Below are 282,569 nucleotides of genomic sequence, written 5' to 3'. Positions count from 1 at the left end.
AGTGTACCAAAGTTAAAGTAATTCTAAATCAAAAGATCAAGCCATAGATATTTCAATGGTTTGATGGATATCGAAAACGAATCAACGCGATAGAATACTTTCAAACAAATATATACAAGAAGTCAACTTTGACAAGTGACAGTATCAACACTTGATATTGCGTTGTCGTCTATCGCTTCAACTAAGCGAAGATTTGATCTTAAATAATATATTTTTTGCCATTATTATTTGACAAGAGGACACACAAATACAGCAAACCAGCTACTTGCTTAGTCACTTTAGAATCCTACTAAGCGGGGTTTGCTGGAAAAATGAGGGTCAAATAATGAATGTTGTTAAGAAACCACGCAACTCTTTTCATCGCAAATAGTGGGAACAGTGACTTTATTGCTTAAAAATGTTTTAAATATGAGATTTTATTCTCATGTAAAACACATTTTGTTCGTCGTCCCTGTTCTCTGTCAAAAATGCGGACTGTAAATATTACTTCATATAAATTTATAAGTACCTCTTGGGTACAAATTATTATGTATAAGTAGGGATATAATTGTTTAGGTTAAGATTTTTATGTACATACATAGACTGTGGGTGAAACTTGACAAAAAGACCATATTTATAAACTTTAATAAAAATGTTGTTACTAAATGACCTGTTTTTATTTGATTGTGATGTTAACTTACATACGTTTATGTAACCATGAGGTACACATAATGTCTTATGAATTGTAGGTCTTGATTCAAATACTTAAAGGCATTATTAAGTCATAATGATAAAATAAATCAGATACAGCTATCCAAATAAGAAATACCTCTTGTGTCTGAGCGACAAGCTTACAAAAATTCAAAAAAGTATAAAATAAATACCTTGTTTCTACCCCGATCAATCGTAGTTATTTTGCCAAAGGAACATTTAGGTATCGCATTTAGTTATTCGGCAACCCATTTCACCATTTAATTCAATTATTATTAATTTTTGTGTATGAGTATAAGTACACACTAACTTTTTCTGGGAAGTCAACTCTTCGCGCCAACATTTTTTTTAAATTTGCCGCCTTTTTCTTTTGACAAGGTGGGTGTGCCAGAGTATATATATATTTTTTTTATTAATAATTATATGAATATTTATTACAATATAAACCACAAAATACAAAACAAATACATTTCAACACCTTATAAAATAAATTAAAATTTAATAAAAACTAAATTACAACTAACACAAATACTTAATCCCCCAGATCCGATCCCTGCGGAAGGATGCCCATAATGCTGACTACATTCCCCTGCTGAATGGCAACTCCGATTTTTGGCCAAGGAATGAGCCAGCCCTAGGATCTCTGGTGGTGTCAAGGAGCATCTTCTTTAAATCTTTATACAAAATATTGTTATTAAATATGATACTCAATTACTCATACCCTGGCCAGGTTTTCCGGAACACCTACTTGTTTTGTTTACTTTAACACTTTCTGTAGCCTGAGTCAGCGGGATGTCTTGGCAGAATGCCACAAGGGCTTGGCCTCACAATCCTTACATGAATAAAGTAAGTATTTATAAGGATTCGTCATCCTTACTAGAATACATTGAACTTTATAAGGGACATTAACTTTGGAACATATTTATTTAAACACGAATGATGAATATACTTACCTTTATTTAAACTTTCTTTAACACGTTCGCCGGCAGTACTTATGGTGATAGCTGTACTGCTAAATCTCAAACTTTATATAATAGGCATTGCATTGGCCGTTACGTTTTATCGTTTTTTTAACGGTTAGATTCGTTTTGTCGTTTGCGGATACTTTATCGTCGGCGGGAAAGTAAATGTACTATAGATATTTTCTGCCGATTAGTGATAAGTGTTAAATCTGTATTGCTAGCTAGAACATCACACTTTTTATTGTCAAGTTATGCTGCTGGAGCGCCTGATAAAAAAAATAGCAATAGTGTGAATAGTTTAAATATTTTCCTTTGTATGCACAGTCTTTATGCATACATGTATAGTACAGGTGTTTCCAGGAGCAATAAATTAAACAGTAGGTAGACTAATATACTCCTCATAATGACCAACATTTATTCAGTAATTTTCAAAAATAACTTATGTTTATAATACAAACTTAATACTTAAGTACCTTATAAAATGCACAGTCTTATCTATTTCAAAAAATGCACATGTTCCACACGTGGTCTCATAATAGTTAATAATATCTCAACTACATAACGCGAAAGTTGCATTGTCGGAGTGGTCGCTATTATTTAATAGGGTATCAACTATTTTGATGCTGATTGAACGCGAATAGCATAAACGTTTTTGAAGCGAAAACTTCTTTAGCGGCGCTGGGCACTTTTTGAGGTGGGGAAAAAATGATAAACTCGAGACAGCGTAAGGCGATCACGTGACCGTAAGGGGCGTAAGGCGATCACGTGACCGTAAGCCCCGTAAGGTGTCCACTCATAATTTAAATGGCATTTAAATTAATAAAGAAAAACTCAATGTTATTTGACATTTATGTTGCGGACTCCTTTTCAAGACTCTTTACCTATGTTCAAATAATTTGACGTTGTCATGGCAGTATGTAAATAAACATGTCAATGAAAAAGTGTGATCTTATTTGAGAATGATAATAATATATAATAAATAAATAGAATACCTCCGCTAAACGTATGTATCGTGTTACCGGGCGTCGGTAACATAGTGAGGTGAGTTTTCACTTCTATCGGCACTCCCGGAGTGCAACCGTTGTTGCTTGTTTCTGAAGACTACCTACTGTGACCCCGTCAACCAAAGGCATCTGAACCGCGCGTCTTATACACCTTAATGATCGATTTACCCAAGCATGGGTTTAATGTAAGGGCATAATTACCGCTCTGTAACATAATTTATAGCTATGTAATTCACAAACCAACTGGCTAATTCATAAAGAACACAGTATTTAATTTAGTGCACCAGGCACTTACGACATATTATGTATAAGGTATTTATAAGACCGTATCAAAATCCCTTTTCCCTAAAAAACAAGGAAATCTTTTCGACTAGAGGTTCTATAACTTCTCTACTTCTTTACAACTTTACACCTCAGTCATCCGTCCATCTTTATCCGTTACAAAAAGCCGTAATCTGGGTTCACACTTATACTGGTTTACTTCAAATCAAGAGCTTGGTAAGTAATGGGCCATTCTACTATCATCGCAACAATAATTAGTTTCAAAATGTTGACGCTATTTTTCTTAACTTAACTTTACCTATTCTTTTATCGTCTAAAAAGACCTCCATCGCGCCACCGCTGGAATATAGGCCTTACATTGCATCTGGCTATTGAGTCTGCCAACTCTCTGATCTATCATTGTTATAATTATATTTTTTACAATAAGTATCTGTTTGTTAATGCAGTTAAGTATAATATATATTTCTGTTTTGTACCGAGGAAACAGAATGGCCCGCCTAATAACAACTCTGCAAATAGATCAGATACTTATCTGTATTAGGAATCTTGCTAATACGCTCAGCGGGCGTCTACGGTAAGGTATTTCATGACAAAATATAAAAAATACTTACGGGTATTCGCAGATGACATTTTAAATCAAGCGAGAACTCTTAAAACGTCGTAGCGTTTATTTTAAGGCACATCCTCGAGAACGGTGATCACTTACCATTAGGCAATCCATGACACATGTTTGTCACTAGATGAAAATATCAGTGACAAGTGACATGACACTGCCTTTGATATCTTATTAAATACATGTATTAACATTAACATTAGGTACACATTAACCTCGTATCCCTTAATTACTAGTTTCCTGCCTGTCAGATAGGTAAGTAATAAAGACTGTCAATTACCTTATAAAGTCACGTTTCTGCTGCCCAACGGTTGGAGAGATGGTTAACTAGTAGAAGGTTAGGTTCTACTTCTTTTTTTAAATGGCTTTGATCGAATTTATGATGATAGCGGACTTTATAAAATAATAGCCACGACGGATTGAAATTAATTCTTAATTAGCTACACACTTCCACGTTAGTTCACTGCATAATAAGAAAAGGTAAGTTTTCAATATTACTTACACTTTAAACAAAATGAATGAGCAAAAATAAAAAATAAAAACTCGAGGACACTTCACCATTATGACATTTTATTAACGAAAGTTTAGCTAGTTCTTTTAATACTGACTGAACACCAAAACCCCACACGAAAAAGTTATTAAGGCGTAAGTGTAGCTGTAGAGCATTTTAGTTCCCTTGACAATTAATTAAGTTATCAATTTATGATCTTTGATACCAACAACAACAAGGGTGAAAAATGCAACTTAATAATATGACGTTTTGTTGATCTTTATTATTCTCATGTCTACCCGCAATCCTTGGACAAATGCATTACAATCGCGAAACTGTCGCCATCTATTCAACCACGCCTGCCAATTATTATAATCAGATGTTCTATCACGTGCCTCACCACTTTAACATTGCATTTTAATAGAACCCTAAAATAATAGGGATAGAGTTTTAATTTGAACGCGTTTTTGTTTGGAATTTCGTAGGAGAAAATGTTGGTTCTCTCATGCAATATGTGCTGGTCTAATGTAATATGTGTGCTTATTTACTTAATAGAGTTACGATCGCCATACAGCTGTTTATGTGTTCATGTATTTAGATCAACAATTTAATTACGAGTTCTAAGGGCATCTAGGACGGGTAATGTTTGATATAATTACACTTGAAATGATTTGGTATCTAAATAAATACTAATAAATTGAGATGCATTTTGTTTAAGGTTTATTTTATTTTTAATTATTTACTAAAACTTTATTGCTCAAAATACAGCAATTTAAAAATAGCGGACATATGTAATGGCTTTCCTTTATCAACATTTTAACGCAAACAATGTTCCAATTTATTTACATACTTATAGCTAGCGTGAATTAAAGTGACCCACCCGGAAACGAAACTCTGATCGAAAACAAAAGAGTAGAAAAACAAATAAAACATACTTACATCTAATAATTTATCAGAAAAATACCCCTGTAATAAAAATCAATGCCGGATAGAAGAAATCTTAGCAAATCCAAATATTGTACCTACTTATTAGGAATTATATATTTATTTATTTACTTATATATAGTAACGGCACCAGTCATGGGACATTTAAGAGGAAATTTTGAGTATTTGTGATATTTCCCTGATACATGTAAAAGTTCTACCGCTTAGCTTGTTAAAAGATGAATATCCTATCCTTCTTTCATGTTTCAGGCGTGTTGTATCAAAGATACTGCAGTTAGTTTCCACATAATTAATAAATTAAAAGTATGGTTTTTTTCTCCAGTCATGGACACCAAAGCTCCAGTAATGGAACCCCGGTAATGGACGTGGATCCAGTAATGGGCCCCCTATAATGGGCATACCCTATAAGTATAAGATATTGGAATAGGGAATAAGTTTTTGGCAAAAAACTAGTTATTAGTCATTTTTGTCACCCGATTGCATTGTCATCCGATTTGCATACGTATCCAAAATTTCAACTCAATCGGAAATCCGAAAGTGGCTCAAATGCCATTTCCAAGATTTGAACCACACTAACTAATACAGGATGGATTTTCTTTTTGGGTCAGTGAGGGCAGCTACCAGATCCCGTGCTGCTACGAGAAAACGGTCTTAGAAGACCTTCCCTCGATTTCAAATTAATGAAGATTGGCTTTTACAGATTTTGGAAAAAACATACAGGGTGCGAGGAAAAGGTAATTTTTGACAAACTTTTTTTTTGATGCCAATCGATCCCATTCCTATTGAGGATCAAAAGCTTGTATGGAACAAAAAAAAATTCCGGCTAGAAAAGCCACAAATCGAGGAAAACATTTCCCATACAATTTGTATGAAAATGAAAACTTATATTTTTCACATGCTATTTTTGTATGCCAATCGATTCCATTCCTATCCAGTATCAATAGTTTTTTTGGGGTCAATGGAAAAAGTTTTTATTAATTTGTGGCTTTTTAGTACATTATCGTAAGTTGACCCCAAAGAAACTATTGATACTAGATAAGAATGGAATCAATTGTCATAGAAAAATAGCATGTGAAAAATAAAAGTTTTGATTTTCATACAAATTGTATGGGAAAAGTTTTCCTCGATTTGTGGCTTTTCTAGCCGGAATTTTTTTTTGTTCCATACAAGCTTTTGATCCTCAATAGGAATGGGATCGATTGGCATCAAAAAAAAAGTTTGTCAAAAATTACCTTTTCCTCGCACCCTGTATGTTTTTTCCAAAATCTGTAAAAGCCAATCTTCATTAATTTGAAATCGAGGGAAGGTTTTCTAAGACCGTTTTCTCGTCGCAGCACGGGATCTGGTAGCTACCCTCACTGACCCAAAAAGAAAATCCACCCTGTATACAAACTAACAGGGCAAGTTAAATAAAATTTTGTAAAAACGATATTAATTTATCCGAAGTCCGAGAAGACCTCCTGACATAGTTCGTACGAGTAACTACATTATACTTCTGTATTGTTTAAACATGAAATTACGCCATGGCAAGCATCATTATGTAAATCATCCCATAATAGGAGGTATGCAGTTTTACAGCTCCTATAATGGGATTGGGCAAAATACTACTATTTTTTATACATCTCTAGAGTCACAACATAATGTGTTGTATACCTTATCTCATGGTAAATGCAATTAACAAAACACATTCTAGTTTACACCAAGTAATAATTAATTACAATTTAATATATGAACTCACCTCTCTTAGCGAAGTTGTTAAGAATTCTTACTGGTTATTTTTTCCAGTGACACGACAACTTTTGGGTTGGCGCCAATTTCTTAAAAATTAACCGAAATTAATAAAAAGTCAAACTTAAACAGCTCTATGACTCTTATTTATGGTAAAATATTGCCAGTGTTTATAAACTACTTTTACATACTTATTTTAGAGGATTTGTGGTTTTATGTCCCATTACCGGTTCCACGTCCATTATAGGGTCCATTACGTTATATATATATTTCGGGGATCTCGGAAACGGCTGTAACAATTTCGATGAAATTTGGTATATGGTGGTTTTCGGGGGCGAAAAATCGATCTAGCTAGGTCTTATCTCTGGGAAAACGCTAATTTTTAAGATTTTATATGTTTTGCGAGCAAAGCTCGGTCTCCCAGACATTGTTTTTATAGGTAACTTACATATACTAGCTTAACCTGGCCTCAGTGTGTGCCATACTTACAAATATAATTGAACAATAACTCACACGCCTAGCCGGTAATAGTCACACGATATAATGAGTAAAGACAGCCGTGACATTATAATCCCTTTAACTGGTCTATCGTGTGAAGGTTGCCTATCAGGTGACTCAATAAATGCCTAAAGTCGAGGTATATAGCCTGGCAAAGGAATTTTGTCAGTAGAAATTCGAAAAATGTATGCTCGAAGAGTCGATCTCCGATATACATTTTTTAATTTCGTGCCTTTTTTACTGACAATTTAGTGTAATATAACCGAATGGGAAAGGCAACTATAGCTGGTCAACCAAATCTTGTCAGTAAAAAAAGGCGCGAATTCAAATTTTCTATGGGACGATATCCCTTCGCGCCTACATTTTTCGCTCCCTTTTTCTACTGTCAAGATCTGGTTGACCAAGTATAGCATTGTTGTCATCAGGCAAATGATGATTGTCTATGGAATGGGGAATTCCATAATACAGAATTCCCCATTCCATAGACAATCTAAAATCGCATGCATCGAATTATAATATTATTATAATGGCTCATCATCATGGGATATCATATATGGCTCCATCGTCGAGAGCGCTTTCTACAACCGGTTGTCAATTCCCGAGCGCCTTCTACGTTAAAGTCTATTTTTTATTCCGTAGACTGAAATGACATTTCATAGTATGAAATGTAATTTTAGTCTACCGAATAAAAAAATAGACTTTAATTTTACTGAATTTTCTTTATTGTTTTCTTTATTTTACGTTGCAAAAAATGGCATGCGATTTTAGATGATTCTGGCCGAGTAGGAGCAACGAATTCAATCGATAGACGCGTGCGACGACGTTTGGAGAGGCAATTAAGAAACAGTCTAATAGAGTTTATTCGGCCAAGTCACTGCTCATTGCCCAACCTTGGTTTGATTGGACAGTAATAATGCTGTAGGTAGTTATGACTATTCCGAGTTTATGATGCCATCAATCTTATCTGATGATATTATTAACGAAGTTCCTGTAACTGCATTTCCATCATGCCGCTCGTGGCGTCTTTCTTTTCGATTTCGTCGACGACGGCTCAAATTGTTACGCACTCGTCTTCTTGACCTCTCTTATTAGTAAAGGTACTTATTATTTATTTTGTAGTCACTCTTCTTCCTCGCGTTATCCCGGCATTTTTGCCACGGCTCATGGGAGCCTGGGGTCCGCTTGACAACTAATCCCAAGAATTGACGTAGGCTCTAGTTTTTACGAAAGCGACTGCCATCTGACCTTCCAACCCAGAGGGGAAACTAGGCCTTATTGGGATTAGTCCGGTTTCCTCACGATGTTTTCCTTCACCGAAAAGCAACTGGTATATGTCGTACATAAGTTCCGAAAAACTCATTGGTACGAGCCGGGGTTTGAACCCGCGACCTCCGGATTGAAAGTCGCACGCTCTTACCGCTAGGCCACCGGCGCTTATTTTAGTAGTCACTGTAGAATAAAAAAAGTCAATAAGGTTGAATCAGTGGCATGACTTCGTTCCGGCCTATTAAGCCTCGTCCACACGATCACACGATGTTCCGCAGCGTCATCGTCACGCTGGCTGGACTCGTGTGAAGGTCGTGTAATCACCTAAAATGTTACATAAAATACAATGAAAATAAGGAAAATACACACCGAGTTTATTACTTAGGTACAATACTAGCCAATAATATAACTGTGTAACCTTTATTCTTAAAAGATCGAGGAAAATCTGTATAAAAAGTGGGTAGGTAAGTACCAAAGACATGGAAAATACTACTAAGTAAGTAAAAGATGAGACTGATGTTAACTATTTAGGTACCAAAAATTCCGTAAACTATAATGCAAAGCCCAAAGAAAAGCACTTGTTTGAACAAAATACCTACACGTTTCATTCTTCCGGCCGGTTATAGAATAAATTTATTGCGGAGTGATAAAACAGTGAAATACCTATAAATTCATACGTTCATAATAAAGAAAGTAGAATATTACTGAAATTATTTATTAAATTAGCTTAGCTGTCGAAAGTGTTAAAGTTTTACGCGCCAATTCTTCCGGCAAAACAAAACGATTGTCGATGGTTCCTGTAACGTCAGTCTCATATCGCTGCCAAGGCGAAAGCACGCGAAGAGGCGTTTTTAAATTATAAGTCGCGTTTTAACGTATTCGCATGAAACGGAACGTCTTCGTCATTCGATATTTAAAAAAAAGTGTTTTGAAGTTTTTGTATTTTTAAAAGTGTTTGTGATACTTTATGTTTTTAATTGGATGGTACAAACAGGTAAATTGTTGTTGTCATAAATAAGAGTTTTTTTATTATTTGGTGTTATTAGGTTAATGAACATGTAGCTTTTGTGACTATCCGTGGCATCTAGAATGTTAGAGAAACTAAAATGATTCCATTATCCGTTTGATTGTCTGTTCTTAGAAATAGTAATCGTGTTTAAGTTAGAATTTCTTAGAGTTTCATTATCAATTAACCTTTTTTTCCTTTATTTTATCCACTATTATTCTACATTTTTTATGTAATGTCAATGTAGCTAATTCCGTCTACTAGCGTTTTTCTCAAACAACGAACAAAATTTATAATTTCATCGACAAAGCACCGATTGCTTTTACTTTCAGCAATCAAAAGCAGATGTTTTTTTCCTACGATTGAAAATAAAAAAAAATAACTCTCTTGGACGGAATAGTCCCTATGACGGAATTAGCCACATTGACCTTACATTATAATAAAATTACCGATAAGCTACTACATACTTTAATTATCAGTTTGAATTGCGCAAACAATATCGCGCCAACAGCCAAAATATCGTACATACACTTATTTTATTATTGATCTACAATTAAGAGTGAATCACATATTTTTGCGCGCTTCGTTATACAAAATATTGCTGGTAACTGTGCGTTGTTCTAAAATACGATCTGTCACTGTAACACGCTGTTTACACTTTGTTGCTGTATACAGCGTAGTAAGCAGGGCAGGAAGGAAGGACATCATGTAAACGCCTTCCTGGTCATACTGCGTGTGTAGGTGGTAAGGTAAGGATCAGGAAGCAGCACCACAAATATAGGCAAAAGGAGTGAGAGTTTTAACTTAGCCCGTGGCACGTACTCGGTACATGGCGTATAACTCCAAGATGAAACTGTTAACGTTAAATCGCGACCGCACCGATCGTGATCGTGTCCGTCGGTAGTTAGCGTGACGTCAGGCAGGACCTAGGTAATAAACTGAAATAGATGTCATATATTATACTAAAGAAAATGTGACCAAGCCCTACAAAATCGAGATAGATAGGTATACCTAGATTGTTCAAAATTCGGTTTGTGTCCTGAAATTGAAAATAACTGAAAACGGTCATTCCTTCATAATTAACTCCAAGAGTGTTTACTTCACATCCATATACCAACAGAATTGCAACTCTGCTAAGGGTTTGGATAAACATAATGTGCGTTGTAAATATATCTGTACAATTGTATATAGACATAAGTATGCTGTACGCGGAAGAACGGCAGGCACCTTTCACCAGGCTTTCCGTATCTTTGAAATCGACGCGAGCGTCAAAACAAAACATTACAATCTCAAGCCATTGAACTGTTCCGATTTATATTAAGGTAGAGCCTTCATTCAATTAATAACTTTCCATTTTTATGGTGAATAACTATTAGCTTTACTTAACATAAAAGTTCCTGTACTCGAAGTATGTACGGTCATTTCATTTGAATTAAGTACCTATGTCAAAAAGCAGCCCGTGATCGTTGCAATAAGACTAAGGTCTCCAGGAAAAATAAAGTATAAGTAGTAAAAAAACTTTTTATTCTACCCAATTTTATAGGCAATCAGTAAAAAAGTGTCCACACTAATTAGATCTCCACTGTCACTCCACATACATCCACATCACATGTGACAAGTCATTGAATGATGAAGGTGATATCGCTGGAGGCAATTAATCAGGACCGTTTAGCGTCGCCCGCGCAGCGATGATCGATCGTGTGCGCATGTGACGCTCGCGCATGTCACATGACGAGGAAGCGACTGTAGTCGACATCAAAGATATGTGTACGCTTTTGCACCTTACTCCTTTGCAATAAGGCGGATAATGTAAACATATTTTTGACGTTCCTGTTGTACGTTTTATTCTCGAATGTTTTGACGTAAGTACCTATCGAAATGATATCGAAAAGGTTTAGGTGCTAGCGCGCACTTTAGTGTTGGTTTGAAGTGGAGTTTAAAGTTGTTCATGAGTTAAGTCTTTTTTTAGAGGATTTGTGGTTCAAAAGAACTCGACTCATTATAAATCTGTCAAAAAATTTAAAGATTGTATCTAAAATTATTGCCAGATGGTATATTAACAGTTTCAAGAGACTAGACTTGGGTATGGTTTTAATTTCAACTACAGTCCCGTGAAGCTGTGAAAAAAAGATATGGCCATTTATGCCACAAAAAACGTAGGTATATTTTGAGACTCTCAAGGAAATAGGGTAATTCCCGTTGACCTAGAACTATGAAATTTGGCAAGTAATATCTTCTTACACTATAAGTAGGTACCACAGGGAAAAATCTCAAAACAATAAATTTGTAAAAAAATAAAAAATAAATCCAGGTAAGTTTGCACGAAACCCTCGGTGGGCGAATCCGACTCGCACTTGTCTGGTTTTTGTTGGGTTTTGTTTGGTTTTTGATAGGCCTGGTGATTTCGAATAGAAATAACCTAAATCTGAAAGGATTTGATGAAACTATAATTAGATCCCTGCCCTTTATTCAGGTCTTCTCTGTCTCTAATTTTTTTGACTGATCATTTGATCAAATAATGGTGGCTCTTTCAAATTCTTGAAACTGTTGATCTCTGTGAGATTATCTTCTTACGCCGGACCTTGCTCTGTGATGTGTTAGGTGTGTATGTCACCCTCAATATGATGTGATTTAAAGTACTTATCTTTTATATAAAAAACAAAGGTACATAAATCTTGTCAACATCCATCAGGCTTCAAAGGAGAGTTTTTCTCAAGACAGACGATGTAAACAATCCGTCAGTGACGTCACGCACGATTACCGGCATGAATGTCACTGTCACGTCCGCTGGTTGATTGAAATGAATGCGTCAGTTACCCATCATTATATGTATTAAATGAGGTACTTATAGATGAGAAATGACAGAAAGAAACCCTTATAAACTTAATGCTATAATCTAATATGTTTAACATATACATACTTAATGCTAATATGTTTAACATCTACATACGCAATATAAATCATGTGTGCTTCATGAATAGTCATCATACGGCGATCTGGTTCTCATTGTGATGCAAATGTGGCCTTCAGATCACTCATAAGTCATATGACACACTGCTCCCAAAATACTTTCCACAATGACATTTACTCTTACTCACTTGGATTAACAAGTACTTTGACGAATTAAAAGTACGAGTATCCTGACTTTCTTTTGAGATTATTTTGTATTTTTTGTGAATATAGTATATATCTTAAAATTGTACAGTTGTCCACTGTACACTCAGCAGAAGTTGCTAAGCATACGAGTTCTTCAAAATGATCTGGGGCTTTATTGATAAGCGCATGTACCTAAGTAGGTCATTTTGATCACTCCTGCTCTATTTGTGTAGGTAAATGACAAATGAAATGAGAGCAAACGGGCCGATACAAAAGTTTTAAGATAAGTTTTTTACAAATACTTTCTGAAACAATACATCAGCGGTAGTAAACCTTGTGGTTTACGCGTTAGCTATAAAACAGTCATTCTCTATAGACCATTTTTATGACCTATTTAATCTTATAAGGTTTAACAAGTCCTAATAGGCCCATAAGTTGGAACTTGGAACATTGTTGTCTACCTATTAAAATAATACATAGTATATGTATAATCATAATCATAATCATTTATTTCTTGAATGTGGTACAATAAAGATGTAAAAAACAATTTTTGAACAGCACATCCTGCCTGAATAGGCCTAGAAATATTGAATACTACCTATAACTATGACTAGATTCTTATGACCTACCATGCAGCATGCAAAAGTAATACAGTCACGATATTTAAATACTACAAAATATGCGGCATATAGTCTAAAAATTCTTGCAATGAGTAAAAAGCGTTTTGTGCCAGAAAGTCCAACAAATATTTCTTAAATAAAGGCATTTCGGATTCTCTTATTAATTTAGGTAGCTTATTATACAATTTGGGTGCCATGCCATAAACACTTTTTGCACGCAAGGCTGTTTTGTATATACTATATGTACATAGATAATGTAGATAGATACATCAATGTCTACCAAGGCCAGAATATAAATGAGTTTTTTCTAGAGCTGTAAATAACCAATTAAGATAAACTACAAGGGAACCATTTACATTTATGAGAACTAACTCTGATATCTGTATCGCACATTAACCTAGTCTAGTATTTAATACCATAAATGATACCAATTAAATGCATTTGGTTCGTAATTACTTACAGGTAGGTTTTTAATGTGGCTTTAACACATGTGCTACCGATACGATATTTTGACAGAAAATGGTTTAATTTACCAAGTGTACCCAAAGTATGGAGATGATTTATCGATAAAATTCTTCACACTATCAGTTTTACACACACATTGCACATTGTGAATTTTATATGGTAAAAAAATTCGAAGATTCCGTCTTGCTGAAGTTAGGTTTTTCTAGGTTCCACTTCCACTGCATGTTTCTTTACTAAGGAATAAGATTTAACACTTCATAGAAACCTGTTCAACCTGTCGAATCCCACGATATGACGTCACCATAAGCGTTCTGGCTCATATATGAGCCGTGGGAGCTGACAGATTAATAATTACGTAAGTAAGGGTATTAACTAATGGAACGCGAACGGATAATTATAATACACGTGTTATTAATCTGTAGTACCGAAGTTAAGCTTATTAAAATGTAAATATTAATGTAAATGTGCAACTTTATAAGCAAACCTCTACCAGAAAAGAGGTAACAAGATCAAAATAATTTCAGAAAAGCGACGGCAACTAACAAGTTAATCACTGTAATTTAAATATTAACTTATCGAAATAAGATACAAGATCTTGCTTAGAATTATAATTTTACCATAAGTGGATATGCTGTGCTCGTGATAAAAACAAGAGAAATATATACCGGAATATAAGAAGGATTTGTAAACTCAAGTCCGTTGAGTTATGATTTAAATTGAAACGCATTAAACTAAGGACTTAATAAAATGCAAAAAGTGGATATGTGAATAGATTAATGGATGTGTCAGCATGAGTCGAGATATAATATTTTAATGTGTTTGAGGTACAACTTTAATATCAGGTGCAAGGCTGAAAATGGACATGGCAATAGTTAAACATCTTACCTTCATTGTTGGATTATTATTGGTGATAACATTTATTTAACCTTTTGAACGCCAATAACACCTAAAGGTGTCATTACTAGTCGTGCCCACGGCGCCAAGGACCACTATAGGTGTTATGGCGGACGCTGTCAATGTAACCTTCACATTCACACTTACGACTCTTACGAGTAAGGTTTACATTAGCTTGCTTGCGCCCGGGATCTTGGCGTTTGAGTGATGTTTGTGTTTATGGCATAAAGCGTTCAAAGGGTTGACAATGTTTTAACAACAATTGGGGGTTTATTATCCTCAAAGTTGATAATCGTTATCCATAGCCATCACACTTTTCCTTGATAAACTTCCGCTTATGGATATACACTATACGATTGTAAAAGTTTTCGGTTTCAGTTTGTGCGGTGTATGGTGTAATGTAAGAGTCATAGAATGTATTGGTTCTCGTATATTCCACGAATCTTCTCTTTCTGAACAGACTCTATAGAGCCACCTATAGCCCAGATATATAATATATTTACATCACAAGTGGGAAAATTTAAAATATGTTCAGTTTATCTGAGAGCTGTCACAATCTCTGAACAATAATGGCGGCAAAAAAGTGGTTTTGTCATCACCGGCGTTACTCTCAGTCATTTCCGTAGGAAACGAAATCTGCGCAAAGTCAAGGTGAAACCGTGTCCTCGATAAAGATCATTGCCAGCTGTATCCTTAGCATTAAACGACCTGTCGAATTCATTGCAATTTAAACCTTGATACGTACGGATAAAGTATACTTTATGTTGATTCGTGTGGAATTTATAGGCTGTTCTGCAGCTGAATCGATTAGCTACCTGTAATTATAATAAGTATTAAATGACTACGATTTTTGTTGCAATTTCAACTTTGATGCCTCTAGATAGAGTATATATTAAGTGGCTGGACGTAGGTGATATAGGTATTTCAGGTAGGGTATATAGGTATTCATAACGTTGACAAATCGCATCGGCTAAGATAATCCAATATAAGTTAATCCTCAAAGCTCAAAATGTTTAATGCTCTTTAGCGATCAGAAGATCATGTTATATTAGACGGACTAAGAGTTGAAGCAAATCTGTTTTGAATTACTTATTTAGGTGAGATTATTGCGTATAGTTTTCATTCATAATATTACGCTTGGCTTGTATCGTTAATATCAAGATCGACGTATATAGTTCAATCTGGTCATAAATAAGAGTAGGTAGGTAATATAATTGTATGGATACAAGGGTAAACAAATCCCTGCCGGTATAGGTACTCTTGAGGCAAATTTGAAAAAGTACCTACTTTTTTATGTCATTGGAGGCAAACGAGCAGACAAATCGCCTGATGGTAAGCGGATGCCGTCGCCCATGGATACCGGGACACCAAATGGGTTGTATTGTAGTGCGTGTAGAAATAGGACAGGAAACACCACTAGTTTGACTAGGGCGAAGGGTCAATGACTGCCCTAAATATTTGACTCCCTTGTACCTACTATAACAGAAACACCCCTATGATCATAAACAGACCTAATACCTTGGCAATAAGGTAGGTATAGGAATGATCAGTCAACAGTGCGCACATTTCATGAATGCAATGATGACTACCTTGTACCTACTAACAGAAACACCCCTATGATCATAAACAGACCTAATACCTTGGCAATAAGGTATACGAATGATCGTCAACAGTGCGCACGTTTCATGAATGCAATGATTTAATGAAGCAACCGGCATGGACATCGTTTTCTGTTCAATATAGTGATCGGTGTATCAATCGGTACGTGGTTTACACACTGAGCCCGTACCATGAGTCACTGACAGTGTCAAAACTGACATATACTCTATCGAGAACGTATAATTAACTTTTCTATACATCTCGCTCACACTAATATGCGAGTACGAGCGAGATGCATAGAAAGTAAAGTCTATTTTTTTAATCGGTAGACTAAAATGACATTTCATAGTATAAAATGACATTTTATGTTCATACTATGAACTGTCATTTCAGTCTACCGAATAAAAAAATAGACTTTAAATTACGTTCACGATGGCGTTTATGTCAGTGCCAAACTGATGGTACCCGTACTGATGCAAATTCGCACGTCGCTCCACGATGAATAATCGCCATCAGATATATCGGAACGGCCGAGGTGCTCAAAAATATCTGACCACTAACTCCTTCTAACTCCTTATCTAACTCCTTGACAAAAGAGGCGTGTTCAGATATTTGTGAGCACGTTGGCCGATACGATAAATCTGATGGCGACTATATGAGCGTGACAGCGCTATGTATATAGCGATAGGTACGTATACAATAGCGATGTTCCGCTCGCACACCGGAGCGACATGCGAATTCGCATCCAATGTGAAGACCGGATTAGGGCGATCGCACATTCGGCATGGAAGACTTGCGGAAAAGCCAGAAAATAGTACATCGTTTTCAAAGTTCCACAGTCTAACAAAACCTATATTTGATAGCTAAGTGGAAGAAAATAGTGATAATGATAACGATACTCGACGGAGCTAACTGTACTGTACCGTGCATTTGTTTAGCAGACAAGGCGAAAAAGGCGTACATAAACTGCGATAAATAAATTACTATATTGAATACACCACAGACAAACTACATGAACGCAATGAATGATTAAATGAAGCAACCGGCATGGGGATAGCAGAGGCCGTCGCGCCGTATTGGAAGCGTTTCGTTACTTGCCCTTGTGATCGCGATCGGTGTATCAAATTGTTAGGGCGGTCACACATTCGGCAATGTTTAATATTGAGTGTTTAATATTGCTACCTATACTGGATGTCTCTAAAACCAACACTAAGAGTTAAAGGGCTTATAGAGCAGCTGATGGGCAACAAGATTAAGCATATTTACTTACCCTTAATGAAATCTCATTTTGACCGATCAAATGGAGATGCGGACGCAAGTATGCCAATTTTAGGTTCTTTTGTTTTTCTCAAAGGATATAAAAAATTAATTTTCATCAAGCGTGAACAGTCACGTATTCGACCCGACACAACCATTACTGCTAGGCTTGGCAAAATAACCACAGACGTGATCATTACCAAAATTTCAGGATATCCTATTGCCCTTAAAAATCATAGGCATATAATTTTATGAAGGTTTTGTTATATCGCTTAATTTGTCGTTACTATGCGATCGGCCTAAAGTTACCGTTGGGCAACTATGAATACTATGATCGACAGTTACTTTACCAAAACAGATCTGGGACGGTTTTTGTTCAACTGCTCATTCTATTTTGCAACCTATTTTTGTTCTACTTAGTTTCAATTTTGTTTGTTCTTAGGAAATTCCCATTATTTGATGGTGTTAAAAGATATATTCTTGGGCGTTTTCGTACCTACTCGTAGTCATTTCATTTATAAATACTCTATTTAAAAGAAAATAATACAAAAGGAAAGTTAAAAAAAGAAACAAACAACAGGCAACAGGCAGTCAAATCTAAAATTGTGGATAATAAATTAATAATTATAATAAACAATATTTTTTTAACATTGAAGAAAATGGTGATAAACAAAGAAATAATAAGCGGATTATAATACGAGTATAATATAAGATAACCGTAATGTTTCTTCATTGTCTAGAAATGTATAAATATAGAACAGTGATCCATCAAGCAACCGATATGAGACAATCCGTCAGCCATAATTGTTGCCTATTTTGTTTTACGATAAAAATAACCATTATTTATAGACTTTTAACACTCTTTTATTATGATTATAGATAATACAATACAATACTCTTTATTGCACACCTCACCAAACTCGTAGTTTACAATATGTATAGTAACATAAACAAAGACACCAGAGGTAGGTAACAACAGGCGGTCTATTTTTTTTGTTAGCCTGGTTTAGTGTCCCACAGCTTGCAAAGGCCTCCCCTCCTTTCCTCCACTCAACCCTGTCGTACTTTCCCGCCAATCGGATTGGCGGTAAAGTATAGATAATAATTATAATTTGCCTAAATAACGTTACAATACATTAACACCACATACTTCAAGACACCTGCGACTTCTACAATAGCATTTTTTTTTATCATTTGGTAAATACATAATAATCAATAATCATGCCACGTGCGAAACGTAGGTGGTGCCACGTTTTATATTGAAATAAAAAAAGAATACATATAGCCAACTGTAATTATATCTGGCTTGGCCATATTCGCAATGCTAATACTCGATCACTAACAAAAAATTGTCACCTAATTAATCGTGAATTATCAAGAGGGAATTCCCAATACCACTCACTAAATATTAGTGTAGCAAGCATTGGCGTAGTATCTTTATAACTATAGTAGTATAAGTTATAAGTTATGAGCGGGTTGAAAACTTGATTTGTTTAGATAGGGTGAGTACTATAGTTATTGGCCACTACATAGTACCTAATTGGCTCACTAGGCTGCCTAGGTCGTTTATCATTAAATTAGTACAGACAGTTTATCGGTTAAACAAAATTTGCCCCCGAGTGAAACACAACATTTTTCACCACACCAATCCGAAGAAAATATTAACTGTAAGATATCAAACAAAATCAAACCAAATGAAATCCCAATTAATGTTACTAAATATTTATCGTTCAAAATCATAATTTAAAAATCGATTCTACCAGCAAACATAAGAAAACAACTCAACATTTGCATTTGATTGCTTTGCCTCACATGTGAATAAAATACAACTTAACTATCAGTTTCAGATCAATCAAGAGAGCCTTTATCAGTTGGTGTGGTGAAAATTAAATTAAACCACCACTTTTCGGCATTCTCTTTTTTTAATAAAAAACCGGTCAAGTGCGAGTCGGACTCGCGCACGGAGGGTTCCGCACCATCAACAAAAAACAAGCAAAAAAAACGGTCACCCATCCAAGTACTGACCCCGCCCGACGTTGCTTAACTTCGGTCAAAAATCACGTTTGTTGTATGGGAGCCCCACTTAAATCTTTATTTTATTCTGTTTTTAGGGTTCCGTAGCGAAATGGCAAAAAACGAAACCCTTATAGATTCGTCATGTCTGTCTGTCTGTCTGTCCGTCTGTCCGTCTGTCCGTCTGTCTGTCCGTCCGTATGTCACAGCCACTTTTCTCCGAAACTATAAGAACTATACTGTTGAAACTTGGTAAGTAGATGTATTCTGTGAACCGCATTAAGATTTTCACACAAAAATAGAAAAAAAAACAATAAATTTTTGGGGTTCCCCATACTTCGAACTGAAACTCAAAAATTTTTTTTTCATCAAACCCATACGTATGGGGTATCTATGGATAGGTCTTCAAAAATGATATTGAGGTTTCTAATAACATTTTTTTCTAAACTGAATAGTTTGCTCGAGAGACACTTCCAAAGTGGTAAAATGTGTGTCCCCCCCCTGTAACTTCTAAAATAAGAGAATGATAAAACTAAAAAAAATATATGATGTACATTACCATGTAAACTTCCACCGAAAATTGGTTTGAACGAGATCTAGTAAGTAGTTTTTTTTATACGTCATAAATCGCCTAAATACGGAACCCTTCATGGGCGAGTCCGACTCGCACTTGGCCGCTTTTTAGTATTTGTTGTTATAGGGGCAACAGAAATACATCATCTGTGAAAATTTCAACTGTCTAGCTATCACGGTTCGTGAGATACAGCCTGGTGACAGACGGACGGACGGACGGACGGACGGACGGACAGCGGAGTCTTAGTAATAGGGTCCCGTTTTTACCCTTTGGGTACGGAACCCTAAAAACAATAAAATTGATCCTGAATCCCGGTTGGGACAGTGTTTTAAATGGTAGGGATAACCGCTTCCGCCCCTCACCTGCACCGATCCCATTAATACTAAATGAGTCACAACACTTTGCAGTCGGATCCCAAACTCCGGTCAGGCCGCACTTACAAGTTACAAGTAGCAAGTGATTAGTCGAGTAAACAAACATTCTAGTCGAGTGAAAATAATGTGATTGGTTCTCAACTTTTTTTCAAAAAGTGACTGTGTTTTGATTGTCAATTGTTTGGAGTAAATATAAAATCAGATGTGTCTATTTGTTATGGGATAAGAGGTAAGCTTTAAATTGTTTCACAAAGGACTTTTACTTTTAACGTATTTCAGACTTAATTACTAGGAGCAAACTATCTTTATAAAATGTACCATATAACAATGTATAAAATGTACCTAATTAGAACAATTATTTCATTAAATTTCTTAAACAATATGTATTTCATCAATGATCAGCAAAATAACAATTAACATGTCTTCATGTAGGTACGTCTTTTTAGTTAAACTGTTGGGTACAATTAGACAACCACTACTGTTTTTGTTTACTTCAAGTTGAGTTACTATTTAAACATAACTAGCATTTATACCCCCTCTTTGTTTGCAAATACCCAACGTTTTCAAACTACCTACTGATTGCGTTTATTTTATATAATTATATGGAGCTACAAATACCTATATCCCATACCTCAGCATCAGCTCAAACGCAGTGCATCTTGTAGTACTATTAGTTATTCTGTGCTACAAGGGAGATGCATTGTTTACGCAGTCGCTAGCGAATATGTCAGTGTCAAACTCGTGGTAAGGGTACTGCTCTGGAATGAGCGAGCCCCTGTATTGTATTGTAGTTCGGGCGATTTTCCGCAACTCGACGTCTTGCGCCTATTTTGCGTGATGGGGATGTGGGCTAGTCCTGCCAGCCCAGCTCCTCGAGGAATCCTATCAAACCTTTGATGTTGAGTAGGACCTCGGGGAGGTCTCTCGGGGATCCGAGATGTTTTGCCCTGTATGGGGCCACTCCGCTGCATTCCAGCACCACGTGAGAGGCTGTTTCTTCTGTCTCCATGCATCCACGGCATAGGGGACTGTCTGTGACACCTGTTGTAAAAAGATGTTTGTTAAAGAGTCCATGACCTGTTATGACACTGGTTACCATACTCAGTCGAACCTTTCCTAGTTGAAGGAGCGCCCTTGTGAGCTTACCGTTGATGCCAGGCATGGCTTGTTTGGCCTGTCTGCATCCAGTCTGGTTTAGCCAGTGTTCTGTGTGTAGTTTCCCCGTACGTGCCAGCAGCATTGAGCGTACCTTACTGAACGGTATCGGGAGAATCGGTTCCGGGCCAATCGCCCCCGCACCCGATCCTAGTCTGGCGAGCTCGTCCGCAGCATCGTTACCTCGGGATCCGCTGTGTCCCTTGATCCATTGTAAGGTGATCTTATTGTTCTGACATACCTCCATTAGTCGTTCGTGGCATTCGTGTATAAGTTTGGATGTGATTATATGGCTTTTTAGGGCCATTAAGACTGCTCTACTGTCGGAGAGTATGCGGATGGAGGATCCTACTACCTTCCTTGCAGCGATGGCAGCCGCCGCGTTTATGATGCCCATGCACTCAGCTTGGAATACCGAGTTATGGGCTCCTAGCGGAGTGGTGATTGACATGTTCAGGTCTTCTGAAAAGGTTCCAGAGCCCGATCCGCTGTCTGTTTTGGACCCATCTGTGAAGATTCTCAGCTCCCGGGGATTGAGTCCTTCGTAGTTGTCGTCCTCATATAATTGTATTTTGTACCTTTTGTCAAAGATGGCTTGTTTGTGAATTCTATCCGTGCCCGCCCTGAGCACTGGAAATTCGTTGTATACCCTATCCAGGCATATTGTGTGAAGTGCTCCTGTGATGTTAGACCATATGTTGAGGGTTCGCAACCTTACCGCTGAGAGACTGGCCTCTTGCTGTATGTGTAGGTGCAGCGGTGGAAGGTTTAGCATGACCTCCATGGCTGCAGTCGGAGTAGACCTCGTGCAGCCAGTGGTGGCCGCACATGCGAGCCTCTGGAGTCTTTGTAGCTTGTCTCGTACGTTGCCTAGGTTTGTTCTTGGCCACCAAACCAGAGCACCGTAACCATACGTACTCGTATATACGCTGAAACCATATCTAAGAATATACACAGACATATGGTAGTTTCCTTATGGTAACATCCTTTATTACTTGCATCCTTTATTATCTGGGAGACCGAGCTTTGCTTGGAAAACATATAAAAACTCAAAAATGCTCGATTTTTCGATTTATTCGCCCTCTGAAAATCCCCATAGCAAACTTCATTGAAATGGTTAGAGTTTCGGAGATCCCAGAAATATAATATAAATAAATATTATAGGTATACGTACAGTCAGCAGCAGAAGCTGCTAAGCGGGCGAGGTGTTCAAAATTACCTTGACGCGCTCTTATTCTCTTAACAATAAAGTCGCGTCAAGATCATTTTGAACACCTCGCCGGTTTAGTAACTATTGCTGCTGACTGTACCTCCTGAGACCCAGAAGCATTTGTTTTGTTTTTGAATTTGGAACCCTTAGTTACTCAATGAAAGTTTAAAATATTTTTTGGAATATGTACCTACAAAAATTTGTACGCAGGGTCTTAGGAGGATAATGCATTAATAATTGCTCGTTTAAATGTATACGATTTATATTTGTGCTAGCTTTTGCCCGTGACTTCCTCTACGTGGTATGCTGATGATGATCGATAAAACCTATCCTGTGTTTCCTCGGCCCTCGGGCCTCAAACTGTCTCCATACGAAATTAAATCTTAATTGGTTTAGCGGTTTAAGCGTGAAGAGGTAACAGACAGACAGAGTTACTTTCACATTTATTAGTAGGGATAAAACATAAATATTAAATAACCATGATTTTCCCTATTCGACGAAGCGTGTTGTGGATACTATTTTTGTGTTTAGCAACTATGACGAAGCCTCTATTTTTCCTATTAAGTGAATCTCAGACCTTCAGTATCATGAATTCTCTTTAAATCTCAAAATATTCTGAGTATGAGTGGTATGAGTATGAGTAGTGCCTTTGTCTCTTAATTGTTATCCAACTTCAATATTTATGATGAATATAAATAAATATGACTCTAATAAATGTGCACAAAGAAATATGATTCGTCATCACTACATAGTATAAAACAACGTCGCTTCCCGCTGTCTGTCTGCCCCTATGTATACTTAAATCTTTAAAACTACGCAACGGATTTTGATGCGGTTTTTTTAATAGATAGAGTGATTCAAGAGGAAGGTTTATGTATAATTTGTTAACCCTTGCAAAGCTGGGGTGGGTCGCTAGTTCAACATATTATCTCTAATTAAAAAAGAAGATGATGTAGGTATTATAAAGTGTAGTTTTGAAATATATTGAAGTGACAAACGCTTAGTAATCCTGTTTCACTTTGAAAGAGAGTCTTCAAGAGTTCAGTCACTGATATTTAAGAATAATCGGAAGACAGAACATATTCTTATTATACATATAGTATCATGGGAAACTTGCGTCAATGCCGAAATAACTACTGTTTAAATTTTAAGCTTTGAGGTCTAGGTAATATCCACATTTAATCATAAATATCTGGGAGACTGAGCTTTGCTCGGAAAAGATATAAATAAAAACTCAAAAGTGCGCGTTTTCCCAGAGATAAGACCTAGCTAGATTGATTTTTCGCCCCCGAAAACCCCCATATAGCAAATTTCATCGAAATGGTTAGAGCCGTTTTAAAGATCCCAAAATATATAAATATACAAGAATTACTCCTGTAAAGATACAATTAAGGCTGGAATTTTAAGATACCATTAAATTAAATTAATTTTATGAGTCACCTATATTAGGTACTATTAGTAGAACTCATTACCACACTTATAATTTGCGTAAATGCCTATACGTAGACGTACATTGTTCCTTAAAAATATCTGAACATTATCGCTATCATATGGTTATTGTATTGCTAATTTGCGTCATATGGACAGTTATTAAGATTACCGTCCACCCGTGGTAAAAACACGCCCATAATTTTCGACTCCAAATACGACCCGGAAAAAGTCTGCAGGCCAATTTTATCTCATTTTGACATCATTCGCCGTCTCGCTCGTACTTATATATTGGTGCAAGACAGAGCTTCGAGTAATAACATATCGATAACCAATCAACAACAGTATCAACAAAATAATTGTTTAAAGATCGAATACCACTTTTATTTTTAGACAACACCCAATACCTAAGAATTTACGCACAGTCGTGATGCGATGACGTAGCAAAATATTGTGTTACGTAATTAATTGGCGGCCCAATAAAAACCCGTGACTGATTCAAAACGAGTTATTGAGCCGTATTCTGATGGTTATAACAGGTTACAAATTTAGATTTTTTTCAACCACAAAAGTAACTTCACATTGACACTGACAGGACATATCCATAATAAACAGATCATTATTAGAATTAGAATACGCCTCCTTGTTTCTCATGCTTTAACTAATATCGAGTTAAGAACATTAAACTGTTTTTAAACATGGCACCGTCAATTTTAATTGGTGTCAGTTGCTGGTGTGACGCTGTCAAACATGGTATTGTCATAGGCACGTCAGTCATAGGTATGGGAATTTTGCTTTTGCAGACAGTCGGACAAACGAAATGATGAAACGGAGAACAAAATGATGGAATCGAAATTTCTATACAGTCAGCGTCAAATAGATTGGGACCGCCAAATTGGCCAAAAATTATCAGTATCTACACATCCTTCATTCTATGGTAACAAAGGCGTGTTACCATATTTGGCACTGTGGCCCCCATTATTTATTTATTTAACCTTTATTCTCTCTCTCTCTCTCTGCCTAGCCCTATCCCATCATTTGTCCCATAGTACTTGTCGGGTCATGTGTTCGGGTGGGCGACGCATTACATGCCCGTACCATCTAAGTCGGCCTTCCACTAGCTTCTCTTGGATCGGTTTTACCCTTAAGCTACCACGGATGAGGGTATTCCGGATGCGATCTAGCAGCGTTACACCTCCAGCCCAGCGCACTTATTTAACATTTATTGCACAAAATAAAATGCAATCGTACAAAACGCAACCTGACAACCATACCGATTTCATGCTGACTGTACTTACAGGCCATGAGGTCAAACATATTTTCTCTTCATTAAAGTAAATTAAGGTAAGCTGAGTTACAAAATAATTAGCTAATAAGTGGTATTTCCTATATTTAATTTATCACCCAGCTTAGGGTCAGCGCTATTAACCCCACTATGGGTATTTCCTGGTGATGTTATTTCCTTAAAGAAAATTTAATCCCGATTACACATTAATTCTACATTAAGAGACCTTATACATCTCTAAGTAATTGTAATACGTTAGTTTTATTTGGTAGTTGCAGTTAGCTGTATTTTATAATTATTGATGTATGTTGACGTGTAAAAGTGCCCTTGTTACCTATTTGCGGAATAAATGTTGAAGTTGAAGATTAGTCTTCTGGATACAGATATTTATATAATTGAGGCCCATTATGTACAATCAGCAAAACTATTAGTGACGCACCCCTGCATACATATAATTATGTATTTGTAGATTTTTCGGACTGTAAGACCTATAAATTGATGTAAGTACTTTGTTTGATTTTAAACGAGGCTGTGTGGGCTTCTTAACTTTTAAAACAATGCACTCCTTTTTTGGGCAGTCGTGTAATTAGAATATAAGAAGTTGCTAATTTTAATGATCACCATAAATATTAAATTATTTCTAAAATGTATTTCAAACTATATACGATGCGATTTATGTACTAAGACTAAATTACCGTTACCTACAACTACAAGTTAACTGGTAAAAATGGCAATTAATCCAGACTAGATCCAAAATCCAAAATAACTACACCATAAAAACAATAGGTATAGATTTCAAATTAGCCACAGATTATGGTAATAACATAAACAATTTTTCCTTGAATACCGGTCCGTAAAGTAATTTTCACGATCATTATTATTCTGTGGTATACGTGACGAGCCACACGTATTGCCTATGGTCATAGATGTTCCACTGTGAAAAAATAAATTTTTACCTTATGTATACCAGAATAAGGCTTAATTTCAAATAATAACTGATACGACATAAGACTTTTTCATGATTTAGTTGTCTCGCGTAGAAGTATAATCACTTAAATTAATGTTTAATCGTTACATGAGGAAAATTGTTCATCTATTTTTAATAAGTAAATACTATTTCGACGACGAAAGACGATATTTCTGGTGTGGTCATTGACATGAGTAAAAACACATTTAACCCCATAAGGGCCTTACGCAAAGACCTTTAAGTCAAGTGCAAATAGCCTATACTGTACCTACCTATCTGTTTTAGGTATACTATCTATATAAGATATATACGGTTCATCTAATCTCTAAGTTTAACGAGGATGCGATTATCTTATCACCTTATCAGTCCTCATAATGCAGAATGTTCCATTTTGCAATAATATCAAAGTAACTTCTATCACTAATAAAATAATATCTCCGAGCCCTGATTTTTCTGCCTGGATATCTAGCACAACTGTTTTTAATTGAAACTAGGTACTTAATTAAACAAAAGACCCGGAACACTCTCGTACCTAATTAGCCCTTTGGCAATAGGTATACTTATTTTCCATTACTTATTCGAGCCTGTTTTTGTGAGGATTAAAGGTTGGGGTGTAGCAGATGGTACGCAGGAAATTAATTTTTCATCGGTGGAATGTCATTATGAGATTATGATTTTTATGCCAAAATGCTAGCATAATTATAGTTAGAGTTTAGAGTCTGTGCGGAAACAGAAGAGTCGTGGAATTTTTATACCTACTCTAGTTGAGGTTTCTTAAAAATTCTGACACTCGTCAAGTCCGTCCTGACAAAGGACAAAAACCCTGACATGTCATGGGAAATCTTGATCTTTTCAATTTTCCGTACCAAATTGCTTACAATGTTATACTTTTGACATGATTTTCGTCTACTTAGAAAACCCGGATAGCTAATATAGACAGTTACTTCTTTCAAGGTTACGCATAATATCTATTTCTTGTCTCTGGGTAGGTATCTAAATATCTGATAATTAAGGTACAACAAAAAAAGTACCTATTATGCATGTCTATTCAATTTTTTGCGCGCGGATTCGCTTGAAATGATGTTTTGTTTGTTACCTTGGTCGTGAAATTAAATGTTAATTTACAATACACCTAACAAACAAACATGACTATCTGTAACTGTACCATTTTCAAGAAAATAAATGATTTATGATTTAATAGTAGGTACAGAAAATGAACTATTAAGAAACGTTAAGGAAGATGGAAAACAAATTGAGAAGACGTTTATATGCCATAAAAAGATGATGTTTTCTAGTATGATGTGAGGTGTCGTTACATTTGTCATTGTTATAAAAGACGTAACTTTGTTGACTGCTCACAAAAATACATCTTACAACTGTTATTTTTATCACTAACTTTAATAAACTGATTACGTGTACCTATCCCCAAGAAATTGTCCAATTTTAGTTTCTCTCAGCGAGAAGCGTTATTATGTTCCCAATATAATAATGTCGTCATGTTTCATGTATAAACTTATCGCCACCCACATACAAATGCAAAAAGTTCATTCTGAAACGTATTGGAAATTGGAACGGAAAAATTGGTACATTTTCTTTCTTGCGTTAAATGATGACGAAATTTGTAATTTTCACACATCGGATTATTGGGACAATATTTAATGACAAGTTTAGTATAGGAACGAATATAGGATTAGGACTATATAATTATACTTGGTCAACCAGATCTTGACAGTAGAAAAAGGCGGCAATTTTGAAAAATGTAGGCGCGAAGGGATATCGTCCCATAGAAAATTTGAATTTCGCGCCTTTTTTTTACTGACAAGATTTGGTTGACCAGCTATAGATAGGAACTGGAACTCCCTATCCGTCATAAAATGTTGCTGGTATCTGGTAAAGTTAAATTTACCTGTGCGTGTAGGTGTATTGTGTAAAAACGACAGCCCCACTACGTAGCCATAACAACCATTGGAAAACCAGTTGGAATTTGGAGCTAGGGATAAGATAAACAATTGAATGTATTTTCCTATGGCGGTTAGGTACGGCTGCTTTATCCGTGGTCAGAGAACACAGTTGTTTTCATTACATGCGTCGCCTATTACCGCCAAACATAGCACGCGACAAGCCAAGCTATTGTTGTGTTAAGGAAGTTGAATTACTTGTATATACAATTATACATGTGCGATGGCAATGTAAATAGGCTGACTACAGGGTGCATCTGACATCGAGAGCTGTTTAAGTAATTAAACCTAGCTTGGTCAGAGATACGTACTACCCTTCAAAAGGAAATAGGAGTGCCGAAGGCCTGGTGGCCCTCGGCCAAAAGATTTGGCCCTGCTATATAAGGATCGCACGTGTAATAGGAGCGATAGATTGTTCGCCCATGTTACGCAAACTGTCCTATTCTATAGTCATGAGTTCAATAAGATAGCGACATACTTTATTTACACTCAATGGATCCAATTAATTTAACGAGCATGATGAGTGACGCCAGGAAGATTGCTGACTAAATCGAAAAGACATCATATAGCAATTGCAGGGAAGAATTAGGAAAACGGCCTTCTAGCAGGAGCAGGAGGGTTCGAATCCCGGTAAGGGCAGCATTTATTTGTGACTTTAGTATACCTCTGTATTTATCTATATAAGTAGGTATGTATGTCGTCACCTAGTGCCCATAGTACAAGCTTTGCTTAATTTGGGACTAGGTTGATCTGTGTGAGAATGGCCTCAAATATTTGTTTATTTAAAGTACCTAAGATACTGTGACAGACAAACATAAATGGAAAAATATGGAGTACCAAGGATACTTTACATATCATAAACACATATATAACAAATGAAGAGATAATCTTAAAACGCATGTGTGAGAAAAGACGCTTAAATAATACTTATAGATGGTCATACCAATTTGTCAGTAAATAGGAACTAAAACAACTATATTCATCCTTTTCTTTTGGGTGCTAGTACTAGTGTAAGACAAAGATAGTATGACTCTCTCTGTCTACGTTTGAAATAGGACAGTCCTTTGACAGACTATATTAGTGTTATTGTTATTATATACCCAACTAACGAATCAGGAATAATTTTCAATTATTCATAATTATAAGATTATATATGACAGATATTTATGTGTTTTTGTTTTTCTAATAGACATTCGTAAATCAATTATACTTAAGTAAGTACACCATATTTCAACTTACATTGCCGCATTGCACAATAGTATAGTTTTTCATGTAGGAAGTGTAAATAAATATAATTGTATATTAACTTTAACGTAAGTACCTAATACTTACTTCATATAACCAATACTGCTAACGCATACTAACAAGATAATTTATAGGCATATAAAATCACATACGATGAGTTATAATTGTTATAAATTTTCATTTTGCATAACTTGTGCTTAGTATGTTTCACATAGCCTGAGTACCGTGACAGCGGTCATCTCAAGACATACTTTTGGTTTTAAGATTACAAATTGTATGGAGACGACAGCTGTCACCATACCCAAGCTATCTGAAAAATATTAATCAGGGGCCGATTTTTGAATTTCGATCGCTCGATTTCGTCACTCGAAAATCGGTGGAAAACGGCGAAATGCTAATTTTTGAAATACGAGCGATCGAAATTTGGAATCTATTGGTATTGACCACTCGATTTCAATTGTATTAGTAGAATTTAAATGCCTTACTAGGCATACTAATTAACGAAATACACGAAATCGAGTGGTCGAAATTCAAAAATCGGCCCCCAGTACTTTTGAAAATTCTATTCTAATACCTTTAAACGAGCAATTCTTGCATATTTATTTATTTATATATATGTATATATATTTCGGGGATCTCGGGAACGGCTCTAACGATTTCGTTGAAATTTGGTATATGGGGGTTTTTGGGGGCGAAAAATCGATCTAGCTAGGTTTTATCTCTGGAAAAACGCGCATTTTCGAGTTTATGTATGTTTTCCGAGCAAAGCTCGGTCTCCCAGATATTATGCCATAAAGTCGGCAATGTCATTTAAACCTCCCATAACAGCGTCGGTAATGTCATGACATCGTTCGAAATCCTTAGTCATATCTCACTGATAGCCGGTCAAAAGGTTACCTTCATTTTAAATGTTACCAGCAATTAATACTGACAGCTATAAGTATTTAATGATCTTAATCGCCCTTTAATATCTTTATTTCAATACGGCGTATCTTCTATAAGATTTGATGCGAGTTACGACGTTTTGATATTGAGATGATGATTGCCCTTTGCAAGTGGGTTAAGATTGTATTTACATACAATGGACGGCATATGGTTGTTAGATTCGTGTTTAGTACTGTTATAGGACAATTATAGCATAACCTAGTTAACTTGGTTGCAGTACGGTGCTCGAAAGAATATGAGGCATTCAATTATGTTATTCATAATCGAGCCGATTTTACAAGCTTTTATCATCAAAAAAATTGGTACCATTTACTTTTTTTCGAAAAACAATCAACTTTTGGGTTATTTAGACTCAGAATCACGAGTACTATTGAATGAGACAATGAAAAAAAGTGTCCCCAGTTTTTCGTACTTAGGTATTTTGTAAAGGTCCAAAATGTATGTAAAAATGAGTAGAAATAACCCAAAAGTTGATGGGTATACAAAAAAAAGTAAATGGTACACTTTTTAACTTGCCGTGTTAGCTATAATTAGTGTGGGTCAAATCTGGAAGCTAAAGACCCACTTCCCGATTTCCGATTGAGCTGAAACTTTACATACATATGTAAATCGTATGGCAATGCAATATTATGATGACATGGAGCTGATCTGATGATGGAGGCAGGAGGTGGCTAAGTGTTTTAAATCACTTCGGTCTCCCCTACAAGGAAGTAAGTATTTCGTGTAAATAAACTGTTCTAATCCAATTTTCCATTGTTACAGACATGCCGTCCTGACGTTTAGAAGCTGCGAGTGATACAGCAAACACACATACACGACATGTAAACAAGCGTCACAATGCTCCTTACCATCTGTAAATCATGCCAGTAGTAAGTATTTATATTCTACTTATACCTATTATTTGTAATGGATTATATAATAAATATTTATTACTTCAATTTAAATAATTTAAGATTTGTTGTAGATACTAACAATATTATGGATCTTTGGATTTAAATTAAATAAATAGTTGAATTGAATTTTTTTTTTATTTTTTTTTTATTTAGTGGTTCACCAACAATAGTTTACACTATATAAAATACAACAACAAACGTTTTGAGTAATTATGCTAAGCGTAACAATTATTTATAGGTAAACACCACGCATTGAAATTAATAAATAATATTTATATACTTGGTCAACCAGATCTTGTCAGTAGAAAAGGGCGGCAAATTTGAAAAATGTAGGCGCGAAGGGATATCGTCTCATAGAAAATATGAAATTCGCGCCTTTTTCTACTGACAAGATTTGGTTGACCATCTATAAATCTACTATCAAGAGCCAGACAGAAGTACCTAAACGCGCGCGAGGCGTTTAAATTTTTGTTGGACGTTTGTGAATTTACTCTCAATTGCTCAACAAAGGTTGACTGGAAGAGATCCCTTATAGGGATAAGTTCGCCTTTGTACATTTTATATATATTTTTTTTCGTTGTATTTTAACCGTGTTATTTTATGTACAATTGTGTGTTTACATACATACATAATCGTATTTGAATTTACCGAAGATACACTCAGCATGTCAGTAAAAAGTGATACAAAATTTATTTCTTTTAACATTATAATTTTTGCACAACTTTGGGAACAAATCAAATTATTTTATTAAATACTAGCGACCCGCCCCGGCTTCGCATGGGTTAACAAATTATACATAAACCTTCCTCTTGAATCACTCTGTTTCTATTAAAAAAAACGCATCAAAATCCGTTGCGTACTTACTTAAAGATCTAAGCATACATACAGACAGGCAGACAGCGGGAAGTGACTTTGTTTTATACTATGTAGTGATTTCAGTTCATAAATTCGATTTCAGTTTATAAATTAAAAATGTTGGTTATCACTATAATACGTGAAAAAATCGAATGAAGATGTGAGCTGTATTATACAGGGCGTCCCACGGCGATGCCACATGGAGGGAAAGTACCTTAAATATCATAGATAGCATATTTTGCTGAAAGAAGACTTCATTTTATTTTTAAAACTTAGTAAAGTTGCATTCATACTTTTTTTTATAAATTGTATGGAAAAAAAATATCGCGTCACGTGGGACGCCCTGTATAATAAAAAAAATAAAAAATAAGAGGTAGTATTTAAAAAACCGGCCAAGTGCGAGTCGGACTTGCGCACGGAGGGTTCCGCACCATCAACAAAAAATAGAGCAAAACAAGCAAAAAAACGGTCACCCATCCAAGTACTGACCCCGCCCGACGTTGCTTAACTTCGGTCAAAAATCACGTTTGTTGTATGGGAGCCCCACTTAAATCTTTATTTTATTTGTTGTTATAGCGGCAACAGAAATACATCATCTGTGAAAATTTCAACTGTCTAGCTATCACGGTTCGTGAGATACAGCCTGGTGACAGACGGACGGACGGACGGATGGACGGACAGCGGAGTCTTAGTAATAGGGTCCCGTTTTTACCCTTTGGGTACGGAACCCTAAAAATTAAGTACTTATAGCAATTTGTACACTATTCACCGCAAAGACACTAACCGTGAATAACCTTAACAAATTCCCAGTTCAGTCACGCCATGATAAACCTGTAACTGTCACCTGTCAAGATAAGTCACGGTTTCATGACTCAACTCGAAACGTACTATCAATCTATGACGCATAAACGCACTTAGTGCATTTTTCTTTCGACACATAGTGCTGAAGTACAAATTTATATAAGAAGTTCGTACAGTCGCTAACTACGTAAGGTAGAAGCAGTTGCAAACTTTTGTGTCCTGCATGCAAGAATTTTCCCATTTGATTATAAACTCTTTGCAGAGAGCATTAGGTCGGTTTTAATTTGTGTATCTTTGATTAAATTGGACCTTAAAGTTTCGCGACTTGTTGTTAGACGTTTTTCACATATACATATTTGTAAGAGGAACAAAGGTTCGCCTTACAAAATTATATTTGCAGCTAAAAGGGCCGCTACTGTCATACAATTACAATGAAAATAGTATGTGGTTATGTTGTTTCCAAATAATCTGCCGGCAAACATAACTTTGTAGTGCTAGAGTTTGAAAAACAGTCTCGATCTTGCTTCTCTCGGATGTGGGTAGGAGCGAACAGTATAATATCTCTATCTTTTAAATTGTATACTAACTACCTAAAGTTAAATAATAAGTTTAATAATCAGAGTATTTATTATTAGTTAAAAGTGCATGTAAAAATCAGTGTTAGTTAGTGTAACTTAATAATTCATATAAGTGATGCCATTATGCGTACTACAATTTTATTTGATGAACTAATACATAATTCTGTGACTTCATAATTAAAATTGTTAACGTTTTAATCAGACATTATCAAACCACATCAAACTGAAGTTTTCTAGGACATAAAAGTAATTGTGTGTAAAATAATGTGGTTCCTGGTTATTATATTGGCTATAATTCTTGGTGTCCTGTAAGTTACAAATTTACTTTAAGTACTTATAATCTATGAATCTACTAGTATTAGGTTCAGTAGTGGATTGTCTAGCTAGGAGTTGGGTTGTTGGGAGTATGTCTGTCTCCAAAGTTCCAAACTAGGATTTCACCAACGCATTTCTCGTTAAGTTCTGAATCGTCGAATCCAATCGATTTACATAATACTATATGGCGCTTTAATAATCTGGCTCGTTATAAGGGATTCAATTGTTGAACTGTTTCCTTCAGCGGATTAGAATAGTAAGTGTAGGAAATCGTATAAATCGGTTAATTACAATGGACACATTGATTATTGTTTTAGAGGAATAAATCAAAAACGCACTGCTACGTTAATTATTCCGAAAGAAGTTGTATTATGGCAAACTTGCTACATTATCCGACTTTGGAAAACTTTCACCAACATCTAAGGGCCGGTACAGAAGGAGTTGCAGTTGGCGTGCAGTCGGCGTGCAGTTCCCATACAAATTGCAGTTGGGTTGCAGTCCGTCTGTATCGGTCCTTAGACATGCTAGAGTATAAATATAGTTAAAAAAACATAAGTGCATAGGTAGGTACTTATAGCCGAAAATTTACTCGTACTCTGCTTGAAAAACGCTTTTAGGGGAAATCACCTATTTATTGTATTTGAAAATAGTTAACATTAAGTATCATATTCTTACAGCTGCCTGGAGACGATGTACTGGAAATGCTGCGAGGAAAAATTCTGCTTTGACAAGAAAATCGCCGCTTACAAGTAAGTTATTCAACTGATATTAAAATTTAATTATTTGGGCGTCCAATCGACTCTTTTTTCCAACGTTACAATTTTTTTTTCACCGCTGATCCGCTCTTAATCACAAGACTCCTGTAGTTGTGGAATATTGTTTTTTTTAACTAGTTTCCAGTATTTCGTTATAATCTTTTTAATTTTATGAGACTACGAGGAATACTTAATACCTAATTTCGGGGTCTTAAACGACACCTGTTAGGAAGGTATTTTCACAGCTCCTTCATATAAATATTGTAAACCGATTTATTTTAAATCTAATCTTCGTTGAATATTTTGATGATTGATTTCGCGCGTGTGTTCAAATTGGAAAGGTTAAAGTAATCAGTCGCTCTAAGAGAATACATAGATCCTTAAGATTATACTTACTAAATTATTACTCAGCCTCATTAGATTGTGTAACAATATCAACCATTTCATCTTTCGTCGCAAGAAATTCGCACTGACTTTCTGTTAATACGAGTATCTGGTGTAGCATGCTGGCATCTCATCAATGCACGTTATTACTTGCTTACAGACATTACATTTAGCATTAATATGCTACCTATGTAGAATGTGTATTATAACTACGATTGAGAAATAATGTCGTTCTATTAGCACTACACCATGTAATACGCTTATTGTACGATAGTTGTAAAATACTATTAGGTAAATAGTCGTTATTTTAACATTCATTAGGCTAGTTTCCTGTTGACAATCATTAGTCTAACCTCTAACCTGGTAGATCAAGTCATTAGATAGATAATAGTTATTGAATACTATTTAATTAAAAAAACGACTTCTCTACACTACTGCTGCACAAAAAAAATTAGAAACAAATCTCATAAGTTCAGACCTCAGAATAAACATAAAAAAACATACAACCGAATTGAACACTCCTCCTTTTGGAATTTTGAAGTAAATTTAAAAAAGAAACAACTACTACAACTACAACTACAAACTTTTACAGACTTTAAACTGGTACCTAACTTTGTATTTCTATAATAATTATAAGAACTTATCAGAAAATAAAATTCCCCATAGATAATAATACCGAGTTCTATTATTATTATAAGAATACCTAATAATGGGAGTAGTTTGTTATTTACAAAATTCTATAATTAGTACCTAGGTAACTAGGTACATAGTTTGCGAAGCTTTTTACCAAACGGAAATTTGCGCAGCAGTAGGACATATGCTGAATTATTATATAATTGGTATTACATAGGTCCTTTTTAATTCCAGACTAGACGATCATCCGAATGGATACTCGAACGGCTACGCTAACATGGGCGCGAGCCTGGACAGCGTAGTCACAGAGCAGCCCATCAACAACAACCACCTGCAGCAGAGAGACCTCATCGGTCGGCAGCTCAACGAGCTGCCTATACATGCTGACAAATTGTATGAGGTAAGTGTGGCTTTCATTAGTGTTTATTGCGGTTTATACGTACATTTGCCACTAAACGCAAAAAGTAGCAAATGTATGAACTCAGTGTTTATAGCAAATTCATGCATTTGAAGCCTCAATGTGAAGACCAGACACACTTACCCCGTATGTCACACTTATCCGTATTGACCTTACGCCTTATTGTGCTATGGAAGCAAATATTTTGAACTTAATAGAGAGCTGTTATCATTTCATTTACTTAGCTTTTTTTGTCAGACACAGATAACGAGATTAGGTACCTCTAGTTGAAATACAATCAATTAGATCTAAGTGTTCAAATCAAGGCAAGCAATAATAACAATTCTTATATTGCTCCTTACTTTTCAGGTATTCTCCAAATCCATGATATTTAGAGACGACCACGAATTAAAATCCAAAGGCAGCAACGACTCTCTCGACGAACTTGAAACTAAATCAGAACCAGACTACTTAGACAGACCAAATAGAACCAAAGTATATTTCGAAGATGAAGTAGATTCTCCAGTCACCGACTTTGAAATTATGTTCAAAGATGAACTTCTAGCAGGTCACGACATGTTCAAAATTGAGGAAGAAGAAGAAAGTGATAGTAAAAGTCAAGATACTGAAGAGGGCCTAGTTATGAACGTAGAAGTTAAGAAACAAGATGTAATAAAACCTACTACAGTAACAGTCAAAGATGAATCCAAGATAACGACTCAGAGTTCCATTTATAAGTACGATCCCGTATCAGTTGTGGCTTTACCATCTTCGCTTTCTTTACCAAGAGTTGAAAGCGTGAAGGGAATCCTAAGATTAAAAGGCGAAAGTATGCCTAGAAGTTTCAGTGCCAGGGCTTTGGAAAGACTAGACAGTGGCAGTAAATTAGCAAAACCAACTCTTAACAGAGTAGAGAGCTTGAAAAATGTAGACCCTATGAAAATTAACAAAGTATTATCACGAGTTCCACACAGAAGTGCATCTTTCTTAAATATACCAGAACATTTAATACCAGAAAAGCCCCCGTTGACAAAGAGTAAGTCTACAATAGGTGTGACGTCTTTAGAGCAAGAAGTTAAACTTGGAAGGTTGCCAGATACACCAATAATAAGAAGTAATAATCTGCCGAGATTCTTCGCCGATAGTCCTTCACTCGCAGAATATAAGGGCGATACTAGCTTGCAAAGCATTAAACAGAAATCTGCACTGATGCTGCAAGAAGATTATAGTATGCCTAGGTACTACGGTGCAGCAACACCAATGGAAACAGTGCCAGTTCATGAAAGCAAGTCTATGCCTGATTTGAGGAACCCCACTTCGACTGGTAAAGTTAGTAAAAGGTTAGTGAAATTAAGGAGCAGGTTGAAGCCTCTAGTTATCAGAAAGAATTCGGATGAGAAGTTATAGACGTTACAAATAATTTGAGAAGAGCTACTTCTTTCATACTTCTCTTTTTAATTTATTCTTTGAATTTGATAGTTTTGTAATGTTATGAATTGAATAACTATTGAAACGAACACATACATTAGCGATCAAAAGTATTGCTGTTGTTAAAGTTAATTGATGTTCAATTAGAAAAACAAAAACAAGGATCAATTATAGTCTAGACAATAATATATGTATTATACTGTACCACATTGTGATGAATGAGAATGATTGTGATTTCTATTGTAGGATAGAATTAATTTAAACTTATGATGATACGGACTGGTGGCCATTTTCAATAATTTGTGCAATTTTATTATTTCTTTATGACATGTACTTATTGAAAACACATTTCCCAATTGTTTGGTAAATAAAATATGGAACTTCTAAATAAATGTATTTATAGTTTCTATAACCCATTTAAGTTACCTTTATGTTTGTAAGACGTATCTTAAGACTAGAATTGTAAGTACTTAATGTTACTTGTTTTGTCACAAATTAATTTAATATTTTATAGAAAAATATTGAAAAGAATGTTAGTATTATTAGGATTAGTTTGATCAGTATTTATTGCTCAAAACGTAAGTACTTACTTTAATGAATGTTACTGAAATACTTAATTTGGTAATAACATCAAATTATTTTCTTTTTAGTGAAGTATCATTTATCTACTTTAATATTTGGTTCCGAAATCATTCAAATAGCGTATCTATTTACTTTTTTTATGAAATAAATAATTTAAATATCAAAACAATTGAAGAACGTTAGTGTTTTTTAGTTATTACTATTTTTTATAGAATATGTACTAGACTTTTTAAATAAATAACTACCTAATGTTCATACTCCGTAAAACTTAATCGACATTTTAATTTGTAGTACCTATCTATATTAGGATATTCGTCAAGTAAGTAACTGTTATTTTTCTAGTCATTTCATCACTTAGCTAAAATTATAATAATATAGACATAATGTTAGAAATTCTAAGTAGGTACTTAGATTACTGCCGCACGCAATTGTCATACTTTTTCTCAATATTGCCTACGGATTATACTACGAATGGAGTAAAATATAAAAAAATACGTTGGGTTTCATTTATAAATTCATACCTTTCCCTACATTGGGACAGTATTTAATTTCTTAACAGAGTTGTAACAATTTTTGCATTATCTGAGCCTATGAAAAGTGATAGACCAATGCGTGACTATTTTTAATTGGACATAAAATAGGTAGAACGAAAATACCGATGAAAAAAGCGCACAATTTATTACATAATCACTATTTAATACAATTTCCAGTGTACATTATTTAGGTATATATTTAAAAGTCCAACGGTATAATTGTAAGAAATACATTAATAAATTTTAAAATTACAGCCACTAAAATGACCGGGAAAAGTGAAACATCTAATAATAAATGTATTGTTCTTTTTGATCTAATAATCTATACTATAACTATATATTTATTTGACTTAAACTAGTATGAACAAGGCTTTGTTATATAATTTACTTGAAGGATAAGAAACATCTACGATGAAATTTTAAGGTTCTACTTACAAAGGCTTAAATCTATAGTTTGTTTTTTAGCATTAGAAAAAAGACATGTCAAGATCGCTTACCTTCTTTCTAATGCTAAAAAAAACGAACTATAAATCCCGAATGGCAGATACAGGTATATCTCGAGACTCCGAAGTCCTAATATACCTAAACCTAAGCCTTTCGCTTGGTTAGGATTGCTTAGACATTATGACTAAGAATGAAATATTTTAAAAATGTATCACAAACAGCTAAATTCATAAATTATCGCCTTGTACTAATATTGCAAAATCTTTAAAACTTTTAGCAGGTGTTGACTATGTTACACATTTTCAATAGAATTAAAGAGCCTGCTTGAATATAATAGCATTTTTTTTTCCTGTCTACCTTGAGACTAGTAATAAGGAGCTGCAGTAGTTAGTACGATTCTAAGTTACTAACGAAGATACATTGATTCCAGTAAGATGCATAAAATCTAAGACAATTTCGTACTTGGAATTTGACAGCTAATCAATTCTCTTTGGTTACTACATAATATAGGTAATATTGTTTTTTTTAGTATGGATGTATCACAGACAAGACATCCTCCAGACTGAGCATAGTAGCGCTACCCCCTCTGCCACAAATATACGGTAGTTTTACTCCATTTTCGAGTCAAAGTGTCTTTATGTGACGTCCGTGTCATTGAACGGACCAATCACGGCACGGGACTCGCTCACCTCGTCCCCCGCACCCCAGTATTTTTGGCAGCATCGGTTTCATGAAATAATTGCTCTAAACTCCGTCTAGAGGATTCCTAGTCTATAGGATGTATAAAGAGTGGTTACACACCATTAGGTACCTATACAAAGGCACCTATAATATATTATTAAAAACAACAGGTGCAATTCGTATTATTAATTTACTTAACTCAAAATTTACATAAAAATCTGGCTTAAAAATGCCATCAATTTTCAAACAATATCACAAGAAAGTTTTTACAGAAGCTATATAGAGGCCATTTGTAATTTTCTACTAGAATTTGCCTATATGTAATATATAATAATTAAAATAGGGTATTTGACTACTAGTCAAGTCAGTTTCTTTTTTCGAAATGTCAAAACGATTTTGCTACTATGGAATTTATATGAAACACTAGCATGTGACGTCACAATCAAACTACCTATACCTATTACTCTTTATATGGGTTTCAAAATATAAATTGTCTCTAAAAATAACTGCTGTCCACGTTATTCTATTAATCATCTGGTGCTTTATTTCATGCATGGTGTAAAATAATTTATTTTAAATACAGTCAAAGACCCTATTGTAATCACAGTGAATGCAGAAAAGTAGACTGTCTTCACAGGTTTACGTTACTTAACACATGGTAGGGTGGCCTAAGCTAACTTTGCACTGTTTTGAATAGAACAAAGTGAAGGAGATTCATTATAAACGTCATCCATAGAAATTTGACGACATTGCACACTTTTTCATTGCAAATGTCATGCAGAGTTAGGTTGGTCCGAATATATTCAGTTTTTTTATGGGAATAAGGATATCTCTCTACATCCTTTACATTGGAGCATACAAACAGCTATGTATATCTATATTTTACACAATAATATACGGTATAAACTCATAAGTTAACTCTGTAAAGGATTCAAATTTGGCCACCTTTTTTATCTGCGACCGAAAATCGATTAAAACGCTGTATGATTTTGTTTTCACTGTGTATGACCTATAACGATATCTCATACCCGTCTTAGAATAAATAGGTTAGGTTAAAATTTTAGGGAAATTAGGTAGGATAAAGTGAAAACCTTTTATACATCCCCTTAGTTAAGACTGCCATTCATGAAGAAACATCGATGGTAGTTTTTATTTCAGTCCTCTAACAAACTTCAACACTATAATTTCTATACAAAGTAACTAAGTTAAAGTGATCATAATTAATCTATGATGGGCATGAACTATCATAATGATATAATATTTATATAAAATTTAATTCTACACTTATAGGAAACTTTTTACACTTTACAATGATTTAGAATTATGCTACGCAACAATACAGTTTTTTCAACTGGTTATTTTATATAGTTTGTCAAAGGACTGTTTCATTTCAAATATAGACAGAGAGAATCATACTATCTTTGTCTTACACTAGTACTAGCACCCAAAAGAAAAGGATGAATATAGTTTTCCTGGTTCTTACTGACTGATAAATTGGTTTGACCAACTAATATTACGGGTAACAACCTTCCGTGACCATCAACGTGTGCCATGAACGGAGTGTGCCCTCAAATTACGGTTCCAAAATCTTATAAAAATGCCAAAATATGAATAATGACCTAACTGCCTATAGTTAGGTGCATCATGGTCGCCTATATTTAAGTACAGTCTGAAAGAGAAGAGTCGTGGAATGTATTGGATTCCATACATTTCACGACTCTTCTCTTTCCGCACAGACTCTAAATTTAAGTTCAAGAGTTTGTAAAGCAATGTTCAAACATATATTCAAATAATATCCGTTGTGGAAAGTATTAAACAGCATGACAATGTAAAAGTAGGTACGAAGTTGCATCCTTCTAAAATAAATATTTACCTAGTCGTCTGGTGTTTTGAACGCAACCATTATTATTATCTTATAAGACCGAATGGTTTTATTCCTGTATCCATTCATCGACTCTCTTATTTCTCAACAACAACTCCCACGGTTAACATCGCTCTGTATTAATTTAAGTTTTTTAATGAAAATACACAATTTTCATTTAATAAAAGTGACTTTTAAATCATCCACCAACAACTGGTAACTAGAAACACTAGGGACGAGTTTTATAAAAAAAATTCGAACCCAGATTTCTTTGAACCGGGTCCATATTAGGTCGAATAATAATTGATTGTCCTAATCTAATGTTACGCATAAAACTAATTTCGCATAATTTATATTGTGCTGAAACTATTAACATCTCTGAAAAATTATAAAAGAAACAACCTAACCTACTCTGTTCTGCACAACCTATGTAAAATATTTTCGAAAATACTTTCTGTTTCAGCTGGAGAAAATTATTACGAAAAGAGTTTTAAGCATAACATTACATTCGGACAATCAATTATTATGCGACGAGATACGACCCCATATACTACATAGGTAAAAGTCAGTTGGCACAGTTTCTACAAAAAATAAACGATCCCATTAGATAAGAAATCGACCACTCTAGATCTTGACCTTTGCCATGTATGCTGGTGAAAGCGTGTTAAAATTCATTATTGACGTAACTTATAAAATGCATTATTTATGTTATATGTAATTGAGACATACCTACATATAGTGTTGGAGGATGACTTCCCTACTAAGTAGTTATAGTTCGTCTAGTTACAGAAGTAATTATACTAGTACCTAAGCCTATCAAAGACTTAATTCTGCTAAAAAGATTTACATTAATGTACTTTTTACAAAAAACAAGATTTTACGATAAAAAAATATTTCAAAATTTTGCTTCGCGTTTTTTCATAAAGGTAAAGAATGGTTATAATTTATAAATAGCTATTTTTTTTCTAACACTCTAGCAATGAATTATTGCCTTATAGCTTAGTAAGAAAAGGTTCTCCTTTTCTACATAGGTGCGGACTAGAGGTTTCGTACTTTGCATAGTTTACAAGCTAAGGTATAGGTTATTGATTATTTTAATCGTAGATGGGTATTTTTAACGATACTATTCTAATATTAATGCACAAATTTCAGATTTTTGTTCAGTTATACATACCTCAATTAAACATTAAACTAAACTATGTTTAAATAAATATTCATTATATTGTACCCCATCTATGATTAAAAGGACCATAAATCTAAAAGGTTGATAACAAAATCTAAATATTAATACTGAAATGACGCAGCTACAACCAAGGGTCATTTCGGCCTGTCTTAGAATTAAACTTAGATTAAATCAGATCGTAAAATTGTACTCAAAATACTGATTCCCTAATATACCTACATACAAAAACATGTTTAATGATACAGAGGCAGAACTATAGAAAAACTGCATACCTAAATGAATTTTATTTCAGTTGATTATAAAGTTCCACTTTGCTAATAGGTTTTTAAAATTATTTTTTTAATTTATTCGTTAAAAATTTGGTAACTAGTTATGAAGTAAATATAAATGCTGAAAACAATTCATTTTTTTGTTGCAATGGGGTTTGCTTAAAGCAAGTTTTTTAGAGCTAGTAAAAAAAACAAAACAGGTCCATGTATCACAAAACGAATAAGAAAGATACATATCGGTTTACTTATAAAACTTCGTGGATTGTTACAATTTCACTCAACTGCTATCAAGGCCTGAATTAAAAAAAAAAAAAACAAATTACAAATGAGTAAAAAAAAGTTCATTCTAAATCAGCAATTACGTCTTGAAGAATCGGTTAGTATACGAGTGTTTTATAGTCAAAACCTATTGAAAGAAATCATCTTTTAGATAAACTCAATGAAACATGAAACGGTCAATTGATAAGAGCTGACATGAGATTTTTTTAATCTTTCAATTTTCTCGTAAGCCTTTGGTGCCAGTTTATCAATCAGTAAAAATAGAAAAATATAATAGCAATAAATGTTTTTTTTTTTTTATTGTTTCGCGAATAGTAAGTAATCAACTGAAAATTAATAATAAAATAAAAAAATAATTCTTTACCTTCCTTCAATAAGTTTCAAACTATCCACATAAAGGCCTTTACAATATAATTACAACAGCGTATTGTCAATCCACTTTTGAAGTTACACTCAAGACAACCACTCAGTATTTCATCTTTTCTTTTTCAAGTATTAATATGGAACGAGCTAAAGGATTGCCAAAATTTAATAATGTGTCCTAATAGAATATTATAGCGACATTTTATAACTGTGAACTTTACTAATAAGTAGATAACTTATAAAAAAATAAATAAGTAAAACATAGTCAAACAAACCAATTTTTTTAGTGACAAATGCGGCAAATTACGAAAAGGGGTTCGCTCTCCCGAATAAAATGAATTTCGCGCCGTTTTCTTCTGAGAAATTTGTTTTGGCTATAAAGTTATAAATTGACTTTAGGACAATTACAATTATGACAACCAGTGTTCTTCGCCGGTTTTGGCAACCCTGAAGCGTAAACGCAACAGTACTATTACGGTATTGTCTACCTATACACGCCCTTTTCTATAACATTTACAACCCGTAGTCTGTACTTTCAGATATTTAGAAGAATAAACCGTGAAATAGATTCGGGAAGATTCTGAAAATCATAATATATGATATCAGCCCAATAATCCAGTCGCTAAGTTTTTATGTAGTGCGTTCGCGTTGAGAATACAGTAAAATCATCATTGTCTGCCGGCCTAGTCACGCGTCACTAACCAAATCGTTCCAGGGCTATAACCGCGAAAATCAAAGTTCTCAAATTGCGGGCATTTTTCTCTATCACTCCAATTACACCTTCATTGGAGTAAAAGAGAAAGATCCTCGCAATTTGCGATTTTCGGTTTTCGCGGTCGTCCCTCTGATTAGAAAATCAAGTTCACAGTGACCAGTTGAAGGCATACTTTCAAATTAGGAACGATTTGATTGGTTACGAGCTACGCTAGGCCGGCGGACAATTATCGGCGCGATTCGGGAAATGATTTAGTTAGATTCACTAGATATGAAATAGTAAAGATATGTGACGTTCTACGGAAAAAGGTACCATTGCCCCTGCTGAATATTGGAGCGGCGTTAATAATAGCGTAAGCGCCAGCCGCCATAAGGTACCTTTTGCCGTGGAACGTCACATATCTTTACTATTTCATATCTAGTGAATCTCTAATTAATTTCCCGAATCGCGCCGTATGATTTTACTGTATTCTCAACGCGAACGAACTATAATGTGAACTGTAGTTTTAAACGCCTCAAAGTACAAACTAGATGGCGGTAACCGCGCCACTGTCAACTTATTATCTAACAATCTTGAACCTCTTGACTTTGATCTGTGTCTTGTTGGAGCAGAGCTTCAAGGCCATGGCTGCCGCCACGTAGTCGCCTTTGGACACGTCTTTACCGTCCACTGAGACGAGGAAGTCCCCTTTCTGGAGACGGCCGTCTAGGTCCGCGGGGGAACCGGGTAACTGCAACAAACGTTAGATAGATGGAATACACTTTATTGGTACACCTCAGTAAAAAGGAAAATAATAATTTATTAAATGTAGAGGCAGAGAAAAGGCGGTCTTATCGCTAAAGAGCGATCTCTTCCAGACAACCTTTGGGTAGCGTAAACAGAGAAATAGGTAATCGAAAAAGTTGGTGTTGCAAAAACGTTATGGACCCTATTACATTTACACACACAATCACATAAACGTTCGTAGTTTCTTATAATTTTTCTAATGTAACGATGGTGGAAAGCCAAGCCAAGAGCCAGTATCTGAACAAAGTTCATACTGCACACTGTTAATTCCACTCACGATATGCCCAAGACTATCTTACATATCCTCAAAATAACTAGCAGTTATTATCTAAACGAGAACGAACATCACTTGAGCGAGATAAAATTTTGAGGCGCCTTATTTATAATTAAAAAAAATTTATATTGAATGTGTTCCTAAAATGAACAAAGGTCCCTTTAGAGTCCTTTTAAGTGTAATCCTTTACAATCTTAAATAGTTTCTCAAATATAACAATCCGTTGATAATCGTTTCTTCTTATTTAATTTTAAGGCTTACCAAATCCCCGAGATAAACGCCCGTGCCCTCTACCGGCGCGATGCAAGTCAGGCCGAGAGTCTTGCCTGCTTTGCGCGTCAGTTCCACCTCCACTTCTGTGTAGGGGATGGGGTCTGGACGGAATACTGTCAGCTTCATCTGGAATATATAAAACCAAACTTGAATATAAGTACTTCATACTAAACTAAATGTTGCGCTGGTTTCCGATTTCGGAAAAAAACCTTTTTATGAATTTATAGAATTAGATAAGTTAAAAGATAGTTTATTCATATAAGCATAATTGCAATGCGCTTATGAACGTCAAATAAAGCTACACCGGCTCCAACCCTACACCTCTGCCCCGAGAAGATTAGAAAGGAGAAAGATTAACACGACACGAACGTCAAAAAAAAAGAAACGCCTAACTTGACTTTCTTTATGTTTTTGTTTGCAAGGAAATATCTAAATAAATACATCAACAGGGAAGAACTAACTATTGTCATGGAGAATAAAATACATAGAGTGCTCACTCCATACATCAGTTTTAGTACCAAAAAGACTATTAGCATCTAGCATCGAGTAGCGGAACTATCAGTACTACTACTGCTACTTGACAATAGATGTAGCAGCGACCGGAAAGTCTTATGCTGTTGAGATACACACTGAAATTAATAGTCTGAACCGATGTATGGAGTGAGCACTCTTGTCTTACTATATTTCTCTATGCTATTGTGCAGTGCTGATATAAAAAAAACATGGAATGAAAAGGTACGATGAGATATTAGACCTTACCTTCACATAGTTACTTATTTCTAAGCTAGATGTCACTGTTTCTACCACATTAACTTCGTCATGTGATTTAAATTAGGTTTAAAAAAGCGGCCAAGTACGAGTCGGACTCGCCCATGAAGGGTTCCGTATTTAGGCGATTTATGACGTATTAAAAAAAACTACTTACTAGATCTCGTTCAAACCAATTTTCGGTGGAAGTTTACATGGTAATGTACATCGTACATTTTTTTTAGTTTTATCATTCTCTTATTTTAGAAGTTACAGGGGGGGGGGGACACACACATTTTACCACTTTGGAAGTGTCTCTCGCGCAAACTATTCAGTTTAGAAAAAAATGATATTAGAAACCTCAATATCATTTTTGAAGACCTATCCATAGATACTCCACACGTATGGGTTTGATGAAAAAAAAATTTTTGAGTTTCAGTTCGAAGTATGGGGAACCCCAAAAAATTATTGTTTTTTTTTTCTATTTCTGTGTGAAAATCTTAATACGGTTCATAGAATACATCTACTTACCAAGTTTCAACAGTATAGTTCTTATAGTTTCGGAGAAAAGTGGCTGTGACATACGGACGGACAGACAGACGGACAGACAGACAGACAGACATGACGAATCTATAAGGGTTCCGTTTTTTGCCATTTGGCTACGGAACCCTAAAAAGTAGAATTGTTCACCTTAGGCGCTCGCTGCTTGATGCTCATGGCGATTCGTTCGTAGGTCATCTCTTTGGTGATGTGGATGCCGTTGCACTCCACGATCTGGTCTCCGACCTTCAACCGCCCGTCCTTCGCTATCGCACCGTTCTTATATATGTCTAGGATCACCGCTGCTGCTCCCTGGGGAAACGTGTTTTGAATCATTCGTTTTCTGCATCATAGCCATATCTCAGCTCGAAAACCGGTTAAAAGTGACTTTGTTAAAAATGTGTGTGTGTGTGTGTGTGTGTGTGTGTGTGTGTGTGTGTGTGTGTGCGTGTGCGCGTCCGCGCGCGCGCGTGTGTGTGTGTGTGTGTGTGTGTGTGTGTGTGTGTGTGTGTGTGTGTGCGTGCGTGCGTGCGTGCGTGCGTGCGTGCGTGCGTGCGTGCGTGCGCGCGTGCGTGCGTCACCGCTGCTGCTCCCTGGGGAAACGTGTTTTGAATCATTAGTTTTCTGCATCATAGCCATATGTCAGCTCGAAAACCGGTTAAAAGTGAGTTGGTTAAAAATGTGTGTGTGTGTGTGTGTGTGTGTATGAAAAGGGACCTTAGTGTCGATGGCGTTTACGCCATTATTAATGATGCTCCGATATAAATACAATGCCTCCCGACGCTGTGCGGCGTAAGCGCCATCGACAATAAGGTCCCTTATCATAGATAATGCCCCAAATTAACATACAAAATGTATTTATATTTACGTTACGATTGAGCCTAAAATAACTTACATTGATTAAGGTATCACTGCCACCTAATAGGATAACGCCCAGAATGTCGTTGGCTGAGTTAATTTCGATGACCGTGTCGTGATTCGGAACGGGGTGACACGTCGCGGGGTCGGGGGGAGGTTCCGCTGCAAAGAAAGAAAATAAATAAAGGTTTGAATCTGTTTACCACATTCAAACCCACAGGCTAACCTTTTGTTTTTGTGTGTGTGTGTAAAATAAAACCATTAACAGATGTGTACCTAATAACGGCACAGCATGGTAAAGGATCATGAGGCATTAGAATAAAAATAAAAATAAATTGAAGAGAAGTCCTTGAACTTGCAAATTGAACTTGAATGGAATTTGAATTTAGAACTTTATTTTGATGTACCTTTCACCGGAGAAGGTGCTGGCCGCGGTGTGGTAGGACGGGAAGCGCCTGCCTTGCCAGCGTCCGGGGTTTGGTTCCTGCTAGCTGGTCGTGACGTCGCGTTGGCTGTGAACAGAGTTTACAATAGGTCAGGTTATATAAGACTAGACTAACAGAAAGAAGAACAAGAGAAGAAGAGGAGGGTAAGAAGAAGTTAGAAGTTTTAACTGGAAACTTAGATTTAAACTGGTTTGTTAAGGTTACATTGTTTGGAAACATGACTTTGACATAAAATAATTTTAAGCAAGGTCTTACTATAGAGACATTGCACTTCAACTGATTCGTAATAACTATGATTCTTATGATAGTATCCGATCAGAGTCTGGACGAGACAGCAAAATTAAGAAATTGTTTGACATGATGCCAACGGCCGCTTTCTATCACCGCACCGCTCGCCATCGGCAGGGTGTTCATCCACACACCCTAGAACCTAAAATACCTAAATGGTCGCAGACTGTGCGGATTAACCTGTCGAATCCCACGATATGACGTCACCATAAGCGTTCTGGCTCATATATGAGCCGTGGGAGCTGACAGATTAAGAGGAATTTCCTCCCGCGGACGCTCCGGCTGTGGAATGAGCTCCCTTCCAAGGTTTTCCCGAGCGTACAGAATGGGGTTCTTCAAAAAAGGAGTGTACAGGTTTTTAAAACGTCGGCAACGCGTATGTAACACCTCTGGAGTTGCAGGCGTTCATAGGCTACGGTGACTGATTACCATCAGGCGGCCCGTATGCTTGTTTGCCACCGATGTGGTATTAAAAAAAATGTATCAAAAGTGGTATTCTTACCAGCTGAGCCGCTGGCATCATCAGTCTTGTCATCCTTCTGGTTGGGGCTGCACACAGTGAGGACCACAACTCCCTCTGTGTGCTTCAACTTTGCCGCCGCCTGGAAAAATACGTTACTTCTACAAATCTTACAGACAAATGAACGAGTATCTAGAATAAAAAAGCATCTCTATATGTGCCACAGTTTGGCAATCAATTTATTACTCGTACTCCATCTTGTCAAGCCATACCTTTCCGACTATCTCTATTATGTACTTATACCTAATTGTAATTATGTTGTATATTATACTTACTGCATCGTAAGTGCAACTCAATAAGGAATCTCTGTTCACAGCCAATATCATGTCGCCTATTTGAAGACCGCCCTGGAAACACATAAACATTGTTTTAAAATATAACTAAGACAGAAAGCACTAAGGTAGTTTGAGTGGGAAATATTATAGTGTTGTAGTGAAGGTAAATGCACCTTCACTACAACACTATAATATTTCCCACTCAAACTACCTACCTGTACTTTAACCTGGTTAGGTAGTTAGGTAGTTTGAGGTTTCAAATCAAAGAAAGATAGGTCGTTTTTAAAAAGAACTAGTTTAAAGGCTCTCATCCAAATATTATGACAATGAATTACAATCGATCACCTGTTCGGCAGCGCTGCCTTCTTGTAAGTCGGAGACGAAGATACCTCGGCCGGCTTCGGTATGCCGGCCCTCGATGATCATAATGCCCAGGCCTGAGGGACCCTGAAAAATAACATTATCATCAAATTGACGTTCAACCGCCCTAGTTAAAATAGAACCGCCTACGGAAGCGGGCAGTTCTGTGTTTGATATCGCGAATTTTGGTGATGACAGTGAACGCCTTGACTTGATGTGCTCTGCTGCATTTACAAGAAATTAAAGGCCTAGCGTCTCAGGCATATAGATTGATTAATGAGGCATTAGATAAAATTAGATTAAATTGCCTTATTTAAAAGAGAATCTTGCAGTTGCGTTGCCAAAGTGATATTTTTAACAATAGTGTTTTCTGTAAATTATGCATCTATGAGCTTTCGATGCTCGAATATACTTACATGTAAGTATATGATATTTCATTTACTTATTTTTCTTCTTATGGACGAGTTCAGTGCTTGACTAGACGCGCACATATGTAGTTTACGTAGCATCACCAGTCAAGCGTCATATTCATTATGTAATCAGACGTCAGAACTGACCATTAGAAGATCAAAGCAAGTGGAAGAGGCGCCCTCTGTTGAGTTTAAATAAAAGTGGCCTTACCTTTTTGATGGTGATGTCGCGGACGCCTTTGTAAGCAGCATACTTGTCCTCCGACTGGAAATAAAGAAAAAAGTAGATAGTAATATTTTTCTGTTCTTTTACCACGCAGACTTGTTAATGGTAATTTACATAAAGATATATCTTTATGTTGCACCTTTTCTCTGTACATAACATACTATATTATATGTGTTTACGAATAAAAACATTTTTATTCTATTTCTATCCAAAATAGCGCATGGTTTTCTACAGAAACATAATATAGAAATAGAAAATACCTATTCCTAAAGGCAAACTTAACAAATCGTTATTTTTTATATAAGATATCAATCCCGTCTAATTTAGGACTCAAAAGGTCATTCGACAGACGTACTGACTCCTATGACATTTAAGTTAAATTTAATCTGATCACAACCTACGCAGTTCGAACATAAACATCAATTTAAGTAGCTCTGAATAAATACTGCTCCCATTTTTCAAGTCAAAACTATTTACGGATAATTCTACCCTGTATCGATAACTAACTAATTAAAATATCTCGCCACAGGATGGTTATCATTTCACATACCTCTAACTTTCAACCTCTAATTACAATAAATAGGTAAGTATGCAAGAATCAAAAGTTGCCCATTAAAATTTCACCATCGAACTATTTATTTGTTAGAACGCCAAAAAATCTAGGGTGAAATTGATGACTCGACAACAAAGAACTATAAGCAGGTATTTATTATATATTTTTAATAAATAAAAAATCAAATTCACCACCGCCATCAGCAGAAGTTGCTAAGCGGGCGAGGTGTTCAAAATGATTTTGACGCGACTTTATTGTTAAGAGAATAAGAACGTGTCAAGGTAATTTTGAACACCTCGTCCGCTTAGCAACTTTTGCTGCTGACTGTACCAATAGAAATTCCCGTTGCTCTACGACTATTTATGAGATATTCATTACATGATATAACTGTATTCACACCCTTGTAAACGTCATACTTACGTATACGTTAACAAGATCCACTGTGCTAACAAACGCTAACTTGGTAACAGCAAAACTAGAAGAGCAATAACAAACATTGTAGACCTTCACCCTTGGTGTTAAGGTCTTTATTACCATAAATCACGCTCCTGTTTAGGGAACTACTATTATTTACAACTCGCTAACGTATTGATGGAAATTACTCACACGCAAAAAACAACAATATACTTAGTAACAGTGCTAATGCGCTCAAGCGCTCAATTAGGTACATACCTATAGGTACCTACATCTCATTATAATATTCTGTGATAATATTCATCGAAAAAGGATGCTGATAATGATATATGTCGTATTTTTTTAAACAAACTACCTACCATCCGTTTTAGATTAGCAATTTTTTAATACACTTAAAAAAAATGTTATGGTTATACTTCGTTTTTTTTAGCATTAGAAATAAGGTAAACAATCCTAATGTGTCTTTTAATTGTTATGCAATATTTTATATCTGGTCACCATAAAAACAAGTAGCAATATATAAAGAAAAGTACTTATATATGTAAGTATAACCATAAAACACCCCAATACACGTGGTCTTGTCTGTCCTACCCCTTGTTTTTTGCTTCATGATATCCTATTTACTATATGGAAGCAATTTTAACACATAATATATTTATGGCTAGTAGACGGACTCGTGCCGTTTGCACACCTGGACAACCACCTGTATAAATGTTAGTCTGTCTGTGGGGCTTAAGCACACAAACAGTATGCGCTGGACTTACAAATATGGCGATACGTTTTCTATAACGCGATTCCGTTTTGTAATTTTCTAGTGTCATCAATGTCATCATTATCCCTTTCCTTTACCACAGAAAAAATAATAGTACTAAGTCACAGAGAAATATAATAAGACAAGAGTGCTCACTCCATACATCAGTTAGACTATTAATTTCAGTGTCTACATCTAGCATCGAGTAGCGGAACTATCAGTAATGCTACTTGACAATAGATGTAGCACCGACCGAAAAGTCTGATCTCAACAGCAGAAGACTTTCCGGTCGGGGCTACATCTATTGTCAAGTAGCATTACTGATAGTTCCGCTACTCGATGAGATGCTAATAGTCTTTTTGGTACTATAACTGATGTATGGAGTGAGCAATCTATGTATTTTTTTCTCTATGACTAAGTACAGAAGATTCCGCACCATCAACAAAAAATGGAGCAAAAAGATCGTGTTTCTTGTATGGGAGCCCCCCTTAAATATTTATTTTATTTTTAGTATTTGTTGTTATAGCGGCAACAGAGATACATCATTTGTGAAAATTTCAACTGTCTAGCTATCGCGGTTCATGAGTTTCAGCCTGGTGACAGACGGACGGACGGAACCCTAAAAAATGCCTAACATATCTTTTTAAAAGAGCTGATACTCTTAACACTGCTGAATCGAACACAAGAAATACCTCAAGGAAACTCTCTTTTACGTAAATCCGCATCGAAATCGGTCCATCTGTTTGAGAGCTACGATGCCACAAACATACAGACAGACATTGGCAACAAACATATAAGGCCCCTCTTTTTGCGTCGCGGGTTAATAAAAACAAGTGGTATCGACTTTGTCACGTGCCATAGTCAAGTTAAATATTGTCACAAGTGAACGACAAAAGCGACATAATGCATAAATGCATCACACGAAAGCACCTGCGCCTGCGACAAAATTCGATTAATTTTTTTTACAGTACATATGGTCCTATTTTCCCGCACTAGTGCGTAAAATATCACTTTTCGTGCGATGTCAAAAGTTTAAAGGGCCATATGTACTGTAAAACGTTGTACGATACACGTGCGAATAGGTAATTCGCAACTCGTGACGATTTAAAACACTCCCTTCGGTCGTGTTTTAATTTATCGCCACTCGTTTCGAATTTCCTCTTTTCCGCACTTGTATCGTAAATAACTATTACAGTACATATGGGGCTACTTTTCCGCACTAGTGCGTAAAATAGCACTTTTCGTGCGATGTCGAAACTTTAAAGTGCCATATGTACTGTAAAACGTTGTTCGATACACGTGCGAATAGGTAATTCGCAACTCGTGTCGATTTAAAACACTCCCTTCGGTCGTGTTTTAATTAATCGCCACTCGTTTCAAATTTCCTCTTTTCCGCACTTGTATCGTAAATAAGTATATTATGTCAAGTAAGCTTGAACTTGTCTATTTCAAACATAAATATTGATTGTAAAAAAGCTATGAAAAAACCGTGCCCGAGTTTGACAGTCGTACTATATAGCGCTGTACGGTCTAATAAAACTTTTAGACCAAATGGAATGGTACGATATCGCAATAGTCCATTAGAGGCGTTATCCGTTAAAACATCCTTATCATTATTAATGTAATCTCACGCGAATCCTCGATATCATTTGCATGGTAATATAGTACCTATAGTGGTTTCATGGAACAATACAATCAAAAATCCAATACGAGTTCATTATAAATTATAATCTTCCTTCTTCTTGGTTTCTAGCTAGTATGCCTGTAAAATGCCTATTTGCTTGGTTTTTTTGTTGTAAAAACAGGTCGACTACATCAAATTTACAAAAAGATGGTGTTACATTTCACATGTAATAATTTTTTTACATATCATACGTTTAATTACATTTAAACACAATTATTTTATTTTAGTTTCATGTAAATGTTGGAATTATAGATTTTTCTCGTCCAGTACAAATTGCGGATCGGTCGAGCGACAAATCCGACTTCTCATCTCTTGACGACAATGTGTTAGTGTGCGTGTTGTGACTTGTGACTCGTCCGTACACAAAAACAGATCGAGGTGTGCAAGATTTGTCTATGTAGGGTGTCATTTTCTATGTATTTGTGTCGTCATTACAGATTGGATTTTGTATGTAAGTGTGTGAGAAGTGCGACTGTGTGCACGTTCCCCCCCCCCCCCCCCCCGCGAAAAATGGCAGAATGATTTGGATGTTAAGATATCGCTTGGGCCTATCCCTTCCGACGTGTCGGAAGCCCGTGTTGATCGAAGGGCTAAATGCTAATTTTTAACCGACGAAAAAAACGGAGGAGGTTCTCAATACGACGCGTATATATATATATACGCGTCGAATACATAATATATATATATATATATATTATGTATGACCACGCATAACTTTTTACAGAGTAGTTCGATTTTGATAATTATTTTTTTATTGGAAAGGGAAGTTGAAGAGCCGAAGTTGGTCCCATATAAATTTGGAACAAAAATCCAACCTTAGGGGTAGGAAAATAGGGGATGATTGGTTTTTCACTCACCGATTGTAACGTATGACCACGCATTTTAACTTTTTACAGAGTAGTCCGATTTTTTTCATTTTTGCCGCGTCATGCGTCATGCGTTGTCATGATTTTGTCGCGCTCTTAACAATGCGTTAAAACTAAAAATGGAAAAATAAAAACTTTTTACAAAAAAAATAAAACCGACTTCAAAAAGGATGTAATAAAATATTATCCTTTTTGAAGTCTATTCGTTACCAACTGATATGTTTGAAGTCGGTGCCAAGCCAAATTTTGAAGCATACCATGATTTTGGTGCGATTCAATAAGGATGTACTCGTACGTTGGATTGCCATACACGACGACAATGAACGTACTTTCTGAGGGTATCATGGTATGCTTCAAAATTTGGCTTGGCACCGACTTCAAACATATCAGTTGGTAACGAATAGACTTCAAAAAGGATAACATTTTATTTCATCCTAATTGAAGTCGGTTTTATTTTTTTTGTAAAAAGTTTTTTGAAATGCGAGTGATAGAAATTTGGAATCGAGTGGTATTGACTACTCGTTTTCAATTCTATTAGTGGAATTTATATGCCTAGTGGTGGAGATATTACTGAACAAAATACACGAAATCGAGCGGTCGAATTTCAAATATCGGCCCCCTGCTGAGGGACGGAGTAATGCGACTTATATAGCTCCGCCCTTTAGCATTTCAGTTTAGGTCCTAAACAGAATCGCAATAAGGTCATCATGGTAAGGCCCCTGAAGTGCATTTTTAAAGTTCGTATAGGCCCCGAGCGCGGGCTGAGGCGTCGACCAGGCGCGTTCCGCGCCGCCAGACGTATTTGTGTTTGTAATTGAGAAATCACTTCGTCGAACATCTGTATCGAGATACATCCCATTCTGTGTTAGCTCGCAGATTGATGACTTCCGCAACATAGGGTGTTCAATTATAATTATTTTTTTTTCTGGCGTAGGTTTTGATTCTTGACGGTAAATATCTATATGATAAAGAGATAAAGATAGTTTATTTTTCATTTAGGTAGGCATATTACAATGCGCTTATGAACGTCAAATAAAGCTATGCTAAGCTAGCTATGGGAATTAATACTACATCAAGTTAGTCAGTTACATTTCTCGGAGAGCCTAGCTAGATCTTCATATTCAAGCTGCAAGCTAAGAGTGCGTACTGCGTACGCGTCGCGCACTGTCAACATGCATCGCTCCTCAATAATTACTCTTAGGACTTGAAAATTGTTTGGTTTTCTTCATCATCTTCCTTGCATTATCCCGGTATTGCCCACGGCTCATGCTGGGAGCCTGGGGTCCGCTTGGCAACTAATCCCAGGAATTGGCGTGGGCACTAGTTTTTACTAAAGCGCCTGCCATCTGACCTTCCAACCCAGAAGGTAAACTAGGCCTTATTGGGATTAGTCTGGTTTCCTCACGATGTTTTCCTTCACCGAAAAGCGACTGGTAAACATCAAATGATATTTCGTAGGTACATAAATTTCGAAAAACGTCGGTGCGAATAAAAAAATCGCCATGTATTTTTTAGCTACTTTACAGGAGACAAAAAAACTGTTTATTTTCCTGTTTATAATATATTTGTTGCACCTGTATTTTTTTTCTGGTAGATCAATGGTTTTTACATGATACTTATGCAGAAATTAAACAATTTTTTTCGTAATTTTTTAAAATATAAATTATTTTAACCAGAATTTTGCTACATAGCGACTTAAATTCGGTTCACTTAAAATCGTCATGTGTAAAGTTTACACATAGCGATTTGTTGCCAAAGTAACGTAGCACGAGAAATGATACATAGCGGATTTTAGGGTCAATAAATCGCCATGTGCAACATTATTGCCATCACCCTCGACGGAAAACAAGGCATTTAATTTCGTTATGTGCAAAAATAATCACATAGCTATTTTTTTGTACAAATTTTGTTAGTTATTTTCAAAACTAATATAGATATAAAAATTATTGATATAGGCCGACGGAAAATTGAAAAAGGAATTAGAATATGCCAAAATCAAAAAATCGTAAAAAAAACACATACTTAGCGATTTTTTTATTCGCACCGACGAAAACTCATTGGTGCAAGTCGCACGTTACTACCGCTAGGCCACTAGCGCTTCTGTTTTGGTTTTCTTGTGTCGACATATTACAAATTACAATATATCGACATATTACTCGTACTTATATAAAATAACATTAGGTACCTACAATTGAGTTTGTAAATTAACTATAAAATGAAGACGGTCAATATCGAACGTAACAAGGGATTCGGAAATAGGTACGTACAAGGTTAATCGCATTATAAATTCATAAACAGCTTGCCTCGGTAGCGGCGCTTAAAATAACTATACAAATACTAAAGTATAGGCGTCAGTATATTTGTACGGCGAATTTTAGTAGAGGTTCGACCTAGACATCTTAGTTCGTTTCAAATTTTTATCCTCCAGTTTGACTAGTATAAGTAGCGACGGAATGTAGACGAAGCTCCCAATTAATAAAAAAAAAGCGGCCAAGTGCGAGTCGGACTCGCCCATGAAGGGTTCCGTATTTAGGGGATTTATGACGTATTAAAAAAAAACTACTTACTAGATCTCGTTCAAACCAATTTTCGGTGGGAGTTTGCATGGTAATGTACATCATATATTTTTTTTAGTTTTATCATTCTCTTATTTTAGAAGTTACGGGGGGGGGGGGGACACATTTTACCATTTTTGAAGTGTCTCTCGCGCAAACTATTCAGTTTAGAAAAAAATGATATTAGAAACCTCAATATCATTTTTGAAGACCTATCCATAGATACCCCACACGAATGGGTTTGATGAAAAAAAAATCTTGAGTTTCAGTTCTAAGTATGGGGAAGTGTGTCAACAGTGTTCTTATAGTTTCGGAAAAAAGTGGCTGTGACATACGGACGGACAGACAGACACATAGACAGACAGACAGACAGACATGACAAATCCATAAGGGTTCCGGTATTAGCCTTTTTGCGTTTGCTTTTTGGCTACGGAACCCTAAAAACGGTCCTTTATGACTGACACTTATCTGACACATATCAATGAAAGTTACCCCCAAAGAGTAATGTAAGTGGTTACCCCTTCTCCATAAATATACCCCGTCCATGAATCTAGTATAACTGGATCAGGCATTTCCTGGGTCGGGGGAAATGACCGAACGGGATAGTCTTATGTATCTTTCAGTAGGAGTAGCAGCGAAAGCGCTATTATTGTTTGTCCTTGTCACAGTCTCACATTTCTTTTATTCCCCACCGTAAATCTAATATGGATTATGGTGGGCAACAAATCAATTCGGCCAATCATAGTGTCGCATTGCGTATGTTTTGTCCCTCACGGACGCGCGCATACGAGTATACCACATCTATAGGATCCTACCATATATGGTCCGCAGCTTTGATTTAAACAGTAAAGAAAGGGAAAGGCTGTATTTCCCGCTATAAAAAGAGAGTGGTGGTTCACTAAAAGTTTTGATTGGCTAAAATAAATTTCAAAAATGGAAGTACCTAAAACAAGCTGCAGGTTAGGATTTGTTGTCTCACCTTCTTCTTCTTGAAAGACAGAGTCCGCCGCCATATCGTGCGCAGGAACGCGGTGGGTTTGTACAGCTCCGTGTCGACGCGACAGGGCTCGCTCATCACAGTCATCACTCCATTTACACCCGACACGGCCTGACGCGGCCTCCAGCGATCACTCCATGGTAACACTGTCACTTCACTTTAGGTTCTTACAGTTTTTGTTCGTATTTAAAAACTTACGATTTCACTTTCGGCTTAAATTTTTGTGAAATTGTAGATCTGTTTTTGGAAAGAGTAAATATAAACCCCGTCACGTGGCACAGTTACTTTTTGGCTCGTTTCGGGTTTGCGTGGAGTGATCACTCCATGGTAACACTGTCACTTCACTTTTTAGGTTTGCACACTTTAGACAGTTTATTTTCGATTGAGTATTAGCTAGACTTATGCTGTCGAGATGAGACTTTCGAGTTTAAAGATGAAACTAAAGGTATCAATATAATAAATAGAAACAAATTCAATCTACTTAAAGGAAATTAAATTTCGTAACACTAACACTGTGTTACGAAATTTCGTAACACTAACACTGTGTTTCGTAACACTAACGCCCCGGACCGGGGGGACGGGATTAGACCCGTCTATAAATGTGAGTTAATATGTGTTCAAAACGCGAAAGTTTTAAATATTATAAGTACTAACATGTGATCTGATATTTCAAAATTGTTTCGGATCACTACGTAGCACGAGTCACTGACAATGTCAACATTGACTTAATACGCTACGTCTACGTAATTTACTTTCTAAACATCTTGCTCGCACTAATATGCAAGTACGAGCGAGATCCATAGAAAGTAAGTTACGTTCACGCTAGCGTTTATTGTCAGTGCCAAACTGGTGGTACCTGTATTTATTAGAAAAAAAAAGTTTAGCCGACTTATCGGCGTAGGATTTACGTAAACTCGTAAAGTCATTTTATTTCCATTAATATTATTCCCTATAAATATGAATAAATCTTAGTCAATAGGTATACCAATTATTTACTCGTAATTGCTGCCTGCACTCTTCTTAAACATTCATTTTAGTAATCCGGGCGTTTTTTTTTTGTTGTCCCGTACACTTTTTTTTTCATATTTGGGATTTTTTATGTTATTTCTACTCAGAATCACGAGCTCTTTCTATCCTAATAGGAGAAAAAAAGTGTCCCAAAATTTCCATACATTTTTCGATCTTTCCATTCCGCGACCGCCATACAAAGTCTATGAAAAATGGTGACGTAATGGAAATAAAAACCTTAGGACACTTTTTTTCTCCTATTAGGATAGAAAGAGCTCGTGATTCTGAGTAGAAATAACATAAAAAATCCCAAATTTGAAAAAAAAGTATACGGGACAACAAAAAAAAACGCCCATCCATCAGTCCATCACATTTCTAACGAACCCAAACTTAAGGCGGTTTCGTTATTTTACCACAGGTTTCCTAAGATCACTTTACCATTACATCGTAGTGTTATCATACAGGGGTCGGACAAAAAGTGCGGATGATGTCAAACCACTTATAGGATGATTTCAAATAGTATTTTTGATTTTCATAAACAATTATCACTTATCACCTCTTTATTAAACGATATCGCCACTTGAAATGAGTAAGTACGTTTTTGACTGACACATTGTCAATCAGATGAACAATAAATTGACTTCGTTATTGTTTAGCTATTGTATCTTCACGATTATATTTAGCTAAAATTTATATTTACTAATGTATAAGAAAACGCTCTAAAATGTCATCTTTACTCGAATATTGTGGCAAGTTTCGTGAAATTTATTTTATTCACTACATCACCCTACCACCTGTATTATTAATTCCATGGATTTATTTACGGTTATTTTGTTACTTCATTAATACTACTTTGTTACTACATGTCACACGGAAGTTTAAATACAAACTCAAACATCATCCTGTGTGCAAGATTACGTCATTTTTACGTCATCCGCACTTTTTGTCCGACCCCTGGTTATCAAGGTATCACAACTAATTAATATTTAACCAACATTTTGAATTTGAAAAAATTCGCTCTTTACTCTACATCAGCGGTCGGCAACCCGCGGCCCGCGGGCCGCATGCGGCCCGTGAACCTGTCACTTGCGGCCCGCGAGCCTCCCTGGCTATTTTGTATGTAATATTGACAAACGACAATGTGTGATAAAGTCATAAATATTAACAAAGTGTGGCCCGCGTCAACTTCGTTAACTACTTGTGGCCCTTGGCTGCTAAAAGGTTGCCGACCGCTGCTCTACATATACATGAATGAAAATGATACATTTTGATTTATATAATTTTATCTACGTATTAAGACATTGCATGATTAGTTTTAGCAATGACCTGTATTTGACTTGCTAGATGTAACGTTCTTTTGTTACTTTACTTGGCCAAATAAAGAAACTTGAAACATAATATTACTATTATTATTTATCAAAATTATCCTAATTTTCCCTTGCCGTTGTTTTAAATTTGTAACGCCCAACCACTATAGCGTAAATCATTATAAAGTTCAAATAACCCTTCCGTGTTATCACGTATGAACGCTGTTAACAGTATTAACGCCGATAACGATATTTGCTTACCTAGAGTGTAACACGGTTGATAAAGCCGACTGCATTAGTTGAATACCTTATATAGAAGGGAGTTATGAAAGCAAGAGATTAGAAACTAAAATGTCATGTCAAAGAAAAAGGGTAAAATGAAATGTACCTAAAAAAAAAGGGACCAAGCTTTCAGCGACATTGCACGACCGGCGGCGGCGGCCGTGGCAACCATAGGTGGAAACAAAAGGTCCGATCGCTGTGACTGTCTCGCTCCAGCCTATGGTTGCCGCCGCCGCCGCCACCGGTTGCGCAATGTCGTAGGCGGGCCATTAGAGTTCCAGGGCGTTAGTCTTAGTATTTTAGTTTATAATTTATATATGTATAGTACAAAATCCCTACTAGGTATAATTAATATTATAAATGAGAAAGTATATTTGTCTGTCTGTTACCTCTTCAAGTCTTTACGTTTAAACCGCTGAACTAACTGATTTAGATGAAATTTAGTATGGAGATAGTTTTTATGCCCTAGTAGGACATAGGACAGTTTCTATCATTCATCATCATCATCATCCCACGCAGACGAAGTCGCAAGCAGAAGCTAGTTCTAAAATTTCTAAATAACGCCTTAAAACAGTATTATATCTAACTATTTATTTCCTCAACGCCTGATCTCGTTCGTTTCTGATCATTCCACCACATCGTGGTATACTTATTGTTAGAATAGTCGCTATAGCAATTCATTCAACTAGGTACTTCAAATTAGCATATTTCCGTTCAATAGCACATTGTTACGCACACTGTGCGTAGCCAATATACCAATCGTTTACGTTCCGTAGCGAACGAAACGCAACTGTCACTGTCGCACTAATATGGAAGAATTATAGAGAGAATACCGTATCGTTAGCCACGGGGCGAACGATTGGCATTTAGCTACGCACCCTGGAACCTTATTAACATACCGATAAAAGCCATAATCAGTTGGCAAGTCGGAACTGTTTGAACAATTATTTACCAGTTTCACGCAGTTATAAATTTACATAAATTTGCTTGAATGGAAAAGGGGAATTCTTGAAAACTTAACTTAGATTTTAATTTGCATAAATAAAATATCCGACTATGAGTTTTAGCTGCATAATATTAATCACACGTCGTATATATCCAAAGGCGATAATGATCTAACGGTAGTATACAAACAATTTGGGGACATCTTAATAATTCTTACTTATGTATGAAGGTCATCTACTAGTAACTCGTATCTACAAAATATAAGATTATATTATGTTTACACAACTGCCCAAAAAAGGAGTGTATTGTTTTTACATACCTGTCTACTTGATACCTTCTAATCATCTGTCTTCTGAATTGAGTTTTATAATATAGCGAAACGCATTAAGTCATAGAAAATTTAATGTTTGGAATGAAAAACAACAATTAAGTAATATGTAGGTACTTACTTAAAGTTCCAGGATAAGTGCTAATTTAATTATTTGAACTGAAAATTGCTACTATACCTATAATAAAAAGAACAACTATAAATGAGCATTCATTGAACACGTCAGGTTTACTCGATAAAAGAGTGAATTTAATGAACGTAATCTAATTAGTCAGATATTTCCCACGGCATTTGACATTTGATACCACGTATCAGTGACACGACTACTTTATATAACATGTATTAAGCGTATACATGCAGTGCACACTTGCACAGCATAAACAATATTATCAGTACCCTCAAAAGTACAATTCACGCTAACATTATCTTAGACTCTGTTCGGATAGAGAAGAGTCGTGGAATGTATCGGGCCCCATATATTCCACGACTCTTCTATTTCCGCACAGACTCTATCCTCTAGTATAGCGTTTAGCGGCTCACCATACAAGAAAAAATTGAATTGAATTTGTTTTGTTTTAAAATCGAATGAAATAAAACAAAAGCAACTCTGTTCATTTCATAGTGATTAATTATTCCAATTTTTATTGCAGATAATTAGTTTGTCAAAGGACTGTCTCAATTCAAACATAGACGGAGATAATCATGTTATATTTGTCTTACACTAGTACTAGCACCCAAAAGAAAAGGATGAGTATAGTTTTTTTTGTTCTTATTTACTGACAATTTGGTTTGGCCAACTATAGTGGCTAATAGTAATAAAGTTTCTGTAACAAACAACACTGAAATTTTTGAAGTGAAAACTTCTTTAGCGGCGCTGGGCACTTTTTGAGGTGGGGAAAAAATGATAAACTCGAGACAGCGTAAGGCGATCACGTGACCGTAACTCATAATTTAGATGGCATTTAAATCAATAAATAAAAACTCAATGTTATTTGACATTTATGTTGCTGACTCCTTTTCAAGACTCTTTACCTATGTTCAAATAATTTGACATTGTCATGGCAGTATGTAAATAAACATGTCAATGAAAAAGTGTGATCTTATTTGAGAATGATATAATAATTAATAATAAATAAATAGAATACCTCCGCTAAACGTATGTATCGTGTTACCGGGCGTCGGTAACATAGTGAGGTGAGTTTTCACTTCTATCGGCACTCCCGGAGTGCAACCGTTATTGCTTGTTTTTACGCATCGTTTTTGAAATCGTGCTCAAAACTATCTCTATATTCAATTAATAATATGAAATGAATACCTACACGTCAGAAAGTTATAACTTGGTTCTTTAGGCGAGCTCTTTTCGGGACAAAAGTTTTCTTTAGCGAGTTCGTGGTGATTTATTGAGATTCAAAAGTGCATTGTAATATTAAAAATTAAAATTTGACACGATGTAGGTCTATTATTTTCCTAAGACGATCTCCACAAGTTATAATTCTGATTAACTAGTTTTACTGTGCTTATAATAAACATATTCACGTGTATAGTCTATAAATAGTAATTATCTCACATGTTAATTATGTTGTAATTATAATTTGAATCAGGATTAGCTCTGCAATTTCGCCTGAAGTAAACAGTTTCCAATTACGCTGAAATTTAGCATAACTATAGTCTGGTAAACCAATTTTGTCAGTAACAGTAGAGTATAAAATTAAAAATATTCATCCCTCTTTTTGGGGTTACAATACTTGGTTGAAGCGAAAAAAAAACATCTCTTTACGTGTAGGTAAAAAAATATTTTATCTAATTTTTATTTTACCAATTTGTCAGAATGATTGATTTATCCATGCCAAATTGTAGGTTTCTAGCACTAACGCAAATCTCGGACGGACAGACAGACGGGCATGAAGAAACTAAATAGGTTCCTAGTTGGCATCGACTAGGTACTAGTTGGCTACGGAACCCTAAAAACGCAACTTATTGAGTTTGGGCTCGTTAGAATGCTGTAGGTCTGTAGGTGCACAAGAAAGTCACTGTCTGTCGATATCGATGTTTATTTTTGTCAAAAACTTAATATTTTACTCCCACGATACCTGGTTATCGATTTATTTGAATAACCCTCATTATTTTGTATTGTTTTTGATACATATTTTTGCTTGAGAATTTTTTGAGGCGACGAATAAAAATAAAAATAAAACTTAATTCGGTATCACGACAACTTGATAGGTATTTCCGCTGTTAATCTAAAAATAATAATTTAGAGAGGATGAGAGGTTAATGAGGTTAGTCAACAAAAGTGTATGATAAAAATCCATTATAACATATCCTATTGAATAAGGTATTATAAATAAAAAACGCCAGCTCTACCGATTTATAAATACCCTATCATTCTATCTAAGCACAAGTCGTTCTTGGTAGATTTTTTGCTCTGTAAGTAAAAAAATATTTACCCTTCCTAAAATACCTACTGCATACAAATTTGTTAAGTACCTACTACTTCCGTTTACCTGATGAGTTGGACAACTTTAAGCAATTGCTCTTTATTTCAAACTATATCACTGTAAACAATAATATAGACGTATTTATTTACTCGTTACATCGAAATCTCTCACTCGACAACTTTTAAAAACTGCACTCACTAAAAACTTTCACTTCACTTAAACACTTTTCGCCCTTAAATTTAATTAATAGTTTATTTTTAAACACACGATGATGGTGAAAAACCAACGCGTTTATATCGCCTCTAAACCATCCTCAAACTACAAACGGTATGTTTGCAATATGACATTGCTATGTAAGATAACATTATACAAAAAAAACTTTACACTCATACTACTATAACCTACAAGACTGTCATTTGATTATCAACTCTATTACAACCAAGCAAAGTCCACAATTAATAGGAACACAACTGCCGCTTGTGTCTTTATGGAATGATAAGAAAACGTAAACACTGAAACTTTTTGTAACCATCGATTTTCAATCATCTCCGCTTTGACTTAGAGTTTATTATTATATGTAAATGTTCGAAAGGAAAATCATACGGATTATGTTATGTGGCATTCGATACGCTGCGGGTGCGAGCGAGACAGCCGACGCGACAAGGTCAGCGTACACTAATAAACATATTTAAATAATAAAGTGTAATTTATCTTTTTTTTTTGTAAAATACCAGTTGTAATTGGTTGCTAGGAGCGAATTTAACACTGATTGCGAATCGGTTTCGTAACGCGGCTGCATTTGTTAAATTTTAATGAGGTACGTCAAAGATATTTAATTCATACACCTAGGTCCTAAACCTACATAAATTAAATATCTTTATTAGGTATCACCCGTTGCTTCTTTATTCCTGGCATTACACATAATTAATTAATTAGGTAATTTGGCTGACTAACACTCGGGGCCCGATTCGGATTTTGTAATAGACATCTACTAGATATCTTTTAGACCCCACCACGATACGATAACGATATGTTTAAGATCTAACCTGTCAAATTTGACATTTCTGCGATTCTGCGATACTCTTGAACGATTTCCACAAGATATGACTTAGAGATCCAATTCACATCTAATAGATATCTAACACTATCTAACGTAAAAGTGACATTGGTTGCCCGAATTGAGCTGCAAAAGAGAACTAGTTGAAATCTAAACTATAACGTATCTAGAATGGATCTAGTACGTGTCATCTCTTGTAAATATCTTGAAGTTCGAATACGGCAGTCGGACGTTAAGGCTGGAAACAAATTATCGGACGCGGCTGACGGACGCGGCTCACAGCCGCGACTTATAGGTATCTAGATAATGATCGAATATACACTGAACTGTGCAAACTATCGGAAGTAAGCCGTAGACGTAACCTTGAGCCTTCGGACATCCGACAGAAATCTGGCGCGCTGGATGTTCCTGACTGTGCACACTTTTATGTCGCGCGCGTCAGCCGCGTCCGTCAGCCGCGTCCGATAATTTGTTTCCAGCCTTACCTTTGTAGACTGGGTACTTCTGCTTTCTTAAGTTCTAACTTAATAGGAAACCCTTGGGGTCGCGGTACTTACCTAACCTAACCCACTTTACTGCTGGCAGAAAAAAAAAATGCCGTAATAGGAGGAGTATGCTGCAGGATTATTATGGTCATAAAATTATGCTAAACAAAAGTCGCCGAAAGTCATCTTCTGCTAAAATAATAATAATAATATGCTGCAAAATGTATGCTTTGTAATAGTGACGCAAAGTATACCTTTATGCAAAATTATTATTCGACTAACCGTTTCTGCGAAACATGTTATGCGAAGTGTATTTCTGACAAATAATATTATGCCAGATGAGGGTAATCCGAATAATCTGGTGACAGAGCGCCAGAAGACTTTGTGAATTCACACTGAAGACACAGGGAATTCTCACAATTGCTATACAGTGTGTGGCCTATAACGCGGGCGAAAAATTAAAACGTAGATTCTACTCCTCAAACAATAAAACTTATGTTCAACAACTTTTTGAAATTATGTAGTCTTAAAATTGTCCCTTTTTCAAACAAACTAAATAATATTTTCAATGTACTTTAAATTCCGTCTAATTGACATTGCCCGTCAGTCTTGTCACAGGCATAATCAATTTCGTAATACATTGCGTGTTCGATTAAATTTTAAAGTGTTTTAAAATACAAACCACAAGTTATTTTAGTTTGAGGAGTAGAATCTACATTTTAATTTTTCGCCCGCATTATAGGACACACACTGTATATTGTTAGTAAGCAAGTTGTAAAAGTGTAAGTTTAAAGTGTAAACTTACATCTTCTTCGAGGGCGACCGGAAACTGCGTCAGCGGCTTTACGGCGACGTCTTCTAGTGCCGACTTCCGCCTGTTGAAAAATATAATAATTACACAAGGGATAACTTTAAGAACTGTATAATATCAAAACTTACAAAATACCTATCTGTAGAATCACATATACTTATCTGCTATCATCAGCCTAATATACCCTAAGAAGCGCCACTTGCTCCATCCTTTCCACCCAGGATTAAGCGGTTACACCGCTAACCCAGTGTCAAAATTGTACTGGTAACCATGGTAACTCCAGGTCTAAGCGGTTAACCCCGGGTTAGTGGGATGGTGCAAGTGGCGCGAAGAGTCATAGGTAGGAACCTAGCTGCAACCATACAATTAAAGTTACGCTCTCATTAAGGTGCCGTATAGCTTCAGAGAGCGGATTTTTTTAATAATCTTTTGGCTTTTTTTGATCATAAAACAGGTGCCAAAAAAATTGTTAGCAATATTGAGGATTTTCTCTAGGGACTTCATCGATTCGAATCCTGATTTTTTGACTTACGCTGACTTTAGAAAAAAAACACGCAAATGTTCGAGAAAAAATGTTATACAATGAAAATGGAGCGAGTACAATATTAAGAATGTAAAAAGTCTACAATTACAATTTCTTATACCATAATTAATTATTGTTTCTACTCCCGTACTTTTATTTGTCATTTAAAGGGTCTTTAGCCTATGCCCCAAAAAAGAATTGTGCATACACGCAGTATCTTTTTGGCGATTTTACGATACTTCGTGTAATGATCACTTAATAAATATTGAATGAAATACAGTATTGCCAACCTTATTTTAAATGTCATATCTGACAAATAAGTGAACCATAGACATGTTTTTTTTTAATTTCATTCATTCATTCTTTTCCCGCCCATACCCTCCATTTTTGCTATTTTTTGAATTAAAAATATTTGTTAAATTTAAAATTTTATTTCAAAGTGAGTGCTTGGTCGTAGAAAAAGTATTGTATGCAAGGTTGTTTAACTGAGTCAAAAAATACTCGTGACGTCTTTATTAACAATTTTCGGCTTCGCCTCAAATTGTTACTCACGTCACTCGCCTTTTTTGACCTCTCTTAAACAACGGTTGCATAAAATATTATAATTAATGGAGAAGAAATTGTATTATTAAATAATTAATTATTTAATTTTTAGTTCTTTGTATTACAATTTGTAGCAACGAAAACTATTTAGTACTAGACATATATATGTTTCGTTCGTAGCATGGCGTTTTAAAATGAGAAGGTATTTTCGATTGTATGGGAGCGGCGGATATGTAAGGTTTAGAAATATTTAGAAGTTAAGTTTATTTAAGCCTAGTTACATTTTTAGTAAGTGTTAATATTTCATTTAGTTATTCTTTTTTTCTTGTCCTTAACTTTTTATAGCTTTTCACTGTAGAAAGTTGTTTTTTTTACATTAAAGGTAAAATTTCTTTTGAATGTCCTTATTACCCTTTTGTAAAAGTTTGTATGATATGGCAGAAAGGTTTTCTAAAAATACGATTAATCGGACCCGTCAAGGTATCTCCAAATAGCCTTTTATTCCGCTAACGAGCCGGCGACAAAGCTTTGAGAGGAGCTTGTGTATACGGATCTATGGTAAGGGATGTGGCATAACACTCATGGCATCCTTATGGACCAATTGAGAGTGTCGAAATATCCCGGGTGTGTCCTGTTAAAATTAAACTGTAGGCTGTACGTCTCAAATTGACCAACATTTGGTCAGCGACTTTTAAAAATTATGAAGACTTTAGATAAAAGTCTTTAGACTTCGTAGTTTTCATACAAATTAAATATTACCTTCGATGTATGCTGTCATCAGTATCATTTACCTTGCTTGTCACGTTTTAAACATAACAAAATTCGCAATAAATTGCGCTACGTCTTAGAATAAACTTTAAAGTGTTCTAAAAGTCAAAATATGTACAAGTTATTTTTAAAAGTAGCTGAACAAATATTGGTCAGTTTGAGGACTACAGTCTACAGTTTAATTTTTTGCTCGTTTTACAGGATATACCCGGTATATCAATAGACGACGTTTACGGAACGTTTTACGCTTCGAAAACGGACCATAATATATGACTAACACTTATCGGACTCATATCACTGAAAGTTATACTTTCTTCATAAATATACCCCGTATAAATATTTCTGTCACTGTTACTTATAAAGACGGATTTTCCGGTTGAACTTCAAAAGCAAAGCAAAGTCGTCTCGTCGAGAATACTTATTTTGTGTTTTGCTCATTAATGGTGTTTAAACTGTAAAATTAATAGCTTTATGCAGTGAATTAACGTGAAAGTGTCAGCTAATGAAAAATTAATCAGGAAACGCGTTAAACCATTTTTTAGTCAACAGAACTTCCCAAGATCCATCGTGGGCATTTGTAAAGTCCAGCTATCACTTTATTACCAAAAAACGTCACGCCCAATGAGCACACTTTTGACATTGGCAAAATCATAATAAACATAAAAGTTATTTTTAAAGAAGAAGTGAAGGTATGTAGATATGTCGTAGAAATCTGCCTCTTTTTTTATCCGCCTCTTCTAGTAAACGCGTATTCTCATGGGTCCCATTAAAAGGACCCTTCCACCGTTTAATGCTCCCTTTATGTGTAGTGACGTCGACCATTTATTTGTACTTATAATAAGCTGGGTTGAGAATAGAATAGACGTTTGCCGAATTTCGCAATAGAATATCTATTGTGTTGTTTGTGCATTGTTAGTTCATTCTGCATCTAAGTAGTGGTAGGTATTAAGATGAGTATTAGGTATCTAACGGCGCGATTCGGGAAATGAATTAGACATTCACTAGATAGGAAATAGTAACGATATGTGACGTTCCACGGCAAAAGGTACCCTATGGCGGTTGGCGCTTACGCTATTATTAACGCCGCTCCAATATTATTGCGACCATAGGGTACCTTTTGCCGTGGAACGCCACATATCGTTACTATTTCATATCTAGTGAATGTCTTATTCATTTCCCGAATCGCGCCGTATGAGTGCGAGTGGTTTATTTGAATATACGCTTGCGAGTATGTCACTCAGCAGAATCGGTACCGGAGTAAGAGTTAGGAAAAAGCGCAAAGTAATTAAAGCTAATAGTGTTATTATTAAGACGAAACAGGAGCTGAGATTTAAATATTTTAGGTAAATATACCCGTCTCGCTAACGGAAGCGGCTCCTAAAACTAGTGCGATAAGGACAAGGCGAAAAATCCTGCGTAAAAATCTCAAAAATCGAGATTTCGTACTCGACTGTTTCCTCCTCCAAAACTTAACCAATCGTAACCAAATTTGGAAATCTAAATGATTATGAAATTATCTGTGTCGGACCGTTTTGCTTTTTTGGCTAATTGATATCAGTTTTGAATACCACGCCTCTCATTGCGGCATAGTCAATTAGGCCATTTTTGAAGGGCTCTAGCGCCTTAAAAAACAAAAATATCAAAAAAAGCAAAACGGTCCGACACAGACATTGACAATATTAATCTGTGTTGAAAAAATCATTGCTCTAGCTTCAAAACTCACGTAGGAAACAGTCGAGTACGTTTGTGTGGAGAAATGTCCACTCCTGTTGCCTCTTAACAATGTTATTCCCGACGTGTATCTCTCCTCCATGGGACAGGCATGGCCTAAGTTAAGTGTGTAATAATATTTAAAAAAAGAGAGCTTTTATTGTTTTTATTTTACGTTTTGTAATTAACGTTCATTATCTTGATCGTGAGTTCAAAATACTCTCAATGCGGTAATTTCTTACAATTATTTATTTTGTAAAAATTCTAATTTTGTTGTCCTAGTAGAAAATTTATTGACTTAATAAGAGTCATCATGCAGGATTAATTCTTGTCAAAATACTCAAAATCTTAAAATAATGTATTTTTATGTGTACCTTAGAAGAATGACCTTGAAGACTGGCCCAACGAGTCCCTTGATGATGGCGGACGCGTTGAGATGGCATCGACCGTGCAGCACAATCCCGTTCACCTGCAAGTAACAAACATAAACAAATAAAAACAGGCCAATCATTGGCAGGTCTGCCACCCAGTGCCGGCCCGAGCCCTAACCTGTCGAATCCCACGATATGACGTCACCCATAAGCGTTCTGGCTCATATATGAGCCACTGGGAGCTGACAGATTTCAGGGTAGAGCGAAATCGGGTTTTAGCGCCCTTCGTTGAAGTTTTCCATCTCCCCCCCCCCCTCGCCACACTCGCGTCTTTTAAAACTTTTTTTTTCTCATTGCCATTTTGGCGCCCCCTTTGCCATCTGGCGCCTAGAGCGGCCGCTCCACTCGCTCTACCCTAGATCCGGCCCTGCTGCCACCTTGTGGCCGAGAACTAAAACTTGGGTAAAAAGATAATTACATAGGTACCAATTAATGTTCAAAAGAAAAGAAAAAATGCACATTTTTGAGTTTTTGTATGTTTCCCGAGCTTTTGGCTTAATAAGAGTCATCAGGAATATGTTCAAAATATATTGTGAATTACATTTTTACGAGATATTTAGGTATATTCAATCTGACGTATCCTGCAGTGATGCGATATTATTGCCGACTGCATTGCTGCCGCAAATATCAAATTTCATGTTGCATTACAGTTATTCTTTATTTAATTGTAGTCATGTTCATAGTACAGTAAGGTGTTACAAGTATAAAGCGGTAGGTACATGACACCCTGTAAGGGCACACGATATGATTGTCCTTAAACTACTAGAGACAAACCAAAGAAAGTCTGCAGCGCTAGATTAAAAGTAGTTTTTAAAAATCAGTATGCGACAACACCACAGAAAATGGATTAAATAGTCTTGATACTTGTGAAATTTCTACCATATTTACCGTCTATGAAAAAATTAAGCTGTATGCACAGCTTAATTTTTATGGTAAAATAAATTTCATTCCAACAATAGATGTCACTATTAATATGTAGACATATACTAATATTGATAAATAATATTGGGAGAATGTGACATTTGGCTTCATCAAAATTAATAAGCTTTTGTAATATCCGCGACGGCGGTAAATAGGTACAGAGGGCATACCGCGAACACCGAAGTTCTCAATATGCGAGCATCTTTCTCTTTTACTCCCATTAAGGCGTAATTAGATTGACAGAGAAATTGCCCGCAATTTGCGAACTAAAGTTTTCGGAAAAACGAAATAATCCATTAAAACAATAAACATATATTAAAAATTAATTTTAGCTTTAACTAGTAGGTACCCATGCCGTGAGCATAAGCATGGAGGTTGTGGGTTCGAGCTCAAAACCCGGCTAGTACCAATGAGTTTCTCGAAATGTTAGAGGAAGTTCATAAGTATGCATAGGCAAACCTATATAGGAGGTATAGACCTATTAGGTGTGTTCAATTTGCTGTGAAACCTTAGTCTAAACCAATATTATATTATCTAAGTAGGTACATATGGTGAAGTATTAAGATGTTTCATTCCACTTACCCGTCATCAATTCCAAATTTTGTAAACATTGTCGTTTTTCAGCTTGAATCGCCTCGTGCTGACTTTTTACAAGTGTAAAATTATTCGTCATGCGGAAAAGTAACTCCCGCACATCGGTTTTGTAAGGTTTCACCATGTTTATTCCGTTCATCACAAAACACAATGAATATTTAAACGATTTTGACAAACACATACCATAGTGCATGACGTTTACTGACTGCTTAAAAAACATTGCCATATGTAGTTTTTTAATTCGATGTCAAATTATTGCGCTGCAGACTTTCTTTGGTTTGTCTCTACTACGTTAGCAGTAATGTCGCGCCGCATTACTGCAGCAGCAGCAGTAATCAGTAGTACTGCAGCGAATTGGCAAGAACGGTGAGCTCGCCTCACCTGATTCAAGACATATGGGTCAACCGGCTGGAACAAGAGAAGTTCCAGTGAACTTACATTTCAATCAGAGTAAATTGTAAATAAGCCAGTTTGTTAGCGTCCGACAGGTCGGGTAGCTGTAGATAGCGGATATACCGCGGTATTCGGAAAACAAGATCCGTTCTAGAGAAGAGAACGATACGATATGTACTAGATATCTGGTAGTTTAGATTTCAACTAGATATCTTTTGAAGCTCAATTCGGGCAACCAAATGTCACTTTTACGTTAAATTATCGTTTCAAAATCGTTTTGAGATCTAAAAATACATAACGACGTTTTAGACATTGTGGAAAAACATTCAAGAGTATTTCCAGAATCGCGGAAATGTCAAATTTGACAAGCTAGATCTTAAAAATATCGTTGTCGTATCTTGGTGATGTCTAATAGATATATAATAGATATCTAGTTTAAAATCCGAATCGGGCCCATAGTCGTATTGAAGCTACGCTAAGCTAGCTTTGATCGGGGAAATCCTGAAGAAAGGCCAGGTCAAGGGCACCCTGAATCGGCGAGCGTGTATGAGGAATGTTATGAAAGTAACGGAAGCGAAAGAGGTATCAGGATCGTAGCAAATGGAAATCCGTGGTCTCTGCCTACCCCTCCGGGAAATAAACGTGATTATATGTATATATGTATGAAGCTACGTTTTAATCAAGATGCACAGTGAAGTACTGCAAATGAGCCAGTTTGATTAAAATTAGTCCGGAACCGTTACTTACATATTTGCTTTACAAATACTTGTTTATATTTATCACTACAACATAGTATAAAACAAAGTCGCTTTCCGCTCTCTGTCTGTCTGTCTGTATGTATGCTTAGATCTTTAAAACTACGCAACGGATTTTGATGGTGTTTTTTTTACTAGCTAGCTCTTGAATCACTCTATAGTGATTCAAGAGGAAGGTTTATGTATAATTTGTTAACCCGTACAAAGCCGGGGCGGGTCGCTAGTGTATGATAATTGGTTGTCTTTAATTTCACTTATCACACCTTCTGCCGTTCCGCTAATCGCCCAGCCTTTCCATAACCTTACCCTTCGGCCACTTGGCGGGCAGCCAGGCGCCCGCCGGAAATCAAGAGATCAGTCTAATGTATTCTCAAATATACAAACGTCTGTCAGACAATCGATAATTTATCTGACATAATTAATTTTCCATCTGACACATGAAATTAACAATGCAGCTGGTTCATTTCATCGTTTCTATATAATATAATATGCTCTGATGATTTTAGCGCGCTCTATCATAGATAACAATACTTGTGTATGATTGACCGAACATTAGCGAAGGTCTCCGTTTCAGCTTGGGTAAAAATGCTTTAGTAGGGACATAGGTATGTCCGGATATTCTCCTTTGCAGGTCGCGTTTACCAACGGATTCTTGTGAGCATGTTCGGTGGTTAGAATTTTACTGTCGTCTCGTTTTTTGAAATGGTTTAGAGAAAAATATAAAAGTTCAATTTTAGAGACGAATAATTTTTTTGGTATAACGATAGTTTCCCTGGAAAAAGATAATAAGATAATTTTCGCAACGCAGGTTTTCAGTAGGGAGTGCTCCCGGTATTGGTTTTCTATACAAATACAGTACCGGAACCGGGAATTCCCGGTTCTCGCCATACAAACTCAGTACCGAGAGCCTTCCCTAGTTTTCAGGGACCCCTAGCTCTGCGAAACATTAGGCTTTTATGTTTCCAAAGGGTATAGCCGGGTAAGCATGGCCAAACTGCCCTTAGCAAAAAAAACAATCTCCTTTATTAACCTATATATAAGTAGTACTTTCACCAAATATTAAACCTCAAATGCTTCAGATTAAAAAAAAATACAAAAAAGGAAAAATCATTTTTATTTTATTACAGCCAAAGTACTAATCCGATTTCTTTGTAATTTGTGTATGTTATATATATAATTAAGGTCGCTTTCTGAAAAAAAAAAATATTGAATTATCTCTTAAAATAATAGTAAAAAATTGAGATGAAAATTTTCAGAAAAATAAAAAAAATACGTGCGAGATAGCGACAGTTATCAAATTTACATATTTTATGTAGAAATTAATAATGTTTAACACATATTTTTTTCAAAAATTAAAATCGTGATTAACAGTGTGAAAAACTCGAATTTGTAACATCCCATAATACACTCTCTTCATACAAGCAAAGCTAAGTAATCATAAACGAATGAAGTATATTGTGAACGCAGTCTTTACGAATTTAAATTTTGAATGTGACGTATTTTATTAATCAAAGGATCATCATTTTTCTATCGTTAACGCTCTGTATAAAATTCGTGCCTATTTTCCTGTTCCCGCGCTTTTTTTTTAAATCTCTGAATGCCGTACGCCCTAGCCGCATACAGCCACGGAGTTTAAGGTCCGCGATCAGCAAAATAAGTCGCGTTCTAAATTCAAATTGCGTTGGGAATATAACTTTCTAGTATAACGTACAAGTTATTTTGTATGAAGAGAAGGTATTATGGGATGTTACAAATTCGAGTTTTTAACACTGTTAATCCCGATTTTAATTTTTGAAAAAAATATATGTTAAACATTATTAAATTCTACATGAAATATGTAAATTTGATAACTGTCGCTATCTCGCATGTATTTTTTTTATTTTTCTAAAAATTTTCATCTCAATTTTTTACTATTATTTTAAGCGATAATTCAATATTATTTTTTTCAGAAAGCGACCTTAATTGTATATACAACATACCCAAATTACAAAGAAATCGGATTAGTACTTTGGCTGTAATAAAAATAAAAATTATTTTTCTATTTTTGCATTTTTTTTTTAAATCTGAAGCATTTGAGGCTTAATATTTGGTGAAAGCACTACATATACATAGGTTAATAATCCAGTAAAAGGAAATTGTTTTTTTCGCTAAGGGCAGTTTGGCCATGCTTACCCGGCTATACCCTTTAGCATAAACCGATACACATGCACATCGCCGATTTGCCAAGGTTATTTATGTGTATGTGGGTGATGGAGTTCAAACTCGTGTTGTCATGACAACTGCTTCGAAAAATGTTTCGAACAATGTCATCATTCGACTTTGACCTTTGTCTTGAGGCCATTTTTTGGGTGACAATGAAAACCTCTAACAACCGTTTTATTTTTTATTCTCTTTGATCATAATCTCAAGAGCTACATGCCCATTAAAAAAAGTGACAAATGTAGGTACCTATTGCATAGAATCTAAGTTTTCATTACCTTATAACGTATATAGAATTAGTTTTGTCATGTATCTTTAGGTTTACTATGGATATATAATTTTTTTTTTTTTTAGTTCATAATCGCAACCAACATTAAATTCGGCCGTTGTGTTTTATAGCGTCTGAATTTAAGTAGAGAATGTAGGTAATAGTATCAAAACGCTAGAAAATAAAAGCGCCGCTGGATTTCAGTACGGCAATCCATCGAGAATGAGCCATTCCACTCAGCTTGCCCATTCAGTATCGGCACTGCCTTACAACGCGTTCCATTCGTTCAGTGAATCGAAGGGAGTTTAGATTGCCGGTCTCTTGGCAAATGTTGACCTAAGAGTGAAAGGGACCCATAATAGTGCAATCATGAGTCATTTTAAATAGCCACAGAATAAGAATAAATAAAAAGCCCCGACATGAATGAGCTATTTTGTTACATTTTTGCTCTTCTTAGAGCCTGTCAAATCATTCAGTAAAATGTGTTTGAATTGCCTTTGGGTTAGAAATAGAACGGAACGATTATTGTGTTGAGCTTGACTTGCCTGCCAGCTAGGTATCTATAAGTACGTGTACATTGTAGTTCCAAGAGTTGCGTTCTTGAGAAACATAAGCAGCGATTTCTGTTTAGGTGGGAGCCACTATTAGCCGAGGATAAAAATGGATATAGTTTTATTATAAACAACGCCAAATAGTCAGTCCAACATATTAACCCCAAGCTTACATTTTAGGGTTTATTAACACTAAACAATATTTACACCCTGATAGGTGATATCACTGCGCACCCGATTACTTTGGGACTGAAATTAAAATAAATTAGACATTAATAAAAGCTGAATTAAACTAATAAGGTCGGGCCAAGATAACTCTGCATGGCATTTTCAATGACAAAGTATGATAAGGCCATCGGTAATATCAAAGTTATGTAAAAATAAAATACAACATTTATAATAACACCCCCTCACTTGATTCTGTTGAAATTGGTGCAAAGTTAGCTTAGACGAACTCTATTTGTATTATTCCCGGTAAGTATATATTATTGTTTCGATTTGACATCGCCAAGTCATATGTTTTTCCTTGGTTTTTCCTGTATACCGAATAAAGCGCACATAGTGAGATTTATTTTAGGCACCTAAAATAAATTTCACTCTTCCAAACTTTGTCTGACTATTAGTAGGCAAAGTAAAAAGTTAATTTACAAAGCTAGCGATCCTCCTCCTCATATCGGAGTAGTTGGCACTATTCCACTTGGCGATGATTCACGGGAGAAAATATTACAATAGGTATTTGCGCTTCTTCAGGCGTTAGTTGCCAATCCGATCAAAGATATCGAGATATATTGATGTTTGTTTTTGGAGTTTTATTCCCACAGATAGGTTATGATTAGAAACACCGGCTATTATATAATAATCCCAATTTAATAATTATTAAATCGTATGAGTGCGTAGCGTTTAAGTATAGTCGCCATCAGATATATCGGATCGGCCAAGGTGTTCACAATATCTGAACACGCATTCTAACGCCCTGACAATAGAGGCGTGTTCAGATATTTGTGAACGCCTTGGCCGCTCCGATATATCTGATGGCGACTGTACACACTGCTTATAGCGCGTAAGGCACATCACGGCATCATGCACTGACACGACAACATAATGCAGTGAGGTGAGAGAAATATATTACAACAAAAACCGGTTTAATATAAAATCTGAACACTAACTGACGACCGGTCTGGTCTGGCCTAGTGGGTAGTGACACTGCCTGTGAAGCCGATGGTCCTGAGTTCGAATCCCAGTAAGAGCATTTATTTGTGTGATGAACACAAATATGTTCCTGAGTCATGGATGTTTTCTATGTACCCATTTAAGTATGTATGTAAGTACGTAAGTATATCATCGCCAAGCGCCCATAGTACAAGCTTCGCTTAGTTTGGGGCTAGGTTGATCTGTGTAAGATGTTCCCTAATATTTATTTATAAATCACACAATACCGACAGAAGACGCACCGACCCACGTTAACATTTAACTAAATCTCTTCAATGTCTGATTGAAAATTGTTGGGTGCGTAGCTTAACAACAGGGTATAAATATTAGCAATAATAAATCAAGTTTGCATTCCAGTGAATAGATGGTTACGAGAAACACTCGAACTTCTTAAACCGAATCGAGACGAGAGGAACGGAAATAGACATCGATGGGTACTCAGAAATGGAGGCAGGAATAAAAAATAAAAGGTCATACGGCTAATAAAAATCGGAGATCAAACTTTTTATCAATATCATTAATAGCCCTTATGAATTTAAAGGTAATAATATTTGATTACTTTCTGGTTGTTTCTATTATGAATAGGAAGAATAAATAAGTTTCCTTTTCTATAAAACATCCTACAAACAATTTACAAATCAAGCCAAAGTAATAATTATTCACATCAAGGAAACTTAAGTATCTGTTATTGTTATTTATGAAATCTTATTAGAGTTAAATATTAGAGTGATTCGTACCTATACCATTTCAAATGTAAGATCTATGCTGTCAACCGTAGTTTGTGAGACACCGAGGCAACTGTCACATCTAAAGCTTATTGAGTGTGTGTGTTATCTAAGTAATCCGGGCTCAGCACGGATCCATTTTTATCGACTATCACTATGCCCGTCGATTTCGCACTTACATACTTGTTAGAACGTGACAGGCATGGTGATAAACGATAAAAATGCGACCGTGCTACTAGGGTAGGACTTTTGTCAATCTGCAACGCCGGTCTGCAACACCATCACGCTCAGAAGCAACGAGTGTAAAACTTTTTGCCTCTAATATCTCATCACCGACATTGACCGGCGGACTGGTCATAGCAGCGCAACCTAGTGTCAGTGTGTCTAAAGGGGCCCACTGATTAACAGTCTGCCGGACGGTATCGGCCTATCAGTTGTTCGGAACTGTCAACTTTTTGTTCTAACTAACAGGCCGATACCGTCCGGCGGACTGTTAATCAGTGGGCCCCTTAACTCTTTAACCGCCAGAGTCTGATATATAAGACATTACATATCCAGCTCATTTCGCCACAGTCTAATAAATAAAACAAAGATCTGATTTGGTTTTTACAGCACATTTATAACTCCCGTAACTATGCCAACCTTACTCTGCGTGGTACAATTACTGTCGGTGGCGACACGAGCACGCTCGATCAAAAATTGCTGGCGGTTAAAAGCCACAGTACCAAGTGGCGACTGAAGTGCCATCAGTAACGCTGGGTCTGAATAAGCATTAAGGAATAGATTAGATTAGATTAGATATATTTATATCTTAAAGAAAAAGACACAGTATTTTACACAATAGGATAAAACAAAGGCTTTCATTAAAAGATCGTCAATTTAACATTAAAAACAGAAAGAAAAAAATAATAATAAATATAAGAATATAAAATTTACAAATAAAACAATGTCATAATAAAAAGAAATGTTAATGTATACATAGCTAGGGCCAACCTAGGTATTGTCGAATGTCAAGAACAAAAAAAAAACAAAAATATTACAAAAAAAAAAAACACTCAGTTGTAAATAACTTTATCAGATTATTTAAATAAAATAAAAATATATTAAATGTCAACGATCTTAATAGGTAACGAAAAAATAATAATAATAGTATTTATGGAAATGTCAAAATTCATATAAAATTAAATTAAATGTTACAATAATAAAGTAGGTATAAAATCAATATAAAATTATTTCATAATAAATTATTATGATACCAATATGACTTTAATAACCAATATGACTTTAGTCGCCAGTTGCTATCTTACTATTGCCAGCTGCTATTGCCAGGATTGAGCTGTCAGATTGAGATCCAGCCATGCCGTGCACTCACTGAATGTGCGTTCGTGCGAGTGTGGAATTCAATTGACTACCTATATGACTACGTACGAGTGTAAAAGCTCCTCACCTCTAAGATCTCGTCGCCGACCTTGACCGGCGGACTGGCCTTAGCAGCGGAACCAGCAGGGTTGAGGCCACACACGAACACGGCCATGCGGCTGCGGTCCCGATGCCCGGCCAGCGACAGCCCCAGTCCCGCCCGCGCTGTGCGCTCGAGCTTCGTCACAACCACACTGTCGCCGAGGGACGCGTACTTCTTGCGGATCTTGTCTGTGGAAGAAGAATATGGTCAGATAAGGCTCAAGAGGTAGGTGCATACCGTGGTGACAATATTTCCGTAAGCGCGGTAGCAGCCATGGTAAGTTCACACCAAACCTATAAACATAGTGATTCTTTCAGCTGACTGTACTATTACACTATCATAAACTCAATTTCGCGTGAGATTATTCACATGCAGAAAATGTTACCAAGATATTTTAAATAGAACAATCCAGAGCCACCTTGCATCCGACCACCGCAGAAATCGTCGAATCAATCAACGGAATCTTCAGCAAGTTATGTTAACATAAGTGCCAAATGAAATAAACCCCACAAAAAGTCAATTCATGTCATGTCAGAGCCCGTCGTCGCCATAAATCCGGATATCCGTCGCGTGTGACACCGTGACGTCACAAATTGCCGCCGTATCCGCCACTTGGAGCGCTAACTCGATTTGAGACATTGACATAGATATCTAGGGACTGGCTTTACGGGCAATAATAATGAGGCATGACAAGGGCCAGTGTGAAATCGCTACAACGCGATTGGTTGATGAGTTCGCATCATGCGCGCGTTTGGTTGACGAGTTCGCATTACGCGCGTTATTGGTCGCAACTAGTCGCGTTAGACTGCACGATTGGCTGGAATTCGTGGATAGCACCGCTGAACTAGTACGATGTTTAGTGCCCCATTAGCCCGTCCTTAGATATGATACGTCAATGATTTGAGATGAGCGCTCGCTGCTGACACAGTACTGCGTCAGTCAATCAAAGTTATGGATTTACCTACATTCGGGTAGGTTAGGTAGGAAGGTGACATGAACTTTATCGTGGACCAAAAGGTAGAAAGGGTTAGTCCGATTAGTTGGATGTACGGTACAGAAATATCTGACACGATCTTGTTTGTAGAGATATATAAGAGCGTGTTACATATTTTTGCGGCCTTCGAAGAGTAAAATATTATTGCAGGTGTACAGTCAAATAATTTAATTTCCGACCCAATTCGTACCTTGTCACAGTGACAATCAATATGAAAGTCGCTAGAGACCTCACACCATTGTCACTGTGACAAAGTACGAAATGGGTAGGATTTTTTTTTGTCTGTACCTAATTTACCTGGCTGTCAAAAAGCGAACTAAAGTGCGTCCACGCTAAGTCCACGTGAACCGACTTAGCAGTGCAAGGTCTAGGCGTTGTGGGAGCGCTATACCTACTTGACCTAACACTAAGTCTTACAGTCCTTACAAAGTCTGTTTTCTTATATTATAATAGGTAGGTATAGATACTTACACAAGATATCCAGCGGTAGATTTCCGATTTCAAAAATGATTTAAAAAAACTATATTTTTTATTAAAAGAAGACGAATGCGGACTTCATTTATTCAATATCTCATTTTTTTAATGTCGTCTTTCGATGTGTAGATCCTCCGACCTTTCCCGTGCTGCCTATATTCCGAAATTAATCAATAACTGTGTTTTAAGTGTGTTTGGTACGATACGCCTCAATATGCACGAATTACTACTAGGGTCTACTGACCCTAAAAGGTCACCTTACCTAAGTCAAAAAAGACAATCTGGCCATGCCATTTATTCATTTATGCTAACATGTACATATAAATTCATAAGTAAACATCTGAAGAGCTTAATTCCTGTCGTATCTATATCCCATCACAACGAGCGCTGTCGTTTTTATGACATTATCCTCCCGTATTAAACCAAAGTATGGGAACAGACAGTCGAAAAAATGAATTTCACGCACTCAAGCCGAAAGGCATGGCATCTTCTGAGAAGATTGACTACGGGGCAGACGACTAGAAGAGGCAATCCGAAGGTCAGCCCACATGATATTGGAAATCGCATAGTAGGGCTCTCGAAAGCACCGAGTCATAAACTCCACACCCGTGAAATTCGTAAAAAGCTGAAACTAGAAAAGTCCCAAGCCACTCCTAATGACAAGTATAGTGGACCTGTAACCATTTCTGAGATTATATCCGCAATTGCACATATCAACGTGAACAAGGCCTGTGGAGAAGATGGCATTTTCCCTGAGTTCCTAAAACACTGTGGCCCACGAACCCAATCATGGCTGGCGTCATTCTACACCAACATTATCGATACTGGAAAAATGCCACCCACGATGAAGTCATCAAAAATAATAGCCTTGCTTAAGCCAGAAAAGCCCGAAGACAGGGTAGACAGCTACCGCCCAATAGCGTTACTCAGCGTCATTTACAAATTACTAGAACGCCTAATCTATAACCGCATATCGGACACCATTCTCTCAGAAATTCCACAGGAGCAAGCTGGATTCAGGCCAAAACGAAACTGTTGTGATCAGGTTTTAGCACTCGCAACACATATCGAGGCCGGCTTTCAGTCAGGAACAAAGTCTTCCGCGGTCTTTGTAGACCTCACGGCCGCCTACGACACAGTTTGGCGTCAGGGTCTGCTCTATAAACTGTTGAAAACTGTTCCATGCTTAAGAATATTTAAAGTGGTAGAAGATGCTCTAACAAATAGACCGTTTCAAGTATACCTGGGCCAACAATCTAGTAAAGTAAGAATTTTAAATAACGGCCTGCCCCAGGGTTCTGTGCTCGCTCCGCTCCTCTTCAACTTATACATCCACGACTTGCCTGCTACGACCTCACGCAAGTTTGGCTATGCTGATGATCTGGCCCTAGTAACTCAGAACAAAAGCATAGAAACAACAGAAGGTATATTAGAGAGAGACCTAGAGGCCATGGACGAGTATTTCAAGCAATGGCGCTTATGTCCTAATGCCAGCAAAACCGAGATCTGTTGTTTCCATCTGTCCAACAGGTTAGCGAACAGAGAGCTAAAAGTGAGATTCAGAGGTACAGTTTTGCGTCACAATTTCTGCCCAAAATATCTGGGTGTAACCCTTGACAGAAGTTTGACGTACAAAAACCACCTTGACAAGTTGTCTGGAAAACTGAAGACTAGGAACAATATAGTTCAGAAGCTCACAGGAACGTCATGGGGTGCCAGCGCTGCCTGCCTAAAGACCACTGCTATGGCCCTCGTCTACTCGACGGCGGAATACTGTGCACCAGTATGGATGAACAGTGCACACGTGGCCAGGGTGGACGTGGAGCTTAATCACACGATGAGGATAATATCGGGCTGCATCATGCCAACGCCTACTTACTGGTTACCAGCCCTCAGCAACATTGCACCGCCGAATATCCGCAGAGAAAAATGCCTAGCACGGGAATTCACTAAAATGTCCGATAACACTCTACTGCCAATACACGAAGACATGGACAGCCTCAAAAACACCCGACTGAAGTCCCGAAACGCCCCAGCGAAATCCTTTCATACCCATGACCCGACATGGAAGGCCAGTCAAGCTTGGATGAGGGACTGGGAAGCCCAGCAGCACAAAAACGCAGCAAACCCCTTCTTTGAGCTCAGCACACAGGAGCGGCCCAAAGGGTTTAAAGAAAGCCGCCAAATATGGTGCAGGCTTAACCGTCTGAGAACCGGTGTGGGCAACTGTGCGTACCTCTGGCACAAATGGGGGTGGAGCGAGTCGGCGGCGTGCGACTGTGGAAATCCGGAACAGACCATACATCATATAGTTTTTGATTGCCCCATCACTAGATACAACGGATCTGTCGAAGATTTTAAAGAACTGACAAAGGACGCGAGTGTATATCTGCAAAACTGTAAATTTTAATTTGATGTAATCATTATTGTAAAAACCAGTGTGTAAACGCCATACGATAAATAAATAAACCAAAGTATTGTCCCGTCACCGCTGAAGCGCAATGATTGAAATCCCGACATAAATGAATTCATTTACATACGCGATGTTTTCAGGCAAAAGCCACGCTGTCGGTGGTCAATAAGGGCGATATTTTCTTTGCATCATATTACTTAGTACTTTTTTATACTGACGATGTTACCTTTTGCCTGAGAATGGACGAATGTATTACTTATAGGTAACTCGAGTTCAATTTCCGAGACACGATAATATTTTGCTCATAATAGGCAGTAGGTTTTGCTCATTCTGTGGCACCTGGCGGGAGCATGCACAAAGCCGTGACGAGTGGTAAAAGACAGGGGAGGCCTTTGCCCAGCATTGGGACATATTATAGGCAATCAAAAAAAAAGGCAGTAGGTATTTGAATGATGCTGTCTACTGTTTATGACTAAAGTATATTGGGTGTAATTCTATTTTATTTTTATTTACCCCATTGACATGACAATAATGTAAATCTCTGGCACTTTTATATTCAGCGTATGTTTCATTTCAACCTTCACAAAAAGCGCTCTGGTAAAACACTCCAGTTCATGTCACTACCCCCATATCGGTGAAAGTGCAGCTCGTATTGGGGTCGAGAGCTCTTGGCCCTGGCCGACGATTCCCATTGGTTACACGACCTGAACCAGCGTATCTCGGCCTTGAGATTCATCACGGCTATTATGCCAACGGGGAGATCACTTAGACTGGTACAACTGAGCCTTGGGCGCGCTATACTCGGTAAGTTTTTGGAATGATACCCCTGGCGTGTTCTACTGTGTATCATCGTTAACACTGACGATTTCTCAACCTTATTACAAAGTCATAAGGTGCACCGATGGTTAGTTAAAAGTGTATGTTAGTACTCGTATGGCTCGTTGGTGCTAGGCAAACAGATGGACAAGATACGCCATGATCGGGGCCGATAGTCTTGAGCAATTAGTCAAGGTAATGATACACTAAGTATATTGGCTCTGCCCTTTATTTTAGGTGTTCTCGAGTTTTGGGAGTTGTCGACATATTTATATTATATAGGTGAAGTGGAAGCTTTCAGACACGCCTGAAGAACTAGTCAATGTTGCTTTTTAGGGTTCCGTAACCAAAGGGTAAAAACGGGACCCTATATTACTAAGACTCCGCTGTCCCTCTGTCTGTCTGTCCGTCCGTCTGCCTGTCTGTCACCAGACTGTAACTCATGAACCATGAAGTTGAAATTTTCACAGATGACGTATTCCTGTTGCCGCTATAACAACAAATACCTACTAAAAACTAAAATAAATATTTAAGTGCGGCTCCCATATAACACACGTAATTTTTTGCCGTTTTTTGCGTAATGGTACAGAACCCTTCGTGCGCGAGTCCGACTCGCACTTGGCCGGTTTTTGGAGTCATCACTATTATCAAGCTTTAAATTATTACGCTAAGATTAGGTCGATTTGTGTCAGATTATCTAATCATTTACGAGGCTCATTGGAGTATTCTGGTTATATGAAGATGCTATGTATGACTAAGATCTATAAAAATATAGGTATTCTTATAGATCTTAGTCATACTTACATAGCATCTTCATACAACCAGAATACACCAATGAGCCTCGTTAAACGAGTCCAGCTCTTCAAGACTCAAAATACAGACTCTAGTTACTATCAACACTAATATTTGTGTCGACGTCGGCTTGATATTACCACCGTTCCCATTAACTGGTTCTTGGTAAACCTTATTACAAAGACAATAAGGTCCACGGATGATCAGTAATGAGTGTTGCTGTTGGTACAAAGGATCCTGAAATAGTCTGTTTACCTACATTATTGGTCCATAACGGAACGCATTAATCGGGGTATTGCCACTGCCGGCCAGCAAATATAATAAATCTATATTTTGATTCGGCCTCCATAATCTTTGGGGAATTCATATCTTTCTATACATATTTATTTATAAAATACTAGAAAGTGTTTACGACACGCAGATGTATTGACATTGATAACACGAACTTACTTTAAAGATGAAATCGTCCAAAAGGAACCTTTCGAACGACCACGTACAATTACAACAAATTGATGCAAAGCAATTTGACCCCTTACTATTCGTAGTAACACACGTCCGATACTGAGTCGCTACGACCCAAATTGAGTTAGTATCACACGTGTGATACTAGTGCGCTCTACGGGTAGTGCAGTAGGTAACTTATAAGTATTTATTTGTTATTTGTGACTTTAGAGTCACATACCAATTCATAATTATTCTTGTTTCGATAGGACGATAGTAATGCGTTAACCAGAATAAACTTTGATGTGAATAACCGTCCGATCTATTAAGCAGATTAAATAGGTTTCTGTTGACATAATCCCATTTGCAATAGGAGATAGGTGGATAGGTGTGGCGTAATATGGCATCGTGGTGCTGTAAGTACCTATATGAAAATCGAGCAAACGAACAATTATTCAAAACTAATTTATGTTTTGGTAACTTAGTGGTACAATGAGACAATCAAAGTATTTTTAATTTACTATGCTTACATAAAACCTTTTAGTTATTTTTTATTTATTTAACATTACCTATCATTTCTGATTGTCCTACATTATAATCTCATTAACGTGTCAAAAGGGCCTCTACGAATTGGCTTCGGCTCCGCGCACGCCTCCCAAATACACCATTGTTCCGTGATGGGTAAAGACATAATAGGTCAATTCATTCTAACTAGGTAATAACTTAAGTTACCGAGTTCGATGCATGAGCAATAAATTAAGTTAATAAAAGTGCAGTTAGTGTAACGGAGGTGTTAACTGCGCCACTTGATACCGGGTAGTTACGCGTTCACTATGTTTTATGGCTTGTGCTCAGTTGAGTTAGTGTCTTAATAACTTTAATTAATCGCATTGCTAAGCTAAAAGGGCGTAACTGTTGTAGGTATACCTACCTAACCTAACCTAACCATTTTTTTATATATTAAAAAACTTAGCACAAAGAAAGCAACAGTTTATATATTCGGTGTTAGAATTTTAAAGTAAATAAAGAGTAATAATTGTGATAGTTAATATATTAATATATTATTTTGTTATTATACACCATACCAAAACCGATAAAACTCTACATTCATACTTCTGGCATACTTCTGTGGACCATCACGGTACATTTTCGTTTTGCCTCTACGAAGCATTTCCGCTACATACCGGGAAACCCATGTTATCGGCTACGATGTAGCGCTACGACCATAGCGCAGCGGAGAATTTATTAAGATGAAAGGACGCTTTGTATTTTGTATGCGACATGACATTTGATAGGTATTCGGCCATTCAACGTTTCATGAAGATAATTAAGTATTTAGGTACCTAAACATTTTAGTACTTGGACGCTTAAAACCTCGGTAGATTTTAAGGATGAAACCATTTAAATTTCAGATATAACACAAACAACGACACAGGTTATACACAATTTTAGGTGCGTTCAATCCAACTCGTGCAGAGAAACGTAAAATCCGCAATAAAAGTCTGTGGCCCGTATTTTAGATTTATAAATTATGTTATTTCTGTTAAAAGCTAAGAATATTGGTAAAGTAAATGCTAAAATTTTGATACACTCAAAAACAACTTCATGACATTTGGGCGATCAAAAATATTATAGTCTTCAATATTAACAATACAGGCTGAATGCAACTTGAGGTGTGTCCATATAAAGAGCGAGATATTCCGTGACTTATGTTATTCCAAATATCCCATCTTGTGGCCTTATTCCGGGGTTAACTACCCGGCACAGTATACATTTAATGGGTAGTCAAATAGCTGTTATGGCTGCATATCTATCTCGGCCTTGTTAGCTTGATATATGGGGGTGAGGCAATTTGTGTCTTTGCGGTGATCTTTTACGGCCTTTGAATTGAGCGTTTCCTGAAAAATATGATATTGGAGGCGCATCCAGATGTTTGTTCTACAATATTAATCTGTACTCTGTGCCCGTACCATAGTCACTGACATTCAAAACTCACAAAACTGACATATGTGACGTCCCACGGATAAAGGTACCTTATGGCCGTTGGCGCTTACGCTATTATTAACGCCGCTCCGCCGCCGCGCGCTATTAATTATTGCGGCGCTATGCGACGTAAGCGCCGACTGCCATAAGGTACCTTTTGCCGTGGAACGTCACATATACGCTAACGTCTTCGTAATTTACTTCCTATAGGTACATCTCGCTCGCACTAATATGTGAGTAAGAGCGAGGTGCATAGAAAGTAAGTTCCCTACGTTCCCGATAGCGTTTATTTATGCCGGTGCCAAACTAGTGGTGCTACACAGGATGCTGGGACAAACTTGAAGGGTTTTATTTGCGGATTCCTAGTTATACATTTTTATTTAGAAACAAAAGAAGGAGAACGTAATTTGTTCTTAATCACTTACCTAATTCACCATGACATTCATGAATCGATTCGAGAAAATTTTTGATTGCGTTTTGCATGTACAATCATTATATATATATGGTAATTCGCCAGTAACTGACCACTTTTAGTACCTGGCCACCCTAAACTAAAAATTAATTCTATTCACCTATGTTACACAGAATTCATTTTAGTATAAGGCGGCTAGTTTTTGAAGGCTGGCCAGTTATTGAAACCTTATACTAAAATGAATTCTATTTATAGGTGAACAGAATTCATTTGGTGGCCAATTACTAACAGTGGCCAGTTACTGGCGAATAACCCTAATATGTAGGTAATAAAAAACAAACACCAGTTTATTATTCTAAGTTTTGTGTTGCTTAAAATCATATAACTAAATTTACTACCTATGTGTATCAGAAATCTGTCACTATTGCAGAATTGGGTATTACTTTCCTCTACTTAAAATAAATTATTTCACACCGTGCACGATATAAAGCACCAGATAATTATTAGAAAAACACAGGTAGCCGTAGCAGGTAGCAGTTAGTTTTAAACACAATTTCTATTTAATAAATCGGATGGAAGTATAAAAAGGTGAGTTGACTGTGACGTCACTACACACGTTTTCATATAAATTCCGTATTAGCAAATCGTTTTGACAGTTCTAAAAAAGAGGCTGATTTGACTAGTAGGAAAGTAGCAAATTACGGCTACGGCGTAGCCCGTAGCATCGTTTTCTATGTAGCATAAGGTTATGGTGGCGCTTCGACGTCATATCGCGTCATAGGGTTAGCACTAGCAGTTAACACATTCACTGCCAGCGCGAGCCACGCGCTACAAGCGTTTCTGATAACACGGGAAAAACCGTATGCAGATAGATAATTAAAGCGAATGTAGCGAAAAGCGCCTGCGAACAGGGAACCTGCTTTTTTTTTTCATTTATTAAAGTTCTGTACAATTAAATGAATCGCAGAGTTTTATGTTTCTTAACTGCTAAGCCAAAAATGGCTTGTTTACAGCTAGAGTTCGGACTAAATGCACTACATAGGAACTTATGTTATAAAATTGTACACATGTTACATTAAAGTTACGTTTTATAAAATATATTCATAATTACTTGATGATAACAGGTATTTTTTTACGCTTAGCGGATCGCTTGCAGTTAATGTCGAAATACATCCATCTTCTCCTTAAAATGACATTACGGTCAATGACCCGATGATTGATATACATTGGATGCTCTTTAACGCCGGCTCGAATGGACAGGCGTGCACACAAGTCATTGTATTTCAAATTAAATTTTAAAACCCGAAGCTTGCTTGGCCGGCCTGATCACCACTCATTAAGGCGGGTAAGAGGTGGGTAAATTTTCAGATTCTGTCAATTTACCCCATTTCACACACAAGCGCACTTCACGCACACTACCTCACATTACTGGGACAGGTCATTGACCCATCAAGTTTTTTTTAAGATAGCGTTTTGAGTTTAGTGGCCTCCTTTTAGGAAAAGCGTTCCATTGAAAGAAGAAAGAGAAACAATACATTTAATCTTGCTTTCCTTGTCTGTTCATGTCACACGTGACGTATTTAGATTCTAATAATTCATTTGGTTGTTGACAATTTTCTACATTATGGCTTTGTCGAGATACGCGTTTTCTAAAGTTAAACCAAATAAAACCAGATGTCATTAAGTCAGATGTAAAATTTTATTTACTACTCTATACGACTTTTCATAAGGTGCAAAATTAATTCAATGAGAATTTAAATAAATAAAGTTCCGGCAGGGGGCAAAATTTCAATAAGACGGACAAAATAAAATTTGAAAATATATGGAAACAGTGTTGGCTAATGTACCCCTAATATCTTTACCGATTTACTTTTGTGTGGTATGCCTTTTGTTTCGCTATTAAATTAATAAAATGAAAATAAAAAATATGATGTAGGTGTTGATAGTTACTTACGGCGGTAGGAGCGGCAATGAACCCCGTGCAGAGTAGAACGTGAGGTGCGTTGGGATAAGTGCATATATCTACTTATAATTCTTTGGCTGGTTGGTAACCCTATATCTTTTATTTTTTGTTTTACTGTTATTAGACTTATTAGGTTAAGGGAGTTAGGGAGTGAAAAAAAAAAGATTTTTCGATTTATGCGCTCGCGTGATTTCCGATCGATTATAATTAGACAAAAGAACTTGTTTTTCACGCATCGAATGTAGATCCCTATGACACTTCCTCCAAGTCTCCTCCAATAATGTTTATACCTTATTTTAATTACAATGTACCTACCTTAAATGTTACATTTTTAAATAATTTTTTGTGCTATACATACTTCAAAAAAATCGCTGGAGGCCTAGGAACCACTGGTAGCCTAGCGGTAAGAGCGTGCGAATTGCAATTCGGAGATCGCGAATGAGTTTTTCGGAACTTATGTACGAAATATCATTTGATATTTATCAGTCTCTTTTCGGTGAAGGAAAACATCGTGAGAAAACCGGACTAATCCTAATAAGAGCCTAGTCGTAAACTAGGCTCTTATTAGGATTAGTGGGTTAGTAGGGCTCTGTGGGTTGGAAGGTCAGATGGCAGTCGCTTTCATAAAAACTAGTGCCTGATGATGATGTGACACATACTTCCAAAAAATTCTGCAAATATTTTACGTGACAACTGCTTATAAGTAAATATTATGTCGGTACACTTATAAAGTATAAAGTAGAAAATATCTTATAGGTACATAATATAAAAACCGATCATGTACCTACGAGTAGGTACCACTATGGGTTCCACAGTTACACATTTTTATTGCATATGTTTTGTTTAAGACCAACTCACCTATAGGACATAGGTCTTCCATTAATCTTTTGGCGTTGAACTATTTTTTGTATATGTAATACAATTCTGAGATAGGTTACGGTACATTTTTGCTTACCTACTTCCAATTATGTATTATATCTGATATGTCACATAATACCAAAATCGCCGCAAAGTTAAAAAAAGTTCATTTATTTACGTTTTAGTAGTCCATCTTCGGATCACCGACTTAATTACTACTTCCTTACTTGACATATGTGTACCAAATTTCAATTGAACTAGTCCAGTAGTTACGGTGAAAATTGGCTTTAACAAAATGGCAGACTCACGAGTGATCTTATAAGGGATATTTTTTTCCTTGAGTGAACGGTATGCACTTATCCCAATGCACTTCACGTTTCACGCGGCGCGGCGTAATCTGGCTCCTATTTCACCACGGTGACAGGTACGACAATTATAAAACATCACTGTTATTGACGCTATAGGCATCCATGGACTACAGTTACCGCTTACCATCGGGCGGGTCGTATTTGCTACCGTCGTTGTATTCTTTTAAAAAACTTTATTTTATCGGATAAAACAGACATTTCTCTTGCGAAAAAATCTTGTGACAATTGTCACAAGATTTTTCAAAGAGTTTCAGTAAGTCTTGACAGGAAATGAGTTCTGTGTCGCAATTTTGTGACAATTGTCGTGTTTCTAGTGACAATTGCCACAAAATAAGATTTTTTTAGTGGCAATATAATGGAGTTTATTTATTAAAATGTTGGTGGCAAACAAGCACATCGCCCGTCCGATGGTAAGCGGTTACCGTAGCCTTTGGAGGCCTGTGACGTCAGCAACAGTGATGTCGACAATTGTCGCATAACGCTCGGTCAATGATGGTTTAGGTACAGCCAGCTGCAGAGGAAAGGTATATACCACCCCTGCATACAATCATCTTTGCAAGGGTGGTACCTTTTCTCTGCAGCTGACTGTACACCTATAAAAATGGTTGTCCCTGCTGTAATTTTATACCGGTACCCTACTTTATATTTCAACCGGTATAGTTTGAACTTCAAAACGAACCGGTATTGATAAATAATAACAGTACCATGCCTCTTATACCGTAAAGAAAGCATGTCTCTGCTTTGCACAATTATTGTGTGGACAAAATTCTTATAATCACCGAAACATACCTACATACCTACGCACATAATGTCATTGAAATAAAACATTGTTTTTTTATAGTAAATTTATATAATACTCGATATATACACATAACAATAACCAGGCCGCTGCGGTATTGGCCTGTAAGCTTCATCTCGGTCTCCAAATCCGCAAAAACTAGTTAGTACTAAATGCTGGTCTTGCCGTTGTTCTCGATTCTTGGAGATTATCAGAACAGCACGTAATCGCATACATATAGACGGAACGAACGGCAACAAAGTAGGTGTAGACACTGTAAGACTTTCAGGTATTAAACGAATTACGCTTCGTATTAATAGGTACCTAAGTAATATTTAAATGAATATATAATTCTCTAACGTAAATACAAGATTACAATTGACATCAAAAGTCATTGACGTACAGAAGTCATATACATTTTTTTTAATGACGCAAAATTGATACCAGCGTAATGAAAATCAATCCCAATCAGTAAAACGAGTCTTTAAACTTTTTTTATTTTAAGCGGGTTTTGAAGGAACAAGTTACTTAAATCCGATTTTAATCGTATTGTTTCAGGATAGTTTACTGCTGTTTTCGATCGTTACGACCTGTAAATAACAACAAATCAAATTTTAATTATATTTATTTACCCTATTTTTTGAAATACAATTTATCTACTGGTATACATTTTCGTATGCGTATATGATGAAATGTCTATAATAATGTCAAAAAGAGAATTAAAAAATTAAAAATAAACAAAAATAAAACCAAAATAAAATAACTTAATATAATATCTTTTTTAAAAAAAGGAAACCGCCTTCAAAAAACCAACCCACTGAAAAGTACAAAATAATTTTTATATGGCACCCCTTTACGTGTCCAGTCCATATCCCGTCGTAAAGCAAATTTTTGCCAAAAAGTAATTAATACCTAATAATAAGAAAATTGATAATCATCCGGGTAATTACTTAGTTTTTGAAGGCGGTGCCAAACCACCAAAAACATTCTTTACTACCAATCAGAAAAAAAAATACGAGTACGTAGTACCTACAAAAACTAAATTAATGAGTAAACTAATATATAATCATTTATTTACAAACAAGATATATACAGTGTATTACTAAAAGAAATTAAAAACTAGCTTAAATCTAAATAAAATAAAATAAATAAAAAATAATTAAAAAATTAAAAATAAACAAAAATAAAACCAAAATAAAATTACTTAATATAATATCTTTTTAAAAAAAGGGAACCGCCTTCAAAAAACCAACCCACTGAAAAGTACAAAATAATTTTTATATGGCACCCCTTTACGTGTCCAGTCCCTATCCCACGGCGTAAAGCAAATTTTTGCCAAAAAGTAATTAATACCTAATAATAAGAAAATTAATAATCATCCGGGTAATTACTTAGTTTTTGAAGTCGGTGCCAAACCAAAATTTTTGAGAACCGATATTTTATACAACGAAGAACGCTGCACTTACTTGCATTATAAATACATACTTAGTTTACTCATTAATTTAGTTCTTGTAGGTTAAGTACTACGTACTCGTATTGTTTTTCTGATTGGTAGTAAAGACTGTTTTTGTTGGTTTGGCACCGCCTTCAAAAACTAAGTAATTACCCGGGTGATTATTAATTTTCTTATTATTAGGTATTAATTACTTTTTGGCAAAAATTTGCTTTACGCCGTGGGATAGGGACTGGACACGTAAAGGGGTGCCATATAAAAATTATTTTGTACTTTTCAGTGGGTTGGTTTTTTGAAGGCGGTTCCCTTTTTTTAAAAAGATATTATATTAAGTAATTTTATTTTGGTTTTATTTTTGTTTATTTTTAATTTTTTAATTATTTTTTATTTATTTTATTTTATTTTTTACTTATTAGTGATAGGTAGGTACTTCATTTATTTTAGGTTTTGGGCTAAAATACTAGTTTGTTAGGCTCTCTATTTAGTCTACTAATGTTGGTGATGGCCTAACTCGATGATAATCGCGACACAACATAATATGACGTTTTGGTGCTAAACGATTTGTATGTATATTGCTCCCACTCCCACTCCCATTCCCAGTCCCAGTCCGAGTCCGACTCCCACTCCCACTATTTTATCTAAATCGGTTTTAGCAACATAAATTTGTTGGTAGGTATACCGAATACCGATAGCATGGCCACCTACCGGGTCCAATTGGTTTTTCAAACCATCCATGTACTGTACACTAAAACCTTCTCCAGAATGTAACAAACACTTTTCTGAAAACCGCATCAAAATCGGTTCAGCCAAACGCGAGATAATCACGAACAAACATACATACACATACATACGTACATACATACGGGTCAAACTGAGAACGTCCTTTTTTTAAAGGCAGTTAGAAAAAAGTTCATCGACCCACCTAGTGGACCTCTGCAACATAGGCAAACGACGACAAGTCGGTTAACCAAAACAAAGTGTGCCTATGTTGCACCAAACATAAGTTCCACTAGGTACAGCAAGGGTTTAGCATCAGCTCTATCTTGGGTACTGCTCTCCCAAGTGCTCATCAAGATGTGACGGATAGCCAAAATAGCGTTGGCCTATGTTGCACCAAACCTGAGTTCCACTAGGTACAGCCAGGGTTCAGCATCAGCTCTATCTTGGATACTGCTCTCCCAAGTGCTCATCAAGATGAGACGGATGACCAAAACAGCGTGGGCCTATGTTGCACCAAACCTGAGTTCCACTAGGTACATCCCGAGTTCCACTAGGTACATCCAGGGTTCAGCATCAGCCCTATCTTGGGTACTGCTCTCCCAAGTGCTCATCAAGGCGTGTCGGATGACCAAAACAGCGTGAGCCTATGTTGCACCAAACCTGAGTTCCACTAGGTACAGCCAGGGTTCAGCATCAGCTCTATCTTGGATACTGCTCTCCCAAGTGCTCATCAAGATGAGACGGATGACCAAAACAGCGTGGGCCTATGTTGCACCAAACCTGAGTTCCACTAGGTACATCCCGAGTTCCACTAGGTACATCCAGGGTTCAGCATCAGCCCTATCTTGGGTACTGCTCTCCCAAGTGCTCATCAAGACGTGTCGGATGACCAAAACAGCGTGAGCCTATGTTGCACCAAACCTGAGTTCCACTAGGTACAGCCAGGGTTCAGCATCAGCTCAGATCTATGTATACTAAAACCTTCTCCAGAATGTAAGAAACACTTTTCTGAAAACCGCATCAAAATCGGTTCAGCCAAACGCGAGATAATCGCGAACAAATATACATACATACATACATTCATACATACATACATACATACATACATACGGGTCAAACTGAGAACCTCCTTTTTTTTTGAAGGCGGTTAAAAACGAGCTACGACGACGTACACGTCTGCTTCGATCCAAGGCCAGCGGACATCGACTCGAAGAAGAATTTTGAGTGATGTCGTCAATGTATGGAAATTGTACGCAAGTTTACATTTGGGATTGAATTTCTGTGTTGTATTTGTGAGTAAAAATATAAGTAGATAATAATTTGCTAGTTTAGTTATCTAGCTTTCAAAATCACACAACAACTCAATTACTGTCAAAGACAAAACTGTAATGCGTGTTGCTCAAACGGAACTCCATATTTTGATTTTTGGATACTTTTAGTGTCGATTTGTAGAGAATTACAGCAAATAAAAAATATTATGGCGTGAAGAGCCGGTACACGGCTTCTTCGTGAACAAATTTACGTATAATTTAATGCAGTTATTAAACATTTCTTGAAGAAATTGATTGCACAAAGTGAGCTCTAAATCGAAAACGTCATATACCGTCCCCTTAACTGGATATTACCGAGTACAGGGTCAGTTTGAGACATTCTCTGAATAAAAACTGAATTGGGTTCCATTTATTATAATTAAATTCACTGTCAAAACATTGTTTAGTTGAATTTATAGGATATTATAAATACAATGCACGCGCTCACGTCCCCATTTAAAAGGGTTAGCCATGTATCATAATGTTTATAACTGTATTGTTCAATAATGAGCAAACCCTTTACTTAATATTGCCCTCATAAAGGGCAGTAAATAAGTAATAAAGGTTCAGAGCCGATTCAAACTTGAAGAATAGTTATTTACTATACACGTGCGGAAAAGAGGAAGTTCGAAACGAGTGGCGATAAATTAAAACACGACCGAAGGGACGAGTGTTTTAAATCGACACGAGTTGCGAATTAATTCGCACGTGTATCATACAACATTTTATAGTACATATGGCACTTTTAACTTTCGACATACGCACGGAAAGTGCTATTTCCCGCACTAGTTCGGGAAAGTAGCACCATATGTAGGTAAGTACTATAAACATTTTCTTAATATTTTTTTTTTTCAATAATTGCACGGCTTAGGTACGTATAAGTTAAAGTGTAGGAGATACATAAAATTTTACAGATACGTCCGTGCGTAAAAAAATAGGTAATCAGGCGATTTATTACCTACGTTTACAAATGTTGGCTCTATAGCTTAAACTAAAATATTACCAACGTCAATGGAAACTAGTTCTCTGTGTAAAGTTTCTAGGCAAGGAGCCATTTTCAGTGTAGATTTTGTTGTGCTTAAATTAAATACGAAACGGGCCTTTATGTTGTTTTATCTACAAACTACTCCATGGCAGGCGTGTCTCACTCCGCGATTTCGTCGCTTTGCTAGAGGTAGCTAAAAGTACATCCGTTCGGCCCCAATTTTGGGGAAAGCCATAAGCCGCGCGTGGCGCTGTTGCCACCTAGCGGCCATATCTGTGCTGATCGTAACAGACGCGTTTTGTTAGAGAGTGAGTCTTCTGTACTTAGTACTATTATTTATTCTGTGTCCATGGTCTGCAGTAGATCCATATATAAACAAAAACGTGACCATGCGTTTCTTTTGTAAAATAAGAGATATTAAACTGAATCCGAGTCTGCTAAGGTAACGGTGTCAGTAACCGTCCCTCGTTAAAAGTTTTAATCATGGATGTTGCGGTCAGATGAGGTTACTGTTTACTAACAAGTTTATGTCAAACTTAAATTTACGCACGAGTAAGCCGATACTCTGTACCAACAGCAGGCATTTATAAAACTTTTTTACATAATGAGACAAATATAAACTTAAAATAGCAAGTGAAATAATAAACCGAGCGTTAGCGAAATACTCCATTTCAGCTTGGGCAAAAATGCTTTCGTATGTTCTCTTATTTTGTGAATGCTTACATTTTTTTTGTTAAAATCGTAGATATACAGTCATATTGACTACAGGAAACCAGCGAGTTTCCATTTGGCATCCTGGCATATTTTTGGAATCCGTCCCACTAATAACGTAAAGTAGCAATTTCTCTTGTAGGTACATTCTCCTTTACAGATAAAATTGTTGTAAAAGTATGCACTTTTGAACCGGACTGTCCCGTTTAACATCGTAATGGAATCGAGATAACGCCACCGTATCGACTTCTGGCCGCGTATAGCGAGCGCAAGCGAGTCCGGAGAACTATTCGAAACTTAAAATATGAACTTGATTTGTTATGATTTATGGTGTAGATACTGACGATGCTAACTTTGTACAAACTTGGCAGTAATAATGCATACATATCCCTATAAGTTCCATAGGTACTCGACGTAGCACTTGGCATGAAAACATGTTTTTATGATACGATCGCTAAATAATCAAGTTAAGATTTCTGAAGTTCGAATACGGCTTCATTAATGGAAATATTGGCCTGTCCATTCTTATCCTATCCGTATCTCACTCCGTCCTTCGACAATTGATGAGAGAACGCAATTTCGTGTTTTCAGCAAAATGGTTCATGTCATTTCCTTATTTGTAAATGGGTCACCACTGAATAGATTGGCAGTGAAAGTAATGAACTACTTATCTTTTCTTTTTAGAGTGTCGCAAAGCGTCACTTATTATTCTGGTCAAAAATTGTCTGTAATCTTAGTTTGTATTGGCAAAATCGAACAGCAAAATTCGAACGAATCGGTTTTTTGCCGGATACTGCAAACATGGTGCTCCTGTGTTTTTTTATCCTGTATACTAAATACAGGATAAAAAAATCACCACTCATCACTCTGCATAATGAATTTGTAGGTCATACTGAACAACTTTTATTATGCGACCAATGCCGAAAACGCGAATAAACAATTTGGCTGTTTCATACATTCCGGCTGATGACTGTGATGCCGCTGATTTTTATAGCCAAATTTATTTTCGCGATAGCCCGAGGAAAAGGGCTCTTACGCGTTAGGGTACCTGCAACTGGAGAGCGTTAAGACAACAACAAATTAAAAACAGCCATCAATAGCCTCATTTACAGAAAGTTGCTCTATTTTAATTATGTCTAGCCATAGAGAAAAAAATACATAGAGTGCTCACTCCATACATCAGTTTTAGTACCAAAAAGACTATTAGCATCTAGCATCGAGTAGCGGAACTATTAGTACTGCTACTTGACAATAGATGTAGCACCGACCGGAAAGTAAAGTTTTATCTCAACAGCATAAGACTTCGCGGAAAATCTTATGCTCTTGAGATAAGACTTTCCGGTCGGTGCTACATCTATTGTCAAGTAGCAGTACTGATAGTTCCGCTACTCGATGCTAGATGTAGACACTGAAATTAATAGTCTGAACTGATGTATGGAGTGAGCACTCTTGTCTTACTATATTTCTCTATGGTCTTAGTCTATCCGTCCTTGCATTTCACCTTTACTTTTCCATATTTTAGCTGTGACAAAAAACCGGGACAACGATAGGAAGATGATGAGTATGGCGACTATTATTAATGCTTTTGCTGCATAACTTGGCGATACATACATTCAAGAGATACTTCCATACAAAGCAATCTGTTTTATTGCTCCTGAGTGTATACAGGACAACACAGTGTTCTGTCCACTTCTAGACGGTCTCGCGACACGAGATTACATTTGTTTCGAGGCGGCCTCCGACCGCAGTAAACAGTCGTTTAACAGTAAGCTTAGATCTTTTCCACCCTAAAGAAGCCGACTAACTACAAGGCTCTGTTTCCCCGTAGCTTACCGATTAGGTAACAGGTACTAGCCAGTAATCAGTCGATTACCACCATTGGAGTATAAGAGTGGCTTCAAAAAATACATAGCTGTTGTAGGTGCCACGTGTACCTTAAAAATCTGACATTAATTTCAGATTCACATTACCCTCCATGCACCAACCTTTGCTATTAACTTTACAATTAAGTACCAACGTGATGGCTGTCATTTCTGCATCACTGGCACTACTGTACGTATAAAATACACTATCATATTAATCATATCGTACAGTAGAAAGGTAAGGTGACTGATACACGGATACTTTTTTTTTGTTTAGCTATACCTACTCTGCGAAGGAAAGGAAATATGTTGTTTATCAGTAATAGGTGTATTTCTGTTCGCAACATTTAGTGAAATGAATACATTGGTCATACTGAACAACTTTTACTATAGCATCCTAAAATGCGGAGACGTTTCCATAAAAAACTATCGCTTCATTTCCTTAACTGAGGTTTTGCTGCGTTGCGTACATGATCTGTTTTTGCTTTGGCCTGTCTATACATAGTGCTAGTAAAGTACGTACTGTAAGCACACGATACACTGTGACCTAAGGCAGGCACTTGACCCGCATTTTGTCACAAAAGCCGGCATGAGAGCGACTGCTGTGGACATTGCATTACTGTTTCGTTTGTTTCGCTTTACGGGACAATGTATGTCATATATTATATATTATGATGTGAAGCATCCGCTGCCGGTTTATGCGTCGTTGGACTAAAAGTAAATATGGCGATGTATAAAAATGTCTAGATATAAAATAAAAATTGGTCCGAGTATTAGAAAGCCAATACTTCAAAATGTTTAAGTCTTATCAAGTCGGAATATAAAAATGACTACTTTCAAAGTATACAAATGTCTAAGTCTTATCAAGTCGGAATATAAAAATGACTACTTTCAAAGTATACAAATGTCTAAGTCTTATCAAGTCGGAATATTAAAATGACTACTTTCGTAAAGTGGCCAGTATCATTAAGAGGTTTGATAAACAAACTATCTAATCTTGGCTCACTGCCTGCGGACGACCTTCTTGAGAAAGCGATTATTGTTATTATTTAGCCATTTATTCCTTAATAAATTTTACATGCATACATTTTCATTTCTCATAATAAATATAACAAAGAGTAATTTTAAAATACATTGCCATATTTACTTTTAGTGTCGCAACATATTTATATTTGGTCTAATATACAGATACACATTTTTATACTTTGTCAAAATTATATACGCCCGAACTTATGTAAGTGGACATTTTTATACACCGTCATATTTACTTTTAGTATAGTGCCGCAACATATTTGTATTTGGTCTAATATACAGATGCACATTTTTATACTTCGTCGAAATTATATACGCACGAACTTATGCAAGTAGACATTTTTATACATCGCCATATTTACTTTTAGTCCAACGACGCATAAACCCCGCTGCCGCTATCTACTAAGGTTAGACTGAAACCTCAATCATTAATAAAATAGCCAAAGAAACAAAATATTAAATAGGAGTTTTAATCTTAAGGGGCCCACTGATTACCAGTCCGCCGGACGGTATCGGCCTGTCAGTTGTTCGGAACTGTCAAATTTTTGTTCTAACTGACAGGCCGATACCGACCGGCGGACTGTTAATCAGTGGGTCCCTTTAGTCACTGATACCTCATAATATATATGGAATGCGTTTTTGTTCTAAACTTCGTTCACCGTTTTTGATTTTACTATAGCAGTTGTAGAGTTTTTGTAACACTAATGCAATGCAATCATGACATTCCCCCCGGTGAATTTATTCTCCAGTGGGGAGACTGCTGCAATCATTAATCAAACGTCTTCGAGATGAGCCTACATATTCATTACACCCTTTTGTAATCGCCTCCGAGCGAAAACCAGTATTAACTGACATTTAGATCTGAAACAGCAATTCTTAAGCGGAGGCCAGATTAATAGTGGTTTTGTACAGCGCGTGCTGTTTTGTTTATATCAAGTAGGAACTTGTAGCAATTTAGGGTGAAAAATACACACAATAGAATATTCTCCGGCCGAGTGAGAGTAAAGAATGAACACAAAATATAAGTAGGTATGTATAGCAATTCACCTTGAAAAGGACTATTACAATTTTAAAATGTCACAACACTCTTACCTTTTAGCAAGGCACGGTAATCGCTTTATAATAACACGGTAATCTTATGACAAGGCCACCAAACCATGACTTTGCGCATTTTAAACGAGTCAATTACAGCCGTAAAAACGAGAGCCTACCTACGTTAATTATTACGAACCGAACGAATCCCAGAATCATAATATATATAAAAATAGTAAATATAGAGTGAAAGAAATAATTATATACTGACAATTCTTTCTTTCATGAATCCGTGCTGAACTGGCTTGAAAATACGAGTAGAACGGTTGAAAAGCTTACAAAAATAGAAATAAACCAGAAAATAATCGTCAGGAATTGGAACTGAAATTCTAAATCCTAAACCCAACAAACCCAACAAGCTTCTCCTTTGCTTTTATTTTGTGACAGATTGAATGTAGCATTCAAAAATACAAGCTTATGAATCTTATGCCCAAAGTGAATAAAATTGAATTTATAATAATCCAATGCGTGTAGCAAAGACCTTTCCATAAAATAGTTGTCCAGTTATTTTTTTGTGTCCATGGCATAGTATGCAAGGTTGCAAATTGGGATGACGATTTTGAGTTTCCTGTTCTAAACCCGGTCCCTGAATATGGATTCCGTGGAATACAGCCATGTGTCGCATGGGACTTTACAAAAAGAGTTCGTGGAAAATGGTGCGCTTTGAAACAAAAACCGACTCTCTCTATGCGTTCATATTCCGACGACGGTTTATTAGAGGATCGTAGAGGAAAAAATAGACTTAGAGAACATTTTCAATGTTTTGTATGACGTACTTCTATAGGGACCATTATTGCGGCTATTGAAACACAAATTTGAGCCTTTTTAATTAAGCCAGTCCAAAAATGTTGGGTTTGTTGATCACAATACCCATAATTTTTTTGATAAAACATACAAGCGCCAAATATTTCCAAAGTAATGATAGGCAATGCCAAGCGCGAGTGCACGTAAAGGATTTGGTAAAACCAACGAAAATAAAATAAATTAGTAAAGTTTGAGTTTGAGTAAACAGTCTGCACATTGTACATCGTAAAAGTAACAAATAGTATATGAATGCACTTGTGATACTTAGAATTGATTTTCCCAAAGCTAAGCCCTTTTTATTACAGTAGTATGCTAAACTCATTTAAAAAAAGCGGCCAAGTGCGAGTCGGACTCGCCCATGAAGGGTTCCGTATTTAGGCGATTTATGACGTATAAAAAAAACTACTTACTAGATCTCGTTCAAACCAATTTTTGGTGGAAGTTTACATGGTAATGTACATCATATATTTTTTTTAGTTTTATCATTCTCTTATTTTAGAAGTTACAGGGGGGGGGGGACACACATTTTACCACTTTGGAAGTGTCTCTCGCGCAAACTTTTCAGTTTATAAAAAAATGATATTAGAAACCTCAATATCATTTTTGAAGACCTATCCATAGATACCCCACACGTATGGGTTTGAAGAAAAAAAAAATTTTGAGTTTCAGTTCGAAGTATGGGGAACCCCAAAAATTTATTGTTTTTTTTTTTTCTATTTTTGTGTGAAAATCTTAATGCGGTTCACAGAATACATCTACTTACCAAGTTTCAACAGTATAGTTCTTATAGTTTCGGAGAAAAGTGGCTGTGACATACGGACGGACAGACAGACGGACAGACAGACAGACAGACAGACAGACAGACATGACGAATCTATAAGGGTTCCGTTTTTTGCCATTTGGCTACGGAACCCTAAAAAAGTAATACGTGTCTGATACCGGCTGAACCTGCTCGAAGAGCTCCTATAACAAGGTAATTAGATTGGGCTTCCCGTCCTTTCGAGGGGTCTCTCAGAGATATATTAACTTAACGGGATTTTTTACCCGCTTATCCGTGCGAAAGTGTGAACCCGCGAACAATCTCATCTCATGACATGGTCCATTGCAGATTTTTTTATCTTTCTTCGAGATACGATAAGTTTTTTCTAGGCCATCTTTTCCTAACCCACCTAGAACTGCAGCTAACGATTATGAAGCTTCATGGCATAATTCTCCCAAGCATCTTATCTAGAACCCCCAACCCGTAATAATAAGACTCTCGAAATTGGGGGTCCTGTCTAATAGACTCTTTTACTACCTAGGGGCTATTCATAAATTACGGCATTTCAAATTGGGGGGGGGGGGGGGTGGACATCGGATAATGGTAGCATGACGTAGGAGTAAATGGCGGGGGTCAAAAATCGTGAAAAATATATGACGTAATTTATAAACAGCCCCCTGCTCATATGCTCGAATTCTGAGTAAATACACAGTTACCTACTTAAAGGTACACGGGGTTGTTTTTCAACACTGATTTTTTTTAGGTGAATATAATTAAATTTAAAATTTAATTTTGCCCATAGAAAAGATCAACATGATCAGACAAAATGTATGAAACAGTCAATTTTTTACAATTTTTAGGTTGGTCCCATAGTAAAAGTTGCTCAGTGTGGGCTATATATTATACTTATTCACCTCTTAAAAATGGCTTAGGATTAATAAATATCCCGTATACCAAGACGTGCACCTTTGCACAGAGACAACTAAAACCAAACACCAGCATTACCAAGCTCAAGTTCCGCTTCGGCGTCCTCGGCGATGGTCTCCATGGCCTCAGCGCATGGTTCGAGGCTGCACGCGCGCGCGCGACTTGCACGCCGCGCGCATTCCGAGCACGGGTGCAACGTGCCGGCGTGCGGGGCGAGGGCGGGGACACGCGCGCGCGCACGGCGCTGTACGCACGGACACGATTGCGCGGATTGTACACGGACACGAGCACAGCACTGGTTGTTATTTCACTAATGCACTTATTTGTAATACAGCTGTGCACGATATTTCACTGATTATAGACACGTTTGTACTTATTTAAAGTACAAGTTAGCACGGGTCACTAGTTTAATATCAGCACGATTTGGGTAATTTTGTAATGCTTTCAGCACTCACTTTTAGAATATGGTTTGAGCAATTGACTCACATTTGTTATTGAACATCCTAAAAACCGATACCTACCTACCAATAACTTTACCTTAGCATAGGCAATATTGAGAGAGCTTGAACCTAAAAATATTTCTGATACTTACACGTAATTAAAGGTACATTTTTTATATTTCAATATTTTTGTAAAGAATGATATGATATTTTTGTAAAGAGTTATTTTGTAATGTACTTCGTTTACATAATATCATTATGTAAAATAGTTATAAATTAATTCAAATAAAAGATGTGTTGACGTCAGCTGTTCGTGAAAGTAGATAGGCAACTGTTTTATTCATAAAGATGCAGTAAAATTATGCGAAAAAACATCAGATAAACAACATTATGCGAAGCCGAGAATTGTTTAAGATGAATATATTTATACACGGAAGATGGTAAGTTGTCCTGACCCAAGAAATTATTTTTTCAAAAGTTTTTCCTTAATATTTCTAAATTTCGGAGTTTTCAGACTACCTAAACAAAAAACTTAGGCCATATATTTTAACTTTTACCGTAGAAATACAATAGCAAATACCTTTTTTTAACTATCTTTAAATTATCAGTATGTTTTGTTTTGTGGTTTTGATTCTAATTTGTAGAAATGCGTTCCAACAAATTTATGTCAAATAGCCAGTAACAATCAGTAAATAAACATCGTAGACAATAATTTTTTTTATATTTTGTATAAAACTTAACGCAACTCAAATTACATGCATTTTTCTTATGAAAATTTTCTTAGGTTTTCCTAACTTCGAAACTGAAGTCCTATCACTGTCTTATTCACCGTGCAAACTCGGTAAACTTTAATGAAAAAACACGAAGAACCGCCGTAACTTTTTGCCCATTACTACTTTAGTTGACCTATTAAAGTCATTCACAACTTGACAATGGCTCCATCTAACAGTTGAGACTACTTCCAAATGTTTGAATAAGGCTAAAGTGCTACTATGAGACTTGAGAAGTTGGAGAACATTAAGAAAATAATTTCGAGCTCAATTGTAAAAGTGTTTCAGAAGAGTTTCATGGTGTTAGAATGACTTTATACTTTATATTTTAAACTTTAAAAATTCATGACCCCAAAAATCATGAACCAAGTTTTAACGAGGGAGGCCTTTTACTTGGCAGTGGGAATAGTGGGATACTAAATTAGGCTAATCAAAAAATTATGTAGAAGCGGGCAGATGTGTAGGACGGTAAGCGTGTATCGTGAAACCGTAACGTTGAAATTGAAACTACTAGTTATATCGATTGAAGCGTAGGCTACATAACATGCTTAGAGCTATATGCTCCAGGGGTGGAAGTGAAACTTTCGTAAGCGCGAGTTGGCACAGTGGCTGTTTACAGCCACTGGGTAGAAAGCGGTGTACACCTCTCGACACCCCTGAGCCGCTCACACCGATGTTGCCCCTGGTCGTCTTTACGACGACAGTTTCAGGGGCCCATCTAGTCAGCGGCGAGTCACCACCGGCCTCGATAACGTGTGTTAGCATTGTTATGGCAGTTGTCCGGACTTCTTTACAATAGCCCAGTATCATTGTCCACCCAAACTTCAATCCATAGACCGATATACTGTTTACTTTTTCTACAATAGTCCCAATGCCTGCTGCGACCGGTTCATGAGTGTCTATTGTTGCACCTGTGAACGAGTTCCAGCAGGCCTTCTACATGACATTAAAGCTCTCCAAGGGGCCTCTACATGTTGGATCTATATCCCCAGGCAAGCCTATCAAAAGACCGGGATTTATAGGCCCGTGAAGTCCAAAGCTGTCGCGCCAACAAACTGCATGTTAAACAGTTTGGCGAGGAACTTTAAAAATTGTTATGTATATGTACATTTAAAAATTAAAAAAAAAATGACTTGTAAAAAGGAGGAGGTTGGATGTCTGTCTGTCTGACCTCTTCACGTTTAAAACGCTGTACGTTGAAATACTATACCGGCGATATATATGAAATTTGGTATGAAGGCATTTTGAGGCCCGGAGAAGGACAGGGGCTCTACTTTTTATCAATCATTATCATCATTCCATGAAGACGAAGTCGCGGGCAGAGGCTAGTAATTTAATATCCGTGATAGTTTTTCAAACGTTTTACTTGTTGCTCCGTGGAAGTACTTACTACATACCTATGTCACTTAGTAGACATTACTTCAGTGACTTCAGTCACCTTGACTTGTCACGACACATCCAGTAAATTACCGTGTGAGCGTTAATTGTCACACACAAAGGACATTCAACAGTCATTCTTATTTCAATCAAGATAACGTTTAAGTTTGAGATTGTTAAAATACATAGTGGGAAAGATGTACGCATTAGCGGAAATACTATTTAAAATCTTATTTCAAGAGGTTATGAGTGACTTTAATGCTGAAAATTGGTCCACTAGTGACTTTAGAGGCTCTAATAGAAGTTGTGTTATAAGATGTAATTTTTTTTTAAAGATGTGTCCCGCCGAGTTTGTTGCCGGTCCCATATTGGGATAGCCTCCTCCAATTGAGGGGGGATTTAAATCTTCTCGGGGCTGAGGTGTAGGGTTGGAGCCGGTTAACTTTATAAACTATCTTTTTATCTTTATCTGTTGTCGGTACTCATTATTTTAATTGCTTCTGTTACATTAATGGCAGTCATAATAATATCGGAATGGATTGCTATATACAGGATGTTGCCTGTAAAACGAGAAAATAACTGAAACATATATTATACTCCTCAAACTATAAAACTTTAGTTAAACAACTTTTAAAAACTATGAATCCTTTAGACTTCCTCTTTTTCATACAAAATAAATATTCCCTTCAATGTAGGTACGCTGACATCAGATACTAAACATAACAACAAATGAACAAATGTTGGTCAGTTTGAGAAGTACAGCCTACAGTTTAATTTATTGCTCCTGTTACAGGAAACACCCTGTATAGGTACAGATAAGAATAATAAATAAGTTTTACAACTTGAAATAATGTTTAAAGTTAGTGCCGCATAAATTCGATGCAACGTGCATTTTCGTACATTTCGAATTTTAGACTACCATCTTTATGTATGTTTCATTGTTTTATTACGCAATGATGAAATGCAACATTGATAACAGGGTTTGGTTATTGGTGCCAGCTCGATTCTTCAGTAAGTAGGTTTATGGTATCTATTTCAGTCTATACTTAATTTATATACTATAGTGGGCTGATTACTTAAAGAACAAATCAAATGCTGCCAGCCTTCTGGGCACGGTGCCAATAGGCGGCGATTTAAGCCAATTTTTTTATTTAGAGTTAGCTTAGTTTTTAATTTTAGTTATAATTTTTATTTTAAGGGTTTTGTTGTTTGTTACTTGTTTTAATCTTTAATAAAATTATGTAGTTATTTAATCAAAATATTTAATAAAATAATTTAATTTGTTCCGAATGTCGTTGAAAAATAATAACAAACATAAGACGCTGCAAACGCTGAACGTAAGCAGACTATAATTATGAATTATTAGTTTAGTTAGGGCAAGGGTAGTTTATTCTAAAGCTAAATTTTAATACGAACGATGTAAAAAACCGTATTAAATTTAACATAAGTCACTTTCGTCTTCTCGTAGTCCATTATCCGAGGCAACAGACTGAGAAATTAATAAAAATAACTTTGTGCTCAAATTCATATTGCAACTAAATATCGCGTAGGTAGGTCTCAAGTTCTTGACAGCAATAAATTTATCAGGTTTCCAACCTTTTGACCGCAGTTCGTCATATTTAAAAAAGTTACTCATAAGCTAGCAAATATTAACCTTAAGCTTAAGCTTTTTATAAGCCTTTTTTTTCTTAATTAGACTTTACTCATCTTGAAGATTACTTTGAGTACATAAATAATTATTTAAAGCACTTTACGGGTTTTTGTTTTTTTTATACGAACATGTATGAGATATATAATGTATTTTTTTGTTGTCGTATATTAATTTCATTAAATTCTGCAGAGAAAATACAGAAAAAGAAACCATCGAAATCGTAACTGTGACAATATTATTTACATGATATGTTATACGTAAAGCAATAAAACGTTAATGGCATTGACTACTTGTCTTGCGAGTGATAAAGGATTTTACATAGGTACAGGTATGTTAATATCAACATAAAACCGGATCAATTATAAGTAATTTACATCACACTTTCCGTACAATCCGACATTTAAAGCCCTCGTGTTCGCTAGAGCTGCCAAGGGCTTGAATCACCAGTAAATAAAACATAAAGCAGCATTCGAAATTCATAAAATCACCTTGTTTTGATATTTCTCTCGCTTAAATTATTTGCTGCAAGCTGTACACTGGCTAGAATAAGTACCAAGGTACATAATACCCCGCGCGTCAAATGATGGTCCCTTTATGGAAGTTTAGCATATCTATTTATTTACAAAAGTTACATTTAAGTATTAATATAAATGCGGTAAAATATATTTGTTTTTTTGAAGTGAAAACTTCTTTAGCGGCGCCGTGCACTTTTTGTGATGGGGAAACTCGCGACAGGTCACGTGACCTTAAGATTCGTAAGACGTAAGACGGACACGTGACCTGATCGAAAAACTGTTCCAATGTCATTGAGTTTTCACTTTTGCCGGCACTCCCGGAGTGCAACTCGTTGTTTTTATATTTATTTATTAATCCCAAACAAAAGTAACTTGAAGGAACTGTCATAGAGACTTAAGCTCTGGTTTCCTAGGATAGCGGTGCCGTTATATGGCGGCCGTCTCCATACAAAATACTACACCATTTATATTTAGCCGTATAATTTTATATGGAGACGGCCACCACGGCACCGCTATCCTAGGCAAACAGAGCTTTAGGGACCATCATTCTATGCCAGAGATATTAAGCACTCTGTACAAAATAAAGGTAAATATCTATAAATAAACATCTACTGAAATAAACGTAAACAAACAAGCTACTGTTGTCATAAGATTTATAATTTATGAGAAAGTAACGATAGTTAAATATTGACGAGCAAATAAAGATGAAACTTCAAAGCCAGAGTTAGGCTAATAGGCATAATATTTATACATACGTATGTCTTTAATGAAATATATCCGACTAAAATATTGACATGTCTACCTTTACTGGGACATACCGTATTTTTTATCACATATAACGTAAAAGTAGGTAATATTTATAGATGTAAATATTGATACTTTATGATAGAAACTTAAATGCTGCGTAAAATTATTGTAGTTCGTTTTTATTAGCATTAGAAAGAACTTGAAAGAACGAAGCGATTTTGACATGTCTTTTAATTGAAGAATACTTTTTAAAAATCAATAACTATTACTTATGAAAGCAGAAGACTATAAAAGATCGTATTAGATTCAGAATTGTTACATATTTACCGTAACTTATTTTTAAAATGTGTTTTTCAATTAAAAGACACATCAAGATTGTTTACCTTATTTCTAATGCTAAAAAAAAACGAAGTATAGGCCAAGACCAAATATTTCACTCGATGGTAAAAGTGGGGGTTAATTTGAAATTAATATTTTGTAATAAGATCATAATTATCACTTCTTATAAAACAAGGTCCCCACCGCGTCTGTCTGTTTGTGTGTAATTGTGTATGTATGTTCGCGATAAACTCAAAAACTTCTGAACGGATTTTCACGCGGTTTTCACCTATCAATAGAGTGATACTTGAGGAAGATTTAAGTGGATAATGTGTTAAGGGTTTGTATAACCCGTGCGAAGCCGGGGCGGGTCGCTAGTAATCTATATAGCGTTACTTGAGTGTAATGTAAATTTAAATTAAATAATTTATTTAGGTACTTAATAATAATTCGGCCTATGCATCCCACTGCTAGGCACAGGCCTCTCATCCACTAGTCTCTAGTGACTAGATGAATTGGGTTATAGGGCCGATATGCTCTACGCTGGCCCAAAGCGAGTTGGGGACTTAATCCAACTAAATAAATAAATTTGATAACTCTGCATCTGCATAGTCGACGTCAAAAATATGTTTGTACTTTGTACATGACTAATTTACTATGAAGACACTGCTCCCCTATGATATATACCTACCTATATGTATGGGAAACATGCAGTTACAGGATGAAAGCTGCATCAGTACAGCTTATGTCAACACATCTTTAATGAGATTAATGACTCCGAACTTTTATGTTCGCGCAAATTATCTTTTAATTTTAGCATCAAAAGAATTCCTGACGATAAAATTTATCGAGGGCATTTTATAATTACCTAACAAATTAACATTGACATCAAAATAGCTACGATTTTATTCATAAATTTTTTCGGTATTTTTAGGTTAAGGTTAACTATAAAAATAACATTTGACATTCTATTACGTTATAGGTAACCGTTAAATTCCACGACTAAATTAGTTTATAAAGAACTGTCTTGCATCTAAATATTCTATGTAAAGTCGAAACTATGTATACCAACTTACATAGAGACTTTAAAGGCAATCCAATACAATACAATAAATCACTTTTTTGTGATTATTTCAAACTTCACAATTCGAAATAAACACCGCCAAGTTAGACGTAAACTTTTTATAATTTCAAAAGTTATTTACAACAATTATATTTTTCTTAGGCGCGAACGAATCGTGGGAAAATACACGAAAAACATCTCAACGACCATCCACGAGCATTCTCTCCGCGGCACTGAAAAACCAAACACGTGGTAGAAAATACACTGCACATCACTAATAAAACGACTCAATTGGATGTTTGCCACTAGCTAAAATAGCACTTTGTGTCAATTGAATAGGGTCGTAAATAGAACCGCTGCAAGTAACAAACTCACGAAAAATTCCAAGCAAAATCGCATCACAAGAGGCAGTTGAACACAAACGAAAACTCAACCTTATTATAATGTAAATAAGCTTGAGTTTATGTTGGTAAGAGCGACTATAGGTTTTCGAATAGGTATGGAAAACCAGATAGCTCGTGAAAACTCGCCCGCCCTCGGACAATTTCGCGTTCGTTACTGGCCAAGCTTTTGACTGCAAACAGACGTCGCGAACGTTCACACTACATGGATTTTAATGGTGCAAACATAATATTTTCTTACGAGCAATAATCTATTAGGATTCTAAAAGGATTCCTAAGTTATTGTGAATAGGGTTTTATTTTCTTTGAGAATAAAGATCGTTTTCCGGACGCTTGGCACGGATTTGAATTTGTTTTCACGGAACGGGAGACAAATTATTCGTGTAATGATGTGCGAAAATATTCATGCATGTCAAATAAAGGTGTGTTAAGTACGTGACGAAAGGAGAGTTTTGTACGCTTCTAAATGGTTCGTTACCGTGTAATGAATGGAGTTACTGCTCCTGAGCACTGAGCAAGTTAAAAAGTTGGACTTTATTTTAAACTTTGTACCGCTTCTTGCGTCGAGAGAAATGGTTGCGGAAACAATAATTTCGAAAGATTATTGTGTTCAAGAATATCTCTTTGAAATATTGTTCGAGCTTGCTGTTCTACGCGTGCATTTGAAGAAATTTATGGAAGTGAAAAATATAGGGGTGTTCATAACATTTTGTTTGCGTTCCAGTATATATTTATATATAGGTAGGTTATGTAGCTCGATCAGTAGTTGCAGACGTTTCTCAGGGAGAAAATATCGCAAAATTTCCAAAAAATTCGGTAAATTTGGCTAAACCATAACTTCCCTTTTGGAATGTTCTATGATAGGTATGGTTAAATAAATCCTCCCACATGTTCAAATTTTTCACATAAATAATCTAAAGTAGATTTTGATCCACATTTAGGTAAGTAGATAGTAAATAGTAATTTTTTTTTTTTTTTCTTCCTGCAAGTTAGGGTGATACCAAGTTTTTGGCATAATTCCCTTTCTTGTATTTGTTTTATAAATTATTAATGAATCCCGTCTGTGCGTGGCGTATAATATGAGCATACTTAAAAGTTTGTTGTGTAGTTCTACTCTGAAATAGCACAGAGGACCAAAATTACCAGAGTAACAACTTCATACAAGTGTGCTTTAGGGGTAGGTACAGTACAAGCGCACGGCAACGCCTACTACTCGCGCCTGCTGCAGAGATATTTTGCTCATCACATCGTTTTCCAAGCTTGTATGCACAGACGGTCAACAACTTTACAGCGGACTGTACACGATGAATACCCAAAAAGCACACTTGTATGATGTTGTTACTCTGTCATCAATTGAACTGACGACCTCTAAAGTCTATTTTTTTATTCGGTAGACTGAAATGACAGTTAATAGTATGAAATGACATTTCATGTTCATACAATTAACTGTCATTTCAGTCTACGGAATAAAAAAATACACTTTAGCTTTCCAAACACGCCGTCTCACCCATTTGCCTAATATAAGCACAGTGCTCTGTGCACGCTGCTGCGTTACCCTCATTCATAAAATCAATAAAACTAAAAAATTAAACCTATTGGCCCTCTTGCATATGAGAGGAGGCCTGTACCCAACAGTGGGACGTATATATGCTGAATAATATTTTTTTATTGGCTTATTCATGGCATATTATTTTTTTAACAAATACAATCAGAGTGTCAAATAAGAACAGAATAATTATGACTAGGTATTTAAGTCTTGCAGCGGTGGCAGCATTCCATTTTTATTGCTGTCACTATGCCTGTCACTTTCGCACTTAACTACATACTTGTTAGATAGAACGTGACAGGCATGGTGACAGGCGATAAAAATGCGACCGTGCTACCGCCGAAGGATTTTTATGAATAGCACTGAATAGCATACTCACTAAGTTATTAAAATCGCAATGCCTATTTGCAGTCGTAGTAAACGATTTAACTGCAATTATAGAAGTCATAACAAAAATTGATTTGTTGCCAATACTCTCATGTATTTGGTAAACATTGCAATACGTTGGCTTCCATTGCCCATTGCATTTCGAAGGCAATCTTTTCATTGAGATTTATTACTAATTACAAAGAAGTAGAGAATTAGAGTCAGACCAAGATAAGTCTGCAACGATTTTGATAGCACACGCAGTCCAAGTGTTAATTTAACCCTTAAATGCATGATTTTTTCTTTTTGCCCGAAATTAATATATGTATCACATAATTGTTTGCCGTTTCTAGGAAAAATAGTAAAAAAAATTATATCCTCGATTTTCACTGCGAAATCAGTGTTAAAAGTTGCATAGGCTAAATCATATTTTTGGAAATATACTTAGTTATAGCTATTAGTAAAGGGTATAGGAAAAATCTTAACTGCCATCAGAAAGGTACACTATTTACTTAAGATGTTCCTATGATAAAGTTTGTAAATATAAAATAATTACAAACCCGGAAAAATCTGCCCAAAATCACATACTAGAAATCATCAACTACCAGGTTTTTCCAAGTTTTCCGACATTTCGTCTATAAACAAATGTAATTTTTATAAATTAAAATACTGCGTAAATTTATGTAATAATTCGAAAAATTTATTAGTTTTACTATTGAAATAATATACAGGAACAAATAGAATTTGTTTAACCCTTAATCTGTTAGCTGTCTAATGCTTTGTAGACATTTGGCAACACTATGCATTTAAGGTTTAAACGTCAAGCTTCTATGAAATTATGACGTATGAAGTCCAACGTAGTTTACTTACACTAATACTAGTATTTACTTTACTTTTTTGCAATTGATAAATTATTGCTTGCTTGATTGATATGTCTGTTAGTTATATACTAGTTTTCGTTCCTAGAAATACAAAGAACTTATTAGATCAATTAGAAGTTTTACATAGCACATACTTACAAAACGTCAACTCGCTCCATTTTCTTTGTATATTTTTTACACGACTGCCCAAACAAAAAGAGTGTATTGTTTTCAGCGTTCATGTTTGTATGTATATATGTATGTGAGTTTCTTTATTCCACGATAACTTCAGAATGCCTTAACCGATTTATTTTAGTAGGTAAGGTACCGAATACTAATATGTGACAGATATAAGTATATTACGTTAATGTTCATGCCAAGTTTCATGTTATTTCAGAATGTCGTTTTAAAATGAGAACTTAACTTCGATTGTATGGCGGCGGCTAAATTCATGTGACTATTAAGGTTTCTCAATTAACTATGTAAACCATACGGTACGGCCTCATTCCTGAACTTTAACTGTCATGTGATTTATTATTATTACATACAAATACATATAGGGACTTCTGTACAACTTATTATCCTGTGCTAACGTGTTGACAGCTAAATTGTGACCTTATTAACCAGGCAGACAGTAAACAAAGTAAGCTCCAGCAGATAAGAATCAAATATTTTTAGAAACCACACTATACTATTCACTATCAGCAGTATCAGCCCCAATGTAAGTAAAATATAAACCCATTTCACTTTTAGGACCATTTCTGATAAACTAAAACATAGTTCCAGAAATATATAGGTCTGTTTTACAATGTTGTCTACTAGATTGTGGTTATCTGATGTCCCCAAACGAGATCATGTTAGCAAAAATATATTCCATTCCATAGATAAGAAATTTTGAATATTTCCCTGGGGCTGAAAATGAGATATTTTGTTATCTTATTTCAGATCAATCAGATCAGCAATTCTGAGTTCAATCGACTTTAAATAGTAGATTTAAACCACAAACGCTAAAAGCATATTTTTTCTAAGTCTTCGTAGAACATGCAATGGATTGTTTACCCAATCTCCCGGGAGATGTCGCTGTTATGTGCAGAGTCATAACAACATCACGCAAACGTTAGTTTCCCGTAGATTGTAACAAGCTTTTCGTTTTACAGGATATTATTAACTTATGTTCGGTTATTTAAATATAATTCGTTTGTGTATAATAATAATGGGTCAATTTTACACACTTGGACTTATATTGTCCAAATACTTACCCACCAACCTGTTTACTTTATTGCTTATTTCCTTTAGTGTAGTACCAGGCGTGTCTCACTCCGCGATTTCGTCGCTTTGCTACAGGTAGCTAAATGTACATTCGTTCGGCCCCAATTTTGGGGAAAGCCATAAGCCGCGCGTGGCGCTGTCGCCACCTAGCGGCCATAATTATCTGTGCTGATCGTAACAGACGCGTTTTGTTAGAGAGTGAGTCTTCTGTACTTAGTACTATTATTTATTCTGTGGTAGTACTGAATACTATAAAAAGTCTCAGAGTAGTGTTTCTATCGGCGCGATTCGGGAAATGAATTAGTGATTCACTAGATATGAAATAGTAAAGATATGTGACGTTCCACGACAAAAGGTACCTTATGGTGGCTGGGGCTTACGCTATTATTAACGCCGCTCCAATATTCAGCCGGGGCCTTTTGCCGTGGAACGTCACATATCTTTACTACAGGGTGGCCAAATAAGAGGTATACACTTTATTTTTGAAATTTATAAAACATAAAAAATATTAAGTATTCCTTGTTAAATATAATATGTAGGGTCAGCAATTACACATGGAAAATAATGTCAGACAAATGTCCACCTCTAGCAGCATGGCAGATGCGAACCCTTTTCATCGCGTTTTTCATCACTTTTTCGCACATTTCTGGCGTTATCTCAGCGACAGTGTTTCGAATATTTTGTTTTAATTGCTGAAGGTTCGTTGGCCTATTAGCATAGACACGTCCCTTTAGATAGCCCCACAGAAAAAAGTCAGGAGCTGTTAAATCAGGCGATCTTGGGGGCCAGTCAATGTCAGCGTTTCTCGAAATTAATCGACCGGGAAACGTTATTTTTAATGTTTCTATTGTTTTTAATGATTAAAACACGTTGTTCCGTCGTAAAACGCTCCATAATAAATTTGCCGTATCTACACAAACTAATTTTCATGCAATAACTGTCATATTTACCGCCAAAATAAAATGGTGCCAAAAAAAAGTTGTATACCTCTAAGTTGGCCACCCTGTATTTCATATCTAGTGAATCTCTTATTCATTTTCCGAATCGCGCCGTGTATATCTGTTCGTGATATCGTAGCCCAAACTGATAAATCGGGATTGATCAAGTTTTCATTTTGGTTAAAACTTGATTTATTGTGTAATTTAGCTAAGTACTATTTCAGTTCTGTTACGTCTGTTGGTAAAAAAGCGCTGGTGGCCTAGCGGTAAGAGCGTACGACTTGCAATCCGGAGGTCGCGGGTTCGAACCCCGGCTCGTACCAATGAGTTTTTCGGAACTTATGTACGAAATATCATTTGATATTTACCAGTCGCTTTTCGGTGAAGGAAAACATCGTGAGGAAACCGGACTAATCCCAATACGCGCCTAGTTTACCCTCTGGGTTGGAAGGTCAGATGGCAGTCGCTTTCGTAAAAACTAGTGCCCATGCCAATTACTGGGATTAGTTGCCAAGTGGACCCCAGGCTCCCATGAGCCGCGGCAAAATGCCGGGACAACGCGAGGAAGATGATGATGACGTCTGTTGGTAAATATTAAGAAGGTACATAGATGATGATAGATGCTTATATTTAGAGTTATTTAATTTTTATAAATTGTTAAAGTTGAAAAGCGTTCTATACTAAAGTTAAGACTCTAAATAAAGACTTCTTGGAATTTTTGCGTAAACAACAAAGAAATATCGGGAATAGTTGAGAAGTTCAGGCATTCAGGTGCCATCTATTTTCGCATTCTTTCTAAGCGACACACGGTGTAAAAAGTTTGTAAACATAATTTTCGTCTGTTTTTCCAGAAATCCGGTGTCACCCTATTTCACAGACAGAAATTTCATAGAATATCGTTTCTCAGAAATTATTTCATATATTATTTGGTTCATATACTTTCAGTTTCAATATTATTGTTTCATAGACTATTTACTTGGTTGAAACATATTTCACAGAAATTCAGTTGAATGAATATTACTATCAAACTTTTTAAATTTAGAAACTTATCAAACAGTAGAATTATGTTTCGTGTATTCTTGTTTCGTAGACACAGATTTCATAGATTGTTATTTCATAGGAACTGTTTAATATAACATTTAGTTCGAGTATTTTCTTTTCAAATATTATTATTTTAGAACTTATTCACTTTATTTAAATTTATTGAAAAGAAACTCAATGCAAAGAATTGTAATATTAGAACTGCGACCCCCGCAGAAACAAATTGTTGCTAGAAAAGTAGGTTAGGTTAGAACCGCGACCCCTGCGGAAACAAACTGTTGCCAGAAAAGTAGGTTAGGTTAGGTTAGAACTGCGACCCCCGCAAAAACCAACTGTTGCTAGAAAAGTAGGTTAGGTTAGAACTGCGACCCCTGCGGAAACAAATTGCTGCCAGAAAAGTAGGTTAGGTTAGGTTAGATCTGCGACCCCTGCGGAAACAAACTGTTGCCAGAAAAGTAGGTTAGGTTAGGTTAGAACTGCGACCCCCACAGAAACAAACTGTTGCTAGAAAAGTAGGTTAGGTTAGGTTAGAACTGCGACCCCTGCGGAAACAAACTGTTGCCAGAAAAGTAGGTAAGGTTAGGTTAGAACTGCGACCCCCGCAGAAACAAACTGCTGCTAGAAAAGTAGGTTAGGTTAGGTTAGAATTGCGACCCCTGCGGAAACAAACTGTTGCCAGAAAAGTAGGTTAGGTTAGGTTAGAACTGCGACCCCCGCAGAAACAAATTGTTGCTAGAAAAGTAGGTTAGGTTAGGTTAGAACTGGGACCCCTGCGGAAACAAACTGTTGCCAGAAAAGTAGGTTAGGTTAGAACTGCGAGCCCCGCAGAAACAAACTTGCTAGAAAAGTAGACTAGGTTAAGTTAGAACTACGACCACCGCAGAAACAAACTGTTGCCAGAAAAGTAGGTTAGGTTAGGTTAGAAAATTAAAATATTAAGTTTAATAAAATGAGAAACACAATTCTATGAATATGCAGGCTTGGAAACAAGTTTTATATAAACTTAATATTATAAGGAATAATAATATATGACCTGAAATTTAATAAAATGAATTTCGAAACATTAATTTTCTGAACTATAAAAAATATACAAATAGATCTTCTACAATGTATGTGCACTGGAAGTTGATCATTCTATTAAATGATAATATTAGAAACATTTTCTATGAAGCGCAATTCTACGAAAATGTAGTATATGAAACAACGTACAACCCCAGAAATCCATACATATTAAATGTATAGCTTTATTGACAAGTATATCCGGAGCCAGATTCAGATTAAATTTAACAACTTGTTGAAGGTTTGAAGTGGTTTTGACACGACCTTGACGATTATTTTGACGATCGGTCTGGCCTAGTGGGTAGTGTCATCATCATCATCATCATCCTGTCCTAGCCGATTTCGGCCTCGGCGACTGGATATTCACTGGCTATTGAGAGCGACGATCGTGAGCTCTCAGGTGGCTGACGTAGCCTATTTTTGCGGCGAATGTACGTCCACACTCACCGCAGGTCAGCACCCCTCCGACAAAATTGTAGTTTATGACCGCAGGTGGTCGGGCCTTTAACTCGTCACGCTTCGCGTCGAGTTCCACTCGCCTCTGTTCTTCAAAGGCTCGCACTTTTGTACTCACTATATGCCTCCACTTCGGCCGATCTTCTGCCGAAGTCTCCCAGTGCGATGGTTCAATGTCACATCTCCGCATGTGACGCTTCAGCACATCTTTGTAGCGCAAAAGTTGGCCGCCCTGTTTCCGCTTGCCACTTTGCAACTCGGAGTAGAAGATGCGCTTAGCAACTCTATCACTATTAGACATACGGGAGACGTGACCACACCATCGCAGCTGTCGCCGCATTAGATAGGCTTCAATGCCGCTGACATTAGCACGGCGTAGAACTTCGGTGTTCCTGACACGATCTGACCAAGAGATGTTCATAATGTCACGCAGGCATTTAAGGTGAAACCTATCCAATGTCCGAATGTGTTTTCGGTAGAGACACCACGTTTCGGAGGCATACAGGAGATTGGGCAGAACTATTGCCATATACACAGAGACCTTTGTCAGGAGCTTAATGTGTAGTGTAGTGAGTCAGTGACCCTGCCTATGAAGCCGATGGTCCTGGGTTCGAATCCCGGTAACGCCTTTTATTTTTTTAATGAGCACAGATATTATTTGAGTCATGAATGTTTTCTATGTATTTAAGTATTTGTATATTATAATTATGTATTGCTGTCTGAGTACGCACAAAACAAGTCTTCTTGAGCTTACCGTGGGACTTAGTCAATTTGTCTACGAATGTCCCTATAATCATTATTTATCATTAAAACGGGACCCTATTACTAAGACTCCGCTGTCCGTCCGTCCGTCCGTCCGTCCGTCCGTCCGTCTGTCACCAGGCTGTATCTCACGAACCGTGATAGCTAGACAGTTGAAATTTTCACAGATGATGTATTTCTGTTGCCGCTATAACAACAAATACTAAAAACAGAATAAAATAAAGATTTAAGTGGGGCTCCCATACAACAAACGTGATTTTTGACCAAAGTTAAGCAACGTCGGGCGGGGTCAGTACTTGGATGGGTGACCGTTTTTTTGCTTGTTTTTTTTTTCTTTTTTTTTGCTCTATTTTTTGTTGATGGTGCGGAACCCTCCGTGCGCGAGTCCGACTCGCACTTGGCCGGTTTTTTTTGTTTATCTTGGTGGCGCGTATCTCACGCACGACTTTTACTTCATTTTGCATGTCAAATCAGTGAGAGCGCTTCAAGGTCGTTTTGATACGACCAAACCAAACGACGAAGATAGTTGCAAGTTGTTGAATCTGAATCCGGTTCTCGTTGCTGAGAATCGGAAAGCAAAGCGGTTACAGCAAACTTTAAAACCAGTGTTTTGTAGATTTTAGTTTTAAGTTATATTTCTTATCTTATAATATGTAACTACATAATTATGCTAGTTTTAAGGTACTTATTTATGGTGCCTAGTTAACTGAAATAAAGATTTTTCATTATCACATTTCAATTAAATAGGAAGAGGACAAGGAGAAGAAAAAGATCAATTCATTTGATTTCATATGAATTCATTTAACATGGCAGCTATCGTGTGCCAGATATATCTAAAAAATACTCTCCAAGCTTATCGCCAGTGAGTATCACAGACGAAAATAGTCCCAAATAGTGTTTACATTTACCAGTTTTAAGCATTTTTACGATATAATAAAAGATATTTATGTCCGTACGTTCGGATGAGGTACGATATTTAGTATGGGTACGGTATTTTTTCGTTAAAAAGAAGATTTATATGTCGTAAATTTCAATTTCTTTATTCCTTTTTAATTTTATAGGTACCTTTAAGTAATAATAAAAAACAACTAGTATAAATAAATCTTTTGTGTAATCCTGTCATGTCAAAATTTTTTATTAAGTAGATTTAATGTAACTCACTAAAAATAACGTGAATGGCTGTCTCACAGGTCGAACTGCGTGGTTCTTCAAATCAAACCGTCTGCTTGTTTTGTCTCTACCAAGGCTCGGAACCGGTTTTTTCTTCATACAAAAAATACCGGTATTATTTCATTCTTTGGTTTCTTATTTAATTTTTAATGGAACAATCTAATAATATGATGTTGTTACCTAAATACATGATTCAGTCCTACATAAACAGCATAACTTAACTAAAAATATTGGGCTATTTTGGGTTTTGCAAAAAAACCGGTTCCGAGCCCTGGTCTCCACCCAACTCTGCTTTTTGTTGAGCTGTCCAAACTGGTCAGGAACAGTATGATAGCTTTACGATCGATCGATCGATGGCAAGGTGCGAGTTCCCCGCTATTTCAGTCAAGGCCTCTCTCCGTAAACATCTGCAGGTGAATAATGTAACGGCTGGATGCGATGGCAAGCCGAAAATATGCCGAAATCAAAATGTACAGACAGTCACAATCGTAAAAATAAATAGAATATGAAAAATTCACCGCATTGGGCAGTAGAGCAGTGGCGGCCTAATTCTAACAATGTTTATAAGATGTCACAGCGTTACGATAGCGATCTGTCCGTGTCAAAAGTGTCATTTTTGGTTGAAAAAGATGCTTTTTGACATGTTTTTGGTTGAAAAAAATTCACAATTGGGCCGTGGGTCTCTGCCAATTGAGCTACAAAAGTGATAATTATGATACACTGCTGGACATTATACCACTCCATCTGCAGGTGCAAAAGGAGGCCAAGCAGTGCGTCTACAGAATATGCACGCTAAATAGGCCAAAATGGCGCTCCCAAGCATTAGCCAAACTAAAGGCCGGGGTTTTTGCAAATAAAACCCTTAGCATGCCCACTGATGACACGCACACCGAATGTCATTTCACCAAACTGTACACAGTAGAAATACCTCCTAGGGACAAATGGACTAACAACCAAATGTACGTTGAAGAGGGAAGCCACATCTGGTACACGGATGGTTCAAAGAAAGGAAATGATGTAGGATGTGGGATCTATGGTGAGAGACCTAAGCTCAGAGCTAGCGTCAGCATGGGCACAAAGGCCTCAATCTTCCAGGCAGAAGTCTTCGCCATCAACAAATGTGCGGAGATTAACCTGGACAGAAACCTAAGACACCAACATATCTACATCAACTCAGACAGCCAGGCTGCTCTGCTGGCACTAGAATCCCTTGAGTCAAACTCAAAACTAGTCCAGAACTGTAAAACAAACCTAAATGCATTGGCTAACTCCAACAAAGTCACACTTAGATGGGTACCAGGGCACTCCGACATTAACGGAAACGAAGAAGCAGACGAACTTGCAAGAAAGGGCGCAGACACACCCCTGGTCGGCCCAGAACCGTTCTGTGGAATCACAAAACGGGATGCATATTCTCTGCTCAGCGACTTAGGAAAAAAGAGAGCAATCGATTGGTGGAAGTTCGCTAAAGGACAAGTACACTCGAAAGCTCTAATCAAAGGGTTCAACAGCAAAATCGCTAAGGAGCTTCTGGGGCTCAAAAGGCACAAAACTTGCGCGGTGACTAGAATACTGACTGGACACTGTAAGTTGAACAAGCACATGTTTCAAATTGGCAAGAAACAAGATGCGACATGCAGGTTCTGCCAGGAGTCAGAGGAGACTGCAATGCACATTCTCTGTTCCTGTGGACCACTAATGTCAAAAAGAAGTACCTACTTAGGGCGGCATATATTGCAACCCTATGAGGTACAGAACGTTACGGCCCAAAGCATCTGTAATTTTCTGGATGCAACGGGCATTAGTAATGAACTTTAAAGGGCCGTCACAATAGATCAATACTTGGTCGACGTGACACTCAAAGGCCCGATACCACCCCAATAATAATAATAATAATTATGATAAAGCAAACTAATCTAATCTGACTCTCCTTGCATCTTAAAAAATACAGCTTTTCACTGACAGCAAAAAAAACTTCAATATTTGTAATGACAGCAAAAGATAATTCAAATTGGGCACCTAAAAATAATTGAAAATCTAATCATTGAACTTTGTTTTATTATGAAAATAAAGCCTCTTAACAAGTATATTAAATAATTTCATAATAATTAATAATACCTATACATTTTTAAATAAAAAATAACATCAACAAATAGTGAAAAGATACATTATAACTTAGACAAATAATAAGACTGAAAAATAAAGAATCTAATATGGACAAAATGTTTATTAAAGCAAAACATTTCTAAAGCCGTAGAATTCCCGAAGTTATTTGAAAGCCGCCGCTCGTTTTGGTCCCAAATCCCAAATGCTACAAAGCGTTTTGCTGAAATGAAACTATTTTGATAGCGCGCCACTTATTTTGTTTACAAGCTATTATTTCGTTTTATATATTTCTTATGTACTAAATTGGTAATAATATCCTCTTCTATTTTTTTAATGTGTCTCTTTGTTTCTTATCAATCAAAGAAATATCAAAAATATTGTAAAAAGTAATTTTTTTTACAATCATGTTTTTCACGTGATTTTTCCTTTAATACTATCAATGCCAGCGCAATCGTAGCCATTATACTGGCTATCACGTCGTCACGTCACCATGTTGTCACGGTTTTTCCGCTTTGTAGCGAAAAGCGCGCCTACAAACATAAGAGAGTCGAAATTTTGTCATCTAACCTCTCTATCACTCTTGCATATTCGAGCGATAAAGAGGCAGATAGCTGAGTTTCGATTTCGCGTTTCCCGGCAGGCCCTTTGTAAACAAACCGCCTTAATGTATCAATATCATATTTGATTGTCTGTGAAAACATGTCAAAAAACAGTTTAAGGTACAGTATGTATAAGTTACTCTATGCCCTCTATGGTATACTTACGTCGCTAGTACGTACTGACTCTGGCGGCAAAACATTGCAGTAATACTCCCTATTGAGGCTATTGAAAATATAATATATAATATGAAATGTTGGTTGCTCTCGAGCGCATACACACCAAAACTCTCACAATAAACAGCCTAATATCAAAACAATAGTTTAGGCAAAAACGCAGCATCTGTTTGGAACAACAAGTAAGAAACTGCTAGTTGGGCGATTTGAGGCGTTTTCGAACATTGTTCGCGTGAAGTTGCCACAACTGGTAATAAAGGCTTCTTTTGTACTTTTAGAGGTCACAATAAATGGTTTGAGAGTCGTAAAAAAGCGACCAATTTCATGTTATGTTATAGTACAGTCAGTATTAGGGTGTTGCTTATTTCGTCGAAGTTAAAAATTTCTATGTCTCACCCGCTTAATTTATTCTATTTGACTAAAAAACAAATGTGGTTTTTTTTCAGAATTTTCCATTACGTTTTTGGGGTTGCTACCGAATTTTTTAAATTTGGATCCTCCATACCAGAATATTTTTTTTTTGTTTTTTTGTCTCGTTTATTTATGAGACAACGGGTCAGGGTGTATTAATGTGCAGTTTAACATAAAATAGTACTACAATTTTTTTAAAGATTTATGCGTGTTTTAGGCATTCTAAATATTGATTCAGCAGTGCGCACTCCTAAAACAGGAATAAAAATTATTTAAAAATATATATTAACCATACCTAGTATTGAATTACCTACATATAGCTTCCATATACTTTGACTAACTGTCTCACTAACAAAAAACGAAAAATAAAAAAAAATCATCATGTATAAAGGATCCAAATTTTCTAAATTCGGTAGCGACCCCTAAAACGAAATTTAAAATTCTGAAATAAATCCACATTTGTTTTTTAGGGAAAGAGAACAATTTAAGGGGCTGAGACATAGAAAATTTCAATTTCGACGAAATAAGCAACACCCTAGTCAGTATCACATAGATAGCGACGGCGAGAGTGGCCAAACATATCGGGACACATCCTTTTTTCAATGGTAACAAAGGTGTGTTACGATATATTTGGCCACTTTGGTCGTCACTGTCTATTTGACTGTGCATACCAGAACCCAGACCGTATCACCTACTATTTAATTATTAAAATGTTTAGATTTTAAATAATGTACTCAATGTGCGCATATGGTTATGTGTACCTAATAATAATGGATTGAACTTATTGTAAAATCTGTATGCAATAGTTTTGTATTGTTATGTGTTTTTTTACACGACTGCACAAAAAAGGAATATATTGTTTTTGTATTCCAGATTAGTGATGTGCCGCCGAGAAATTACGCACTTACCGTAATTCTCATTAGTGAAAATTACCGTAAATTACCGAGAATTTACGGTAACTTACTCATGAAGTATATTAAATTAGGATTGAATTTTGCTTACAAGTTTTGTGGTTTTAAAGTATTTAAATGTTTTTTACATTATTATTATCCTGTGTTATTATTATTTTTATGTTATCTGACATGTGGTTGATTGGTATAATAATTTCTAGTCTTATTTCTCCTTATATTAGTCCCACCTCTATCTGGGTTTATATGTACGGCGGCGGAGACAAACCGCTTTATTCTGGGTTACCAATGTTACCATAGGGTTTAGGTTCTGGGCTTTCATCTCCCTCTTGATATTGAACTACCATGTGCCGGGAGGTCTTCGTCTTCCCAGGAATGTTGTGAGGATATTGTATTGTATTGTAGCACGGGCAGATTTCCGTAACTCGACGACGGGCGCCTTTTTTTCATGACGGGGGGTGGGGGCTAGTCCAGCCAACCCAACCCCTCAAGAGGAATGGTCACCCTTCCTCCTGCTGGATCCTGAAAGAGCGACTTCGTGAGTCTTTCATTGATACCAGGCATGGCTTTTCGGCCTCCAGCCTGGTTTAGCCAGTGTGCTGTTTCTTTGTACGTTGTAGCAGCAGTGAGCGTACCTTGCTAAAGTGGTCGGGAGAATCGTTTCCGGGCCAATCGCCTCCGCACCTAATGCGGTTTGATGTAATTATATGGCTCAGGGCGATTAAGAGTGCTCTACTGTCGGATAGCATGTGGATGGAGGATCCTACTACCCTCCTTGCAGTGATGGCAGCCGCCGCATTGATGATGCCCATGCACTCAGCTTGGAATATGAGTTATGGGCTCGTAGCGGATTGGTAATGGACACGTTCAGGTTTTCTGAGAAGGTTCCAGAGTCCGACTCACTGTCTGTTTGGGGATGTCCGCTGAGGGGGATGGCCTCTTGCTGTATGTGTAGGTGAAGCGATGGAAGGTTTAGCATGCCCTGAAGGGCATGAATGGCTGCAGACTGTGAGGACTTCGTGTTTTGTAGGGATGTTTAAGAGATTTAACTGGCAAACTATCAAACGTTTCATGTGGCCGGACCGGACCATCCTAAGCCTTCTTTTAGTTTGTTATAAATAAAGGACCACTCTGAAAGATCCTCTTACGTGCTCATTGCGCTATCGAGACAAGTAACAGGACATAGAAAAGTCGAGCGCTATAAATGCAGGATCTTGAGGGCCACCAGGAACTATTTTGATCCGTTAGTACCCACACAGTATAAAAATGCACTTTCCACGTGTTTTATTTTTACTGCGGTAACTGGGTACATTGCAAACCCAGCTGATAAGCGGTTACCTGTTTACAATATAACAGCCTACTTAACTTAAAATAAACACGCGACGTAATAAAATTGTATCTTAAAACACACTTGTTGTAATGGAAGTCATTACAAATCAAACTTTACCTTACACATCAATGCTTGCTTACATATGATATTGAAATATAATATCTGGGAGACCGAGCAGCTTTGCTCGGAAAACATATAAAAGCTCAAAAATCAGCGTTTTCCCAGAAATAAGACCTAGCTAGATCGATTTTTCGCCCCTGAAAACCCCCATATAGCAAATTTCATCGAAATCGTTAGAACCGTTTCCGAGATCCCAGAAATATATATAAATAAATATCTAAGAATTGCTCGTTTAAAGGTATAAGATATGTTTTTTTAGATTACACAACATTTTGAATTAGGTATTTAAAATCACTGTCATAACTATGAGATGAATTTTATACATTTAAGCTAAAATAATAAAGAACTCACTTTATTTTTCGTTATGCAAGTTTGATGAGTAGGTTGAAACCTACTTTCATTAAAAACACTTAATTCGCACATCAAATGAAACTTATTAAACATTAGTAAAATAATGTAATATTATTGTGTATTTAATCTCTAACATCTAATTACATACATCATTGAATTCATTGATAAAAGTTAAAATTTCTCTTAGAAAAATTACCCGAGAACATTCGCGGGGAAGATTGCCCGTAATTTACGGCGGTAATTTACGGTAATTTTGGTAATAAACTAGTTCCTCTTTTCAGATTATTTTGAAATTTTCTATACAGATTGTATTACCTAAATAAGAATCAATTCTGTAAAAAAAAGTTTAAAAAAATTTAAACTTAGACCACTTTCTCGATAATTACCCGTACGGAGAACGTTACCGCGAAAGTTACCCGACGATTCTCTCTGTTCTCGTAATTTACGGTAACGGCACATCACTATTCCAGATATTGAAATAACAGTTCGATTGGCTATTCTTTAACCCAGTCTGTATTTTTTTCTAATAAAATGACAGTTGGATTGAATAGATTGGTAGTAGAAAATAAAAACAGAGGGCCTGCCGCGAAAAAATGGAATTGAAATGTATTTTTCAACTCTCTATCGCTCGAATATGCAAAATCTATAGATAGATACTCATTTTTTTTTTCAGTCACTGGGTATATTAGAGAGTCAATTGTAAATAAGTATATGAAAAACGCTGAAACATCTAAAGGTACTCTCTCTATAACAATTTACAAAAATATGGGAAATATTTGTAATTTTCCATTAATTACAAGATATCTCAAAAATACTTTATCAAAACCACACCAGAAAAAATACAAAATCTGAAAATAAGTTACTTCTGAATCCCGAACGTCAACAACTACCTACGTGTATATTTTTTTTTATAAATAAGTACAACAAAAATCAAAAAATAGGAAGATATAGAGATATATACATAAGATGTGGGAACACACATACGTACCTATCTCATTTCTCTTTTAGTAACAAAGTAAACCAGTAAAGGAAGTTATCGAATAATATACCTAATGGTTGTATAAACGCTACTTCTGACGACCTCACATAAGAATTAGGTACCCGAGCAAAGCATCCGTCAGGGAAGAATCATTTTATTGAATAGGTACATGTTTCATAACAGCGTACAGTCGTACAGTCAGCAACACTATTCACTGAGCACCTTTTCACACAAATTTCTATGCAGGCGGGGGGGTACCTTTACTCTAAAACTGACTGTACATACAGAGAAAAAGTTGGAAAAGATCTCGGAAATTATTGGAAAAATTCACTGTAAATAAAGGAAATTTTCATTTTCACCTATACAAAAATATGAGAAGTTCCTGAAATTTTTCCAAACGGATTTTTTTCAATTTTCGTAACTTTCCGACAGCATACTCGTATATAGTAGGACAATAGTCGTGATTCTTATAATCATTTATTCGGGAAGCCCGTTAGCTCTCGTTTGTAGAGCTAGTACAAAATAAAGTAAACCGCGATTAAAAATTCCGTTCGAACCATTTATCAAAAAAAATTGACAATACATGCCCACCAAACCAATGTGCTTAGAATTTTTCAAATTAAGGGTTATCTCATTTTCACCGACTGTGCTCCAAAAGGCACGCATAGAAGTACACGTGTACGAGATAGAAAGAGAAGTTAAGAAGTGTGAATAATGTATCTTTCCACTCACTTGTCGTGTAGCCGAAGTCGTCTTCTTCTTCTTTATCTGCCTCCTTCTCTTCTTTGCTGCGTTTGACCGCGGCGGCTGATGCTCGATCGATCTAGAACAAATAAACAGACATTCGTTTTGCGTATTCTTCTCCTTGGTCGTATTCCACAAACAATGTAAGTAAGCGCTTACTTTACCAGTTCCCCTCAAATATTTGTAACCGTACTTATTACGTGATTTGATGAAATTTTACTATGTAAGAAAATGGGAAGTTTCATAGATATCTGACGAGTAAACCCGGGGTTATAAAGTTTTGTTTGTTTGCATCAGGGATGTTTGCCGAGGCGCGGGTTGACTGCTTCTACGCGAGCATGCGCAAGCGATGTACATCCCTGGTGCGCCGGATCCGCGTCAGTACCAACAGCATTCTGAAAATGATCTCGGAACGTGTAGACTGTATTTATCTCAACCACGGCTGTGCTATACACCTAAACCAAAATGTCAGATACGTACACTGATACCTGAGAACTTAGGCGAACTACCTAAGATAGCGCAGAAATTGAAATTAACCGAAGTCTATATCAATATTTTGACTTAACTTGATTAACATTATTAACTAATTTGTAATTTAACGCTCGAATATATACTTATTTTCATTTATGCAAGCCGTTATCTATTATATTTTGATTTAATTTCATTTCTTTTTAATTTCAATTAATTTATTTATATTGGTATCAAAATGACATTCTATAGTTTATAGAGCATAATACTAACAATATTTTATAAGGCATAGTCGTAAGTACTAACAAAAATGATCCCTGATGGTCCTAAAATAAATGAATTTATTTATTATTTACCTATTATTTATATGTACTTAGAATTTTTACATCTCTCATCAACTCATCCTCATCAATCTGTGTCAGTCCACATTGGCTTCTCTCGTGGCACGATATTTAACTCGATCTTCTGTTTTTACTACTGCAATCCCTATCCGTTACCTCGCGAATATCTTCACCTTTATTTACCATAATTCCAAAGACGTTAAGATAATTTTTGTTTTGTCATTTTTTCAAAGTTGTCAGTTATTGTAATAAGACTCACCTCAACCCCTTTATCCGAGTAAGTCCGTCCCTGTAGCTCTCTCTCATCCTCTTCGTCATCACTGCTCTCCGAGTCCGAGTAAACAGGCTTCTTCGGCGGCGTCGGTTCGGTTTCCGAAGTCGACTTCTCTGTCTCCCTCTCCGTATCTTCTGACTCTTTCACAATGTCCGGCTCTGATGTCACTGTTATCTGTAAAAGCAACTTGTGATACTTAATCCATCATAACTTACCGTACCATGGCCAAGACAACCATTTACAGTATCTAATCTGAAGGCTAGTCACTCCAACACCACCAGTCTGTAGACTCGTCATGTGTCGACTTTTGTCAAAAGAGTCGATGTCAAGAATCGATAAAACAAATCTGATCAATGTGTGAAGGAAAGAGCGGCATGAGGATAAAGGGATCCACAGATAATCTCCATGGGACAGAGCCACCCTCTTAAACCAAGTAAATTATGACAATTGAACCTTGATCTCGTGTTCTGGCGTCCCACCGACGGGCAACGGTGTATGCCGCGCGGGATGCGGGGACGCTTCAGCTTCCACGTCTGACGAGTCGGTATTCTAGACAGAAAATTATCATTATTACAATAAATAATGAATATTTTCTATTTATTATATTTCTTTTTAATCAGGGGTCAAAGGCAGAACAAATGAATACTAGTTTATAGACAAGTGCGACAGTTCACCGTTCAAGTGGGAACCAAAATCTCTCAGTCACAGAGATAAATGACACAGGGATACACCAAATATAGGTGGATGCTCAGTGCTCATTTTGGGCGGATGCCGTAGTATATGCATATCTGGTAAGTATATGGTTAATCCAAGGTTAATCCGTCATTGCCAACTCACCCAAGTCGGTAGACTCTGAACAGTGAGCGTGACAGTGTCACCAGCTGCTTTGATGAGCTGCACCGCTCGCTCGTGCTGAGCGTTTCTGACGCACACTCCATCCACCTCGAGGATACGGTCACCGGTCTACGGGAATACAATCATACATAATATTGAATTTAAACATAGAAGATAGAAGACGAGATATACTCCAAATTATGATTCAGAAGATAAAAGTAGATTAAGTACTGAATTTTCTTTTCTATGAATGTCACTTACATGCAGCTCTCCGCAGTTGCCGGCTGGACTCTCTGGAACTACATTTTTGATGAATATTCCGAATATGGCCTTGTCATCGGCCCCAGTGTTATCTTGACTGTCAATAATATCCACCTGCAACGATTTAAAAAAAGTGTGTTCGGATTAGCGTTTTGGGCAAAATCGGTGATTTTGAATATTATGTAGACTATCGGTAGGGATAGTAGATTTGAGGAATCTCTGTCTCGTGCGACATATTTGTGGGTTATTATAGTGCTGTTGATACGAAGTCTAGGGAACAAGAACCTTGCACTAGGCTGCGCTGCGGTATAGCCTACAACTCTACATCATTGCGCATTGTCTCCCTTTAAAGATAACCCCTAGAGGTTGGGTATGGGGTCCCTGGGCACCTAGTCAGTGACTTTTCGCAGCGATCCCCATTGCTGGCCAGCTAGTCCGTCTCGCTGAGGTAACATCCCCATCAAAGCTGCGGCACAGGGCGGACACGTCATACATCAAAAATCATTTGCGTTTAGATGTGTGCACGGCACGTCTGTACACGCGTCATTGTATATGTGTGGGTAAGTCGCTATACTGAGAGTCCGCCAGAAGTCCGCCAGATTATGGTCAGATTCGTGTCGCGGGGCGAGGTAATGCAAGTCGGGGCGAGGTAATGCGAGGCGGGGTGCGTGGCCGTTCTGTATGATAATACTTTTACTTATTCTGTAGCTGCGGTGTGGCATTATTATGACAAGCATCCCTTACCTTCCCTCCAACGATGCTGACTCCTAACGGAGCACCCGGGCATCTAGTCAGAGTGACTTTTCGCGGCGGACCCCATTGCTGGCCAGACAGCCCGTCTCGCCACGGCGACGCTGTCACCGTCATGGCTGATTGAGGAGCGTAACTGCAAAATAAACGTTGGTTTTAACTATTTGAAAAATAATCAGCACACAGATCTAGATAATTGCTGATATTAAATAAGAATGGCGGAGAGGGCCCCCTCTGATTGATTTATTCATATTTTTTGATTATTATGTGAATTATAAAGCAAAAAACGATTTCCAAACAGATTTTTAAAAGCTCCTAACTCTTATAATAATTTGAAAAAATTAAAAATCAAACGTAATGCAGTGGTTAATATTCATCCAACTGCGTAAAAATATTTTATATAATATTAGGACATTAGGTAATGTCCAAATAGGAAAATGGGGGCTATGTTTGTTGGAAAACGCATTCACGTGACTTTCCTCTTAATACACCCAAGTGCGTGTCGTCAGGGTATAGCGTGCAAAATTGTTCGCGGCGCAATTTAGCAAAGTAAGTAGATAATCGTCTTCGGCTCGTATGGAGGCCAAGGGCGATTCAATCTGATTTAGTTATGCCTTTATTGGACCATGAAGTCCATGAGCATTGGACATTGTATGTATTATTGTCGTATAGCGTTGCAACATTTTAACTTTAACTACATAGTTGAGAGAGGCGAAATAAACGTACCCCGGTTTGACAGTGTTATTTGGTTTGACATTTAAAAAGTGTGAGGACAAATGTAACTTAGGTAAGGTAAACGTACTAGTGCTCGACATGTTAATGCCCAATAGATGACAACCTGCTGTCACCTCTATTGACAATGACTTGAGTTTCAAGATGACATGTACTGGTACCGCGTCGAGCACTAGTATATACGTTTACCTTACTATAAGTTGAAATCGATAAAATCATAAATCAAAGAAATTTCTTGCTATCGATATGGATAATGATAACATACACTAGACGTCTATATTAAAATAATCACTAGCACTGGTTCGTTTTTGCACCCGAAAAACCGGGGTTTGGTAATAAAGAAGAGGAAAAAATAGATAGGTAGAATAAACGATAGAGCGAGGCTCGATCTAGATATTATTTATTATAAAAATAAAACGGTAGAGCCGAATTGCTGTATTTTACAAATCTAAAATGCATGCCAAAATAAATATAGGTACCTACGCAAATATAGTGACAATTTACCGTAAGTAATAAATCAAAAACTTCACATTTTAAATTCATACCTATATACCTGGCATTTACATAAAGTTCTTAAAAATAAAATACCATCATATCCCTCAAAAATTAACATTATTCCTAAGTTATACTAACAATTATGGATGCAAATCTGAAATAAATATTTTCAATTTCAATTTCAATATACTTTGAAATTAAATATTACACATGGAACTTGCATTCAACGACGAATGAAATGCAATTGCAAACACAAATGTTTACGTCTCCCGAGTGCGATCGTCCTAGCTGAAAGCATGTATGTACCTATACCTACACCTACAGTGAGCAACAGAAGTGTATATATTATTACAATGAATACTTCTACATAGGTACTACAGTCCTGTAACTACCTAATTTTATTTCATTTAATATTATTACAAACATTAAATTTACAGCGAAAAAATATTTTGAATAATTCAGTTTACAAAATTTCACGGCGGATACTGCACTTCATTGGGATGATTAGAAGTTTAGAAGAGGTGAGGCCTTTGCCTAGCAGTAGAACACTTTATTGGCTATAAATCAGACCAGAGATTTTATGAACGCGAAACAGGAAAGCATGGTACAAGTATAATTCCGGATATTGTGATTGTTACTTCAGGCTACTGTAATTTTTAATAAAAAAATAGCTGCTGCTAGGTTATAGGTAAATATCTAAGATTAAAAAACTGTCATAAACATTAAAGCAATGCAGAATCAGTCTTAAAAGCTGTTATTTGAACTATCATTATATCTATTTTTCATGGAATTATTTCATTGTAAACAAAGTTTAGTGGTATTTTTTCACAAAATGAAATACTAAGATAAAATTAGGGAACATATGTTAATGTTCCTTAATTTTGGAGGACACAATTAAAAGTCAAAATCAAGTAAATTTTCTTTATACAATAAAATATCACGCTGTCGATCCAATTTAACTAATTTAAACCAGACCATTGTTCTCGACTGTACAAGATTCATATAGTTCAATCACTTAGCGAGGCGACACAGCCGACCGAACGCGCCTGTACTAGGGATGGAAATAACGAAATATAATAACTGTGTTGTTAACTCTACGCAATTTGAGACGTATTGCATGTGTACAATGCTCGGTACCTATGCCATACGTTTAACGTTTGTATCTGTATGTACAGTGAGCTGCACAATTATATGGACACATAATGAATGGGATTCGTTCATAATAATTATGATAATGCAATTTTGCAGCATGCTGTACTATCTGTCTGTGATACCAGAGCTGATATAGTGTTTGTACCATAGCAAAGGTGACTAAATGGAAGGTGTTCTTACGAGTAGCTATACATATCCAAGAAACTGTCTGGACCCACATGAAAATTTCCGACTTTTCATTCATTAAGTTTTTTTGTTACCACTAAATAGTTTTTCAACCAAGAAAATATATGTATGAAAGCTATATCAAGTTAGGGGCATAAAAATCATAAAATGTATCTTTCAAACGTTCTATTGTTTTAATTTTACAATTTCCTTTTGGTGCCGGCCCGGGGTCGGGTCTCTGCAGTCCAATTAGCAAGGAAAACACAGGCTAACCTATCGACATATTTTTTTATCACATACCTGTGCTATAACTCTCATTCAGCAGAAAACTATACAGCTTTTTCTTATTGGTTTTATTTCTATAACGATAGAACAGACTAGGGCTATAGGAATAACTTTTTGCGTCATCTTTATACTTCGAGTTGTATTGTTTAAATTAGGTATTACCTATTACCCGTTTATATACTTATATTATGTACCTATAGTCAAATGCTTTACGGGAAACGGTCGAAGAGATAGTTTAGAGTTGGTAACCGCTACCAATTTTTAGTCAAAGATTCCAAAAGTAAAGATAAAAGATATTAATATACAGTCCGTTCATATAGTTGATTCCGAGCAATTATGTGCCCACTTAGTAGTACCTGTACCTAAGGCCTTTCTTACGAAATAATAATATAAATCAATGTTTTTAGTATGTTGATGGGCATGGTATTGGGACCCCAAAACTGCCAGGAGACAGTGGCGCATGCCATATATGTCAGCTCTTAAATTGAAGTATATTTTAGGGAAACATTGAAATATCAACTACAGCAACTGAAATATCAAACGTCAACTTTTGACAACCAAAATATGAATGTGTCTATTCTATTAGAAAAATGGGAATGACCCAATTACGCGTTTCCTTTTTACGTCGACTCGTATTTTTTTCACCCCGACCCTATCTGTTGATAGGTTGTTACGTTACGAATAACAAACAGATAAGAAAAACCTACACGTGTTTACTACCTAGTATTGTGTACAACTGTACATATGTCATTATTTTGACATATGTAGGTACGTCATAGCTGTGTTACTCCACTGAGGAAGGGAGGATAGTCCTGGAATGTCTATTTTGATTCGTAATGCAATCTAAACTACTTAAGGTCGAATGGGTCGAATACTACTGATGTATATTATAGCGCCAACTCAACGGCAATCCACACTTTGTCACGTCAAAGTCGGGGCAAAAAAAGTTTGATGCGAGTGATCATAACCATATTCGTGTTGCAACTTTTTCTTTACATAAATTATTTTGTGCTATAAGCCAGTGTGTTGTAGGCATCACATATATAAATGTACCTATTACAAAGAACAATTTCTCGGCTTAGTGTAATACAAAACACCGTGTAAATCCATTTGTTCACTTCATTGTCTGAACAATAGAGCAAAAACTAGTCAATCAACAATCGTTGGTGCAATTTACATTGACTACCCATTTCTACGGAACACGGCACTTTGAATTTTACCCACTTACATTTTATTACCAGTATTTGAAAGAAAAAACATTATCAAACTATGGGCATGAAAAACCCTTGATAAAGGGGTTTGTTTTGCCCCTATTAATCTGTTTATTTACAAAGAGCATCAAGGAGTGTCAGAATCACAACCGTCTCTTTTTGTATTTCAAGGGACCACTTTCGCAAATATGGTTTTACATCTGTTTTTTAAAGTACCATCGCCCACATTGTTAACTGTCCATCGGTGTACCTTATGCCTTTTGTAATAAGGTCCACCGATGTACTACAGTTACGAGTGTTGCTGTTTGTACCTTTTTTTTTTTTTTTTTTTTTTACCAGGTTTACCCACTAAAACCCCTCTGTTGCCGCCTCGCTGCTATAGGGCGAGGTCCCAGGAACGCCGAAGTACTCTTCCGCAACCTCGCCAGCGGCCGTCCGGACTCGGACCCGACCCTTGGGGAAATCACCCCTTCACCTCATTGGGCGCGTTGGCTACACATCGCTTGCTGTTTGTACCTACCGTAAGCAAGAGATACCTCAGTCTCATCACAAATATGTGTATACCTACGGCAGAGTGTGCATGAATAGCGGAAATTTTCCCAAGTGGCAATTTCGCAATTTTGGAAACTTTCTGACGGCAATATTTTATCCACTGCCTACTTTTCCTGGATCTAAAATGTATTTTTTTTATATTATAAATGGGCTTACTCATGGCCACAGACTAGCCGAGGCGAAGACGTGGCCTACGATGGAGCGAGCCTGTCCAGAAGGTGCCGGAAGGTGAAGGAATTTAAGTACAAGTGAACGTTTGAAGCTAACTAGAAATAATCAATGCAACCTTATGTTGTCTCCTTATTTACCACAGTTTAGCCGGTTTCGCGTCTCTATAAAGATAGGAATCAAGTGCACCGAGAAGTTATTTCGCTTGACGAAGCGGAAAATGAGGCGGTGCAGCGGAAGAGCCTCCAATTTTACCGCCTTGATACGACAACACAGTAAACTAAGCAACTTATTATTGCATCGTAAATATGTAGCAGAGTTCACCTTAGATTAAACTACAGAAGTACAGAAGCCTGTGACGTGTATATTTAAAAACTATACTATGGAGGCTCAACCAGTTAACCCCGGGTTAGTGATATGGTGCAGTGGTAAGTCCAAAGAGTTGAACCTTAACTATCCAAAAATACGAATAAAATCATTGGCGCCGCACAGTCAGTTTTAACTTGATTAATGCTACGAAATACAATGCTACAAACCTGCACAAGGAGAGCCAACAATAAACTTGATCCTATTTAATCCAATGAAATCCAATTAACCTAACAATAGACGGAAAAACAAAAGAAAACAAACACTCACCCAATTCAAATTTCGAAACCGTTCATTCCACAAGCGACAACACAAATCCGAGCGACAACGGCGACAAACGACAAAGCCGATAGCGACAACGACAAGCGGGGTCTGACGAGGCCGCGGCAACAATGATACATTGAGGTCGGCTAACCATAATTCAATTATGAGTATTAGCAATTTTCTTTTAGTGATGCGAGCGTTGTGGTTTTTATTGATATCGAGTGTCGCGTTATTGGTAAATTGACGTTTTCATTTTGTGGTCAATGTGGATAATTGGCGACGTAGTTTCATATTATTTTGTATATTTATTTTTGAATGATGTTTTAATAATTATGTCACTGTCAATGGAACGAGCCAAAAAAATATACATAATTAGCTGTACCTAGGTACCTACGTCACTGCGCTGAAAAATTCTGTCCACGTTATTTTACCTTACTCCCCGAATAAAATCGAAAAAAAATCGAGGGTTTAACTCTAAGTACTAAGTATCAGTTTGGTTTTGGTGGGTTTAGTATTTTTTACGTAGAATGGTAATAGGCAGATACACAGAGTTACTTTAGCGTCGTAATCTACTTTATATGGCTCTGGTTGGCAACGCATCCTTTTTTTGCTCTTACAAACAAACATTCACGATTAACAAACGAAAGAAAAGACTCACCATAAGCCTTATTACATACTGAATATACTGTGGAGGTAGGTTCAGTCACGCTCCGTGATTATTGAGCAATTTAGGGTCCAATACTTACGCTATGGACTGAACGTCGATTTATGTAAAATTTTCCCCATCAATAAGTAACGAAAATGTATGTCGTATATTATATCTACCTACAAATGTTAGGTATTAGTTAGCAACAAGTCTAGGTAGGCCCACTTGTGTCCCAAGTGGGCCTACCTAGACAGCTATAACAAACGCCATCTAATTCGCCAAGTTTAATACACACATACAATCATTACAAAAATAATTTTCCAACGACATTTTTAAATTAAACATCAAGGTAGTTAAAAACACATTTCCGCTTTTCACGAATATACTACGAGTATGCATCATGCTTTTGTATAAATAAATACGAGGGGTATCAAACGACTAAACGTAAAACATGAACAAATAAATATCATATTTTTGTACATTTTCATTTACGCGTCAATCTAGTTGACAAAACATGACTCATTGGCCGCACGTTAAACGTTGCTGTGACAACATGACCTAAAACTCTAAACTCTCTCGTTTTGTACGCATATTTAATTTCACAAACGGGTCTACCGCGATATAATTTCATTGTTTTTACCTTAAATTCCGACGTTTCAGCTGAGTTGCACCAGCTGTGGTCACGGAAAACATCGGAATTTGAGGTAAAAACAATGAAATAATATCGCGGTAGACCCGTTTGTGAAATTAAACATGACGTAAAACTTACGAACGGTCATGGACTATAATTATTGAGCCATTTAGGTTTCAAGCCATTTTGATTCCAATTCTAACGCTATAAAGTAAGTAATTAATGTAAAGTAAAACCTAAATGGTTCATTATTTGAAGTCCGTGACTGCACATGCAGTCATGCAGGTTCCCAATGTGCCACACTCTGGCACACTATCCATGCTTAAGACCGTAGGTACTAAGGTACCTACGGGTGATTTTGTGGAATAATTTGATGTCATAATTTCTAATGTTTTAAAAGTATTTCTTTGTCCACATTAGCGAACAAAGCATTAATATTTGCATTAAAAAGCATTTTGCCCTATCCTAATCCTATCCTTTATGTTTCCAAAGGAAAACTGACGGAAATGTACCTATCGACATCGGCGCAGCACTAGACGTGGTTGACTGTTTTCTCTAATCCCCTAAGCCGGCCGGGGCTGGAGATTGTTTTTTTTTTTAATTTCCCCATACTCTTTCATATTAGTTAATGGGAAACGGATGAAAGTGACCTGCTCCACTTTCAAGCGGAAGCATGTTAAAGTGCATACTTAGTCATAGTGAGAAACGGTTGCGTATAGTTCCGTATTCAGGAATCCTTAAAATGTTCCCATTTTGGTGTGTGAGTCTGCCTGTCCGCGACTTAGCGACGCGACGAAGAAACTAGTTAAGTAAGTAAAATCTTGAAAAAAAAATTTTTGGGCTGTGTATTTGTGTAGTATCGTTGGATAGGTCTTTCAACAACTAATGACAGAAAATAGTTTCCGATGTCCTTACATCGGACTATTGTCATTCGTACGGGTCCCTACCCGTTGCATAATTGGATAATAATGTGATTATGTAGATATACAAGTCTGAATTTATATAACTTTATTTCACGATAATGTTGAAAGTGCTTCATGTCACCATGTTCTCACAGAGAACTTAGATATTTCCGCAAAACATCCGTATGGTTCATTAGAATATTACTTTGAATATGTACTTTATTTGTCCGATGTACTGTTGTTATGCGTATTATTGGGGCAGTATTTGCGTGCCACTAGACTCAATACATAGTCCCATCGGGACATACTCAATTACTCAATTGCGTAGGCGCCACTCACCCAAATTAACGAGCAATATAGCAAAGACCAGTAACTAGTATGGACTGACAATTATCATCATTGTTTAAACTTGGACAATACGGTAATTCCTTTGATAAGCCTAATAGCAACTACATAAGTGGAACTGATGTGTTCCGTTATCAGTAGGATTAGTGGTGCTAGGTACTTTTGAAAATTATAGCAAAAAAATATAAAGCTATAGGTGATTTTCAGGCGCTCTACAAGAAAAGGTAATCTAGGTCAAATACATGGCGTCCCGTAGAATAAAGATGGATTACCTAATCATTACCTAATACACATGTTACGAGGGCCTTTCTAGACAATTTTGATGAAAATTACTGTCGCGGTTCACGTCACGATGCCAAAAAATTGCGAACAAGATTTTACCAATCGACCGACGTCTTTTTTATAACACGTCTGTGGTAAACATGCACCGGTACAGCCACCCCCTACCTAATAGTACAGGGTGGCCCAAAAATATGTTGACAAATATTTTTACTGCGACATATTGTTGATAATTTAAAAAACAGTTTGCTTTTGTGTGCGAGTATCAAAGCTAAAGGAGAATATTATGAAGATAAACATTTTACTTAAGTTAAATGATTGTACTTTTATGAACTACCACGGGACTTAATCCCAAAAAAAGAAAAAAAAAGTATTATTATGAGTGAGAATCGTGTTAGTTTAAATCAATATATTTTAAATTATTGTAGTTTTAGTTTTTAATGATAACAGCTTCTTTAAAAGAATCTGAACGTATTTGGGCTACCCTGTAAGTAGTTACCGCAGCCTATTGATGCTTACAGCTCCAGAGGAGTCACACGCGCGTTGCTAACCCTTCCAACTTCGACCACCCGCCATCTGACTTTCCTATTTAGATAGGAATTAGGTCACATGTCACATTGTATACTCTTTGTCTGAATTAGTAAATTTAACAAATTGTATTGTTTAATTCGCTATCACTTAGTTAATTTACTGAATACTTTATTATAGTATTAAAAAATTGCTTGGTGTCGCCCAATACATATTAACAATTTTTTACTTCAGAATTTTTGGTTAAGTTTTTTTTATCGGGTATTTTCGTCTAATTAGACATTTCGACATTTAGGAATTCCTAAATACTTCAATATGTTGTCCCGTTTGTCGGGACACATGATATGACTCGCCATATCCTCTTGTCTTGTCCTAACCTTTTCAACTTGAACTTGAACAATTGTTATTAAAAAAGTCTGACGTTCGCAAAAAAAAACTCTTTCCTTGCCCGGTTATTCAAATCCCGACCCTATTTCATTCAAAATAACCTATAACATACAATGGCATTCCCGTGACCATGTACACGTGATTATATGTCGTTGGAAACTAAGTCTTGTACGGTATTGCTTAGGTTCAGATTTGATTGTAGTCGTGTAAAGAGATCTTATAAAGCCGACCTCAAAATAAGGCTTCATCGCATTAGGCTTCTCGGCACGTGTTTCAGGAAATCTTTAATGTTTGCGTTCGTCTGATGTTATTTTAAAGCAAGGTTTGTGAAAAGTTATTTGACTTATTTGTTTGTTAATTATTTATATGTGCCCCTACATATGTACTGCCATAATTGTACGTAGTGTATGTCATTTACCCTTTGAACGCCACGCCTATTATTTTATTTTATTACCCATATAACGCGCCAATATTAAATACATAAACCTTATTGGAATGCTAGAAAGTTAGTCAAACGTCTTTGGCGGTCGAGGGGTAAAATTCCCCTATATTGAATTTTACCCTTGTATTTATAAAGATCCCTTTGATTTCTTAAAATATATTTACCAGTTACCAACTAAACTACCGGCTAGGATCATATGTATTAGGGAGAAGTATCGATAGTTAAAAATGTATCGATATAAAAACTCCCTACCTACCTGTTAAAATCTGCCCCCTAAATTCCGAGGTCTGTAAATAAGTCGGCTATCGGAACGGAAGACTGTGGGTTAGACCGAAAGACGCCTGTCGCAGACGCGGGTCGTGAAATTATTAGTAAGTAGCAAGAATGGTGGTTTAATTTAATAAATAAAAATAATAAATTGTAAATAACCTAGATCAACATACCTGGTTCTCCTCGAAGGCACAAGAAACTTTAAAGGACCAGCAGACTTTCTCCTGTCCTTCACGATTGGCACCATCAACAAATCCTCCTCCTCCGTCGTAGACCCTGGACTCTCCAGGCTGACGAAGGCAGGCGCAGACATTCTCCGATCCGGGATATCCTTCGGAACCTCCAGTATCTCACGAATCACTTCACAAAACTTGCAAGCATGGGCCTCCGCTATATACGCTTTCGTGATAGCGTAGGCATAGTTCTCTAAAAAACACTTATGACACCCAGGAACGTAACTTGTTTCCAAGTCTGTCGATTCTTCACTCGGTTCTTTTAGTTTCATATGAAGCTTTTTTTCAATCACAGCTTTATTTGAATCCAGAATCTTCTTCTGCTCAGCTTTATGTATGGTTTCCTCTTCTTTTATCCTCTTTTGTCTTATTTCTTCTAAACATTCGGCTTGATCGTTGTAGTATTCGACGCACTGCACAGTTTTGGACGGTTTATGTTTCGTCGGACTTTTCTTTTTCTTCTTATGGCTTATATTCATATTTATGGGTTCGATTCTTAAGGATTTCATTTGTTTTATTATATGCTCCTGGATGCACGGATTATACGACACTTCGTCTAAGATACTGGGAGCGTTCTGCTCTGTATTTTTGGCATCGACGTCTTTGTCTTTGTTTCTCGCATCTGTTTTATCGTGTTTATCTTCCACTTTGATCTCTCGATCGCCGTTGATTTTATGGCCATTCTTTTCTGTACACTTTACGGACGAAGAATCGTCATCAACGCACGTTTCATAGCCATCAATTTCATGGTCTATGAACAGAAGGGACTGCCCATCTTCTTGGACGGAAATTCTTGTGGTAGCGTCGTAAAAACTTGAAGTTTCTTCTGTTGGCGAATTTAAGCACTCTTTCCAACTTTCATCACTTTTCACTTTTTCTAACGTAGTCTTTGTGTCACATTCTTTCCAATACTTTTCGAAACTAATTCTTTCTAAACCTGTCGGTGTCACTGCAAAAACCATTTCATCTGATGTCGATATATCTTTACTTTGTTGTTTAGACAAAGTTCGATCCGATTGTTTGTCATCAACAAATTTCGTTCTGATGTCGGGAAGTTCTCGTGGCGTAATTAAAACATCATCTTCTCTTATTGTCATGTCGTCATCAGGGTCATCCAACGAGTCGTCAGATTTTGATGCTTTCAACTCAGTTACGCCGTTAACTTTGTCTGGTACGTTTTTAATGTTTTCGTTCAAAGTATCATCTCGTTTGATACAATCATCAAAGCTGAGATCACACAGGGCTGATAGTTCCTCGTCCTTAATAGATGTGTCCTCGGGCTCGAGGCATATTTGGACGACCTCTAGGCCTTCTCCGTATTCTTGGAGACATTCATGGAAGGAATCCATCCCGGTGTGATCGTCTGATGCCAGCGAGTTTATGCATTCCTGTGAAAAAATTATTTAGTAGTAATATTGAAATTATTTCAAAAATATTATTTTACGCAATTTTTTAAATCTCTGTTAAGTATATAAAATGATTAAATATAAATATACCTATATCTCATTATTTAATAAAGTACATTTTTATACCTCTCTATAACGTGCAATATTATGTTGTATATCTACCAGTGTATGCCGTACCCAAGTACCATCGGCATTAGATATATCGGAGCGGCGAAGTTCTTCAAAAGATCTCAACATACTTACACTTTAACGTCTTTATAATAGATGCTATGTTCAGACATTTATAAACACCTTGACCGCTCCGATTTATCTGATGGCGACTGTAGAAAAACTGTGTAGGTATATGAAAGGTAAGGGAAAGTTAGGGTGACAAGTAAAACAGCAAAGATTTACCAACGTTTATGACAACACACATGATAAAGCATATATAAACGATCAACACAGAGCTCGTTAAGCAACATCGATATATCTATTATTACAGTTCACAACAATTCGTTTCCTTTAAAGCCTATAGTCCTTTGACATAGCAATGCCTAAGCTAAGTCTTAGTTACAGCTAGAACATTTAATTTTAGCAATCAGTTAGTATGATATTTATTTATATACTAGCATATGTTTCGTCCAAGTATCTAAAACTCGGTAAATCGCTTTTCCTAATCGTAATACAGTATTAAGTATGTAGTGTTAATTATAATTATTGTTATTGAGGATAAAATAAATATTAATATGTTGCAAGTTAATCTTAAACAAATCAGATTTAACTAAACCCGAAAGTAAAATTTCGTTTTTTTTTGTATTGGGTACTGCTACTGACTATAGAAGATACCTATTAGTGAAAAAGCACACAAAATGCTCTTACCGGGTTCAAACCTAGGAACCAGCTCCGTACGTGGTACAGGGTCACATGTCTAAGAGGCCGTTAGTAGAATTATAAATTCAATTTCTCGTGCAACTAGAAACGCATTTGCCTGACTCAAATCGAGCAACAGTAACACAATGTACTATTACGTCACCCTAGGCTACGCGAGAAGAGAATCTCACTTCCTGGCCAAGGCAAGACGTAAAACTTTATACAAACCACGGGCGGTAATTCGTAAAGCCCCAGATCGCATATTTATGGCCCTCACCTTCGGTTCAGGCCACAAACACCTGCGATCTGGAGCATTTACAAATTCACTTCCCTAGGTATGTAATGTACTATTTTCGTTGCGAGTCGTGGTGATTCACGTTTACGTCCCGCAATCACAAACAAACGGGAAACAATGCTATTGTCTTGTAAAAATAGCAATCTAAGTCAAGAACAAAGAGATTTACGAACTTTTTGATGTTGTTGTAAATATTAGTAAATAAAAAACCAATCATTTTCAATTGTAGTACATTTGTGTAAACAATTGGGCCATTCTCTGAATATGCAGGGTGGTCTATAAATCGAAGGTCCTATCAACAATTTACTAGAGACAAACCAAAGAAAGTCTGCAGCGCAATAATTTGACATCGAATTAAAAAACTACATATGGCAATGTTTTTAAGCAGTCAGTAAACGTCATGCACTATGGTATGTGTTTGTCAAAATCGTTTAAATATTCATTGTGTTTTGTGATGAACGGAATAAACATGGTGAAACCTTACAAAACCGGCGTGCGGGAGTTACTTTTCCGCATGACGAATAATTTTACACTTGTAAAAAGTCCGCACGAGGCGATTCAAGCTGAAAAACGACAATGTTTACAAAATTTGGAGTTGATGACGGGTAAGTGGAATGAAACATCTTAATACTTCACCATATGTAGGTACATATGGTGAAGTATTAAGATAGATAATATAATATTGGTTTAGACAAAGGTTTCACAGCAAATTGAACACACCTAATAGGTATAGGCATACTTATGAACTTCCTCTAACATTTCGAGAAACTCATTGGTACTAGCCGGGTTTTGAGCTCGAACCCACAACCTCCATGCTTATGCTCACGGCATGGGTACCTACTAGTTAAAGCTAAAATTAATTTTTAATATATGTTTATTGTTTTAATGGTTTATTTCGTTTTTCCGAAAACTTTAGTTCGCAAATTGCGGGCAATTTCTCTGTCAATCTAATTACGCCTTAATGAAAGTAAAAGAGAAAGATGCTCGCATATTGAGAACTTCGGTGTTCGCGGTAGGCCCTTTGTACCTATTTACCGCCGTCGCGGATATTACAAAAGCTTATTAATTTTGATGAAGCCAAATGTCACATTCTCCCAATATTATTTATCAATATTAGTATATGTCTACATATTAATAGTGACATCTATTGTTGGAATGAAATTTATTTTACCATAATTATTAAGCTGTGCATACAGCTTAATTTTTTCATAGACGGTAAATATGGTAGAAATTTCACAAGTATCAAGACTATTTAATCCATTTTCTGTGGTGTTGTCGCATACTGATTTTTAAAAACTACTTTTAATCTAGCGCTACAGACTTTCTTTGGTTTGTCTCTATTATTTTGGCTCCCTGATAGGTATCAGATAAGTATACTTAGGTAAGTATACTACATGTTCCAATGGTCATGTTGACTTAAGTATTTTCAACGAAACAAGACTCTTTTAAACTAAGTTAAGAGTATTACAACTCTTAGCTATTGTCCGCTAAAGTCGCCTATTAATTAACTTCAAATCTTAATTTTTTTAAGCTTAGGATTTAAGCTGACGCGACGCGACATTTTCTAGTGTTTACAACATATAAACCATACCCTTCTTTCTGAACAAATCAGTTAAACAAATATCATACTAGCTGACTGCTAAACTTACAACTATGATATGTCCAATTGTTTCCTGTAAGGAATTCCACATTGACCAAATTCATTTACTTATACTCATTGTCTGTAATGTTTACAAAGAAAATGATATACCGCGGTATAATGTGGCCTTACAATGTTTTTCTCTAGCAAATTAAATTTAGTTTGCTGGCAAGGTTTTATTGAATGATGTGTTATTGTTATTTTCGACACAACATTAAATAAAATAATATAAGAGCAAGGTAAAGGGAAGCTACTTACAAAAAAAATGTTGTTAATGTAAGAATATAGAATATTATATTCCGTATATTGTATAAATAAATAAAAAAATAAGTGGTTATCTTCTTCGACTTGTTAGGTACTATCAGCAACATATTGACATTTTCTAATTTTGCCGAGGCTATCACGAACAACAATAATTTAACTACGCTACCTATATTTTATTAAATTCAATATTAAAGGAAAGGAAATACATTAATATATAGATATCACATTATATTTTGTCCATACATATATTTAACAATATATATTATTCATTGATCAATATTTATATACTCATATCATTTGATTCTAGACAATGAAGTTTCGAAAAAATTAAAAAAAAAACATAATAAATGCATTCAATGGTAAATAATTGTTAGATAAACCTTTTTAGACGTATACCTACATCGTATCACGTGCAAACAGTAGCTAAAAAAACAAATCTAGTTTTTATTAATTCATGATACCTTTAGTCTTAGCAATTTTATTCTGATTCTTCGGTTGCAAATTATTTGAAAACTTATATTTTATTTCATTATAATAAATTGGACAATAAAATAAACTTATGACGACCTCGCACCTCAATTCCAAAACATCTTAACAACCGTAATCTCTTTCTTCAAAATTTTACAATATTCTCAACAAAATCTATCACATATCAATTGACGGAATAATCTACACACAGATCTATGTACTTACATACCTAATATGTAAGAATTTCAATCTTAATACTCGTACAGAGTAAAAAACATTGTCATGTTTAGGTACAGTGACGAATACCTTATTCCAATTACCTACATAAAGTGAAATAGTGTTTCATGTCGTAGGTACAGTCAGATAAGCTATTATCTTGGCACCCCTGCATACATATTTGTATGGAGGGGTGCTATTATCGTAACTCTACCTCAAATAAAACATAATATCGTTATTCCTTGTCCCGGGCACCTGACAGCTGATCATCAGAGGCGCTAACCGCCACGCCAGCAGCGCGCTAAGTGGCAGGCCAGCAAAAGGCTGGTGGAATAAATTCTGGTTCAATTAAAATATTTATTAATTATTAAAGATTTGCAATAAATTTTGAGGTTTCGTTGCTCTACACCTAAATTGAAAACCTTTTTTCTGGGCAAGCTTTTAAATCATAAAAGTTACCAGCGCGATATTTAAGTTAAGTATCGAGTCTTACTTGGGCATACTTTTGTAGAATGAATAATTACTACATTTATTTCATTAAGTCTCATTAGTCTTCTAGTCCTATCTATGATTTCTAAGTCTATATCACCTAAATAAATGACGCCGAAAATTTTTTGCAATTAAGTATCTCATCACTTGTTAACAAATGTTAGGCCAAATATTATAATTTAAATCAAAGCTGTTTGTAGATAAATGTTGTCCAAAAAGGGGTAAGTAAATATGTTTTTTCTGCGTCAAATACATTTGGCAGCAAATTTATTATTGTACTATTTAACATATTTATATTTTCACATTGGCTCATCTCTCTCAAATAACCTAAGAAAGTTTTATTTTAGATCTCATTGATGTCATGTGATGATAATATCACTATTTTATTAAAATTGTTATTTATGTAGTACCTATGGAATTCAGGTAGGTACCGTAGTCACGGTAGGTCACGTAGGTAGGTAGGATATTATAAGAAACGTATGTATAACCTAAGACGAGACCACGACCGATAGGACAATTCAAGAGTATACGATTATAAATAAAAATAAAATGATTCCCGGTATATTATACAATTTCAAAATATATATTTATAATTATACATACACTACATTTAAATTGGGGCAGTTTAAATTGCATTATTTAGAAGGATAAAAAAATTTAAAAAGTTACGATAAGTTCTTTAAAGCCTGACCAGAAATATATAATCACGCGCCATGTTGCGGAATTTCTAAACTAGTCAAGAAAAACCTATTTTTTTCATACTATACTCAACTGTCAAGGGTGACATGGTGGTATAGGGATACATGAGAATAACAGCGCCCACTTGACAATTATTATATTACTAGCTTTTGCCCGCGACTTCGTCTGTGTGGAATTACAAACTTCCACCCCCCTTTCCAACCCCTAAGGAATTATTTCTGGGATAACAACTATCCTTTGTCCTTCTCCGGGACTCGAATGAGATAGATACTATCCCTTTACCAAATTTCAACTAAATCGTCCACCAGTGCCGGCGCGCGGCGGGACAGTTCCTATCGACAAAGTTTGTTATGCAGTTGTTGTTAATTCCCCATACAAATTCCACCCCCTTAAGGAATTATTTCTGGGATAAAAACTATCCTATGTCCTTCTTCGGGACTCAAACAATCTGTAAAATCTTCTCGGGGCAGAGGTGTAGGGTTGGAGCCGGTCTACCTAGCTTTATTTGACGTTCATAAGCGCATTGTAATTATGCCTACTTGAATAAACTATCTTTTATCTTTATCTTTATCTTTATCTGTATACCAAATTTCATCTATATCGGTTCAGCGGTTTAAGCGTGAAGAGGTAACAGACAGACTTCCTTTTATAAGTAATGTTAGTATGGATTATATTACTGCTCAGGCATTAAATTTAACAAAACTTAATCACAATCAGCATCTTACATATTAGGAGGTTTCACATTGTATAGGTATAATAATCCTTAGCAAAAGTGTATAGCAAATCCTCAAGCAGCTAAGCGTTCAAATAACCTCAGGATCTACATTAGGTATTCAGAGTACTTTTAACAACCAATCTAACGTTTTCTGTCTGAAACATAGGTCGCAATTTTAACGACATGTTTAAGTAGGCCGATATAGAGGATTATTAAACCCTAGGACCATTTAGCCCCGCTCTCCCCTGTGCTTAACATTTCAATATATATTTAAGCCGACTGCTGCGTCGAGCCGAGGACTAAATTTTAGAATCATCATAGCTGGCAGGTATTTCCACAGTGACAGTGTATTTCAGTTTGTCCTCCTGTCATTTCATCGATATCTCGGCGTTGATCTTGGGCGGCACGCGGAAGGGGGGCGGCGGGAAAGGGGGAGACGGGGGCAAGTTGGACAGCGGGGCGTGTTGCGCTTGCAGCTGTAGCTCCATTATGTCGCGGTGCAGGGACATGATCAGGCGTAGGATCTTCGTAAAGTATTCCAGTTTCTGTGAAATAAAAGTTTTAGCATTAGTATTTTTTGCAAGCATAATACAAAACGCAAACATACCAAGGAAAAAAAGCGTAGAAATGTTATTAAAATACATTAAAATTAACTAGTGAGTAGGTATGTTAAATATATGAAGCACGAAATAGAGCAAATTCAAATGTATTAACTACACTTAAATGATGTTATGAAAGTCAAGCACTTATCCAAAAATATATTGTACACTAAAGGGAATTCTTTTAATTAACTATTTTAACAATTTCTAAAACAATAACTTACTATTTTAATCTTAGAGCGGTAATATTCCCTTTACTGTACAAGATTTGTTATAAAATATAATTATTATAAATCGCATGCTATTTATTTGTATTAGGTAAATTAATACTGCTCTAAGCATTAATAAAGAAAAAGCTTAATAAGTGAAATAACTTACTTTTACTTTCCCATCAGTGTACAATATCACAGTCACTTACAAAGACTTCACACAAATAAATAAGTAATAACTATTTGATTATTTTCTTTAAAAAAAATTATAACAACGTTATATTTATTTGAATGTACTTAATCCTTATTTTAGCATTGACGTATATCTCAAAACTGGCCTTACGGGCGATAAGAATGGGACATGAATGGGGCCAATACAGCGGTGTGACACCATTACATCGCGATTGGTTGATGAGTTCGCATCACGCGTACGATTGGTCGCAACTAGTTGCGTTACACTAGACTGCACGTTTGGCTCGAATTCGTGAGACACCGCTGAATTAGTACCATTTTTAGTGCCCATAAGGCCCGTCCTGAGTTATACGTCAATGCATTTTATAAAGTTCCTCTGCAAGCTGTATATAAAGGTATTTTTCAAAAGTATTTTTAATAAAAAAAAAACGCATAGATTGTTTACCCTTTTTCTAATGCTAAAAAAACGACATATCAGTAAACTGATTATTAGTGAACCTTATCTCGTTGCATTAAGGTTTACGAATGATCGATTAACTGTCTCAACGAAAATAGGGAAATGGTGCTCACCTGGCTGCCTTGCATGCTGTGTCCGTTCGCTTTCTGACCCCCAACCACTGTGCTGCAGGGCAGAGGTTTCGCCACGCCGATGGTCACGATACCTAAAACAAATACAATATTTTCATATCTCCGTTGACATTTTGCTGGGACGTCAGTCATCCGTGACCACAACTGGTGCAACCCAGTTGAAACGTCGGATTTAAGGTAAAAATAATGAAATTATATATCGCAGTAGACCCGTTAATATCACTAAAAATAAATACAATTATAATAATCAAAATTAACCGGGACATTCTTGTAGAAAACACACACGTACGTAATTTTAGGAGTCCCTCATCTACCACTTTCATTGAACAACAAACTATTTCGTTGTAAAAGAAGTATGAAGTATATACAATTTTTTCCTTGTTTTTAATCAGTAATATATTCTAAACTAGGTAGGTTAAATAATTATTACGTTTTTATATGCACGTGTTAAGCCGTTTGTTTTCTTTAATATTTAGTCAAACAAAGCTATTTTAGTATTAATTAAGAGTTGCGTTTAACAAAATCAAAAACTTGAGAATTCTTTTAAAAAACCTCTTTATACTACCGTAGATTTTTCCTGATTACACACTAATACAAAGACTGTTTGATACAATTAAACACGTCTGTGAAGGAACAAGGATACGTATAAACTAACGCAAACGTCATTCCGACATTAAATTAACATAATAAACATTATTTCCTTATTTGAGTAGCTACAAAACCACGTTTAGTAACAATGTTATATAATATTTAAGCAGTTAGATATTTGAGCCGCTTATCTATATTTACTTGTTGGAATTATATTTTTTTTGAGCTTTCATGATTTATTTATTTATTCGTATGGCATTATGAGTCGTTCTACAATTTTATTTACAAATTAATGTCTAGGTTCTTCACCCATTGGGCTGCGTTATCACTAAACGCTATTAAGTCCATGATAAAATTGCTATTTAATTAAATGCATTATTTTACTAAAATTCTGAAAAAAAGCATTTTTACGTTTTTTGACAATTTCTAGGCGAAAACTGCCTGTAAGAAGGTATCTTTGTTGTTGTACCTGCACGTATTTTCGGTGGAAAATTATTATTAGAAGATAGGTAGCAAATTAAATATTTAGATATTTAAATTGCACAATATTATTACATTATTAGGGAAACAAATTAAATAAAAAATTGGTAAATTAAATAAAACACACACCATTTCATACATTCATGTAAACAAATAAAATAGAGTCGGCAAATATGGACTCATATTATCAAGTCACAGAATTAGGCTTAGGACAATATGAAAGAGTAAATATTTTGAACAAAGAGATATCCCTGATAAAGATAATATTTACCTTTATAAGTATATGAATATGTATGTCTGATAACTCGACTGCAATAATTGTGACAGGGTGTTTAATGTTCTAACTTTCCACTTTCTAACTTACCTACAAATTAACTTTATAGGAGAAAAAAAAATCTATTCTGTTTGAAAAAACCAACGGCGGTAGCACGGTCGGGTTGTCAGCACGACCTGTCACGTTTTAACAAGTATGTAAGTGTGAAAGTGACGGGCATAGTGACAGGCGATAAAAATGGAACCATGCTGCGCCCGCACGCCTGCCAAACCGATCGTCTGTGGGCCTAACACAGAAGGGGCGCGACACTATCTCGCCCGCGATATAGACTACCCATCTTTTTCTAAGCCCCGCTATAGTTCGTTTTTTTAGCATTAGAAAGAACTTGCAAGAAGGTAAGCGATCTTGACATGTCTTTTAATTGAAAAAACGCTTTTTAAAAATCAAAAACTATTACTTATGAAAGCAGAAGAATATAAATGATCGTATTAGATTCATAATTGTTACATATTTGCCGTAACTTATTTTTAAAATGTGTTTTTCAATTAAAAGACACATCAAGATTGTTTACCTTATTTCTAATGCTAAAAAAACTGACCAAGTGCGAGTCGGACTCGCGCACGGAGGGTTCCGCACCATTAACAAAAAATAGAGCAAAACAAGCAAAAAAAACGGTCACCCATCCAAGCACTGACCCCGCCCGACGTTGCTTAACTTCGGTCAAAAATCACGTTTGTTGTATGGGAGCCCAACTTAAATCTTTATTTTATTCTGTTTTTAGTATTTGTTGTTATAGCGGCAACAGAAATACATCATCTGTGAAAATTTCAACTGTCTAGCTATCACGGTTCGTGAGATACAGCCTGGTGACAGACAGACGGACGGACGGACGGACGGACGGACGGACGGACGGACAGCGGAGTCTTAGTAATAGGGTCCCGTTTTTACCCTTTGGGTACGGAACCCTAAAAACTATTACTTATGAAAGCAGAAGAATATAAATGATCGTATTAGATTCATAATTGTTACATATTTGCCGTAACTTATTTTTAAAATGTGTTTTTCAATTAAAAGACACATCAAGATTGTTTACCTTATTTCTAACGCTAAAAAAAACGAACTATAGTGGTGACGTACCCTTGGGCGCGCTCTTGATGGCCTGCACGGCTTGCGCGAGCGGGGCGCGAGCGACGTCCTGCGCGTTGACGGACACGAGGCGGTCGCCCGGCGCCAGCCGCCCGTCCGCCGCCGCCGCGCCGCCCGCCACCACCGACCGCACCACGATCACCGAGCTGCCGGGCTCCGAAGGGTCCTGGGGCACAACCACAGAACAAGTAGAATGGCGACGCGAGCAGGGTACGTGTCGCCGCCGGTTATGAGCAAACGCTCGCATGCTAGTACTCGCCCGCGCTGACCGAAAAACGTAAACATGCCTTTTGCGCCACAAATGCCACAATAACGTTCAGATTAAGAAGCCAGACATCAAATCTGTCTAAAGGAGGCGTATCCATTCACCAGGCACACAAGTTTTTACTACCGTTGCGCGAGAAATGTGGAAATGTGGAGAGGAACGAGCGGCGACACCGGTTCCGATACTAACTGCGCGCGATAGCCGTTCTAACATCTTTAATATGTTCTGTGGGCACAACAATACAATATAAATTAATAGAATTGTCAAAGGACTATTTCGAACTAATATCTTATTTTTTTGAATCAAAGAAGCGCTGGTGGCCTGGCGGTAAGAGCGTGCGACTTGCAACCCGGAGGTCGCGGGTTCGAACCCCGGCTCGTATCAATGAGTTTTTCGGAACTTATGTACGAAATATCATTTGATATAATTTACCAGTCGCTTTTGGGTGAAGGAAAACATCGTGAGGAAACCGGACTAATCCGCAGCCCAGACTAATAAGGTCAGATGGCAGTCGCTTTCGTAAAAACTAGTGCCCACGCCAATTACTGGGATTAGTTGCCAAGCGGACCCCAGGCTACCAAGAGCCGTGGCAAAATGCCGGGACAACGCGAGGAAGATGATCTTATTTTTTTGACTTAGAACCTTTTTATAAACGTTCGAGTGTGAAATGATGGGCGCTTTCTGCTCATTTAGACCTTAGACCTTAATATCTGGGTGACCGAGCTTCGCTCGGAAAACATATAACATCTCGAAAATGCGCGTTTTCCCAGAGATAAGACCTAGCTAGATCGATTTTTCGCCCCCGAAAACCCCCGTATAGCAAATTTCATCGAAATCGTTAGAGCCGTTTCCGAGATTCCCGAAATATATATATATATATATATATATATATATATATATATATATATATATATATATATATATATGTATAAATAAATAAACAAGAATTGCACGTTTAAAGGTATTAGATAGATATTTGACAACGACCAAAATACTGAACATAATCTTTGACCCTCATTTTGCTTTTATTTTCTAACCTCTCAGCACTTACCAAATAGTCAAGTATGGAGAAGCCAAGCCCCCGTTCTTCCTTCTGAAGTTGGATGTACTCCACGCGATCGCTCCACATCGCTAGTCCACTCAGCGGCTCAAGTGAACGTGAGCGGTTGCGGTCCAGTTCTTCCGTACAGAATTCTGGAATGAGAGAAGCGGTTAAAGCACGTTTACTGCCGTAGACCTCGACCAAAAATCTTCACATGGACGGGCCATACAGTTAGTTTTTACAAGACAAATTCAAAAATAACGTGTAGGTATTTAAATCGATCTTATATTCACGAGAGAGCCATAGGGTATTATAGCGTTTACAGTTTACACCGCTCGTTGATAACCCTATAATGGTGACCAAATAAAGAAAACTATCGATTAGGGCAGCAAGGGACTGGTTGTAGCTATTATGGAGGGACCCCTATTCTGCAGCTAATAATAAAATTATACTAGCATGCTAGCTGATGAAATCCTTTACCATTAAAGTAAAGTGTCATTCTATGGAAATTGCTAACTGTGTACCTAAACAAACCGCCATATTGAAACAGTAAAAAATATGAATTTTCTAGTGACTTTTGTTTACATTATTTATTATTTTATTTTAGTTATTTATTACACAAAAGTTACAACTTTTTTGTTAAGGACAAAGCTCCACAAAACTACATTTATTTGACTGTGGAGTCGCATTATTCTATACTTAAATAAAGTTCTGTTATAAGTAATAGGCTTACATTGGGAGTTATAATACTAGGTAATGTCATGAATACTCTATAGGGCAACACATTCCCCTATAGTGTATTCAAGAGATACTTAGCAAGACATAATTAGCAAGTTCTATAGAATTACACTTTAAGTACCTACATATATTCATTAGACTGTTCACTGTCCTTACCATCATGGTCGTGCCCCGTAGACATGACAGTGTTGGTGCTACATAAGGAGGCTACTGAACTCTCCGACTTAGCTTTGATGAGTCTCTGCGGGGGCGTCAACAGGTCTTGAAGACTGCCGCCGAGGGTCTTGCTCTGAAAACATAAGTATGCATTTTAGTTTAGCTCCATTTTGTAACACATATTAATAAATATGAGGACGAAATTTGTTGGATAGAATAGACAGCTACTTTTGAAGCCTGCTCATATTGACAGACTTATCACTTAATGAAGGCGAATTAAATACAATATTTCGTATATGTCACATTTCGACACTATCGAACTGAATTGCTCTCGTATTTGAAGTTGTGATAAACTTGTTTAAGGCGACCATAATACCTACCCAGGTCTTCTGGCGTTTGTAAAACTGGATTTAAAATTTTATTTATTACAGATATATTGGCTTCCTAAAGAGATCAGTAAATTTCGAAAGGCTTACCCTGGCAAAACTGCCCTCAGTCTTCCCTTTGTTCTCGTCATCCCGCTTCCTCACACACACCAGCAAAACCGGCGACGTCACCGCGCGTAATCGCGTCACCACCTCGACGTGATGCGCGCCTAGTACCCGCCACTCGTTCACCTGGAAATTTAAGATTAGCTGATGAATTTTTTTAGAAACTTCTAACCAACGTGTCGTTATCAGACGGTTTCCTGTTATTTTATCAGATTTTCGGCGGTTTAAGCCACTTATCTTTATGAGAGAGCTTATCAGATAAGTAAATCAGCATACAATTCATCTTAAATAAACAACCAGAATAAGTGCAACTGTAACCTCTTGATAAATAACCATTAGCATCATACCTAACCGGGGATAGGACTCTAGCAATTAGTACACATGACATAATAAAACAAAAAATTAACTTACCTCCAACAACTCGTCTCCAACTTTATACAATCCTAATCTCGCCACAGGACCGTTCGGGGCAATGGCCCTGATGTAGTGTCTCGCTTGCACCTCCTTGCCCCCCACCACTCTGACGGTGCCCTCGAGTGAGATGCCCAACCCGCTATCCTTCTCTTTGATTATTGTTCCAACCTGAAATGAAAATGTAGAATACTTTGAACTATTTGTACTAAGTACTCTGTCTGAAAAATATCTGCGAGCCCATTACTCGATTCTAAGATACTGTTTCAAGTAGCCATCTGTTTACAAAGGATTTTGATCATTTTGGGCTTATACCTTCGCTGCCTACTCTGAACTGTTTAGCCAAATGTTTTGCCTCTGCACCTAAGTAACTATATGTCCCTACAATGTATAAGTACACAATAAACCATCGATGTGGGAGAGTGCGCTGATCCCAAGGTTAAAAACAGAATAGAAACAACACAACAACAAAGATATCGTAGTCGTGCAACCGCCCCAGCCGACACGAGCAAGATGCTCGTTCTGCAGAATGTCCCGCTATTTATCCTGGTTGAGTCAAGCTTCACGTTCCCCAGTTTTTTTATCCCGTCCAATCAAGATCTCGGTATCGTTCGACGGTAACTGAGGTAGCACACTAGTCCTGCTGCATGATATCCCAGTTAAAAACAGATGACAGGACTTACAATGATATCATACTCGTGCTGCCGCCCCGGCCAGTCATGCTCGTTCTGCAGTATGTCCCGCCACTTGTCCTGTATCCGACGCGCCTCCTGCTCGGCGGTCTCATCGTCTCGTCCGATCACGATCTCGGCGTCGTCCGACGGCGATTGGGGCGACGGCGGGTGGCCTGGGGCTTCCGAGTCTGGCTCGGTTTCTATCACTGTTGATTCGTCGTACTTTAAAAAAGAAAATTCTTGTTATCATGGGTATCAGAATCAGAGCATAAAATTTAAAATGCTTTATTGTTATGAGACAACTGTAAAATGGTGCACTCGGCATCAAATACGGTCAATGTAGCCAAATATATCGGTACACATCGTTAATTTTACGATTATTTAGCCACTTTGGCTGTCACATGATTATACTATTACTTATTCTGTGCTGTCACTATCTATTTGATGATTGCAGTGCTTGCTGATTTTACCTTATCTTCATTACAGAACGAGCTTGTTTTTTCCACGTCATTAAGAAGTGTGAATAAAAAAATACTGGGTAGGTACCTAGCAGAATCCCGAAGTTACAATTTGCTAACGAGGTGACGGAGTAGCTGGAGCCAGCTGTGTTTACTGGGCAGGTATCTCGACATTATCAATAAAATACTCACCACACTAAAACTATACTTGGCAAGGGAGGTGACAGACGGGCTGGGGGGTGCAAGAGGCGACCTCCTTCCGTCCTGGGCCGCTAGGGCTTTCTGCAGCTTCTCAAACCCCGCCCCGCGGAGATACCTGAAAATAAAGGCCAAAATACAGGTGAACATTACATTCACATTGCAGTTGTCGAAATATTTTCGGAATGATATGAGAGAGAGATAGTTGTATTGAGATTTGTATCTACACAAAATGTAGGTTAATAACTTTAATAAATAATAAAAATAAAAAAAAAAAAAAAAATCATTTATTTCGGACCACAAAAAATCCATAATATGTTAGTTGAACATGTACATGCAGGAGCTTGTAAATTAGACTATGTTAGTACTTAAAATTAACTTATTACCCTATCTACCTACTACATTTCATAGGGAGCTAAGGATTGGTGCAGGTTCGACCAGTGCTGCATATAGCTACTATCGAGCCTACCCGCTATCACACTCAGGATACTGTTGCTACTGTCCAGCACTCTGCGACGCGTCGCGGCGGCACGCTTTCTTATTGTAGCAGAGAAACTGTCTACCTGCGCGTCCGCGAACATGCCTGACGCGCTGCAGAAGCGTGGCAGACGCAACAGCACCCTGAAGGCGTTGTTATACTGTGTTGTATGTTGTTTAATAAGTATTTGTCCCACATTAGACGTGAATCGATGTTGATGAAGAACAATGAATGTAGAATGTGAAAATGTACCTTAAAGCTTTCAGCCGCACCACCGGCCCTTTGGCATCTCGCAGCAACGCCACTGCCCTATGGTTGGACACTCCGTGGAGAGACACACCATCAACCTGCAATAAAAACAATATTAATAACATTAGCATATCCCATAAAGTATACGAATCACAGAACAAGTAGAATGGCGATGCGAGCACGGTACGTGTCGCCGCCGGTTTTGAGCAAACGCTCGCATGCTACTCGCCCGCGCTGACCGAAAAACGAAGTAAACATGCCTTTTGCGCCACAATAACGTTCAGATTAAGAAGCCAGACATCAAATCTGTCTAAAGGAGGCGTATCCATTCACCACGCACACAAGTTTTTACTACCTAAATGTGGAGAGGAACGAACGGCGACACCGGTTCCGATACTAACTGCGCGCGATAGCCATTCTAACCTCTTTAATATGTTCTGTGATACGAATATTAAAGAAAGGACGCTAAGCACAAAGAATTCCGTACATCGACCGCCTGTTCATATCTCTCTATCGAACGCGTATTCTAATAACATTGCTGTCTCGCCCATGATGCCGGCGGTCAATGACACTGTGCGAACTAATGCTTGAATCTTGAAATTAATGTTTTTTTTTTATGCTTAGCTTTCTTACTTTATAAATAGAATAAAATCTTCAGTATTTTTTCATGTTCTGCGTGGTTTTTTCGTTCTTTTCGTAGTAAAGTCATTTGCTTTAAAATTTCATACCTAGGACTTATCCGTTTTGTAACTTACCAACCCTCAACGAAATTAGTGAAATGCAAATGAATACTAGTAAGACCTGCAAAACTTTGTAAAACATCGACCTACAGGCAGTCAAGTCCACTAGAAATAGTAGAAATGCTAATTCATGTTAATGTTCTACGTAAGTCTGAGCTGGCGCTGTATTCCGATTGCTAACCGAGGGTTTACCTAAGTGATGACCCTGTATTAGTGAGTTTTCATAATTACGCAGTTTTTTTTATTTAGATGCAAACTCGGTAAGACAATAACAGCTCTGGCCTCGCAAGGCCAGCAAAAAGTAATGAAAACTACTTCTGTCCTGTATATACTTACTTAACCTTTTCAACGCTTTTCGTCCCATGCTAAAATGTGGCTTATACGCCAAATGGTTGCAATATGAAGAGCGAAAATAAACCTTATCTGTCAGCAGGAAAATTGCTTTGACAGCGTCCGTCATAGCCTTTTTAGTGGCTGTTGGCGTCATGGGCACGACAGCACTCGACCACTTTAGTGGCTCTTGGCGTTGAAAAGGTTAAGTAAAATAAAAAGCCTTATATTATAACAATAAACGTACAAGATACGACTGATGGTCAGCAAAGCAGAAGCGAAAATTGTTACTAAATTTAATTAAAGCATTTTATTTCGACCAACTACGATGTAAAAACCAGGATGTTGCAAAAATGTTACTAAATTACTATAAAAATTACCAAAATAATAATAAGAAATATGAATAAGGTACAGTCACCAGCAATAATTATGTTACTCTTCGAAGGCCGCAAAAATGTGACACGCTCTTATGGCTCTACAAATAAGATCGTGTCAGATATTTTTGCGGGCTTCGTTGTGTAACATAATATTGCTGGTGACGCAAAAATCGACAGTTTCTTTTTTATCAGCGGCCTTGTCACGTCACTTAAATAGGATTTCTTAGATTTAAATTTTTTACAGTAGGTGTAGATACGTACAGGTTTAAAGTATATTCTACAAAGAGGTACACGTACAGAAAGCGCCTCAACTCATTGTACCTACCCACTTCGCCACACAAGCTGTATAGAAATTAAGTGGTTTTATATATTATTGCAACGACTAGCGACTGTACAACTACTTAGAAGAAGAAAACGTTAAAAAAACTATGGAAAATTGCGGTTTTGAGCTGCCAACAAAACAGCTTACTTAACTTTGTGAACAGGCGGCTTTCGAAATGTTTTGCCAACCGTACCTTGTTGAAGTGGCTCCATTGTGAAAACTGCATTTTGCAGAGCTGCATAATTATGAATTGTTGACGAGCTCAGGCGAAAACTTTGGGGTTTATAACAGAATATGCCGTTGATACGAAATTATGTTTAAAAGGCCAACTCGTATTTGTAGGACTTTGAAAGGGGTATTCGAGCCTGCAGCGAGTACAGTCACCTGCAAATAATATGTTATACAACAAAGGCCGCAAAAATATCTGACACGATCTTATTAAATTGTAGAGCCATAAGAGTGTGTCACATATTTTTGCGGCCTTCGAAGAGTAACATATTTATATACTATTGCAGGTGACTGTACCTAACGATTTAGGGATGTGCGATAAAAAGGATGTATATAATGTAAGTAGGTACGTACATATAGCGGAGAAAAAAAAACAAAACTGCATTTATCAATGCGTCTACGTCGCTGCGCGCATTGGACACGACTATGTAATCCTGAAATCCTGATGTTACATTTTTCTTGTTATAAGTATTACTCTCTCATCCTGTAAAATATTTAGTTTTAATTTACTACCTAGTGCGATTAATTTGCTGACCATAGAAGGCTCTGGAATGGAAGCTTTGTGTATTTTGCATTATACTGCCTCCTGCATGTGCCTACTTGCAGACGACGCCATTTTCATAAGTTTTCCCTTATTTTGACCTAATAAATGAGAGGCTATTGTTTTTCGTATGTTTGTGGGGTTTGTAGGGACACTGACTCTCAAGATGGCCGCCACAATTTTGAACAGCAGTTTATGACAAAAGCAAAATCATGCAATAGTTGTCTGTAATGTACATGTACATAATTGTTAATGTTAGGTGAAATAGGTGTAATGTGTAATATTTACATCATCAGTCTTTTAAAACATTCACTCCCAGAGCGAGTTTCGTGCTACGAGCGTATAACACTGGAAAAACCTTATGTAGCGAAAAGCGACAGAACCCGCCTAGCGGGTCGCTGGCAGTAAATGTTTTAAGGGTCACGAAAAACGACCATTTCTAGATAATATATAAAAACCGCTTAGTAATGTCAACTCTTATCGAATTTTGACCAGTGCCAGGCTACCACTAATATGGCACTGACAAAAACGCCATCGAGAACGTAATTAACTTTCTATGCATGTCTGTTTCTCATATACTAGTACGAGCGAGACAAACATACAAAGTAAATTACGTTCTCTATAGCGTATATGTCAGTTTTGACACTGTCAGTGACTCTAAACGGGCTCAGGATCAATATTCAATTAAACCGAGTCACCGAAAGTCAAATAAAACTCTTCTGGATGAGATCATAATAATATAGGTCTATTGATCCCGCGGTTAACCAGTTCCAAAGTTAACCACATCCAATATAAACAACTCTCCAAGTCAAACTCTACTCTAAACTTCACCTCACAGAAGTTGTTACTGTTTGAAGAGCAGGCGACAGATACTCTTTCGTTGCTTACGACTTCTCCTTACATTTAAATAACATACTCGTAACACTGAAATAAAATTTTATGGAAACTGACGACGACCCATCTTCTGAAATGGACATGATTGCTTCCGTGAGCATATTTATATTAGGTATAATATAATGTTTCAGGGAACTTAAGAGTGACAAAATATAGGATAGAGCTCCGGGAGCTAGGTGATAACAAAATAACTGTTGATTAAATTAAAAGAAACTTGTGAAATTTACATACATTTAACATTGCTAGATAACAAAAACACGAACCCCTAATTCGGCAGACGATTAGTAGTAAAATGGGTACGCATCGCGTAACTATCCTACCATGCATAACAACTTAAGGTGGAATGCTACATACAATAACTTCCCATTGACACTTATTAGCTCTGCGAGGTAGGTCAGAAAAAATATGTCACCGCATCATTTTCGGCGCAGTCGCTTCCTAGCCATTTAGTTTTACGACGGTAGGTCTGCATTGTAAGCACACCCGGGGGCAATCCTAGAGATAACGAAGCTTATCACAGTATGTAGGTCAAGGCTCCATCCCTTTGCTGAACCAGAGTGTATTGGCTTCGTAAGTCTGCATTTTGGGACTTATGTATAAGAAATAAGGTTCAAATCGATTTAAATGGTCTAGAATTGACAGCTACTTTTGTTATCCAGTCAGCAAAGTTCAAGGAAATACATATTATGTAATTTTACTAGTCCCAGTGCGCGGTTTCATCTACATAGAAGTCGTTAAAACTTTTTACATCATTTTCATCCCCTTGGGGTTGAATTAAAAAAATACCTGTCTAAGTTGGAGCTCTCATCTTAAGAGGGGACTAATCTAGGGCAAATGCCCATATGTAGAGGCGAATTCCTAACTACATAGGTAATCATTTGATCATATTTTAATTCAATCTTGAACTTTAGCACTTGGTATTCAAGTAACGTTACGACTGTAGGTACCGTCTGCTAAAGTGAAAATGAGTCTTAGAGACTTTAATATAAGATCCAAATTTGCTCAAGCCCAGTTCGCGTTTTAGCAAATATTTGTCAATGCAAAATCGAATCTCACGGATTTTGGAATAGGTTTCATATTTGAACGCTAAATTCTCATCTCATTCACATTCCATCGAAAAACGGCTACAAATTATGTGGAGCTCTATTCACTCGCGAATAAAGTAAATTTATGGGTTCACGGCGGATTCATGGATAAAACTGGGCATTATATAGGTCAAAGTAAAGTTTATGGGAAAATACCCGGTCGTATTACAGAGCTCAATGGCTCAATTACACCCAAATCTGGCCAAATTTGTTTCGTGAAATAGGGATGTCAAGCAAACGAATAACAGTTATTTTCACAAAGCCAGTCAATACGTTTTGCTCCGGAAAATAAATGGGATTTCTACTCGTCTCAAACTGTACGATCGATTAGCAGTAGAATTAGATACACGGGCGAAATAACTAAATTATCTGCGTACGTAATGCGATGGTGAGTATATGATATTATGTAAATAGTTTGTAAATAATGTATAGTATAATATAGGTTAAAACAAAACATAATTTGCATGCCTAGATTATTGGCAAAATGTGCTGAACTCGCAAAATTGCATGTTAACACCTAATTTTTGTACCTACCACATTTCTAGCAAATAAGCGTTGTCCCCGTGGTCTCGGAGAAGACTTCAGTCGTCGTCAGAGGTAGTTAAATTTAAAAACTTAATTTTAGTAAATGACAGATAATATGTGGCATCTGTGGCATGCGGCACTCACCTCAACAATGCGGTCGTTGACCTGTATCCTGCCGCATAGGTCTGCGGCGCTGCCCTCGCTGATGCTTTTCACGAAGATGCCGCTCAGCTCCTCTGTGAAGGAAGACAAAAGTCAGTGTCAACTCTTTACATAGAAAATGGAACTAACCAGAATTCCGCTACGAAACTAAAGTCGGACCACGCTAAGTTTTCACACCAAATACTACTGTAAGCTAAGTTTGCTACGTCAAGTTACGCGCTCCTATGGGATATGATATTATGTTTACTCTGGCAAACCCACTTTATCAGTATAAAAAAGGCGCGACATTCAATTTTTTTTATGGGAGGACAACTCATCGCGCCTACAGTTTTTAAACTTGCCGCCTTTTGCTACTGACTTCTGCCAAACTATATTATGCATTGTCATTATCACTGCTAAGTCAGTGCTAGCTTAGTGGGGTTGGAGTCTATGCTTCACCAACATGTAGTACACATGCGGGCATTATTGAGCCGAACGATGGAGAACCTATGTTCAGCGGTAAATTCCCATGGCTGATAAATGCGCAGAGCGCTGTCCTGACACTCGGTTATGCATGATATATAGCAGTCGATATGTATCCTCTCGCTATTTTAACGATATCATTCTATACAATATTCACCGATAGCTCTACTTGTTCTACAATGACGAAAAAACATATTGAGGTAACTGGACTAAACCCCAAAAGGCATAAGTTGAAAGGCAAGGATAGCAGACAGTTTCATAAAAATGTCATCCTTCAGGATGCATCCGGAAAAACGCTTACCTACTCGTAAATTCGTTGTTTTTTTCAACTTCAACGACTCAACTTCGAACTAGCTTATTTATGAATAAAGTATCGTATTCCAGAAACTAGAATATTGCTATTTTATATTTGCTGCCAGATACAATCTAGGTCAGAGTATTCGACAGCAAACGGATACAGCGCCGGCATACCGGGAAACAATCCAATGTTTCATCTTCACGGTTTATCGAAACTGCTCGATAAATCAAAGTAGGAAAAAACAGAGTATTGTATGAGATCGTTCCCAGATGGAGATAAGATCGGCCCGGGCACTCGCGGAAATTGCGACTCTGTTTCATTATTTTGTCTTAGTCCGCTGAAATGGAGAGAAATAAAAAAATAAAAATACTTAGTTACGTCGAATTAAAAATAAAACAACCGAGTGTGGCAAGGTAAGCTCAAAAAGGGCTAACCGACTTTTTGAGTCTGATACGAGTATTCAAAATGCACACGCACGTTGTGCGATTACATGCGATAAGGTAAAAAACTAAACATACCTACATTTTAGTGCTAAAATAAATACGTCGTATTAATTTTTCAATAATGTAACTGCCCATAATAATACCTAAGACCTGTTCAAATACCTACTTACTGGGAAACATTGCGGTTTCTACTCGTTGGCCTAATGCGGGCTAACTTTTTGAATTTAGCTTATAACCGTGATGCATTGCACACGCATGTTGAGCAATTTATATTAACAATCAGCACGCAGTATCGAAATTAGACGGAAATCAATGCTATCATTGTTAACCTAAATTTAAACTCAATTTAGCCTAATAATCCGCCGCATATCCATTTAGTTTTATGTTAGCGGAAGCGAGCTTACGCAAATCAATGCGATTCTAATCGATTATAACACCAAATTGCGATTCTAATCTAAAATCAATCAAAGAATATCCCTCCAAACAAAGAGAAGTGTTGTTAAGCCTAAGAATTCATGCTTAGAATTTGACAGCTGGTGTAGATGGCACTGTAATGCGGTAACTCTGTCAAAAGTAACCGTTTGACTGTCGTGTGATGACAAAATATATAGCGTGATACAGATTGTCTAATGCAAGGTACGATTTTTTTTTACTTTACTACAGAGTAAATACCTACTCCTTTTTTTTACTTTACTACTCTTCTAAGATCAATAACTGTTTGCTCCTGGTTATTGTCTGTCGTCACAATCTATGCATTTAGGCAACGAGGTTCAAAAGTTCAAAAGAATAAATTTGAGCAAGAGAACAAGCGTTGTTGCTTTTATGAAACGGGTTTTCTTCTATCATCGCGTGTTTCACTTCATGTAAACAACGAACACACATCGTAATTGGTACAAATTAAACAACAAACTATTAGATAACAATGGCTTTTAAGTGTTTAGTCCACTTATGACGATTAAAAAAACATTTTTTTTTTTTTTCGATATAAGCGTTACTTTAACAAGTTTTCCTTATTATTTATTGAGGAATTTAACTGATGGAAGACGTCGCGTCGGTATGTAATAACAGTAAAACTCTGTTCTAAGCGTCACCTGAAGCAATAAGTATTTTTCATATATGATCTCCTACTTTACGATTAACGGTTCAACCGGTTAACCCCGGGTTAGTAGTATAGTGCAAGTGGTGCTGCATCCATATAATTATAAAACCTTATTTTGGTGATCCCTTCTATAATTTTTATAAATACTATAGGTCTTTCTTTCTGCCTGTCTGTTACCTCTTAACGCTTTAATAGCTGAACTGATTTAGACGGAATTTGTTATAACGATTTGTTTGAGACCCCGGGAAGGACATAGAATAGTTTTTATCAATCAACATTTCACGCAGACGTTGTTGCGGACACAAGCTAGTCCAATAATAAATGATAACACCTCTAAAGTGTCACTCGATAGAACTTGCTAACTATGTAAACAAAATTTATACTAGTAAATTGACAATTAGTGTAAATTTTAGTATGGCGGTTTGTTTACATAGTTAGCAAGTTTTATTGAATGACACCTTACCCAATGTGTAATTACCTATTCTAATTACAAATCTCGAACTGCACATGCGAACAGTCCAACTAGTTCCGAATTTAAACTAGGCGTGGAGCGGTTGCGGAAACAGTCGCGCCGTTGTAATCTGTTCGGGTATTGGGAAAGTTGGGACATGTGTTCGAAATCTTTGTAGATTGGTTTGTTTTGATAAGGTAGAGGAGAATAAGTAATACACACAACTACTTATAGAGTCTGTGCGGAAAGAGATGAGTCGTAGAATGTATTAGGCTCCATACATTCCATGACTCTTCTCTTTCCGCAGACTCTACGATATAATGTTAAAATAATCAGTTATCATATATGCTAACTTTAGCAACACTCATGCTACTGCAACGTATAACAAGGTAACTTGCTTACTGTTGCTACAATAGAAAGTTCTTCTAGTTTAATAGATATTTTGCCATTTTCAAAACTACCCCGCTTTCGAAGCAATGCGAAACTTGAAATGTTTTCGAGTTAAATCTAGCTTGGATAATTTCATTCTATGTAGAGTATGGCTGAATTTAAAAATTAATAAAGTGGACAGGCACTGTATAAATATTTTCTGCCTCATTTTGCGCAAAAAACGGACCCAACAAAAAGTGTAAAAGTTTTCTATATAAGCCCTAAACAAACCACAGACCACAAAAATGTTTTCTAAAATATTTACATCTAAAATTCCTAAGCTTGACTACGCATTTTTCTACACTGAAATTTGAAGCTGGCTAGAGTTAATACTAGTAAAAAGGCTTTTAGGGAATGTAAGAATTATATATAGTTAAAATGTTTAAATACCTTAAATCTCTTGCGTCTCATCAGTTTTATTATGAAAGTTCCATTATTTTATAAGTTTTATATATTTAATCTAAAGTTGAAGTCACCTAAATTGCCAGCATCGGATAAAAGTTTCATTTTAAAATTCCGAATATTCGTAAAATATGATTGTCTATATCCTGCGGCGATAGAATGGTCGCATTTTTATCACCTGTCACCATGCCTGTCACGTTCTAACAAGTATGTAAGTGCAAAAATGACAGGCACAGTGACAGGCGATAAGTATGGAACCATGCTGCCACCGCTGATTTTTTTACTTGGATTCCTCATCATCAAGAAGTTGCAGATTGCTAACGAAACTAGCTAGAACTAGTAGATAGGTACCCAAACTGTCATCTACAATAAAAAACTTGAGGTTACTATTTTCAGATACTCCACGAGGCACCGTCGAAGCCTCCCGGTGAGCTGTAGAGCTGTAGGTACTCGTAATTTGACACCCGGACAGATCGGCCCACATTCTGCTTCTAAATTTAACCCGGTTCGGTCAAATTTATTGGAGACGCTTATCCGGTAGCTTTGGGACAGTTACCTTTTATCTGTTGGCTTCATTATCCCTCGAAAATTGTTGACTAATAATTTGCTAATAATCAACTAGGTATCCTGTTTAGACGACAACGGATTCACTCACTTGAATTTTTAAAATATGTCTCACGAAAGTTTAATATCAATCAACTATCCGTCAATTTCATAATAGGTTATTTATTTTAACCTTACCGCATTGACGAACGCAAAGATTCACCCTCGTTATTATTTGGCAGTGTTTTTCACACTTCTGAGTCGCTTTATTACATGGATTTTGTATGGATCGTTATAAAACTGACTCCAGTGTTTTTTTTTCCTTAAGTAATCAACTAATGATTTTTAAAAAGGCGCGTCTTTTATCTAACAGCTCCCAATTAATATTGGCTGCAGTACGAACTAGGGATGTTGCGAATATCCGCATCCGCATCCGCAACCGCGGAACTTCCGCATTATTTTCAACATCCGCATCTGCATCCGCATCCGCATAAAATCGATGCGGATTTAATGCGGATGCGGATGTGGAAACAGGTCGGTACAGGAACGTCTTAGCATCGGCGTAAGTGCTAGACTGCTAGGTAATTTAGTCATTAGCCAAAAAAACCTATTAGAAATGAGCAGTCAAGCGTGAGTGGGATTTAATGTACGAAACCTTTGGAACGCGAGTCCGACTCGCACTTGGCCGGTTTTTTGAAATAAAAATTACTAAAATGTAATATTTAACGTTTTTTATGTATCTATCTTCACATCCGCATCCGCATCCGCATCCGCGGATGTGAGCCTTTAAAAATCCGCATCCGCATCCGCGGATGTCAAAAAATCGGCATCCGCAACATCCCTGGTACGAACTTAAGCGGTAGTTTCGTGTCCCGCTGACCGCTTCTTCTTTGCACCAAATGAATCAACTTCGCCCCGTCTAGTTAGCGACCCGCTGTGCCCGCAACTATTTATATTCCACCACTTTGCCCAATATTGGAGTAGTTTATATTATGCCCGACTCGCTGGATGAATTCTAACATTTCTAACTATTTTGCGTTTGTTAACTTATAAGTAGTTGTCACAGTAGTAGCTGTCACTGATAATGACATTTAAGAATATGCTGTTAATTCTTAGCATCCTAATCATTAGTCAGTTGTAATACTTGTAATATGCTTCAGATAAAACTCAGGTACATACCTTATCCCAAGGATTGATGAAGGCAGATTAGGTCTGAATGGAGACTGTACAATATGTATGATATGTATATTTAGTACAGTCAGCAGCAGAAGTTGCTAAGCGGGCGAGGTGTTCACAATTACCTAGACGCGCTCTTATTCTCTTAACAACAAAGTCGCGTCAAGATCATTTTGAACACCTCGCCCGCTTAGCAAGTATTGCTGCTGACTACCTTGCTCGCACACGTAGCCAGCGACGGTGATGCCCAGGCCGAGCGCGGAGTCCTTGTTGAGGTCCACCTGGTAGCTCAAGGTCTCTGGCTCCCCTGTACCACGAATCGCCATGTCGAGCGGCAGCCTGCATTACAAACAAACTATTAATAGGTAAATCCTTACAAGCTGTGTTTATTTGCCAGATTAAATGATCCAAAGGTTGAATTTTAGTTTTTAAATTGAAAAATAATCCTTTGTTAAAAACCACAACTGATAAAAAGGCCGTAAAAGAACTTTCGAAAGTACCGTCTAAATATAAAAATAAATAAATAAAATAAAATATATTTTATTCAGTAAACCGTTTTCTACAATAGCGTATACTTAATAGTATTATGCCCAATTAAATTTAATTCGGTGATTATTTTGGTGGTAGCTAGTGATGATGTTGTAAGTAGTGCTACAGAGTTTCGTTTGAACTAACAATAACCTTAAAGTTGCATTGATAGCTGTTGATATCTATTCACATAGGGGTAAGTTGCTTAACATTATTACCTCATAGGTGGAGGTTGCGGGTCCGGCGGGGGCAGGATAAGCGGCGGGGGGCGGGGAGAGGGCGCCAGCGCCCCGCGCGGCACCACAGCTACCATGGATGCTACAGGCTGTAACAAAGGTTACATTTTAACTGGTGAAATACTTCAATGCGTATGGCATTCATGCTTCTACAAACAGTTTTCGCTACATAGCAGTAAACAGTGCTACGGCGTAGCACACACCTAAACAATTGAGGTCATACACATCTTCGCACAGCCAAACAGCCGTATTCGAACAATAAGACACGTCAAATATTAGATATTGAAACGATATGGATCGGATATGTGATATACTGACATATCCGATCCATATCGTTTCAATATAAAATTTTTGGCGTATCTTATTGTTCGAATACGGCTGAAAGCCAACGATCGTCTTGGTGATTGGTTGTTCACTTCATTTCGGATGCACCAATCAGAGTGATCCATCTTCAAGGTCATATCAAAACCAGTTCAAAACCATAACAAATTGTTAAATCTGAATCAGACTCACTGTTTCTCTCAGTTTCATTTGCGCAATGAGCATCAAACCCGCCGTGTCCTGCCTCGGCTAACTTCTCTAGCTCAACCAGGCAAGTAATGTAACTGTGGTGATGACTCACCCTGTGATGCGGCCTCTTCTCTATAATAGTGGGCGGGCTTCGACACCGGACCCGTATCTTCGCAAAGAGCACCAAAGCAGTCTTGTCAGGACATGACAGGACACGACATTCCAGCATAAACGTGTCAGCCAGCTCGACTAGGTACCAAGCGGGACAAACAGCAGGTTGGTAATGAGATGATAATTTTATCTTACCCTGTGATGCAGCCTCTCCTCGATAATAGTGGGCGGGGGCGACACCGGCGCCGCATCTTCGCAAAGAGAACCAATGCCGTCGTGTCCTGTCTTTTTTTTTTTAAGAGGGGAAATGCTTTACGCATACCACCCGGCGCGGGGACGGGCCGGGATGGTTATGTGGGACTCCCTGTTGTGGGCTAATGAGACCCCAGGATTACCCACTAAAACCCCTCTGTTGCCGCCTCGCTGCTATAAGGCGAGGTCCCAGGAACGCCGAAGTACTCTTCCGCAACCTCGCCAGCGGCCGTCCGGACTGGGACCCGACTCTTGGGGAAATCACCCCTTCACCTCATTGGGCGCGTCTACACATCGCGCCCGCCCACGCAGGGACCTATCTGTAGGCGGCCTCGGCCAACTTCCTTTCCAGCATTTAAGTATAAACGTGTCAGCCAGCTCGACTAGGTGCTAAGCGGGACACACTTGCAATTGATAATTAGATGATAATGTTATCTTACCCTGTGATGCAGCCTCTCCTCGATAATAGTGGGTGGGGGCGACACGGGAGTCGCATCTTCGCAAAGAGCACCAAAGCCGTCGTGTCCCGCCTCGGCCAACCTCCGTTCCAGCTCCACTGGGTCAGTCAGCAGTCTGGATGGAACCACCGGCGCGGGTGAAGCGCCGAGAGACTGTGAACAAACGAGTCGTTATTAAAATATTTTTTTTTATAATAGTTTTAATCTCATTGTTGGACACAATAAGAAATCATTTCCTTTTGACCTATTTCATACGTTTCTAAGTATAATCACTACACCTTATAAAACAAAGTCCCCCACCGCGTCTGTCTGTTTGTATGTATGTATGTTCGCGATAAACTCAGAAACTACAGAACGTTCTTTCATGCGGTTTTCACCTATTATATAAAAGAGTGATTATTGAGAAAGGTTTAGGTGTATAATAAAATTTGTTAAGGTTTTGTGTAACCCGAGTGCGAGTATAGTACTTACGCTGTTTATTTTCGATATCCTTCAAGTATTTTAAGTCCAACCGATCACCGAGAAACCGGATAAAGTTGACTTTTGAGGATGGATTACTATTTTCCAGCAGGTAAATAATACCAGAGTTTTATGACAGCCGTTTAACCGTAACCAAGTTCGCTTGATTCGTCATCCTAGGGCTATCTTATTAACCCAGAGCTCTTTCACTGAATTTATTTTATATTTAGCACAAAATAAAATACCCTTTTTATTACCTCATAAATATTCGAGGTTGCCCTAAAAATGGGCAATTAATAATTCAAAAATTGCGCCGGCACGTTCCAGAGTTTGTTCACTGGCAAAAATATTTGACGGAAATTCGTCGCCCGCCCGACGAATGTCAAATAGTAACGGGAAAATCAGAGCGGAGTTTTTTTACACTCGACCTGAAGAGTAAATACATCCGGCAAAAGGGAACTACCACCACATAAACTTGAGAAACAAAGGGATTCCTTGCAGTCTGATTTATAACGTCAGTGTAGCATTTCTGAGGGTTTCTGCTAGTTGATGCTGCAGTGTTATATGAGCCACCTGTTTAACAGAAAAAAATTACAAATATATAGGTACCTATTTGTTCCATCGAATTTTCGCTGCCGATACCTGAATGAAAATTTCATACCCGTTTTCGAAAAAGCGATCACTAGTAAACAAATATTGTTCAAACATCGGCGGACCGCTCGTTTACTTATCAAATAGCGATGTCATATAGCTCGATCCCTATCCTTAGGTAGGTACTAACCATTCAAGCGAATTTAGGTAAATGCCGCACCTATATGGACGGACCTCGAATCATCTTCGTATAGATAAGGTGACACTCGCTCAATGATGATGACAACATTATTGGCAACGATTCCCGAGATACGCAAAGATCGAAGTTTGCCTAAATACATCCTTTCTAAGGTCATTAGGTTTTCTTTATGCTTATCGTTTTAGGGTACTCTTGAGTTGACCGTTTCTATAATTTCTTTAATTTTACCAACCGACATTTTCTGCATTCCTCTCATTTCTCATACAGTCAGAGAAATAAGTACTTCGGCTATATACGACATAGTACCTATTTATATTTCTAGATGCTATCCTTAACTTGAAGGACTTTTAGCATGCCAAGGACTTTAGTTTTGACAATGTGTTGTTGACTGTGGACATAACATATGGCGTAACCCTCACGGGTATGAGACACATTTGATATAAATTAACACTCGATTGTCAACAAAGTTTACATTTCTGCAACGACTAAACAGCAATGTCATCGCGTACTACTACCTACGATAGCGACCACCCCAAACGCCAAACCCATATTTCAATCACCAAACTCCAGACCCGAGCATAAAATCACAGTCATGGCGGCCACGGCCACACCCCGCACCCGTCATACGCGTCTCACTGTAATGACGTTATGGCGCCTTGATGTGGACATTAATGTAGGTACCTACATATTCCAAATTATATGTTGTGTATTGTCATGGAAATAGGCGAGTGCGGTCGAGTTGATTATTGGAATGTACCACGGGGTTTCGTCTATCTCATACGTACCTAAATACAATAATTTCGATTATCAAGGTTCGCGGAAGGCCTTTTGTGTATAACGCCATCTTCAGATCTATATTATTATGAGTTTCACAATTTACCGCAATCCGAATAATTAATGATTACGCACCCGATTAGAAAATAATGGACTGAAGAACTCTTTTTAAAATAACTCGCAACGTTCAACTCGCTGAATGTTGTCAAATAAAGTGTGAAAATATTGAAGTTTTGAAATACATATGTACCATAATATCGTTTCAACTGTAACTGTAAATAGCTAAAAAGCATGATGAAAAGGTCATTGGCACAAGTCAAACGAAAATAAACTTTATATTAAAGGAATAAAGATTAAGTATTGCATTTCGCGTAAAGTAAATATGACAACATCACGCTTTGATATTAATCTACTTATTGATTTTAGATTATCTACTATTTAAATGGACGCAGATAATAACATGTGATTGGACTTTAAATCGTGGTGAACAGTGAACATGTCGATTAAGCTACATTAAATGGGTTGTAGAGCGAGCGTAGGTGAAGAAAAAACAGTGACGAAATGTGTAAAGTGCCTTTTAACCAAAAACCCAGTGTGAGGCCCGTAGGGAAATGTACATAACTGATTTGTGTTTGTTTTGCAAAGCGACAGGAAAATATATCGACGATATATATCGAGGAAAATATATAATACCTCGGTATTAGATACCTCTCGCATCGAATAATGGTCCCTATGGCAGTTCCTTGAAGTCTCTTTTCGTAGGGCTTAATTAAAAAAATAGTAGCTGTAGCCATCGCTGTACGACCCTTTAAATCTACAATAACTCTGGTTGTCAAAAGTTGACGTTTGACAATTTAGTAACCGTAAAACATATTATGACACCGTATTGCGCCACCTAGTTCGGCTGCCAAACGGTGTATTTCGGTTAACATTGCGAACCACACAAAATTCTTTAGCTGCGTTCAAAAATCATCTTCCTATTTCTCAAAAATCGACTCCCTATTTCTCAAAAATCGATTATCAATGTATCCCCGCGAGTCAAAGTCAACTCCAGTTTACGATAGTAAGTTTGCGTTCAGTGTGCAACCTTGACGTTGCGGTACTATTCAGTTTACGAAGCGGCCCAGAGGGTCTGTTGGCAGACCGCTGGCGCCGAATCTCCAAACTGTGCCAAGATAGCTTTTAAGTCAGTTTCCGAACTATTTGCGCGTCCCACATTTCAGGAAATATTGTCATTAACTTTAGCTCAGATCAATAACCACTGGATTTTGTTATTCTAACATTTCATAATATGTAAATAAGAGAGGATAAACTATTAATTATTATATTAACTTACATAAGGTCAATAAGAGTAGGTAAGTGCGGCTGACCTTCACATCGGGGCCTCTTTGCACATTGATTAGTGTTATTGCGAGTTCATACATCAGCCACTAAAGGCACTAAACGCATGTAGCAGTAAAAGGGCCGCCACACTTATCCGTATGGCACACTTACCCGTATTAACCTTCATTTCAATAATATTTCTTTAATCATTTGGACTAACACCTATGTAGAGTCGCCGAGCCCACGTCGTGAGTATATAGCATAGACTAGGAATCCTCTAGACTGAGCATAGTAAATAAGCTACCCCCTCTGCCACTTATACGGTAGTTTTACTCCATCTTCGAGTCAATCCCGTGCCATGATTGGTCCGTGTCTTTGAACGAACCAATCACGGCACGGGATTCGCTCACCTCGCCCCCCCCGCACCCCCGTATTTTTAGCAGCATCGGTTTCATGAAATAATTGCTCTAAACTCAGTCTAGAGTATATGTATAGTCGTACCCAAGAACGTTTATTACTAATTGTTTGATTTTTTACAGTATCTTGGGATATGAGTGATTTTTTTTGTATGTACATATCCGTTCAAAAGGTTAAGTGATCCCGTTTATGTCATATTCTAACTGCATACAAAATTATATTCACATCCAAAACTACAACACCAATCGATATCGATAAATATCGTTGAAATCCATTAAACTAATTTGGCTGCAGAGCGTAAAATTTAAATTTAATTTGTCACTGAAAAATCCCCCCGTAGCCGAGGTTTGGCGTCATGTCTGCTTCCGCCGCTGTATCCGGCTCCGGTGAAATTGTGTAGCGTCAATTTATTTTTCAATTTAGAAATTTAATTTTAACGTATAGTATTTCGGTGTTAGTTGCCTGTGGAAAGAAAAGTACAGTCAGCGATAAAAGCTTGTATCAAAAAGCGGCCAAGTGCGAGTCGGACTCGCCCATGAAGGGTTCCGTATTTAGGCGATTTATGACGTATTAAAAAAAAACTACTTGCTAGATCTCGTTCAAACCAATTTTCGGTGGAAGTTTACATGGTAATGTACATCATATATTTTTTTTAGTTTTATCATTCTCTTATTTTAGAAGTTAGGGGGGGGGGACACACATTTTACCACTTTGGAAGTGTCTCTCGCGCAAACTATTTAGTTTAGAAAAAAATGATATTAGAAACCTCAATATCATTTTTGAAGACCTATCCATAGATACCCCACACGTATGGGTTTGATGAAAAAAAAAATTTTGAGTTTCAGTTCGAAGTATGGGGAACCCCAAAAATTTATTGTTTTTTTTTCTATTTTTGTGTGAAAATCTTAATGCGGTTCACAGAATACATCTACTTACCAAGTTTCAACAGTATAGTTCTTATAGTTTCGGAGAAAAGTGGCTGTGACATACGGACGAACAGACAGACGGACAGACAGACGGACAGACAGACGGACAGACAGACAGACATGACGAATCTATAAGGGTTCCGTTTTTTGCCATTTGGCTACGGAACCCTAAAAATGAGATTTTTTCCAAAAACTTATTTCTTGTAGGTACAGTACAAAGTACAGACTCGCGAGGTTTACAGCTCAAATATATATAACTGGGCTATTTTATTTAAAGTTGTCCCCAACACTTTTTTTTTCAAATTTGGGATGTTTTATGCTATTTCTTCTCAGAATCAGTCACGAAGTTGACGTTTGACAATTTACTCAGAATCACGAGCTCTTTTGATCCTAATAGAAGAAAATAAGTGTCCCAAAATGTCCATACATTTTTCGATCTTTCCATTTCGTGACCACCATACAAAGTCTACGAAAAATGGTAACGGAATGGAAATAAAAACCTTGCGACACTTTTTTTCTCCTATTAGGATAGAAAGAGCTCGTGATTCTGAGTAGAAATAGGTTACATAGAAATTCACAAATTAAAAAAAAAGTGTAGGGGACAACTTTAAATAAAATGGCCCACCTACTAGTCTTACTTTGCACCTCCAGCACAAAACATGTTAACAAGCCAATAAAACCGACATGCCTTTCAAACGAGCCGTCAAGTTGGTGCGCCGTCACCGTTTCCGGCTCGCATCCGGCGCTTCCGATGTGACTGTGACGTCACGTCCGGTCGGGGCTTAATTACAGCCTGGTTAAAGTGGTTAATGAGGTCTGCCGATAATCAGCCAAGGCTATACAAGGCATAGTTACAAATTTAGGAAATCATAAAATCATTCTGATAGTTGCACACACAAAGCACTTGCCTACTACAGCATATTACATATTGGATGTGTGTGCGATAGCGACTCATAAGTTATTCGACAGTTGACAGAATAGTTGTCAAATAGTGTGAAAATTGGAGCTCAAATTTTTGCCATATTTAGTAGAGATGCCACGAATATTCGGCAACTATTCGGTATTCGGCCACTTTGCCGAATATTCGGAATTCGGCCGAATGTTGCCTACTATTCGGCCGAATACCGAATATCTGATGCCCCTACCTAAAAAGAAAAATTACACAATAAAAATACCAGAAATTAGGTATATTTAATATTTAAAATGTGTTATTGGAAAGTTGTTAAATAGGAAGACCCTTTTTTAAGCATTTGTTGATTATGAAATATTTTATGTTTATCATGGGTCTGATTTGATTGACTGTAACTACATTCATTAGTTCTGTTTTACAAAAAATATAATCTTAGCAAACGTTGTGCTTTGTTGGCGAACAGTTTTCATAATAATTGTGACTCACAATGTTCGCATCTCATGCCGAATATTCGGTCGCCGAATATTCGGCATTCGGCCGAGAGAGGGGCCGAATATTCGGTATTCGGCCAAAACCACTATTCGAGGCATCTCTAATATTTAGGGCGTTAGGTACGGACCATTATCTCTTGTCTTGTCATTATCAAAAGTTGACTGTAAAGTCTTAGGATTAAGTACCTAGTCTATTTTTTTATCCGGTATACTAAAATGACATTTCATAATATGAACATAAAATAACATTCCATACTATGAAATGTAATTTTAGTCTACAGAATAAAAAAATAGACTTTAAGTTCCTATATACATTTTATAACGCAATGTTATGTAAACTCCTACCTGTAATTACATTCAAGCGTTAGAACGATTTACAAATATAGGTGCCTACCTAGATTAAAATTTTGTTAATTTAATAGCAAAGTAATACGATTAACATCATTGCGTCCCACATTTTCTATTGCTCTTTTGAGCACAAGGTTACTAAAGCATTAAGCAAACGAAATGAAGCAAATCTCAAAGCGTCGGCGACGCCATTCTAAAAGGAGTGTTAGCGCTTCTAAACTGGGAGTGCTTTCACACCACGACCTATATTTTCTAATTGGAGGAGTTACGAGAAAGTTTACTTTTTGCACTTGGTGGAAAAAATCTTAGGTTTTAATATCGTGAATATTTCTTGAAGGAAGTTTACTTTGGACTTGGAAGGAGTGTTCTTTAATTTTAATACGATGGAAGTATAATTTCGCAATGAATTTCTATTTAAAATTGTGTAATGTCGTTTAGCTACCCTTACCTTAGGCAAAAAACAGTGGTGGCTCTTTGTACAAAATAAAGCAAAGTTTATAATATATAAAAACAAAACATATAGACTCATATTGTTGTAATAGTATGTGTATTATGTTATTTACCTATAACTAACAAAATAACAATGTGCAAGTCATAATAGGTAGGTACACGAAGAAATTCGTCGAGAACAGTTATGGCGTGGTATGGCTAAAACAGGGAAAAATTAGTGGTCAAAGCGGACCAAACCTGCATACTAGACCAGCACACAGTGACTATTAGATTAGTCATATGAGGTTGTAATAATTTCCCAAAAGGGGTAAAATTTAATATTCTACCAAGTTCCTTTCCTTAAGTTTGTGTTTGAACCACGTTGTCACGTTTGTAGTCTTTGTACCAGTACCTACCACTGTAAGCCGGGTAAGGTACTGTGTAGAGACAGACGTGCTCCGTGACGTGACTATACGTGACTAGCTTCAGTCACCTAATTAACCAATTTTCTGTTGTTCTATAGAACCAACTATCTCTATTGCGGTTTTAGGAAACATCCTGCGAATGTTCGTTGTCGCAGTCCGCCGGAATAAAATGCTTGCTCCGTAATTGGCCCGGTGCGGTAAACTTGCACGCGGAGGTAATTACACCGCGTGTGGTGGCCCCTTTAATATGCGCTTGTTCGTCGTCTACTAGGTGATTTTAAATAGCTTCTTTTCCAAGCATTCGAATAAAATAAGAAATTTATTTTTAGACTACGGAGTTCTGAGGTAACATCGATTATTTTTAAGTCCCATATAACTATTAAAAAATCGTTCCAACTGTTAAATTACAATATGTAGTCGCTAATTACTTCACTATTAAAAAAAGCCAACATTAAAGCTTTTAAAGCCATGCAATGTAATTGAAGAATTATTAAAGACTTATTTGTCTTCAATCCTTTTGCTACGATTGCTTAATTGGTACACGCTACATGCTACAAATAGCACGCTGCCAGCTGGCTTTGCCACAAGCAGCCGAATGCACGCACCGCACGCACGACCGCCTGCTGCGCGCACATGCCCACGCTCACCTGCACCACGCCACTGCTCCCCGGTCGTGCCACCAGCAGCCGCACGCTCACGCCGCGCAACCACCTGCCGCGCGCACATTGCCACGCTCACCTGCGCCACGCTGCTAGCCGGTCGTGCCACCAGCAGCCGCACGCACGCGCCGCATTGCCGCAGCACGGCCGCCGCCTGCCGCGCGCACATGCCCACCACGCACACCGCGCCAATGCGCAGGAGCATGTCGCCGCTGCGGAGACGACCGTCCTGCAAACATAATGAGCTTTAGTATTCAGGGAGTAATATGAGTACGTTGAGTACCGATGGCGAAGGTCTGGAATGGCGAAGGTACCGAAGATTTTCTTGGAAATGCGAAAAATACATATCAGCTACCCTGGAAATACAAACGCTACCGGAAGTCAAACAAACTCCCGTAATTTATGCCGACCGCAGAGGTGCCTAGCGTACAAAATACGAAAGTGCAATCCAACTTTTTTTTATCTATTTTGCTGTTAATTACTATAATGTAAGTCCAACATTAGTCGATTGGCCTTTGACGTAAGATCTCTAGATACCTACTTAATATAGTCATTTAGCATTGCAAACTTTCAAAATAATCTGAGCAAAGTTCTTTTCATAAAAACAAACCTTTTTTTAACCATTTTATGTATACGACCGTATATATTAAAAGTTGCTAACTTTCGTAATCCCATATAACCGAGAATCTATTTTTACCTACTCAGGTCCTGTTTTCCCGGGAATTCTCGGTACCTGAGAAAATATACTACCAATTAGCTACTATCCACGCACATACACTTTGGCCGGAATAACGATTTCCTGCCTTGTTATTTTACTAAACCCGGTTTGACACCCAACAGCAAACCCTTATTTCCTGGCTTTCGTATGTTGTACTAATCATATAACTTTGAAAAATCGATTCAAATGCGAGTCTAAGGTTTATTTGTTTTCCTCTAAAGATATTACATACCAAGGTATACAAAAAACCGACCAAGTGCGAGTCGGACTCGCGCACGGAGGGTTCCGCACCATCAACAAAAAATAGAGCAAAAAAATCGTGTTTGTTGTATGGGAGCTCCCCTTAAATATTTATTTTATTTTATTTTTAGTATTTGTTGTTATAGCGGCAACAGAGATACATCATTTGTGAAAATTTCAACTGTCTAGCTATCGCGGTTCATGAGATACAGCCTGGTGACAGACGGACGGACGGACGGACAGCGAAGTCATAGTAATAGGGTCCCGTTGGCACTTTTCGGTTAAATACCAACCTACCCGCACCCGTAAAACAGTAGCCTTCTTTTTCCCAGGGCTGGTAATAAATTAACTCATCCGGAAACATTTAAGTAAATGAGGTCTCACATTTCTGTAACTTTCACTTTAATTTTAAATTAGAGACCTGCAAATTGATATCGAAAAAGAAACCGATACGATTCGATTCCGTAAATGAAGCCTTGTATAATTTGGTTTTAATTTCAATCATCATTAAATGAAGTGCCTGTCTCTTATTTCTATAACGGTAACTGCTAATTATTTATTGGACTAGCTCCTGACCGCGACTTCGCATGGAATTATAAGTTCCACAGACCACTTAAAGTCAATTCTACTTAGTATAATACACTTATTTTTGGGCAGTCAAAAATTACATTGCGATAACTTTCATGCTGTGAATTGCTGTGTTATCAAAAGGTGAAACTGTTGTAAACTATACCCTTTTTAATTTAAGTGGTAAGGAAAGAAAACGCCAATGAAGTGTCTTGAGGGGCACGGAAGTGTCTGAGATTTCCGATTGCGGATCGCTTTGAGTCGATTTTAATTAAAGATCTCGGATTTGAGCGAACTTGGCTTCTGAAGGATGCGATTTAACAGTAAGGGCTTAAGGTGACCGGTTTCTGTAAAGCTTCTGTTTAATATAAAGATAAATCAAACTAAATAAAAATTACAAATATTAACACCAAAAATTTGAAATTATCTTAGTTCTCTTTAACACTCTTTGAACACTGGCCTTTATATACTTATTAGTGTACTTAAGTCATAATTAACAAACACTCGGAATATAAAGCACTTGAAATTAAAAAATTGCTGAAATATTAACATAGAAATTATGCGAATAATGGTTTACGTGAGCAGGATAGAAGTTAGAGGCTAGTTATTTATGAGCCGACTATTGACAGCGACTCATTTCAGTCCTTTGGTATTTGTGAGGAGATGAAAATCAACTAAAGTTTAGTTTATTGTATGTAGTTTTATTTTTTTAAATAGAGTTCCATTTAGGTCAGGATTTTTCAACTAAGTTAAATCCGCTTTTAAGCATGGGGGAGGAGATGGAAAGGAGTATGGTAATCAGAAGAAGTAAAAACATAGTACAAATTTTACGTTATAGGTATATATAGTCATACTCCTCCGTTATGTAAGAAGAAAATAGTACATTAACATTACATACCTAGGGAGGCGAATTCGTGAATGCTCCAGATCGCAGGTGTTCGTGGCCCGAACCGAAGGTGAGGATCATAAATATGCGATCTGGGGCTTTACGAATTACCGCCCGTGGTTTGTCTAAAGTTTTATGTCTTGCCTTGGCCAGGAAGTGAGATTTTCTCCTCGCGTAGCGGGAAGAAAATCCCACTTACGGGCCTAGGGTGACGTAAAGAATTTTGTATGAAATCTGTTGCTCAGCAACAATTTATATAAACGTGATCGTTTTAAGTCTTGGAGGATATAATCAAACGGAGACGCCATGTCTGTAATTTTCTGTACAAAACAGTCTGCCGATTTTTGCGGGGGAGGGGAACGTCAAATGTATGCGTAACGTAAAAATAGCCATGTCAGATAAACGTCAGTCCATACATTGTGTATGACCGTTGGCCGCCTATTTTCGACAGAGGGGAAAGCCTGTTAATGGCTACTCCGTTTAGTTGTATCCTCCAAGTTTTAAGTGGTAAGAATAGGTGACTTACGCTAAGTTAAGGCATGTTTTATTAAAAAATAAATATATTACTTTAATAATATTTAGTACCTACTATAAAGGTTCGATGTTCAATGTTCAACACTGAACAATAAGCACTGCCTAAGTATACAAATCTTTCAATAAATAACGAGGTGAAGTATACACCTAAACCAATAGAAAAAGCTCAAAAACTTTTTTTTTAATCCCTTGGAACAAACACTACCTATCTAACAGTATACTTATGATAACTATGCGTATAACGTATTAATATCAAATTGATAAAATAGAAATATGTAAGTAAGTATTGATTGTAATATCTGAACGACCCTAGTTGTATTGTTTACCTGGGAACGTTAATATTTCTCATCAAGAAAATTGTGTTTTCCTTTGGACCACTTAAATAAATGAGTTTTCCTTTACGGTTAGTTCTTTCGCTGTGGTTATATTTTTGTTTACAAACAATATCGAAACTGTTCAGCATAGCTTCGACGTTGGACCGACACGGAATTATGCAAAGTACTTGTTTTCTTGGAAATGCAAGTGCATACTTTATGTAATAGCATTGACAGAGTTGTAAAATATTTACGATAATACGTACCTAATCACTAAACAATCATAGTTTCAGAGTTTTGAGACTGATACTATTGTTTATTGTTGAGTTGGTCTTGTATGTATGTATAAACTCTTTATTGTACAAAACACAAAACACAAATTTATGGCACAGGATAGGCAGTACAAAGGCGAACTTATCCCTTTAAGGGATTTCTTCCAGTTAACCTTTGAGTAGATGAGAATTGATGAAGAACGGTAGACAAATATAGCACTGAGTACAATAGACTAGAGGAAAGTCAATAAAATTATAAAAGAGGGCGAAAATAAATAATATAAGATAAAAATTAGAAGTAACAATATTTCAAATATAAATAATACCTACGTTATATATAATAAATATAAAAAAATATATATATATATAAAATATCTATAGTCACGAATAAGTTAATTCCGGTCCGATAGCCACAGCTTTTTTAACTGCCCCTTAAGCGACACAACGGACTGCGATTGCCTTAAAGAGGGAGGCAACTCATACCAAAGTTGAACAGCTCGTACTGCAAAAGATTTACCATACGCACGAGATTTGTGATGAGGTGTTGCCAGTGCAAGATTGGTACTCGATCGAAGGCGATGGCCACTACCATCTGCCAAAAACTTGAATTTTTGTAAGAGATAGAGAGGAGAAGAAGGAATAAAAAGAACATTAAAAAGAAGAGAAAGAATGTGCAGATCCCTGCGACGGCGGATGGGAAGCCAATTAAGTCTTGTTGGACTTTAAGTATTATTAAGTAAGAAATATAGTCATAAATAATCGCCCGCCGACGATGTTACTTACATGCTCGCTTGACTCCTGTTACGCTCACCCGGTCAGCCACAGCACATAACAGCACGCTCTTAACCACGACGCCCGAGGAGCGGCCGCCCACGATGTGAGGCTCGCCTGACCGCGGTCACACTCACCCGGTCAGCCACGCCGCCCGGCAGCACGCTCTTGACCACGACGCCCGAGGATCGGCCGCCCACGATGTGAAGCACGCCTGACCGCGGTCACACTCACCCGGTCAGCGACGCCGCCCGAGGAGCGGCCGCCCACGGCGTGAGGCTCGCCTGACCGCGGTCACACTCACCCGGTCAGCCACGCCGCCCGGCAGCACGCTCTTGACCACGACGCCCGAGGAGCGGCCGCCCACGATGCCGAAGGCGAGGCCGGAGCCATCGTTCACCAGCTCCACCGCCTCCACTTGAGCCCACTCCCCGAACACCTGCTGTTAACGAAATAAATATTACAGTTACGTTCTTCTGAAGACATGTCAGCTGGCCTACCTACTACAGTTACTCGCGAGTGATAAATTATCGTATCTATAATAACTCTTCAAACTCTTCACTCTCGATCCTGTCTCAAGATTCCCCCCAAACTTACCATAATGCGTTTGCTCCGCCGCTTGCTCCCAGGCCTGCGCGAGCGAGTCTCCGATCAGCTGACCTTCTCCGCCATCTTGACCTCTCACTGACAGCTCTCGCGGAAACAGCCGAGCGGCGATCGGGCGATTTCGGTCACTACGCGTGAGCACACGTACTCGCACATTGCGTTTCTAACTGCTTTTTAACAGGTAAGTATGTAGTAATTGTTTTTCTGGACGTTAAGGTTCGATGTCGACGAATAAACTGTAACAAAGAAATGCTTAACTAAGTAAGGTTTGCTGGAAATGTGTTTTAGTTCAATTGTTAAACCCATTACGACAAAAATATTATTTTATAAAATGGCTCTTAAGGAACTCTAAAACTAGTCCTCGAGCATTAATTTAAACACTAAGCGAGCTTCACGCTTACTGTCGCATTTTTATGGTTACGGCACCCTTCGTGCGCGAGTCCGACTCGCACTTGGCCGGTTTTTTAATTTGTTTAGTAAATAGGGTAGTATAAGGTAAGTAGTAGAATATGGGACCGATTCGGATTTTGAAATAGACATCTACAAGATAACTTTTAGACGTCACCAAGATACGATAACGATATGTTTAGATCTATAACCTGTCAAATTTGACATTTTTGCGATTCTCAAGATACTCTTGAACGAGTTCCACAAGATATGACTTAGAGATCCAATTCACATCTAATAGATATCTAACACTATCTAACGTAAAAGTGACATTGGTTGCCCGAATTGAGCTGCAAAAGAGAACTAGTTGAAATCTAAACTATAACGTATCTAGAATGGATCTAGTACGTGTCGTCTCTTGTGAATATCTTGAAGTTCGAATACGACAGTATATATAAAGAATGCGTTTGGCCGCTACATTTCTTGCCCATTAAATGTAGACTCGCGACGTTTCAAATAAAAAAAAAGTAAAATCCTAACGGCTCTTTAAGAATTCAGTGATTACATTCAGAAAGTGAAATTAAAGATTCCGAGAGGAAAAGTTCAGAGCACTTGAAAAGTTAGAGCTTTTTTCAATTAAACTTCGAACGAATTAACATTTGGGAAATTCTAGAATGAGACTTATTGATTGGTATTTAATTTGAATCACACCTTACGTACACCAACTTTTGCTCGCGTAACTAAATTTGAGCCAGCGCCAGGCTGTCACGATAATTATACTTACATTGGTATACGATTTTAATTTAAGAAATGAAAAATTCAGAACATGGGCAAAATAAATCAAGAGATGATTAAACCCTCATTTTGGGGTTTTAAATCCAGGAACAAAAGTTCAAAATTAGACAATTATTCCCTGAGCACCAAGGCCTCAGGGGCTCGAAACATTTACAATAGCAAATAATAGGTTATAGTATACAATAGCATCATTTGGTGATACTAGAATACATAGCAAGAATCTTGGCAAGATTTACTGTTTAGCAGGTGATCTAAAGAATATTTGGGTCCATTACGTTCCAATAATTTTAAAAGTAATTACCTACACTATAATATAAAAGAGATAAATTATATTTGGAACAAAGGGTACCTAACATATGTAAAAGTTTATCTAAAACATTTTTATCTTCAGAATATTAGTTTCGAAGAAAAAGCCTCAATATTGTACTGACCCATTTAAGTTGCTAACCCTGTACATGTACCTATAATATTTATATGGTAGCTAACCTTTTCCCTTATCATTTCATCACAGCCCAATAAGTGCCCCTATAATTGGGGTTTCGCGGGCCGTGACAGCCTATTACCGACTAGGGATGACAAATGATGTCTTTGACAGTTTCTGTACTATCAGGACTAGTGCTAGTACAGCCTTGACTTTGATTAGAACCCTTAAAATATGTATTGTAATTTACTTTCAAAAGATACATATCTGTTTTTCAATCTGTTTTTTTTGCCAATATCTTCCTTTACCCGGCACCACTTCGCTTCCGATAGGGTATCGAAATTAAGAAATAAAATAAAATTATGGGTTATAAAAAGCCGACTCACAACCTAAAAATCTTGGAGGTTTCATAAGTGCAGAGTTGCGTAAACTGAGATCTTAATAATATCTATAGGTAGACTTGGAGGTCGTATTCTATACAACACTAATATCTGTCCATATTTCAACGCCTTTTATTTATTTGGTGCGAACAAACATGCTAGGTCGGAAAGTACGAGTAAATACGTGAGGGAAACAAGGGTTTTCCTCTTATCAATAATTTAATACTAGGCCCGGATACTGTTGGTCGTAGCATCTCTCTATATAACGTGATTAGGTACTTCGTAACACACGTGTAAACCGATTCAATGGAATTAATTTTAAAACTAACACGGGACCCGTGTGAGTTTTAAAATTATGAATGAAAATCGTGTTAGTTTAAATCGATGGAAATAGTTCTTTTCAGGTTTTACTTTTCATAAAAGCCAATTTTATGATGATGGTGTAATAAAGATTGTTTAGTAACGTAACTTAGGAGCTAGTAGGGGTCATCCATTAATTACGTCACACGAATTTCTAGGAATTTTGACCCCTCCCCCCCTTCTTGTCACACTTGGTCACATTTGGCAAACCCCTCCCCCCTAGTGTGACGTCACATTTTTTCTACGAAATCGCCAAATCGAATTAAGTAAGTAGGTACCTAAGTATTATTAATATTTTATCAAAATATTTTTGACGATATAAATATTAGTAATTTTATAACCCAAAACTGCTTAGGAAATCTTTATTAATCATTCATCAATATATTCGCCAGTACGTACGTATACGTACCACTCGTACTAGTTAATGGTGCCAAACAAAAAGATTCAGACAATTTGAGAACCACCTCTTTTTTTGAAGTCGGCTAAAAATGGGCTTTTACTTGACTTAGGCTTTTGATTTTTGTCAGTTACAAACATCGTATTTTGCAAAATTGACACTTTCACACGTTCCTATTGATATGTTTCACCATTTCTATCTAACAACACATTTGTACCACTGGTAGTAGAGATAATAATTTCCCGAGGGGATACAAATATTTTTCCGCGGAAAATGTTCCGCATTTAAGTCCCGTGGACTTTGTAGGTCGTGAAAACTCGTACCGTGATATATAAATAGCTACACGTGTACTATCTATTCATCATTTATCAGATAAAAGTAAATACTTTTACTTCTTTTCAAACTACTGCCTACCACTGAACAGTTACAATTTCGCCTGGTAGCTTGTGACTGATGGTAAGTAGGTATGTTACATTTAAAGCAAGTAATCGGTGAAAGTAAGTGAAAGGATCGATTTCATAAAATTGATAATCATTGCAATACCTATACAAATGTAGTTTAGGTACGAATACGCTTCTACATAACGAGAAAACCATCTCAGCGGGAAATCGGTTGTCCGACAAAATTAAGCCAGATTAAGCGATCGCTTCAAAACAGATATTTTATTCATGTGGGAGTCGGAAAGGATCTGGGGACGCAAGTCGATCAATGGACTTTGCAAATCTCTCGTTTCCAAATCGCTATGGCGTTATACTTTGGGGTAACATATACATTTGAACTAAGATTGCTAGGACATTACATGTATCATTTACATGATGATTTGTCTATATACAAGACGTAGACAACTTACAGATGTAATAGAGAGTATGTACTGTCATTGTCATTTTAACCATAAACGCTTACTACGTTCTCAAAACAGTACCTAATAATGTATAAAGGTACATAAAAACAAGTAATAAACACGAGAATTTTTACTGCCATTCGTAATTTTGTGCAATAAACCGTATTCACAGGAACCGTCGGGTAATGGGCATTATTTATGTTATGACGCATTGTCACCGGCTTAATGAAGTAAAACCTTATATCATACCTAATACCTACGTAATGTTTACAATAAATAAAAAGAAACAATTAGAAAATGTATACTCGTGCTCGCACTAAATTCTTTGTATCGCAATTTCTAGCGACAAAAACATTAGTTTTCACTGGTACCAGACATACGGTAGTACGTAAATGTTCAAGCCAAGTTTCATTTAAGGGCTTATACACAAATCACGCGAGGTTCCTTAGGGGAAAAATCACGACACATCACTTTGGGGAGGGGGATATAAGGAGACCTCACGTGTATTTTTCTACAGTGAACGAATCTAAGAAAAAATACCTACCACATCATGAGTAGATACTTTTTCTCGGTTTCGTTAAACTTAATCTCACTCCGCATTTCAAAATAGCTCGCTATTATCTTATTTTACGAAATTTTGAAGCGCGTAACTTAAAATTAAGTCGAATGTAAAAATTCCAAAAAATACACGTCAGATTATGCGGGGCAGGGGGGGGTTAACCAAGAACCTCACCAAAAAAAGTAGCCGAAAACACCTCGCGTGATTTGTGCACAAATCCTAATTTAAGCATGTCTTTTAACAAAGAGTGAAGTGAAGTTTTTGAAGTGAAAACTTCTTTAGTAGCGCTGTGCACTTTTTGAGGTGGGGAAAAAATGTTAAACTCGCCACAGATCACGTGACTATAAGACGGTCACGTGACCGTAAGACGGATACGTGACCTGATCGAAAAACTGTTACAATGTCATTGAGTCATTTATTGATTTAAATGCCATCTAGTGAGTTTCCCTCTAACTGGTGTTAATATAACTCGAGTATTAACAGCGATGGGCTTAGGGGTTTAATTCAAGTAATGCGACGAAATAACGCTGGATGGCGTTAACCTCAATTATACAGACGTTTTGCACTAGTCATTGAGTTTTCACTTCTGCCGGCACTCCCGGAGTGCAACCCGTTGTTTTTTTAGCGGCGCCACGCGGCGCGTTCGTAATACTTTTTAATCTATAACACGTGTAGGACAATGTAGTATACTAAATCTACCGAATAAGGTGGTTCTTTGGGGCCAAGGTCGCGAACATCCCATGCATGGGAATCTAAGCCAATATGCATAGGTAGGTAACTCTACTAATACAAATATTACGCCTGAACGGCGATGTAATGTTTGATTTTCAATCTTGTGGGTTCTCGGATCAGACATATATAATTATACATAGAGTACTTATATGTACGACCACGTGTAGGTATATCACATAGAGTTTGGATGTATGTAGTAGTGCTAAGTAATTAATTTGAAAACCATCACTGAATTTTGTAATCCACCTTGTTATCGGTACCCCAGTAGTGATACTGCAATCTAGTTTTAAGGCAGCAGTGGTGATTTCTTTTCAAATAATATGCCAATGACTGGTCTATGCCAATAATGATTAATTGATGTACCCAATGGGGTATAATGAATGAGTATTCCTACTGCCGTATTCGAACTTCAAGATATTCACAAGAGACGACACGTACTAGATCCATTCTAGATACGTTATTGTTCAAATTTCAACTAGTTCTCTTTTGCAGCGCAATTCGGGCAACCAATGCCACTTTTACGTTAGATACCTAGTGTTAGATATCTGTTAGATGTGAATTGGATTTCTAAGTCATATCTTGTGGAAATCGTTCAAGAGTATCTCCAGAATCGCGGAAATGTCAAATTTGACAGGTTAGATCTTAAACAAATCGTTATCGTATCTCGATGATGTCTAAAAGATATCTAATAGATGTCTATTTCAAAATGCGAATCGGGCCCCTATTTTCTATCATTACTGAACCGCTTCGATTATTCTACACTGCACTATCGGCGTTTTTTGGTTGAAGAAATGTCACTTTTGACACTAACAGATTGGTATCGTACCGCTGTAACTTCTTATAAGCATTGTCCGAATCGGGCCGCATGTTTGCTACGCCTGTGACCTCGTAGCGCGTAGCAGAAATTTTCCGCTTTGTAGCAAAAAATCAGCAGCACTTTATCAAGACCCGTGTGAGTTTTAAAATTATGAATGAAAATCGTGTTAGTTTAAATCGATGGAAATAGTTCTTTTCAGGTTTTACTTTTCATAAAAGCCAATTTTATGATGATGGTGTAATAAAGATTGTTTAGTAACGTAACTTAGGAGCTAGTAGGGGTCATCCATTAATTACGTCACACGAATTTCTAGGAATTTTGACCCCTCCCCCCCTTCTTGTCACACTTGGTCACATTTGGCAAACCCCTCCCCCCTAGTGTGACGTCACATTTTTTCTACGAAATCGCCAAATCGAATTAAGTAAGTAGGTACCTAAGTATTATTAATATTTTATCAAAATATTTTTGACGATATAAATATTAGTAATTTTATAACCCAAAACTGCTTAAGAAATCTTTACTAATCATTCATCAATATATTCGCCAGTACGTACGTATACGTACCACTCGTACTAGTTAATGGTGCCAAACAAAAAGATTCAGACAATTTGAGAACCACCTCTTTTTTTGAAGTCGGCTAAAAATGGGCTTTTACTTGACTTAGGCTTTTGATTTTTGTCAGTTACAAACATCGTATTTTGCAAAATTGACACTTTCACACGTTCCTATTGATATGTTTCACCATTTCTATCTAACAACACATTTGTACCACTGGTAGTAGAGATAATAATTTCCCGAGGGGATACAAATATTTTTCCGCGGAAAATGTTCCGCATTTAAGTCCCGTGGACTTTGTAGGTCGTGAAAACTCGTACCGTGATATATAAATAGCTACACGTGTACTATCTATTCATCATTTATCAGATAAAAGTAAATACTTTTACTTCTTTTCAAACTACTGCCTACCACTGAACAGTTACAATTTCGCCTGGTAGCTTGTGACTGATGGTAAGTAGGTATGTTACATTTAAAGCAAGTAATCGGTGGAAGTAAGTGAAAGGATCGATTTCATAAAATTGATAATCATTGCAATACCTATACAAATGTAGTTTAGGTACGAATACGCTTCTACATAACGAGAAAACCATCTCAGCGGGAAATCGGTTGTCCGACAAAATTAAGCCAGATTAAGCGATCGCTTCAAAACAGATATTTTATTCATGTGGGAGTCGGAAAGGATCTGGGGACGCAAGTCGATCAATGGACTTTGCAAATCTCTCGTTTCCAAATCGCTATGGCGTTATACTTTGGGGTAACATATACATTTGAACTAAGATTGCTAGGACATTACATGTATCATTTACATGATGATTTGTCTATATACAAGACGTAGACAACTTACAGATGTAATAGAGAGTATGTACTGTCATTGTCATTTTAACCATAAACGCTTACTACGTTCTCAAAACAGTACCTAATAATGTATAAAGGTACATAAAAACAAGTAATAAACACGAGAATTTTTACTGCCATTCGTAATTTTGTGCAATAAACCGTATTCACAGGAACCGTCGGGTAATGGGCATTATTTATGTTATGACGCATTGTCACCGGCTTAATGAAGTAAAACCTTATATCATACCTAATACCTACGTAATGTTTACAATAAATAAAAAGAAACAATTAGAAAATGTATACTCGTGCTCGCACTAAATTCTTTGTATCGCAATTTCTAGCGACAAAAACATTAGTTTTCACTGGTACCAGACATACGGTAGTACGTAAATGTTCAAGCCAAGTTTCATTTAAGGGCTTATACACAAATCACGCGAGGTTCCTTAGGGGAAAAATCACGACACATCACTTTGGGGAGGGGGATATAAGGAGACCTCACGTGTATTTTTCTACAGTGAACGAATCTAAGAAAAAATACCTACCACATCATGAGTAGATACTTTTTCTCGGTTTCGTTAAACTTAATCTCACTCCGCACTTCAAAATAGCTCGCTATTATCTTATTTTACGAAATTTTGAAGCGTGTAACTTAAAATTAAGTCGAATGTAAAAATTCCAAAAAATACACGTCAGATTATGCGGGGCAGGGGGGGGTTAACCAAGAACCTCACCAAAAAAAGTAGCCGAAAACACCTCGCGTGATTTGTGCACAAATCCTAATTTAAGCATGTCTTTTAACAAAGAGTGAAGTGAAGTTTTTGAAGTGAAAACTTCTTTAGTAGCGCTGTGCACTTTTTGAGGTGGGGAAAAAATGTTAAACTCGCCACAGATCACGTGACTATAAGACGGTCACGTGACCGTAAGACGGATACGTGACCTGATCGAAAAACTGTTACAATGTCATTGAGTCATTTATTGATTTAAATGCCATCTAGTGAGTTTCCCTCTAACTGGTGTTAATATAACTCGAGTATTAACAGCGATGGGCTTAGGGGTTTAATTCAAGTAATGCGACGAAATAACGCTGGATGGCGTTAACCTCAATTATACAGACGTTTTGCACTAGTCATTGAGTTTTCACTTCTGCCGGCACTCCCGGAGTGCAACCCGTTGTTTTTTTAGCGGCGCCACGCGGCGCGTTCGTAATACTTTTTAATCTATAACACGTGTAGGACAATGTAGTATACTAAATCTACCGAATAAGGTGGTTCTTTGGGGCCAAGGTCGCGAACATCCCATGCATGGGAATCTAAGCCAATATGCATAGGTAGGTAACTCTACTAATACAAATATTACGCCTGAACGGCGATGTAATGTTTGATTTTCAATCTTGTGGGTTCTCGGATCAGACATATATAATTATACATAGAGTACTTATATGTACGACCACGTGTAGGTATATCACATAGAGTTTGGATGTATGTAGTAGTGCTAAGTAATTAATTTGAAAACCATCACTGAATTTTGTAATCCACCTTGTTATCGGTACCCCAGTAGTGATACTGCAATCTAGTTTTAAGGCAGCAGTGGTGATTTCTTTTCAAATAATATGCCAATGACTGGTCTATGCCAATAATGATTAATTGATGTACCCAATGGGGTATAATGAATGAGTATTCCTACTGCCGTATTCGAACTTCAAGATATTCACAAGAGACGACACGTACTAGATCCATTCTAGATACGTTATAGTTCAAATTTCAACTAGTTCTCTTTTGCAGCGCAATTCGGGCAACCAATGCCACTTTTACGTTAGATACCTAGTGTTAGATATCTGTTAGATGTGAATTGGATTTCTAAGTCATATCTTGTGGAAATCGTTCAAGAGTATCTCCAGAATCGCGGAAATGTCAAATTTGACAGGTTAGATCTTAAACAAATCGTTATCGTATCTCGATGATGTCTAAAAGATATCTAATAGATGTCTATTTCAAAATGCGAATCGGGCCCCTATTTTCTATCATTACTGAACCGCTTCGATTATTCTACACTGCACTATCGGCGTTTTTTGGTTGAAGAAATGTCACTTTTGACACTAACAGATTGGTATCGTACCGCTGTAACTTCTTATAAGCATTGTCCGAATCGGGCCGCATGTTTGCTACGCCTGTGACCTCGTAGCGCGTAGCAGAAATTTTCCGCTTTGTAGCAAAAAATCAGCAGCACTTTATCAAGAGCCCGATTAAGATTTAACAACTCGTTACAGGCTTGAAGTGGTTTTGATACGACCTTGACTATCATCTTGGTGATTGGCGTGCAATCGTACATCTCACGCACGGCTTTCACTTCATTTCGCATGCACCAATGCACAATGTCTGAGTGATCTTCAAGGTCGTATAGAAATAAGATCAAAACCGTAACGAGTTATTAAATCTGAATAGAGCTTCAATATTGCGTCATCAACGATAAAGTATTTTCAGTGTAGGTATCTTCATAAATATAAATTTTCTATAAAACCTAGGCTATTTAGGTTTAAAGAACTTTATTTCTCAAAGAAATTTACATTTCGCTTAATGAGAAAAATTACATAAAATACAAGTATTTATCTTAAATTACAAGAGCATCAAAAGAGCAGTTTACATTAGTAGGTACTCACTATTTTATCTATAAAATAAAAACTAATATTAAATACATATTATAACTATGTATTAACTATTAACTAATAGTAACTAAGGTAATCATTCCTATAATGATGTTATATTTCGTTAAACCGGCTGTTTTATTAGTTTAACTTGATAGTGAACCGACGATGAAAGCCGAGGCTGCGCTAAAGATTGAGAGCTTACATTTAAACGTCATATATCTCCCTGTAGCATGAGTTTAAATCCCGACTTTATGCAGCTTGGAATAAGGTTGTATTTGAAAGTGAATATTACGAGATATACGCAGTTTTCAATGATACAATAGGGTAGTGAGTTGAGTGTAAAATGATTGAGTGGGATTTTTTCAAGAACTTTAGTAACACGGCTCGGACAAAGAGAGATGATGTGAACTACTTTGGAATGGGTTCGATAACTATTTTTAAAGTAAACAGAAATAAAAAGCGGCCAAGTGCGAGTCGGACTCGCCCATGAAGGGTTCCGTATTTAGGCGATTTATGACGTATTAAAAAAAAACTACTTACTAGATCTCGTTCAAACCAATTTTCGGTGGAAGTTTACATGGTAATGTACATCATGTATTTTTTTTAGTTTTATCATTCTCTTATTTTAGAAGTTACAGGGGGGGGACACACATTTTACCACTTTGGAAGTGTCTCTCGCGCAAACTATTCAGTTTAAAAAAGAATGATATTAGAAACCTCAATATCATTTTTGAAGACCTATCCATAGATACCCCACACGTATGGGTTTGATGAAAAAAAAATTTTTGAGTTTCAGTTCGAAGTATGGGGAACCCCAAAAATTTATTGTTTTTTTTCTATTTTTGTGTGAAAATCTTAATGCGGTTCACAGAATACATCTACTTACCAAGTTTCAACAGTATAGTTCTTATAGTTTCGGAGAAAAGTGGCTGTGACATACGGACGGACAGACAGACGGACAGACGGACAGACGGACAGACGGACAGACGGACAGACAGACAGACAGACAGACAGACATGACGAATCTATAAGGGTTCCGTTTTTTGCCATTTGGCTACGGAACCCTAAAAAGGCTACCCACGTACAGAGCCAATATATATCCGGTTTATATGTCTGTGATCATTAGATTAGTACCTATATGTTATTACTATACGATGTGAATGATGTGATCTTCCGTGAGGTAGAGGCACAGACAAAACATCCTCTAGACTGAGCATAGTAACGCTACCCTCTCTGCCACTATATACGATAGTTTTACTCCATCTTCGAGTCAAAGTGTCAGAATCCCGTGCCGTGATTGGTCCGTGTCTTTGAACGGACCAATCACGGCACGGGACTCGCTCACCTCGTCCCCCCGCACCCCAGTATTTTTGGCAGCATCGGTTTCATGAAATAATTGCTCTAAACTCCGTCTAGAGGGTTCCTAGTCTATGGGTAGAGGCATGGGAGAGGTAGTACTTCTCATGTTAGGCTGCCCCACATTCGAAAGTGATGTGAAATATAATATTTTTCTATACCCTACCACTGTCAAATTATTAAGGCTACGGCTAGATAAAAATACTATATAGATTACATACCTTTCCTCCGTGGTCAATTAAATTAATATAGTAATACGTGTAACTATTTCAAAGCATAAAATAAGAACAACAATGTTTAATGAAAGCGTGGAATAAAACACCATTATTAATGGCTGACAAACAAAGCTATAACACTTGTACGATTTATCGACATGTGAAAGCAATTAATGCCTCGATGGTTTCCGAACTACGTCATAATACTTAATAGTTATGTGGTACATATAAATGTTACTTAGTCACATACATATACCTATAACAAACAGCATTTCAACCTAATCGCGTATACCATGACCGTTTCGTCGAGGGTAATAAGTAATAATATAATAAGTTGTTTTAGAACAGGGATGTTGCGGATGCCGATTTTTAGACATCCGCGGATGCGGATGCGGATTTTTAAAGGCTCACATCCGCGGATGCGGATGCGGATGTCAAGATAAGTACATAAAAAACATCAAATATTACATTTAAGTCATTTTTATTTCAAAAAACCGGACAAGTGCGAGTCGGACTCGGATTCCAAGGGTTCCGTACATTAAGTCCCACTCACGCTTGACTGCTAATTTCTAATAGGTTTTTTTGGCTAATGACTAAATTACCTAGCAGTCTAGCACTTACGCCGATGCTAAGACGTTCCTGTACCGACCTGTTCCACATCCGCATCCGCATTAAATCCGCATCGATTTTATGCGGATGCGGATGCAGATGCGGATGTTGAAAATAATGCGGAAGTTCCGCGGTTGCGGATGGGGATGCGGATATTCGCAACATCCCTGTTTTAGAACAACAGCCGGGCTAGCACATGATTGGCGCGACAGTATCTCGCGGCGAGATAGACTACCCGTCCCTCTTTTATTAACACAGAAAAAGAAGGGTAGTCTATCTCGCCGCGAGATACTGTCGCGCCAATCATGTGCTAGAGGTGCAGATTAACCTATGACCTCCGCAATTTCTCACCACAAAACTATATCCACACAAAAATAAACACTCAGTTCGTGCAATAACGTTTGTTTTCGAACAGTTATAGTTTAAGAAAAAAATCTCCTAATATGGAGTGTTGAATGGCAACGCGATTTCCTTTGAGATTGGGGTATCTTAATGGAATTAGCAAGAAATCTTATGGCTGGAACTTTTACTACGAAACTTAGTAACTTGTTTAATCTAGCTTGTTGGCTGTTCCGGAATATTCCGGAGTAATTTGCAATCCAGTTAAAGTCTCTCTAACTCTGCACCGACTTGGTAGCTATAAAGTGTGGCAGCACTACTGTAGGTAACCGTCATATATTTCCATAAGAATCTGACGTTAGGTAATGATATTGCTTTCCCTTACCAAGTCAATTTAGCTGAGTTAGTCTCTATAAATCTTAATATAATATTATGTTAGCAGACATGGAAATTTAGAGTCTCCTTGAGTTTATTAAATAAGCAAAAAAATAAAATAGGTCGGCGGTACGGATGCGGACTGTGGTCCGCCATTTGGTGACCCCTGATTTAGACTAACATAAAACTGTGGTCCAGTACTACAACAATGGTCCACAAGTTTAAATACGTAATAATTAAGTATCAACACCAATCTGCTACATGGTGCCGCATGAGTGTTTTCTTCCCTTCATGAAAATAGTTTGCCACAGAACCGAGAGATTGAAATAAGTTATTTCAAATAATTCATTTGGTATGGTTATTTCAAATAACCATACCAAACCAAAGACCAAACTAGACGATAGCTAAGAAAATTATCAAACAAAAGGTACGTCACGGTTTCGGCCTCTCTGATCGCGTGACCCAAGCATTTATACTCTTTGTGTATACTACGTGAACACAAGAAACAATTGCCTGCTTTGATAAAAGCCTTTTGTTAAGAGCCAACAGGAGCTAAGATTTAAATATTTTAAGTAAATATACCCGTCTCGCTAACGGAAGCGGCTCCTAAAACTAGTGCGATAAGGACAAGGCGAAAAATCCTGCGTAAAAATCTCAAAAATCGAGGTTTCGTACTCGACTGTTTCCTCCTCCAAAACTTAACCAATCTGTGTCGGACCGTTCTGCTTTTTTGACTAATTGATAATATTGATATCAGTTTTGAATAGCACGCCTCTCATTGCGGCATAGTCAATTAGGCCATTTTGGCCATTTTTGAAGGGCTCTAGCGCCTTAAAAAACTAAAATATCAAAAAAAGCAAAACGGTCCGACACAGATATTGACAATATTAATCTGTGTTGAAAAAATCATTCCTCTAGCTTCAAAACCCACGGAGGAAACAGTTGAGTACGTTTTTATGGAGAAATGACCACTCCTGTTGGCTCTTAACGATGTTACAGTCTCATTTCTCTCTTTCATCAAATTCATATTTAGGTAGGTACTCGTAACATCTGAAATTGTGTTAAAATGTTCGCCAATGAAAGGATGTTACACTTCACTTACACTCAATATGGCCTCCTGAATATGAACAATTACTATATTCATATTTTAATATATATTTCATACCACGACGGTGGAAAATAAGTCTGCGGCACGTAAGTAAGTGGTCACCGTAGACTATGAACGCTAGTGACTCCAATGTAGTCAGAAGCACGTTGCTGACCCTTTAAAGATACAAGTCTTTACTGTGTCTTGACAAGTTAAGGAAAAAATACAGACTCCCGCAGCTAACAAATTGCATCTTTTGCATTTAAAAAAAGTACTTCCAATATTTCAACGTTTTAAGTTACTCCCCATAATTATTAAAGTGCACCAATGCTTGCATTATCAACTGCAGTGGACGCTGCAACGTCTCAAATAGATGTGAAAATAACTATATCACATAGACATAATCAGGAGATATCACAAAGCATGTACTAATAAAATTTAAATAAAGAAGTTGATACGAGTAGGTATATATCTAATACCTTTAAACGAGCAATTCTTGTTTATTTATATATTTATTTATTTATTTATATATATATTTCGGGGATCTCGGAAACGGCTCTAACGATTTCGATGAAATTTGCTATATGGGGGTTTTCGGGGGCGAAAAATCGATCTAGCTAGGTCGTATCTCTGGGAAAACGCGCATTTTCGAGTTTATATATGTTTTTCGAGCGAAGCTCGGTCACCCAGATATTATGTATTAAAAGAAGCTTATACGAACTTAACAAACTGATTTTTCTTTACAAACCGAAATAGATGACATTTACTAAAGAAAAAGTGGGCGTGGCTGGTATCTTCACAAATGGAGTATTCGCTCGAACTTACTTAAATTCAATTTATATAAATGCCAGACGTAAATAATCTCATCTTATCTACGCCTCCGTTTTCATCCTTCGCTTTTATTAAATTATTTTTTAAGAAATAAATAAGTAATGCAACTAACCTTATAAAACAAAGATCCCCACCGCGTCTGTCTGTTTTACGTTCGCGATAAACTCAAAAAATACAGAACGGATTTTCATGCGGTTTTCACCTATCAATAGGGTGATTCCTGAGGAAGGTTTAAGTGTATAATTTGTTAAGGTGTTGTGTAACCCGTGCGAAGCCTAGGTCGCTATAGTCTACACACACATTCACATCAAACATTCTCCGACGTAATAGTACCCATTTCTCCGTTCTAAAGATAGAATTCACTAGGAATGTCGAAGATGTTACGTTCCTAGCTTATAAAATATACAAGCCAACCTAGCGTTCCCTGGAAATACGAAAGGGGCTAGACAGAATACCATTCGACTCAGTTATATTTATCTCAAACGCTTCTCTACGTGCATTTCCAATAATATTAAACGCCCACTTGCGCCAATTAACTAAAGAACTTCTACATAATGTAGTACCTATTTTTAATATTCTTTCTTAACTTGTCTTGCTGTCAAGCAAACCTGTGTTTTGGAAATATTAAATTAGTCTGAAAAGGACCTTACATCTTCATTAACTATTTCGATGTCAAAAACCAATCCGAATCCGATGTTTGACCAAACTATAATTTTATAGCTTTGCCCAAGCCGGCCACCGTAGCCTATAGATGCCTGCAACTTCGGGGGAGTTCTCCTTTTTTTAAGAACCCCAGTAGTTCTGAAGTCTCTCGAGAAGACCTCAGCAGGGAGCTGATTCCACAGGCGGAGCTTAGCCATAAACAGTCTATTAGTTTGGCCTGAATATTTTATTCCGGTTCAGGCCGATCCATAATCGTTGCAAACAAATGTTTAGAAGTGCATGCTTTATAAAACATTCACATTGCGCAATATTCAGTAGTTTATTTTTATTCTATAGTTTAGTCTATAGTAGTGTATAGTATATATGTTTACTCATAATTAACACCAGACCATGTTTACATCGTTCGTCTAGTTTAGTTTAGAACCACGAACCACGTACATACCTACGTCGTCGGACCAGCTCGAATATGTAGTTACCAAATTAAATTCTCATCAAAATTAGAAAAAATAACACCAGCAAGCTGTTAAAGAATGAAATAGGTTGCAAATTTTGAAACTGACAATTTATTTACGAAGCCTCCAGTGCAGCAAGCAGTCCAGCCTCTCTTTCCATATTCAGAGTGTGAAATATAAATTCCTGTCATTCTCACTATTTTTATTTACATACAGATTGCATTATTTGCATAGCTGCGAAAGCTGAGTTTCCACTACGCCCCACAACAGCTCAAAAACATCGATGTGACGGCAATCAAACTATTTTTCTCGTAAAGTGGTGCACCGAAAGATAAATGTCTTTTAAAACAGTTAAAGGTCACAAAGATGTTTAAAACAAAATTGAGTAAACAAAACAACTTCATTTATATCAATCATATCATTTATTGCAATCAGATTGAACGTAAGTACTCTTAAGGGTACGGAATCAGTAACAAGCGATGCCTAGGCCGCAGTTTTGAAACTACTCGTCCTCCCAACTATAAGCCAGTGTTGCCATTATGTTAAATCTGCGCTACACCGAAATAACATAAGGGCATAATGTTACCGAACGCACACGGGCATTCAAAGAACCACTTTATATTAGGTCCCAGATTTAGAATAGTTGTCACGGATTGGGAGGTCAAATTCCTATTGGTTTCGTAAACAACGGGACAGGAAAATAACCGTCGTTACCCGGAGAAATGGTCCAACCGTTCTCCAAACGATTTGTAATGCTTTTGGACACGCGTCTGAATTATGATACATACAATACAATGTGGTACTTTATCTGGTATGTCGTAGGTATTTATGAAACTTCACTATTTGTTACCTAGATCTGTCCTAGATATACCTACGCAATACAATTCCATAAGTTTATTCAGATACAAAGTTGAAATTCAGCTAAGGACAAAATGCTGCCTCTACTACACTCAGCTACCGAAAGCTTCGGAAGAAAACAAATGTAGTGCAATTGGCTCAATCCTGAACAACTGTTATGAGGTTTCATACTAATAATACAAAGTGTGCCAGCCACTAGGCTACTACACTTTGTATAGGTACCGTTTCGATATTTTTAATGCAAGGCTCACAAAACAAGCTCATTTAAGTTTCAATTATGTATTCGATCATATTGAATACCCATCTGTAAAGACACTTATGTAGACTCGATTAGGAGTAAATAAGCGTTAGAAATGGGATAATAGGATAAGTATATGTAATGTACGTATTAGGTTAAGTAGGATACCTAATATACTTATACTAAATTGTTTGTTGGGTACCTACTTATCTATAACGGACCATTAAAGCTTTCAAGCTTTAACCACTTATTCTATCACTCGATCCAATTTCCAAACAAAGAGTAAAGCGGCTCTTAACGCGGCGGCTTAACGTTTAATCCAGTCGGACTCTGGGCTTAAAAACTGACGGCGAGGTCCAATCCGATTTACATGAGCCAGTTGGTGCCCGTTCGAAGCTGTTCGACCGATCACTTTTACCGCCGGCGGACGCTTTGTTTTTAATGCTTTTACCCATTTCAACTAAAAATGCGGGCGTTTAAAACGAAAAACCTCTGAAATTTTATTCTTTCTGTAGAATTCAAGTGTTAGCTTGTAAAATATACGGGTTGGTGAAATACTCGCGCTGTGCCACCAATCCACTCTGTTACAAATACATTATTACATACGTAATGTTCATAAAATACCGTGAGCGAACCCCAGTACGGCTACCATCAGTTTGTCACTGACATAAACGCCGTCGAGAACGTAATTTACTTTCTATACATCTCGCTCGTACTCGCATATTAGTGCAAACGAAAGTAAATTACGTTCTCGATAGCGTAAATGTCAGTTTTGACACTGTCAGTGACTCATGGTACGGCCTCAGTAATACCTATAGACATTGACTTATATCTCAGGACTGGCCTTACGTGCATTAAAAATGGTACTAGTTCAGCGGTGTCACTCACGAATTCGAGCCAATCGTGCAGTCTAACGCAACTAGTTGCGACCAATCGCACGGCCGCGCGCGCGTGATGCGAACTCATCAACCAATCGCGTTGTAGCGGTGTCGCACCGCTGTACCGGCCCCATTCATGCCCCATTCTTATTGTCCGTTAAGCCAGTCCTGAGATATATATACGTCAATGCCTATAGGTAGATCAAATTTTACCTATGGATGGAAATATCAGAATGGCAGTCGAGTCGCTCATAAAGAAATAGTTCTTGTGCCATTCTTCTGTTTAGATTGCCGAGTGAACTCCAAAGGGCAGAGAGTTTATCGCGAAAATCGAAATAGCGTTATTTGTCTCTCTAGCGCTTGCAAGAGTAATAGAGAGGCATATAACGACATTTTTGGTGGCTGAAGCTGCGACTAAGACTACTAGGTAGAATAAACTATAAAGGAACTTGAAATTGCATGTGTTTGAGCCATAATAAAACATACGTGAACGTACATAATATGTACGTACACGTACGTTTTATGCGACTATAATAGAGCTATTTCTTACATAGTTATTTCGATAAGTACCTAATAAAATTCTGGACATCAAATTATGACATAGCGTCTGGGACACGGTTTCAACGTGATTGATGATTGAGATGTTCAAAAGTACAATTTATCCAGTACATAAAGCAAAGGTGTAAATTACCTATCGTCTAGCGTCCCACGTTCCTAATGGAATGGTACATATTGCCTTAAGTTATAGTACTAATTGCCTTCAATTAAATTTAAATCGTTTTTAATTGGAACAGAAAAAACCGCTGGTGGCCTAACGGTAAGAGCGTGCGACTTGCAATCCGGAGGTCGCGAGTTCAATCAAAACCCGGCTCGTACCAATGAGTTTTTCGGAACTTATGTACGAAATATCATTTGATATTTACCAGTCTCTTTTCGGTGAAAGAAAACATCGTGAGAAAACCGGACTAATCCCAATAAGGCCTAGTTTACCCTCTGGGTTGGAAGGTCAAATGGAAGTCGCTGTCGTAAAAAGGGTCCCGTTGTTTCCCATAAATTTTTAAGTCATAATGTATTGTTTGTCATATTATCATTAGTTATAAAACTGAAACCGTTAAGATTTCAGGATTTTCGTTAGGTTATCCTATAGATAGGTTAGGTTAGGTTTGTTTTATGGCAATCCTAAATAGTGACGCGTTTCTGAACCAAATGAATTATGACTTATGACTAACGAAAATTCGGGCAAACAATACATTATGGCTTAAAACTATTTGGGAAACAATAGAGACCCGTCGTAAAAGCTAGTGTCTACGCCAAATCCTGGGATTAGTTGCCAAGCGGACCCCAGGCTCCCATGAGCCGTGGCAAAATGCCGGGACAAACGCGAGGAAGACTTTAATTGGAACAAAGTTGCATTTGTTCCGTTTATTTCGATTTTGGAACAAATTAAAATCGATTCCATTTGTCTCAAATAGAATGCCATTTTTTTATGGTGGGCCGCTAGTCAATCGTTTTTTAAAGTAAGTCTATTCGCTCATTTAGGTAGACCAAACCATCTATATTTAATATATTTATTACATTGACGACCGGTCTGGCCTAGTGGGTAGTGACCCTGCCTGTGAAGCCGCGGTCCTGGGTTCGAATCCCAGTAAGGGCATTTATTTGTGCGATGAGCACAGATATTTGTTCCTGAGTCATGGTTGTTTTCTATGTATTTAAGTATTTGTATATTATATATATCGTTGCCTGAGTACCCACAACACAAGCCTAGAGCTTACCGTGGGGCTTAGTCAATTTGTGTAAAATGTCCTCTAATATTTATTTATTTATTTATTTACATATCTTCAATCACGGGCAGAGATTTTTAACGTCATATTTGTTTAAAAGTACCCAAACTCAACACTCAAACTCTTTACTCTTTATGTATTCTTACCGAGTGAAGCAGGCGAGGCACCTAAGCTCTACTCGACCAGAATATAATGATCTCCATTTACTTATATTTGTTACGGATCTCCAGGTCTAAGTTCTGTTGTAGTGTCTGAGACTAACGTAAAGGGCCTGACAGCTTAATTCTTGACTTCGTCAAAAGCAACTTGCAATCTGGCCGCTCCCAGCGTCTTAATATTAAACTAAGTTAGGACAAAAGCTTATGGGATAATGTTATTATAGGTACTGAAAACATTAACATGATGAAATCTTTGAGTAAATCTGTGGTACGATGTACCTAATTATTATGATTGTACATATTCTACAGAAACGTCGCTGTATTTTCAATATGTTCAATTCCTTATACAATGTGATTAGTTCAAATGTGTTCGATAGAATTTGTCACCACCGTGACATATTGACGACATATTTTTGACACATTGTCCGTATCCGTTTTTTAGGTACAGGTAAGTTCAAAATGAATTCATTCAACTTAGATACTTTACTATTTGGACCTGTATGCTATGCCATTATGTGCAAGCGTTTCAAGGATCACTTTTGATTCTATTACATACTATACCTACCTATTCAAATAAAATAGAGACCCATCTACTCCTTATTAGTAGGCAATAAACAATACAATGGACACTTATTTTTAAGTGCTAGTTTCTAGATAATACAAACAAAATAGATCGTTAAAATAATTATTTATCGTAGGTATACCTACACTTAGACTAGACTGGGCACTCCCAGTCTTTAGCATTATCTTAGCAGCGACAAAGCGATGGCGACAACGACAACAATCCAGCTATATGCCAGATATAGAAGATAGATGTCTATATTCTAAATCGGCGGTCGGCAACCCGCGGCCCGCGGGCCGCATGCGGCCCGTGAACCTGTCACTTGCGGCCCGCGAGCCTCTCTGGCTATTTTGTATATAATATTGACAAACGACAATGTCTAATAAAGTCATAAAATATTAACAAAGTGCGGCCCGCGTCAACTTCGTTAACTACTATGTGGCCCTTGGCTGCTAAAAGGTTGCCGACCGCTGTTCTAAATAAACGCATCCTTATTCCTAACTCATAATGACAATTTTAAAAACCCTTTTGAAAAAATCATAAACATCTTACGAGTGGCCTGTGATTTTTTCCGATTCCGATTTTTTTTTGCAATATCACAGGCCAGGCCACTAATTTAACATCCATTGTTCAGCGTGTCAACGTAACAAGAAAAACCCCTTAGGCAGTTTGGAGACAATGCCTTGGTCTCATTAAAAACAATGAGTTTGCTTTTAACTTGTTAGCCATTCATGCTCAAAATGTTTCATTATATATTTTTTAAAGCTCCCATATTTCTAATATTACTTCGATACGCTATACCACATAGTTATTTACTTAAAACTATAACTAAAATAATACCTACTTCAATGAAACGTACCAAACTGGATCGTAATCCTAAATAAAGTCTATGAAAACACTGGCTGAAAAATATAAAAAACAAACGCGCAGCCACAATGGTTTAATTCAAATGTTTTTAATAGATTTTTTTTTAATTTGGCACGGGATCCGCGCGCGACGATCGCCGGGCGGTGCGGTACTGGCGAAATGGCGGGAAAGCAGACATGCGCTTTGGGAAATCGATGGGAACGAGCTGTCAGGCTTGTTTGAGTTCCCAGCCGTTGTTTAAGCTGTCCCGTCTAACCTAATTTTATTATAAATAGCAATACAAGACCAGGACTATAAATCTGCAGCATATTAAATAACTATAAATGAGTAGAGTGAAATTCATTAGTCATCAGGAATACAGGAATGCCTGCTGTGTTGACTGTTGACCAAAAGGAATTAAAAGTGGAAAACAATATTATTACCTACCTAACATAGCTGAACTAACTTTGAAAGATTAAACAAATTAATGAGTAATCGAACTATAGTACAACGTGAAAGATTAGCAGAATAACTTTTAAAGCACTACAAGTCGAACTAGTACAAAGCTCAAAGTACTAACTAGGTAGGAACCATTTTACACAGTAGGTAACCATCAAAATAACTGATCCATTTCAAACTATGTTAAACTTAGTACCTACTGACCTTTAATTTTACATGATGAGAAGGGTCCCTTGCCTACATGGTGTTCCAAAAATAGAGTACGTTACACATTCACTCCCAACGTTTTCGTAGCGCTACGCACGATTGTAATGCTGGAATCGGCTACGAAGCCGTTCCCAGCATTTTTCCGCTTTGTATTGACATCACTATTGAAGGTTATTTTTAACATGGATTACATGGACATAAGGAAAACATCCGTAAGTACTCTCTAAATTGGACTATACAGGTAACTCCGAATCTACCTCCTAAAATTCGCTGAATATATATATTTCGTTTATCTTGGGACCCTCAGCTCTGTATAACGATTCCTTGCAACATTAAACCATAACTCTGCATACCTTAATTTCACGTGATTCACTCCGTCTTTATAAACCTTCATAATTCCGTGAAGGAAACAAAACTCATTAAATTCCCCTTTTTCATCCAGCCCACAAATTTCATCCTTTCCGTTCCAAAAGGGCGTGACTACCAATCCTCTTGGCCGGAGGCGTACTTACGTTCTTATTTGGCGAGGGGTAAGCCGTGGCAACCAGCAACCACTTACACTAATGAGTTGACAACCGGTTGTTTACGACTCCTGGATCACGCGAGCTCCTGTAGGATAAGGAAAGGCATTATGGTTAAGTAAAAATCCTTGCCCATCCCTGACCATAAATTTAAAGGTGTATTAAAAATCCGGCACCCGGTGGGGCGGCACTCTGTTTTCGTATTTTGCCTTTTAATATTTATTTCTACTATAGGTACTATACTAGCGCACATAGCTAAGTACTGCGAGCTGCAAAATTGCATGGACACATTATGAATGGAGTTGATTCATACATACATATAATCACGTGATTTTAAGTGTATTTTGATTCATAATCATAAAGTGTATAATAATCATGGTTTATTTATTTACACTGACGTTTAATATTAACCTTACGTACATTCCAATAAGGTTTACAATGGCGCGTTATATATAATAGGCTTGATCAAAGGGTTAAGGAAAATAAATAAAACAGTTTACATATTTAAATCGATATTTATATATTTATTGTAATGCATACGGTAGCTCACAGCGACTACTACAAATCTAATGGAAGATATTACGTACACATACGTAGGCTTCGCTGCGTTTGTTGATTAGGGACTCCATTATGCCTTTTATTGAACCTTTTTAATACTTGTACTCATATAAGGAAACAATTTTAGATCCGTTTTAATTTTAATACCGCGATGCATTTCAGAACAGAGCCCCTGACGTTCGTTGACTACCATCGGTGAATTAGCCAAATACCAATTTCATATAATCTTTATTTCATTGCAATAAAATACATATGAAACTGTATTTAAATTATTCATGAGATAATTATTTGGAGCGAGTTCTTGCAGCTAAATTATCTTTGCCCATATTATATTAAATTGTAAACGTACATACTTATTACTTTCCATTGCACAGTTCCCTTTATAGGCATTCAGATCCATTTTATTGCGTGAGCGATATTGCTACTAAAATTACGCGACTAACCCGTTCAAAATAATTTAAATATAAGTCTTACGGGAATTTAATAGTAAAAAAAACCAGTTGAAAACTACCCAGAAACTACAATATCAAATATTGCGAATAAGCAAGCACACGATTGCAACGTCAGAAGTATACAAGTTTAAACTAAACAAATAAATATTAGTAGCTAAAGTGTAATTATGTGGAACTTGCTAACTATGTACACAAAAGTCACTAAAGTGTCATTCAATATAACTTGCTAACTATGTAAACAAAAGTTACTAGTAAATTGACATTCAGTGTCAATTTTAGTATGGCGGTTTGTTTACATAGTTAGCAAGTTCTGTTGAATGACACTTTAGTAAATTGATATTCAGAGACAATTTTAGTATGGCGGTTTGTTTACATAGTTACCAAGTTCTATTGAATGACACTTTAGTAAATTGATATTCAGAGACAATTTTAATATGGCGGTTTGTTTACATAGTTAGCAAGTTCTATAGAATGACACTTTACTACACAATACTACTGGAAATATGACTTAAAAGGAACAAACGCAGCGCAGCCTAAAACAATAATTTAATTTATAATATCCTATGTCGTGAATACAACAGGTAGGGCGCACAACGAAGACGGCCCACGGACCGCTGACGACACTAGTTCTCCTATAGTATTTTATGCAACAGTCCCATAAAAAGGGTTCTCGAATTCGAGGGTGGAAGTTATATTAACTAGAGGTACCCGATGTTTTTAATAACAGACCCTAGAATTTTAAGACCTTGTTGACGCTGTATACTATACTTTATCTACGACCGACAGCAGAACAAAATAAAAAAAACACCGCGCCAGAGTGCGATCATACCTCTGTTAAAAAAACAGGGTTTTAATGCACATAAGAACACTGTTAAGGCAATGGAAGACCCAAAACCACGTGGCTGGCTACCATAACCCGCGACTTGGAGCGAGCCCAACTTACGGGTGCGACAACCCAGGACAGACCGTCCTGGCGCCTTAGAACGAGGAGAGCCGACCTCGAATGATGGGAAGTGGTAAGGAAGATGAATAATAAGAAGAAAACTGTTGTCAGTATTCTTATACAATATTAGGACACTGCCTAAAGGTATACTAAAAACTGGCCAAGTGCGAGTCGGACTCGCGCACGGAGGGTTCCGCACCATCAACAAAAATTAGAGCAAAACAAGCAAAAAAACGGTCACCCATCCAAGTACTGACCCCGCCCGACGTTGCTTAACTTCGGTCAAAAATCACGTTTGTTCTATGGGAGCCCCACTTAAGTCTTTATTTTATTCTGTTTTTAGTATTTGTTGTTATAGCGGCAACAGAAATACATCATCTGTGAAAATTTCAACTATCTAGCTATCACGGTTCGTGAGATACAGCCTGGTGACAGACGGACGGACGGACGGACAGCGAAGTCTTAGTAATAGGGTCCCGTTTTTTACCCTTTGGGTACGGAACCCTAAAAAGTACCTATATCGTTTCAATACTGATGTCAGCATGAATTAATAAAGTGCTGGAGTAGATAATGACGTTATACTACTGATGTGCCTAAGGAAACTTTCCAAAATTGCGAAATGTTTCGGAAATTTAACGTAGGAAAAATTCGGAAAATTTCTTACAATTTTGTATGAGAATTGAAACTTTCCAATTTTAAATGTAAATTTCCCATATTTCCTAGTGAAAGTTTCATGAAATTTCCGAGAATTTATGGAAACTTTCCGCAACTTGCACATCTGTACGTTATACAGCATACAAGTTTATTATTATGTATAATGAAAACTAGTATAGTCGAAGCGGTGTAAGATATACATAAAGTGGACTACATTATACACATTGGCACTTCTGATCAAGTCGGTGGGTACATGCGAGCCATCTCCATTGATTGCATTGTCATTTCGCTATTTTAATTCATCTTTCCGTTCTATTTTTATTTGAGATTTATCTTGATAGGAAATCAATAGTATACATTTTGTTCTATTTCATTATAACTGTTCTATGATAATGTATCTATATATATTGCAACCACACTTAACATTTTGTTTACGAATGTTGAAAATAACACTTACTTTACTCCTAACACTATATTACACTTCTCAATACCAACAGATCGTTCGGACTACTTTATACTATCTATATTATGTGATAAACAGATTTACATGTACAAATAAATAGTGAATCACTATAAAACACTTATATTTTTATCTAAAACTAAGTTTTAATTTACCTAAGAAATAATATCATTAATATTCAATTAAATCTATTTTTAATAATAATAACTGCGGAAAGAAATAATGAAATAGCGTTAATACTAAAATTTCGATTACATTTTTATACGTTTAGCTACACAGAGTAAAATCGCGTATATTTTTACAATACGTGTTTTGCAAGCACTTAGAAAAACGCTCGTTTTTTAACGTTAGCCAACACAGTTTTTCTACGAAAATGCGTCTTGTTATTCAATAGACAAGAGTAAAAATCGAATAACAACGTCTCTATTCAAAATTACACAACAGTAAATGAAATTACCCTGTTTAGAAACATTGTATATCTTAAAAATTGTGTCCTCAGCCTTTTTCAATGATATCATTTTGTTTTTTTATATTTTCATAGAGGTTTGACAGAGAATATTCATCTGCATTTAAATATAAATTAATTTGAAAAACCAACGAAAATAAAAAGCCAGCCTTGCTTGAAATACTAAAAAAATAATTTATTAATAAAATAAAAACTAAAAATATTGTTGATACGATAATATGTATATGTCAAAAATCATTACTCACAGTCATCCGAGCGCCTATATTAACTTCTGAGAGGCTATAACGACTATTCACGCGTGAGATGAGCCAGTCGTTTCTTTCTTATTAGTACTGTGCGATAGAGGCAGAGAACACTCTCGTGCGCCCGATTTAGGTTTGAGTGGTTTGACAGTCAGTTATACTAGTCCCTGTGTTGTGCTGAAGATCACAGAATAATTCAATACCTAATAAATAGCTCATCCCTGTGAGCTAAAGAGAGCACAGGCTGACGCCTGACGCCAAGCATACTGTGGATCATTCTTAAAACTGTCTTTCAAAATGTGTAGTAATGATTTTTGGCAGCGAATACAACGGTCAATAGTTTTGACGTGCTTTACAGACAATTATTATCTGTCAAAAGTTCACTAATTCGCTAAGGGGTCTCTATGCAATACAGGGTTTTGAAACGTAAGCGAAATCAAAGTGTTTAAAGGTGAATCTTGGGAAACGCTAGACGGATATACGAACCTTAATACTAGGATTGGAATTGTATATTTGGACAAATAATCTTCTTATACCAGATATATTTAAAGGTTATGTGATTTTGACGAAAAATGTAGGTCGAAATTAATGACTTTTCATTATTTTTTTATTCAAAGAACGAGAAATTAAAATTACTCGTTAGGTAATCTTTGCAATATTTTTATTTATTTAGTTAGCATAAAAATTTTCCATGTGGTTATTTAAAAAAACGAGGATAAAAATGCACATCGCCTACATTATTCGAGAAAATTACCACATTAAAATACTAGTTAATCATTATTAAAGAGATAGTTAAATACTGTAGAGTAAATAAAAGTAACGTCATATTCCAGTAAAAGAAATGCATAGTTTGATTGAATGCTTAGGCATTCTTACAGATCATTAAGTTTATAATTAATAGGAAATAATTTTGGTAATCTTTACACTACTCTTACAACTACATATGTAATATTTTATTAATTTTATGTTTCGCTTTTCAAATTTTAGTCAAAGCTATTAATTATTTTCATTGTTTTTAAAATTTCATTAGAACGAGAATAGGAACCCAGTGTTTTCATAAAAATACTGTCGTGTTTTCATAAAAATACTGATGTTGTTTAAAATATACTGATTCTTAAATACTCACGTGGAATTATTTTGTTGTACAATATTCTCATTATCACGCGGTAGTTTAGTTATTTTCCGAATTCAACGAAATTGTTGCTAATCGATGACATGACCGACATATCAACAGAAGTCACGAAGAAGTTTATCTATAAATAATACTTACTAATTTCATAATACTTTAGAGAGTAAAATAATTTTCATTTACGAGTATGTATGAAAACACTGCCTCCAATATCCCGTTATAAGGAATTACTTTTACATATATATTATTTTTTATAATTTAATTTGCGTTTTGGCGTGTCGATGGCAACGCAATGGTGGGGTCTCGACTAATGTTAGTTTAGGTATAATATCAATTACAGAATTATTCAATATACACATACACTAGGACACGACACAGCCTGCCTTCCTTCAGACGTAGATTCCGAATAAGGGTACATTAAAACATCATTTCTAATTCGGTATTTCACCATGCGAACAGTTAAAAACAAACTTATCATACTACCGTTTAAAAATATACATTAGTATTTTAAAATTAATAAAAGTTTTTGGCATTTGATCGATAACACGATTTACAACGTATGTACAAGACGACACATGTCTTTATATTAAAAAGAACTTATACATGTCTTAATTTATGTAATTAATTTCATTGCGTAGTTTGCAATGTATTATAAGACTTTATATATAACACCACGCACTTAAGCATAGTCAGCCTCGAAACTAACTAGTATTTTTTGCGTTGTCACAGCTTGTATTTTATTATTCAGCCTATTGAATAATAAAATACAAGCTGTGATTTTGTATGTCAAATCACTAATAGTATTAGCTTGTATTTTATTATGCAATAGGCCCCTGGTTTGTGGTTGGTCCACTAATCAAATGAGTAAGATACTTCAGTACGAGTAAAATTATCGGCATTCACTCAAATGCGTCAGTGAGACGGTGCTAAAATTACTAGACATCGAGGCTAACTCAACACATCTGACGTGTTCTGAAATGCATTAAAATGCGCAAAAGAGATTATCCTGAAATGTATTAACTTAGCGACTATTTCTTCTAATATTGAAGAAGTTTGGAGCATTATCTTGTATGAGATAGCTGTCACGCAATATTTTATCTCCATTAATTTAAAAAAATTATGTATGTTTCTGAGATGGCATAATATCAGTTGACATTGGAACTTGTAAAGTCAATAAGAATTGGATTGATTCAGTGCAAGAGAGATAATGACTGTCATATGTACTGTTAGAGGAAAGGAATAAGTCTACATAAGTATTACACGAAATTATTTAGGCCAGAGAAATAATAGATTTCTCTTTCGATCTTATTTATAATTATAAATACAAAATGACTATAATTATTATTCGAAAACGTGTTGACGAAAAATATAGTGGAAATCCTCTCAATAATAAGTGAAAGTCGCCATTAATTATATAATAATTTAAAGTTTTTTAGCATAGTGACTCTCATCTCAAACAATCTGTCGAAAATAACAGCACAGAATAAGTATAGCTGGTCAACCAAATCTTGTCAGTAAAAAAAGGCGCGAAATTCAAATTTTCTATGGGTCGATATCCCTTCGCGCCTACATTTTTCAAATTTGCCGCCTTTTTCTACTGTTAAGATCTGGTTGACCAAGTATAATAGTATTATCATACAGAACGGACACACACCGCCCCGCCCCGATTCGGATTACCTCGCCCCGCGACAGGCCGCGACATGAATGTGTGCGTAAGTCGCTCTACTGAGAGCATGTCAGGATTCCGTCAGAAACTCAATGACGCGTGTACAGACGTGCCGCGCACACATATAAACGCAAATCATTTTTGATGTATGGCGTGTCCGCCCTGTGATAACAGTTAATGCTAATACAGTGCATGTGCACTTTCGATGGTTATGGGATGACAGCATTTATATCTACCCATACAATCCGAAAAGCAAGTTATGGTTGAAAATTTACATTTGTTTGTGAAACATTATGCAGTGATAAAAACGAGTGACATTTGTGATGCGCGGATGTCATGATCTAAAACTAAAAAGTGATGTTAAAACGATAGTGTTTAGCGATCTCAATGTTGCAACGATACAAAAATTATAGTCGTCGAAACGAACTATATAGCCTTGTTTAAGTGACAAGGAAAAATACGTTTTGCTCAGCCGGCCTTATGATCCCGTGACCTCATCAGGATGCAATAGTTTTTGGCTCAAACAATTTAAACGAATTCTAACTGAAGAAACTGAAGTACGTATTATTAAGTGTTACATTTTATTTAAACTAAAACATAACACTTTGTAATTTCAGTACTTCCTGACTATATGCCAAAGATCACCGCTCTCGATCATGGCCCTTTTCATGCAAAGGGGATCGACCCGGCCTACACGCACGCACCTTTTACAGACTTCACAGGTGTATGGTTTCCTGGTAGACTGGTAGAAGCGCCCGCCCGTCGCAGTGGATGTCCGCCTCAATCCAGTCGCAGATTAGACCGTGAACACTGAGACCACCTCACGTAACGATAATGAAGAATACAGGTAGGAAATTAAAAGAATTCGTGCACCTTGCGAAATACCGAGAACGCTGTTCATTTGTTCGTCTTCACCGTGACGTAGCTCGGCTCCTCCCCCTCCCTCCCATCCCGCCCCTCCCGCGCGCGCAGCAGCAGCGGCAGCCGCCGGTCCTGCACACAAATAATAGGCTTGTGTAAGAGCGGTTTCGCACTACGTCCGATCCGAATCCGATCCGAACACGTGAAAATATGGGTCTAGAAAACTCGGATCGAATTCGGATATTCGCTTACGCACTAGTCCTATCCGAACCCGTGAAAATATGTCTAACTCAGACCGAATTCGGATATTCGCTTACGCACTAGTCCTATCCGAACCCGTGAAAATATGTCTAACTCAGACCGAATTCGGATATTCGATTACGCACTAGTCCTATCCGCATAGCCCGCCCGCCCCGCTGCCCCTCTGCTAGTACACAGCTCGGCTTCAACTCGGACGCAGTGCGCGAGCGTTCATACAAATAATACTAAGGCTACTTCGGTCCGTCAAAAATCTTCTCCGGAATAGAGATTCTAGAATGACGGAAAGAAATCGGATGACGGATATCGGATGTAGTGCGTAAGTTACTATAGAAATAGTTCTACGGCTACAACGGACCATATTTTCACGGGTTCGGATCGGATTCGGATCGGACGTAGTGCGAAACCGCCCTAAGTCAGAATTTAAGAAAAAGTCACAAATGAAAATTATTGTTTGTACCTTTTTGGTGCTTTGGGTCTGTTTTCAACTTTTAGATAGCAGTATCACTGTGGCTGTGTTGCGTACTGTTTATTTTTATCCATTTCATGAACACTTACCGGTGGCTTGACAACGGACGCGTATATAGGAGGCGGCTGAATGGAGGCCGCGTCTCATGTTTGCAGCGCCGTGTTAATCTCGCGGTGGATCGTCGACTGAAAAGAAATAATAAAAATATTAAGACATTCTCATGAGAAAAAAACAGCTCGTCAACTTCAGTCATATACTCTTCAATAAAAACAGTTTCATTAATCAAGTACAAGTAAAATAGAAATTATGTTGCTCTTAATCATTCCCAGTTCCGATGTTCCAGTTTCCGATGGAACTAGGTTGGAATGGCTGTAATAGAACCAGAGATTTTCGTATGCATCTACAAAACTATAGTTCGCGAACAAGGTCCGTTGATTCGGAGGCTGAGATAGCAATACTCAATACTCAATATCTTTATTGCAAATAAGGAAGAGTCCATGCAGTAGTGGATACACAGTATCAGACCAATTTAAACAGAACATGTCAAAAATATGGATAATAAATAACAAATAATTAAAATTGACGACGTTATACAGATTAATACAAGACATCAGAAAATTCTACAAATAATAATAACAGTCTAAAACAATTAAAATTTAAAGTAAAGGAGTGTGTCCAAGGTCTATGTTAATCATCAAATATCTTACCAAAGTATTCGTCCAAGTTATAGAATGGTCTACTTCTAATCATACAAGAGAGGTCTAATCATACAAGAGAATGCGCGAGGGTGTGTGTATGAGGTGTAAGTGGACCTTTATTTGGCTTCCTTGGATCCCGTGTGTAGCGTTTAGCGTACCATTAACCACGAAATATTTGCTGCAATACAAGAGCTAGAAGGCTACATGGTGATGCCATAGCAACTCGTAATAAACTACTAATAAAAACAACAGATTAAGAATTCCTTCCGACATACCAGTTCCTCGAGCTGACGGGCCAGCTGGTCGTTGAGCGCCTGGATGACCTGCCGCTGTCCGTCCTGGGCGGCTAGGGCTAGCTCCAGCTGGCTTTGAGCTAGTTTCGCTTCGGCGTCCTGAAACATCGATCCATACAGATAAAATACAGTTATGAAGACAATTATGATGATAGCGGAAGGTGCCTTAATAGTTTTTATCAGGTTAATTATTTAGTTCTGATTTAAACTTTCACGATTTTTACACATTATTAAATTATACAACGGGACTTAATCGCGTATCTAAGTTTTAAGATTTACCTCCGACGTTTCGAGGACGGCGTTGTCCCCGTGGTCTCGGAGAAGACTGGCTTAAGTTGACTCGCGCGGTTAGACGATGCTGATGTCAACTTAAGCCAGTCTTCCCCGAGACCACGGGGACAACGCCGTCCTCGAAACGTCGGAGGTAAATCTTAAAACTTAGATACGCGATTAAGTCCCGTTGTATAATTTAATAATTATTTAGTTATTCATAAGTTCCAAGAAACTGAGATGGTCACAATGATCGGCAGTCTAACTCCTTTAATAAGTTGTGCGCATAAGTTGTGCATTTTGAATAACTCGACTGCTTAGATCTGCTACTGACTTTATACGAGCCAGGGTTTGAAACCAAGGCCTACTACGGCGGTTTAAAAGCCCCTTTCTTTGGCTTTCTTCGCGTCGATGCCTTAAATGCAAGTCCTCCAGCTTCATAGGATTCAACTAGGTTAGGCTGTTAACGGATGAGTACCTGTTCACTCTTCCGTGACTTGGTGAACTGTGCCAGCTCCTCGTTCTTCTGGGCCAGCTCCGCCTCGAGCTGCGCCACGCGCTGCCGCAGCTGCTCGGCTTCGCTCGCGTCGTTGCCTGAAACGATTGCATAACCAATCAGATTTCATATTTACATAAATCGAAAGATACATGCCCCCTATGCCGCCGGCAGACCAGCGCTCACTTTCGGGTTAGCATTATGCTGAGGCGAGACCATTTCGTGGTAAACTATAATTTCTGTTTAAAATATACTTTTTGTAATACAAACGTTATTATTAAATGTAGTTTAGTTTGCCATGAATAAACGAATTCTTATTCTTAAAAAAACGAATTCTATAACGCTTATGAAAGAAATAACTAAAACGGAACATAAAAAACATCGAATTTGCTAACAGGAATGAAGAAATGATAGATGTGAATGTTAGACCTCGTAAAATCCACCTCGTCCTTTCCTCACATATTTCACGCAGTATCACGAAGATAATGGACAGAAAAAGCCTATGCCGTGTTCAGAAAAAACTTGCAAAACTAGTCAAGTAGAGCCAATCAACAATATTTTGGAGTGGCCATAGATAGTCCTAACGGTCCCTTACAAGATTGACTAGCAAAGGCTTACGACAACCTCCTAACAAGGGTTCCATTTCCTCCCATGATGCATTTAAAGTAGGTGATTATCTCGAGAACAATTCTGCTTCAACAGCGACGCAAAGGGCTCACGATCGGGCTGGTGTCAATGACAAAAGACTAACCTTTCCCAGCGAAGTGTCTGGCGCGGGCCACCTCCTCCCGGTACTGGTGCAGCTGTCTCTTCCATTCGTCCACGTTGGCGGTGCTCTCCTGCAGGGCGGCTGTTAGGCGCAGGTTGTTGCTCTTCAGTGTTGCCAGCTCGACCTCCCATTTTTTGGCGTTCGCTGAGCTGTGGACAAGAAATATCAACGTTAATAAATGATGTAAATTGTAAGGTATTAGCCAAGATTTCTAGATTAAACTTTCATCCTTCTAAAGCAATAAAACACACACCTAATGCACGGAATAAACTAGTTCCGAGTGAATACGTTTGAACACTTTGAACTTCAACATTTTAGCGTATAATTTCAATTCCGCAACTTCGATAAATCTTAGCTAAAATCTCATAAGTTAGGAGTGTTAGAACCCGCTCCAGCACTATGTATGCGAAAGAAATCACATTATGTAGGTACAGTCAACAACAGAGAATAATTTCATGGATGTTAGAATAAGGGCTCATTTAGACGATGCAAGAATTCGCATGCTAGTTTCATGCGGGTTTTGATCAATCGGTTGAATTGGACGTAACCAACAGTCCGCAATGTAACTAAACTCGCATGCGAGTTCGCGCGCCGTCTAAATCGGCCCTTAGAACCCATGACCACCTACACTAAGCAACCACAGTTTCAATCGTACCTACCTATTACATAATCCACAATGAAACACACGCAGGCATCTCGGAAACTTCATGCGTTTCGCTAATAAAACATAAGCCTATAGCAATTAAGATATATGTAAGATCTATTTCATCGATTGGGCCATAGCATATCACACTAGCTAACATCATACTGGGTCTTATTGTTCATAATGTGACTTTAACGTGCGCAGAATAGAGTTCAAACTTGTGTTGTCAAGATAAGGTAAGTAAGACTTTTGTGAAGTAACGGAGAAGATTAGAGATCTTGGTGATCCGCACTGGTTGCTCCGAACGTAACGAGCTACCAATTATGCGAACAGCGGCATCATAACTTTGTGTAATTGGAAATATTGTTTAATGCTCACAAACGGCCTAGATTTGGAAATATTTTTACACAAGTGTGTGAAATGATTTCTGAATTTAATTTAATTGCGTCCTATTTTATATTCTCCGCTATTTTTACGCGTTATTTTAGGTAAACGGGCCCAAATCGCGTAATTATGTTTGATTTACTTCGCTCCCTCCGTTTTGGACGTGACTGTACGCTAATGGGCCCGAGGTTGATTCAGGAGGGGTGTCAGGGCGGGGTACATACATTAAATATAATTATACGCGATTAGGTTCCGTTTACTCAACCTTAAGGACTAAGGTTGGTTGTAAGAATTAAGGTTGCTTATAAACGTAGGCAAGTCTTGGCTGTCATTTCGTGGAAAAGTAAACTTTGAGGAAAGAAAACTCTATAACAAACCACAAGTGAATTTACAGCTCTAGTTACACCGCATCGCGCTCGCATAAATAAATATCGAATTAGCTTGAAGTTATTAGTTGCATTTTGATGGTGACATACAACCATCCCCCTTGCACAAAATATTTCTAACGTACTATTTGAAAAAGTATATAAGAGTGAGAGAGAGACGAATATCTTACGTCAATTAGCATACTTGAACTGAGGATATCTACAGCGCGATCCGCTTTTGGTATATGTACTAAGTATAGACGTTTAGTGATGGACGTGAAGATCGGATCGTTTCCCGATCCGATTTAGATCGTTCGTTGCGCAAGTGATATGTGTAGATCTCTATGCATTAGAATTACATACATAATGTTTCTGTTCTTATAAACAAAAAACCGGACATGGGAACTTTAGCGAATGTGAAAAAATATATATCCGGTCATAAGATTAGCAGTCGTACTGGGGTCACCCATGGGAAGATTCTACCCCTAGAAGACATAATCGTGGTTCATAAACATGAAGAATCAAAAACGTAAGCACTATTCCGCGTGCGTATTATTAAGTAGGTATAGGCCCTACGGTAGCCGACTTTAAATAAGTACCTACAGTAATTTTGTTAGGCACAAAAAACTTGGTGTATGTTTTAAATGAAAATAATTCGGATAATACTTTCACTTTCTTTCGTATTATTCGCTCGTACCTAAGATTAGTAACGTCCAAACTACCGATACTGAGCCGATTTTAATAAATAGATTACAATTCACCTTTATGGCGCCGGTGACATGGGCTACAACAATCTTACCAACTCCCAAATAGGAGAAGTTTTGTTGTTGAAAATCAGGTATACGTACCTCTGCTGTACAAAATCACCTTAACAAAGTCCTACTAAATCTTGCAGCGGGCACGCATAACACGGGGAAATATTAACAGGCTAGTTTCCGGCACGGCATTCATCTTTTAGCAGTTTACATACTAACCGACCGTACCATATTCATACTTACGGAAACATTCAAAAAGCATGCGAACGCATTGCAAAAGGTGAACCAGCATACGAGTGATATCCTATAATGAAGATCTTACGGACCGCGATCTCAATTTATATTAGGGATGAAGTTGACTGAAGCAACGTGTTTCGTGAATTGCCTTAATTATTAAGCAAATACAGCTGTAATAATTAGGTGCGCTCGTCAATCATTGTGTTTAGTGTTGTGCAAGAAAGCGTTATTAGAAAAAGCATATACTTAATACTTCGTTACAAAAGGAAATAATGTAAGTTATAGCACTGATATAGGTTAACCATTTTCTACTCAAGTAAAAGTTAATTATTAGGGTTTTTGAACTCGACGAGTCGCTTCCTTTTCATGATAGAAGTGCCCTTGTATTCAAAAGCGCTAAGCGAACAGTATTGCTGACTGTACATACATATACAATTTGACACATTGATACCGCAGTATTATTACCTTACAGCGACAAATTGCTATTTAGAGCTGTACATTTTGCTACTTCCTTGAACACGTGCGTATACCTTTATAAACCCCCAAGTCAGTATAGTCCCTGTCATGCTATTCTAGGATTTATACATCAAAGTATAAGCGCTATAATGACGTGTGAAATACAAATGGGTTTAAGTCATTTTGACGGGGCATGTTATCTTATTTACAATTGTAATACAGCCACCGATAATATGAAATATAGCTAGTTATTACACCGAAAAAAATATTTTTCTACAATACTACCAGAACGTACAGTAGTTAAAAATATAGTTATACCTACTAAAATCCGGTACTAATAACAAAAAATGTTGTATCGTGTAAAACTTGCTTTTTAAACATCACTGTTTAGTTCTAGTTAAATGCAATTTAGTACTGCTTACAATTTCGTTGTATATGTAAAGATGCAAGTGTTGTAAATATTAAACGTATGTGTCGTTTAATATATGCATCGTAACACTAACTATTGATATGTAAAAGTAAAGATACGAGTGTACACGTTACAAGTATTTTGTTATGGTTACTATACTGCATTGTATTCTGAACGAATCAAACAGTCGCGCCAACACCACGGTGTTGCGCGGGTGGCGGGGGACGGGGAAAGGAATTGCGCAACAGCCATTGCGCCAGCGTTGTGTGTGGTGACGGTCGATGTTTTTGTTTTTATTTACGTACGTGATCCTGTCTTTTATGGTAAACTGCTGTAACTTGCTAGTATAAGTGTGGTTATTGTCTATTTTGTACCTACTAAACATAAAATTTGTGAACATGGACGAAGACGTAAGAAATCTCCTAATAACGTGGAGCCTCGAAGAGTATACGGTAATTTTCAAAAGTAAGTAAAAAGCTGATGTTATGGCCGAAATTAAATATCGCCTGTATTCATTATTAATAAATATTTATGAATGCTTTGTATAAATAACTTAGTTTGTGTTTGATACCTACATAATTATTTCGCGTGACGACATATTTACTGTAACAAAATGGCGTCCTTTGATGGCTATGCATTTTATCCATGTCATTTATCGACGGCAGTGATATTATAACTCATGTACTTATTCATAAAATAAGTAGCTTGAGCAGTTCTTTTGTCTTCCCTAACTAGGTTGTTTAACAATTAACCAAACAACAAGTACTTATCTGAAAAAAGTGACCTCTATAGAACATATTTACCAGTGTTGCCAGAGCGCTTCCAGCTTATGTACGTTCGTACGTCAAAAAAGGCACGATTTGGGTAATAAAAGAACGATAATTTTTTTTTGGGAAAAATTTCTTACAAAAACAATATTTAGAGTCTGGGGGCCTACCGCGAAAACCGAAATTCGCAAATTGCGGGAATCTTTCTCTTTTACTCCAAAGAAGGCGTAATTAGCACCAGGGTTTGCCTACATTTTGCTATCATTTTGCGATTGCAATTTGCAATAAAGAAAAGAACTAAGTATTTTGTACGAAATACAACTCATTTGTTTTAAGTATTTCTCTTAGTAAATAAATTTTAACATAAACAATGTTAAATTGATATACATGAAAAATTTATGGCCGACCGCCGCCGACCGAATGTTGACTATCTGAGTTTTGTTAAGACACAACTGCCGACTGCAACTGCTACTTGTAAGTACGTAAGTTTGTTTGGACGTATATTGTTTATAAGTCATTATAGACAATATACATCCGTTATAGTACATGGTACTTTTTTATGTTGGCCATTATTTTCAGATTACAAATTTTGCCCAGAATGAACCAACATACCGAAAAAAAAATTGAATAACAATCGTACTTCAAAAGGTACGAATTTAGTACGATGTACGCTGTCTACAAAAAAGGTACGCAAGAGTCCAAAAATAGTACGCAAAACCGTACTAAAAGGTACGATCTGGCAACACTGATATTTACTTATTTCCGGCCTATTTCAAGCCCAATTATATGAATGAGCAACATAAAGGCTCCGTCACACAGGCGCGTTTTGCGAGCGGGGCGCGATGAGAGCGGCGCGCGCGGCGCCAGCGCCGCACCCGCGTCCCGCCCGCATCGCGCCTTGAGACGCCGGCACAACGCGCGCGTCTCGCCAACGCCACGCTCGCGGCCCGCCAGCGCCGCGCTCACAACCCAAACCGTTCGCAACGCGCGCTGTGTTGTGTCATTGTGTGTGACTGCGCGGGCGTGATCAAAGCGGGGGAAGCGCGCGGCGCGCCAGCGGGGCGCTGCGGCCACGCGCACGCTCGCGTCGCGCCCCGCTGACACCCCGCCAGCAAAACGCGCCTGTGTGACGGAGCCTTAAGTACGCGAATTTCTAATAGCGTATTGAACCGGCGGTGTCCTTAACTCATAAAAAAATAAAATTCACGTCCTTCTACCAACAAAACTTGTTTGCGACTGTATACATAGACTGTATATATAGACTCTATATGTATAACCTATGTATGTTTTATTAACGTGTTATTACTAACTTACTCTTCTAATTTTAAAGCTTAAAATCATGTGAATAATATTGGTACATTAGGTACCTACATACTGATACATACTTACCTCGCAATTGCATCCGCAAAACCGGAGCAGTTGCACATTAGGGTTGACGCATATATACGTATTTACTAAGTCAAATACAAAAACTATGTTTTAAATTAATTATTTAAGATCTGTTTGCGTGTGATTAAGCTAAATAAGGTATTTATATCCTTATGCTATACCCACATCATTACGTTATAAGTTATAAGCAGGTAATCATTATTTTGAACTTCAAATTAAGAGTAAACAAATTGCGATCAAATAAACAAAAATTTAAAGAAGTCATTTAATAATTTACTTTCCAGAGACACAAATTTAACTTTAAAATTTAAAAAATAGTGGCTATGTTATCATGAGTCATGATGATGATTCATGACATATGAACGCTAACCTTTACATTCAACTGTCATTTGCTACGGTTTTGCGGACTCGATTGCGAGGTATAAATCGACAATGTCACTACTTAGGCTAGGGCTGCATTATCGAAATTGGAAGGTTCGGGGTTGCATCTCTTTTAACAGTGCGAAAACACATGTAAAACATACCTTTTTTGACTTTATGTGCAGTTACTGTTTTTATTTCAGAAAACAAAATATCTGTAGACAGTCTGAATTTACTGGATGGCAGCATGATACAGGAATTGTTTCCGACTATTGGTGACAGAGCCATATTTAAAAATAATTTTGAAAATTGGAAATCACTTGCTCTTGGACAGGTGAGCTAACTTAATACCTTTATTAAAACATAAAAAACATACTATAGTTACCTAAAATGTTAGCAATATTTTACTTTAAATTCTGCTGCCATCAACTAGAGGGTTTCTGTAGCTCAGATCACAGAGGTGCGGGTTCGAGTCTCGCCAAAGGCACAATTTTTTCTACTTGTCATTACTTCTAAATTTTTTTGTTGTAATGTACCTGTATTATTTTTAATTAGAAATGTAGTATATTTCATCTAACTAGAAATATGGCCAACACACACATCAGTTAATCATGCTATTACTTCTTTTAAATATGATGCTGATGATGAGAGCGGTGGTGGCCGAGTGGATATGACGCCTGAGGTCGCGGGTTCAAATCCTGGCTCGTACCAATTAGTTATTATTATTAATAATCACCAACTTTGTCTATACAATGCATCACCTTAACAAAAACTTATTTTGTTGTTTGTTTTTAGGAGCAAATGCAGAAGAAGCCGATAATATTCATGCATTATTTACGCTGACGCTACTAGTTGGTCAACCTCTGCATAAGTAACCAAAAAAAAAGAGCTGGAGGCCTTCAAAACAGGAGTCTAAGGATCATAAGGATGGGTTTATCACCCATGTTACCAGACACATGGACTTAAACGACACCATCAAACAAAGAAGAGAAAAATATCTACAGTATGGTATTACTTTCCAACCTTCAATATTTATTGTAGGAGAAAATTTACAAAAAATTGAGCAGTATTTTGTTGTTGTGGATAATACATTTTACACTGTCCATACCATTATGCAAGCAGTTGATGTTTGTTTCAAAGCTTTCCAAGCACTGAATTGTACATATCCGGTTGAAAGCGAGCTTGTTTGGCTGTTTATACAGAGAGGGTTTTATAAAATAAGAACATCTTATGACAAAGAATTTGTTTCGGTTAACTCATTACTTACTTGCTGATTTACATTTACTTGAGTAAATATGCCTTAGTGCTTTATATGCAAATTGGTCATTTCGTCTATAAAAGACTTATGCCATCACTTCAAATACATTCATGGTAATCATAGTTTTGATTATTATGAGTGCGCTGAGGAAGGGTGTAATAGAAAATATTATTTAATTAATTCATTTAAAAAGCATTTAAAAATCCATACCTCAATTAGTGATGATGCAGAATACCTTAACGCACAACAAAATGTAAACAACTTTAATTCTGATAATCTGATTCAGCATAATAATTGTAACGAAGCAATTTCTGAGTTTTCTGATTTGTCAACAGCTCACAATTCAGGCATTGCCCAAACGGCGATAGATTTCGAGAGTTCTGTGCTTAAATTCACAGCTAATTTACATGCCAATACTTTGATCCCCAGAAATGTAGTTCAACATGTCACTGAAAATATGAATACCTTGGTCTCAGACTCGGTAATAAAACCGCTTCAAAATATGTTGTCGCAGTGTTTATCTCAAAGCAGATCTTGTCAGTAGAAAAAGGCGGCAAATTTGAAAAATGTAGGCGCGAAGGGATATCGTCCCATAGAAAATTTGATTTTCGCGCCTTTTTTTACTGACAAGATTTGCTTGACCAGCTATATCTTTCACATTCATAAATGTTTTTTGTTATATATGTACAGTCAACTAGAAAAAGATGTATCTTAATTTTCAACTTATTGCTTTGGAATAATGTCCAAAAGTGGATACATCTTTTTGTAGTTGACTGTACCTAGTATCAGAGAGAATAAAGACAGTGAAATTTCACGAAAAAGTCCTAGCGAACTTGCATAGGACGTTATTTTGCTATCCGGCATTATGACACTAGGTGCCGCCATTTTTGGGTTATTCCAACAAAGTACAAATTTTACACTTGACATAGGGTGAGTTCGTTTAATCAAATGATTATTAAGTCACAATTAAAACAATACAGATTGTTAATCAGTCCAGTAATGATTGTTAGAAGATTCCTTTTTTTTATACAATATGCAAGGAAAGGGTCTAGCAGGCTAAGCTAGCAAGACTGCCACCCACGAGGGATTCGGTTATACTTTTAGGTGGAGTAGTATAATTAGCCTTCGATTTTCTTTTGTTTCAGATTTATTCACGATTTTGTTACGTATTGAGGAGGATATAATAGGGTTAATAATGCATATTTTTACAGACCATCATTTCCTTAAAGTTGTAAAAAAAAACCGTTTATTTCGGTAATTTTTTTTGCCACTTATAGAGACAACTACTAAATTACGTAATATATTCAAAAATATTTTCAAATAGCATGCGTCATGTCAAAAAAAAACATTTACTATATCATAACAATAGAGTAAGTATAATACATTAGTAGGTAAGGCCATTGATTAATGACATATGTTATATTATACAGAGTATTAGTCCGACGTCTAACCATTGAACGAGGTAATTACTTAGGTCATACTCAGCAACTTTTGCTATGGACCAACACCGAAATCTCAAAACATTTTGGCCTCCCCATACAAAATGTCTACTTCCGACTCGTCACCAAAAATTTTTTTTGAGATTTGGTTGGCCATACAGTAAAAGCTGCTCAGTATGGGCTATGTAATCTGTATACAAATATGAAAACACTGTTTGTGACATATGTCATTAATAAATGTCAATGATTTATTTTATAATGAACAAAAGACGATGTTATACCTACTTACCCGCTCATTTGCTACTACTATATTGATATGATATGATGTAAAAATATTAATTATTAACCCCATTATATCCTCTTCCTTACGATATTTAATATGGTTTCACTCGCAGGCTTGGTTGAGCTTTGAGCTAAAATAAAAGTTTACCCTTGATTTTTTTAACAAAATCGTGAATAAATCTGATTCAAAAGAAAATCGAAGGCTAATATTAGGCATACACAGTGTTCTCAGGTGCAGCCACTACTCCACTTAAAAGTATAACCAAATCCCTCGTGGGGGGGGGGGGGCAGTCTTAGCCTAGCCTGCTAGACCCTTTAATTCATACTGTTCTTGATATACTTAAAATAATTTGAAGATGCTTTATAATTATCATTCATTATTTAGTAAACCAATAATAAAGCGTTTGATTTTATTTCTCGTATTATTTTACTTTTAAATTGTCTACCATTTGTAAAACACGTAATTAAGTTTAAAGAGCGAAATGCTGTTCTCTTTTTAAGAATTTCGTGACTGAGAGATACTTTACACATGTCTATTAAATTTAATAGCCAAACAATGTATATTTTACATCTGTATGTGTATAGGTAATATTAGACCACCTACTCATAATCATAAAAAAAGACAGCAGCATTTTTGGTAGTTTTAGCCTGGGTTTTTTTTATACTGCGTGTACTAATACTAAAGACTTGTGTTCATACTCTATACTCGGCGCGGCGAGTTTATTTATTGCAAAAGTTGTCACGTGATAGATACCATCAGCAACAAAGTTAATTTACCATTTGTCAATCCTATTGCATTGGCATAAGGTTGACCAATGGTCTGTTAGGGGTGTTGTTTATAGTTTATACTATTAGATGTGCCAAATTTTTGATACCGGTTACTCAAAACAACTTTTATAATATAACAGTGGCTGAGTGAAGTATGAACACAATTTTTTGTTAGGCACACGCTTATAATGATCTATATTTACAAGAAGAGCTGTGTACTGGTTATATATTGTTCACGTAACCAGAACCCACTGTGCTGAAGGGACTTCTAAACGGGCCATATTTTGGCTGCAATATGTGGCCGGCAACTATTAGTGTCCCACTCTAACATGTGAGTAAGAGGACACCAATAGTTGCCGGCCACATATTGCAGTGAACATATGGCCCGTTTAGAAGCCCCATTAGCACAGTGCGTTCTGGTAACGTGAACAATATAAAACCAGTACACCGCACAAATCGTTTAGTTCCATATACTAAATGCCTTGTTATAACAACACAACAGGCATGTATATGTTACTGTATTATTTAGTTACCATTACAATCCGTCTTATACCTACTACCAGTGTGGTCGTAACGTGAACAATATAAAACCAGTACACCGCACAAATCGTTCAGTTACATATACTAAATGTCTTGTTATAACAACAGGACAGGAACGTATATGTTACTGTATTATATAGTAACCATTAACAGACCGGCTAGTTGGGTTTACTAAAAGTCTTATACCCACTACTAGGGTGGATGGGTATACATTACATTTCTGCACTTTATGAATTACTATACGCTTCATAGAATTAACAAATTTAATTTAACCAGAATGGTCTGGTTATGTTTACAAAGTGTCCTGTCGTCACATATACAACAAGACAATATAGTACAGCTAACCAGATTCTGGTTACCAGTACCAGGTTTTTTTTTCAGTGTAAACATTACTGTATATCTAATTCACTATCATGCTAACTAATTACATATTTTTGCAACATGCAACTTTATTTATATACCAAAAAGATATGATGAACGTCGACATTGTGATTGCGTATTCAGTATACTTATGCTGTAAATATTACATGTTGTTTTGTTTTCACTTTAATTATAATAATTACAGAAAATAATAACAGCAGATATTTCACCGGACTGAGAATTGTCGCCTGACTGACAATTTTCTGTCTCACGCGGATTGGTGCATGCGAAATGAAGTGTAAAAAAAAATCATGTGCACCTATCACCAAGACAATAGTCAAGGTCTTATCAAAACCAGTTCAAAACCATTACAAATTCTTAAACCAGAATCGACCTCGAGATGTTTTCATGTAAATCCGAATCCATAATATGAGATACGCACAATCATTCGTTCAATATATTACTCCTATTCCGCCGGGCGGTAAAAACCCCGATACACATATGATATGCGCACGTTTCGCTAAACTACCTCAAATTTAAGAGCTCTCTTAAGACCCTCTTACACATTTACGGCCAGATATAAAGTCTCGTAGACACATTAACAATTTATCGCCGAATCTGTTTACCGTCGCGTGTTAAACTGACAGATGCGAATATAGCAATAGACTAGAATTTATTTCCCTCAGGGCAGGTGTGATGATATTTCGATTAGAAAAGTGAGAAATAATTCATATTTGGACTTTTTCTAAACTGATCTAAAGGGGCCCACTGATTAACAGCTGATTAATGCTTAATATTTTTAGAAGTTTCATGCAAAATTTCAGCGGATCTAGAATATCCGATAAATGCAAGGGTAAATGCCGATCCCCCATTAAGTACTCGTAAGAAACTTTAAATGAAACTAAACTAAACTAAATTAGTATTAAGTGTTACCATAGTTGTATTGATTTTTTGGAACGAGTAGGTAACATCCATGAACGCCTAGAATCCCTCACATACTAGATTATCCTGCAAAATCGCTCTTGTGTCCATAACAACAAGGTGCAAAAAGCAACGTCAAAGTTTTGGCACTTAACGAACCGATCGGTCATCTCTGACCGTATATTGCCATTGCTTAATTACCGCAGAAGAGTTAAATGCTCTGGAGGACCAGTGAAAATCTGCTCTAGGAATCGCATAGATATTACGGTTCTAGAGGCCCCCTTATATTGGTGCTACCACGCGTTCCAATCGCCTGTGCTCGGTATAGCAATGAATACACTACGTACTAGTGGGGGACCTGAGAAGGGGCAGAATTAACTATTTCTTGGATATAAGTTGATCGTGTACCGAATAATTTACATTTCGCTATATCACGCGAGGACTGACTAGAGAAACAAAAATGGAAATTTCAATTGTGAGTAAAAAAACAGTTTTTCGGTGGTGGTGTTATGTGTTATTCAAACATTTTTATGTCTTAGAAACGTATATATTTTATATGTATTGAGAGTGGTAAATGAGTGATACAAAACAGTTATTAAGTGCATATATATGATATGTAGTATTGTCCTAATATGCCTAATACGAACCGTTCCTTGTCTCTGTTACCATGGTTATGGTTATGTCTCCTGAGTCACTATTTAAATTACTGTTCTTATAAGCCCAGGAGGTGAGGTTAGCAATACGTGAGACAACATTTTATTTACAACACAATATGTTACGGATGTCTCCTGGCTTACGAGACAGGATAACAAGATAGTTAAATCATGCAGTGTCAATTTACGAGTACATTATTTTAGTGTTTACAAATCCGGTCCTATACATATTCAATCACAAATTCAGTGAAAATTTAGGTAAATATGTATATTACTTACACATGTTTCAAATTGATTTCTTACGTTTTGTAAAAATGAAAATTATAACCGAATAAGAGGAGCTTTGTCATCAAGGCAGGGGAAGATTTTTCAAAGTTGAAGAATAAATAAATAAATAAATAAATAAATATTATAGGACATTATTACACAAATTGACTAAGCCCCACGGTAAGCTCAAGAAAGCTTGTGTTGTGGGTACTCAGACAACGATATATATAATATACAAATACTTAAATACATAGAAAACAACCATGACTCAGGAACAAATATCTGTGCTCGTCGCACAAATAAATGCCCTTACTGGGATTCGAACCCAGGACCGCGGCTTCACAGGCAGGGTCACTACCCACTAGGCCAGACCGGTCGTCAAAACGCAGACCTTCAGAGTGACTATATTAAATATATTACGAAGGTGGTATACTATACCACTGGTACTGTAGGATCTAAAATGATTCCTGAACAAAACACGGCCGAAACAAAACGACATTCGCAAAAAAATCAAAAGTGAGTGAAAACCCATTTCTTTCCGTGACGACACGCGACGTTCCGATTGCCTGTCTCCATCGCTGTCCCCAAATTGAACTCTACCGTTTACGACATAAGACCGCTATTGTAACAATAAAGTTGAACAAGATACGAGTTAATGGAAGTCGGTGGTAGATTAGATACCGCAGTAAAGTATAGGAAATGTAATAAATATCTGTGTTTCGTGTCAGTTTTGCTCGCAGTGCGTCGCTCGAGTCAGCACAATTGGAAGTGATTTATTACGTAGTGTTATTTAGGGTTTATGAAGGGTAAATAAGAATAGTAAATGGACCGATTTATACTGTTATTCGTTTAGTCTTCAGATTTGGATTAGGGGTGGACGCAGAGAGTTTCCTAATCTGTAAAATGTAAGCGCAATCAAAATCCACAACAAAGAAAACGTTCAGAGTAAGAATAAGAAACATAAATAAAAACAGGGATGTCAACCAATCATAACATATCGTTTCAACTAAACGATATCAATGATTTGATATCGTTAATGCTATTTTGATCTTAAAATTTCAGGCAGTCCTAATCTTACGGTTATTAGGTTTTTGTTTATCTAATAATGTTATTATTTCAAACAAATAATTGCATTGAATTCTAATCGGTACAGTCAAGTGTAAAAATATGGGTGCATACAACACACTCAGAAATATGTCCCTTAGCACTTATGTCAGCGAATTGAGAATTATGGGACATATTTTTGAGTAAGTTGTATGCACCCATGTTTTTACAATTTACTGTATTATACATTTCTTATATAGAGTCAGAAAAGATGATCCCTGATTACGCATCCGAGGTCACTATGTACCACATGTGTTATGTGTACTTGGCGCCGCCGCGTGACATAATCCGGTGTAAATAGCGGTTTACCTGTAATCTCGTGTGCACTAATTGTAATTGGGTTTGCTGCGTTGGATCTCGCCAGAGGCAACACTTTTGTGGTTTCATACAGCTGCCAACTTTTTAAACCATGTCGGTCGTTGAGGGAGACAAGCATAGGGTCCGTCTGATGGTTAGCGGTTAAATTAACAACAACGATAGTAAAAAAATTGTAGTTTTTTTTGACAATAATTGCCATTATTATATTAAATTTTAATTGGTTAGTTTAATGTTTTATGTCGATACCGCCCTCACTTCGTGTGAAACCAATAATTATATTAATAAGTATATTTTATGGCCGGTAGACTCAACCCGTTAATAATAGTTTCACCCGTGGATCATTTATAACGTTGACCGTTTTGTCAAACCGTGTTAACGCACGCGTGACTTAATTTTACTGTAATTGGAGTTTGACGTAGACTACTACGTCAAACCACTAGTTGTACAGTATTAGACACAACCTAATTTTGCCGAACCATAACTGCTTGTTATATTTGGGCGCTACGACGTGAAAGATATTACGGTGACTGTACATAAGATTATGTCAGGCGATGTGTGTGGTCTGTGCGAAGCCTACACAATGGATACAATGTCATATTATACTTACATGGCTGCAGTAATTACGCATAATGTGTATGCGCTTTTATGAGTTTATGCTTTATGGACATACTCATACCAACGTGGGGCTGTCATGATGAAATGTTGCTAAATGTATAACGTGACTTCATTTTACAGTATTTGGAATACAATTTAATGTGTTAATCTTAACAAATTACTTATTTGTTCCAATCACGGAAATATGTCCTAAAAAATCAATCATATCCTGCCGGCTGCGGCTTTGCGGGTAATATAAGAAAATCCATTGTCAGCGCGTCTAACTAATGTGTCGGTAACGTAGTGTTTCGCAGTTTACAAGAAATTACATACAATACGTTTTCGCAAGTTTTGAGAAAAATATTTTTATTTACAATGCGATGTCTGCCATTTGCCCTGGTCTACTTTTTTTATCCAAAACTGAGCACAATTTTCAATAATGGAAATTTAGATCAACTTAATTTTAACCAGGGCAAAAAGTACTTATTACAAAAATATTGTTTGAACTGGGTACTTACCTAAATAATTTTCATTTGTTTTAACACACCTTGTCTAAAGCGCTAGCTTAATACGATGTGTGCACTTACGTGAATATTTGTAGTTAACACTTGTTAATGAAAGTTGTTAAGTGTACTAGTTTATGAATGAAGGAGTCATTATGTACGGTGACGAGAAGCATTGCATGATGAAAGTCTGTGGTGTAACGAAGATGACATGGTGTTTTCGGTTTTGAGTGTGTGGTTGATTAAAATATAGTTAGTAAATGTCAGGGCGAAAACGAAACTGAACATTTTCTCGCCTACACACAAGAGTACCGATCAAAATAAACTCGAATTAATGTTGAATTCGACCGGTTAACACCATTTAAGATATATTACTATAACATATATAATATTCGACAAAATAACTAAAACCGCATTATCTAAAGGCACTATGGTTTTTTGATCTTTCCTGGTCCATTATTGACGTTGTTCCTCTCGTTGTATACAGTTGAGTAAGTACAACTAATAAACTGGAGAATATCGCACGCGAAGGTGAGACTGTCACAATATGTTTACATACGAATGGCGAATTATCTAACTGATTTCTCTGTTTGACAGTTTGTTCTGCATCGATTGCCATCATATTCTTATATTCATACGCGATTTCTATCGAGTCAATAAACGCAGTTGCCGTTATTCATAATAAGTAAAAGAGTAAATGCTCATGAATATTAATAACAACAATAATTTTGTAAGCTGCCCACATGATAATATTAATATTGAATATATTCGTAACAAAGCAATTGTTCGTCTCCTGGGTCACAGAAAAGACTAAAAACAACGAATTGAGTAATCCTTAAAGATGAGGCTAATTTTGCGAAAAGTTTCTTGGTTTAAAAGCATTTATTAGCTCTTTAAAAATGAATATTATAAATATTAGAATCATAAATATTAAAATACATATTGGAAATGACCAATTAAGACATTATACTTAGAAGCAAATGACATTTTAGCAGACAATACATATTGTAGCAACCTATACAAAACATTTATATAAATGGGATACATCGATATGGTTCACTCAAGCAAACGAGCATTTTACATTTACCTATAGGTGTGTATTTACACGCTTATTTATGTGTTATTTCAATCATACTAACACCACCACAACCACCAATTAACACTCCACCACACTGTTTTAATAAACATATTAACAATTCAAATCAGAACCGACAATCGCTGTAAAAAATTAAATACCGTATAAATATCCGTCGAAATGTCCAGGCCAATTATCAATTTCCACATACGCTTCCCTGATCCGTCCACAGGCAAACCAAAATAGAAACACGGATAACCGGCCTTACTGCATTCAAATAAGGTTGATTTTAAGTGATCAAAGTGCCTCTGTTTTACATAGTAAACTTAAGGCGTTTTTACTAGTGGCGGTAACGTTGCGTGTAATGGATCACGTACATACGACGTTCAGACGTCCACGGGCAATTCTGTGCGTTTCCGCGTTAACTGTAATGGCGGTTTGGTGAGGAAGTTCGTTAGTGGTTGCAAATTTGAAATTAGAATTACCTGTGCGTGGACTTAGCGCATGAATATATATATATGAGAATCATAATCGTTTGTTACAGGAATAATGTTTACTTAAGTACTACTCGTAGGGATACTTTCCATTTCGTCATTCGTTCCGACTGTTTTATTTATTGCCTTTTCTTACCATTGATTTTTAAAAGCTTTTCGTGTGATGGTAAGGTGTTTAAAAGAGGGTGCTTTAACAGGGTTTGTTTTATTACGGAACGGATGCATCGACCACGATCGACGAACTGACTGACGTAGGTAACTCAGCAGAAAACTATGAATAAATTTCAAATTCAAATTCAAATTTCAAATATACTTTATTCATGTAGGCCTAGCAACAAGCAATTATGAATAGTAATTAGTAATCAGAGCAATTTAAAAAAAATTGCGGACATACTTACGGTATAAAATACTTTGAAGGAGGCGGCCTTATGACCGTTATAATATGCTCAATGTTACGTTATCAACATAAACATACGGCAACAATAGTACAGTCAGCAGCAGAATTTGCTAAGCGGGCGAGGTGTTCAAAATTATCTTGACGCGACTTTATTGTTAAGAGAATAAGAGCGTGTCAAGGTAATTGTGAACACCTCGCCCGCTTAGCAACTTCTGCTGCTGACTGTATGATCGTCAAACACACGCCTCATTTTTCATAAACTATAATAGTGCTCTCTCTTTCTTTCACAGCGCACCTTACCCCTGCTGCTGCTCGTGGCCTCCACGCTAGCCCAATACGAGGGCTACCACGGCTACGAACACGAAATCGACGCCTACAGCTTCAAGCCGGCGTTGCCGCCCCAGAGCCTAGACGATCATTACCATCATGAAGAGGAGGACATCGACTATCACGTGAGTTTTGTCATGTTAAATGCTGCTCCTCGTGGCCATGCTGGTCCTGTATGATGGCTACGAACACGACATCGACGTGTATACTTAATTCAAGCCAGCGTTGGCCCCAGAGTCTGACTAAACCAAACCATTAAGACGACGTAAGACGTAATCAATTACCATGCAAGTTTTTTTTTACATCGCCTGGATGGGCGAGGCCTGTTCGGTGGCTAGTCACCGTATTCGTGACAAGAGGTGGGCCAAAGGTAATCGAGTAACCATTAATATTAACCTCCATAATCGCGAGCAACGATTAAAAAGACTTTTAATTGATTTTAGTCGATGAGTTCCAGTTAATCTGCATAATTGTATTACGGAAAAGCCAGGGTCATTGAAACCGCATAATTTTCACCATATAAATCGTTGGTTTATTATTAAGATCAGCGGGCTCAGCACGGTTCCATTTTTATCGACTATCACTATGCCCGTCACTTTCGCACTAACATACTTGTTAGAACGTGACAGGCATGGTGACAAACGATAAAAATGCGACCGTGCTACTAGGGCAGGGGCTGAAGAGAGAAACTATACCTAAAAAAATATTTTAGGTAAAAAAATACTTTTTTCAGGCTCATCCGAAGTACGCGTTCGATTACTCCGTGAAGGACCCGCACACCGGAGACGACAAGGAGCACTGGGAGACGCGCGACGGCGACAAAGTTAAAGGTATGACTTGAAATATTCATTCAAAAATATTTTTGTAGTCTATTGTGTTTTTCATTCCATGCCGCCATTTACGGTCGATATCCATTAAGAATTTTGTTTTATTTTTATTCGGCACGAACACCTATTAAAACGATTTATTTCTTGTGGTTATTATTTACCGTCAGCCAGGAGACATCAGTGACACATAAAAATAGTAGATAGGTCAAAAACATTTGGAAAAACTGGTTTCTTTTCAGTGCACATTATGCAAGTTAACGATTTAAGCACATTTTAGTAAGGATTTTAAAAATTTTATCATATAATTAATATGAAGTAAAAGGTTTGAATATGCCTATAAGGATCCAAGAAAGCCGTTTCTTAACTCATACAAAAAAATGACTCCGACGTTCCATAATGTATTGAGCTAATAAGTATCGTAAAGATGAATGTTTGATTCAATTGACCTAAATCCTGTAAAACTATGATTTTAAAAAGTGACCCAAGAGACCAACCATGGTAGCGATTGACTAGAAAACATTCATATTAATTTGTTCGTATGGGTTTCCGTATAATTTTTATTTTACGTATCTATTTAATATGTATTCTTTGAAAGATAATAAATCGTGTCAGAACAGAATTTTCGTCGAAGATTTTAAAGAAAACGATCGTAAATTCCAGGCAGCTACACCCTAACTGAAACCGACGGCACAAAGCGAGTGGTGGAGTACGAGGCGGACGACAAGCACGGCTTCAACGCCGTCGTGCACAAGATCGGCAAACCCGCGGAACACGTGGGACACATCCAGGCGGCCAAGTACGAACCCATTCAGTACCACCACGAGTTCAGTCCGCAGCAGTATGATGATGGCTTCGTGCCTATAGCTGGGTACTCGCATGACTCGCATCATTAGAATTATGAGGATTACGAATAAGTTACTTCGTCAACATTTCAATTGGACTTCCGTGATACTCCATTAGAAATATATTAAAACGGGTCACTCTGCGTAACGAGAAGCTGTTATTGCGTTTTTAACTTATAAAAAGCGAATGACCCGTTTTAATACATTACATTCGTTAATATTAGCTATTTTCCAAGATTGACAACTCTCAATTCTATTCTCAAGCCAGAGCCAGTAGGTTATAGGAGACTTAAATAGCTATTTGTTTTACAAGTTGTTGTTTAACCGCTCGTGCTAATATTGATAACCGAGCAAGCGAAAGATTCCAGAATTGAACCACGAGCGTAGCGAGTGGTTCGAAAAATGGAATCTTGAGCGTTGCGAGGGTTTCAAAACACCAGGGTTAAACAAAATTTGCCCCCAAGTGAAAAACAACAATTTTCACCACACCAACCCGAAGCAAATATGAAATGTAAAATATCGAACAAAATCAAACCAAATCAAATCCAAATGAATGTTATTAAATATTTATCACCCAAAATCATAATTTAAAAGTCAATTCTACCAGCAAACATAAGAAAACAACTCAAACTTTGCATTTGATTACTTTGCCTCACATGTGAATAAAATGCAACTTTGCTATCGGTTTTTGAAGTGCAAAGTAAGACTTTCCGAGCTGGTGTGGTGAAAAATGCTTTAAATAACTAATTTTATAGATCGGTGACAAAAATTCCCATTTAATGAAGACGAGTAAATGTAAAAACATTAATTTTAGGCATTACGATGATGGAATTTATCTAATTTTATTATACTTGAAGACTGTACCTGTTAACTTTTTAATTTTAGCTTTTAAGTATTGTACAAAATACTTGCAATGTAATAAAACGTTAAAAATATGTTATCATTTTACTCAAGTCTCATTACTACTCGCTTCTCACAGATCGCCTTGATTTCTGGTTGACGCCGTACCTAGTAACATTTCTAATGATGACTCTGCAGTAGACGTGTGCGCCGCGCCGGCGCGCCGCCGCCGCCGACCTTTTTTGCCACGCCGCCGCCGCCGATAAATGATCGGCGTGAAATCGGCGTGACCTTGTGTGTTAGTAACTAGCTATTCCGAGTTGGTATTTGGATTACAATATGGATTTTTTGTATAATATATGTTACAGTTGTCAAATATACATCAATTATTAATTAAATGAAACAGAATAGCCAGTTGCACAAACTATTTGACACACCAAGTAAAGTACATAACTAAGTAATCCTAAGTATTCAAGAAAGATGAGGGAGCGATAATTATGAAGTAGGATTTTTTCCTGTTAATTATGAATTCCCATTGCCTCGAGTGTATACTGTAGTTTCCTAAATGGCAGTTAATACCATTCTCATTTTTTTCCACTTTTTATTTTTCTCGTAAGCTTCATTTATCAATAGCAATTATAATCATTCTCATATTTACGCATTCTATGTATTTATTAGTAGCTTATTTTCTCGATATGTTTTTGAACCGTTTTCATATTTACCCATTCTATGTATTTATTAGTAGCTTATTTTCTGCCTGACATAACAACAACAAACTATGAAAAACGCTGGGGTGTCCATCAAATCTGGAGTTCGTCGGACTGTTTCTTTTCAAAAAACATTTCCTTTGCAACTTAACTAGACGGAGCCCCGCCGAACGGGGCTCCTATTTCTGAGCGGTTTGCCCTTCGGGCATCTGAAGCTACCTAACGAACCTAACCTACCTAGCTATTGATTTAGTGAGACGTCCGTGAAAACATTACACTTTGGGGAAAAAAGCGTAGGTAGGTAAGTAGGTTAGGTTCGTTAGGTAGCTTCAGATGCCCGAAGGGCAAACCGCCCAGAAATAGGAGCCGCGCGAAGCAGGGCTCCGTCTATTTAAGTTGGAAAATAATGCGAATGGTTACAAAACATACCGGGAAAATAAGTTTTTCAAAAAAAAATAGAATGGAAAAATATGCGAATGACTAAAGTTGCTATAGGGAAAGGAAGATTACGAGAAAAATATAAAGTGAGAAATAATGCGAATGGTATTAACTGCAATTAGGAAATAACGATTTTCGGAACATACAGTATACACTCGCCAAAAATGTCTAGAAGAAATAGACAGAGTGACAACACTAGATTCTCTGTCAATCTGGCAAACAGCGCAAATGCTTGCCTCACGGAAATGTGCAAGCTGTAAGGGTAAAGCAACATTATCTTGTCACTCGATGCTATAAGTTCTAGTAACAAACTGTGCTACTATTGTCGCCTTCCTGACGGGATTAACATCAAGAAATACATCGAAATGGCGACTCTTCTGATGAAAATTGAAGATGAAAGTTCTAGAGACGTCTTAAGATCAACCATGCCAAGACCAAAGTAAGGCGATTACGTAAAAGCGAGGTAAGGTATAAGGTCTTGGGTTGATAACCAGTGCCGGTGGTTGCACCGCCGAGATACGCCGCAAAGCTGGCATGGTTAAAAATAAGAATGCTATGGCTAAGGCTAACCTCGACAAGATCTGGAAGAATACAGGTATTCGACGTGCAACTAAAGTGCGCTTGGTACGAGCTCTCGTCTTTTCAATATTCCAGTATGGTGCCGAAACTTCGTCTTGCGGCAGTCTGAACGCGCGAAATGGAGACAAAGTACATGTGGTCGTAAAATAATTATCAGCAATTTGAAAACGAGAAAGAAGATACATCTCAGTGAGCCTGGTGCTTACTGTTTGTACGACAAGAAAACCAATAAATAGAAGCCATAGCATTCCACTATGTCTAGCAAACTTCAAGAATATTTGGCGTTTTGTTTCGTACGTCATTTTTAATACGATAAAAGCCAATGAAATCATGAGAAAATTGAGTTACCGATCGGATCGAAGGTCATTGGGACCAAGTAACCCCTTAATGCAAGCCAGTTAGTAGAGTAATTTAAGTTATTATAGCTACGCTAAATTCATTTACAAACCCTATTTTACTCAGTCTATTCAAAACTATACGTAGTTCACTGACTAGCAACCTAGATTGATCAAATTTTCAAGAAAAACAACAAATTAACGATTTTTCTTAAGAAACCTTAAAGTCAAGGTCACGCCGATTTCACGCCGAAAACACGCCGCCGCCGCCGATTTTTTGTCAAACGCCGCCGCCGATCATTTTTTAATCGGCGCACACGTCTACTCTGCAGCACTGAACGTCGTTAACACATTCATTTCCACCCAGCCAAACAAGACATCCGCGTCAGGGCACAAAAATCTATATATATAAACGTGAAAGACCTGACTGACTGACTGACTTAAAAATCAACGCACAGCCCAAACCGCTGGGACTAGAAAGTCCAAATTTGGCAATTAGGTTCCTTATAAGGTCTAGGGGTCCACTAAGAAAGGATTTTTCAAAATTCATCCCCTAAAGAGGTGAAATGGGGGTCCATTTAAAAAAAACTCTCCCGCGCGTGCGCAGCCGCGGGCAAAAGCTAGTTTCGTCATATAAGGCTGTAGTGCCACGATCCCGACTATCGGGTCGTCCGTCCGTCATAAAATACCCGATAGTCGGGTTTTCGGCACTGAATGTGTTAACTGGAACATTTAGCACGGCTCGACCTCCGGATATCAACTGAAGAGTTTTGTAGCGACAGTTTCTGCCTACAGCAACATTAGAACATTTCAGGGTGTCATTCTGAATCCCTAACAACGTTTGTCCTAAAGTCACTTGCCCTAACTGGTTTGTCCTAATGGGCACATGCCCTAACGATCAATTGTCATAACGATTATTTTCCATAATTGAAGGTTCTGAAAAATGGTTAGGTTTTAGAACGTGCTGCCACAAAAGTGGGTTAGGTTAGGGTTAGAACTGCGACCCTCGCAAAAAAGAAAATATGCTTAATAACATTAGGATAAGCAATCAATAATTAGGGAAACCAAAATTAGGGTTTTTAGTGTTAGGACAACTGATCATTATGACAAACAATATTAGGGAATTCAAAGATAGGAGAAAAGACTTTAGGAATTCATATATAGATCCACATTTCAACTTGTGTTAGAGAGCTTACTAGCTATAGCTTAGCCATATTGACATTGTTGTTTTTTTTATTTTTTATTTTATATTATTTGACATTGTTAATAATTTAGTTAATTAATCGATTGCTTATAATGGTTTTTAAATTGTGTATTGCTTGACATTTGTATAATTATAATCAACTGTTATTTTCCTACTTGACGATCAAATTATAAATTCGTATATATTAGTGTAAAATAATGTATATTGTAAAGCCCTTGCTACACGGTCGCCGACAAGCCCCCAGACCGCGTGGCCTTGGTCCGTCCCGGACCGTGTAGACAGTTGTTTCCAACAAAATTTTACCAAAACTGACCAAGGACAGACCAAGGTCAGACGGTTAGAAGGCTTTTCGGCGACCGTGTAGCAAGGGCCTTATTTCATATTATAAAATAAATAAATCTAAATCTACTTACCTCTGAGCCAAAGCCAGTTTTAGGCGGTCGTTTTCGTATCTGAGTTGCTGTTCTGCGGACTCGGCGGGAGGCAGCTCGGAGCGCTCGGGCGCCGCCGTGGACGCGAGGGGGCCGCGCGGCGCTCGCCCTACCGTCGCATATCCGCCCTACGAAACGGAAAACTATTGAAACACCTTGCAAACACTACACATTTTAACCCAACCCAGGTTTTGCTTTAATTTCGGAAAATGTTATTCCTATCAATCAAGGTAAATAATAAAATGTTACGGAGCCTTACGACGTCCAATTTGAAATGATTTATGTCAAGGCTTTTTATATAATTATGTATCTTGGAGGATATAATCAAACGGAGACGCCATGTCTGTAATTTTCTATACAAAACAGTCTGCTGATTTTTGCGGGGGAGGGGAACGTCAAATGTATGCGAAACGTAAAAATAGCCATGTCAGATAAACGTCAGTCCATACATTGTGTATGACCGTTGGCCGCCTATTTTCGACAGAGGGGAAAGCCTGTTAATGGCTACTCCGTTTAGTTGTATTCTCCAAGTTATGTATATATAATGTATCGCAGCAAACATATTTAACAATATTTAGGATACTATTTTGAGAACCTTAGATTTCAGGATACTGGATTTTGGGCAAGCATATAATGCAGATATTTTTAAAGGCAACTGCGAATATCAAAAAACGTAAAATTTAGCTATATCTCTAAGTGTTCTACTGAAGGGAATTTTTCTTATTCCTACAATAGTTATCATTTTAATGGTTGAATTTACCTGTAGTGAGGACGAGACGGAGTGAGCTCTCTGGTGGACCATCATCTCATCGTTGTCGACTTTAGGCTGCAGCAAAAACCAAATTTTTTTTTTATATTATAAATGGGCTTACTCATGGCCACAGACTAGCCGAGGCGAAGACGTGGCCTACGATGGAGCGAGCCTGCCCAGAAGGTGCCTGTTCACCCTTGATTTGAAGGTTGCCGGGTTATATGTGCTCGGAAATATAGACGCCGGCAAGGAATTCCATTCCTTGGCAGTGCGCATAAGAAACGAGGAAGCAAAGCTTTGCTTCCTCGTTTCTTATGCGCTTGCGCTTCGTGCGAATAAGTTTGAAACTTGTAAGTGGTGATACTGATTAATGATAGCGTCGACTCTCGAAAATATAAGCTATTCTTGAAAGTTTGACATTCAAGAACGAAATACTTTGCTTGGAACATGAACTTTAGAAAGTTTAAAGTTTCGAGCCTGAAACTTTGAAGTTGATTGTGATAGGAAGAATTAAAGTGCTTAACATTTTCGCAGGTCGTTACTACAATATACAATCAACTTCGACACCTAAAGTTCAGCTTAAATATTCTGACGCTCAAAATACTTTATCTTAAACATGCCTGGAGATATTAGAGTAATTAGTGAATTTTGAGGCCGACCTATTAGTTAAATATCTTCTCTCTCTTATATTGATGGTATCAAGTTTAATATAGTCAGTTGACTATGATGGCCCGTCTGGGGTATTATAAATAAAGTCAAGGATTTTTTTATATCCTAGCAGGTATAGGATCTGGCGTGTCGGGGGCACTATTGCCATTGATGGCCACCAGCCCGGCTAATAGTACCTGTACGGGAGTACGCGGAAGGCTAGCCGAGGGGACACCGTAGCGGACGCCAAGGGTTGTAGTTGCCGTTGGTGGGCTTGCTAGACTGATGGTACCTGTACTGGGGGAGCAGCGACCGGGGGCTCGTCGGCGGGCGCGCGGGAGGCTAGCAGAGGGGACGCCGTGGCGGACGCTACGGGCTGGTGCCGTTGGTGGGCTTGCTAGACTGATGGTACCTGTACTGGGGGAGCAGCGACCGGGGGCTCGGTGGCGGGCGCGCGGGAGGCCAGCAGAGGGGACGCCGTGGCGGACGCTACGGGCTGGTGCCGTTGGTGGGCTTGCTAGACTGATGGTACCTGTACTGGGGGAGCAGCGACCGGGGGCTCGGTGGCGGGCGCGCGGGAGGCCAGCAGAGGGGACGCCGTGGCGGACGCTACGGGCTGGTGCCGTTGGTGGGCTTGCTAGACTGATGGTACCTGTACTGGGGGAGCAGCGACCGGGGGCTCGTCGGCGGGCGCGCGGGAGGCTAGCAGAGGGGACGCCGTGGCGGACGCTACGGGCTGGTGCCGTTGGTGGGCTTGCTCGACTGATGGTACCTGTACTGGAGGAGCAGCGACCGGGGGCTCGTCAGCGGGCGCGCGGGAAGCTAGCAGAGGGGATGCCGTAGCGGACGCCACGGGCGTGGCGGCTCCACTGTTGCCATTGGTGGCTTTGCCCGACATTTGCTGCGCCTGGATCGCCTCTTTCACTTCTTGGAACTTTTCTATGAACTGGAACAAACTTTAGATTGAGCAAGGGAGAAACATAAACCGATAATAATAAAGTTAGGGCAGATTAGGCTACTTAATAAAAAGCTGACGCACTAAAGCTGAAAGGGTTTTCTTAGTAGCTTCTGACCACGTAGCTTCATCTGCGTAGAATGATGCTTTCTGTGATGAAAACTATCCTGTGTCCTTCCCCGAGACTCAAACGATCTCCATACCAAAATTACATCTTAATAAAAATCAGTTCAGCGGTAATAAAGAGGCAACAGACAGACAGAAAGAGAGCCAGAGAGTTACTTTCGCATTAATAATATTAGTAGAGATGTACATACTTTGCCCAGTTCTGCTTCGGACGCGAACCCGAGTCCGTAAACCGTGTTGGCCCGCACGTCGCTCCATTGCCCAAACTTTTGAGAGGTCTTCGTGAAGGTCATGTTCGCCGTTATTGTGCTGTTTATCACCGCCTGCGGATGAAGCCGACATTAATATTGTGGTATATAGTAGCCGACCAATGGTGAGATCCGCAGAACTTAAGTAACATAGCTTACAGTTAAATCTCACTTTGATGGTCCGGTATACCCAGTAATCCGGCACTAAAATTGGGGTACAACAGTAGAATTTTGTTTGAAATTAGTATTAAGTATAGTAAAATATATTTCTACGACATGCTAAAAAACACATCAAAATAATATGCAGATTTGCTCTAACTTTCAGTAATCCAAATTTTCCAATAATCCGGTTCTCTTGTGTCAGCATCAGTGCCGGATTAGTGAGATTGTACTGTAATAAGTTGCCCGCATAACCCCTCGAATCCCATCGACTCAAAATCGTGTTGGCAGAGCCTCACAAATCTCACAATTCAATTCTAAATTCAAGGTCCCTTTTTGACAGAAATTGCGACTCGACTGAGTTGATGGGGTTAAATATCAGTGGGCACATATTAGCTTAGACCCGATAGGGGTTCGGGCAGATAGTTTCGTCAGCAGTGAACCAGAAGTCGCAGCAAATGAAAACCCCCACAAAGTTGGCCCAATGACGTGATCATTAAGATCGCAGATAATGAGAGGGATTGTTATCGCAGCGAGCACTCGTTGTGGAGAATTGGAGATCCTACATATCCTATCCTATAGATATACCTACCTATACCAGCAGATCCTTCTTATATTTGGGTGGATCAACTATTTCTTGTTTTTATTCTGTCCGGTCAGCCAAGAGACAATAGTAACATAGTTTGTTAAAAGACATTGTCCACCACCTTCTTCTGACACGCTTGGTAGACGACCCTCAATGGAAAGGGTTTATTTTAAGTTTCAGTTTGGAGAATTTAAATGCCTAAAAATCAGGTTTTAAAGGGTGACCCAGGGGAACGTAACCATGGCAACGAGTGACAAGAAAAAGTTGATTCACCCATTTGGTCTGTTGTTAAGTACGCACCTTGGTCCCTTCAACGCTGATGATGCGATACAGGTTTCTCGACGAGTCGTAGAAGAACGAGACGGAAACAGCGGCGGAGCTGGCCGACATCCACGATCGCTTCGTCTTCGGGTCTATGTGGAACACGTGCGCCTTGCACGTGAAGATTGGCTGCTCACTGCGAGAGAGAGATAGCGTTAGTCTTAAGTACTGTTCGTACTGGAATTAGACTGGTAAATATAGAAGGCTCACAGTCTAAATACAACACCATGTGCTGGCATGTCTCATCATTGTTGAACAAAACCCTAAACTAGTTTTGCTTTTTAGTTTTTCGCACATGAAATGTTTAATCTTACGGCTATTAACTTATGACTTTTGAACGTAAATTATTGACATAAAAGCGGCCAAGTGCGAGTCGGACTCGCCCATGAAGGGTTCCGTATTTAGGCGATTTATGACGTATTAAAAAAAAACTACTTACTAGATCTCGTTCAAACCAATTTTCGGTGGAAGTTTACATGGTAATGTACATCGTATATATTTTTTAGTTTTATCATTCTCTTATTTTAGAAGTTACAGAGGGGGGGGACAAACATTTTACCACTTTGGAAGTGTCTCTCGCGCAAACTATTCAGTTTAGAAAAAAATGATATTAGAAACCTCAATATCATTTTTGAAGACCTATCCATAGATACCCCACACGTATGGGTTTGATGAAAAAAAAATGTTTGAGTTTCAGTTCGAAGTATGGGGAACCCCAAAAAAATATTGTTTTTTTTTCTATTTTTGTGTGAAAATCTTAATGCGGTTCACAGAATACATCTACTTACCAAGTTTCAACAGTATAGTTCTTATAGTTTCGGAGAAAAGTGGCTGTGACATACGGACGGACAGACAGACGGACAGACGGACAGACAGACAGACAGACAGACAGACATGACGAATCTATAAGGGTTCCGTTTTTTGCCATTTGGCTACGGAACCCTAAAAATACACAAACGTAAAAATTGGACTTGCCTGGCCGCTAGATTTAAATAAATAGGCGACTGATTATATATTATATACCTACGAGGGGTATTCAAAATATTCTCGGTATGAGAATGAAAACAAACAAGTACGAAAAGTTTGATATTTTTATTTTTCAATATACTCCCCCCCCCTATGTTCATACACTTAAAAGATCGATCAATTTTTTTTTTTAATCCCTCGTAAAAATATTTTTTATCTTTCGTGTAAAAATGCTCCTCCACTGCCGCCTTCAATGCTTCATCGTCAGAAAATTTATTTCCACGCAGATCCTTTTTAAGATTGGGGAGCAAAAAGAAGTCGCTGGGGGCTAAGTCCGGACTATACGGTGGGTGAGTAACAGTTTTAAACCCACGTTCAACAATAGCTGCCTTGGCAATATGAGCAGTATGGACGGGGGCGTTGTCATGCAGAAGCAGAATACCTTTGGTTAACTTTCCTCGCCTCTTTTCTTTAATTACATCCTTTAATTGACGTAGAATGTTAGCGTAGTACTGTCCTGTGATATTTACACCTTTTTCTTTATAATCGATTAGTAATACTCCTTCACAATCCCAAAATATCGTGGCCATGACCTTGCCAGCTGAAGGGATGACCTTCAACTTCTTGGGATGAGCTGAACCCTTAATGTGCCACTGCATGGACTCTTGTTTACTCTCTGGGTCATAATGATGAACCCAGGTTTCATCTCCAGTAACTATTCTTTGCAGCACCTCATCAGGATTTTCACCGCACAGGTCAATAAAATCGGAACAACAAGCTACACGCATGTCTTTTTGAAGCCGAGTCAGCATTCGCGGAACCCATCTTGCACTTACTTTTGACATATTAAGATGGTCATGTATAATATCATGTACGGTACCAATAGAGAGATTGGTTACTTGTGCTATAGATTTTACCTTCACTCGACCATCTTCCAATATAAGTTTTTCCACTTTATCAATATTTTCTTGTGAAGTAGCTACTACAGGCCGGCCAGGTCTAGGGTCATCTTCAATACTCTCCCTTCCGCGTTTAAACTCGCTTGACCACTTTTGAATGGTAGATAAAGAAGGAGCAGACTCACGGTAAACACAATCCATTTCCTCTTTTATGGTTTTTTGATTTTTACCCTGTTTTGTCAAGAATTTTATCACGCATCGATGTTCTAATTTAGTTAACATTGTCAATTCGCACAGGATGTTCATGTTTGTTCAGCAATTGCAGAAAAACAAAAGACTATCTCGGTTCGAATTATACTTTTTTTTAATGTCAATGAATAAACCTTAGCGGCCAGTAACGAAAGAAATTTTAGAAGAGGTCGTAAGATATCAATACCGAGAATATTTTGAACGCCCCTCGTACTATTTAAAAATAATATTAAGATTCGACATTGATAGTTCTCACGGTATTTTACGTATCGTTGTCAGTCTTTTCTATTTGCTAGCCTCTGCTAGAACCTTAACTTGAGTCAAAACAATCAATCGGATGGGGCAATTAAAAAAGGAATAGATAACATGACAGGGGCGGTAGATGTGCAATCAAGAAATCCGCTTAAAATTGCCGGCATTATATTGCACAAGTGACGCAGACTGCGCAAATACCACTACGAGTAAGAAGATTACCAATTACGAAATGAGTTGCGGGCATCTAGGTTTAAGAAGTACTCCGACTGCGGACAATTCGACATTTTAAAGAAAAAACCGGCCAAGTGCGAGTCGGACTCGCGCACGGAGGGTTCCGCATCATCAACAAAAAATAGAGCAAAAAAATCGTGTTTGTTGTATGGGAGCCTCCCTTAAATATTTATTTTATTTTTAGTATTTGTTGTTCTGTCTAAAACTGTCTAGCTATCGCGGTTCATGAGATACAGCCTGGTGACAGACAGACGGACGGACGGACGGACAGCGAAGTCTTAGTAATAGGGTCCCGTTTTTTACCCTTTGGGTACGGAACCCTAAAAAGGCATTAATACGAACATAGGATTTCACTCAAATGGGGAACACTTTCCATCATATTAAGGATTCGTTGTTTCAACAACTTTGGTATCCCGCCAAGTTACTTTAAGAAGTCAATAAAAAGTATCTTACAAGCATTTTCACTTTCCATGTAGTGGCTCGAACATAGACGGCGGAAAGTCGTGAAATAATAATCGCCTACAGACATATGCAGCAATAGAGCACTACACACCTGCATTGCTGCTACATATAGTTTAACCTAAATGTCTATTCAGAGCCCTTATCGACAAGCGACTGGGTCTGGAGTGGAGCCAGCTATCACGCTACATTAAACAACCAGGTACGTTAAGTACTATGTGGTACGTTTAAAACTTGTAAGCGATACAGAATCGAGCGCATGATCTCGATATTTATTAAAATACTAGATGCAATGCATATTTACACATGTTCAGTCCACTAGTCATAGTCATAGCTCAACGCAAATTTTGGCCTAGCTGGTGGCAAAGGAATGTAGTGATTTATTAAATCTACACTTGCCCAATGAATTTCGAACTGGAATTAAATATTCATCGTTTTAGCAACACCCTTATCGTCACACCGAATGTAAAAGAAGAATTCCATAACAAATACGGTCCGTAAATTTACCAGGTGAAAAAAACATAGTAGTTACCTAATAGGTATACCTATTTTCCTGGACGTGGACTAGTTGCGCTCTTAGTGATATGCGCACTAAACATAAAAAATAGGCCAAATTTAATACAAATTCGGCCACTTTTCGCGAGGCGTTGCGTTGTTCGTCATATCATCGTCGAAGTCAAAAACAAAGGCAGTGATGTAGCCAGGGGCTAAATATAGTCTGTTTACTCAGCGGTGAGAATATTCAATTACAAAGGGAAAGAAAAGCCCTATTGGGGGACAGTATAGCCCGAAGCATGCCCCAAGGTTATTATCTATTACTAATCGCTTTTCGCAAGCGTGGATGGAAAACCCTCCGATGAACCATAGAGACTTTCGAACGCGAACAACGAAATTGGATTATAGTCTCTCACCAACTCTATCGCTCCTACGGTTTTTCAATAAAAGAGATGGAGATAGGTACATATTACGATTTTCAAAGTAGGAACTCTGTATGGTACTCCGATTACTCAGGTTTTCTTGAGGTCGCAGTTATACTGGTAACGCTTGATGTCTTCGTGCTACTTCGTACTAAATAAAGATTGAATCACTTAAATAACACTAGGCCTCTTCGGGAATATACTCCAATCGCACTAGCATTAAACTAGTAGAAATCTGATTTATGACAATAACTGAAAGTAAGTAGTGTGCGTACCTACTTACCTAACCCGAGATCGCACTTTATCGGGTCCAGAGTCTAACGCTCGCTTGCTCAGTACTCAATGGGAATCGGGAGCTCATTAATCATATGGCATTATAAACTGACAACAATACTTTTTTATCCATACTACTAGTAGTAGTAAGTGCCTAAAAAATGAATAGCAAAAGTTTGGGTGAAAACAAACATTAGCAAGCTCAATACAGAGTAATATTCATTCACCTTCAAAATTGGGCCAAACCGTAAACCTAATTTATAGTAATTAACAGGTTATTTGTGTTAATTGGTTAGTAAACTGGCAATCATGTTTCAAGGTTAGCGTGCAAAATGGATATCCTGTAAACATGAGTGCATGAGATTAGAGGAACCAGATACATAAATGTGAAATGACATAGTGTGTTTGTGTGGACAATACTAGTCTGTGTGGAAGAGTCGTGGAATGGAATTTTAAAGTTCATTGTAACAAGAACTTATCGTCTACTGGCCAAGCATGTAAAAAAATGATTCCAACGAATTGAAAAACTCTTTTTAATAATTAATAAATTGGAGAATTGAAATAATTTCCGCAACACCTCCATTGGTTCACAAAATAATATAAGTATTAAAACAAGCCTTAAAATGGAACAAAACAATACTCACAATATTTCATTTACAATATCCATTTTTGCTAGTTGCTAATATGATTCACTTGACAATACGGCACAAGACTCGAGAGTCAATAAGTGCTAAAATGTCAAGATAGGGGTTAGGTTTGACAGCAGATAGCTGGGATGCTTGAGAAAGGAATGTGGTGATAAGATATGACAAAGAGTCTGAACTACAACCTAAGTTAGATGTACTTACAAATTAGTTCATTGTAGTTAAATTGTGGTATATGCGTGTTTTCAAATAATGGGTAAATTCGGACATGATTGAAATTAATAATGTTGGTATTTGTGGCAATATTTTGTGAACAAATCATAGACAAGAGGTTTTGTATTTGTTGTTAGTAAACCTCATAAAACTGACTATTTCACAGAATTAGCCGACAGACAAAAATCTAATAAGAGCAGATATACGTACATTCAGTGTAAGGTCAGAGTATTTCAGAGTTATGACAGCATCGCTAGGTCTGTTCTTAAAATAAAAAATAATCAGACACATAGTGGAGAAGTTCTTGTTGCGAACAACTTAATAAATTATTTTTTGCCAATGAAGTTGTCAGCCAATATTGAAAACAATAAGATCAATGTAATAAAATAGGGGTTCAAGCTTACTTACGGCTATTGTGATAAATTAAATCTAAAATTAGGGATCATTAACTTATTCATTGTAATATTTTTACTTTTTGCAGGATAGTTTGGTATTAATTGTGAAAATCACTTACTCCATTTCAGTTATGGGGGCCAGGATGCCTGAATTTTTATCCTCACGCATTACGACAAACGAATTACTATTAATAATGTAATTTTAATATGATTTATGCAAATATACGCCCTAACGTAACAGTCGCTCACAACTAAGTAAAAGATTACTCAGGTATGAAGTTTTTAAAAATAGAACCTCCTGACCCGACCCCTGGCGACCTTACTGGCCGTAAATCCACTCGATCGTGTGCAATCGATGTGCAATTGCCTATTTAGGCGGAAATAGATGCAATGTGCTACGAGTGTTAACGAAAGCGCAGGAAATAGGGTGTAATTGATTGAAAAGGTCACATATTAACGTCCCCCACACGTTTATTTGACGTCATAGTGTGTTGTGATTGTAAATAATAGTGATCCTTGGAGAGCAAACTTAAAATACCCCTACGCATGGGTAAAAATGCATCCCCTCCCTCGAAATGCCAAGGGGCATTAGAAATGGATTATCTTGGATAATGTATACGTAAGAACAGGAAATTTTCATAAATTAAATTCGACTGAAACTATAGAATAAAACTTACCCCATCGTTTCTTTTCCTGCTGTCATTTAAACACAATATTTGAGAAAATGTTTTACTTCATAATTTCCAATTTTCCTCACACGAACTGTCACAAGCGGCGATCGCACCATAAACTAAAGACTATTTTCGAGCTACCAACTATAAAATATAAAGTAAGTTTTGAGGAGTTTTTTGAGACTATTTTGACTGTCTATGACTTGTCTTTTTAGAGTTTTAATTTCAATAATACGACACCATTGAAATAAAAACTGTAAAAAGATCTTACCCGATTTTACTCAACGTTCATAAATACAAACAAAACTGCATTATTTTTAATTTTTATGGTCATGGTTATGTTATGGTTATGCCCTCTAGAGGCAAAGTAATAAAACTTTAATTCTCCTACTCCTCACTAGATAGCTAAATTCCTGTGTACTTACTTTTCTACTCACCGCTAGATGGCCTAATAATTTGATAGTCTTATCCTAGGCAGATAGATGGCTCTGTATTACCAAATTGATTAAACCACACAATTTATTTTAAACAAAAGTAGTCGACCATGACTTCTGCAACTTGTACAGATACCTTACAGGTACCTTCATACAAGGTTCTGAAATTGAGAATATTGTCTCATATTGAACCTTTTATTTTTTAATCAATTAATGGTAGACTGCATGTCTTTAGCTTCTTAGCCTGATGAGTTGGCCTGAGGCTTACCTACCTACTTAGCTACGTGCAAAATTTTGAACGCGGAACTAAATATTAAATCTTAGCAGCATACCTACCTACACCTAAAATGAAATTACCTGCAAATAATACACCCCTCCTTTAGGTAATTTTTTTATCACAAAAACACCTGTACCTAATTACTTTGAGTCTCAAGCAAAAGGATCACATTTACGAGTAGGTCGTAATAGGTATTAAAACTGGCGTAAGGAATCGAAAAACATTTTAATTACCTACCTAGGACCTATGTAGACAGGGCTGAAGGCGATGTCCAATTGTAATAGGTTTGATGTTGGCAATAAAGCAAATCTTCAATTAAATATTAATAATAAGTGTAGTAAAAATAGGCATGTGATATATTATAAGTACATATAAGCAGCCCACGACGCCATTAGCCCTGCCCTGCCCTAACCTAACATACCTCGTGCTTGTGTCATCTCAGGAATTGCTAGCATCTATTAGGTAGCTACGGTTTTCAATCACTTTCTGAGTGTAGTACTTGCTGTACTTGGTAGTACCTACTTAAGTTTAGGTACCTATTTCATTGGGTAAATAAACCCTCAGTACCTAAGTACTTACCTACTTATAGGGTAACAATGTGATCCTCAGAATGCATCAGTTTCAGCTACCATGCACATCGCACAACGTTCGGCAAACGGTGAAAGCACGTGTTATACAACGCAATCGATTGGCGATATTGTGTGCTTAATGAGAAGCTATCTCAATATTTCATCTGCAGTCACAATAAAATGTGATTGTAATTTGTAATGTAGCTGTTTCAATCCACGTGTGCCCCACGAATCGCTTTTACGAAGTCTCGCGCCGCAATGTCATTAGTTCACGAGTAAATTTCGAACTTGTGATCTCTGCCCTCTAGGGCAGAATGTTCTAACATTCACTTGTCCTGCAAGATCTTCCGATCAAAATTCTTGTAATTTTTTTCTGCAAGGCTAAGCTAACAAGTTGTCTACAAAAACCAACCTGCCAAAGTTGGCAGTTAACATACCTACCTATCCAATCTGAAATAAACTTCATTTCTTCTGCACTATGTTTATGAGTACCTACTTAGTTACATAATGATTTTGACTAAGACATGGGAAATATGTAGATATTGGAAATCTTCCGCAGGACACCTTGTAATTATTAACAGAGGTAACTAAGTAGGTACATATTTTATTAATTAATACTTTAAAAACCACATGAAGGGTTTACAAATGTAGCCACACCCTTGCAGGCCATCTGCTGCAATTAGGCAACTTCTAAATGTTAGAAGATATATGTGGAAATGTTGTCAATTCTAGGACATGATTCACGCTTTAAGAAACTATCACGAAATACCTAAGATACAAGTATTAAGTTACTTTAGTTTAGGTATTGATGTAAAATATGTTAGAGCCAGTTACAATTTTTGCTTACAAGATCCTTTATTTTATTTGTTTACTTTTCTAATCCATGATGACTGTACATTTATAATATTTAAGTAACTACCTATTTAAGCGTATTATGATTGTTTGTAATTGTTGGATATATATTCAATGAAATAAATTTTATCTTATCTTTTATCTTATCTTATCACACCGGAGCTTAAGCTAAAGTATGACCCATGACGTGTCTTTAGAGTTACGTTTTCGACATACCTACATTTTTGGTAAGGTATATCACTTCACTATCACTACAAATTATAAAACAAAGTCCCTTCCCGCTGTCTGTCTGTCTGTCTGCATGTAGGTACCTATGCTTAGATCTTTAAAACTACGCAACGGAATTTGATGCGATTTTTTAAATAGATAGAGTGATTCAAGAGGAAGGTTTATGTATAATTTGTTTGCCCCGTGCGAAGCCGGGGCGGGTCGCTAGTATGTAAATAATGCTTGAACATAAGGCATGAGTGAGAGTGGTGGACTGGTCGACTTCTTAGACATAGATATTTCTTTATTAGGTAACTACCTAAGAAATTGACACAAATTCCAGTCAAAATCGAAACTACTTTCCCTTAAACGAACGGTATAACTGACCGACATACATTTATGTAGAAAAATAATAAATAACTAGTCGTTGTCGAAAGAGGTCTCTGAACTCCGCGTAACGTTCACGTAACACGCCATCTCGTGAGATTAGGGTTGCCAGATGGTCGGGATTCGGCGGGATTCTCCCGATTTATAGCATGTGTTCCTGATTCCCGACAAAGTGAAAATTGTCCCGAAAAACAGCATCACGTTATAAAACAAAAATTTCAAGTTCTGAACTGTCGTCGAGCGAACCAGCGGCAGCGACCCGCGTCGACTGGCGTCGAGCCCGTCAGCGCGCGCGCGGGGCGCGCGTAGCGAGATTGGGCAGAGCAGCAGACGTAGGGGCAATAATGTAAAATATCGTTGTTTTTAATACAATTAATTTAATTTGAATGGTTCATTTTCCCGACTTAAGGCCCAAAATCCCGAAAAATTGATATTTTTTCCTGATAATAGCGCCTTTCGATCTGGCAACCCTACGTGAGATAGATTTTGAACCAAAAAGAATCTGATAATCTTACACGAAATAAACTTTAAAATTAACAATAAAAAGATAATTATATCGCTGTATAATTATATCTTTTATGTTGAAATTTAGGTACAATGCTTGAATTTATTTGTTTTTTATTTTTAACGATCGATAAATGGGTTTAATTACATCGCTTGTTGTTTTATTTAAACAACGCTATGCAATTTTTTTTATAAGTAGGATTGCTTATTACAGGCGACCGTCCACAAACGACATTTATAACAAATGTAGGTATTGGCGTATTGGCATTTGGCACGTATTGGGTCATTGTAGGGGAGAGTTTGGTGTTTGGGTGAAATAAACACTGAAAGCGAAATATCACGTGACCAGCTTAATTAAAGAATAGCACAAACTCTACGAATGTCGTAAGAATTTTGAGGAAAGGAAACATCGGAATCACTGCAAGGAACGTATGTGTTGCATCGGCTATTATAGCCAGAACCGCCACGAATATGAAGGTTGCAATTTTATCGTCTATCGTGTTAATGTAACAGCCACGATGGCAGACTACAAAAAGACCATCTTAGGTTCTCAGTCTGGGTTCTTATCACACCCTACAAGTGCCTTACCTACGAGTGCCTTAGGTATCTACAGTTATCTACAGAGCTTTGAGCTCATTACAAGGTCCATTAAAGCCAATACGCGACATTACTGGCGACGCGCAGACTGTTCGACCAGCTAATAACTGTGCTTCGTATCCTGCGTGGTCGCCTGGACTGCCCCGAATTAGTTGGCGAGGCATGTCGGCTGTTTGTCCCGGACGAGCGTACCCGGTTTCGTGCAGACCGGCTGCGTCTCTTCGCGGTCCCTCCCGCCCGCACGGTCTCGCGGCGCAACTCGCCCGTTTGCCGAGCGCTGAACACGCTCAATAAGCTCGGTGCTGTGCAACACTCCTGCGATTTGTTTGCGGACGGCTGGACGGTTATTGAGAAAGATTGTATGAAAATATGCGAGTTGCTAACCTAATGATTTAAATGTTTAAAGACGTATTTTTGTGACCTACTCCTTATGAAATTATTGATTTATTGATTTATGTTATTGATTGATTTATTTTATTTTATTGATATTAGTTTTACTTATAATTGAACTTAGGTATAAGAAATGTAATGACTTAGGCTAGTCCTGTAAAATTGCATTTTGCTTGAATAATAAATTGAATTGAAATTGAAATTGAAAAATTACGACTCTTTGCGTCGAGACCTCGCGAGCATTTTAGTTGGCCGATTTTTAATTAGCTGTCTATTTTTTTTTTATAGTTGGATAGATAGAATTCCCTATTCTGGACATAATAAGCGCAATTTCTCTATAGATTACTTTTGCATGCTGCATGGTAGGTCATAAGAATCTAGTCATAGTTATAGGTAGTATTCAATATTTCTATGCCTATTCAGGCAGGATGTGCTGTTCAAAAATTGTTTTTTTTTTACATCTTTATTGTACCACATTCAAGAAATAAATAAATGATTATGATTATGATTAGATATGCCCTTAAAAAATCTACCACTGAATCACGAAAACGTAGGTGGGTCGTTCTCTAAAAATATGTCTGCGGTCTGATTGCCGTGACCCATATAATTTCGTACAAAATGTATGAAGAGATCGCACTTAGATGCAACTGCAGACATATTCTCAAAGAATGACCCCAAGTAGGTATACTATTTTCGTAACTCAACGTCTGGTATTCTCGTATTTATACCACCCAGAATCAGAGGGCCTACCGCGAACCACGTTCGACGTGTTACCTCCCTGTCACACTTACGTACGAATCTACCCGCGCTGTGTATAATTTATAAATTGTTTTGTTTTGTTTTTGCGCTCACTTTGTACATATTGTAAATATTTAGTTTTTAGGTTACATACATAAGTTTAAATCCATATAATTATAAGTTTCTCATATAAGTGAATTGTTACAATTCTTTTGAGAAAATAAAGATCTTTGAACCGAATTTGGGCGTTTTCTAAAATAAATATTTGAAAACCCGATTCTCCCAGATCCTGGTGCTTTTGGGTTCTTTCAACTCAGAAACACTAGCATATTCAATCCTGATGATAAAAAAAATTGTCCCAAAATTTAGTATGAAAATTGTACATTCCACTACGTCACGTTACATACAAGTGAAAAAATTTCTCATACTAAAAACGTGACGTAATGGAATGGACATTTTGGGACATCTTTTTTTATTTAATGGTAGGATGGAGAGTGCTGTCGATTCTGAGTAGAATGAGCCCAAGAATGTCCAGATTTGAAAGAATCGGGTTTTCGATATTTATTTTAGAAAAAGCCCATTTACAAGTGCGAGTGCGAGTAGTGCGACAGAGAGGCAACACGTCGAACGTGGTTCGCAGTAGGCGCTGGACTTCTAACTAGTCAAATTTAATCTAAATGTAAAGGAAAACCTGCCTATCAAAATATCGCCATTCTCGCTCCACAATGACTCACTTGTGTACGCACACGTTTCTCTTCCGGATCATTCGCCTCCGGCCTCCGCGCAGATTCCCTCCGCCGGCCTTCGCTGGGGCCGTGTGGATCATTTACCAATGGTCCACGCGCAAAAGGTTGCTTACAAACAACAAGGCACTTATTTAAGAGGATAGTGGACGACCGCTACTCGTAGTCCCCATTTTCCGATCTAGATTGTACCAATTTTCTATATTGTTAATATCCAGAGAGAAAAATGGGAACTGAACATTTGTATGGAAACGCGGTCGTTCACTTCCCTCTTGAATTTTGATATTCGAACGAAAAATCTAGGTTGAAGATGGATTCAAAACGCACAGCCGGCCTAGCCAAGGTGACAATCGCTATCGCTGCGACAACGGAACGCTTTGTGTCTCTCTATCACTCTTCCATATTAGTACGAAAGTGACAGTTGCGTTTCGATCGCCACGGAGCGTAAGCGATTAAGTTGGCATGTTGGCTACGCGGCCAGAGATCACATGCCAACGTTGCGGTACGGTTACAGTAGGTAGTCGGGAAATGCATCAAAGATCGCATGCAATTATCGGGGAAGTCTATAAAGATCAATAAATGGTCATGGTAAAAAAAAAGTAACTATTCGACATAGTAACCGGGTATATAAGTGCTTACTTTTTTCTCTGACAGACAAGCAACAAATGCGATAATACCGATTTGTTCTAAATCACGCGGAGATCATTAAATATTGCGATTTACGACTTGTCGCATTCCGACAGTTTACATTTGTTTACATTAGAAATCCACAATTCCACACTACACGGCGTTATATTCTCCATCGGTTGGATTGAGTTCACTAATATGTTTATTTAACTAATAATAACTAATATGTTTAATATGTTTGTTTAATTATTACTTTAAGGTTTAATATCTGGGTAACCGAGCTTAACCCATAATATACTCAAAGCCGTTGAACATTTGCATTTTATCATATGATATTCAATAATTTCAACGATTACTTCATCAACTGGTGGTAAAAGTGACCAACGGGCTTCAAGACAGACACGATCTTCAGCAAGACTACGATTTGGATGGTTTGATTCCATGCGATTGCAGTGCGCGCTCTGGCTTGAATAATTTATAGATATTTAGCTTTTTTTCGCTCAATTTAGCTAGTCCTACTGCAAACCACGGCCCTGCAAGTGTAATAATGGCATTTGGCGCACTAGATTTCTCAGAATGGAGTCACCGTAATAACGAGCAGGTCAAAGAATATCAGGCTCATTACCGTGGGAGCGGCACCCAACTGTTGCTCTCGACGCTGGCGTCGCGCGCCGTTGCGACAAAGGTTCCGTATAGTTTCCGTTTGTATGAACATCTCAAAGTAGCTTTTAGTATGCCATCTTTGACTGATCGTGCGCTGCCGCTGCTCTTATTTAACGGTTCCCTGCAGCCTTGACCAGATTATAAGTGATTACCATGTTAAGGGCCACTCAAGAACCTTCCTGTTTCAGCAGCTATTTTTCGGGTTCTATTGCCACGGGTTCGAACAACGTGCCCCGCTTAGAATGGGCCACCTAAGCCTACAACTATCTGAGTTATGACAACGACCTCGCTTCTCCTGCAGTAATTCGCACTATTACCCTTTAAGTGAATTCATTTATAAAAATCTTTCAATGTGTTATTAAAAAAATTACAAGTTTGCCACAGGCAGGTAGACTAAGGCCTACTTGCACCAGTCCATTAACCCAGGGTTAATCATTTAAGCCTGGAGTTACCATGGTTACCAGTACAATTAGACACTGGGTTAACGGTTTAACTGCTGCTAACGGCTAACCCCGGGTAGTGGGATGGTGCAAGTGGCGCTTATAGGGTCACTTGCGCCATTCAGGGTTAGCCATTAACTCGAGGTTAACCGGTTAAACCTGGAGTTACCAGTACAATGTAACCCTATGTTAATGGTTAACTCCGAGTTAGTGGCTAACCCTGGATGGTACACGTCTGCCCTAAAATAGACAGCTCGTAAACGATTTTGGAGAAAGAAAAGTGCAGTAGTTCAAACGCTTGCCAGTCTGACCCATAAACGGATTTCTATTTATACAATGATCTGAATCAATAAGAATTATTACGGTTTAATTTTAAACGACGTAATTATGCTCCAATCTATACAATGATGGCACGCAATGTGTCTATTTTGCCTAGGGTTGCCAGATCGAAAGGCGCTATTATCGGGAAAAAATATAAATTTTTCGGGGTTTTGAGACTTAAGTCGGGACAAAAAAAAACATTCAAAGTAATTGTATTAATAAAAACAATGATATTTTATATTATTGGCACTACGTCAGCTGCTCTGCCCATAGACGTTTTTGGGTATAACGCTGACGCGCTCGACACGGGTCGCTCGCTGGCTCGACGACAGTTCGGAACTTGAAATTGTTGTTTTATAACGTGCAGCTGTTTTTCGGGACAATTTCCAATGATGGCCATCCATCATTGGGTGGCCATCTGGCAACCCTAATTTTGCCCTAAAGGTTGTAAATGTAAACAATCGGTTCAGGTTATTAGGCGGGGCAATAAGTCGGTCGTTAGGTCGGTCAAAGCTGTCACGATTTTCAGAAGCTGTCTTCTACCTGGCTTACCTACGTACTATAAGCAGAGTCCGTCTACGCTAGGTCTTAACAGTGACAATGTAGGTATATATATTACCCGCGTCATTTTTGACATAGTATAGGTAGTAAGAGTAAGGTATATGTATACGGTTCGGTAGGTATTTGTGAGCTCCACAGCCGTAACATTATATTTTCCTGCGATTCGTGATACATTTTGCCAACTAAAGTACCGTAAAATGTCCCTAATACTTAACTTCAATTTTTTTTATTAATAATTATTATATTGCGGTAGGTACCTTTGTTGATTTATCATATATGCCGTATATTTTAATATATGCCGATTTAAAGAAGATCATCACTACTATAATTTTGTAACACTATACTGTTGCATTTTACAATATATCGAGTGATTTATCTATTGCTGCAATATATCAATACTCGCATACGATATCGGTAAGTTTGCAGAGCCCCTTAGCAAGCATTATTTATAAACAATTCTCGAAAACAGCGATTCAAGTACCAAATGACACGCCAGACCGATTGCCTGATTCGTAATTTTTGTTACTAGCCGGTTTAAAAAAAAAACAGAATCAGTTGGAAGACTACGTACGTATATATAATAGGTATGAAACGGTCTAATACTTATTGTAACCACCAAATTAGTACGATAATAACAAGATAGATTGCTTTTAAGTCAACAATAACTCGTAACGATCTTCATTTGTTCTCGAGGTCGACGGTGTTTTCTTGTTACGTATTGTATGTATTTGTGTTATGTTATATAACGAATAAGTCAGGGCCTGGTTCACGGATTCGAGGAAGTACCGGCTGTCAGGGCGACTGATTGCAATATTTGCATAAAATTTATACTATGCTATGTCTATGTGGCAGATCTTTTGCTATTTGCACTATAATTTCAAGCTTTTGTGGGTGCATGGTCATTCATATTATATGTATATTATGTATGTAGGTACCTTAATAACTACTTGACGATTACCTAATCAACCCGTGAAAATAAAATAAAATGGCTGAAATGTCGGAAACATGGCTAGTTCCCGATATTTCGATACATTCAGTTAAATCTAAACAAAAATAATATTTATAACTCTTTAGAAATAAAGGAAACGTAAAAAAAATCACAGTTTTGGGCTAACTTTTACATTTAAATAAGCTCTCCCGAATGCATAGATTAAAAAATGGTGGCTCACTCCTTTATCGAAGAAACCTTCTTAAAGAACTGTAAACCCGCCGATTTTTTTTGCTGAATGTCGTTTTGCAAACAAATTTTCCCCACATTTCATTTTAGCGAATGGTCAAATGGCAACTTAACGTAATAAGTAATTTGTATGAAAAACAAATGATACTTCAATCATTCTACCATTCTTGGTTGCAAGTAAAGCATCTTCTGCGAAAAGTTGGTATTAGGCAAATGAAATTCGGACAATAAAACTTCGGCGAAAAGGCAAACGCCCTAGAAAGATAGTTGTACCTACTTACTCGTAAGCAATAGGCCTTTTCAAACAATTTTTCTAAAACCCATTAATGTGAGTGGTAGAACTATGTTTTCATATTATTTAGCCTTAATTCGCCCCTTCGATTGAACAATGCAATCCATCAAAAAGGTAATAAATAAATAACTCTTGACGAGTGTAATTTTTACACAAGAAACTATTTTTCCTTCTAATGACGCAGACCTAGTTCGATCACCTTCTAGGCGAGAACAATTATTAGAATCAGATTAATCAGCAAATCGTAATATCGTTCCAATTGTTAATTTATTACATCATCTTCTCGGTAAGGTCTAGCTAGTACAGGCAGCAGCAGAAGTTGCTAAGCGGGCGAGGTGTTCAAAATTACCTTGTCACGCTCTTATTCTCTTAACAATAAAAGTCCCGTCAAGAGCATTTTGAACACCTCGCCCGCTTAGCAACTTCTGCTGCTGATGATATTTGAAGAAAATAAAGGCGTTTTCTATTTACGTGCAGGTATCTTTTACTGAAAAGTATCCCAAGTAGCAAATTTGCTCTTGTAAACAACTTAAGACCATGTATTTTTCAGTCCTATTAGAACTTAAAAACAACTGTAATCTACAATTGAGCGCTTTTTATAGGATTAAAATAATCTTACAGTGGTTTTATCACAGTCAAATTATGAACAAACTACAGAATATTATGTTTTACATTTATTTACAGAAAAAAAAGGCAATTTAATTTTAAGTTCCGATATCCACCGTTGGTTTTACTCTTAATAAATCGACTCTATGGAACTTTATTTTTTAGATAAAAATCGAAAATAATAAATCAGTATACTTAAGGCCACTAATTACAAATTAACTAACTAATCTAATACACTCGAAAATACATATAACCGGTTGGTAGCAAGCGGCGTAACATCGCGTAACCGATTAAACAATACTTGATTACTGACTTTTAATTGGGACTCATCCAACTTTGCAACAGTTTACGTCGCAGTGAAGTAGTATTTTAATAAGTATGCAACTTTGTCTGTAGCTAATAAGTGCCACCAAAACAATGTAAACCTCTGAATATACCGGTAATTATTGAAGTGGATATTTAATATTGAGTAAATATACCGATCTAGGGCAAACTATACTACTTAATATGACTAAGTAAATCGCTTTTTTAGGGTTCCGTAGCCAAATGGCAAAAAACGGAACCCTTATAGATTCGTCATGTCTGTCTGTCTGTCTGTCCGTCTGTCTGTCCGTCCGTATGTCACAGCCACTTTTCTCCGAAACTATAAGAACTATACTGTTGAAACTTGGTAATTAGATGTATTCTGTAAACCGCATTAAGATTTTCACACAAAAATAGAAAAAAAAACAATAAATTTTTGGGGTTCCCCATACTTCGAACTGAAACTCAAAAAATTTTTTTCATCAAACCCATACGTGTGGGGTATCTATGGATAGGTCTTCAAAAATGATATTGAGGTTTCTAATATCATTTTTTTCTAAACTGAATAGTTTGCGCGAGAGACACTTCCAAAGTGGTAAAATGTGTGCCCCCCCCCCCCCTGTAACTTCTAAAATAAGAGAATGATAAAACTAAAAAAAAATATATGATGTACATTACCATGTAATCTTCCACCGAAAATTGGTTTGAACGAGATCTAGTAAGTAGTTTTTTTTTATACGTCATAAATCGCCTAAATACGGAACCCCTCATGGGCGAGTCCGACTCGCACTTGGCCACTTTTATTTATTTATTGGAAACATGATATATCTTGAGTTATATCAGGTTATTTTTATATGTAGTTACAACCTTATGGTTTCTGAATAACTTGTTATAAGCAATAATATCAGCTGCTAGAGCTACTGCTGCAGGTGCCCGATTAGGCTCGATAAAGTGACCGCTGATGGTTCTTGACCCCTAAGATGTTGACCTGTTTCTGCTGTATGTATCAGGTAGGTTTTTAACGTATTAGGTAGTATTAGCTATGCACGAGTAGGTATCACATAGCGTCAGAATGCAGCACTAGCCTTATAGGAAACGTAGGTATCTCGAGAAAGTTGCTTCATGACTCATAGATTAACTTTCTTATTGAAGCTATTACGTCCCATTATGTTTACTATAAAATTGTATTAATTTCCCATTCAATTGATTTCCAAACGAGAGCTATACGACGTTAGGTGAATAGATAAAGATTATAGGCTAGAAAAAATATACCTCTAGATATCTGAATTTAGGTACGTACACAGTACGTAAGCTAAGTTATATTTCGAACCGTATCTCTATAATATGACGATTCGCTTTTGATCCTGAATCCTGAAACCTTTTATTTTTAGTAGACAAACCGGAACACAAGTATGATGACAATAAAACAAAACTCCTGATGCAAAGGCTGTCCATCGCAATACAACGCGGCAACGCAGCGAGTGTGATGGGCACCTTTGCGTCAGGGACAGCCCGGGACGGGTTTTGGTAAGTAGTTATTTTTTATATTTTTAGTTTGTATTTATATTTAAGTTTTTGCAATAAATGTTGTTTAAGGCATCTTATAAAACAAAATGGAATTTAACAAACCGAAGTACATAATATCTCTATGTAAAGATTACATTCGGGTGGCTACTGCAGTAGCGTTACTGTTAGAATTGGAACGTTATTACTGCTGCAGCGTTGGCGAGTGCGATGTCACTGTCAATTTATTTGTTAAATTACGTTAATATCGTCGTCGCATGACTGTCGCGAGTGTCGGGAGACTTTAATCTATCACTCATTTTAAGCTACAGCAATAACCATGCAACAGTCTGCTGCAGTCGCCATCTGAATGCAACCTTAAAACAAAACGATAAAAATCACACAGTTCTATACTTAGTTACTTAAAGCTGGACAGTTCACCTTACTATTTATTTTTAATTTTTTTTACCTTTCACGACAAACTGTTCAAAATAAATTCAGCTAAATTAGCATCATTACGTCTTCCTTATGGACTCAGATTATTTTTAATAGCTCTTATATAATCGTTTATGCAGTTACGCGATTTCCGAGCGTACGATAGGTGATGCTGATGATTATCGCCGAAATACACTTAATTAATGACTGCATTATTATGTGCAGTTAACCGCAAATTGAATTAGGTGGTAACTGAGGAGGATAGGGGGCTCTCAGATGACGCCGACTAGCGCCGATAGAGGACAGAAAAACAATGAGAACCTCTCCTCTGGCCAAAAAAAATGCAATTGGCCTGCAATCAATGTACAATTTCGATATTTTCCATGATATTGGTACCTACATAACAGAGGTTACCGCGAAAACCGAATTTCGCAAATTGCGGGCATTTTTCTCTGTCACTCTAATTACGCCTTCTTTGGAGTAAAAGCGAAAAATCCCCGCAATTTGCGAAATTCGGTTTTCGCGGTAGCCCCTCAGAACTTCGCAGCTGGCTACAGCCTTCAGTAAAGTCGACCGATCCGTCCAGGCCGGTGTAAATCGTACCAGTTTCAGTCGATATATGTCAAACGTTATGAGTGTTACGATCCTTCACACAATCTAATTAACACCTATTGCGTCATCCTCTCAATGCAAATATGATGTAGTTCAAGTTCAGTACGCTTTTTATTTATATTAGCTTGAGCAACGTTATCAGAGGCGTGAGAATTGATTCGACAAGGCGAGCGGCCCAAAACACCCACTTTCCACTACCAAGGTTGGAAATAATACAATCTATGCTGTAAAAAGTCGAATTTTGTAAATTATTAAACCCTCTAATATCGACTTATTCGAGGAAAACTTGCAGGGCCTAGCCGAGATGACAATCTTTAATAATAAAAAGCCAATCGAAACTCAAATATAGATGGTCAAACCAATTTGTCAGTAAATAGGAACAAAAAAAAACTATACTCATCCTTTTCTTTTGGGCGCTAGCTAGTGTAAGACAAAGATAGTATGACTCTCTATGTCTATGTTTGAAATAAGACAGTCCTTTGACACACTATATGTATGTACGGGTCTCTATTGTTTTCCAAATAATTTTAAGCCATAATGTACTGTTTGCCCGCATTTTCGTTACTCATAATTAATGTGGTTCAGAAACGCGTCACTTTTCAGGATTGCCATAAAACAAACCTAACCTAACCTATCTATAGGATAACCTAACGAAAATCCTGAAGTGTTAACGGTTTCAGTTTTATGCCTAATGATAATATGACAAACAATACATTATGACTTAAAACTTTATGGGAAACAACGGGACCCCGTATGTACATACCTACCTATATGGAAATAGTCACGTGAATTGACTTGTCGTAGCTAACAGCTGTGCTACGAAATTGTACATTTTTATTTTCGCTTTGCGTTTGGCGATTCACGATTGTCATCTTAGTTTGGCCCCCAGTTCCGTGTCATGCAGAAAATAGATTTGATTGCGCTAAACGCACAGAATAGATGTGTAGTGTTCATAACTGTGAAAATTTTATAAGCAACACATAAAAAAAAATAAGCACGACCACTTTTTACACACATAAGTATAAACTGTACGACCCGCGTTTTTCGTAAGTATCACCTTTAATCGTACTACCTATCTCGTCACTTTTGGATCTGTGTTACGAAACATATCAACTTTAGCAAATAAATTTCGAAGTTTTGTTAATTAATTTTAATAACAATTGAAATAGGAAAACTTGGGAGTTTAGGAATACCTTTATAAACTACATGTTTATTTTAACGGTGATCTGAAAGAATGACAGCAAGTAACTACCAAACAGGTAACTAAAGATGTAAAAATCGCTATTTTTTTTTAAAACCCAATACAGCCAATTATTCTGTCGTCCAAAGTTACCGCAGTTCACTTGACCAAATTTTTGTAAATATGCGGTTTTTATTATAATTTAATTCCATACTGGTTCGTTTTCGAATTAATATGAAAATCGAGCTCATCGACGAAAGATGAGTTCTCTTTAGATCATAGGTTCCCAAAGTGGTCAATACCGCCCCCCAGTGGGCGCTGAAGAGTTTCAGGGGGGCGGTAGAGGCCTCAAAAAAAATTGGGGGGCGTTCATGCTGCCCAGGGGGGCGCTCTCGCAAGTGAAACAAAAAGTAAAATATTAGATAATACGAATTACGAATAGATTTATTTATATAGGGTTATTTGTATTATCGCAATTTATTTTATTTACCTATTCGCTAAATTAGGTCAATCAAATAAGATCCAAAATGCATTTTGAGGAATTAATTCTCAGCAAGCTAGAAATCGTTTTAATACCTTCATTTGGTCCTAAATTAAATGGTGTAATCAAAGTTTGCTCAATTCTAGGAGGTGTGCATAAATTTTGTAAGCCTTGGAAGATCTGGGGGCACGGCCGTGCCCCCGCCAAGACGAGACAAAGGGCAAAAGGCAGTGCATATCTTTTCTCGGCACGTTTCGTCGTTACATTTTTCCTTGGATTTCCAAACCACTTGATGTACCTAGAAGGAATCATCAATTACAATGTCACTACCAGCAATATTTTGTGATCAGATACTGGCGAAAAAAAATGTCGGATTTTAACACAATTATACAAAAAAAAAAGAAATTCAAGGCAGCCAATTTTACAAACTTTAACTACGAATTCATATTAATTAAGGTTAATTAAGGTACTTTACGGATCCTCAGATCAATTTTTATCATGTTTAGACGAATTTTTTCGTCAGTGTACCGTTTTCGAGCTGCAAGCAAAAAACTGAAAAATAGCTAGAATTTATGCACACCTGTACGGATATGATGGTCGTTCTTGTCTACGTGACAGCGTGATAAAACGGTGTCCGTCACTTTCTTTCCCACGGTGTTAAACAGTGACAGTTATTTTATCACGTGGATAAAGTTGGATAAAGCTATCCATAATAGGCTGGCTGGAATTGAGCAAACTCGGATTACACGTATTTAGGACCAAATGAAGGCTTTAAAATGAGTGGAATACTTTTTCGAAAAGTTCTAATTTAATTGGCCTAAATATCAGTTTTAAAAAGTTGAAAAAGTTAATAAATAAATAAAAATGTTTTTATTTTTAGTTTAGTGGGGACAAAACTCTAGTTATATATGTAAGAAATCCACAACGCAGGCTAATAAATTAGGTCTTTGTTGTGAATCTTCCAGGCCAATTCGAACGTGCCCCTGACATCAAACCGTAAGAAATATCGGTAGAAGTTCATAGTTTTTCCGTGAATTAAAAATAGGTACCTACGTTAATTCCGCTATTATTCCGTGATGGTGGGCCCTGAATTTTTTTTTGACACCTAAGTGGGCGGTGGCCCAAAAAAGTTTGGGAACCTATGCTTTAGATCATTGCAAGCTGATTTTTTTTAACCGCCTTGTCACAAGATCTTTTCGCAAGAGAAATGTCTGTTTCATCCGATAAAATAAAGTTTTTAACCGCCTTCAAAAAAAAAGGAGGTTCTCAGTTTGACCCGTATGTATGTATGTATGTATGTATGTATGTATGTATGTATGTATGTATGTATGTACGTATGTATGTATATTTGTTCGCGATTATCTCGCGTTTGGCTAAACCGATTTTGATGCGGTTTTCAGAAAAGTGTTTCTTACATTCCGGAGAAGGTTTTAGTATACATAGATCTGAGCTGATGCCGAACCCTGGCTGTACCTAGTGGAACTCAGGTTTGGTGCAACATAGGCTCACGCTGTTTTGGTCATCCGACACACCTTGATGAGCACTTGGGAGAGCAGTACCCAAGATAGAGCTGATGCTGAACCCTGGATGTACCTAGTGGAACTCGGGATGTACCTAGTGGAACTCAGGTTTGGTGCAACATAGGCCCACGCTATTTTGGTCATCCATCACATCATAGTCAGCACTTGGGAGAGCAGTACCCAAGATAGAGCTGATGCTGAACCCTGGCTGTACCTAGTGGAACTCAGGTTTGGTGCAACATAGGCCAACGCTATTTTGGCCATCTGTCACATCTTGATGAGCACTTGAGAGACCAGTACCCAAGATGGAGCTGATGCTGAACCCTTGCTGTACTTAGTGGAACTCGGGTTTGGTGCAACATAGGCCCACGCTATTTTGGTCATCCGTCACATCTTGATGAGCACTTGGGAGAGCAGTACCCAAGATAGAACTGATGCTGAACCCTTGCTGTACCTAGTGGAACTCAGGTTTGGTGCAACATAGGCCCACGCTACTTTGGTCATCTGTCACATCTTGATGAGCACTTGGGAGAGCAGTACCCAAGATAGAGCTGATGCTGAACTCTTGCTGTACCTAGTGGAACTCAGGTTTGGTGCAACATAGGCCCACGCTACTTTGGTCATCTGTCACATCTTGATGAGCACTTGGGAGAGCAGTACCCAAGATAGAGCTGATGCTGAACCCTTGCTGTACCTAGTGGAACTTAGGTTTGGTGCAACATAGGCACACTTTGTTTTGGTTAACCGACTTGTCGTCGTGTGCCTATGTTGCAGAGTTCCACTAGGTGGGTCGATGAACTTTTTTCTAACTGCCTTTAAAAAAAGGACGTTCTCAGTTTGACCCGTATTTATGTATGTACGTATGTATGTGTGTATGTTTGTTCGTGATTATCTCGCGTTTGGCTGAACCGATTTTGATGCGGTTTTCAGAAAAGTATTTGTTACATTCTGGAGAAGGTTTTAGTGTACAGTACATGGATGGTTTGAAAAACCAATTGGACCCGGTAGGTGGCGATGCTATCGGTATACCTACTAACAAATTTATGTTGCTGAAACCGATTTAGATAAAATAGTGGGAGTGGGAGTCGGACTCGAACTGGGACTGGGAATGGGAGTGGGAGCAATATACATACAAATCGTTTAGCACCAAAACGTCATATTATGTTGTGTCGCGATTATCATCGAGTTAGGCCATCACCAACAGTAGATAGTTACTAGCCCAAAACTAAATGGGGAGCCTAACTAGTATTTTAGCCCAAAACCTAAAATAAATGAAGTACCTACCTATCACTAAAAAGTAAAAAATAAAATAAAAATAATAATTAAAAAATTAATAATAAACAAAATTAAAATAACTTAATATAATAACTTTTTTTTAAAAGGGAACCGCCTTCAAAAAACCAACCCACTGAAAACTAAGTAATTAGCCGGATGATTATTAATTTTCTTATTATTAGGTAGGTATTCATTACTTTTTGGCAAAATTTTGCTTTACGACGGGATAGGGACTGGACACGTAAAAGGGTGCCATATAAAAATTATTTTGTACTTTTCAGTGGGTTGGTTTTTTGAAGGCGGTTCCCTTTTTTAAAAAAAGTTATTATATTAAGTTATTTTAATTTTGTTTATTTTTAATTATTATTGTTATTTTATTTACTACCCAGTCACCTTATTTATTACCTTCCATACAAGAAAAACAAAATGTTCTACAAATCTTATTTATTATTTTACAATTTATCTTTTTACAATATAAATAGCAGCAGAGGGCACCCATAAAAAAGCACCTCGGCGGTCTAATGCCGAAATTTGTGATCGACCCTCCACGTCTTAGAATAAATTAATAATAACGGAAATAAACCATTTAAATTAAACATCACAACGAACTTAAATAACATTAGACTTAACAAGAAGATGACATGGCGCGGCTGACTTATAGTTAATATTATGACTTAATCGTATTGCATGAAGACGATTAGTTCCGCCGTAGCACGGCGGGCTGTTACGATTGTTACGATTTTATCTCATTCCTGAGTCCGGCGAACGACAAATTTTATAGCGATGTACGACTTTTACTTTTGCTCGTTTCGCAAGCCTTACACAACTCCATTGATCGCCGGCGCGGCCATCGAGTCTACGATCACTCGCATGTCGATTTTGTTTATTCGTTTTGTGCTCACAACTCTGACATAATTGGACGAAAACTCGCAGCCCGCCGCGCGCGCTTCGCAATAAATACGCGACAATAAATACTAATAAATTACGATTGAAACTTGAAAACCTAACCTAACACAGCTGCCTGTGACTTACGACTAAATGAGCTCATTCGATCACATTCTTTCCGCACGCGGCCGGACCGCTAAGTACAAAATAGGTAACTGAAGTTACGGCCGGCCGCCTCAAACAGATCAATGCGGAGAAACTTAAACTAAACCGTCTAGAACACACGCGATCACATAAACAATTCGCTTCCTCGTACGAAATAGATTAAAAACTAAGCGGGCATAACGTGAAAGGCAGTTATCCAACGCGGTTAGAAAGGTGTCACGGTTGGCGGGCGCTTTCTAGCGCGAGTACAGTGCGAGGTCCGAGATTCTACGCTGGCGCGCAGCGGCATGGAAGCCGCGTGTGCCATCGGGCACCAGCGGCGTCCGCGGTTCAAACCGAGGCGCGCAGGACAGCCTCCGGCCGCCGCACTCCGGTCCGGTCAGCGAGCAGCCGGACAGCCGGCGTGCCAGCCAGCCGTCGCCGCTGCTGGCGCTGCCCGTGCTCGCCTGCGAGGTCCGCCGTGAACCACAGTAGAACGACACCCCCGAATCCGAGCTGTGGCTGCACGTGGATGGCCGCCGCGGAATCCACGTCTGAATTTCTGGCGTACGCGGTGCGAAGAAACTACTCGAATTTCTTCTGAGGAAAGGATTTCCATATCTGTATTCGTATTCTGCTTCACTACCGCTGCAACAAGACGAGTATTCACATTCGTGGCGGCGCGGTGGCGGCCGGCGTATCGGCGCCTTCCTCTTCGGCTCCCGAGGGACACCGTTCAGTTCATACACTCGCATGCCCTCGTCCTCAGAATTCTGAAGTCGCAGAGCCTCCCGCGCCGACTCGGACTCCGTGAACTCAACTAAAGCACACACACAATTCACGAGACTGGGATTCTTGTTGAGGAACTGGCGAACATCAGCGGGAACTGGATTACCAGGACGGAGTACGCGGACTAAGGCTATTTCTCCGCAGGTCGCAAAGAGACGAGACACGTTTTCCACTGAAGGTTTGTCTATAGGCATCCGAACAGCTACGACGGTTCTGGATGGCGTGGTCTCATCATATGCTGGTAAGGGCTCGATCCTGCGTAGTTTGGTTCCCGCTTCATTGATTTCCAATTTCGTTGATCGCTTCAAAGCCTCGGCGACCACCCTCCAATCTTTCGTCAGATGTTTGACGCGCTTGAAGCTCGAGATTAACTTTAGGGACACATAACCCTCCTTATTGCGACGAACGTGTTTGAGCAGGAAGGCATCTTTAGTAATGTTCGCATCGGAGAAGTAAAACTCCACTTGGGACACTATCCGGTTGGCAAGCTCGTCGTCAGGCGGGGTGTAGGGCGGCTCCTGCGCATCCTGGGCAACTTCGCAGCCGGAGTCCTTGCCTCCTCCGGAGCCGGCTTCTGAGGCCGTATCGGAGAGGTCCGCGTGGTCGTCGGTGGAGAGACGGCGGTCGGTGGCGATGCCTTCATCCTCGGGCACGCCCGGGCTAGAAGGGCTCTCCATGTTTACTGATAGTGAGACTCCACTAATATTTACGCATTACACGTGCGTCTCGCTCGGTAGCGCGGTATGGACTGCGAGCGCGCGGCGGGCACGCGCCTCTTTTATAAGGTCGGGGGGATGTGTCGGTAAAAGTGACTCGGAAATACGAGATGACATTGCCATGTGCTGTATCGTAATTAGCTTACTGTTAGTAAGGTGGCATTGTGTTTAAAGGAGGTTACTATTCGCGTTTGGGGGAACGCGGTCTCACGCAAACTCTTATCGTTAACATGCAATGATTACACGAATGTAAACATTAAAAGGCGTTTCTGCTATTGATAGTGGAATATATGTTTGTATGATTACGTGATTATAGAGCGTTACCGCGATCTGTGTTGGTATTTGTAACAAGGTCGAAATGCATCTTCATTGCGTTTGTTGTCCAGAAAATGCCAAGATATTTTAATGTAATTCTTTACGAACATATTAACCTATGTCTATCTGTGTATGTAAAGGTTAAAGTTCAATACGAAACTACTTATTGTTGTAATGTAATATACTTTTACCTTCAGTTAACGGGCTTTTCCAGAAGCCTACTATTTACCTAATTTAAAAATATATCATAATTAACCTCCGATATAATTTTTGATAGGTATATACTACAAGAGCAATCCTAATCTGTCTACAGTTTTCGATAACGTATTGGTGGATTTTTGCTGATATTAAAAATATATATTAAAAATATATCATAATTTACCTCCGATATAATTTTTGATAGGTATATACTACAAGAGCAATCTTAATCTGTCTACAGTTTTCGATAACGTATTGGTGGATTTTTGCTGATATAGGTATCTGCTTCTTTTCCTTCCCTTGCAATAAGTAACAGTATACTTAATTTAAGTTATTTGGTTATTTCAGGACTCAATACTATAAGTACAGGCGTTTGGCTGTGACATTTTAGTCTTCAAATTAACCCAGACCCTAGTCCGTTCCTCTTGCACCAATATATGAGTGCGAGCAAGATGCACTGAGATAATATTAAATTACTATCATATTTGTATGATCTGAATACGCCTCCGCGCATGACTGAAGTTTACGAGAGGACGCGGGCAGACGAGACGTTTCATAAATATTTCAGATTTCTTTAGTAGGTATTTATGGAGTCATATATATGTAATTAACAATGCAATACCTATTAGGAATTGTATTTAGGAAGTAGTTGGGATAAATTATGTGGACGGATTACCAAAAGAACTATAAATAATCAAATTCTTCATTTTATATGAGCGTTTGTTGACAGTTCAAAAGAGTACCTAATTCCAAATCGCAACCTTAAAAAGACTTACTTTTAAATGAAACTACTTAATTTGTTCCTAAATAATTTCTGATAAAAAATACTATCGAAGATTATCGGATAACATACTATCGTTAAAATATCGTAGACTTTTAAGTCCAATAAATGTTTTTATTTCGGTTTCAGTCTGCGCGTGATTCTCACTTCTTTATTTTTAAGTCTCTTCTGTGTTGTAGGTATGTACGTTGTTGATCAATTATTAACAATTATTGTTCCGCTTACATAGCGTTACATATTTCTTAAGCCCATCTGGCTTCTACAGTTCTACTACAATCATCTATCTAACTTACATAATGACACATGTTACTGTATTCTCTTGCTAGTTACGACCTTCTGATATTAACTATGAAAATATCAGGTGATGCGGGGGCGAGCCCAACGATTCGCTACTGTCCGAAGCAGACCATTATTACCAGTCTGATGACCCCTGAGTACTCATATTTGTTAATAGTCTACGGGTCAGGTTATACTGGATTTTTCCAAATTTCGGGACTAGGTAAGACTGAAGCCCTTTGCGTCACCGAATTCTGCCGAATAATATAAGAGGCTTACCGTTGTGCAAGCCCGGTAATTGGATGATTATTCAACGATCTGCTAGTTAGTGACGAATAATTACTGAAGACCTTTAATGTCGGCCGCTGCCCAGTCATAATCATGATAGATGTTTTATGGGTAGCAACCTAGCAACATTTACCTCCCTGGGCAAAGAGTGTCGTTTACATTATAATTCGCTACGTTGAGGTCTACTTATTTTAATAAAAGTGTCTATGTACTTATTTTAAAATCCAATTTCGGATTCAATTGAATTTCATTTAACAATTATAGTTTTGAAATGGTAATAAGAAGTAAAAGGGATAGCAAATCAATCCGTTTCGGTCACGGAGAAATAGATACATTAGAAATATATTTACGGACTGCTTGTATATAGTTCTATTTTATTTGTTTACCTAATAAGTTTAGAGCAGGATAGCAACAATTGTGTAGTGTAGACAGAATTGTCAACTGCTAAATTTCGAAAGCTTTTTGGTAATACACTGAATGTTTTTCATTACCACTACGCTATTAATACTTTCATAAAACAAATTATAAATAAATTCGATTGTGAAACATACCGTGTTTAACATACCTACCTAAAATTTGCGGTATGTGAACGTACCTACAATAATTAACGTTACATTTTAATTATAAATTAGTTCAACTATTACGTGTAAGCGATAGCTTCTGTAGCTCATAACTAATAATTCTCAAAATAACTGCCTGCGCGAAAACGTACCTAATTAAATTTCCATATATGACGTTATCTATGAAAAGGGACCTTATTGTCGATCGACAATAAGGTCACCTTTTCATAGATAATGCCCCATATATTAAAATCTACTGGTAAAAACCTTGACCCATGCCCCAATTTAGGGTGCTTTACGCGCAAGTAACACATACATACATACCTACATACATACATTCTGACATAATTCGACTGACCAACTATTTGGGTTACATCACTGTTAGGGCTTCGTATATATTAGTATAAAGTTGCCGATTTTTAGGGTTCCGTACCCAAAGGGTAAAAACGGGACCCTATTACTAAGACTCCGCTGTCCGTCCGTCGGTCCGTCGGCCCGTCCGTCCGTCTGTCCGTCCGTCCGTCCGTCCGTCCGTCCGTCTGTCACCAGGCTGTATCTCACGAACACTAGACAGTTGAAATTTTCACAGATGATGTATTTCTGTTGCCGCTATAACAACAAATACTAAAAACAGAATAAAATAAAGATTTAAGTGGGGCTCCCATACAACAAACGTGATTTTTGACCGAAGTTAAGCAACGTCGGGCGGGGTCAGTACTTGGATGGGTGACCGTTTTTTTGCTTGTTTTGCTCTATTTTTTGTTGATGGTGCGGAACCCTCCGTGCGCGAGGCCGACTCGCACTTGACCGGTTTTTGCGTGTTGGCTTCTGTAAGTATTTTATTAATACTTATTAATATCTGGGAGACCGAGCTTTGCTCGGAAAACATATAAAAACTCAAAAATGCGCGTTTTCCTAGAGATAAGACCTAGCTAGATCGATTTTTCGCCCCCCAAAACCCTCATATAGCAAATTTCGTCGAAATCGTTAGAGCCGTTTCCGAGATCCCCGAAATATATATATAAATAATTATACAAGCATAAGATACTTAAATAAACAAGCCGGGCTTATTTATTTTTAAAAAGTTTTATGCGCTTAATAAATAAAATCATTAGATTTCTTTAAAATCGTCTAACACCCTGTTGTTCTAGTCTATACCCTAATAATTTATTTTATTTTGCTTGTTTGAAAACAATTTTACAGTACATATGGGGCAACTTTTCCGCACTAGTGCGTAAAATAGCACTTTTCGTGCGTATGTCGAAAGTACTTTAAAGTGCTATATGTACTGTAAAACGTTGTTCGATACACGTGCGAATAGGTAATTCGCAACTCGTGTCGATTTAAAACACTCCCTTCGGTCGTGTTTTAATATATCGCTACTCGTTTCGAATTTCCTCTTTTTCACACTTGTATCGAAAATAACTATTATCCGAAATCTTATACTTTAAATATCTACAAATGAAAATTTGTGCGTACAAAGAAAATTGCATATTTCTATTCTCGTCTTTGCCTTAAGTTGCCTGTGACTCTGTGATAACAAATTCAATATGGCCGCCCACTCATAGCTAACGTAGCTTATTTTCGCCTGTAACCTCATCAGCCTCGGTAGCGCAGTAGGCAGCGCGTAAGTCTCATAATCTTAAGGTCGTGAGTTCGATCCTCACCCGGGGCATATCTTTTTGCGTTTTTTTCCACATTTTTTTTATACCAATAGCAGTAAGGAAAGTTGTAAGCTTATCTAGTTTGGCTTCAAGGAACGTTTTTTTTCCTTCTTGGTCATTATCCTATAACCTTAATACGTATACACTTCCTGATAATCATTTTTGAACTTGCCTTAACTGGAACTTTGAATTTGGGGCACAATATTTTGTTCCCCCTGTATACTTAATATTAAAAATTTGGTTCGAGACTTGAATCCCCTGTTACATAATTGCATAAGATAGTTATAGATATTTAGATTTATTCATTTAATTCATACCAAAATACGTTAATCAGGTACCTAGAAAATAAAATGTGTAACATACGAATATGTTGCTTAAAATAATAATGTAGGTAATAATTCGTAAACTTAATTCACAAAGAGACAATTATGATAATGTAAAGAATATAAGCGTGCGCCCAATAGTGTTGTACCTTGTACCTAGGTACCTCTGAGCACCTCTGAGATACTTCGCTATACTATTTTTACCTATGTTTACATTTAACGGAAATCCCACATTAACACATAATACTCATAATATAATATTCCTTGTACATAAACAAGGTCAGGACCAGTACATAACAACACGTCTGTATGTCCGCGAACCTGGCACATGACCTCACTGAGACATCGACTTTGCGCCGCCGGAATACCGAATATAATGTTGTATAACACGAGTAATGAACAGAACAGATGGCGGTGTTTTAGTATGAGGGTAAAAACGCAAAACTAAGCTTAGATGGTGCTGCAATCGTTTTGATTCCATCTTCCGTGTGTTCTAGATCCAGGTTTGGAATTTAAAAACTATTATATTAAAGACTGTTCTTGTTTATGGAGTTAAGAATTCGTAGCTATTCGTATAATTTGCTTTTGCGAATTTATCTATAAAAGCAGACATAAGATCTAAGGTTTCGACCATTATAACATGTGGATTGATACCTAGCTCAATTGAAGATGTGCGCGCTGTAGCGCCACCTGACGGCTATGGGACACACTACCCTTCGTAAGGTAAATGGCAGTAATTAAAAAACAAGAGATCTTGTAAAGTAAATGGAAATTTCAGGTATATGTTTGCATTAAATTTTCAGGCGAAATGACATCGAAAATGATGGAGATTGTGTTATCTCCTTCTCTCGGGCTGGCATAATAATTATTCGGGCAATAAAGAGGCAGAAAACTAAATTTAAATTCTCAATATTTGCTGTATGCCCTCTGGCGGCTATCGGAGGTGTTAGTTAGTAGTAGATCATCGCTTCTTGTTCTTATTCCACCAATACCTACGCATTCTTCGGTTAAATTCAGGATTTACAGATATTTTCCAAGAAATATCATTGATATCGCGCATTCGCGATTCTTAATTACATACAAAAAAGAGCCATACGGCGTTCGAGTCGAGAACTAAATAAAATGTTTACTTGATATAATTTTTTTATTGATAATTTGATGTGTTATTAAACTAAACTGACCGATATTTATTAAGATAATTTGTCCATTACTCTCCTTTGAAAATTGAGAGGCAATTGGTTTTTATAACTCATTCAGCGCTAATCACGACACGTTGTCGTTTTGCCTCTACGAAGCATTTCCGCTACATACCGGGAAACCCATGTTATCGGCTACGGCGTAGCGCTACCACCGTTGCTCAGCGGAGAATGTGTTAAGCAAACGTGTATGATAGGATTGATAAAAAAACAAAAAGACGTCGTGTCAGATCTTGTCATTTAAACAAGTCGTATCGTTTATATGTAGTTTTCAAACCTGAAAATAACGAGTCACAATTTTGCAAAGGCATTGAAATAAACCTACAGTCGATAAATGAAACAAGTTGACAATCCCTTTCCATATCCTTCGTCAAGGCGACTTCCGGCTGGTAGTGTGTCTAGGCCGCGGATAAAATGCTAAAACTACACGTCTGACATGCGTGACATGTCGAGTTCCGTGCCGACCCAGTGATACCAACATGGATATGTAAAGGTTGCTACACTATGCGCGAAAGTTGCAAAAATGTATGCGCGTATTTTTTGACTTATTTTAAATTTGCCAGGGGCAAGTAGGCTTCAAAAGTTGCTAAATTTTCGGTAAGCACCTAACCTAAGTTGCTGTGTTGGTGATACTGAAAGATACGGACCATGAAATTACTAAACTGGACGCACAATTTAAAAACGCGCAATTTTCTAGATAAGATAAGATAAAGATAAAAGATAATTTATTCAAATAGGCATAATTACAATGCGCTTATGAACGTCAAATAAAGCTAGGTAGACCGGCTCCAAAACCCTACACCTCTGCACCGAGAAGATTTAAATCCCCCCTCAATTGGAGGAGGGTATCCCAATATGGGACTGGCAACAAACTCGGCGGGACACATCTCTTTAAAAAAAATACATCTTATAATTAACATGCATTACGAGAAAATAAGGAAAAAAAAAGGAAAGGAAGGAAAGATCTAAGATCGTTATCCAAAGTATTTTTTTGCAAGCTGATTATTAAATATTTGCTATATTTATGTCAAATATTGCAAGCTAGAATTGCAAGCTAGAATTTATTTAAAACCATTCGGAGATAGGGGCCTATGTCCGAATGGTTTTAAATCTAATACCTTACTTGCTTACTTGCTTAGTTGACAATTAGTAGTTTATGCAACAGTGATATAATAAGGGTTCTTAAAATTCAAGGGTCGAAGTTACAAAACGAGACGTAGTCGAGTTTTGTAAAAAAAGACCCGAGAATTTTAAGAACCAATTATGAGCTGTTGCATACATTACTTTTTCTATGACAGCTGCAGCAAAAAAAAAAAAAAAAAGTTATTATTAAAAAAAAAGAGTTATTATTTAAAAAAATTGAGTTATTATTAAAAAAAAAGAGTTATTATTGTAAATGAAAACATACCTCTTTCAATCAAGATGATCGGAACTTGTATCTTTAAAAAAAATAAAGCAGTTGTATTATACTCATAAGATGACTGCTAGCAGTCATCTTATGAGCCTATAGACAAAGCATTCAAATGACATTGCTTTAGATATCACTGTCAGTCATTTAATTGACACATTTAAGTGCTGGAGTAGAAAAAAAACTTTATGGACTTTATGGTAAACAATAAACATAACGTGGAAACGGAAATAAAAATGTTAGCTTTTATTTTCTGCCCTAAAATGAGCATGCCAGTTATATATTGTTAGAATTATACCTTAACCAACTTTATGTAACATTTTCCTGTTTATCTTAATTTATTTTTGATGATGTTTGAATTTAGTTATGATGACACTTAGAGACATTTACATCTCTAAATAATTTTAGATTATAGTTTTGTATCTTTGTGTTCTTTTTTTTTTCAATACTATTGTTATAGCGTTTTTTTTTGTAATTCGACATTTAGAGACTTTATACATCTCTATGTAATACTTTAGTTTGATTTTATATTTGCGGCTTAGAAAGTTGTATTTTATAATTGTAGATGTGTTTTTTTTGCTGTATGTAAATTCCATGTTGACGTGTAAAAGTGCCCTTGTGGCCTATTTGCTGAATAAATGTTGATGTTTGATGTTTGATGTATCATTGAACCTTCAAGTTAAAGACAAACATACTTACATTGCAAATTTATCAACAGAAAATTATTAACGGCAGAACCATATTGTGCAGAACCTATATAAATAATAACTTGCCGATGATTGAACAAAAACATCGCTTATTCTTGGCAGAAGCTTGACCTACTCGACTCTTCTTATATGGCTACCAACTTGAATGAAGCATCCCATATACGGAAAGTACATCGATCCTTCATATGCGTTCAATTGATTCTCAACCGTATTGTTGTATTTTTACAGTTGATTTTGGAATACTGATTTTTGAGACAGATGTCATATGTGTCTCGAACGCATCTTGTAAAGCTTCCTAGAAATATAAACCTTATCGTGGTTAAATATGGTTTATATTCGCTCGAAGTAAATTGACTCCTAAATCAGTCATGTCTGTATCTGTAAATATAATAGGGTAAATGCACAGGGTAAATGGAACTTAAAAGCAATTAAATTATGCTTCACACTAGCTTGTGTGGACTGCAAAAGAAATACTGGTGCCAACATCGCCATTTTGGAACCAATGTCGAGAACGGAAGGAAGTAAGGTCAAGCGATTACTTGCTATCATTATTATTCATTATTAATTAAATGTATTGAACTTTGAAAAGGCAAAGCAATTAAACAGTATTATACTAAAGAAGGAAACATCGTGCAAAAGTTCAAGATATTTCCGATTTTAAATAAGTTTTCTTGAACTTTCATCCAAGGTTTATGATGTGAAAAGTTTTGATTGTTGCGTCATTAACGAAGTAGGTCAGGGTGGTGTCGTTCGATATTATGCCTTTTTTTATACATGCCTTTTTAAAAGGGAACCTGGCGATGGCGATCCAGCAGTTTTTGTTTAACTTCCCTTTGGCAACGCCACTTTCGTCATAAACAAAAATACATCTTCAACTCTCTGTCGGTCATAGAGGTTATTCCCGTAATAAAAGAGATATTTTCTAAAACTCGCTTGCCTTGCCCGGGACTCGAACCGACTAAAAATTCAAAAAAATAAAAACTCGCAATTTTATTCTACTAGTCGATACAGTTAATGTTAATGATAACATTTCTCCAAGAAACATTAGATCTTAAACTCGTCTGTCGTACAAAATATCCATAAAATGTAATATTTAGTACTCAAGATTTTTTTAGACAAGCCAAATTGAAGAAAAAAAGAAAAATACTTTGAATGCAGTTTTGTTTCTTTTTAAAAATAAAGGAATGTCTCCATTAAGTAAAATGAGACAGCTTAAGGATTTAAGATAGTTTCCCTCCAGGGCCCAACTTATCTTTCCACACTGTATAGTATATCTCAATGCTCAATCGATAACTGAGATAAGACATTTGCTTATGTAGGTTTATCGTTTTGATTGTCATCTCATCTGACGATAAAATCTCTTCTGGCATTGTACATTAATTGGCCAATTAGATTCAAAACACTTGTTAAGCTAATAGATAAACTTGTCAGTTATCATAACTAATATAACATTATGATTAACCTTATATAAAATGATATGTTCTTCATAGAAAGAGTATGTCGCTTACGTTCTTTTTAAGCATTTTTCGGTTCAATAAGTTCTCGAACCAAATCCGTGCCAAGGTCTGAAAGATAAATGGTTGGGTCCAGATTGTTCGGGCTTTTTGATTCTCGAAGGTTTGTCGCCTTTTTGAGTTTAGATAATTAATTTGGTCATAGATGTTAGTGTCATGTGTCTGTCCAATTGTTCAGCCACAGAAGTACCTACTAGTAAGTCAGCAACGACACGCAGCAATTAGGTAGGTAGGTAATAATATATGGTTTAAATTTTAGATTTAGTTTTGATTTTAATAAACATTTTAATTAGTTATGGATCGATCTGTCTGTGTCAAAAGTGACATTTTTTCAACCAAAAACGTCACTTTTGATACTGAGAGATCAGATCCATAACTAATCCAGAATTTAATTCATATCCCGTTATTAAAATCAGAAGACAATGTTAAACACGCTCTCTCTTAAAGTTAAAGGAATTATCTATTAATTCAAGTACAATTTCCTAAACTACGTAACGATAAAAAATAAGGTTCCAAGTAGCATTTGATAAAGTAAAAAATAAAATAACCTTTACATAGCCTTATTAGCATATTACGCAACTTCCGACTGAACCCTAAAAGCGACCTGACATGTCACTCACGAGCATTCGCGATACTTTCAATGCCGAAATATAATAAGGTCATGACCACACCACATACGTACTTACCGTACTAAAGGACTACGGGTCGCAATTCATAAGCGGTAGCGATAAACGTGTGAATAGGGTAGATGACAAATTTTAATTTATGATATCAATCAATCAGGTTTGTTTTTAGCATCAAATGTCTATATGGGACCCATTGCATTAAAGCAATACAAAAGTCAGAAATGATAGTCAAAGTCCGACAGTCGTACTTCACTCGCGAAACACCCCGAACAAATCGCTATGTGAACGTGACATCAAGGTCACTAAGAGCGTATCTTGAAGTATGAACAAAACAAGAAAATTGCATTTTTGACGGTGAAATATTGCTTTTATGTATATAGTTGCTATACAATCTTTTTTTGGATAAAATGTGAGGACTCGAATGGTACCCTTACTTATTTCGTTTCTGAAAGTTAAAAGAAAACTTTAATTTAGAAACTTTCAGGTGCTGTATTTTTGTATTATTTCCATATATTTTTTTAATATCTACAATATTGTGATAAATTGCTCATTTGCTATCTATTTTACTAGATTTTGTTATAAAATTCAACATGTGTCATCATCCCTATACTAAATAATGAGGTAACTGAGTCTGAACGATGATAGACCAGCGATGTTGGGTATTTAGCAAACCCATGTCTTCGAATCCCTGACAGTACCTATTAAGCTCCATTTACACGGATCAAGAATTTTGCATGTAATTTTCGTTACATATTGCGGTATTTGGTTGAACGACTGAATTCATTGTAGGTACATTACTTTGTAGTTAGCAATGTATCGAATATTGCATGCAAGTTCTTGAACCGTCGTCATGGGGGTTTAGTTTCTCGGAACTTGTGTAGTTAAGAAATATTACAACTAGAAACAGTAGCTTTAATATTATAACTATTATAAGCCAGTATTTTATATAGATTTCCATATGTGTTGCTTAACTTCAAACTCGGGTAAATCCAGATGGATTGTCGCTGACAGATGTCAGTTTATGCAATTCTGGTATTAAGAAAAGGTAATAAGGTAGATATTTGCAGAGAGTGTCGAATGGATTTTTAAAGTTAAGCGACACATACTATTGTATGACAGTTCGATAAAAAAGGTGTGGTGTGAGGTGTCAGTCAACGACATTTATGGAGATAATAATCGTAAGAAAACATACATTAATTATTGAACGCTCACAGCTCATGCCATACACCATAATTATTTTAATAGTTAATACCAACACCGCGGTATCGGCCACAAAACATCGTGCATAAGCAATCAACTTTATATTTGGAATAATTTATGGTTATAGATTAACTGCTCTGCTAATAAACGTTTTAGAGATTGCCATGAGAATAGCTGTGTAATTGAAAACATTAATATTGGTTAACACGTAAAAACAAATCTTACGTTACTCCAACCCAACTATAACTTTTCCAGTGCGCAGAAGTGCTACGGTGCTACGGCGTAGCCTGGTGCAGTGTTCCCATTATGAAACATTTAAAAAAAGCATAGACATGACACAGTATGTCGTGCCTAGAAAGGCTAAAGAATATTCAAAGAGCTGTTTATGTTCATGAGATAGCTGTTATAGAATTTATGGCCATTCTGTAAAAATGGCTTTGTTAAATTTTTTATTTATTTATTTTTCATATGAATTTGACAAAATAACACTTTGCCTTTCGTGATATGGCGATCATGTCATGTCTGCTTAATTTAAACAACTCTAAAAACATGTCCAGAGAACATTAGTATTCTTACAAACAATCGCAACAGCAAAACAAACTTTTTCGGTTCGGAAATGAAGCGTAAAATAAAACCAATTATGTTAATAATTTCGTCGCTAATCATTTTAGCGTGCGATCTTTTGACCTCAGTGATTCGTGTACTAAATCATCAAATTGGCAGTTACTAATTGAAAACATGATGTTCTCTGTTTATTATTTATTGATACTCAATATTAATGATTTTTTCTTTGGAGTTGACGCGCCGCAGATGTAAGGAATGTTGAATCGATGATTATATTGACATATCGATAAAAAATGAATCGTTGAACATCAAATAACTAATCGTAGAAGAAAAATAAATAAAAGTCGGAAATGTCAGGATGATTCTATAAATATTTATCTAAATATAAGAATTTAATGAATGCGATTTGCTGTTGCATAAATTGGACGCCTCGCAATAAGTAACTTATTGTATGTTTCCGTGTTGGAGGTTCTGCCTTGGGGCGTAAATCTAAAACTTGCACTTGAAAATTGAAATTGGCTTTTCATGCTCATGGGCGTGGTACCCCCTACAATTTACGCACGCTCCCAGTCGTGGAGGGTCTGGCACCTTTGTACTTGTGTAAGAGTCCCAACTCCCACGAACATAGCCGCCGCCGCCATACAATCGAGGTTACGCCCTCATTTTATAACGACATTCTGAAATAACATGAAGTTTTAAATAGGTAAGAAATTAGAGCAAGTAGATATTTTACATACAAAACTACTACTTGCTCTATTTTCCTTGTATATCAATTTTTATTCGCATCTTAGGTATGTCACGGAGTTTTGAGATTGTTTGTGGCACCAATTAAATAAATGCAATGAAAACTACATTTATATAAAACAAAAAGAAGGAGACGTAATGAAAATAAATAAGAATGATAGTATGTTAACAACACATATACATCAACAAAAAAATGACGATACATTTACTCGAGGTTAATATGTCGATAAAAACAATGTATCGAGTCATGTCCACCGATTTATCGATAAAGTAATTTATTATCGACAATTTCCGAGCAGCGAGGGTCAAACGATGGTGTTGCCAATTTGTCAAACTTACATATCAAAGGTCGTCACTTGTACTTACATTGTTAATATGTTTATGCTGCTCATAACTTGTACTTAAAGTTTTTAGAGTGACTGCTATAGTTATTTTTAGCCACTACATAGCAATTGGCCACTCTTAATAATAAGGCCTCAATTAAGAAGATGAAGAAGAAAGACATTTATTCCATAAAGCACGCATGCACAGGACAATAAGATGAAAGAAATAAGATAAAGAGAAAATAATTAGAACAGCAAAACAAAGAAATTATGTACACATTAAAAAACAAAACAGAGAAAAAATACACGCTTGGGTCCAGCAATGTGTGCCGTAGGGAAAAGGCCCTGTCTCAGCATATTGTTGCAATTTGCAAACGAG

At 37.1% G+C, this 282,569-nt stretch overlaps 5 protein-coding genes and 1 non-coding gene across 8 annotated transcripts; 3 read left to right on the top strand and 3 right to left on the bottom strand.

Moving 5' to 3' along the window:
* Positions 1–9,441: 9,441 nt before the first annotated feature.
* On the top strand, positions 9,442–37,590 carry LOC134659961 (uncharacterized). Its single transcript, XM_063515658.1, has 5 exons — positions 9,442–9,472; positions 31,332–31,438; positions 34,689–34,760; positions 36,018–36,183; positions 36,550–37,590. The coding sequence occupies exons 2-5, from the start codon at positions 31,407–31,409 to the stop codon at positions 37,585–37,587; spliced, it is 1,308 nt and encodes a 435-aa protein (XP_063371728.1). The 5' UTR covers positions 9,442–9,472; positions 31,332–31,406; the 3' UTR covers positions 37,588–37,590.
* Positions 37,591–45,028: 7,438 nt separating this feature from the next.
* LOC134659967 (uncharacterized) lies at positions 45,029–183,368 on the bottom strand. 2 transcript variants are annotated; one of them, XM_063515665.1, is made up of 35 exons: positions 183,183–183,368; positions 182,890–183,027; positions 178,363–178,512; positions 170,315–170,485; positions 168,984–169,090; positions 168,452–168,576; positions 162,917–163,008; positions 157,734–157,828; positions 156,998–157,121; positions 156,357–156,569; positions 155,674–155,844; positions 155,248–155,388; positions 154,772–154,904; positions 153,887–154,029; positions 152,562–152,736; positions 150,065–150,156; positions 141,395–142,842; positions 131,396–131,537; positions 130,652–130,765; positions 130,394–130,519; positions 130,010–130,105; positions 129,542–129,730; positions 128,462–128,552; positions 80,040–80,242; positions 70,921–71,015; positions 66,997–67,066; positions 50,507–50,560; positions 49,871–49,972; positions 49,526–49,597; positions 49,233–49,332; positions 48,404–48,508; positions 48,034–48,158; positions 47,289–47,450; positions 45,840–45,977; positions 45,029–45,248 (listed from the first exon to the last, which is right to left on the bottom strand). In XM_063515665.1, the coding sequence occupies exons 1-35, from the start codon at positions 183,183–183,185 to the stop codon at positions 45,078–45,080; spliced, it is 5,676 nt and encodes a 1,891-aa protein (XP_063371735.1). In that variant the 5' UTR covers positions 183,186–183,368; the 3' UTR covers positions 45,029–45,077. The 2 variants fall into 2 exon arrangements, with proteins under 2 accessions (XP_063371735.1, XP_063371742.1); XM_063515672.1 differs by lacking the exons at positions 170,315–170,485; positions 178,363–178,512; positions 182,890–183,027; positions 183,183–183,368 and adding an exon at positions 169,818–169,903.
* A 29,343-nt stretch (positions 183,369–212,711) lies between these two features.
* LOC134660037 (homer protein homolog 2) lies at positions 212,712–249,432 on the bottom strand. Of its 2 annotated transcripts, none has more exons than XM_063515748.1 (11): positions 249,282–249,432; positions 243,083–243,239; positions 241,981–242,112; positions 241,481–241,654; positions 240,070–240,135; positions 239,292–239,437; positions 216,024–216,190; positions 215,255–215,370; positions 214,489–214,605; positions 213,605–213,700; positions 212,712–212,920 (listed from the first exon to the last, which is right to left on the bottom strand). In XM_063515748.1, exons 1-10 carry the CDS (start codon positions 249,305–249,307, stop codon positions 213,659–213,661), a joined length of 1,143 nt encoding a protein of 380 aa, XP_063371818.1. In that variant the 5' UTR covers positions 249,308–249,432; the 3' UTR covers positions 212,712–212,920; positions 213,605–213,658. The 2 variants fall into 2 exon arrangements, with proteins under 2 accessions (XP_063371818.1, XP_063371810.1); XM_063515740.1 differs by lacking the exon at positions 249,282–249,432 and adding an exon at positions 248,724–249,267.
* LOC134660130 (cuticle protein 7-like) lies at positions 227,731–234,846 on the top strand. Its single transcript, XM_063515843.1, has 4 exons — positions 227,731–227,849; positions 233,070–233,231; positions 233,840–233,936; positions 234,594–234,846. The coding sequence occupies exons 1-4, from the start codon at positions 227,835–227,837 to the stop codon at positions 234,824–234,826; spliced, it is 507 nt and encodes a 168-aa protein (XP_063371913.1). The 5' UTR covers positions 227,731–227,834; the 3' UTR covers positions 234,827–234,846.
* Positions 249,433–267,398: 17,966 nt separating the features above from the next.
* On the bottom strand, positions 267,399–269,792 carry LOC134659956 (la-related protein 6). The gene has a single exon (XM_063515654.1). The coding sequence runs from the start codon at positions 269,462–269,464 to the stop codon at positions 268,256–268,258; it is 1,209 nt and encodes a 402-aa protein (XP_063371724.1). The 5' UTR covers positions 269,465–269,792; the 3' UTR covers positions 267,399–268,255.
* Positions 269,793–273,523: 3,731 nt separating this feature from the next.
* On the top strand, positions 273,524–273,596 carry Trnam-cau (transfer RNA methionine (anticodon CAU)). The gene has a single exon. It is a non-coding gene; the product is annotated as a tRNA-Met (tRNA).
* Positions 273,597–282,569: the final 8,973 nt, after the last annotated feature.

The sequence above is a fragment of the Cydia amplana genome, chromosome 2 (genome assembly GCF_948474715.1).
Source record: "Cydia amplana chromosome 2, ilCydAmpl1.1, whole genome shotgun sequence".
Classification (NCBI taxonomy): Eukaryota; Metazoa; Arthropoda; class Insecta; order Lepidoptera; family Tortricidae; genus Cydia; species Cydia amplana.
This window is presented reverse-complemented; position numbering and strand designations above follow the sequence as displayed.

Coding starts and splice junctions, on each gene's coding strand:
- LOC134659961 (XM_063515658.1), top strand. CDS start 31,407: ATGCTCCTTACCATCTGTAAATCATGCCAGTA. Junction 34,761..36,017: donor AAGAAAATCGCCGCTTACAA/GTAAGTTATTCA, acceptor TTTTAATTCCAG/ACTAGACGATCATCCGAATG. Junction 36,184..36,549: donor ATGCTGACAAATTGTATGAG/GTAAGTGTGGCT, acceptor CTTACTTTTCAG/GTATTCTCCAAATCCATGAT.
- LOC134660130 (XM_063515843.1), top strand. Junction 233,232..233,839: donor AGGAGGACATCGACTATCAC/GTGAGTTTTGTC, acceptor TACTTTTTTCAG/GCTCATCCGAAGTACGCGTT. Junction 233,937..234,593: donor CGACGGCGACAAAGTTAAAG/GTATGACTTGAA, acceptor CGTAAATTCCAG/GCAGCTACACCCTAACTGAA.
- LOC134659967 (XM_063515665.1), bottom strand. Junction 154,905..155,247: donor CTGAGGGCAGTTTTGCCAGG/GTAAGCCTTTCG, acceptor TTATGTTTTCAG/AGCAAGACCCTCGGCGGCAG. Junction 49,333..49,525: donor TGAGTTGCACTTACGATGCA/GTAAGTATAATA, acceptor GTATTTTTCCAG/GCGGCGGCAAAGTTGAAGCA.
- LOC134660037 (XM_063515740.1), bottom strand. CDS start 248,773: ATGCGTGAGGATAAAAATTCAGGCATCCTGGCCCCCATAACTGAAATG. Junction 239,438..240,069: donor CCGTCTCGTCCTCACTACAG/GTAAATTCAACC, acceptor TCCGTTTCGTAG/GGCGGATATGCGACGGTAGG. Junction 216,191..239,291: donor AAACTGGCTTTGGCTCAGAG/GTAAGTAGATTT, acceptor TCTTGTCCACAG/CTCAGCGAACGCCAAAAAAT.
- LOC134659956 (XM_063515654.1), bottom strand. CDS start 269,464: ATGGAGAGCCCTTCTAGCCCGGGCGTGCCCGAGGATGAAGGCATCGCC.